Source organism: Phascolarctos cinereus, unplaced genomic scaffold, assembly GCF_003287225.1.
Source record: "Phascolarctos cinereus isolate Bilbo 61053 unplaced genomic scaffold, phaCin_HiC Scaffold_726;HRSCAF=1367, whole genome shotgun sequence".
In the NCBI taxonomy this organism is placed as follows: Eukaryota; Metazoa; Chordata; class Mammalia; order Diprotodontia; family Phascolarctidae; genus Phascolarctos; species Phascolarctos cinereus.
The window spans coordinates 203,311,733-203,555,525 of NW_027556098.1; the positions used below are offsets into that span (position 1 = coordinate 203,311,733).

Consider the following 243,793-nt stretch of genomic DNA (forward strand, 5'->3'; position numbering starts at 1 on the left):
GATGCACAGAGGCAACTTAAGGATCATAGGTCTCCCAAAAGAACACAGAAGGACAAAAAAAATTAACACTGGAATGAAGGAAATAATAGAAGAGAACCACCCAGAAGTTCTAAACAAAGAAAATGAAGTCCCAATTCAAAGAATTCACAGATCACCTCCAGAAAAAGAAAAAAAACTCAAGCCTTCAAACTTCAAGACAGATAGTGGTTAAAATTAACCATTCAATTTAGAAACAAGTCTGCAAGCCATCAGGAAAAATAATTCAAACACAAAGGAAAGGACATTCAAATAATGACAGACTTTTCCATACCAATTAGAAAAATGAGGAGGGAATGGGATAATATATTCCGGAGGGCAAAGGAGCTCAAGATGAAGCCCAGGGTGACCTGGCCTGTAAATCTGAGCTTAAAAAATATTGGACATATATGGACATTCAATAAAGAAGAGTTTGAAGCATTTTTAGAAAGAAAATCAAAACTGAAGAGATTATTTGCCACTAGAACAACCCAAACAACAGAAATGCAAGAGGAGTGAATTAAGGTAGCAGGCAAAGACAGGAACAGTAACACAGTAACAACAGAGACACCAGTAAGAGATTTCTTTCTAAATGTATACATGTGAATGGTTCTTCTGTGGGAGGTTACATAGAAGAGAAGGAAGGGAGCAAGGTCTAGATAAAATGTACCGGGGTAAAAACAAAGGCTAACAATGAGGGGAAAGTGACCTCTGTGGTCTCAGGAAGAGAAAAGCCTACAGGAGAATGAATGATGAAGAACAGAGAAAGATCAAAATGGGAGGGGAAAGGAAAGAAGCCTTGTTTTGGAGGTGGGAGGGGGTTCCACTGATGATTGATCCTATTGGCAAAGAGAGATAGTTGGTAAAGGGAGATGAGGGAGGACCTTACTCTCAATGACCCCTGGGGAATTTGGTGCTTGAAAAATCTATTTTTCCTGGTTAGGGAGGAGGGAGTTGAGACCCTGGGGTAACTGACATTTGGAGGAATGGGAGAGCTTGGACACAGGAAGGAGATTACAGGCAAATGTTTAAAAAAAAAAAGTCAGGGGCAGCTAGGTGGTGCAAAGGATAGAGCACCGGCCCTGGAGTCAGGAGAACCTGAGTTCAAATCTGGCCTCAGACACTTGACACTTACTAGCTGTGTGACCCTGGGCAAGTCATTTAACCCCATTGCCTAACCAACCCCCGCAAAAAAGTCAACAAGAAAATTAAACATGTGTGGTAGACTGCATAATCATGGACATGTGGTGGAAGAGGACCATATTATGGAAGCAGTGTCCTTTCTGACACCTGTGATAATTGACAATGTTCTGGAAGTAAGGCACAATGAAAATGGGAGCTTTATAGGGTATGTCCTTCAAAGCAGTGGTAAAAAGCACTTAGAGGGGGGAGTCTAGAATGAATAACTTGGAAGCTTTTATTGCATGAAGAATACAGAGAAAAGAAAGAGGCCAGATGATTATGGAGTAATGTATCAGAGAATGAGAATCCAGAGTAAACAGAAACAGAAGATGGATAAAGAGAGTAAGAGAAATCTTTTTTGGAAAGGGGCACCAAAAATGAAATTTCAAAACTACTGAATAGGACTAACTGAAGGGAAGAAGAGGAAGGGATCTATTTGGCTGAGAGGAAAAGAAAGAAGGGGAAAAAATATATAACCAGATAAAAGTAGGAGAGAAAAAGGAACTAATAAACAAAACCCTAAAGAGAAAAAGGTATCAAATGAGAAGAGGGGATCAAGGGTGTGGTAAAGACAGCCAGTGGGAACAGGGCCATCTTTAAAAAAAGAAAAAGATAAAGGAAGGAAACTGAAGGAACATAATACTGTGCTAAGAGCAGAAGAAAAAACTTGAAACTGAAAAGCTTCTTCACAGACACCATTAAGGCACCCAGGATAAGAAGGGAAGTGGTCAAATAGGGGGAAAATATCTTTGTATCAAATTTCTCTGATAAGGGTTTAGTGTCCAAGATATAAATAGATAGATAGATAGATAGATAGATAGATAGATAGATAGATATGCAAAGATATATATTTATTATGTATGTATATATGAAGGTATATAAGACTAATAGCCATTAATAGATAAATGGTCAAAGAATACGAACAGTTTTCAAAAGACTTGCAAAGTGTTCACAATCACAAGAAAAAATGTTCCAAATCACTAATAATAAGAGAAATGCAAATCAAAGCACCCTAGATTTTACCTTATATCCTGCAAACTGGTAAAAATGGCAAAAAATCACAACAATCAATGGTTGAGGGTTATGGAAAGATAGACACATTAATGCATTATCAATAGAGCTGTGAAATGCTATAACTATTTTTGGAAAAGAACTAAGATCACGCAAATAAAGTGACTAAAATCATATCTGGGCCATATACTTTGACCCAGAGATTCTGTGATTGGTTATACACCCCAAGGAAGCCACTGATGAGAAAAAAGTACCCATATATTACAAAATATTTATAGTAGCACTTTTTGTGATAGCTAAGAATTAGAAATAAAGTAGATGCCATCAAATGGAGAATGGTTAAACAAGTTGTGGTAAAGGAATGTAATGTAATATTACTGTGCTGTAAGAAATGATGTGTGTAATGAATACATAGAAACATGGTATACAAATTGATTCAAAGTGAAGTAAGCAGAACCATGAAAACACTATACACAGTAATTATGACAATGGAAAGAACAGCAATATATCAAAAAATCAAAAGCAAATGTAACAAAATTATAAAGACCAAATGGGACTCAAATTAAGAGATGTGAGAAGACATCCCCCAATCTACTTCATGGAGGTAGGAGGTCCATACATTTTATGTGCTTTTAGACTTTTTCAACATATCAATCAGTTGCACTAACTTCTTTCTCTCCAAAAAAAAATTATTTGTCATATGGGATGGCTCTCCAGAAGGGGAGAGGAAAAGATATATGGGATATTATGATGATGTAAGAAAAAGAAAATATCAATAAAAACTTATTTTAAAAATATTTATTTATAAGCTGACAATATTAGCATCATTCAAGGCCAAAACAAACAATGAGATTCAAATGGTTCCTTACATCTCTTTTATACTGTATTTTTCAGAGTATTTCCAATATTTCAGAAGATTTCACCCATTTAGGGACTCTATCCACCAGCTCAGAGCCCAAATTCTTCATGCTTTATGAGTCAGTAGATAAGACCAAAACTATTTCATCATACAGTGGCCAAATTCAGCCTTTGGGCCTTTTCACACTTAGCAAGGCTGGTCCTCTAAGGCAGGACACAGTCAATTTGCTGGACCATACTTAAAACATTTCCAACATGGTAGGATCTACCAGAGCTTGTACTTGGCTTAAAAAAAACTTTTAATAACCTAAGATCATGTGATTTTAATAACATACAGACCACAATGAGGCATCCTGTAGTAGGACTTCAGTGGAGGCCTCCTGAATTTGACATCACTCAAGGAGAGCCAAGTGATACATTTTTGTTGATGTTCTCCCCTACCTATCTCCTACCATTTAACATCTTAAATCTTATCTATGGCAGAATTCAGCAGATCAATGGCAAATAATAGATTATATTCACATAACCAATTAATCCCTTTTATTTCAAAGTAGCCTTGATTTCCGAAGTATTTGCTTTTTGCAGTTAACTCTGAATTAATATCACAGTGTTTCAGATATCCCTACTCCTCCAGTTCAGAGGGCTCCAGTGCTTTCTACTTTGCAAAGAGCTTCCTGCTGAATCTGTCTTTATCCCTCCTCCCCTTCCCCTTGTTTCTCACAGAGCACAAACACAGCCTGTCCTTTGGATCATTTTTTGTTGTTGTTATTCCTTATTATTTCAATAGCACACCATGGAGTACTAGTCTTTGCTCTTTTTGGTTCTAATTCCAAACACAGTATAATGTATATAAAAAATTTCTCTTGGTTTTTTTTTTAACTCTCATTACTCATCATGTATTAATTACCCATGGAGATCTGTCACTTTATTCTTCTTGACATTTTTATTTCTCATATTTATGGTTCAGAAACATGAATGTGATAGACTCATCACTATTCTATAGTGGTGTTTCTTAATCTCTCTTTGTTGTCCCTTTGGCTTTAAATGACATAAGTTTTCTCGCAGATCCTGGCTAAGTTCTTTCATTACTTGCCAGTTATTTCCAATGGACATAATGAACATTTGTGACTCTTATCTACTGAAGCTTTCTGGGATAAGGCAGAGAAAAAAATTTTTTGAATTTTTTTTTAACTCTAGAATTCTTTCTTTAAACTTTTAAAAATAGTATTATCCTACTAGTTATTTTAAATTTTATTTAGTATAAATTACACCCTCAAATGATTATGCATGCTATAATTTCATGGTCTCAGATACATGCACATATGCATATGTGTATATTATATATATTTTCATATTTTATATTATAGAGAGAGACATATAGAGAGTGGGGAGAGGGAGAGGGATAAAGTTGTGACTCCCAAATAAAAATTTCTTGAACACAAGTATAAGACTACTAATTTCATCCTAGTAGATTTGACTCAAGAGATAGAACATTTTATACAATGTCAGGTTTTAAAATGTGCTAGTTGGTTTATCTTTTTTCTTTGTTATAGAGCATGCAGAAGGACAGAAGGAAACAAGTCTGTGCTAAGAGCTTACAAATATCAGCTCACTTAATCTTCACAATAACTCTTGGGGGTAGGTGCCATTAATATCCCTATTTTACAGTTGAGAAATTGAGACAGAAATTAAGTGACTTGCCCAGGGTCACATAGCTACTAAGTATCTGAGGACAGATTTGAACTCAGGACTCCAGATCCAGTGCTCCATCTACTGCTCCACTTAGATGGGGTAAGGAGGACATATTGGGAAATATAGATGATGTAAAAACAAAACTTTAATCAAATGTAATTTTAAAAAACTAGAAAAAAACAACATTTTACCCAATAATTTAGACAGTCAAGATCTGTTTTGGATTCTGACTCTCCCATCCATCATGTCTGCTCTCCTTCCCACTCTACTTCATCTAAGTCCACTATCACTCAGACCAGAGGTTTCCTCTCTTTCCACAAAGTCAAAAGACACTTTGTCAAATGGCTTGTTGGAACCTAGATATTATATCCCCATTATTTCATTAATCTTCTAGGTTAGTAGCCCTGCCAATAAAGGAAATGAGGTTTCTCTGGAAAGTTTCATTCTTAATGAAGCCATGATAGTTCAAAAATCCTTTTCAGCTCTGTTTCATGATCCTTTTTTTTTGTCAATTATCAAGCATTTTTTGCTCCCTCCCATCTTCCCCCAATCCACTAAAAAGAACAAAGAAAAAATATAGAGAACCACATTATCAATCAAGCAAAATAAATTCACATGTTGATCATGTCAAAAAATGTGTTTCTTATTCTACATATTAGGTCATCATTTCCCTCTCATAAGGTTGGTAGTGTTTTTTATAAGTCTCCTATAATCAAAGTCGATCAGAACTTTTAAGTTCTTCAGAATTGCTTGTTTCTTATGTTGATGTTATAGTATAAATTGTTTTCCTGGTTCTGCCCACTTCTTTCTGTATCAGTTCAAGCAAGCCTTCCCAGGTTTCTTTGAAGAATTTCTTACAGCACAATAGAATTCCATCGTTCATAGAGTACAACTTGTTCAGCCATTCCCTAAGTCATGAGTAACCCCCAAGATTCCAATTCTTTACCACCACAAAGAGATCTCAAGCTACAAATATTTTCATATATACAGGACTGTTCCTCTTTCTTTGGTCTCTCTGGTGTATGGGCCTAAGAGTGGTATAGCTGGGCATGCATGCACTGTTTAGTAATTTAGGGGGTATATTTCCAAATTGTTTTCCAGAATGGTTAAAGCTCCAGGAATGGGGAAACCTGCAGCCTAAAGGCCTTTAAGACCTCTAGGTCCTCAAGTACAGCATTCTGACTGAATCCAAACTTCACAGAACAAATCCCCTTAATAAAGTGCTGCACTTAAGGTCATAGAGGGCTGCACATGGTCTCGAGGCTGCAGGTTCCCCACCCCTGGTAAACCAATTCACAGCACCACCAGCAATGCATAAATGTGCCTGTTTTCCTACAGCCCCTCCAGAATTTGTAATTTTCTTTTGTTTTCAGCTTTGCCAATCTGACAAGTATGAGATTTCATAATTCTGAGAGAACACAGACTCTGAGTATCTGTGAAGCCAAAAGATGAATAACAAGGAGTTTAGAAATGAGAGAGTGAAGATCTCAAGACGAATTTCACCATTTTTTCCTACAAGAATATTTTTAAATATACTAAAGAGACTCACACATTTTGAAACATAGACACCAATATGTTTGAAGTGAGATCATTTAGACTTGGAGAAAGGCAAGGAAGGGGAGAAGCTGTCCATCGTCATAGAGATAAGAGAAAAGGACACGGCCTCCTGGATATAAGCCTTGTGGCTGGAAGGAAAATTGAACTTAGCTTGAAGGTCCAACTTCCCTTCCAGCTCTAAGGCTCATAGTCAGTAAGCCATAGCAAGCTTATTCCTCACAGCTTTTAGCATAAACTAGGTAAATATAATAAGGTGCTAGGATAAATCCAGGTTTCCTCTACCTTATTCTATTACCCCAGAGCCCATGATGGAAGAGAGGGTCCACAGAAACATCTTGGCATAGCCAGAAGCATTTCTGACCTACGTCTATGTCTACTGAAGAGTACAGTTTCCAAGGATAGTCTTGATTGATCCATAGATAAAGCTATTCTGCAACTTTCGGGTACTTGAGATCTCTTTAAAAAAAAAAAACAAATAGAAGACACTAAATGTTTGGGAAAAGGAAATACATGACCTTAAGTAGAAGGAAGTGCTGGCTATGATGGGCCTTGATTTAGCAGTCAGTACTTTCAGCATCTGTTAAGACACTGAAAATGTTTTCTTGAAAGTTGCCCTGATCTCTCTCCCCTCCCTCCCCAGCCCCTGCTTATCCCACCCTCCTACCAGTTTAACCCCTGGCCTCCATCACTGCATCCTGGATTTCCCTACTGTACATCTAATAATGGCATTATCTCTCACTTTAGTGGAGCAAAGAAGTAGTCAAAGACTCAGTTAAGAACTCTGGCCTTGGGCTGAATAAATTGCATACCCATTTAAAGGATAATATCTAACTAGCTTAGGCCATGTTTTTCATCTAGAACATCCAGATGTTTGGAGATATCTTGCACCTGCAACCACCTGTCTATTTGACCCACCCATACCCAACTTTCCATCTCTTTCTCTGGGAACAAATCATTAATATCATTGCTTCTGAAATTATCATATCTACCCACCATTCCTAAAAATCACCCCACCCTACCCCTGACAAAAACTCCCTTCCCTGGCTATCATTATTTTACATATATATATATATATGTGTGTGTGTGTATAGATATATGTATGTATATATATATATATGTGTGTATATATATGTATATGTATATATATATGTATATGTATATATGTATGTATATGTATGTATGTGTATATATATTGTCTCCCTCATTAGGATATTAGCTCCTCAAGGGTAAGAACTGCCTTCCTTTTGTCTGAATCCTCAGCATCTGGTACACAGAAGGTACTTAATAACTACTTTTCTATTCCTTGAAACCCCAGACCCTCCAGGAGAAGTATCTCACAGGGGTGGGGAACCTGTGGCCTCAAGGCTACATGTAGCCTTCTAGGTCCTCGGGTGTGGCCTTTTGACTGAGTCCAAACTTCACAGAACAAATCTTTTTATTAAGGGGATTTGTTCTGTGAAGTTTGGATTCAGTCAAAGGGCTGCACTTGAGGACCTAGAGGGCCACATGTAGCCTTGAGGCCACAGGTTCCCCACCCCTTCTAGAACATATAGTATAATATCTCTGAAGATTTTATATCCTATCCATATCCTATGTGTTTAAAATATAGCTAATGTATCCTTTAAGCTCTGTGTTTTTACAACTAGGCAGAGAAAAAACATTCTTATCTTTCTGGTTTGTATATAGCTTGTACAGTTGATCTCTCAATCTACCTAGATTGCTGATCTGAAATAATTTTTCCTAAAATAACTTTCCATCAAAATGACTTATTTTGCCAGCATTATGCCACCTGAAATACTACAATTTTGGGATTGTTTTTAAAATGTTAAGAACTAAAGCCAAGAGGTTATTAAACATGAAGATGCCAACTGTTTTTCCTCTTTGCTGTTTTTCCTCTTGAAGCTGTAAACAGACACATTATCCCTGGAAATCTCACTGTTATCAGTCAGCTCCTCTCATTCCATACTTCATACCATATGCTTCCCTGGTAAGTTTATTCAATCAATCTAAAGGGCAACATCTATTTCTTCTCCTTCTGCTCCAAATCTCTGTACCCTATAAATTTTATATGATAATCCAAGAACTAGCCACCATAACATTTTAAAAAATAACCCAATGAAAATACATTGAGGAAAATAAATGTGAGCTTATCTGTACTCACAGTCACTTTTTCAAAAGATATATGATTTCTTCAGAGAGGTTACTTTCTTCCCACTGAGAGTACAGCCTCTCCAAGTCTCAGTAGACAGGCTCTAAAGTTCCTATGGCCAAAAATATCAATCACCTCATGACCAACCATCTGGAGACAAACTTCTCAAAACTTAGATAAAATGGTTCTCAGATAGCTGTCTGCTGCTGGGCCCATGCTTTAATATTCTCAAGTCCAATAGGACCTGCCAGATATTGAACTGAATGGATATGGCCTTCAGGAACCCAGTTTCACCTCCATGCCACAATAAGGCATCAGAATGAAGACACAGGGTAAAGGAGAGGGTGAGGAAACAAACCAAAAATATTAGATTAAATAAATCTTAACTCATCCTGTTATCTAATGTGGACCACAGACAAAAATATCAAAAGTCAAAAAAAGAACAGAACACACACACAAATCCAGAACATCTAACTCACTCCTACTAGCCATTGTAAATCTCTGATGTTTCTCACCCAATAAGTTACTGGGGCAATATCAATGGATTTATTTTAAAAATGATAAGATAAGGCCATGGAGAAAGAAGTGAGGCAAAATATTTCAAAAACTAATGAGCCAAGGAGCTTTCCAATTTTCTGAAATATATTCTTTGCATGAAAACTTTTCAAAACTAGGAAATAGTAGCCACTCCCTAAAGATTTAACTATTTAATATAGCATCTTCAAAAACCTGGTTGTCTATCTGTATGATATGTGCAAAATAAACAAGAGTTGGGTTTAAACCAAGTTTAATCCTATGTCCCAAGAATGCCTGATTAAATTCCCGTGACCAGGACTAACTTGAAACAAAATATTTATATTGCAACCTAACATAAGAATGGTTTATGTCATATGAAACTCCTACAAAATATCTTTTAACCTCCACCCAGACAATTGCAACTGCAAGCTTTTAAACCTGGGCTCCAGGAGCCTATCTGACATTTCATTGATCTTCATATCACTCTAGTTATTTGCAGCAATGTGACCAAAAAAAAAATCTCTCAAATTTATTTGTATAAAAGTTGGATCAACTTTTCTGCCTCTAGAAAAAAGAAAGCAGCTTTAATAAGGGAATAAAAAGAAATGAACTTACAAATACTGAGAGTTCAGAAATTGAGGTTAATTAATCCCTGCAAAGAGCAGTATCAACTTTGAGCAATAAAAAGAAAGCTGAAATGGTGAGATGAAAACATGCAGGCTAAATTTTAACTGTTTGGCTGAGCTACACAGAATTAAATGAAAGATTGACATTTATCAGTGATCTTTAGGATAATTCAAAACATTCTCCCCCTCAAAAAAAAAGCCTAAGTTTTTTTTTCCTTTTCTTATTCACCTTTATCACCTGAGTTATCCAGATAATTGTGGCTGTGACTATGTAGCTCTGGAAACATAAATATTTTATATTTTAAAAAAACAACAAAATGCCATTAATTTTAAAATATTTCCTTTAATCATCTTGCGATAATTTGGAATAGCTATATTAACCATCAACTGGGAAAGACAGAAATAGAACTACAACACATCTGAAATTATATTTGATATGCAATCTCCCAGCAATCTTCACATTCCCTCTCTCTACTAACTCACATCAAATGTGCTAAATATTAATATTTATATAATTTTTATATCTTTTAGACACAGAATCCAGTGCTATTTGAGTCTGTTCCACTCTAGACCACAGTATTCTCAGGTGATAAAAGAAATGATGCCCGGGAGTTGTAAAATTTTACAGCACTTAAGAGCACACATGGTGACTTTTGCTAAAAGCAAGTCAGTTTCAAATTGTTAAGCATTGCACTTGTATTATATAAACCCACATATGTATTTAAAATAATCACTGGGGAAAAAAGTAGAATACAGTGATAAAAAAGTTCCATGCCAGGATGAGAAATATAATTTACAGAAATATAATGAATAAAGTAAAAAGTTAAAGCAATACGATTATCTTGAACAACTGAGCAACTTGAAAAGCTGAGTCCTATAGAAGTGTGTGATGTGATTGTATATATGCATCTATCTATAAGCACTGGCCCTATATTTAAATCCTTCTCTGATGCCTCATCATAGAACAGAGGTGACTTTGACCTTTGACATCTATACCTAAGCCAGACAATTGTAGAATTTCATATTTGGAAGGCTCTTCAGAAGCAATCTAGGACAACCCATACCTGAAAAAGAATCTATTTCACAGTATATCCAAAAGCCAGTGTGCCATTTGTTGATGACCAACACATGCTTATCCAGCCTTTCCTTGATGACATCCAGGAAGGAAGCATTCACCACCTCTCAAAGCCGCTCATTCCACTGTTAGATCATGCTGATAGTGGTTTTCTATTCCCTTGAAGCCCTTCTTCCATTTTTTAAAATTTTTTTTTAAAATTTTTTTAATTTTTAAAAAATTCTCCCCAGACAACTGAGAGAATGGAGAAGCATTCCCTGGGGATCTTTACCTTTTCTTCCAGGAAGAAGACCAGCTTGGACTTAAAGTATAAATAGCAGTTACTTATTAATAGCAGCTGCTGTGGCATAAAGACAAAATCTATGCAGGTAACTGTGAAATTTCCTCTGCTCTGCATATTCAATGGAAATGAAATCTTCAGTCCTCTGTCTTGCTATTAGGTCTTGTGACCAGCTGCTTATAGGCAGAGCCATAACAATCAATTCCAGCACCCAAAGCAAAAAATTTCAACATGGTGTTGGAGAGAGAAGGGGTAAAGGACAGTTTAAAATATAATCACTTCCGTATATAGTTATGGTAATAAGCAGACAGGTGTTGAAAAAATTGAGGGACTGAGAGGCAGGATATTCGAAGGAGTCAGGGATTGGAGTGAAAAAGAATACTGTCTGCCAAGTACTGAAATTATTAGTAAGGAAGAAAGAAAATCTTGGAAGTCCATCAATAAAAGCAACAAGAATCTGGACAAGATGGAGCTAATTTTAAAGGAGTAGAGGCGATTGTCAATTGGCAGAAGGAGGGTCTGTAAAGTGGCAGTGGAGAGGAAGAAGTATGCCAGCTTCTCCTTTTGGCCCTATGATTTTGGGGATGTGAAAAGAGGAGTCATTCTTACAGAAGGTGCCAAGAGGTGTGGTGTGATTTCATTAGTATGGGGAGTACCTGGTGAGGAAATCCTCTTTACCAGAACAGAATAGCACCTGCTCTGCAAGTAATAGTCTTGGAGAGTTAGCTGGGGGCAGAGAGGTGAAACGACTCCAGGACTTCTCATAGGGCCACATGGTATATGTCAGAGTCAGGACTTGAAGCCAAATTTCTGAAGCCAGCTGTCTACCCACTACACCCCCAGACTCTGGACACCCGTGACATATAAATGTATCAAGATCTAACTTAGAGATTACAGTGATTTGAATCTCCACTTTGATTTTTTTTTCTCTTTTTGTGAGGCAGTCAGGGTTAAATGACTTGCCCATGGTCACACAGCTAGTAAGTGTCAGGTGTCTGAGGTCAGATTTGAACTCAGGTCCTCCTGACTCCAAGGCTAGAGCTCTATCCACTGCACCACCTAGCTGCCCTTCCGCTTTGATTTAGACAGCATTTCTCAGTTTCTCAAATTGAGGACTCATGACACACAGGAGATGCTAAGGGATCCAAGATTGCTTTCTCATCTAAAGCAGCACAACCTTTCTTGACAGAGTTGTCCTGGCCCAGTCACCATATCCTCTATCACAGAACAATGGAGTAGAATGGCTGTTTCCTTCCCAACCCAGACAGATTACTTCTCCCTTCTTTCCCACCCACTTTAGCAGTAGCTTTGGTACTTGCAGGAATAAGGGAGGAAGGAGTACATGATTCCATAGGAATGGTCACAGTCTCAAAGAGCTTTAAAATTCCTGATTTGTGACATTTTATTGATGCCAAATGAACTGGGTGTTTCATTACCAAGCTGCATTTTAGGGTGCTAATGTGAACAAAAATGCTCACCCATTGTTAGAGGACAAGGTAGAGACACTTTTGTATCAAAACAATTCCCTTTCCTACAGGGTCCTAATCAAATTTGAGGCAAACCGTGTATGTCTTCATTTTAAATTTTCAATTTTTTTTTAAATGTGACTTGCTAAGATTTTTTTTGCACTGTGTCCAAAATACAAATCACAGCAGCCCTATGAAGAAGCATAACCATTTCAATAAAGACAAGAGTAAACATTGTGTATACATTATAAGCCAATTATAGGAATGAATACTGCTCTCTGGTCTACAGAATTCTGAACATGAAGAAATGTTCCTTTGGGTGCAGATCCTTTGAATTACTATGTGCTGGAGAATGACATGCAGTCATATCCTGGAGTCCTAGATTATTCAGTGAACAAGGGATCTTATCACTCCACTCTACATGTGTTACCTTGCCTGGTTTCAGCTCCAGGGAACAAGATGCCCCAGGCTGGTATTCCCCTAGTCTCTCCTCTCCCGGGACTCCCCTCCCGGAAATTTTCCTGATTCCTCTTGCGGATTGTTTCCCCCCCAATTAGATTGCAAGCTCCTTGAGGACAGAGGCTTTCTTTCTTTTCATTAATTGTATCCCAGCAGTTAGCACAGTGCCTGACACATAGTAGGTGTTTAATAAATATTTATTGCATTGGAGGGAAAAAAGGGACCTTAGACATCCAATAGCACAATCCTCTCATTTTACAGATGAGAAAGCTGAGGCCCAGAGAGGAGACCTAACTTGCCCAGGCCACATAGCTGGTTAAATCAGAACTGAGACTCTAATCCAGAAAAGACCACTGGTCTTTTCACTGGATCTACATCATTAGCAGATCAATTATTAGATCTTATCTGAATGTTTCTACTTCCTTCACCTTCTGTCATCTCATCAAATATTTATCATATATACCCTTCAAAAATCTTCCCCAAAAATGTACTAAAGAGAACTATTATTCTTTATCACATTTATTCTTGTTCTGCAAACTTGCCAACACTAAATTCCCTTAACCAATAAATAGCTAGCTATATAGTTGGACTGTCTCTTACCCAACATGATATTTACATAAATATCTCAGTTGAAGAAAAATCCAGATGTGTGAATTGTATGCACAAAACACTTTGTCTTCCACTCTGTCTTCTTCTACTGCCCTCAGGGGTTTAACTCCAAGGACAAATAACATTTCTGTCATATAAACCTAAAAAGTAGTTTCTCAGTAAAGGGTTTATTCATACATAAAGCTATAGATCACTTGATTTTCACTGGCCACCTCAAAAATATATTTTACTGGTATGGGAAAGGTCAGTTTCAAAAGCGAATAGAGAAAATGAGCTGATTTTGTCTAGCATTTGTCAATGATAACCACTGCCGACTGAGTAGAAAGGATAAAAGTGTCCTCTCTGTTGCAACTTTGTTCTCTAAAAAATTATTTTAAAAAAAGTTTGCTTTTCTTAATAGTATACACTGATCTTGGGATTTGGGGCTGGAAGGAGATTCTACTAGGCTAACCCAAGACAAAGAAACCGAGGTCCAAAGGGAAAATGGCATGCCCAAAGTATAGTTTTGTGCCATTTGGGGTGATTCCAACTCAGCAAATATAACCTTAATATCCCTAGTGAATATGTAAGCATATTATGGAGAGGGGAAGAACATATGACTTTTTTGTTTGTTTGTTTTGGTGAGGCATTTGGGGTTAAGTGATTTGCCCCAAATCACACAGCTAGTGAGTGTTATGTGTCTGAGGCCAGATTTGAAATCAGGTCCTTCCAACCCCAGGGCCGGTGCTCTATTCACTGAGCCACCTAGCTGCCCCAAGAATTTAGAGATAGACAACCCCACAAAGAAATGTAATTCTCCTACATTCCTTCAAAGACTTAATTTTTAGCTTTCAAAACATTTTCTTTCAAGTCTTAGCTATATCACTTACAGGCATTCATTTTCTCTTCTTTCTTATCAATTACGCAATTATAGTGCCTACTAAGAGGGCCTCCAACCTTTTAAGAAGACTTCCAGGATTGTGCTGGTGCCAGAACTCACCAGACAGCCAGCTGTCTAGAAAATCAAATGGCGAGTCGCCTCGGAAGGCATACAGAAACTGCAGAGGGAAAAGAAAAACAAATGAAAAGAATTTTTGGCTGGTTTCTAAGCAGCTACTTATTACTTAAATGGATCCTTTTATGTTTATTTTATTACTATTTCTCTACATTTCTAAAAGAGCTTTCATACAACTAGAATTCTTTTCTTAACCCTTAAACTCTGGAAGGGACTCCAAAGACCTGTGTTTATGGGGCTCATCAGGTAAAGAAGCAAACTAGAAGATACCTGGGTGTCCTAGGGCAAAGGGCTTTACACTTCTCAAGGTCTCAGTTTTTATATATGAAAATGTGAAGTTTGGAGGCATAAGGCAGAACCAGCAGCAAGTAAGAGTTTCAGAAAAGCAAACATAGGTTTGATGTGTTCCTAAAAATTAGAACAATTCAAAAGGGGAATGAGCTGCCTCGGAATCACCAAATTTGAGATTAAAATAATGATGGAAGTCAAATTATCATACAGAATGTCATGACTCAGATGTGTAATGGATAAATGCTTAAGTGAGGAAGTATCACAGTTGAGGAAAAACAAGGAAAAGAGAAAGAGGGAAATGAAATGGAAACTTCCCCTGGGGGAAAAAACAACTTTGAACCCAACTCTTACTAGCAAATCAATTTGACCTCTCTGAGCCTCAGTCTCCTCACTGATAATATTGGGGACAAAAATAGCCCCGATCTCACAGTATTATTGAGCTGATTTGTATAAAGCACTTTGTAAACCTAAAAGACAGCTTTAAAATATAAGCTATTTGTTATTATTTTTCTTATCTTCATTTGGAGTGCAGTTAGAAACAGGCACGAGGGGCAGAGCCAAGATGGTGGAGTGAAAGCAGTGACTTGTTTGAGCTCTCCCCCAAACCCCTCCAAATACCTATAAAAATGGTTCTAAACAAATTCTAAAGCAGCAGAACCCACAAAAAGACAGAGTGAAGCAAATTTCCAGCCCAAGGCAACCTGGATTGTTGATAAGAAAGGTATATCACACTAGTTTGGTAGAAGAGCACAGTTTAGCATGGGCATGCAGGCTGCAGTGAACCTGGAGCAGGCCTCAGAAGACTGAATCATGGGCAGCTGTGGCAGTTTCCAGATCTCTCAACCCACTAATGCCAAAGACTACTTAGAAGGTCAGTGGGAAAAGTTTGTTTCTGCCCTGAGAGAGGAGCTAGGTATCAGCCTCAGTTCCAGACAGAGAGCGGGTCTGGGGTGGTGCCTGCCCCCTGAGCTTCAAATTGGGTGGCTCATCAGAGGGGGATTGCAGGGATCTCTTTGCCAGTGCTGAGGCAAGAATCTCTTGCTTTGCGCATGCTTGATCTCCATCACAGTTCTGGGTGGCAATTCTGGGGCGAGGAGGAGCACTGGTGTGGTGGAGCTTGTAGAGGCTGTTCCAGGACAGAAAGGAGTGCTTGTGGTCACTAAGAGAGCAGAGCACAGGCCAGGAAAGGAGTAAATACCTCACCCCTTATCATACCACCTTGCAAGAACAGAAAATTTACAGGTCCCTACAAGTATCTCTGAAAACAGCTGTACAAACCCCCAAAGCTTGAGACAGTACATTCTCCACATTGGAAGCAGACTCTTACCTTAACAAAGAGTTTAAAACTCAAGTAATTGGCTGGGATCATGAGCAAATCTTGCAAAAAGAGTCAGACTATATTATCTTACTTTGATGACGGAGAAGATCCAAAACATAAAACCAGAAGAAGACAACAAAGTCAAAGCTCCTACATCCAAAGCCTCCAAGAAAAATATGAATCAGTCCCAGGCCTTGGAAGAGCTCAAAAGGGATTTTGAGAAGCAAGTAAGGGAAGTAGAGGAAAAACCGGGAAGAGAAATGAGAGTGATGCAAGAAAATCATGAAAAAAAAAGTCAACAGCTTGCTAAAGGAGACCCAAAAAAATACTGAAGAAAATAACACCTTAAAAAATAGCCTAACCCAAATGGCAAAAGAGGTCCAAAAAGCCAATGAGGAAAGAATGCCCCAAAAAGCAAAATTGGCCAAATGGAAAAGGAAGTCCAAAAGATTACTGAAGAAAATACTTCCTTAAAAATTAGAATAGAGCAATTGGAAGCTAGTGACTTTATGAGAAATCAAGACACTGTAAAACAAATCCAAAAGAATGAAAAATTAGAAAACAATGTGAAATATCTCATTGGAAAAACAACTGACCTGGAAAATAGATCCAGGAGAGAGAATTTAAAAATTATTGGACTATCTGAAAGCCATGATAAAAAAAGAGCCTAGATCATCTTCAAGAAATTATCAAGGAAAACTGCCCTGATATTTTAAAGAGGCAAAATAGAAATTGAAAGAATCCACAGATCTCCTCCTGAAAGAGATCCCCAAAGGAAAACTCCTAGGAATATTGTAGCCAAATTCCAGAGTTCCCAGGTCAAGGAGAAAATATTACAAGCAGCCAGAAAGAAACAATTCAAGTATTGTGGAAACACAATCAGGATAACACAAGATTTAGCAGCTTCTACATTAAAGGACCGCAGGGCATGGAATATAATATTTTGGAGGGCAAAGGAGATAGGATTACAACCAAGAATTACCTACCCACAAAACTGAGTATAATCCTTCAGGGGAAAAAATGGTCATTCAGTGAAATAGAGGACTTTCAAGCATTCTTGATGAAAAACCAGAGCTGAATAGAAAATCGACTTCAAATAAGACTCAAGTGGAACATGAAGAGGTAAACAGGAAAGAGAAATCATAAGAGACTTATTAAGGTTGAACTGTTTACATTCCTGCATGGAAAGATGATATTTATAACTCATGAGACCTTTGTCAGTATTAGGGTAGTTGGAGGGAAAAAATTATATGTATGTATAGATAGACAGATAGATAGATAGATAGATAGATAGATAGATAGATAGATAGATAGATAGATAGATAGATAGATAGATAGAGGCACAGGGTGAGTTGAAGATTAAGGGGTCATATCTGGAGAATAAAATTAAGGGATGAGAGAGGATTATACTAGGAGAAGAAGAAAGGAGAGGTAGAATGGGGTAAATTATCTGACAAAAAACAGAAAAGAAAAAGCTCTTACAGTGGAGGGGAAACAGGAGAAGACAAGAGGGAATGAGTGAATCTTATTCTCATAGGATTTGGTTTAAGGAGGGAAAAACATACACTCAATTGGGTATGGAAATCTGTCTTACCCTACAGGAAAATAGGGGGGAAGGGGACAAGAGAGCAGGGGATGATAGAGGGAGGGCAGATTGGGAAAGGGGTAATCAGAAGCAAATACTTCTGAGGAGGGACAGGGTCAAAAGAAAGAATAGAATAAATGGGGGGGCAGGATAGGATTAAGGAAAGTAGAGTTAGTTTTTCATAACATGTCTACTATGGAAGTGTTTTGCATAACTACACATGTATAACCCATATTGAGTTGTTTGACTTTTCAATGAGGGTGGGTGGGAGGGAGAAGAGAGAAAATTTGAACCAAAGTTTTAAAAACATGTTTTAAAAAAATGTTTCACATGCAACTGGAAATAAGAAATAAGGAAATGGGGTACAGAATCTATCCTGCCTACAGGAAAATAGAAGAGAAGGGATAAGAGAAGGGAGGAGAGATAGAGAGGGCAGACTAGGGGAAGGGATATTCAGAATGCATGCCATCTTGGGGTGGCGGGAGGGGTGAGATGGGTTGAAAATTTGGAACTCAAAATCTTGTGGAAGTAAATGTTGAAAACTAAAAATAAATAAATTTATATTAAAAAAGAAAGAAACAGGCACAAAACAGGTTGTTAATCTACTGTCATTTTTTTATACTTAATTATTGTGCAGACTGTTGCACAGGTGGATAAAAGGATTTCTTTTTGTAATCGAATATCAGTATTATTTCACTAAATTCACTAAAAAGCATCTCTAGATCAGCTCTAGTAGGAATGATGTGTACCTTACCTTATCCTCACATAGTTTTCATTTCTTTTAGATAGGAACCTACCCTACATTTTGAAATTTTCATTCCACATAGTTTGGAGATTATGAGAATTTGGTATGGTAAATATTGTTTTTAAACTTTCATGACTCAATGACATATCTTGGAAATTGGGAGAAACAGTTTTGTCTGTGATGATGTCTATGCCATTAGAATATAACCCCTGGGGTTTTTTTTGTTTGTTTGTTTGTTTGTTTGTTTTTGCTTTTGCTTTGTATTGGTAGTGACGAGTGCAATTCCTGACACAGAAAGAGCTTCATAAGTGCTTGCTGATCAATTTATTGATTTTCAAAGATATTTTAGTATCTGTATTTGTAAAGCAGGGATTCATTGTTGGGTTATAAGATAGTGGGCTTTTTCTGGTCACCTACTTGTGTCTTTGTAGATATTCTTCTGGTGCTAAATTTTTTGCCACATGTTGTACAGGGATTCCTTTTTCCTTGCATAATATATTCATTGATCAATAAGTCCAGGATCCTTAAAGATAACCTTTCTGTAATTTCTGGTGGCCATGACCTAGTCTTGTGCTGCTAATATAAATCTCTAACCTTTCTTTAAGTATGGAGTCTTTAATCTATAGAGTCAGCTGTTTGATGCTGCTTTGTCAACATATTGTTGGCTAAGCTCACGTGCATGTTGCCCGTGGAGGACTTTTTGGTTCCACTCTTGTTTCTTAGCTATTTAACAGGCTGCGTCCAGAGGTAAACCACTTACCTTTACATTTGACAAATCCAATAGCATATGTACCTATGCCAGTCTTTACTATTGTTCTACATGAGGACAGTTGTGTTACAGAAGTATTTTTGCAAATTTTATCCTATTTATCACATCCTTGAAAATTTCTATCAATGTTCTTCCTCTATTTGGCTGAGGAAGTGTTAGTCTTTCTATAGCTATTTTAGGATAATTACTTTTATTCTTACTGTCCCAGCTAAGGAAGAAAGAATGTTGGTTGTTATGTGAGAGTAAAGTCTTTGATGGAAGGCATTTCATGTTAAGGCCCAGTAATGGTTCCATCTTTATTATTACTGTTCCCACTAAGGACATCTAGATATTTGTATCTTTCTCCCTTTTATAGTCACAATAAACATTCTTAGTTAGTCATAGTTGGAGGGGAATTAAAGTTCATTTATCCCAACCCCCTGATTTTACCAGTGACAAAAATGAAGCTCAAAGATGTTAAAATATCACCTCAATGTCAAATGAGTAGGACATAACAAAGCTGGAATTCAAACCCAGGTTCTTTTTCCACTGCACTATATTATAAGGCTCAAAATGGTTGCTCTAAATCAATGGTTCTCAGGAACCCTGGGGCTCTCCAAGATTCTTTCTTTTTTTTTCCTTAAAATGATGAGATTTTAATAACATGTATTTGTTTCCCTATATTAGAGTCCTAGAGAACTACTATGGATGGTCTCAAATATGCTCCATGATCTTTTTTTAATATTTTTTTTCAACTACATGTAAAAATTTTTAACTGTTCTTTTTAAAGTTTTAAGTTTCAAATTCTAACCCTCTTTCTCTCCTTTCCCTCTCCCACATTAAGAAGGCAAGCAATTTGATATATGCTATATATGTGTAGTCATACAAAACATACTTCCATATTAGTCATGTTGTGAAAGAAAACACAGACCAAAAAAAAAAAGAAAATCTTTAAAAGTATGCTTCAATCTGTATTCAGACTTCATCAGTTCTTTCTCTGTAGATAGCTTTTTCATCATGAGTCCTTCAGAATTGTCTCAGATTATTGTTACTGAGAACAGCTGAGTCATTCACAGTTGATCACTGTACAATGTTGCTGTTACTGTGTACAATGTTCTCCTGGTTCTGCTCACTTTACTTTGCATCAGTTCATGTCTCACAAGGTTTTTCAGAAAGCATCCTGTTCATCATTTCTTATGGTATAATAGTATTCCATCGCAATCATAAACCACAACTTGTTCAACCATTCCCCAATCAATGGCCATTTTCTCAATTTCCAATTTTTTGCCATTGAAAAATGAGTAGCTATAAGTATTCTCATACATATAGGCCTTTTTCCTTTCTTATTTATTTAGGATACAGATCCAAAAGGATATGCAAAGTTTTATAGCTTTTTGAGCATAGTTCCAAATTGTTCTCCAGAAAGGTTGCATCAGTTCACAACTTCACCAAGAGTGCATTAGTGTCCAAATTTTCCCACATCCCCTCCATTTGTCACTTTGGGTAGGTCATATTAGCCAATCTGATAAGTATGAGGTAGTACTTCAAAGTTGTTTTAATTTGAATTTCTCTAATCAATGATGTTTTATTCATATTAATATGACTATAGATAGCTTAATTTCTTTATCTGAAAACTGCCTCTTCATATCTTTTGACCATTTATCAATTAAAGAATGACTTATATCTTATAAATTTGACTTAGTTCTGTATTTGAGAAATGAGGCCCTTATCAGAGAAACTTGCTGTTAAATGTCCCAGTTTTCTACTTTCCTTTTAATCTTGCATGCATTTTTTTTTGTTTGCGCAAAAACTTTTAATTTAATGTAATCAAAATTATCCATTTTATATCCAGTAAAGCTTTCTATGTCTTCTTTGTTCATAAATTCTTCCATTGTCAATAGATCTGACAGGTAAACTGTATCGTGCTCCCCTAATTTGCTTATGGTATCGCCTTTTACCCAAGATTCTTTCAAGAATCTGCAAGGCCAAAAATATTTTCATAATTTTACTAAGATGTTTTAATTTCCATAACTATCTAGACAGATCTAACTCACATAAACAAAAACTCTTTTGGGGTCTTCAGTTTTTAAGAGTGTAAGAAGGTATTGGGTTCAAAAAGGTTGAGAATCATTACTTTAAATGATGACTGGAATATCACAAAGCTGTGGGCACTTAGACCACGCATGGTACATGGAACTGCACATTTCATAATTTCACTTTTTGAAAAAAACTGTAAATGATCAAAAGCATATCATCTTCTAGCAGAAATTCTGACTCAGGAAATCTAAATAAATTTTACCACAGTAACCAGCAGTGACATTAGATTTTTAATATCCAAGATGCTTAAACATCAAATAAAACCAATTTTGATTAGTTTTGCTACCTTTAATGATGATTCAGAAGAATACATGAGATGAAAGAGGTCAATTATTAAGGATTTAGACGTGATTGTCTATCACTCCCATAATCAATCCCATGAGAACAAAAATTGTGTATTTCCTAAATTTTTCCTCTCCAACAGTGGTCTGCACACAGTATTTAGTGACTGAACGAATCATAATGACACACTAGAAGGATAGAATTAAGAAAATGAGAGAAGAAAAAGGAAATGGTATGGAAATAAGAATTTATGACTCCAGAAAAATCCATACTTCTATCTGAAAATCTATAGCAGATTTTCTAGTCTGTTTTACAGATCATATTCCCCAAAAGTTAAATTTCATTTCAACCTACTCATTTTAAAAAAAAAAAATCAGCATCCCAACAATACCCAAAGCAATTTTAAATATAAACCACAGAATCTAATGGAAGATTGCCAGTAAATCCATAGCAAAAAATATTTTGTAGATTATATCCAAATTGAAAAATAAAGTCAGTTTTCAAAATGTTGACAAACATTCCTTAAAACCTGAGGGTTTACCTACTTACCTATGCTGCAAACTAGCTTTGTTTATTTATACTCCTGTTGATTTTTATTATGATGTCTCAGATGCTTCATGCATTTAAAAAAAAAACTCCCATCAGTTGACAGGAGAAATTAAGAACCATAAGGAGATACAGTGAGGCTCTAGGGCAAATTAAGTTTTAGAAATTAATTTCAAGTTTGTTCTAACAGCTAAAAAAAACCTGAAAAATAAAAATTGTGTTAATTTTGAATAGCAAGAGTTCACAGCAAACCATAAAATTTCTCTGTACCTCCAAAGCAACAATGTAATTCACACTTTTCCCACCCTTGCCAATTAAAAAATCAGTAGGCTGATTTTAAAGACTCCGCTTTCTTTTTTCTAAACTAGTCAGAAAATGAAAATAGTTTGCTTCATATCATTTTAATTAGAATTACTAATTCCATCTTTGATGAAAATAATTCTCTTTTATCTGTCAAAGCTTATTTGTTTTATTGTAGGCTGATTCTTCCAAGAAAAATTAAAGAATACCCAACTATTTCCTTTACACTTTTATTAGGAATGTCTGGTTGACAAAATAACTAGCAACAAAAACTCAGTACCACAAAAATTATGGATTAAGCAAACCATTAGGGTACTGACATTTTCAAGAGTTCATGAAAAATTATTTTCTCACACATTTATTTGAGAATATGTCTTTGCAATTTTTAAAAGAGAGGGTATATGGGTAAAGAAAGGGACATAGCCTTGGGCACATCTATTGCTAAGCAATTATCTCTTAGACTTCAATTTCTTAATCTATATAATGAGGAAATTTGAATAGGTAGTCTCTTAGGTCCTTCTTCTACATACTGTGAATTTCTACAAGGTTTAATAGCTAATATATAACACTAGGGTTTAAAAAGTGCCTTACCTATATTCATTCACTTGATGTTCATAATAACCCAGTGAGATAGGTGCTATGCTTAGGTCATTTTATGAGGGAACTGAGTTACATACAGGTTAAATGACTTGTCCAGGCTCACATATTGTAAGTGTATAAGAGAGGATTTGGACTTGTCTTCCTGACTTCAACTTTCAAACTTTATCCACCTTACCACCTAGCAACACTTATAGCCTCTTAGATTCAAGGTGACCTATTAGGGAATCACAGTAAATCTGGACTATTGTGTTAGTTCAATAAGCAGTAACTACAGAAAATAATCAAAGACTTGTATGGATCCATATATTACCTTTCCATATAGCATTTATCTACTTGTAAAGAAAGCAGTAGCAAATGGGATGACTGGGGATATATATGCATCATCCTGCCCCCAAACCATCTTTTTTCTGCCAGGTCTCTATATTTTGAAAGTTTTCATTGAACCCAATTTGGAGAGTATGAGAATACATATGGCAACATCTATTAAAACATCGTCCTTAAATTTTTATAGATCAATTTTGAGTAACTCTTGTCTGTAATAATATTCTATTACAAAGTTTATATATGAACTTATTGAAAATATAGGCTATTTTAGCTTTTTCTAATCCTTCCTAAAACTCTACTATTTTGGCTTCTTTGCACTATCCTGGTTTCCTTCCTATCTCTGTCTCCCTTTTCAGCCCATTTTTCTCCTTTAGTCACCTAAATGTGGTTATTTGTCGATAAAAGACATTCCCTTGTACCTTCTGCTCTTCTCTTCCTACACTCTCTCCTTAGAGATTTCTTCTACTGTCATGGATGACCCTCCCCATCTCTCATCCCAAACTCTATCTCTAACTTTGTTCTCTCTTCTGACCTCTGGAAGCAGAGGCACAATGGATAAAGTGCTGGACTTGAAGAAAGGAAAACCTGAGCTCAAATCCAGCCTTAGACACTTCCTAGCTCTGTGACCCTGGGCAAGTCACCTAATCTATTTGCCTCAGTTTCTTCATCTGTAAAATAGGGATAATGATATTACCTACCTAGCAGGGTTGTTGTGAGGATGAAATGAGGCAATAATTGTAAAGCGTTTGGTACCCAGTAAGTGCTGTGTAAATGCTACTACTACTAATTCCTCATCTCCAACATTTCTTTCAGTTCAAACTCAACATTCCAAAACCCCAAATCTTCATCTTCCTCCCCAAACCATGAATGTATCTTTCCTCACATCCTTATGTTTATTCATAACATAACACTTCTGTGGTCATCTAGAAACTCAGAATTTCAAATTCTTTGCCTCCACCATCTATGTAGTGAGTCATCAAGTCCTGGTGAATCTTCAAACTCTCCAATGAGGTGATTTGGACTAATTCCTCAACTTCTTTCAAAGCCCTAATTTCCATAACTCAGAGTCCTGCTACCTTTGTCACGAGTACACTGGAGATAATAAGTAGGAAAGGGCTCCAAAGATGCTATCAAGAACACAACTGCTCCTGACTTTCAATACAGTTATCATTGTCCAGCCCTTCACGGCATATGGACCCAAGACTGAAGGCAAAATGTCAGATAACTATGTGCATAAAATATTCCCAGAGACACACTCACAAGAGAGGGGCTACAAATCCAAACCAATAGGGAAGTCAGCCCAGTCAACCAGATCACTAAGACCTGTACAATTCTTCAATAATGAGGTCTCCATGGGCTCTCCTTCCCATCAGCACACTGTTTTATGGCTACCATATAAGGACTACTGTAGTAATACTAACCCAAAGCCCTGCATTTTCTTTGCTTGTGGTAACCTTAATGTAGAAAGGAGGCTGATGTTCACATTAAGACCATGGCTAACTTTCTATTTCCACAGTTCAACTACTTTGCCTTAGATGCTAACTAGCTGTATGACCTTGGGGAAAATTAACTAAAACTTCTTTTAGAGTCAATTTCCTCTTCCACAAGATGGAACAATAGAATTCATCTTCCATGAGGTGGAGAATATCAGCAGTACTGACTTCATGGGGTTATTGTGAGGATCAAATGCTATATACAAAATGCATATTGTGATGTAAGTTCATGCTTCACTGAAAACATCTATCAGACAACTCCAGCAGCAGACAAGGTGATGAGGACAATTCTTCCTGTTCCCACATGGTTTTGATTTCTTCTACTATGTCTCTATATTTTGAAAGCCCTTCATTCCACTTAGCTTTAAGATTTTGAGTATTTTGTATAAAATTTAAGTATTTATATAAAACATTGTTCTTAATTTTTTTTTAAATCAATGTTATATTCAGGTGATTGCTGGGCAATGCGCCAGTTCCAATAGAGTTTATTTGTTCCATTCTCAAAGGCATAGCAAATTTGGTACTTGCATTATTGGGATTTATTTCCTGTTGCTCTATGAAATATAGTCAATCAATAAACATTAAGCACCTATTATGTGTCAGGCACTGTGCTAAGCTCTGGGGATACAAAAAAAGGCAAAAGATAGTTCCTTCTTTCAAGCAGCGAACCTCTGATGTATGTTTCTAGTGACTAGCTCATGTTCTGTTACATATTTATTCACAGATGCTAAATTTTTGCAACCTAAAGTGATGTGTTAAACAATTTCTACCATTTTCATATATAATCTATACTTATTATAGGCAAACTACTCCAGGGAAAGATTGAAGAGGGATGAAAGAAGGGATATAGTCATAAAATCATATATTTAGAGCTGGAAGGAACCAAAGAGGTCATCTTATCTAGCCTCTTCATCTTACAGATGATAAAATTAAGACTTTGGGAGTTGAAGTGATTTGCCCAAGATCACACAGGTGATCTTCTGGGGGTGGTGATGGTGGTGGTGGTGGTAGTGGTGGTGGTGATAGTAGTAGCGGTGGTAGTAATAGTAGTAATGGATTTTTTGTTTGTTTGGTTTCTTTTGGGGGGTGTGTAATGAGGCAATCAGAATTAAGTCACTTGCCCAAGGTCACACAACAAGTTAAGTGTCAAGTGTTTGAGGCCAGATTTAAACTCAGGTCCTCCTGACTCTAGGGCCAGTGCTCTATCCACTGTGCCATGTAGCTGCCCCTAGTAATATTAATATCAGTAGTGGTAATAGTAGTGGTGGTAGTGGTGGTGGTGATGGTGGTGGTAGTGATGATAGTAGTGATAGTAGTAGTATTTTATGTATAATTGTCTTTTATTTTAAATTGTATATAACTTTGCATATATTTCTGCCTTTTGCTTCCTAACTAGAACAAGTTCCCTGAAGGAAGAGACTATGTCAAATCCATTGTTGTTTCTATATGCTTAATATATATTTTAAAGATTATTCATTAAATAATTTGTTGAAGGCGATGTGCATACTGAATCGCTGGGAGAAACAAGACAAGAGCCAGGAACTTCTGACATACAGAAAGCATAAGGTTCCCAGAGAGAAACATACTTACCATGTTAATCCAACCAGAATCCTCTATCTTCTTTCAGGCCCACACAAACTGATCGTCTCCCATCATTCCACTGCTATTCTTAAGCTGTCACTTTGGAGCAGCAGATATTTCCATCACAATGCTCATTGACTCATCAACAAAATTATGTGTGAGCACACTTTTTAAAACACAAAGAGGTAAGTATTAAGATAAAAGAAATAAAAATAATTTTGAATCTTAATACTTTCAATGATACCCAAATATGGAGTTCTGAATAAAATAAGTTTTTCACAAAAATAATGGAGGTAGTTCATGTCATCTCTGAGAATACATATCCCAAATCTGAAACTCACAGACAAATTGGATTACCAGAGCTAGTGTAGTAACTTCTGCCCCTCAGTTTCTAGGGATATGTCACGGGTGATTCTCCAATGCTATCAGATCAAGCCTCCACCTGTACGTTTTTCCCCAAGATTATCAGTTGAGAATCAATTGAGTTTAACCTTAAGGAGCTTTTAGAAAGGCGTATTTACTAAGATGGCACCATGGTAACAGTTGGTGCAACATTCCCCCCCCCAAAAAAAAAGTTCACGCCATACTCTCTTCTCAAATGCATATGGAGTCCTGGGGAAAGTGAGTTCATGCTTAAAGAACATACACAGCATAAGGGTCATTCATAGCTCCTAGATTCTGGAAGTACTTTTGTCCCATTTGTAGGATGCTCAGAGAGTTCCCTCTAAGCATAGAGTAGTCACTTGGCTAGGCTCCTTATAGATCCATGAGTCTAGTCTGTCCTTGGCTTAGATGAGGTGAACACTGACATCAGCTGATTCAGAGATGCTATTTAGGACCCCAATGGGAAGATGAGACATCCATCACCTTCCACATCCTTTGAATCTTGAAGGTCCTTCTATCAAAAATTAGGAGAGAAGGAGGAGAGAGGAGACTTAGCCAAGGTCAAAGCCAAGCCAAAGACAAGGCTCCCACCTAGGTAGTCCCTCATCATGAATGTACTATAAAGCTCCAATTTTTGGTATTCTCTTCCCTTCTCAACTCACTTGATGATTTATAGAAGACTACTGGAAGGATGACAAAGTTGCCCAGCCATTTGTGCTAAATTCCTATCTATAGACATTTCTCTTCATCCAATGACTTTCATAGATTTCACACACAGTCTAAATTCTTGTGATTAATTCATTGATTGAGACATGTTCTTGCCTAGTTATGGTATCAGAGCTAAGATGGGTGAGGTGGTTTTGACCTGACCCTTATTATAGGATTTGTCTTGTATCCCCAGTGCTTAGCACTATACCTAGCATATAGTAGGCACTTAACAAAGACTCTTAAGACTATGATTTGGATGTTTCAACTTATTCCAGAAGTTCTATTACTACTCAAATGAGCCTCTGATGTTTTTGCATTTCCCACATCTGCCAAGATGCCTGAAACATTGGATTTGGGGGAAATGGCTATAGAATGTGGCTAAAAATCATTTTGTTGCAACAGACCATTTGATTTTTTTTTCCTTCAAGGAATTACACACATGGATTATTTTATGACATATAAGAAAATATCTTTCATTTTTATGATATATATGGCAACCCATGACTTTGGTACTCATGTGTTTATAGTGCCTAATGAGGCATGAGACAGGAATGGAGCACAATCAAGTTGTTTACTTCCCATAAGTCCAGTCAATACCAAAAAAAAAAGTATTACAAAAAATATGAATCTCAGTATCTGTGTTGTAGAAGATGAGAAAGGATCAGGAGATAGGGAAGAGGCATGGAGAACTGAAAGGTATTTAACATTGAAGGAATGGTGTGAGCCATCTCCTGATCCCTTTCTACTGAAATCCTTGTCTTCCTTCAAAGCTCTGACAAGGCCCCACCTCCAGCATTGTTCATTCCATGTCATTTTATTTCCCTGATCCCCTTCTAACCCTTCAGATGAAAGAGTTCTCCCCTTCCTCAAATTTTCCTAGATTGCTTTGTCTGGATCTTTCCTTTGCCTTCATCACACCATTTTGAATCATACTTACTTATCAGTCAATAAGCCAATGAGCATCCATTAAGTGATTACAATGTGCTAGGCAGTACACTAAGGACTGGGGATACAAATAAGGCAAAAGCAGTTCCTTTCCTCAAGGAGCTTGCATTCTAATGGGGGAAACAAACATGAAATGACTAGGCACATAAAACATATAGGCAGAGTGGATGGAAGGTAATTTTAGATATTAGCAGCTGGGAAGATTGAATCATGATCCCTTCATCAATCAATCAATCAATCAACAAACACTTATTAAGTGCTTGCAGAAAGTGGGATTTGAGCTGTCTTGAAGGAAGCCAGGAAAACTAAAAGATGTTAGTGAGGAGAAAATGCATTTTAAGCATGGGAGGTAGCCAGAACAAAGGCAGAATGATGGGAAATGGAGTATCATGTGAGAGGAAGAGCTAGTAAGCCTTTGTGATTGGATCATAAAATTGATGGAGGGGAAGAAATGTTGTTGAAGATTGGAAAGGTAGTAAAGGGTGAGGTTGTGAGATTTAAATGTTTGTGAGATACCCTGTAAGGCAGTATAAGCAACTTGAGTATAGGAACTGTCTTTTTCTCATATTTAAATCCCCAGTACCTAGTTCAGTATACATAGCTGTTTTTTGAGTCAATTAGTCATGTCCGACTCTTGGTGACCCCATTTGGGGTTTTCTTGGCAAAGATACTGGAGTAGTTTGCCATTTCCTTCTCTAGCTTGTGAGGAAACTGAAGCAACAAGGTTAAGCAACTTGCCCAAGGTCACACAACTAGTAAGTGTCTGAGGCCGGATTTGAACATGTCGATTCCAAGCCCAGCACTCTGCAAACTATTCCACCTAGCCTAAAAGCTTAATAAATTTTTAATTTAATTGATGTGACTGCATAATAGGAGTAATTCCATATAGTATGAAAGAATGGTAGTAGTAGTAGGCATTACAAATGTGAACAGCAGTAGAGGCATCAGCACCAAAAAACATAGACCATCAGGGGCAGCAAGGTGGCACTTACTAGCTGTGTGACCTTGGGCAAGTCATTTAATCCTGATTGCCCCACCAAAAAGAAAAAAAAACAGACCATCCCACCCCCCATCTTAGTCATTAGAATGGTTCATTCCATTCCATTTTCAAACATAAAAAAAAAGTTTAAAAACAAAAGGAAGGAAGAAAACATTTGTTGTTATTCATCTTTGTAAATGTCATCTTAATAAATGGAATTCCTATGGTCAAAACTTGCTTTTGGCATAAAAATAAAAACCACAGCAGCAGTAGCATTATTGCAATCATAAAATATTCTGAGGAAATTATAGCAATTTTATGTGGGTATATATACTTTTATGGAGCATCTAGGTGGCACAGTGGATGAGGAAACTGAAGCACATTGATCTTAAATGACTTGCCCAGTGTTACAACCTAATTAATGTTTAACATGGGTTTTGAACACTGGTCTTTCTGACCCGAGTCCACTGCTCTATAAAGTATTCTACATTGTCTCCAAACTCTTTTAGGTAATGATGAATCTCATTTAGAAGGCCCTGCAGGGTTCTGGGTGTTGATACAATCTGCATAATTCCATCCACAAACAAAAGAATGTGAAAGACTTCCCCCTCTTTAGGACATCCCTCTTCAGTTTGGATGGTGAATACATCCTCCATGACAGTGGCAAAGACTTTGTGTAAGGACATATATTCCTATTTGATACTTTTCATGATATTTATATGACAATGGAGAAGGCTGACTATGCAATTGATGTGTGCCTCCATATGGCATTTGGGGTAGCAGTAACTGCTGTTACTGCAGTAGTTGCATAACAATAGCAGCCTAAACTTGGCTCATATTCTTCTTTCTGTAAGCCTAGAGAAAAGCATACTGTGACTTTATTAATCAATCAATTAATTAACCAACAAGGAAATGTAGTATTAATTAGGCCATCAATTGTAACTACACTCACGCCATTAGCCTAAGGGTTTCATCAGAGGGTCCCTACTGCAAATACTCTGGCTTCTCCAAAGGCTGCATTACCCCCACTACTCACAAAAGAGTGCTCAGGTATAGTTCTCAGACTACTCACCCCTCTCTCCATTGTAGGTACTGCTGGATAGGTTTAGCTATTCTTGCTTGCCAGATTGAAAATTCAGTGTAGGTCATGGGTTTTTAACCTTTTTTCTTTATCACAGACTCTTGGAAGTCTAGTGAAACCTATGTACCACTTCTCAGAATAAGATTTTTAAATACATAAAATAAAATACATAGAATTACAAAGGAAACTGATTACACTCAAACACAGTAATCAGAATATTAAAAAAAAATAATAATCACACACCCCAGTTAAAAAGCCTTGGTTGGGGTGGGAAAGAATAGAATCTCTTCTCTGTACCTTTCAGTCAACTGTGTAACTAGAAAGATGCTGTCTGCTATAAAATACCGTTTGTGAAAGCCTTCTTATTCCATTCTAATACTTTTATCAAAATATCCTTGATATATGTATAAAGAATTCTCACAAATTTCGAGAAATAGGAAAATATTTATGTAAGGTAATCATTGATATAGTGCAAGGTCTGTGATTTTTTTCAAGCATTGGGTACGCTCCCTTCTTTCAAATGTCTTGAAAATCTATCCATCAATGCCCTCAAATTTAGGGGCTACAGCATAGATTGCCTCAGTGTATACTAGTTCTAATTTAGCTAATTTGCCCACCTGTAGTTTATCACCATTTCTACTGCCTCATATATCACATTGAGGAGTATGATGTCAGAGTTTGAATGAGGTGCCTCCACTGTCACTGATGATGTCACTGTCACTAATCTTGACAAATCTTTACTCCTTTTCTGGTTTGTTGTTCTTCTAGTTTCATCCTTCAGTGCTCTCAAGATGATCTGCCTTGATTGGCTCCCCTACCGAGCTTTCTGTAAACTTTTCTTTCCCTCAATCATTTCCCCTTTTTTAATAAAGCAATTATGCCCAGAATCTTCTACAATATTCCTCTCTAAGACTCTGTCAATGAATCTGTATTCTAAACCATTGTTGTCCCTGGCTGCTGTATCTCTCCACTTAGTAAAGAATTCAAATGCATGCTGGCTTGAGGGTTTCAGCAATCTTGGTCTTCTCATTGTGGCAATTGATTTACATCAGTTACACTTGTGCAGGAAATTATGATGGGTTTCATTCTTTTATCTGTTTCTAATTTTTTGCATGAATATGTTGTTTAGGTAAGTCAAGTTGGGGTGGTTTTAGTTGTATGCCAAGCTATATGAAAACATCTGGGGATTCTGGATTTTATTTTCAAGAAAGCTCCATAAAAGTTGGGAAAGTAAGAGCCATATTAAAATACTTCAGACTAATTATTATTGTTCAAAAAGAGAAGGATTTATTTCAATACTTGATGGTAAAGTTGATCTTGTCCATTAGTGAATTCCAAAAACAGAAGAGAAGGTCAAAAACTTAAGATAATTCTATTTGTTTCATTCTTAGAGAAAATATAACTTTTTGTGTTCCCTCTCCCTAACTCTAGCATGATTTAGGGTAATATGGAAAAAACACTTGGTATTGGCATCGTGCCATCCATTTTTCACTTCAGAACACTTAATTATAACTTCTGGAACTCCTTAGCTGAACACATTGAATAATTGTATGAAAATATGCTATGGAAAGATCTTTACATTAAATCTCTTATTTGTCCTTAGTTATTTTTACTATTGGGTTAATTTTGGTGATCTAAATTTGATCTCACTTTTTTTCTTTGTATCCTATTTTTGGATCACTTTTTCCTGCCTTTCTGTGTTTCTTCAATGGGTAGAATTCCATTTGAGTGAACTTAAGGAATGTCAAAATAGCTATGTTTTATACAACCCTTTTTGAAAAAGAAACATAGCTAAAAGTGGAGAAGTAAATGGTTATTTACATTTAGTTAAATGAAGCAGTTTTCAGGGATATGTCACATTTGCATCATGACCCAAATAATGGAAGGGGTGGGTGTTCTGAAAGAAACGTTACTAAACTCACTGGAACCTGAGAGGGTGAATAATGTGATTCCCTTCTGCTGCAATTATATTTGAATGTATTCAAAAATTATTAACAAATGCTGACATATTTTTAAATTGTATGCCATTGTATGCCAGAATCCTACATTTAGAAGTCATGCAGTCAAATCCCCTCACAAGACAAAGAAAAAAAAAACACCCAAGGAAGTGAAAGAACTTGTCCACAGTCAGAGAGATAGACAGTGATAAAGCTGGGACTTCAACCAGGTTCTAACTGCAAATAACAGTGACTTTTTGACCAGCTGTTTTATATATTACAGAAAAAATAACAATAATGACAAAACATTTTATTAGTGTTTTTACCCATATCTATAAAAAGTGTTCTCAAACCTTGGTAATAATAATAATATTTGTATAATATATTGTATCACAATAGATCATATACAATGATGTAATATAATTTATCATGATAGAATTTATAATAATATTTATATTGCTTATAGTAACAAAATAAAAACATGTTAATATTTGCCATCACTATCAACATCTTCAAATATGAAGAACAATAAATATTCTGTGATATCATGACTTTTGTTTATTAAATAAAGAGTGTTTCATGAACATACACAAATGGGCAAGAGAGCTGTGATTTCTTTAGCATGTGAGTTGTCTCACATACAGACCAAAATTGTTCTACGAGTTAGTAAATAAATTCCAGGGAGTTTACTCAGGCACATAGATAAGTTAAATGACTTGATTAGATTCACACAACTAGTAAATGGCAAAGGTGGGATCTGAAACCAGACTTTCCTGACTCCTTACCCAGAACTCTACCCTCTATATCATATTGCCTCTCTACTTTTTTCAATTTAAACCAGACCTGTGATTTCATTGATGCAAGAAACTCCTAGTGAGGAAACTCCTTTTACCAATGCAACTGTTCTCCTACAAGAATCTTAGAGAGTTGCAGGACTACTGAGGGTTTAAGTGAGTTCTTTACGCTCACAAAGCCAGTATATACCAGAGGTAGGACTTAAATGTAGGTGTTCCTGATTACAAAGTGAGCTCTTTATCCACTACACAACATTGCCTCTTTCTGTGTTCTATTATACCAAACAGGAAAAAAAAATCTCTTCTCTCAGAAATCCTTGTCATAAAAAGTGAGCTAATTCTTCTAATGGGTTTGTTCACTACTCTCTCCAATCCTACATGAAAATCATTAAAGCCACACTTACTTGACCTCAGTGGAGATGGACGCAACCAAAACTACCCAAACTATTTGTTGAAATTTATGCTGTCAAAAGCTGGTGCACTTAAGCTTCCAAAGCACGAATGTTCCTATGCTATTTTTCACATCCAGGCTCAAATAAAGGCATTAGTAATTTTTGACTTGATTGCACTATAATTATTCAAATATCGTTAATTTTATGCTCTAGCCTAATTTCCATATCCGTTGTTATCATTAAAAGAGATTATTATAGTTAATATACCTAAAGTATCCCCACTAATTGAAAAATGCAATTCTTAAGCAATATCAGTCACAACAACAACTCAATATGAAGGCTACTATGATGATGTGACTGTAATTATTATCAACATAAGCCATGATGGGTACAATAGCATCAGCACATAAGGGCATGAGCTACGGACCCTTGCTCTTCTCTTCTTCAAACGCTGTATGATCACCCTAAAACACAGAAGACAAACACAGGACCAAGGATCATTCTGGTTTGTGAAAGGACACTGGCATTTTGCAGGTAATACAACCCAGATCACAAATCAGGGCTCGATGCCCACTTCTCCTGCTGAGGCTGAGTTTGCTGTACTGCAGCTCCCAGCAGGTCTCTCCCCCTCTTATCAATCAAGCCGGGGAATGTGATGCTAAGTAAAGGTGCAACATTTCCTTCTCCCCACAGGAAACCCTCTCTCCAGCTGGGATGGATCAGTGGGGTGCACAGCACATCAACAAGACAGATGGGACAAAAAATATGGGGACGAGTGTTGAAGGGAATAAGAGGAAGGAGGGAGAGGGACCCTAGAGATATAGACAGGAAATTTGAGGTCATATTTATTCTTAACTTCCTTCTGTCTGTGTCAGAAGGTTTCCACAGAGGGGGTTATTTATTTAAAACCACCTTTATTAAATTAGTGTAAAATAAGTTTTTAAAAGTTGTTTCTTTATCATATGGGAAGAGAAATCCAAATCATTAAAAGGCAAGGACTCTTTAACCTTTAAGATTTTATTTTAGTCTACCTTCACAAAATGCAAAATGAGATGCTGTGTGGCAAAACTGAAAGAGTGCCAGCTTTGTTAGGAACACCCAGATTCATGTCCTGCTACTGACACAACAGCTGTGTGAAATCATTTATCCTTTCAGTGCCCTCAGGAAACTTCCTATTTAGAGTCAAGGGTGTGCTAGTAAATGTTTAACAATCTGATCTACAAAAAACAAAAAAAAATGTGCATCCGACAGACTTTTAGGTTTAATCCACATTACTAACATTTTCTCCATCACTTTCTAAAGTCTAGGCAATGAACAAAACAACATTAAATGCTCACACTGCAAATTTAACAATTAGTTACAGAGCAAGGTGTGCTGCATCCACTAGATGCATTAGTGGAAAGCATTTCCATGCTAGAAGTTCTTCATACCCATGATTCACACGTATGAACTGAAAAAAAAAATCTTTAAAAAAATCAGCTCTTATATAACCTCTAGAGCAACCAACACATGGAGTGGGAGAGCAGGAACTAGTCTGACAAGAAAAAATTAACCAAACAAATTAAACATGTTTAAATCTACTGTATATAAATAGGGCACTTAAATGTCTTTGGAGCCACTATCAATTGTTTGGGGGTTTAGGGGGGTTTTTTGGTTTGTTTTGTTGTTGTTGTTGTTGTTTTGGCTAGGCAATGGGGTTAAGTGACTTGTCCAGGGTCACACAGCTAGTAAATATCAAGTGTCTGAGGCCAGATTTGAACTCAGGTCCTACTGACTGCAGGCCCAGTGTTCTATCCACTGCGCCACCTAGCATTATCAATTGTTTTTGAAAACTCAAAACGGTCTGTTCAGAAACTATAGCAACCAGGATTTCTTAACCTTTTTTGTATCACGCACCCCTCTAGAAAAAAAATAATTAATTATATATAGTACTAATTTTTCCAGTTTGTGATAGTGTTTTTCTCTGCTTGATGAATAAGATATTATACTTGACTAAACTTACATTTTTGGTTTAGTGTTTTTTTAGTGGCATAGCAAAGACCTAGGTTTGAAATCTGGCCTGCCACCTACTACTTGTATGACCTTACATAAGGCCATGTACCAAATCTAATCCTAGGAATTCATCTGTAGAATAAGAGGATTAGATGATTTCTCAGGTCCCTTCAGGTATTAACACTCTTTGACGACTACAATTTGATTCCTGGTAGGTATCACACAAGAAAGATCTTATCCCTCCATAAATTTCATGATTATCAAATAAAATAATACATTAGGACTGGAACAGAACTTAAGAGATCATCTAGTCTATCAACCTCATTTTTCAAAAGAGGAAACTGAGGCAGGGTAACAAGGTGTAATAAGAAAGAATACTGGATTTGTAGTCAAAAGACCTGGGTTCCAGTTTCCACCTACTATCAGTAGCATATAATCTAAATTCTCTAGTGTTGGTTTCATCTATTAAATGGAAAAGATAACATTCACACTACTGGGTACACACTCCAAGATAGTTCAGGCAGTGTCCTTTCACAAACCTAAAGCTTGGAAAGGATTTTCCAACTTCCTCATTTTACAGATGAGAAAATTAATTTGTCCATTGTGAGAAAAGCATGATAAAAACTGTAAAGTATTATATACATGTAAGTTATTATTCATCATGAAGTGATTTACCCAAGATCACACAGCTGTCTAGCAGTAAAAAGGGGTGTAGCTAGAACCTCAATATTCTGCCCACCATTCCACTATATAACTGTGCTTCATTTGGCTTCTCTTCTAAATCTAGGGGGAACAGAGCCCACTAAAATGTCAAGTCCAGGAAACTGAGCTCTGCCTAAATGTCTGAGGGCACAATGGTTTGGTATATTAACATTTAATCTACTAATACATTCTCTCTTCTCAAGAAATCATTTGGATAAATCAAAGTTGCTTTAAAATTGCTGAAAGCATGATTTTGCTCCAATGTCACACAGAAGTAATACTGGGACCAAAAAAACAAATTACAACTAAAGTGGGATTTATGAAGGCTGAGTAAATTATTTTTATACCAGTAGAATTCCTGAAGTATTGAAGGTTCCAAAAACCAAACTGATTTGAAAATATTTCTTTAAAGAATAAATTTTAATCTTCACTTTAACATCCTTGATATCTTAAGACTATCCCCTACAAAACAGCCCAAGGAGTAGGGAACTGAAGTGGGATATAGAGAAGTAGATGAGAGAAAAGGGAGAGACACAGAGAAGAACAGACAGACACCAAAAAGACAGAGGGGGGGGAGGGAGAGAGAGAGGGGGGGGAGGGAGAGAGGGAGGGAGGGAGGGAGAGGGATAGAGACAGAGACAGAGAGAAAATTTATTAAGTGCTTATTATGTGATGGGAACTGTGCTCAGTACAGATACAAAACATAAAAAGAAGATGGTCTCTATTGTCAAGGAACTTAGATTCTAAAGTACACAGGAAATGAATACACAAATAATAAGAGATCCACTTCACTAGTCTTAGTCTCAAAGATTTTAATGTCCAGTATCCAACCTTCTCCACATCTCATTAAACTAGTCCCTTGATGACCAAAACAAAAACCTACAGCCAGACCCCCACTAAAAGCTTTTCTAGCTTGGTATTACCTATAAAAGTTTGGGTTCCACTGGCATAGCCTGCAAAACCCAGGGTCACTTCCATGCCACGGGCAGGCATTAGAGACTTTCATGATAAGAGAGATCCCTAATCTATTTTGAATCTAAAAGATTTAATGTGGCATATGGAGACTTTAAAGAAATTAATGTTTTCCTATTAAATAATTATACAAGGTAATTAAACTCTTCAGATCCTTTGGCAAGACAATATATAGTATCAGCTTTCACAGTCTTGTATATGATTGATAGTAAATAAAATATTTGTTGAATGACTATATCTCCTTGTAGTCCTTTATTCAACCTTGATATGAAGGGCCCAGGTACATTTTAAGCAAATTCTCACTTCCCTGGCTCATTGCCTGTCTAGAAACTTTCTGTGTGAAAGCAACCAGAATGTTGTCATCCCTTGCAAACACGTAATTCACAAGGCTAAAAGAATATGAACAGATTCACTTATAAGTTAAAGAACATAAAAATGCTCACTGAAAAATAATATTTGCTAGTAAGAAGCTGTCCCCAGAAGTCAATGTAATTTCAGCTACTTCGAGTGTTGTTCTGAGTAGGGCTCCTACAGAGGTGCCCAGGGTTGCTCCTCTGCACTGGTATTACCCTCCATGATTACTCTGGCTATCTGCCCAGGTAATGGCTATACTAATAGTTCAGTCCTCTTACAATTCTCTTCAACTCCTAGCTGATGTCACCTGTCACCATTTACTGTTTTGCTCCTCTCTTCAATCCTGCATCCCACCCTTCTATTCATATTCCATAGCTCCTGGTTGTTGGCACCAGACCTACTCTGCTATTGCTCTGTCCAGTCTTTTTCCCAAAACATCACTCCACTGCAGTTCTTATGCTGTCCTACCACATAGCAACAGTTGCTCCTTTTGCCCCAGAAAACTAGTTTGCCATACATCTATAGGTGAAGAGGACTTCAGAGTCCCCATCGTGGCAGAATGAGCTACAACTCAAAATGCAATTGAGACCAGGCTATGTCCGTTTCCAAAGCTGTCCCATGTGCTACATCCCTCCAGCCTTAGACCTAACGGAAGCAAGTATAACCGTCAGAAACACACTTGCTATTCACACTTTGCTATTACTAAAAGGGCTCCACAGAAGAATATGACAAGTGAGTCAATGCTGAAAGCAATAAGCCCTTTTGGGGTGGTGTGTTAAGGGATGGGCTCTATGATAGTTGTTGTTGTTATTGTTTTGGTCCTTTGTTCTCAAAGGGTTCAATGACATCACAAGGGTGATGTCTTGACTGGCTCATGAACTGGATTTAAGTGAGGCAAAACTGTACAAAGTCATCAGCCTTACTCCCTCCTCCAGAGTCATCAGACTCCAGTGGCAGGACAAAAGTCAAGATGATTGGCAATAGCTCCCTGTGACAGTGATAACAAGGGAAGTGAACTAGGGCAGCCCAATGACCATACAGTCAGTACTGAAACCATCCAATGAAAGCAGACCTTCAACCTACTGAAAATACCACTTGGTCTGACACCTCTGAAGTAGGGTAATCCACTAATCCCTATATACTGAAGCTGGGACTAATTCCTCCAAAGCAAGCTGGGGAAGAGATAGAAAAAGAATATAATCAGAGATGTTAGCACAGTGGTGGGCTCAATGTTCTCCAGACCATGGAAGAAGAGGCAGTTCTCAATAGTCTAGAACTACTAGGTCCACGCTCCAAGATAGTTCAGGCAGCTTCTGGTGCTACAGTCACTTCCAGATCAGATCAGGTATTCTTACAGGGACAAGAAAGACCTGCTCAGGAAGGTCTTCTTGGTTTCCTACTGTGAGATGAGATAGGCAGACACCAACCTTCAAGGAAACCGTAATCTTCTTGCCTAAAATGTCCCAAGTGAAGCCTTTCCTACAAACTAATTGCACAGCCCTCTAGAAGGTGGGAAGGATAGTTCATGATTCTGCCCTATAAGGTTGGAACTGGACAGAATGAAATCACACAGCCCCAAAAAGTCTGAGCACCAGGGTGTCCAGGATTGAAGACAGCAAAGGAACCATGGCTTTAGAGATAGGCAGAGAAAAGAAGGGTTATTCAAGTGGGATGAAATAACCCTCACAAGCCAATGAGGGAACAGCAACCAGAGTGGGAGTAAAGCTGGAGGGGTAGTCATTTCCCCTCTTGGTTACAAAGGAAAATAAGCAGATGGGGGCTTCTTTCTCCTCTCCCTTCCCCCCCCCCATATGCACCCATGCAGATGGAGATTTTTTTCTATAGAGCTTTCTGCTCCCTCTACATGGATCTTTCACCAAGGAATAGTTTTGGTTTTATTGTTATTTGTTGTTCTTGTTTCCTTTGGTTAAAGAGTTTGTTGTCTAATATTTTGCTGCATATGACTGTAAATGCCATTTGACAGTGCAAAGAGAGAAGGAGAGAGAGAGAGAGGAGAGGATGGTGAAAAAGCTCTAAAGAGGTTTTGCAGCTAGATGATTCACTGAATAGAGTGCTGTGCCAAGTTCAAATCCAGCCTCAGACACTTACTAGCTGTGACAAGTTACTTAACCTCTGTTTGCCTCAGCTTCCTCCTCTATAAAATGAACATAATAATAATACCTACCTCCCTGGGTTATTGTGAGGATCAAATGAGATATCTGTAACATACTTAGCATAGTACCTAGCACATACGAAACATTATATAAATGATAGTTATTATTATTTTGGTTTTTCACATTTCTCATGTAGTTATAGATCCAGAATACTTGAGAGAAGACTCCATTTCTGATTTGGTGGTTAAGAGGATGACCTGGAGATATATTTTACCAACCACTTATCCTGTATGTTTTCATCATATTATAAACTTCCAAGAGCAGAACTGAAATGAAACCTAGAGCTTTTGTTCTGTCATTTCTTCACATCACTAGAGCCTATCTTTCCTTTCTATTGGTTGTAATTAGCAGGTATACCTCCCAGTGAGAGTCTGGCTGCTGGTTAATAAAAACCCTTTCCCTCAGTCTCTAGAAAGAAAAAAACAAAGAGGAAAAATGGGGAGACTCCTGAAAGGAAGGCCTGGCCCCAAAGCCAAGCCCCCGGACAGAGAGAGGAATGTCCGTGGAGACTTTCTTCCCACCCCTCATCCTGTTTAGGAGCAGAAATTAGTTTGGTCAAAAAAATTGTCCTCCTTGTACACCTGGTGCACTCTGTGAACTGTACACAGAAGTCTCTAGCTATTCTGGGGTTTAGCGAGAAAGTTTTTCAGACAGGAGGCATAGAAAAAGGTAGAAGGGACGCAGCAGGAGGAGGGGACATAATTAAAGAACAAACAGCATGTTGGACAAAGATAGACCAAGCTGGAAAAACTAGAGGTTCTTCTCTATACAACACCCCTCTTAGTATCTCTGTGTCATGGTTATCAGTTGGCTCAGGGTGAACTTTTTGACTTAATGCCCTCTCTTTGCCCCACCATCACCACCATCACCACCTAGCATGTGCCTAGAAGGTCCGAAAAACACCATTATCTTCTCAGCTATCCTTTCTTTCACAATAATTTCTTCTTGGCAGCAGCATGAAGTTAGTTAAATCACCTGAGACTCCCGAGGGATACATCTGAAGGATGGCAGAGGATATGAACACAGCCCCAATACTGCCAAGCATCAGGAAGAAAAAAAAAATCAGTATTACCAGCTTCGTTTTTATAAGACTAACTCAGTAGCTAAGTGGTCCCTCCCTACTGTCTCGGATTGTTTTCAATACCTAATCACCATTTATTTCATAAGTTTGGTCAACAGAAATTTGCATAATATTGCAATAAGATTTAACAAGAATGATACGGAATAGGGGGCAATAGTGCCTTCTCTTATAAATAATTCCCCTGTTTCTGCAAAACGATATACCTAATATGTGATGGAGGATCCTGCATATTTTTTGTTACTGATCTCATAGAACATTTTGCTGAGTCATGCCGAAATAGCCTTTATGTTGTTCCTAGAGGGCAAAAAGCTCATTTTTAGTTACCCCAGGCAAAGAAGCACTGACAAAGACAGGGAGAAATAGAACAAAATAGGCAAACAATTTTTGAGGCTTAGATAATGTTTTTGTTCTCAGAAAGAAGTAAAAGCTAAATACAATTTTGGCTGTTCTAATCTGTGAGAGGCAGCATAGCGTGTCAGATAAAAATTGGACCTTGAAGCCCAGAAGACCATTGTTCAAGTCCTTTGTCTGATACACACTGACAGTATGATTTTGGGCAAGTCTTTTAACCTCTCAGTGCCCAAGGCAACTAGTCATCTAAGACTATAAATTGCAGAGAAGATGTTGAAATGCATTGATAAAAGGGGTTTCCTCTCCTAGAAGTTACCTATACCATTGAAATCACAGTTCTGGGCTTTATCTCTGATTCTATTCCTATTCTGTTTTGTGACAAAACATTTACACTTGAGAATTAAGATGAAAATATTTCTACATTGGGAAATCTATCTAGAATGGCACTTTAACTCTGAGGCTTTCCCATCTCTAGGCCTACTAGAAAACCACTCTGTCTAAACATCTCAGTGAAGGAGCTAATGAGCATCACTTATGATTTAAGTCACCCAGGACTGTATTTTCTGCCTCTCTTTTTGAGTTGTTATGCAACTCTTGCTTTTAGCCTGTTAACTTTAAGGTTAATTAGAGATCACATCTTTCCTGATGGTCTGGCAAAAATGCATGAGAGTAACCAGGGCAACTAGCCCACATGATGTTACATGTAGGATTAATTTCTGGAGGCTGTGAGGGAAGAACAGAATTCGACCAAAAGCTCAGTGTCTATAACCCCAACCTCAGATGCCATTTGGGGCTATAATCTGGTACCAAATAGCATGATTCTTTAAATCAATCTGCGATATGTAAAAATAAAGAAGTATAGTAATCATAAATCTACAAGTCTGCTCTTATAATCATATACAGGCATCTAAATTTGATTTTTAGCTGAGACTTTAAAATGACAGTCTTTAGACTTTTAGCATTAAGGTTGATGGTAGGGAAAAATAGGAGACAAGAGGGTGGTGGGGGAAAGAGAGGATCTTAGCTAAAATATAACTTGAGTGAATCTCTTTCACAGAGAAGAAAACCAGTCTCAAACAGTCCATTTTGGGGCAGCTAGGTGGCACAGTGGATAGAGCACTGGCCCTGAAGTCAGGAGTACCTGAGTTCAAATCCGGCCTCAGACCAAACACTTGACACTTACTAGCTGTGTGACCCTGGGCAAGTCACTTAACCCCAACTGCCTAAAAACAAACAAACAAAAAAAAAACAAATCAAACAGTCCATTTCCAGAGAGCCAACCTTCAACAAATATTTAGCTCAATTTGATATGCATTTATTAAATGCCAATGTATCAGACACTGGGGATACAAAGACAAAACTGAAAAATTCCTTATCCTCAATGATATTCTACTGGAGGAAAATAACATTTATATAGATAAACATATTGGGAATCAAAACAATACAGGGGGAAAATTATGGGATTTGGAGTCAGAGGCCCTGCATTCAAATCCTGCCTTTGTCACTTACTACCTTGTAATCTTGGACAAGTTATTCAACCTCTATGGGATTCTATCTCCTTAACTATAAAACAAAAGAATTCTATTATAATACCTTCAAATTCCCTTCCATCTGCAAATCTATTATCCTGTAGTCCTAACTTCAAATCATTTGAAAGGGCTCCAAGGCAAAGATGTACCATGCACAGGAAACAGTAATCAAGCAAGTTTGAATGGAATCCTAAACAGAATCCACATATACTCCAATATCTCTGTTAACAAAAAGAGTACATTCCAGTGACATATTTCATTGTCAGATGTCCATTTCTAGACATAGAAATAACATAGAAAGCCTAAGAATGTCTTCATGAGTGTGAATCCCCCCCACTACTGAATCTCCACAAGGTATTCCTCCCTTCCAGGCAGAGTAAACTGTATTTCTTGGGCTATTTCAACCATTTAAGGGCAACGTCCACCTTTCTATGGCCTGTCTGGTGTTCAGTGATATGGAGACCTGCTCAGATGGTCTCTTGTCCATTTCTAGATACCTTAGGCTATCCAAATCCCATATGTACATCCTTCTCTCTGACCTCAGGCCTCCCCATGCAGGACCCACACTTAAGATAATACCTCTGCCCCTTCCTTCTCAGCAGACACAACTGCTTCTGAACCTCCTCCAGTTACCTCCACTTCCAGACTGACTTTGTTAAAAGGACCTTTGTCTCCGAAGGACTTGATTGGTGAATTCCTCTTCTCTGTTTCTGAAGACATCTCAAATCATTATTTTGACTTAAGCTCTAAAAAAGTTGGTGGTTACAGCTCATAGAGGTTTCAAACTGTTCTGATAAGTTTGAGTCCCAGAATCACCAAGGTCATCAAACCATATGGCAGAAACAAAATAAAAAGCAGAATAGTTGCGTTGTGTTTTTTTTTTCCATTCCAGTGTATTGTTGTTAATGCTTTCCCAAGGGCCTGCAGGTACATATGGCAGTTCACAAACTAGCAGATTGTGTGTGGGATCAATAAAGTTTCGTTTGAAATCAAACTTTAGAAGTGAAGACTCTGCCTTCTGTGGACATTTGTGAATGCCCAGGTTTGCACTGGGCTAGATGATGCTTTGGAAAATTGTGAATAATAGACTAACAAAAAGAAATTTTGCTTACATTATTTAACCAAAATATCTCAATGACCCCTGCAAACTCTACACAGCATGCTTATTCTTGTACATATGTCATAATCATCAAGTTCTGAAAAGGAAGGAACAGAGAAAGGGATCCTTACAAAGAAATTCTAAACTCTTTCTTCCAGATTATAAACTGTAAAAGAGCAAAGACCCAGTCTTAATCTTTATAATAATCTTTCTCATTGCCCAAATGCAAAGCAGCACAGTCCAATCAAAGATATGCTGGAACCAGCTCATACAGGCTCATGAGAGCCGATTATTAAATTTTTAGTGTGATCATGTGTACCTCAGAAATCAGTAGTGATATCACTAGTCAAGGAGTATGTACATTTTAGTGACTTTGGAGGTATAGTACATATATACATATATACATATATATACATATATACATATATATACATACATACATATATATAATATATATATATGAGAGAGATAGACAGAAAATAATTTATTTGATGGCCAAAGTATTATAAAATAAAACAATAAAACAAACTCTGATCAACTCAGTGACCAATCACAACTTTAGAAGACTGGGGAACAAACAAGCCCCTTATCTCTTGGTAGAGAGGTAATGGACTAGAGATACAGAAGGAGACAAACATTTCCAGACATAGCCAATAAGCTGATTTGCTTTGCTTGATTATACTTATTTGTTGCAAAGTAGAGTTTCCATAGAGACTGGGAATGAGGATAAGTTTAAAAGAAGTGATAAAAATGCTCAGAAAAGGAAAGTCTTTTATGTGTTATCTCATTTGATCCCACAAAAAAAAAAGCCTGAGAAATAGGTTCAATTATTATCTTCCTTTTACAGATGAAGAAACACAGGCAAACAGAGGTTATATATGACTTGCCTAAGGTCACATAGCTAAATGACTGAGACAGCATTTGAACTCAGATCTTCTTGAGTCCAAATCCTGTCTTCTAGGTACTGCATCACCTGCATCTAAAATTCTTAAAATATTATATAAAGTGAACTATTTTCATTACTATATTATAAACTAGAGGAAAAAGATGATGTCTTCATTATTATATTCTCCAGAGTCCCAAATGCCTTGCAAATAGTATACATTTGATAACTATTTGTTGAGTGAATTTTTAAATATATATATATATATACACACACACACACACATATATATATGTTTGTTGATTTATAACAATAGATAACATTAACAGTATGCTTTAAAGTTTGAAATTGGTTTTATATATACTATTTCATTTGTTCAAAAGAATTAATTCATATGTAAAAATAAAATTGTACTAGATTTTTATTACATAATTATTCATAATAATTCATTCACATATAGAACTGTATATATATAATCCAAGATGGATTACTTATTCTTGAATCTATTGCATTACCTTTTCCCACTAATTTAATACTTTTGGCATTATTCTCACAGATTCCTAAGGTTTTCTTGCAGGCTATCAGAATTAGCTTGGATCATCCATATTTATAAGAATTTAAAGCTAGAAATCTTATAACAGTGTAGAAAAAAATTTTTATTGGGATAAATTTAATAATAATAAATTACATTTTAAAGCACCTTAAGCTTTTCAAGGTACTTTTCTCATAATAACCCAGCTTCAAAGGTAGCATGCCTACTACATTGGGTTATTATGAGAAATCAGGTGGAATTGTGAACTGATCCAATCATTTTGGAGAGCAACCTGGAATTATGCCCAAAGAATTATTAAACTGTCTATACTCGTTGACCCAGCGATACTACTACTAGGTCTATTGCAAAGATGACTGGGGAAAAAGGAAAAGAACTTATATGTTCTAAAATGTTTATAGCAACTCTCATTGTAGTAGCAAAGAACCGGAAATTTCAGGGACGTCCATCAGTTTGGGGAATGGCTTAACAAGTTGTGGTATGTGACCATGATGGAATACTATTGTTATGAGAAATGATGAGCTCGATGATCTTAGAAAAATATGGAAAGATTTGCATGAAATAATGAAAAATAAAATGAGCAGAACCAAAAGAATATTGTATACAGTAACAGCAATATTATGTTAAGAACAAGTTTGAGAGAATAAGTCATTTTGACTATTATAAATACCCAAATTAACTAAAAAGGACATAGGAATGAAGACACTATCTGCATCAAGAGAAAGAACTGATGAATAGAAGTACGTATAGAATGATTTTACTGGGGGAGGGCGGAAAGAAAAAAGGGGGAAAGGGGAAAAAAGAAATGCACGTGATAACTTTATTACATATTTAAAAGGAATAGCAAGTTGTACATAATAGATTTGTAATTTCATATGTAATCATTTTTAATTATACTATGTTATCGAAATGCTTGTTTTATCCCAAAAATTAAATAAATTTTGAAATTAAAAAATATAAAGAAACTGAAGAGTTTAAGTGAGATGTAAGAATTCACCTCTTTCTCTTTCTTTGCAGAGATGGGAGATTATGGGTGTAAAACACTGCATATAATGTTGGATTTTTTTGATGTTTGCTGAAATGTATTTTTTTCTATTGCTTATTATAAGGAATTGCTCTCTGAGACAGTAAGAAGAGATACATAGAGAAACATAGGTTATATAAAAACAAAGATAATCTATGAAAAAAAAATTGTAAAGAGAGACATGGTATCCAGAATAAGAAGTGATCTACAATCCTATTGTTCTCTGACCATATTAGAAAAATTATATGTGAAGTACCATGTTTAGTTCTGTGTGACACTTTTTTGGGGGCGGGGAGCAATGGGGTAAAGTGACTTGCCCAGGGTCACACAGCTAGTAAGAGTTATGTGTCTGAGGCTGAATTTGAATTCAGGTCCTCCTGAATCCAGGGCCGGTACTCTATCCACCACGTCACCTAGTTGCCCTCAAAGGACTTAGATTTTTTTTTCCCTTCGTGTGTGTGTGTGTGTGTGTGTGTGTGTGTGTGTGTTTGTGTGTGTGTGTGTGTGAGAGAGAGAGAGAGAGAGAGAGAGAGAGAGAGAGAGAGAGAGAGAGAGAGAGAGAGAGACACTTTTTAGAATGGACACTGAGGGACATTTAGAATGGGCAGCCTCACCAAAAAAAAAAAAAAAAGAATGGACATTGATAAACTAAGGATCATGCAGAGGAAGTAAATCAGAATGGTGAGAATGAAGACTCGAGACCATGCCATACTGGGACTCGTGGAGATAAATGGCACAATTTAGCCTAAAGAACAGAAGATTTGAGGACAAGGGAAGGGGGGAGACATGACAGCTCTCTTCAAGTGTTTCAAGAGGTCTCATGTGGAAGAGGAGTAATATACTTATTCTGCTTGTCCCAGGAGAAGAACTAAGAGCAAGGATGAAACATCACAAAAAGGTAGTTTGGCACAGGAAAAAACAAATCCTAAAAATAAATCTGAAAAAGTAGAATCAGCAGCCTCTGGAGATAGAGGACTCCCTTTCATTGGAAGTCTGCATGTAATAGGTAGATGACTACTTTTGAGGGATATTATAGAAGGGATTCCTGGTCAGCCATGGATTTAACTACATAGCCTCTGAGGTCCCTTCCAACTGAGCTTCTGTACTTCTATAAGATAACATTAAAAGCAAATAGGAATTTACTTAAAATGCATGAAGCACGCACAGTATCATTTTCATCATTAGCTAATACAAGGAAAGAGGTAGAACTGAGCCCTTTACATACTAAGAAATGCTACCAAAACCCTTGGCATTTATTTATTTAACTCCTTTCATCTTAGATACATCCTAGTTCTATATTTATTTTAGCTCATAAATCTTCAAAAAATCCTTGAAGGAGAGATGGCAAATCTTATTTTAAAAATTCAAAAAACAAGAAAGCTGAACATTTAAGAAGCCAAAGTCCTGACAGTCAAGGCCCGAAATACACATACATTCTGGCACTTAAAACATTGGGTTTTCAGAAAGTTTTAAACACAAAAATGGGCTTGTCCAAAGACACAGTAAGTGAGTTATTGGTTGGTCCAGTTGAGAAAAAAAAAATCCAACTACTCCAGTTCTAGGTGATTATTTCTTACCTGGTCTATCTATAACAGAAATCCAATCAGAATATACTTTAACTCCAGTGGAGTTGTAATTTTTAATTCAAAGAGGACAGAAAATAATAAAGGGGCAGCTACATGGCATAGTGGATAGAGTGCTGGGCCTGGAGTCAAGAAGACTCATCTTCCTGAGTTCAAATCTGGCCTCAGACACTTACTAGCTGTGTGACCTTAGGCAAGTCTCTGTTTACCTCAATTTCCCCATCTGTAAAATGAGCTGGAGAAGAAAATGGCAAACCACTCCAGTATCTCTGCTGAAAAATTCCCAAAAAGTGGGGTCACAAAGAGTCAGATATGACTGAAACAACGGAACAACAAGAAAATAGTAAATTAATGTAATTCTGCAATGTAATTCATTCTTATAATAATGGGAATTAATTCATTCTGAAAGATCAGCTAAAAGTGAATGACATTTTAAAATAAAACCCTTTTTAGCCAGTAGTTATTTTCTTTACTTTGCATTTAGAAGTATATCAGAGATATTTCTTTTGTAAAGACAAACGGCTATCAGCAATAATTCCAAGCTTGCAAGGAAAATGCAAAATAGACTATGTACACGAGTTCCATAGATAATGCTTTTAATAATATTTAATCTAAACCTTGCATCTCCCTCAGTGCCTAGCAGAAGACTCTGTATCTAGTAGTCAACCCACAAGAGAAGGCATCACCATCTGTTTTGCCGCTGCTCCCAGAGGATAACGGGACTTTCACATCTGACTTGCAGCTAAAACCTTCCCAGTGTATCATTCACCCCATTAGAACATGAGCTCTTTGAGAACAGCGATTATTGGGCTTTTCTAATTGTCTCTCCAGTGCTTTCGCAGAGTAAGCACTTAATAAAAGCTTTATTCATGCATTCTTTTAGTAAATCAACAAACATTTTTTAAGCACTATGTGGCAGGCACTATACTAAGCAGTGGAGAGACAAATACAAGCAAAAAGGGCAGTTACTGCCCTCAAGAAGCTTATTTTCTAATGGGGGAAAGCAACACATAAAAGAGAGCTTCAAAGAGAGAGTGGAAGACACTGTCATGGGTCTATGGTGGTAAAGTCCTGAGAGTCGGAAGAAGGATGAAGACTGGCTGTCCTCAGTCCTTCCTCAAAATGGAGGTTCTAGAAGGAACTCACCAAGGGGAGAGGGATGTTGCAGGGTGAGAAGGCAGCTGAAGCATGATGGTAAAGTAGACCATTAATTAATGTTTGCTCATATTGAATTAGAATGGAATTTGTGGCTACCATTCCCCTAGTGTGGAATGATTACTAGCTCTGGAGCCAGAGGACTCAAGTTCAAATTCCACATCTGAAGCTTACTACTTGTGTGACCTGGCACAGGTTACTTAATTTTACTGGGTCTCAGTGCCGTTATTGATAAAAATAAAGAACTTAAACTAGAGGGCCAAAAGAACAAATAATTAATTAATTTAAAAAAAAAACTAGGTGGCTTCTAAAGTCCCTTCCATCTCTAGAGCTATCATACTACGATCCATCTATTTTGTAGTTTTGCCAAAGAACCCTATGAATAGGGCAGGTGGTAGCCCCCTCATTGTGGGGGCTCCCATCCCTTATTCTGGTCTCTAGGTTTTGTACATACAGCATGTTCATAACAACAATTTACCAATGAATAAACAGGGAAATACACAAATCCAATCACAATTTAGTAAATACCTACTCCATGTAAGCAGATTAGCTGCTGTGAATAGGGACACATAATGGGGACTAGACCTATGATTTTATTAGCATAAGGAATTTCCAAACGTAGATGTTACTTCTACCAAAGCAAGTCAATATGCACCATATAGTCTCAGAGAGTTGTCTAGACTCCTGACAGGTTAAGTCACTTGCTCCAGGTTATCAGTCACCATGTGTCAGAGGCAGCACTTGAGCTGAGGTTGTCCTGGTTCCAAGGCTTCTACTCTATCCACAATGACAAGATGCCACTTACGGAAACTAAGAATAGTTCCTGACCTCAAGGGACTTATATTCTGCAACAGAGATTCCCAAATGCCATTCTAAATGCCTAGGCTGCAAGACCATCTTCTAAGAGGAACCACTCAACCAGGTCTCACAACTCTTCCTATGGGGGTCAAGGGTAACCTTTCTGATATTCATTATGCCACTCAGCAGCAAGGTCCTATTTCATGGTGTGGAGCGCTGTTTGAAGGCAATATATCAACATAGAGAGGAAAGAAAAGGTTGCCTTTTTATTTTAGGTTATTAAACTGCCATGGCAAGCAGTTTGAAGTGAGAAATAACACTCTAAAGTCCAGGCTTGTTACAATGGTGTAGAAATATCTAAGCAGAAATTCTGCCTTCTTAACCTCTCCTCAGCTTGTAGAGAATGGCAGACCCCCTGCACTGTATGAGAAGAGAAAAGTGACATGCACAGTATATTAAAAAAACAAAAACAAACTGCTAGTTCATAAACTTCCATCAATTTAAAAACACAAATGTCTGAGTAGTCATGTTGAATAAGTTTGAGAACCAGGCCTTCAAAATGATTGATCGTGTCTGCTTTTACAGGTAAGGATGAGTCTACATCCACAATGGCTCCAACGCTCCAAGCGAATGTGACTTCTCACAAAGGCCACAGTGGTGTCCATAAGAGGAAGAGCAAGACTCTTAGTTAATAAGAAATGAAATTGAAGGCGTGAGGAGACTGACAGGACATTTTCACTTATCAACATGGTCAAAAGTCCAGAGAAAGAATGCCAAGAGCTTTGAAATGTCACACCACCCCTGTGTATCACCTCTTACAATCTCGACTTACCTCACAAAGGCCACAGGGGTCTCCAGAATAGGAAGTTATCTAGGAAGGCTCTTAGTTAATAAGAAATGAAGTTGAAGGCGTAAGCAAACTGGCAGGATATCTTTCACTTACCAACACTGTCAGAAGTCCAGAGAAAGAATGCCAAGACCTTTGAAACATCACTCCATCCCCATGTATTATCTCTTACAACCTTGCCACCTTTATTGGCAGCCCCGTAACACCCTGTAGCCTCTTCTTAACTTTACCCTCTTTGCTCAGGGCAGATGCTCACCTGTTTTAAGATCTCAAAGGCAACCACTGCAATAAGTAGCTGCCTGCTGAGCCATTGAAAAAGCAAGAATTCTTGTGCAAAAAAAAAAATGTTCATAGCTTTTCATTCGAGTACAGTATTGATCTGCCATATGCCAGGCAATGTGGCATTGAGTCTGCATTTGCTAGTAACACACACATACACACACAGAGAAGGAGAAAAGAAGGAAAATAAAACATTTGAAATAATAGGAACTTTCTAAAATGATATTGGATTTCCACGTGGTTTCATTTTTGTTTTTGTTTTAAGAAAATTAGGACTTTCAAACACTGTCTCCAACAGTGAGCTGGTTCTGGAAGGAAACAGTGAACAAAAAAGAGGAAGGAGCTCTAGCCTTGGACTGATGACACATGGATACTTACTGGCCCTGCCACCTGTGAGTTGTGTTTCCTTTAGCAAGTCACTTAATTTCTCTGATCTTCAATTTCTCCATCTGTCAAATGAGGATGATGATATGTGCCTTACAATATCTCCAAAAGTGCTATACAAATGTGAGTTATTATAATCTTCATAATTGTTAAGGTAAGGACAAAATGAGATCAATTTTATGAAAGCACTGTGAACAAACTAGAAAGAAATGGAATAGAAATGAAAGCAGTAGTGGTTGTGGTGATTGTGTATCTGTGATGCATTATAATCAGTCTCAAGAATCAACAGTAGGAAACTCTCAACTCTACTCTTAATTTTATTGAATACAAACTGCACCTATAACAACTAGGTGTTCTCAATTTATAACCCATACCTCTGAGTGACCTGAAATCAATACGACATTACAGATGGCAAATAAAATGGGTACAGTAATTATACTTTTAAAAGTCAAAAGCCCTTGACACAAGCTACCTTTCTTATTGCAATAAAAATAAAACTAATACACAACAATAAAGGTTTTTAAGTATTTTGCAAATAAAAATTATTCTTTGAAGTAGTTAGTGGCGCAACAGAGAGCTAACATTTATATAGCTCTTACACTGTGCCAAGCACTTTACAATTGTCATCTTATTTGATCCTCACAACAATTTTATGAGGGGGATGATATTACTTTCTCCATTTTACAGATGAGGAATTTATTATTTAAAATTAATTAAGTTATCAAGTTGTGGTATACAATTGTAATGGAATTCTACTGTGCTGCAAGAAATGATGAGCTGGCTGACTTTTTTGAAAAAGCATGGAAAGACTTGCATGAAATAATGAAGAGTGAAACGAGCAAACTAAGAGAACACTGGATACAGTAACAGCAATATTACTTGAAGAACAACTGTGAACGCCTCGGTTAGAATAACTTAGAATAATAGAATATTATAAATACTCAAATCAACTATGAAGGAAGATGCTATCTGCCTCAAAGAAAGAACTGATGAATAGAAATATGCATAGTTTGGTTTTACATATATATTTACACATATGTATTATGTATATGTATATATACATACACAAACATATACACATACATTCATATATGTGTGTTGTATATATATATATGTATGTATATATACATATGTATTTGCATCAAATTGCAGCCTTCTTTGGTGCAAAGTGTGGAAGGAGAGAGGGAAACAGTTCAGAACTTAAAAAGTAACAAAAAATAAATTTTTTTAAATTAGATTAACTAAATTAATAATGAATTAATAATTTATTATGTATTAACAATAGACTTTACTTTTTAAAGTACTTAAGAAAAACCTAAGTATAAATTTGCTTAGAAATCAACTAAGTTGAAATCTACATTAGTAAGCTAGATTAGTAAGCATGCTTTTCCAATTCTGGACTTCAGAGCTTCTCAGTGACATTCTAGAGAGCCAGAAGAGACTTCTTTATCATGTGATATTTAAAGCTTATCTGCATCTCTTTCTTCAATACTTTGTTTCTATAATGAATTGTTCATTAGGGAGAGAATGGAGAGGGAAATAGGTATTTATATAGTGCCTACTATGTGGCAGGCAGTGGACTAAGTACTTTTTAAAAATATTATTTCACTTGATCCTCACAACAACCTTGTGAGGTGAGTGCTATAATCTCCTATATATAGATGAGGAAATTGAGGCAGAGGGTTAAGTGACTTGCCGAGGATCACACAGCTATCAAGTGCATAAATCTGGATTTGAACTCAAGTCTTCCTGACTCCAGGTATTCTATCCACTGTGCCACTAGCTACCTATAATATGGCATGTAAAAAAAAAAATCACAGTAATTTGGATGTATATGACTATAAGACCCATATTTTTAAAATCACAATAATTTGGACCCAATCAATTTTTTATTTGTATGAATTCACATGGAGGAGGATGGGGAAGGATAGAACTGAAATTTACCTTTATACTTTCTCTATGTACCTTTTTAAGGCTTTGCCAAGAAATTAATTGTAGTGTGAGGCAGTTGAAAGCCCAGGAGGCTTGTTGCCAATCACACACACATTTTTTAATTAAATTTCATTTTACTTTCAAAAATCAGTCTTCTCTCCCTCCCTCTTTGTTCCTCTTGTCCTACATTGAGAAAGCAATAAAAACAAAACCCTTGTTACAAACACATAGTCAAGCAAATCAGGTTTTCACATTGGCCAGGTACTAAAAAATATTTTTCTCATTTTGCATTCTGAGTCCTTCACTGCTCTGTCAGGAAGTGCCTAACATGTTTCATCATTAGTCCTCTGGAATCTTGGTTGGTCATTACACTAAGAGTTCAGCAAATAGTATTCCATCACATTTATATACCATAACTTGTTCATCCATTCCTCAATTTATAAACACCCTCTCAGATTCCTGTCCTTTGCCACCTGAAAAAGAGATACAAATATTTTTGAACATCCTTAGTTTTACTTAGAACTGATCCCTCCATGGGGCAGCTAGGTGACACGGTGGATAGAATACCAGCCATGAAGTCAGGAGGACCTGGGTCAAATTCGACCTCAGAGACGTAACATTCACTAGCTATGTGACTCTGGGCAAGTCACTTAACCCCAATTGCCTCACCAAAAAAAAAAAAACTAATCCCTCCTTTAATATATTTTCTGTCTAATTCCTGCTACCCTTTTCTCCTCTTTACCTCCTATTTCCCCGTTGAATGAAATGTATGTACCCAACCGTGTGTGTGTGTGTGTGTGTGTGTGTGTGTGTGTGTGTGTGTGTGTGTATTTGACCAGTTCAAATGAGATTAAGGTTCAGGTGTCAGCCACTATCCCTACCCCCTCCCCCTTGTTTGGATGTATGTCTACTTGTGCACCCTGATTATATGAGATAATTTTCCTTAACTTTCTTCTTTCCTTTCCCATCCCTCCAGCCCAAGGTATTCCTCTTCCCCTCTCTTTCTATTCTTTTCTTAATATCATCAGGACATGATAGAAATACTCTCAAGCCTTGTCTAACTGGACTTGCTCTCTGAACCTTGATAATGAGAGGGATCAGAAAGGGATGCATGTAAAGGGATTCCCCATATTTGAACATAAGCAGTTTATTCTTGCTTAGTCCTTTATCCCTGTTCATTTGTATTTACCTTTAGAGATTTCATTTAATTCTCGTGTTTGAACTTCAAAGTTTCTCCGCAGCTCTGGTCTTTCCATCAGGAATGCTTGGGGGCTGGGATTCTTATAATCTAGCCATTTCTTGTTTCTTATAATCTAGCCACTGCTCAGATTTTCACAATCTAGCCAATAGCTCACAGACTCTCAGATTCCTTAAGAGTCTGCGTAATATGGCAAATCTTCAATAACTCTTGGTTTTGGCTGAAAAAAAAAGGGGGGAGCAGCTAGGTGGCACAGTGGATGGAGCACCAGCCCTGAAGTCAGGAGGATCTGAGTTCAAATCCGGACTCAGTCCAACCACTTGACTTACTAGCTGTGTGACCCTGTGCAAGTCACTTAACCCCAACTGCCTAAAAAAAAAAAAGGAATTTCATGCTTGGAAATCCTTTATTTCATTAAAGTTCCAGTTTTATGTCTCAGGGATGGGACATGGAACAGCAGAGACAACATACAATACGCAGGTGCAGGCCCACTGAAACCAAAAAGAGACTATCATCAGAAAAGTTGTAAATCCTGAAGCATTAGAGGTATACATGCCTTTGCCATTTGTCACATATGTCCCCTAATGGGTCAATAATCTTATGCTGACCACATATGTATGTTTAACACTGGCTTCTCTGGTCCCCAACTCTTGAAGACCAAGTATGTTTCATTTTACCTTTTCCCTAGGTTCTTCTGTAGGTTCTTTTTTTCCAGTACCCTTAAGGGAATTAGGGAATCTTTAGTCTTTTCCAATAGCATGAGCCCCCATTGTGTTCCCCAAATTTTAGGGGTCCCAAGCACCACAATTCTACATAACCACTTAATTGTCAGATTAGCTTTTCCAATGAGATATTTACTTCAAAAGTATAGCAAGAACAAACAGAAGGCTCCCCAAACCTGGGAGCATAATCTCCCTTTGGTCTCTGGGGAGGTGAGGGATATTAGACTCACAACTTAAATCAATTCCTAAATAATATTAATCCCACCAGTTTGCAAATACAAAGTCCCTTCTGAGCTTGTGTCCAGAACTCTGGTTTTCTAGGGCTTCCCTGCTGAACTGGCTATGCCTCCAGTCTAGAATGCTGGGTTCCAAGAACTCAATGGCTGGAGTCCACCTCTAGGACTCCACTTTAAAATTAGAATTAAAAACGACAGTACAAATAAGGCCAAAATCCCAAGACCATTTCTTGGGGCCACTTTGCCCCTCCAACTCTCCCACCCAGTTTACTACATGGTGCCCATGCTATGGATGAACTAGATCTTCACTCCTGGATACTATCAGAAAAACAGAGAGTATGCCTCAGTCAGATAGACTTAAAAATACAGGCAATTCCCACAATGCAGCTAATGGAAATAAGCTACTCCCAACTACCTTGTTGGCCAAAGCAGAATGACTGTGCAAGTGCCAGTCCACCCAGAAGCAAGTTCTATGAGTGGCACCATCTTAGATGATCTGTGTATGTATAGGACATATGAGGTGTTCAGGAAAAAATAGTACCTTTGGTGTGAAGCCTTGATAAGCTCTTTTCAGGGCCTGTCTTCCACCTTTAGTGTCCACCAGTCACTCATCTCTCACCTGTGGTTCCAAGAAATTATAGTATGCACAGCAGCCACACACCAGTAAAACCATCTCAGCAGAACAGCTAAACCAAGTTGAAGGTAACCGACATGCCTCAAACCTGTCAGTGAGTTAGGGGGATGTCTACCTCAAGGATGTAAAGATTTCCCATGGCAGAATAGGCAGACGAGGCCACCACCAGTCATCTTGACCTTTATCTTGCCATTAGATTTCAACGACTCTGTAAAAGAGAATGTATTTGACAACTCTGCCTCACTTAAATCCAATTCATGTGCAAGTCAAGACATCAATCACTATTTTGCCCCAACATCATGATGTCACTGGTCCTCATCAAAAATGAAGGATGAACAACATATGTCCAAGCCCTGTTACATGTATGTAAAATCTGTGAGTGTTCACTATTCCCGGGGATGTTGTATGTATTTGTAGGGTGTTCCCCACGCTTATGGGAGAAATGTTCTTATTTCTACTTTTCTTCTTATGCCATTTCATTCAATAAGTTTGTGTTTTCTTGCTAAGTAGGATAATTAAACATATTGATAGGGGGCTGTGAGCTGTGGTTTTGAGTGGATGCAAACCCCAGTGCACCTTGAGTCCCAAAGTAATTTTTCAAGAGAACTCACACAAGGGGACAGGGTAGCCCTAGGTACAGCAGTAGTGACTAGACTGCAAATAGAATATCTAAGTCACTGGAAAAAAAATGTTTTTCAGGGTGCTTTAGAAATACTCTTTACATGTGGTTTTGACTGACATAAGTAAGCTGTTTGACATACAGAAGTAAAGGATGACTTGATCCAAATTGAAACACTCCAATTAGCAGACAGAAATAAAGTTGACCATAAAGGTGACCAGAGAGAGCCATTTAAAAAAGGCTTATGAGCAAGAAGTAACCTCAGAAAGTAATCTCTCTGAGCAGAGAAAGAATCAGCCTAGAGAGAGATCATTATTTCCTCAGTGCAAAAGTAATATCCAAGAAAGGGTTCATAATGCTTCAGAGATGGAAGGTTCAACTTGGAACCAAGAAGTATAAATGGTTCACAACAAGAAAGTAAAGATGTTTCTAAAGGATCAGGGCTAAATAGTAAAAAAAAATCTAGCTTGGGGTAAAACAGAGGCAACCATAAAAACCTGATGATTTTGTTAACTGTGTTAAGCTAGTTTAAACAGTGACATCTATTTTTTTTATCATCTGGACCCCAGTATTTCTTCATACTTCCTAATGATTAAACTTAAATTGTCCTAAATGCACAATAAAGACACGTACCAAAGAGAAATAAAGGAGGAAAGGTTATGGTCTCTGGGTTGGAATCTATGAAAAAGAAACCTCTTTTCTTGAGTGTAATAGCAGAAAATTACTAGCAATGAATGTCAAGAAGCTCTGTTTGATGTTATCCTGGCCTCTTTGACCTACAAATTCTATTATGCATTCCTTAAAGTAGGCCCTCAAAGGACCTCTTTTTGGCAACACCTCATTAGTTACTGGATGAGACTAAAAACCATAAAATTTCTTGTCTTTATAAAAATATTCAGACTTTTCCAATAATTCCAACTGCCTTTTCTCTTATTCTGAAAAAAAACAGTTTTGATTTGTTTGGCTTTAGTGATATAATAGATTTCAAGATCCCTACCTCCTGTACACATGTAGGTTTGTAGCAATTTTGCCTGTGATCAAGAAATATTGACACACTCTCCCTAGAGTCTATCACCAACAATCTTTCCTCTGTAGAACATCACCAGTGTCTTCTTTTTTTCTTTTTAACTCCATCTCACCTAGCCAAGTGCCCTGTATAGACAGGTGCTTTAATAAATGTTTTTGGATTGATTGAATTCATAGCAAATGCAATTGATTCCTTTCCCACTACACCTCCTGCCTCAAGCTAACTGAGGAATAGTCTTAACATGCTAGGAAAGGGAATGATTAAGGTAGAACTTATATGCTGAGTCTAGTATATAAAATATTAATCCAACTTTAGAAAAAATGTTAATAGTTCTGAGTGGAGTCTTACTAAATCCATATGCACCTGGATATTAAATTAAATGTAATCATACTTTTCTCAGGTCTACTAGAAGCCCTTCATCTGCCTCAGTGGAGCAGTTAGGAATCAAAAGTTGGGTGAAGAATTAGTAAACACAATTTTTTAAAGGGTCTAATGAAAAATTTATAGATTGTTTCAAGCTTAGAGTAAAAAGTTATTAGTCCTTGGTTGGTAATCATGCTCCCTAGAGAATAATAATGCTCCATCACATCTCAGAATTCTATAATGCTATCAGTTATCTCCTATAGGGAACAATGTTCTACTGACAGGTAGAGACACAATGGATAGTCTAAAAGCTGCTATGATTCTATGAATAAGTTTCTACTTTAAACCCCTTTAAAGTTTCTACTTTAATCCTTCTAGACTCAGTTGCCCAAGTTGAGATATACATTCATATTTGAATATATAGGGCTCTTTTCAAACTAAAATAAGATTCCGCCAAGTTCTAGAACTTCAGAAAAAAAGGAGATGCTGGAAACTTCTCTCCCACACAGTAGACAGTATAAGAGCAAAGCAGTTTTTCTTTGCTAATAATGAAAATTGAAAGAACTTTAAAGTCATGGAATTAAAGTGCCTTTGATCTGGAAATGACCTTAACAGTCATCTGGTCCAAACTTATTGCACAGGTGAGGAACCTAAAAACCAGAGTTAAAACGAATTTACTAAGAAAATATCAACCGTACAGCTTTTGCCACTATATTTGCTATCCTCCTCTAAGGAATGTCTATAAAGTATATAAAACAAACCAGGACCAAATTAAACCTTACAAATCAATGTGTAAATTAATTATGTATTTAATACATTATAAATATGAATTTTTTTTCTTCAGGTTTAATGAAAACTTTTAAAAAGATAGTCTTTAATTTTGTGCATACAAAAGTGCCACACAGTGAACAGAGGGTCTGCTTTCAAATCAAGAAAAACCAGGTTCAAATTTTGCCTTTGACAAATACTAGTTAGATGACTATGAGACTTAATACTTAGGCTATACTTAAGGACCAGACGTTATAGATAAGTAGCCAATCTGCATCTGTGGAGGGCCTTTCTACACTGGGAGCTCTTGCTCTGATGAAATCTGAGATCCAAATAACCCCCTCTATCCCTCTTTCAAAAAAAAGTGCTATAGTATCTTTTTGTCTTTTTCAACAAAAAGATTGCCTCAATGTCTTTAACACACGTCTTTGGAGATGTCTAAATAAGGCAAACCATGCCATCTGCTGGATATTTTAAAGCCAAATTCTTTCTGATTTTTTTGCTCCCCTAAGAAGAAAGCAATTCAGTGGTCCCTCCCAATACACCTATATACCCCAGTACAACCCCAAAGTTTGGGCATAATTAACATGAAAAGAGTTTCTTCATATCAGGCTTAAATTCATGGTCTTGAGAGTCCATTAGGAGAGTTATGGAGGCTTCACCTAGTTTAACAGGTAATTCTATCCAGTGATTCTGTGCCCTGGTAATATATGGATGTGGGATCTCCCTCCCCAAAACAACATAGCAGATATATCCTAGAGAGTTGCTTGACGTACATAAAGATTAAGTGACTTGCCCAGAATCACTCAGCTAATAGTTGTAAGAAGATTTAAACCCAGATGGTCTTGACAAGCAACCCAGCACTCCAACCAATCCACCAAACTGCCTCATCCTGAATATAGTGAGGGCAGTGTCATTGTTGTACATTAATGACTCAGGCAGGAACCACATTCACCTACCCCTACATTGGAAAATCCCCCTGGGAGTTCAAATATGTAAAATGTCTATAGTCATGTTACAGCTTTCTAGGAGTAACTTAGTATTGGGCATTTAGGTGGCACAGTAGATAGAATGCCAGGCCTCAAGTCAGAAAGACTTATCTTCCTGAGTTCAAATCTGGCCTCAGACACTAATTAGCTGTGTGACACTGGGCATCACTTAATCTTGTTTACCTCAGTTTCCTCATCTGTAAAATGAGCTAGAAAAGGAAATGGCAAAAATCCCAAATGGGATCAGGAAGAGTCAGACATGACTGAACAATAAAATGTGTGTGCGTGTGTGCATTTATGGCTCAGTGGCTAAAGCACTGAGACTAGAGTCAAGAAGACCTCTTCCTACCTGTGTGAATACTCTCCACCTGGGGAAGGTGAGAAATCCCTGCCATGGGATCAGGGTGACTGAAAACCAACAATGCCACTCACTGTTCCACAAGGGCCAAAGTGGAATCCTTCTATGATCAGGAATGTCAAACCAGTGGCACCCCTGCGGGACCACCCTGTGGATGATGACAAGCCTATTTCCATCAAGGCAACTATCTCCACCCAGGCTTTTCCCTAGGAACCTGACTCAGGAGGAGCAGAGGTCAAATGAGTCAAGCTGTACTAGCTTCACTTCTGGGAGTGGGCTGCACTAGGGATCTCACTGCCCACCTCTCCAGACACCCAGCTCTCACTTCCCCCTTCCCTCAGTGTTATAAGGCCCCCTCCCTACCCCAGTAGCTTTTACCAAATCCTGAGTTGAAGAAGATGACTGCTGTGTACTTTCCCCCAGTAGGAGCCAGACCTCTCCTCTTCCCACAGGCTCCACCATGTGCTGGCAGCATCCCTCTCCACCTCATCTGTTAAGGTCACCCCCTTTGATGCACTGTGGTGCAGTTTAAAGAAATTGCACATAAGTAAATGCAAAATTCATGTTATGCTCAAACTGTTTCCTGATATATCAATCTCATAGAAACAAATTCATGTTTCAAAACAAGCATAATAGCAGAACTGGCTGTATATATCCCCAGGACTTAGCACAGTGCCTGGTACATACTAAGTGCTTAACAAATGCTTGTTTCCTTGCTTCCTTCTGTGCTTCCTTCTCTTTCTCCTTCCTTCCTTTCTTCTTTTTTGCCTTCCTTCCTTCTTTTCTTCCAGCACCTCAAGTATAAAATAAGAGGATTAGACCAAATAGTCTCTAAGTTTCCCTAATAGCTCTAGAGCTATACTTCTATGATCCCTGCTAACATGTTCTCTTTTGAAGACTAGGTTATATTCTAATGTGTTGTTGTTGTTCAGTTGTGACCCATGTGGGGTCTTCTTGGCAAAGATACTGGAGTGGTTTGCCATTTCGTCTCCAACTCATTTTACCAATGAGCAAACTGAGGCAGAGTAAAGTGACTTGATCAAGCTCACACAGCTAGTAAGTGCCTGAGGTCACATTAGAATTCAGGAAGATGAGTCTTTCTGACTCCAAAACCATCATGCCATCCACCACACCTCCATATTATATCATATGGGGATAAAGCCCCATTTATTTCAAAAATTCTGAAAACTGTACATTTTGATATCTACTCTCCTCCATCTCTTTAGCAAGACTAATATTCCTCACCTTTTCTGGTAGTTATTATGTTTGAAACTTTTTATCCTTTCTCCTTTTGCTATTTTAAATCACATCTGGGAAAATTCAATTACAAGTTCAAGCAAATGATTTGAACTTTGATTTTGTAGTTTATGATACCATGGAAGCTCATCAACTATTTTGTAGCACTCCATTGAGAATACACATTACTCATCACAAGGTAATAGCTTCTTGTGAAGCTTTGCTTTATCTGTGAGGTTATGGTTTATCTGTAAAAATCTTTTTTTTCTTTACCCAGCATCCTTTTCATCTTCAAAACCTGAATCATTTTTCTATTCTATTATGAAGTACTAAAGTAACTTGTATCTTGTTGCAAAGAAGAAAATCAACTATCTTTCAAAAGATTTCAGCTTTTGTGTTAGCTGTAAAATATCGTAAGCAGTGTCTAACCAGAGATGACGATCTAGGACAAATGTTCTTGTCAATGAATATTGCCAAACTGATTTAATCTCTCAAAATCCAAACTATATTGAAAGTTTATTTTGATATCTAAAGGGTTTTTTTTCCTTCACCTTACTAGTGCTTTTTTCTTCCTCTCAGAGCTGGAATTTTCTCAGCTCTTTGTATATGCCTTTTCTTCTGCTTAAGTATATAATTTGAAATCAAATGCAACCATAATTAGTCCATGCAATTCTACACCATCTTTCAAAACAAATAGGTTATATTGTTCTTTCCATTGGTCTCCAAGAGGTCTTGCCCAAGGTCACAGCCAGCTATGGGAAATAGTTAAGAGGTCTGTCAGTGAATTTTCTTATGATTTGCTTTAGGAGGGTTTCTGAAAAATATCAGTAAACATTGAAGTAGGGATAAAAGAAATAAATCTCATCTGGCATTTAAAGCCAATTATAATATGTCTCCTATCTATCATTCCCAATTGATCCCATACTACTAGCCCTCATATATTCTATGTTCTAACTGAACTGGCCTTTTCTCTATTTTTCTGGAAGGTGGCGTCCAACATCTCATCTCTTTGTCTGTGTATATGCCATCCCCTATTTCCGAGATGCACTCCCTCTTTACCACCACATTTGTTTAAAGCACAGCTCAGTGCCACTTCATAGAGAAGACCTTCCTGCCCCGCTGCCCCTTATTTGTATTCCTTCCTATCTTAGACATTGGGGTGACAAAGGCAAAAAGAAAATGGATGCTGCCCTCAAGAAGCTTACGTTCTATGGGGAAAACAGCCTGTACAAAGACTAGTGAATTCAAGATAAGTACAGGCTAATCATAAAAATGTTTTTGATGAGGACAAGGGAAGGAAAGGAGGAAAAGAATTCAGAGCTCAAACTTTTTTAAAAAATCAATATTAAAAATTTTTTTTACATGCAATTGGGGAAAAATAAAATATTTTTTCAAAAAGCCTCTGCTTCCTTATTTGTAAAATAGAAAGCATACTAGCCATCAGAGTCGTAATTCAGAATTCTTTCACCTTCCAGTTGGAGGGAGAGGAGAAGAGGAAGGAAGATATGGTGGCGCACAGTATAATTCAGTGAGACATGGGAATGACTGGGGTGCCACAAAGGACAATCTGATCATGTGGAGCAGAGATGCCCTGTGCCAGATGTCAGCACCCTGGAACAAAGCACTATGTGTCTTTGTCCTAGTTACAGCTTAGGTTTCTGTGCGCAAAATGCTCTGTATAAACTGTAAAGTGCTGCTTAAAAATCAGCTGTTATTTAGCCAGGGAAAGATTCAATGTGAGGTAGTTGCATCAGAGGACAAAGAGAAGCAGTTTATTCTGGTTTTCTCTTTGGTTTACTGCAGATATAATCTATCGTCAAGTCAGAAAGGAGGCCACTAACCCTGCCATTGACTTCATTTCCTAAAAGAAAATTGCTAATTAGGTGCATTACTGTCTTTATTAGAACAGAAACCTTTGGGAATCCTTCCCTTTATTTTCAAAGGAAGTCTGACTTAGTTTTCAGCTGGAGGCACCCGGTGCTGTTGCAGGAGAGATTTAATGATAAGGAAATGAGCCGAATCACAGGTTAAAAACTCCAGGAAATAAACGTGTGCACTTTAGTGCCCCAGAGAAATTGGAAAGCTTGACAACCTAGGACATAAGAACCCAAAATTACACAGAGCACCAAACATTGGCAGTATGCCAGGAGAAAGACATCCGCATCTAATATTCTGACCACTTCATCTGTCAGCATGGGATAATGGAAAGAGTGCTGAGTTTGGAATCCAAAGATCTGGGTTCAAGTTCTGGCTCTGCTACTTAGTAGATGAGTGACTGTGGGTGCATCACCTCACCTCTCTGTACCTCATTTTCCTCATCTATAAAATGGGGCTAACAATCTTAGCTCTACTTTCCTCACAGTCTTTAAAAGGAAAAAACAATGTTAACTGTATCAATTGGAGTTATAATTACCTTCAAAGAAGTGGGGTTAGGTATATATTTCTAAGGTGTCCTACAACTAACCTAAGGATCAAAAAAAAATTTACATAATTCATATAAAGAGTTAACATACTTATAACAACAACAAAAATGACCAGAATCCCAAAGCCGACTCTACTTGTCTTTCTTGATAAATTAAAAGAAATTACTTCTTGGCCAAGATTCCAAGGAATGACAACCAAGTAGGAGTGCATACAGAAGTATGGGAAAGGAACAACAGACCTAAGCTTTGGCCAATATGTACCATTAGCTTTTAAAGGTCACCACTTCACACATAATATATGTGAAGCCAGAAAGTAACTATGGGACACTTTTTTAAAATTTCTATTGGGCTTTGAGCCATTCATTTTCACAAGAAACAGCTCAGCACTGCCATTTGATGAATCTAGAATAGAAAAAAGATAATCAACAACTTGTCTTATTCCTCTCCACTAAAAAAAAATTCTTTTAAGTGCCTTTAATTCTTAGAGAATTAAAAGTTCTGTAGGCAAAAGCTGAGCAGAAGTAGCATTAGTCTCTAGATAGTGAAAAAAAGTAATTTTTCCCTGCAAATTGGGGTAGTGGCATTGGGAGAAGAAAACATGATAGTCTTTCTTAGGCCATGGACAGTGGATATGGCCCAAGAGACTGAGCTGCAGGAACTGTCTGAAGAATATTGCTGCCTAGTCATCTGTGTTTCAGAATAAGGGCTAGAAAATTAAATTCTAAAGGACTGGGAACAGCCAATCTGGCCAGTCACCTTCATGGTCACTGAGTTTGTACTATGCCCAGAATAAGAAAAAATTAGACATGACAGAACTAATAAAGAAAAAGCAAATATCCTATAACTAGTAAAAAAAACCAAGATTAAAATACCAGAACTTTTGTAAATTGTTAAACATTAACCTTTTCATTTGTTATTCCAGTCTTGCCTCTACCATTGCATTTTTTTCTGTGGTTCTCCATATAGTAAATCTCCTCTAACTACCTAAGTTAGTGTGCTTTCCTTAGAGATCAAGGAGAGGGGTGGAGTAAAGGAATCTCTATGGGCTTTTCCCCACAGAAAAAAATCAAGGAGAAATGACAGCAGCTTGAAATCAAAACTGGCATTAGGCACCTTAGACCTGGTCTTGCTAGTGGGAAAAAAAAAAGAGTAGGATTATGAAGGAGAGGATGCCTATTTTTCACACAACCTCAACTCCTTACTAGCAAGGAGTGACTTTAATATAAGGACAATCTAGTTCATTATAAAATACTTTTTTATGATCTTTGAGCTCTGCGCTCCTCAGATGCCTTCCATTATCATTTTCTGGGTCTGTGCGGAGAAGAGGGAGGTAGGGATATACAAAATCAGTCTTGCTCACTAGTCTTGTACTCCATGACTACTTATCCTATATTCACTTGCTCTTTGGTTCTAAACTCCTGCTTTGAGGAAGATATGTTCCTAGCCCCTCAATACCGTCTGAGCTAAGCAGAAAGACACTCAAGGGTCAATAGATACTATACACTTCAGCCTAGTCTTCAGCAAGAGATCAAATTCGTTTTGCACCTTATGGTCACAATTCACCAACCCCACTTTGGCCATCCTCTTCGGGGTGGATTTCCAAATATCGTCACTGCAATAGCAAGTAAGAATTCACAGACAAATCAAAACTATCAGTATATTCTCACTACCTTCTTTCCCTTGGTGGTGCCATTTCACCAGACCAATAGGGATCATATGATATAAGGCAGCACACTCCTTAAACAACGTGTTTGGATATTTGGGTGCTATCTCCTGCTTCTCAATATCTCCTCTGACAATTTTTGGCCAGAAAATTGGAATAAACATAATAATAATAACAGCTAGTGTATATTGAGCTTTATTATTTATCAAGTACTTGAAATGCCTTATCTCATTTGACCCTCACAACAGTCAAGTTAACAAGCATTTATTAAGTACCTACCACTATCACACCCTGTCTTAAGTGCTAGAGATACAAAGAAAGCCAAAGGGAATATCTTCCCCAACATATACTTAAGGAGGCTGCAACATGGATTGCTCTAGTTTGCATAGTTATTAAATTTCAGATCTGGAATTTGAATCCAGAGTTCTCCCGACTCCAAGTCAAGTACAATGCAACTCACTAAGAGATGTGACAGGATGGCATGTGTTTGTGAGTATGGAGTTTCAAATGAAAAAAGTATAGAGCTAACAATGGCTATATCAGAGAATACTGGATATGAAAGAATCTCCCCCTCTTTCCCTAGTAGATGCAAGCAAGCTCACAAGTATGATATCCTGAAAAGGTCTATGAAATAAAAATTTAGTATAATAATCCTCCCTTTCTAAAAGTACTAGGTGGCTTATATAATAAACATATGATATACATAAATAACTTTTGCTTTAAGAATTTTATTGTCATCCCTTGATATAATTATGAATACCTTGGGATATATCGGTGGGGGAGGGGAAAGGTACAAGAGAGAGAATTTGACTTTGTTATTAATTGATAAACCTTTTTTTTTTCTGGGATGATTGGAAGTTGGAACTCCGCTGGGATTACTATTGAGAATTCAGGACCACTTCCACAAAAGAACTGAGGCATCAGAATGGAGGATAGATTTGGGGTCCACAGATTATTAAATTCATCAATGTAAGAAAACCACTTTAATTTTGTTTCTATTGCTCTTTATGGTCAAAGTTATATTTAAAGTGTTTGGAAAGGGAGGGGGAAAAGCATTAGACACTTTTTAAATAGTCATGTATAAGAAATAGCTGAGAAAGAGCTATTGAAAAAATTATGTTAAAGAGATCATTTGGACATCTACTAAGACATGCTCATTAACTCTCTTGAATAGCATAAAGCGAAGGAGAGATCCCTGGGGGACTCCCCTAAAGACTTCCCTGCAAGTTAACATCTCCTAACTCTGAGTCTAATCATTCAACCAATTCTCAGTCCACACAACTGTGTTATCATCTAGTCCATATTTCTTCAACATTTCCACAAAGATAATATAGAGACTTTGCCAGATGCCTTACTAAAATCCAGGTATATTATGTTTATGGAATCCCCAGATCTACCATTCTATTATCCCTCTTTAAAAAAAAAAGAGAGAGAGAGAGAAAGAGAGAACATTCCATATAACCATTCACATCTCCTCAACCCCATACTTCAGACTTCCTCCGCATCTTTGCCCATCCTCTTCACCTTCACTTCTGTCTCTGACAGAACTGACCACGATCCTTGCCTGGGGCATCTATCTCATTCTCAAGTTTTTCATAGATCATTAATAGTGACTCAGCAACTACAAGTTACTCATTCTTTCGGTACTTTAACATATAGTTAATCCAGGTACTTTAACACACACACACACACACACACACACACACACACAAATTTATCACCTAAAGACATCAATATATTAAACAAGCAGTTTTAAGCATCTGCTAAAGAGCATTGTTCTAGATGTTAGGGAAAGGAATGAAATAGAATGAAAAGACATTTATTAGGCTCTAGTTTGTACTAACAAGAACAATAATAGTAAAGATTTAATATAACTCTGCTAAGTACCAGGGTAGGGGTGGGGAAGAGGAACAAAGTTTAGATAAGACACATTACCTGTCTTCATAGAAACTGTAAGTCTAAAAAGGAGATGTAGCACAGACATTGAGATAGATATATATAGATATAGATATAGATATAGATATAGATATAGATATAGATATAGATATAGATATAGATATAGATATAGATATAGATATAGATATAGATATAGATATAGATATAGATATAGATATAGATACATTCATGTGATTAGTGAATGACGGGGGGAAAAACAAAGTACTATGTGAGATCTGACAGGGAAAGCCATTAGCAACCAAGGCAATTAGGGAAGTTTCATTGAAGGAAATGTCATTTGAGTTGACCTTTATAAAATACACACAATCAAGGTAAAGTAATATCATAAGCAAACACAGGGAAATGAGAGTTGATGTATGTACATTTCTCTTCCCCCATATAGTACTAGAACACACAAGTAATCAAGTTTGGTTGAAGAATAAAATGCATAGAGAAGAATAATACGAAGTAAAAAATAATAAAATGAAGTAAAGCTGGACAAGTGAATTGGTACCAGATTTTAGAGGGCCTTAAATACTAGGCAAAAGGATTTGAACTTTAGTTGGTAGATATAGGGATCCACCAATTTTTTAGCTGACTAGTGACATATTAAATTCTATGTAGCAGTGATATGAAAGGAAGAATGGAAAGGAGAAAGTGTGAAAATGGAAAGACTCATCAGGAGATAATTTCAGTAGTTCAATCTTCAGTATGGAGGTAATGACAGAAGAAATATATGGAAGAGGTATTGCAAGAGTGGAATTGAAAGGGCAGAAATAGAAGAAGCACGAGATAGGAAGAATAAAAGATAATTCCAAGTTTATGAACATGGTAAATGGTGAATGGTAGTACCACAGAGAAAAAAAGTGAAGTCATAAGGAGGAGCAGGTTTAGGAAGAAAGATGATAGATAATGGGTTCAGTCTGGGAAATACAGAATTTGAGGCACTTATAGAACATTCAGATAGAGGTGTCCTATAGACAAGTAGATATGAGTCTAGAGTTCAGAAGTAAGGTTAAGACAGGAAAGACAGATTTAGGAGTCAATTATATAGAGGTGGTAATTAAAGCAATGGAAGTAAATTACATTCCTAAAGAAGAAAGTATAAAAAAGGACAAGAACAAACACTTGAATACCTACAATAGAGTCTAGAAGAGAATGAGGAGCTAGAAAATGACAGCAGAGAAAAAGTAGTCAGAGAAAAGAAAAAGAAACAAGAGAGGAAATGCTTCATGAATAGCATACTAGGCGCTACCTACCTCCTTTAGGTTAGCACCCAGGTACCAGGGCTCCCAGGCTCCCTTCAGCATCCTCTGCCTCACAGCATCTCATTTCCTTCTGAGGATATTTGTTTAGGATCAAGAAAAATCATTTTAATGATTTGCCAAAATGACTAACACAAAAGGAAAGAGGAAAGGGACATGCTACGTGTTCTCAGGAACCTTTCATAAACATGGCATGTGTAATATGTGAATCTACAAGAAGGATGATATTGTAGATATCAAGGGTATAGTCACAGTTCAGTAGCGAATCACCCATACATTTTACTATGGAAAGACTGGACAGATCTATAATATTACTCAGATTAATGCAGGCATTGTTACAAAGTTAAGGGTAAGATTCTACCCAAGAGAATTAATGAGTGAATTTAACATTTTGCATGGGAAGATGAGTTTTCTAAAATATGTAAAGAAAAATGATCAAAAGGAAAGAGCTCCTGAGTTCAAATGATAGTTCTCCCTACTCCACCTAGAGAAGCATGTTCTGTGAAACACACTAAGCTATTGGAACCAATCCCCTGTGATTTCGTGACATAATTATAAAATAATTAAGATTTTGGATGGGGGGAGAGAAAGAACTAAGTGGGTACTATCATTAAGTCAAAGAAAAAGAGAAGATCCAGTAAGAAATAGGTAACAACAGCTTTTTTAGAAGTTTCAGCAATATTAAGAGGGATAAGTACTGAAAGACTTTGCATTTCATGATCAAGAACAGTTGGTAATCCCCTGAGAAGGCATTGCCATGGAATGGTGGAAAAAGAAGCCTAATTTTAAGGACTTGAAGTGTGTGTGTGTGTGTGTGTGTGTGTGTGTGTGTGTGTGTGAGTGTAGTAAGGAAGTGGAGGCATCAAGTCTAGATAACTTTTTCAAGTCTAGAAAGTGGAAGGATGAAGAGAATTGAGACAGTAGTTAGATGGACTAGAAGGGCTAAGACTTTATATAATTGGGGAGGCTGAATATATTTTTAGAGTTGTGAGATAAAAACTACCCAGTAACTGGAGATCAGATTGCTCAAATTAGATAATAGCCTTGTTGGGAATCAACTTCTGCAAAACTGGTTAAAGTGTTTCAGCAGCATGGACTCTTATAACTCAGACAAACATGGAAAGGTGGGGCAGGAATTAGGATGCATATGTCAAAACTCCTGAATATAAAAATTGAGACAGCTTGCAGATGCTGAACGAATAGGCAATTGCTAAGGCAAGACAGGAACTTTAAGGATCACCTAAAAGTCATTTATGTTGAGCTGACTTCAACACCTTCCTGGCACAGTTTTAAAAATGGACCATCTGGGGTTACAGAACCAATGGAGAAAAACTGCAATACATTCTCTCTCTCACAAAGCCTAATGTTCCTTGGCTCAAAAAAAGGGGGAACAACTTGCAAGGGAAAGATATCAACCCCATGTTTAAAAAAATCTTTATTCATAAGATTAAACCATGAGGGGACCTTTCAAAGATCCAACTCTTCATTTTACAAATGAGGACCCTGGGATGGAGAGAGATCAAATGACTTGCCCAAGACAACATAGTAATTTGAGTACATGTTCCTTCTCTTCAAGCCTAATAATAATAAAAGCTAACATTTATATAGCACTTTAAGTTTTACAAAACATTTTACATATATTATCTTATTTGAAGCTCACCATAAAGCTGTGAGGTAGGTGCTATTATCATCTCCATTTGACAGATGAGGAAACTGATGCTGAGAAAATTAAGGAACTTGTCCAGGTTCACACAGCTAGTAAGTGTCTAAAGTAGAATTCAAATTCAGATCTTCCTGACTCCAAATCCAGGGCTTTATCCACTAGACCACCTAGTTGCCAGTGTAACAGAGGTCAGTTTTCACAATGAACATATTTAAGCTAAGCTGCTTTCTAAGGTAGGCATGTGGAAAGACCCCAGTGGAGAGGGAGAGATTAAAGATACATGAGAGAAAAGGAACTTCTTCTGGACTTAGATCCTAGAGGAAATCAGAAATAGATAGAGGAATCAGCCTTAATGAGGAGTCAGAATAAGTAGCAACTGATACTAAGAGTTTCTGAGGAATGAAGAAAATAGCTGAGGGAGTTTATTTTCTATGCTCTTGATCTGCATAATGGAAGTACCTAGGTCCAGTATCTTGCACAAAGCAAAAACTAAATAAATTCCTATTGAACTGAGGCAGCCATGATAAGGTTAAACAGAAGGCTAGATTTGGAGTCAGACTACTTGAGTTCAAAAACTCACTCTGCTACTTACTACCTATAGGACTTTGAGCAAGTCTTGGCTTCCCCCCTCTGTAAAGTTAGAGATTAGACTAAATAATTTCTCATGTCCCTTCTAGCTCTAAAACTATGTTACAAATTGAATTGAATTGCATCATATTAAGCTTCCAGAGTACCAATATTTCAATAAATTTGCACCCTCAATAATTTTTTCTTAATGGAATATATCCCTCTGATAAGCAAAAGACCATGAAATGCTTCCAGGAGTTACAGCTTATATTGAAAAATACCAACCCTGTGGCAGCTTTGTGGTGCAGTGAATAGAGCTCTGGCCTTGGAGTCAGGAGGACCTGAGTTCAAATCCAGCCTCAGACACTTAACACTTACTAGCTGTGTGACCCTGGGCAAGTCACTTAACCCCAATCGCCTCACCAAAAAAAAAAAAAGAAAAATACCACCCCCGTGTTAAAAATAATAATGATAATAATAATCTTTATTCATCAGATTGAATCATGAAGGGACCACAAAGATCCAACTCTTCATTTTACAAATGAGGATCCTAGGATGGAAAGAGATCAAATGACTTGCCAAAGGTGATACAGTAAGTAGCAGAGCTAATTACTCACTCTAAATCCAGAGCCTGATTGGCCTTCTAGTCTTCTAGTCTTTTCCTGGGTTGGCCCAGCAGTGAATTTTAGAGCTAAATTACTTTTGAGACCTGCCATGTCTTTAAATTTTGTCAGGATGTCCAAAAACTTTGACTCAAAAGCCTCAAAATACTTTGCCTAATTGCTGATTTAGACCAGACATGAAGGGTTTCAAAGCCCTTTCCCCACGTGACTCATCATAATGCCAATGCTAATGACAAAGACAGTCTTCTGCTGAGATGAAAGAAGAAACACCAGCTCCATTTAACATCACTTATGCATTCATCACTCATCATATAATATATTTGAATTAAGTCAAACGAGAGGCTTAGTATTGGCTTACAACTAAAAGCTATCCATTGGTTTAACTGTAGATGACAATAGCACCAACAAAAAGACGACATTGACAGATGGCATCTCTCTGTTCACTTTGGGATTTGCTTGCCACTCGAAGTTGATTATCACACTCATTCATTGAAGGCTAAAAAAATTCATGTTCACCTTAAGTGTTTTGACATAGCTCCCTATAATGGGCTTCAACAAAACAGGAAAATAAGCTTCTATACAACCAAGATGTTGTCCTTGAAGAGAAATGCTGCTTTTTATTAGCACTAAATGTTATCAGAGTGAAAAAAGAAAAGCTATAAAGCTATATATACTGCAGCTGGGCTTCATGTCAGCTTTATCATATTTCTTATGTCCTTGTAAGCATATCATGACAAGTAGAAATTCAAATATAGATAAATGTAATTGAGGGAAATGCAGATATTTAAAGTACAACCCCAGCGAAAAAAACAAGTCCCAAATTTCAGGAGATATACATTCATATGACTTCTGAAAACAATTCTTGATCAAACTAAAAACCTACAAAATAACACGATCTGCCCTCTCTAAGCTCCATGCCATTATCAATCTCTAGTATGGACCCCGCCCCAACCTCAACAGCTCTTTTGTAGTCCTCTTCCTTTGAGGCCCAGCCGAATTGTCTTTTCTCTTTTCTTGTTTCATATTATATTTATTTAATAACTAAAATTCACAAATAAAAAAGATACTTGGAAGTCCTTTTTCTGTTGTGCCATCCCTGTCTCCTCCACCTTACTGTTTTCAGACCCATACACATTGAAAAAAAAAATGGGCTTGGATTTTTTTAAACTTATAAGTGTTATATGATTGGTCAGTTGGAGCTGAAGCACCAATGGAGAAGATGCTTTATGGAGATGAAGTGGCTTTTCTTGAAGCCTTTTCTGAGCCCTGTCCTCTTGAGCAAATGTACTTTCCCTCCTCAAAGTTATGGCATTTTTTCTGGACTCCTTCACACTTTCTCACTACAGTTATTTTTATTCCTGTTTTCTTTCCCATTAGACTGCTAGCCCTTTGAGGAAAAGGCCATGTTGTATCTCAGGAGCTAGCACAGCACCTTCTACATAATAGGCATTTAATAAATGTTGAAAATCAAGCTATGCCAAAGTTGTGTTCTAATGATAAGAGGCAAAGATATCACAGAGAAGCTTTGATGGTTAGACTATGGTACTACCAAGGAGTATACTGTTATTTCTACATTTTTTCCTTTGATTTCTTTCCCAGGCATGAAAGTCTAAACATAAAGGTCTTATTCTGGAAGGGCTCCTCCTCATCCCCATACTCAAGGTCTCTCAGTCCATATTCCTCATGGTCAAGAGAATTCTGGTCAGGTTTAGTCTACCTTGACACTTCATAGAGTCTTAGCACTGTTTATTCTCTACCAGGTAGAGACTGGGGCTGAGACTGGGACCCTGAAGATGATGGAGTCAGGAAGGCAAGGGCGAGGATTCTTCACATACAACATTATGTCTCCTACCTTCTATTTCTGGAATAGACTCTTCTTTCCCTCCATTTCTTAGAATTCCTAGGTACCTACAAAGTTCAGCTCATGTCACATCCTACATGAGCCTTTTCCTCATTTTCTCAGATGCTAACATTCCCCCACAAAATCATCATGTATTTACATTGTATATATTTCACATACGTTTGTATGTGAGTGTGCATTGTCCCCGAATGTAAGTTCCTTGATGAAATGAACGTTTTTATTTTTCTCTTTATATCCTCAGGGTCTAGCAGTGCCTGGTATGTGGTACTGTAGTAGCTTAATAAATGCTTGTTGATTGCCAGAGCCAGGAGACTATTTGTTCAGCAGGAGCTGGAGTTGGGGCTGGACTATTAGGGGAAGCCTATCTTGGACTTTTAAAAGTCTGACAAAATGATCTGAAACCATGATTTTCCTATTAAAAATATGTGAACCAGGAAAGCACCAGTGTGGAAGGGAGGGAGTTCATCAGTCAGTCAACAAACATTTATTAAGGGCTTAGGATACAAAGAAAGGTAAAAACATGATGCCTGCCCTCAAGGAACTCACTCTCTAATGAGGAAGACAATATGAAAAAAAAATTGTATATATAAGATATGTACAGTGTAAATTATATTCTCAGGAAAAAAGGCAGCAGTAGAGCTGAGGAGGGGAGGACCGGGAGAGGACTCTTGTGGAAAGAGCTAAGCAGAGCTTTGAAGAAGATGAGGAAGCCAAACAGGTGGAGATGAGGAGGGGGCTCCCTCCAGGCATGGAGGATGATCACTGAAAAGTCACAGAGTTGGGAGACAGAACCATGTACAATGAAGGCCAATATCATTAGACCATAGAGTATATGTTGTTCAGTCATTTTTTAGTCACTTCTGACTCTTATGATCCCATTTGGGGCTTTTTTTTGGTAAAGCTACTGAAGCAGCTTACCATTTCCTTCTCCAGCTCCTTTTATAGATGAGGAAACTGAAGTAAATGGGGTGAAGTAATCCGACCAGAGTCACACAGTCAGGAAGTATCTGAGGTCACATTTGAACTCAGGTCCTTCCAACTCCAGGGCTGGCACTATCCACTGCACCATATAGCTTCAATATGTAGAGGGAAATAAAGTATAAGAAGACTGGAAAGGTAGGAAAGGGTTAGGTCATTAAGGTCTTTAACAGCCAAACAGAGGACTCTGTGCTTGATCCTAGAGATAATAAGAAGCCATTGGAGTTCCCTTGAGTAGGGTAGTAACATAGTCAGATGTGAGCTTCAAGGAAATCACTTTGGCAGCAGTGTGGAGAATGCTCTAGAGAAAGGTGAATCTTCAGGCAGAGAGGCTGACCAGAAGGCTATTGTAACAATCCAGGCATGAGATAATGAGGATATGTACCAATGAGATGTTACGTGAGTTACACAAGATGACATACATGAGATATTATGACGGTAGAAAAGATAAGACTTAACCAATTGAATATGTTGGGTGATGGGGGGGGGGTACCAGGGGAAGCCAGGAAAGGGATGAAAGGTTTGGAATAGCTGCTCAGTGAGGTAGGGAGTCATTTTTCTTCTCAGAAACAGAGCATACTGGGTTTGAAAGGAAAGCCACGGCCCAGAAAAGTGAGTTTCCCTGGGTCTTGGGTGGCACAATTCATTTACATTGCCTATCATTGCCTTCTGGGAGTCATAAGTTAACTGATTTACAGACCATTTTCTCCAGGTTTATATGAAGATGGGGATAGTACAGCATGAATTACTGTAACACATATTCATGGTGGCCACTGAAATCATGGGCCCAAATGGGCCCAGGATGACCATGCCCAGGGGAACTGATATTAATAGCTCATGTCTCCTGGTCCAGTTCCAACTTTTTTCTGCCTTCTATCACAACTCCAAGATCACAGATACTGCCAGCCTTGATGACCAGAAAATCTGCATTTGAAGCCCAAAACAAGGGGTGTTCAATATCTTTAACATTAAGGAAGCACAACCAAAATCCCCAACCCAGGTCCCTGGTTAAATAAGCTCTGTTCATTAATACACTGTAATCCTCTTCATCCCAAATTTATCTCCCTTCTGGTACTACAGTTGGTCATTTAGCTGTTCAAATACATCCACTTGACTTATTTATCTGAAGAGTGTTGCCTTGCCAGATAATTCTGAAATTATTTAACCTTTTCTCGACAATCTCTATTAACATTGCCTCCTAGCCTCAAATGATTCTCAATTATTTATTTGTGTATATTATTAGTTGTCTCTTTCTATTATATATTATTCCTTCAGTGAGAAATTACAGAGAAATATAGAAAGACCTAGATTAATTGTGGCAAAGTACGATAGGGAGAACAAGAAAACAATATACACAATGACTACAACAATAAACAGTAATTTACAGGAAGAGTCTGGGATTGAGAATAGCAAAGAAATTTTCCTCTTCCCCTTTGACACAAGCTCCATGAGAAAAGTGTGGTGGAAACAGCCCTGGAATCTAGATTGGAATCCTACTCTGCTACATTTGTTATACAGATGAGCTCTGAGAAAGATGAATTCATAGGAGAACACCAAGAATAGTCACATAGAATAGGCAGGCATGGGTGGGGTTTTTTTATGTTTCTCTGAACATTCAAATCAATGAGATCACAGATCTGAGTATTTTGTAAATCTGAATATCATTTAAAAAATTCCAAGAGAACAGAAAAAGGTACTTCATGCAACTGTGACTAAGAAAAGAGTTCATAGCCAAACAGCTTAGAAGTGATTACAGTTATGATCACCTGTGAAAGACTTGGCTACTCTGATCAAGACAATAATCCAAGACATTCTAAAAGACTCATGATGAAACATGCTAGCCACCTCCAGAGAGAGAACAGATGAATTCTGAGTGCAGAATGAAGATAATTTTTTTTAATTTTCTTTATGTTTCTTGGGTTTTGCATGTACATTTTCTTTCATAGTGTGGCTAATATAGAAATATCTTTTGTATGATTTCACATGTATGGTCAGTATCATATTGCTTGCCTTGTTAAGGGGTGAGGGAAAGGTTTGAAAAAGGGAAAGATTTTAGAGTTCAATTTTTTTAAATGAATGCTAGAAGTGATTACAAAAGATAAAATAAACAATTTTGATTACATAAAATTAACAAGGTGTTGCATGAACATAATCACTGCAACTAGAATAAGAAGAAAATTTGTTTATGGGGTGGGGAGCAGAAATCTTGATGTTGAATATATCTGACTTGGATTAGATATCCAAAATATATAGGGAGTTGTTACTAGAACCATTCTCCCAACCGATAAGTAATCAAAGGATATTGACAAACAGTTTTCAAAGGAATAAATGTAAGCTAAAAACAACTATATGAAAGAATGCTTAAAATCACTGATAAGAAAAATGTCAGTAACATCTCAGGGGTGGGGGGGGGTCTTGCCTTGTGCAAAGTTTCGCAAAGATGGCATAAGGCAAAAACAGCAAAGTTTAGAGTGGCTATGGGAACACAAGCGCATTAATGAATTGTTGATGGACCTGCCCTGGAAAATAACTTGGAACTATACTAGAAAAACCACTGATTTATATATCCACTTTGACCCACTAATACCACTAGGTACATACTCCAAGAAGCACAAAGCCTCCACATACACAAAAACATTTGTAGCAGCACTTTTTGTGTTATTGAAAAACTGGAAACAAAGTAGATGCCTATTAATGAGGGAATGGATGAACAAACAATGGTATGTGAATATAATAGAATATTAATGTTCAGTAAGAAATGATTTTGTTAGAAGAATATGGAAAGACTTGGACTTACCAAGGAAGATGTTATCCACCCTCATAGAAACAGAAGATAAACTAGTACAGTCTTACATAGATGCATATAAATGTATATGTCTATATATGAATACGATTATAGATATCTAAGAATATCTATATGTATGTATGTGTATATGGCTATATATACATGTGTGTATATATGTGTGTGTGTGTGTGTGTGTGTGTGTGTGTGTGTGTAAATATAAATATATCTGTGCTTAATTGTAGCCTTCTTGAGGATAGAGGGGGAGGAAAGAGGGAAAAAAGACCAAAGTAAAAAGTACACAGCAAAGAATAAAAGAAAACTTACAAAAAAGCAAAGAAAAAAGGGAGAACTCTGAACACAATATGTAGTATTTATCTCATAGGCTTTAATGGAAATTTATTGCTGTCTATTTTGAATCTTCTCTTATGTTCTACTGTGCATACACATTTTCTTATTTTGTATTTGTTTTAGTATTTAAGTTTATATGTTTTCTTTTCTTATTGTGTATTTGAGTTTTAGTATTTAAATTTAAAATAAATTTTAAAAAAAGAAATTTTGTTGTTGTTCAGTTGTTTTTCAGTCATGTCTGACTCTTCATCACCACTTTTGGGGTTTTCTTGGCAGAGATACTGAAGTGGTTTGCCATTTCCTTCTCCAGCTGATTTTATGGATGAGAAAACTGAGGTAAAAAGTGACTTGCCCAGGGTCACACAGCTGATAAGCATCTGAGGCCAGATTTGACTCAGATCATCCCGACACCAGGCCCAGTGCTCTATATACTGCCTCACCGAGGTGACTATAAGAAATGATGATATGAAGTAGTTAGAGAAATTTTGGGAAAACCTTATAAACTGAAGCAAAGTGAAGTGAGTAGAGCCAGGATACCAATTTACACAATGACCAAAATAATGTAAAGGAAAACAATATTGAATATATCAGAATTCTGATCACTGATATACCCAATCTTGACTCCAGGGGAAAGATGGTGCTATACAAGACCGTCCTTTCAACAGAGAGATGGTAGATTATAGGTATGGAATGAGGCATGTATAATGAGACATAGCCAATGCATTGCTTTGTTTGCTATAACAATACTGTGTTTTTTTTTAAGGAAAGGGTCTGTGTGGGGCAGAAGTCATTGGGAAGTGACAGAAATGTTAAAAGGTATCAATAATAGATTGATCGTAACTGTTTTAAAAGCACTCCTACAACTATGTCAACTTTTCTCTCTTCAAATAATTTTTACTTTAAACAATAACAATCTCTACAAATCCAATAATAAAAAGCGAAATGAGGAATAAAATCCCAAATAAAACCTTAAACTACAAACTGTTTATACTTTAGCTTTTAAAAAAAATACAATTATACAACAAAAAAATTTCACTCTGTGCATCTCTCAATCTCTTTTTTCATCCATGTACTTAAAAATTTTATTGCTGCCATTCTTTTTAGATAGTTACAGTAATATGTATGTGATTCTTCCTTGTGTGGTATCATTCCATATACAACTTTCCACATTTCTTTGTATTCCTTATTTTTTCCTTTTATAACATAATTATAGTCTGTTTCATTAATATACCACAATTTATTCAGTCTTTCTCCAATCATTGCACATACAGGCTATTTCCAATTTTTATTATTATTATTATTATGGATAGAGACACTAGGAATATTTTTGTAAAGATGAGTTTTATTTCCATTTTTAATAATATTCTTAAATGTAGTCCTAATAATGGAATCACCTGGTCAAAGTTTATGATTAGTTTTGTAATTCTTATTTCATCTAGGAAGACTTCCCTCCAAAATGATTGCATCAATTTACAATTCCACCAACAATATTCTACAGTGCCTGTTTCCTCATATACCTGACAACTTTGGATTTTATTGTTTTTAACTATCTTTGTTATTTTGACGAGTTAAGGGTGCTGCCTCTGAAATGTTTTAATTTGCATTTCTCTGATTATTATTGCATTTGAAAAATACAAAATGCTTCATAAACTTGCAAGTCACCCTTATGCCTGGGAAATATTAATCTTTACTGTATTGTTCTAATTTTATTTAGTATATGAGTCACCACAAGAAGTACCTGGGTCAGTTTCTCAATTAGCTTAATTACCTTAACCGAGCAAGGTCTAAAGATTCGTTCTCTAATAAGTCTGGAAAGTACAGCTTCCCTGGAGCTTTGCCCTGCTTCTTCCCAGTCCCACAGACAAGAGCATCTGCTGCCTCTGTGCACACATTCTCCCCACGATGATCCAAGTGATGCTTCTCAACATGACAACAGAGACAACCCTACTATTGCCATAGCTTGGTTTAACCTAGTCACGTTAAGATGCTCATGTTTAGAGTTAAGTGGGCAGAACCAGGAGAACGTTGTATACAGTAACAGCCATGTTGTACGATGACTAACGTTGAAAGACTTAGACCTTCTCAGCAACTGAAGGATCTAAGACATCTCCAAATGTCTCAAGGAAAATGCTATCCACATCCAAAGAAAAAACTATGGAGTTTGCAGATCAAAGCATACTATTTGCCCTTTTTTTCTTCTGTTTTGTTTCCTCTTTCTGGTGCTTCCTCCTGTTGGTTCTAATTCTTTCTTACAACATCACTAAGGTGAAAATACGTTTAATAGGAATGTATATATAGAGCCTATATCAGATTACGTGCCATCTTGGGGAGGAAGGTTGGGAGGGAGAGGGAGAAAAATTTAAAACTCAAAAGCTTATGGAAGTAATTGTTGATAAATCAAAATAAATTAATAAAAAAAAAAGATGCTCATTCCTATCTCTGGCTACCCTGCTTCATAGCAAAGCATATGCATATGGGCTTTCTCTCACAATTCTGTGGCTTGGGTGTATTTAACACGGAAGGAACACTTGCTTCCATTAAGGACTACAGCAAGTTGGTGAAACTGGCCTGCCACAACTATTTTCTAACCCTGCCTGATTCTTGGCTGAGGTTTCTTATTGGAACAATTTTAAATATCAAAAAAAAAATGAACATAGAAAGCAGAGAATAAGTTTTTAGACAAAGACAAACAATATTTTTTTTCCAAAGACCTTTTTAAAAATTCTTTATCTACTGGAAAGACAAAGACAAAAATATTTTCTTGCTTGTTGGCTATAGCTACATTAGGGCCTTTATGGATACTGTCCCATTTCAGGATGATTAGGCACTGGTTAGAGTTCCCACTATTGCCTTCCTCCCAGTGACTTATATTTGTACCTGACTCTTTACTAATGGGGTCCCATTAATACATAATTACTACATGTAGCCCTGTTTTATTGACAATGAAAAAAATGGAGATGGTTTTGAAAAAAAGTTCTTACGTGTATAGAGAGTGATGGACAATAGCTTACTCTTCATACCCTCACCCTCCATGTGTAGCTGTATCTTAGGAGTCAAGAAAGAAGGTGCAAGTGGAAGTGACAAAATGGGGTGATGAGGAAGAGGTGCTGTGGATGCTATCAAACAATAAGAGATTTGTGACACACCCTCCCAGCCATCAGAAATTTGAACTGAAGAGTTCAAGGTCAAGGACACCAAGATGGCATGGTGTCAGCAGGCTCTTCCTTACTAGAGTCTGTCTTTGAATCTGTTCACTTTACTCCATCAATGATCAAGTCAGCCATGAAGATCCAGGGCATCATACAGAAATGCACTAGCTCTATGAGCTTCAGTCCCACAAAGAGTTCCAAGTTCACACTCCATGACATGAAGTGGTGCCAAGACCCATTTCTAGAGTTCCTAAGCCTTCATCTTAGGACGAGCTCTACTATATGTCTGAACAAAACCTCAGTTAAGAATTATGCTTTGCTCACTCACAGCAGAAATAGTGGGAAACTAAACAAAATGAATTATGCCTTTCCAAACTTCTGAGTTGGGAACATCTTAGGAACTTTGGAGTGTTTACCTGAGTCTAGGAGAAGTTGCGAGCATGTGAAACTGCATGATAGAAGTCTTATTTTATATTGTCTGAGTGTTAATATTGTTTCTATGCCCAGAGTAAAGCACAGCATAAAGGTAAGATGTTCTGTTCCTTTCATGGGAAGGTGACTCAATGATTGCTCAGTCCCTTCCAGATCTATATCAATGATCTTATGGTCTTGTGACTCAGACTAAATGAAACAAACTAAGCTCAAGAAAGAGGCAGGGTTTTGCTGGTAGGAACTCAAGGGCTAATGCTAATTGGGCATATCCAAATTAGGGCAGTTAGGTGGCACAGTGGATAGTTCTTGGGGCCCGGAGTCAGGAAGACTCATCTTCCTGAATTCAAATCTGTCCTCAGACACGTACTAGCTGTGTGACCCTGGGCAAGTCACTGAACGCCATTTGCCTCCGTTTCCTCATCTACAAATGAGCTGGTGAAAGAAAAGGCAAAACATTCCAGTATCTCTGCCAAGAAAACCCCAAATGGGGTCATGAAGAGTCAGACACGACTGAAAATAACTGATCAACATAACAACATATTCAAACTAACCTTAGTTCCTGGGCCAATGAGACAATGTGGCCCAAAAGAGGTAGAACTACGGGATATAAGGTCTTCTAATCTTCATAACACCTCTTAAATATGTTCCTTCTCTCTTCTAAAAAAATTAAATTACCTAATTGTGTAGAAATTCTTTTCTCTTGGGTATTCACTCTCCCTAGGTAATTTTTTTTTCAGAAGCACCCAGACACTCAAATATTCAAACCTTTAGGGAGTTAATCTGTTTTCCTATCTACTATTGGTCTCTTGGCAAACCAAAATAATTTTGTTTCTCTTATATACAATCTACTCTTGTTACTTGTATATGCTCTTTCAATACTTCATATCTATGACAAGGACACCAAAGAGTCTAAAAATCATTTATTTGTTAATGGGAGATAATGATAACTATGGGCAATACTAATTAGAATATAAATGTTTATAAAATCTTATAGGAGGGGCAGCTAGGTGGCACAGTGGATAGAGCACCGGTCCTAAAGTCCAGAGGACCTGAGTTCAAATCCAGCCTCAGACCAAACACTTGACACTTACTAGCTATGTGATCCTGGGCAAGTCACTTAACCCCAATTGCCTTAAGAAAAAAAAATCTCATAGGAAAGAAATCTGATAGAAGCTTATGAGTAATATCACCACATAAAACACACAGAAATTATATAGAGTAATGCCAGTTTAAAGAAAACTTAGTGAGAAACCTAACAAAGCAAAGATTTCTTGAAGACATTTACAGATGAAATTGGGAAAAAATGCAACAAAGGAAAAATGGAAAAGAATGAAAATTTTGGTCTGAGTTTTTTTTTAAGAAAATTCCTTCATTAATATATGCAGTAGAGACCATGAGACTTGAATTCTAATCTAACAGTTCAAAATACAGTTACGTATGACATAGAAATGGTACTTAGAAGAACACAGATGGGAAAAGCAGCTAGATTAGATCAATGCTACATAAAGGAGATCTGTGCTTAAGGCAAAATGATTGTAAAGGTACAGAGGAATTTCATTTCAAGATATCTGAAACAGGTAAAGATACCAAAGAATAAAAAATGTTCAGACTTTATTAGTACTCACAAAAGGCAATGGTTCTATTTCATTCAGTTTTTATGAGAATAATCCATATGCACCTCAAAGGCATCCATTTATTTATTTATTTGTTTGTTTGTTTGTTTATTTTTAGTTTTCAACATTCACTTTTATAAGATTTTGATTTCTAAATTTTTTCTATCTCCCTCTTCTCTCCCCTCCCCAAGATGGCATGCAATCTGATATAGGTTATAACGTACAATCATATCAAGCATATTCAAAAGCATTCTTAATGAAAACGTTAGAAGAAAAGGGGTAGGTTTTCACAAGTAATATTTCAAGTAAACCACATCTTTATCTTCACACAATTGACCAAAAAATATATAAAAAATACCAGATCCCATTGTATTTATTGATTATGAAAATTGTTGACTATAGAAAAACATTTGATTCTGTAGAGCTTTAAAGATTCTCCTCCAACAAGGTTCCTCCCATGTATATATGTTAAAAGTGTATGAGTGTAATACTCTATTTGGTGTTCTTCCTCAATTTGCCTCACAGTTGCAGGCTGGCTCCCTAGAAGACAACTGCTTCCTCAAGTTCTAAATATAACCCTGTGGATGGCTACTTCTACTAATGTAGCTCATGAGTCCCCATTGGTGTGCTCCCACATTAACCATCAAGCAGACCTAATTATCTCTTAGTAAAGGCATTTTCTCATATAGGACAGCAAAAATGGTAGTTATCTCAAACATTCTCCCCATAAACCAATATATGCATCGTACATGAGAATAATATACGTAAACCTAAAGTAGCGTAGTAGTGAGGCACACATATGGACACAGGTGTGCCAAAGACAACTCCTGGTACTACAAGGCTTGGAAGTCCTTTCTTAACATAGGATCCTCTCGCTCAGTTTCCATACTCCTTCCTTTACTCCTCGAAGTTGTTCCTTTCTATACTCCATTGCTTCTTTTTATATTCTTTGAAGTTGTTTTCTCTCTCCAGTAAATATTTCTTGGCAAATGTGCCTATCCAGGGTATATCTGTGCTCCCTGGTGCATGCAATGTCTTCTTCTTGCCTAGGTAGTTAGGAAGACGTAGTCAATTTGAGAGTGTGGAGGGAGGTAGAAAGAGTGAAAATGCCATTTCCTATTTTGCTCTCCTCTGCTACAGTCACAGAGTCTCCTGCATAACTCTCTCTAGATCTCAAATCCTGAAATTCACCCACGGTCCAGCCATTTAAAACTCTCAGAGGCATGAATAACTTATTTGCTCAGGTAATCACACTGTGCCCTTCTTAACTCAATCAGAAGGAATTGGGGTACATATGTATCTTTATAATTATTTTAATATCTCATCAATACTTTGAGATTACATTCCAGGTCTTCAGTGATGACATCAAATGAGATGCAGTGGGAAGGGAAGAGGAAAGCAAAGGGGACTCCTCCTTTACACATGATTCTTCAAAAAATATTACAGTAAAAGTAACTTTATTCAACAATCATATGGTTATCAATATATGCTTGCCAAAGATGTTCACCACTGTCATGGAAGCAAACCAGCAAAATCCAAGTCAAAGAAGGATTTCCTATAGCTAGTGAGGTCCTCAAGAAATTCTTATTTGCTGGTAATACTGTGCCGATTTCATCAACTGAAAGAACATCGAGATAGATAGATAGATAGATAGATAGATAGATAGATAGATAGATAGATAGATAGATAGATAGATAGATAGATATCCTGGATAGAAACTAAAAATTGAAAGTGAATTGAACATGAGGAAAGCAAGCTAGATTGTCTTTGGGAAACTGCAAAGTTCTTTTAAAGATCACAAGATTCTTCTTGACACAAGGGCCTATACTTTTTTTTTTGCTTTTTGGTGAAGCAATTGGGGTTAAGTGACTTGCCCAGGGTCATACGGCTAAGACCTATCTTTTTTAACACCAATATTCTTCTTGTAATATTGTATGACTACAAGTTATAAAACACTACAGTCTTTGGAGATTTGAAATTAGGGATAAGTCAAAAGGCAATAGACAGATACACTGTGTGTTTGAATAGTGCTGTAAAATTTTACAAGAAATTATTGAGGCACGTAGTGCATTTTTTTTAAAAAATCTATTTGTAATAGAAGATGGGCTAGTCATGTAGCAAGAGTGAGGTATCACTATTGGACAATCCACTTCTTTTCTTTCTTTTGGTATCCTTGTTTTGTTTTGGTTTGCTTTTTGGTGAGGCAATCTGGGCTAAGTGACTTGCCCAGGGTCACACAGCTAGGAAGTGTCAAGTGTCCGAGGCCAGATTTGAACTCAGGTCCTGCTGACTCCAAGGCCAGAGCTCTATCTACCTTGCCACCTAGCTGCCCTTTTTTGGTATCCTTGTGATGTCAGAACATGAAGGAGGCCATCAGCCTGTTAGCTCCCTGGTGGTGAATTTATGGGAGGATAACCACACGTATTCACAGTATCTTCAAGTTTGCATGGGTTGTGATGTGATCTGAACTATTGTCAGGAATACTCAAATTAATAAGATAATAGATCAATTGCAGTAGAGTAGTACTACTAGCAAGGAGTTATACTACCTCTGTCTTTCTGGAAGACTAGGAAAATCATTGTGACTGAACTGATTGACCAATTTAAACAACAATGACGAGTCATTTTTTTCCTCATTGAATTATAGATTATTTAATGATATTGATGTTATTTTGCCACTGTAGTAAAACAGCTAGGAGCTTTTTTGACTTTCAATCACCTCAATGTATAAATTCTTTCCACAGAATAAAGCTACAACCCACATATAACTTAGAGTTTTAATTTCCTGAGACTTAGAAGGGTAAAATGTCAGAAGTGGAACTAAAACCCAGATCTGGCAGACCTTTATCCACTATTCCAAACCACCTCCATATCAATAGCAGTCTGCCTTTAAAATGTGTCACACACTGCAGAGCAATCTTGGGATGTTTGAAATATTAATCTCTACAGAAATTCAGAGTTAGAGACTTTTTTCCATAATTAAAGAAAAAAATAACTGATACCCATTTACAATTCTCCTTCCTCCTCCCTTGAATTTCTCCTATATCTGCTGCCTTTCTCTTAATACATTCACTCACTAGTTCCTGGGAAATCATCTATTAGTTCATAGTGTTTTCTTCTATTGTTAAAATATTGGGTCTTTTCCCCCTCACTTGTTCCTTGGCAGAATGATGAGCTTCAGGCTTGTGAATGACTCCCCATTGTTCCCTTAACTTTAACTTCTCACCAATGTGCCAACCATCTGTACCCCCAGAGGGATCTGTCACACAGTTCTTCAATTCTTTTTCTTCCCTGGCAGCAGCTTTTTATTCGATTTCTTTCCTTTATTTTTTTTTTTTTTGGTGGAGGGGGAGAGAATTTTATAATGCTAACATTTTTTTCGTTTTAAATTGCCTCCTGTTATAAGAGGAGGGAATGGCATTAATTTCTTGGAACATGTACAGCTTTGACAATGAACTCTGATACTTCTTTCTTTCTTTAATGACCCATAGAAGTAGAAATGATACTCTTAGGAATCATGTCACTATTCTACGCATGTTTGAAGTTATTCAAGACCCTGACTCCCTTTGGTTTCATATTGGTACTCAGTTTATTTTTAATATCACTTCACGAAGTAAGTACAGTCAACAATTACTCAAAATGGAATGGAATGCCTGTGAACATGAAGATGAAATATGACTTTCATCTCACAAAAATGGTTCTTCTTTCAACTTACAGGCAAAATAACATACACAATGTCACAAAAATAACTATTAAAATTATTCAACATTTACTATCATCTTGAAGGCCATAAAGGACTCTCTAGTATGGAATTACCTTTGCTTTAAAAGCATAAAAATAAAATATCAGATTAATATAGATGCTATGTTATAATTAAATCATGATCATTATCTGGAGATTTAATCATAAAGATGAGAACACATAATATTCCTTAGTCATTGACACAAAGTATTACGAACTAACATTTAGAATGAATGAAAAAAGAAAGTCATTTAAGTGCAACCCAAGTCCAAGCCTGTCCCAACAAGCATATGTAAAATCTCTGAGGTTGTATGTGTGTGTGTGTGTGTGTGTGTATGTGTGTGTGTGTGTGTGTGTGTGTGTGTTTTACCAAGGCCAAGTATTTTAAGACAGACTAAAACTGAAGAGGCCAATCTCATAGGGAATAATATCTCTTTCCTATGGCAATTTTTTTACTGGTTAATAACATAGGGGGCAGCATAGCACAGTGGCTAAAAGACCAACTTTAAAATCAGGAATAATCAAGTTTAAGCCTGACTCTGGCTATATGAACATGAATAAGCTACTTATCCTCTGAGTGATTCCAGGTATCTTTCTTAGATTATCAGTTAGAACCAATTTGTAGATCCACATTAATGAAAAGAGCTTGTATACCAGGAGTTCCTAACAAAGATGAAATCTCATCATCAACACTAAGATTCTGTCATCAACACCTAAAAAAAGATAGTTTAATATTGCACATATAAATATTTAATAATAACTCACATTTTATGGCACATTTAGGTTTACAGAACACTTTCATTGCGGCAATTCCCTGAGATCAACAGCACAAGTATTATCATTCCCATTTTACAGATGAAAAGACTGAGGCTTAGAGAGTTCATGTGGTGAACCCATAGTAACACAGCTACCAAGTACAGAAGCTGAGATTTGAAGCCAGCTATCCCAAACCCAAATTCAGCACTCTTTCCAATATATCGTTTACCTTTACCTATACATCTACCATTCTTGGGTCTAAATGTGCCAGCGAAGTAGATACGTGAATTAGTAGCACATTTTTATACAAATCATTGAATATATGAAGGAATCATAATCAAAGTGTTTAACAGAATCTTTTTTTCTTTTTTATTTAACATCTTATTTTTCCCCAATTATATGTAAAAATAATTTTAACATTTTTAAAAATTTGTTCCAAATTCTCTGCTCTCTCCCCTCATTGAAAAGACAAACAATTTGATATAGGTTATACATGTGCAGTCATGCAAAACATATTTCCATATTAGTCATGTTGTGAAAGAAAATGCAGACAAGAAAAAAGTATGCATTGATCTGCATTCAGACTCTATAAGTTCTTTCTCTAGAGATGGAAAGCATTTTTCATCTAAGTCCTTTGGAATTGTTTTAGATCATTGTATTGCTGAGAATAGTTAAGCCATTCACAGTTAATCATTGTATAATATTGCTATTACCTTGTACAATAGTCTCCTGGTTCTGCTCATTTCACTTTACATCAGTTCATGTAATTCTTTCCAGGTGTTTCTGAGAGCATCCTGCTTGTCATTTCTTATAGTACAATAGTATTCCATCACAATCATATACCACAACTCATCCAGCCATTCCCCAGTTGATGGGAATCCCCTCAATTTCTAATTCTTTGCCATCACTAGAAGAGTTGTTACAAATATTTGTGTACATATAGGTCATTTTACTTTTTTGTTTTTTATCTCTTTGGGATACAGACCTATAGTAGTATTGCTGAGTCAAAAGGTATGCATAGTTTTATATCCCTTTGGCATAGTTCCAAGTTGCTCTCCAGAATGGCTGAATTACTTCACAACTCTACCGACAATGCATTAGCATCTCAATCTTTTCACATTCCCTCCAATATTTATCATTTTCCTTTTCTGTCATATTACCAGAATCTTTCTATAGCAAAATGTCTACCTCAAAATACAAAACATAATAATGCTGGTTGGAATTAAATTTTAAAATCCTAAAACAAATTTCTTTTGCCCACAATCCTATCCATGAAAAAATGTTGTTTTGCTCTTTCCTAAAACCTAGACACATGATTTATCTTGCTTTTTAAAACATGAAATGGCTCAAATACAAACCAGAATGGACAGAACACTGAACTCTAATCTAGAATAATTATAGCTGAGCAAGTGAATCTTGTTACTTAATGGCACTTCTAGTCATGTAGATTTACTATAGGATCACCATCAAGTCAACAAGCATTTATTAAGTACCTACTATGTGCCAGGTACTGTGCTAAGCACTAGGGATACAAAAAAAAGGTGAAAAATAAACAGACTCTTCTCTTAAGGAGCTCATACTATAATGGGAGAGACAACATGCAAACAACTATGTATAAACAAGATAAATAAAGGACAAATTAGAGATAATCTCAGAAGGAAAACACTAAGATTAAGGAGGGCTGAGAAAGCCATCATGCTTTGGGGGACTTGAGCTGAGACTTGAAGGCAGCTAGGGAAGCCAGGAGGTGGAGATAAAAAGGGAGCGTATTCTCAGGATGGGACACCATCAGTGAAAATGCTCAGTCAGGAGGTAGAGTATTGTGTGCAAGAAACAGCAAGGAGGCCAATGTCACTGGATCACAGAGTATGTTGGGAAGAAATGTATAAGAACACTAAAAAGGTATGAAGGGGCCAAGTCATAAAGGCCAAACATGATTTTGTATTTTATCCTGAAAGTAATAGGGAGCCACCGAAGTCGGTCTTTCCAAGACATAAATTCTATTAGTTTAAAGTATGCCAGCCAGGGCTATCTTGTCCATGACCCTATTAGAATCATTGATGCAGCACTGGAAGAGGTCTCAGAGGTCATTTATTCTGATTCTTTCATTATATAGATAAACAAACTGAAGCCCAGGCAGGGGATATGAATTAACCACAGTCACACACATTGCCCAAGCAGGATTCAAACCCATTTCCTCTGGTTCTAAATATTGCAATCTTTCTAATACAAGTAGGCATGCAGGATTAAACATAATTATCCTTGGGCCCATACTCAAAGTGTTTCTAATTTGGAGGGACCTGCTATATCTTATGTTGACAAGCCTTCAAGAAACCAAGGTCATTTTCATACAATGAAGCAGCATCAGAGTAGGTCATCAGCAGATGAATTTTCTCAATAATCATGCCAACATCAAAAATGCAAAAGGCAGAAAATATATTTGAGTCTCAATTCTGTAGCTTGGAATTATGAACATAAGTATAATTTCCAAGAATGATGAATGAAGCTTGGTTTTATTTTTCAAAACATCCCCATTATAAAATCAAAGAAGAGACTCACAGAAAACTCAACTGACTGCCTGGATACCTCTGAGCCTTATAAAATAATGTTATGATAAGGAAAACTGTAAACTGATAAGATACATCTGGATTATTTTTCCCTTGAAATACACAGAGGCCTAAAACCTAACAGATAATGGTCTTTGAGTTTTCATCTGAACATAAGTCCTTATGAAATCCAATAACCCTAAACACAGTATATTTCAATCATCACAAAGTATAGGAATGGTTCTAGAAGCTTTAGTCACACATTGATACAGATACACATACATGTCCTACCACCCCTGTTCCTGTCCCTCCCTACCCCCAACCAAGCGCACACAAATATTCCCCAAACCAAATTCAAGGCTTTAAATTAAATCACAATAAACATGAATCATTGAAGGTGATAGACAAAACATCGAAAGAGAGCTCTAATTTCACAACTGCAATGAATATGGAAATATGTTTTACATGATAGCATATGCATAAACTATATCAAACTGCCTACAATTTTCAGAAGAGGAAAGGGAAGGGAGGGAGAGAGAAAAATTTGGAACTCAAAATCTTGTAAAAATGAGTGCTAAAAATGTATGTAATTCACTTGATATGTAATTGGGGGAAAATAAAATACTAATTAAAGCAAAAAATAATTAATTAATTAACCCCCCACCAAAAAAAAAAGAGTGCTCTAACAATATACAAGCAGTCAAATCCATAATAGATTTTGTTCCTGTAAGTTAAAACAATATAAAGCAAATCTGATCTTCTCAAAGAAACACTGTTATAATAAGGGAATGGTATTCCTAATTTTTAATAGAAATGACCACAAACATTATATTTAATCAATCAATCAAGTGTTTATTAAATACCTACTATGTACAAAGTATTGTGTTGGCACTGGGATATAAAAAAAATCCCTCCCTTCAAGGAACTTCCCTTCTAACAGGGAAGACTACAATTCAAAGTAAAAATGTATTAAATGCAAAGTAGAGGTTCTTTGAGAAATCTGAAGAGAGGGAAATCACTTTCAGCTGGGGAAATGGAGGAACTTTTGTAAGAACTTAGCACAGGTGTAAGGCCTTGAAGAAAGAAGAATTTCAAGAGGCAAGAGATAGCCAAGAGAATGACATGTACGAAAAATGACTTTACTAACCACCTTGACTTGCTTGGGCTTCCTTACTATTCAGAAGAGGCCAAGACTGACCTGGGAATCAGAATTAGACAATCAGGAGGCAGACTAAGCATCCCTTAAGTTTGACATTCCAGAGATCCTTTGCAGTGTTCTCTTGCTGAACCCAGAAATCCCTCTGCTGTGCTGACCCCAGAACTAACTTAAGCTGGTTCATACCAGCTCTAATGGACAGAACTAGTACAAGCATCCTAGTTCTGGGACCTTGGGGACTTTTCAGCCTGACCTTCTTCCTTGTTCTGTGTAGGTGTTTCAAGAAATCTGTGAAACGGCTCCTCCCTTGGAAACAGAAACTGAACCCAAAGGACTGTGGCAGTACCTGATTGGGCCATGACACTGGGGAAATTCAAATCCTAATGGCAGTACCAAATTGGGTCACAACACGGCAAGGAAATTAAAACTCCCAGTGGCAGTACCTAATTGGGCCACAACACGGCCGTTCATCGCTTTGAGATTTCTCTTTGTCTTTATAATTTGTGTAGCCTAACCCCAAAGCAAACTCAGTTCTGACTGCAAATGCATACATGCCTGCCACTGCTTTAAGAGAAAAAAACATGCATACAACTTAATTCTGTGTGTCTTTCTTAGGCCGAACTCTGAAGGTTGACACATGATAGAGTGGTATAGAAGAAAATGGCTCAGGCGGCAGTGTAAAGACTACCCTGGACAAAAGAAAGGCTAGAGGCAGGAAGACAATTTGAGAGGTTATTCAAATAGTTCAGCCAAGAAGTTCTCAAAGTATGGTTCAAAGAGACCTGTGGCTCCCAAAGGTCATTTCAAGGGGTACACTAAGTCAAAACTATTTTAATAATAATACTAAGACTTTATTTGCCTTTTTTACTGTCATTATCTAATGAATTTATTGTGGAGTTTTCCAGAAACTAAATATCTGTGAATTAAAGATTAGCTGCAAACAAAAGACTGAATTACTATCTCATCTGTAGAACTGTCTTACAGACAGCTCTATAGATGTGGCTGGGCTTGTTCTTTGTATTTTTCTAGTGAAAGAAGATCTTTTTACGTAAAAGCTTGGTAACTTTGAGTATTTTAACACCAGGTATAACTTTTTTTAATCTCATGATTTATCCTGAAACAATTGTGTTGATATTTGCACTAATGGTGCAAAAACTGATGGCTCCTTAGCCAAGGCAGTGGCATACTGACAGTATCTTTTTAAAGCTACTTTTACTTTGAGAATATCCTTAATAAAGCAATACAAATTATCAATTTTAGCAAATCTTGATGTTGAATACACATATTTATAATGTTTTCTATGACAAAATGGGAAGTACAGAAGTATATCTGCTGCCTGAAGAAGTATGATGGTTGCCTCAAGGAAAAGCTCTTGTGCTATTGTTTGAGGTGTGAACTGCACCAGCCATTTTTTTTTTTATGGAACACCACTTGTAAGAACAACTGACAGACAAACCATGATTATTTAGACTTAACCATTTGTCAGACATTTTCTTAAAACTGAATGAAATAAACCTGTCTTTTCAAGAAAAGCAACTGATGGTGTTTGTTGCCAATGAGAAAAGTCAAGTTTTCAAGTGAAAACCAGAATTTTGAAAAACTTATATCTGCCACTATAGGTCTGACAGCTTCCCAATATGTAAAGACTTTTCTGGGGATGGGTACTGCTGGTTGTGTCTCATCTCCTCACTGCTCAGCATAATTCCTGAAATACAGGTAGGTGTTAATCAAATCTTTGTCAAATAAATGATCATCTGTTTGGAATGCTTTTAAGAAGTCAAGGATCACAAAGAATAAACAAATGTAACTAGATTTGTTGATAAAGAAGCCACTGACAGAGTACTTTGTGTATTGTTTACTATATACTAAAGATTACCTGTATTTAAATTCCTCTCCAAACAAGCAAATGAATGAAAACTAGAAAGTTATAGAACCAAGTTATATTTGAATTAGTCTTTAACTGCAGGTATTAAAAGTACTCAAAAATACAGAGAAGTTGTCATAGTGACAATTCCCAACTGACAATGAATTTACAATCAAAGGATATGAAGACAATTTTCAAAGAAGGAAACAAATTGTTGATTAAGTAGCTAAAATGGTCAATCTCATTAATAACCAAGGTGATACAAATTAAAACAACTTTGATATACTACTTCATACCTATTAAATGGGCAAAAATAATTAAAAGCAATAAAACTCAATACTGGTGAGAATATGAGGAAACAGGTGAAATTACCTTTTGTTGGTAGAATTGTATACCTGTAGAATCTTTTTTGGAGAGAAATCTGGCAGAACCATACACAGTCAAACTTACAAAAAATAATTATACCATCCACCCAATAATTCAGCCATAGCTTTCTCATCTGTCAAGTCATCTTTCAATTTAACTCAACAAAATACTATGTGCAGGACACTGTATTGAAAGCTAGGAATATAGAAAGGGTATTGGGTGGACAGTGTTGAGCTCCTTCCAGAGCTTCTATTTGAGGAAGCTACCCATAGCAGCCGTCTAATCATTTCCTACCCAGTTTTACTCATTTAGTTAGTCAATAAATAAGCATTTATTAAGCACCTACTATATGGTGGTTCAGTGGAAATCACTGGCCCTCGAATCAAGAAGAATTGAGTTCAAATCAGGCCTCAGCCACTTACTAGCTGAGTGACTCTGGGCAAGGCATTTAACCCTGTTTGCCTCAGTTCATCATCTGTAAAATGAACTAGAGAAGGAAATGGCAAACCACTCCAGTATCTTCGCCAAGAAAACCTCAAATGGGGTAATGAAGAGTTGGACATGACCAAAACAATTAAACAACAACATGCCTAACAGTTCCTGGAATACAGCAGGTATTTAATAAATGTTTGTTCATTGCTTGCTTACAATTCTTGAAGCACTTATCTCATATGGTTGCAGTGAGAATCAAATGAGATATACACCAAGCCACTTACAAATATGAAAGTAATTCTCACCATCTTGGGCAATTTCTTTTTTCCTTAGAGCTCCCATTTATGTGTATCTCTCTAATGGCATATAGTTTACATTAGTTATTTGTGTGCATGTCTAAACCTTTTGTTTGGTATTCAAAGCCTTTTACAACCTGGCCTCCATCTATCTTTCTAGTCCTCTTACACCTTAATCCTTCCTTTCATGCAGTCCTTTCGTGAAGTCTGCAATCCAGTAACTCTGGATTTCATGCTATTTCTTGAACAAGATGCTCAATCTCTCAAGTCCAGGCATTTTCCCACACTGTCCTCCATGCTTGGAATGCTCTCCCTCCCCACTTCTGCCACTAGACTTCCTTCAAGTCCTGGCTAAAATCTCACCTTCTGCAGGAAGTCTTTCTTCATTCCCCTTAATTCTAGTGTCTTCCCTCTGTTATCTCCAGTATATCCTGTTTATCTCTAATTTGTACATAGTTGTTTTCATGTCATCTCCCCCATTAGACTGTGAGATCTTTAAGAGAAGCGACTATCTTTTTACTTTCTTTGTATCCCCAGAACTCAGTATTGCACCTAGCACATAATAAGCACTTAATAAATATTTATTAATGGACTGCCTAATAGTATTTAACCTCATTAAAATTAAACACTGGCTTTATTCCTCTTTTGTACCAGCACTTCCTCCTATCCCCTCTACTGCCCTCCACTTTACCTTACACAAAACCTTGAGTTCAAGAGGCAGTCCATGTTTGTTAAATGACTAGCAGAGTAAAGTTATGAAGTTTCATTTTGTGGACTGATTCACAGTTCCTTGCTGTCTGTTTTCCACTAGTCACTTGCTGTGACTCCCATTATCATATTCACCATATTGCTAAATAAGTCTATTTCATTTTAGCCACCATTCTTTGGCTCATATATTGCAATACAACAAGCCCTTGAAAATTTGGCCCTTCGCACATGTTGCTGATATTTCTTTTAATGGATCTTGGCATACATTGGAAAACCTGAGCTAAGGCATTACAGAAAGCGATTGCTTTTCCACATTGACATTGAAGCATTAATAACTCTTGGACAAGCTGTTTCTTAAAAGGATCAAGTTGCTTCTTTATGTCCTTGAAAATTGGGCTGATCATGAAGGCTCTTAGTATTTCTGAACTTATAAACATTCTAATAAGGCCTGATTATCACAAATGAAACACAGGAAAATTCAGGGAATTATTTCATTAACTCAAGAAAAGCTCAAATCAATTCTATTTCTTCCATGAAGTCTTCCCTCATCCCCTCAGTCAGAGTTGTCTCCCCATGCCAAGAATGCAGTCAATTCTCTCCTCCACCTTTTTGTGGACTTAAATCTGACTTAGCTCAGATGCTACCTTCTGTATGAAGCTTTTCCTGGTCCCCCACTATCTATGCCTTCTCACCCAAGGTTACCTTATTTCTGTTTTGTATATATTTTGTATATTATATGTATATTATCAGGCAGCTGGGTGGCAAAGTGGATAGAATGCCAGACCTGAGTTTAAATGCAACCTCAGACACTTTTCTCATATGTAAAATGTGGATAATAATAGCACCTAGCTCGCAGGACTGTGGCGAGGATCAAATGAGATAATATAAAACACTTAGCACAGTGCCTGACACATAGTAAGTACAATGTGAACATTAGTTTATTATTATTGTTATCATCTACATATATGCACATCCTTAAAATGGAAGCTTATTGAAGACAGGAACTATTTTGCTTCTGTCCAGTATTCCTGGAAATTAACAGTATCTGACATAATTTTTAATTGATTATTTGAACTCAGAACTTTGTACATCTTGCTTGCTCTTACGTTCTAGTTATAGATATTTGTACACACATGTTATCCCACTACTAGATTATAATAGCATTTAGATAATACTTTAAAGTTTACAAAGTACTTTCTGAATACCAATCCTTTGAAATACTAACCCCATTTTATAAATGGAAACAGACTGAAAGATGTTAAGCACTTTGCCTGTGGTCACATAGCTAATAATGAAGGGTCAGAAGCACGACTAAAACCCAGACCTCCTGTCTCAACATTCAGTGACCTTTCCATTATACAACCCTGCAGCAATTATGGCTTCTTCATCTTTCTATTCCCTATCATCTAGTATTCAGCACATCATAAAGTTTTTTGTTGTTGTTGTTTTGTTTTGTTTTTTGGGGGTTTTTTGGCTAGGCAATGGGGTTAAGTGACTTGCCCAGGGTCACATAGCTAATAAGTATCAAGTGTCTGAGGCCGGATTTGAACTCAGGTCCTCCTGACTCAGGGCCAGTGCTCTATTCACTGTGCCACCTAGCTGCCCCAAACATATCAAGCCCTGGTTGTGAAAGGTTTTTTTCTTCTTTTCATCATAAAGTTTTATTGAATCTATAGCATCCCTTCAGGAATATTTCCTCAATTCCTATTCACATTGGCAGACCAGCTCCCCAGAGGGCAAATAACTACTACCAATCAGGGACTGGGTTTCTAGTATTGTCACTCAAGAGCCCTCACAAATGTGCATTCTAGCTATCAGTGAGACTTCATCAGCTTTTATCAAAGGTAATTACTAAGATGGTCTAACAAAAACAGTAGGTACCAAAACATTCCCCTCAAAAGTCTGGGGCACACTCTTTCTTCCATAAATATACAAAGGATCCATGGGGAAAGTTGGCACAAGTTTAAAATATAGTTAGTGAGGCATATGTGTAATAGAACATGTGGCAAGGGAGTAATTCACAACTCCTAGTTACTGGAAGTCCTCTTTTCTCTTCATAGCGTCCTCTTAAAATCCCCTATATATAGCATTCTGCACAGCTCTGAGGGTCAATGCCTTCACAGAGTACACAGCCAGCAATTCTCTCCACCAAAAGGATTATACTCCCTGAAGTTGCCTTTCCTTGGGTGCTTATCACTCCTGGCTAGATATGTCTCTTACCGGTTCAGTCTTTATTATCCCAGTTGGATTCACTGTCTACACTGGTCCAGTCTGTCCTCTACAACCAGTGGGGGAAGAGAAGAGGAAAGAGACTCTTTTCCCACACCAATAGTGATTGCCTCTCAGGATTATGGTTCATACTGAAATATCCTGAAATAGAGCTCTTACTACATTGATTCAATGCCTAAATGACTCACTTCTGAACTTTCTGCTATTTTTATACCTAGGCCTACTAGATGTGAGGATCTTCTCATGCAATAACTTTGATTTTTTTCTTGGCCCAACCAAAGATGCACACACAGCATAAGGTGATCATGAAGTATAAATCATCCTGTTTACACATTTAAAACTTCTTCCTGTTGATTGATTGATTCAATTGAGATGTCTGGCTTTCTATAATTACATTAATTAGGGTGGGGGTGGAACCCTACCTTTTTACTAATGAATAAATGGATGAAAATTGCCGACTTCTACAGTTATAATACTGTTATGAATTACATTTGACCTAATCAGTTTATTTTTAATGATGAAAAAAAACAAGTTAAACATACTTTCAGTTTAAAGGCTTGGCAAAAAGTTATTTTGTGACAAGTATGAAAAATTATTTGGTAATAATAAGATTATTGGGGGCAACTAGGCAGCACAGTAGATGGAGCACTGTACTTGGAATCAAGAAGACTCATCTTCCTGAGTTCAAATCCACCTAAGACATTTACTATCTGTGTCACTACCGCTTCAAGTTGTCAATTCAGACTTGCAAGTACTCCAACAAGCCAATGGATCTGTGATCTTATCAAGATGCACACTCACACCAACAATATAGATGCAGCCTTTCAGGGTAATCCCCTGATATACTTGTCCATATCTTCCAAAAAGTCCGCTACAGAGGGTCCAGCCAACATCATAGGGAAATTCTACTAGTTCTAGCATTACAAAGATACCAATAGAATACAAAAAATCTCTAGGCCCATAAAAATGCTTCTTTATATACTAAGTCATTATCACCTCTATACACATTTATCAAGGTGAACCACTCCCTACTCCTTCCACCATAATTATACAAAAAAAGTCTTCCTTAATTGATGATTATAAAACAGTTTCACATTTATTGCCTCATTTATGCTTTATATGAACCTTGTGAGGTAATCAGGATAAGTAATATTAATTGACTGTTTACATGAGAGGAAACTGAGGCCCAGAAAGAAAATAAATTGCCAAAAGCAAATCAGTGGCATGATTAGGACTGGAACCCAGGCCTTCCAAACTCTAAATCCAATGTTGATTCCACTATATTACTATGCCTTTATAGCAGTAAGACAAGAAAGCACATACCTACACAAACACATATACATATGTATGTATATATGCACATATATACATATCTAATCTGTGGACATATGCAATATGTATATATACATGTATGCATGTATTTGGGGCAGCTAGATGACTAGGTGGAGAGAATACGAGGCCTGGTAGAGTCAGGAAGACCTAAATTCCAATCTGGCCTCAGACACTTACTAATTGTGTGACTATAGGCAAGTCATTTAACCTTGTTTGCCTCAGTTTCCTCATCTGCAAAGTGAGCTGGAGAAGGAAATGGCAAACTACTCCAGTATCTTTATCAAGAAAACACCAAATGGGGTCATAAAGAGTAAGACATTACTGAAAAATGACTGAACACCAACAAAGCATATATTTAGTTAACCAGGGAATTAACCATCCATATTCCTAACAAAAAGGGAATTGAAGGGAGAAGCAACCTTAGTTAAGTTTGCTCCTAAAATTACTGTAAACAGTTGTAAAGGTTTTATTTGAAGAAGGGTTTTTTAATGAATTCTGTTGGTTAATAAGGTATAGATATATTTTTTAATTATCTAGAGCTATACAGAATTATGAATTGAACTGAAGGAATCTCAAACAAAACTAGAATTAGCATTACCTTATCTTCTTGACACAGATATCAAGTCCACAAGTCAAAAAAGCATTTATTAAACTGCTTATGCTGTGCCAGGCACTATACTCGGCACTAGGGATTAAAAATTCAATCAAAAAGAAAGTCCTTGCCCTCGAGGAGGTTACATTCCAAAAGAGGAAAACAACACACAAAAAGAACCTGAGTGGGGCTGAAGGGAACTTCCAGGATGGGCAGGCAGCTGAGATGTGGTGGTGAAGTCCAGAGTCTCTGAAGCAGAGCCAGGAGAGGAATATAGCAGACATCTAAGCATTCTCCTGGTATTACTAGTGAAGCCCTTCGGCCATATATCCAATCACTGACTTTTAAGCCCTCTCAGTGAATAATCACCCAACTGCTTATATCACCATGACTGCTTTGGGATATTCTAAGTCATTGAATAAAAGCCATTTTAACAGAAACCAATGAATTTCAATAACCTTTGCCTTTACTCTTTTACTAAATCATAGGTAAAGATGTCCATGATAACAGAATACTTTGTGGAAGTGAAGCATGACTAATCAAAATGTATTCTGACACATTAAAAATAATTTAAGAAATGAATGCAAGGGGAAAGGTGGTTTGAAGAAATCAGGAAAGTGAAACCCAACCTTCTAAGATTATACTGACCTCTTTTATATCCCAAATTATTCTCTGCCCTTTTTCAGCCCCCTCACAGAATGCCCATGAAGATTATTGCTCCATATTTTAAAGAAATATAAGAGACTTCTTAGTGGAGCTCCTTCTTCACGACGGCTTCATAAATGATGCCTGCCACTTCTCTAATAGGTAATTGTTGACAAGAGCCGTTTAAGCTGTCATGTAGTCTAATAAATAGGTATGCACTCTGCAGGCTCTCAGAAAAGCAAAAATATAACCAAGATGAACAAAAGCTTTTCGGCCCTGGAAGAAGGAGAAGCATGGAACTGAGAACAACATATTTCAAAAAAGCATAATTTTAAAAAGCAGGTCACTCCTCAGAACATGAGTGATTCCAAGCACAAACACAGTGGGGCAATTATACATCACAGCAAAAAAGAGGTAAATTCAAAGTTTATAACAAGCAAGCAAGGACAAGTAAAATTCTGCTGATGCCGCTTTCTTAGTTTTATTCTACCCACCTGACCTACAAGAGTTAGCTGAATAGCTCCCATAACTTGGGGAGGTGGGGCTCTATCCACCTTTATTAGCTGTGGCTGCCAAAGGTACATCAACTTAAAATAAAAATGTCACATGGAATGTCCTTCAGCATAAAATCACCTAAGTGTTCGCTGTTATTAGCAACAAGCAGCTTTATTATGCATTGGGAGCTTCGTCTCAGTGCCTGTGAATGGAAGGTCTGACTGAACAATGTCCTCAGTTTACAGCAGAACTTTTTTTTTTGTAATGTTAAAGCTCTAGACATTTCCAGCTGACAAATACAGGAGCTGTTTTCATTTTCAGCAATAACATTAGTTTGCTGCACCATTGGGTAAAATCCAAGCATTTAATCAGGCTTGTTTCCCTTGCTGCCTGGCTTAGCACATGTAATGAGAATTATGTCTTCCCCTTCCATGCCAGCTCTAATACATTAGGTACAAGAATAACAGAGTCAGCACTAGATCAAGATAGACAGCACTGCAGAAAAGATCTCCTACATTCTTGCCCAGGTAGCATTCAATTTCTAAATGTGATAACTAATGAACTATAAAGAGCTAATGATTGACTACAGTTTATTTTTAGTGTCACAAAACGTGTCTGGTTTAAATTATCATCTAAAATTTTCTTCTTTAAAAATCTATGAGACTGAACAATGAAATAATCATATATTTGTAATTTTTACAATAACATCATTTGCTTTTTTCTTTTTGGTTTAGATTACAACATAAGATTAAAAACTGAGTACTAAGCCATGAAGCCTGGATTCAAATGTTTTTTTCTGCTTAGGAAAGGAATCTCCAAAAAAGACGGTTGCACTTGCGGTTTTAGAATATAAAAAGGAATAAATGGAGGGGCTCAGTCCATCTTTTGAACTTATTTTTAGAGGTACAAATGTGAACACCCTTAGTACCTTGAACTACAAGGCAACCACAGCCCTCAGAATAAGGCACTGACTAATGAAAAGGCCACCTAGGACAGTTTGGAAGATAAGAAAAACTCCAAATAGGTATGTCCCCAACTTCAATAATACAGAGTCAAACTCCTAAAGACCCACTCTGAAGATAACATGCTATATTATCTTGGGAGTTTTCTTCACAAACAAGGGACCAGGGGGAGAGGAGTTTACTTGATATTACTAAAAGGTAATATCAAGGGGATGGATGATGTAACATGAGTATATAAGGCTGTACAGTCTGGGAAAAAATGGCTATTCCTCTTCTATCCAGTTTGTCCTACATGAGGTTACATAGCCTACCTTGTGGTTCCCTGGAACAGAAGTCACTTATGATAAATTTATCTTCAGTATTTCCTTCTGGTACCCTGGACTCAACTCCGAAGCTAAAAGCTATCACAATAAGCAAAGCGGAACTACAAAGAAAATCCACAGATGATGATAGTGAATAGAATGTAACTGTAGCAATGCCGTATCCATACAGCAGCATAGACGAAAAACTTTGCAGGATGATATAGAGCATTGCCCCTGACACTCCCTACATTTATACTGTCCATCCCACTGCATATTAACAGTTTGGAAAACAGACATTCCTTATCAATTTGGTTTTTCCTAGTTCATAGATTTAGAATAGGAAGGGATCTTAGAGGTCATCTAGTCTAATCCCTTCCTTTTACAAGTAAGGAAACTGAGGCCCAGAAAGGACAAGGGACTTGACCAAGATCACAAAGTTAGTAAGCAGCAGAGCCAAAATTTGATTTCAGTTCTCATGACTCCAAATCCAGTGTAAAAATTCTTGGACCATAAACTTTTGAGTGAATGTGAATCTTACTTTAAAAGTTCCGCAAAGTTTTGTGACTTAACATAAGCACAATGTCATCTGCAAATCAGCTTGTCTGAAGCACTGAACTATCTAGGGAATTCATCTTCCATTTGAACTTTGCATAGAACATCCTCCTCAGCCATGGCAAACACATTTGCAAGCAAAAAAGCTTCCTTTTTTATGCCCTGCTTGGTATTCATAATCACAGGCGTGGGGTGTGTGTGTGTGTGTGTGTGTATGATTTTAGTACCACGGGACACATCTTGCTGGATGAGAGCCTTTCAGATTGCATTTTCTTTTACCTGATTGATTCTAATCAACAAAAAATAAAAAGAGTGGAATATGGCATTCTCTGAACCTTTTGGTCAATTGTGTGACTATAAAGTTGTCATCTCTTCTAGGTCATATAAAGAAAACAAGCTTCTCTCATGTTTTCATCAATGATGCCCTCAACACACATTTAAATTATTTTTACATGATAGTTGTAGAGATGAAAAAGTAGACAAACAGTGTACTGGGTGACATTTGTAGTGACCAGTGCCTTAAATAATTCCTGTGGCTCACCTGAAAATTCAAAGTGTGCCTGATATGTAAATTTATACCTGAAGAGATACATAAAGTGATATCAGGTCCCTATTTGGGATTAAATCCATTTAATACTTATTATATACTGAAATGGCCAGTACAATTCAATTTCAGTAAATTTCCATCCTCAAAAAATTTTTTATTAAGTATAGTATATTATAACCCTTTGCTTATCCGTTAGCCAGTTACAGCGTTTTCAAGCTTTTTAAAGTATATTATAACCTCTTAGCTTGCCTGTTAAAAATTCAACAGCTTTTTTGCCCCCTTGGTAATTTCTCATTACAATACATACACAGAGGCTTTGTGCCTCCCCACAGGCTAACAGCCACCAATGTCTAATGTTACTGAGAGGATGTGATGTGTGCCAAAGCCAAGTTTTCCAAAAGCTCAACCTTGAGTTCATAAAGATTGTCCATGTGTTGCCAGCCATCTGTAGCCTTAATAATCAATGCTCCCAAAATCTTTAAAGAGATAGGGATAAGGACTAAACCTGTAATTTCTTAGGTATAGGAAACTCCGAGGTGAAGAAATTCCTTCTATCGATTAAAGTCAGCACCTATTCTGCCTGGGGGTAATAGCAGGTCAAGTTATGTGCCTATAGTTACACAACTTTCCCCTTCAAGATGGAATCTCTTGACTAAAGTCAAAGGTGAATTTGTTCCTAGGGCACTGAAGGTGCGTAGCTAACAACAAGATTGCTTTCACAGCCCCTAATTTATCATCACAATCCTTCTGGTCCCAGGATGGGAAACTAATGATAACTCAGATAGTTAACTGTTTTATCTGTGTTTGGTATACACTTATCTGTGTGTGTGCAAATTGTTTCCACTTCAAATGTAAATTCTTTGACAGCAGAGACAGTTTACTTTTCTATATGTCTAGCACCTAGCACAGTGTAGGAACTTAATAAATGCTTGATTGATTAACTGAATGGGTTCATGGAGATTACTGGTTAGGAAGGGAAATTTCAGATGGGGTTTGAGAAGGGGGGTGCAGAGTCAAGGTTTTTCCCCTAATTTCCTAATAATTCTGAGCCACATTTTATCATCCTCTAGTCTAAAGTCAAAAGCAGTCAATGTGGATTTCAACTTGCTCCTCCAGCACCTGGAGCTTTATGGTTTGTTGGGGTGGAAGACTACATTTGAACTAAACAGAAGCCTTACGCATACATACCAGGCTCTGATGAAGCCACTTTACTAATGGCAATGACTGATGAACAGGTCAAATATTATACTCTCTCTTGCTAGATAATTATTAAAGTGACATCCTGACTTCACAACATCTTAAGGAAGGCAGCACTTGACCTGATATGGCCTAGGCTGCAACTACACCCCTTGTTCCATGATGAACTCATTAAAAACTATGTACATCCTTTGTATGTGTCGTAGCTATCCAGATAATACCCCAAAGAAAAAATTACATAAATAAACCCTGGTGAGTAGAGAGTAAAAATAGTTGTAAGCTCAAGGGGATCAACAGAAATATTATTCAGGATACCAGACAACTTCAGCAAATTAGCAGAACATGAGAAAAGTTACTGACAGAAAAAGAAAAATCTATCTATAAAAAAGTATTCCCAGCAGCACAAGTTGTAATAATAACGACTGGAAAAATCTAGGTCTCCATTGAAGAAGAAAAAACTCAGCAAACTATTGTACACCTACATACATATGCACACTTCCTTTATGGACACTTGCTTTTCGGATTTTTCTCTTAAACAGGAAATATGCCTTTAAACATTTTCACTATATAGACCATTTTTTCACCATCACTGATTCTTCCATATAGCAAGTACAAGATACACATTTATTCAGAGTACTATATAGCGAAGGTGCAGTTAGGTGGTGCAGTGGATAGAGGTCCAGGCCTAGAATTGGGAAGACTTAAGTTCATATCCAGCCTCAGACCCTTCCTAGCTGTGTGACCCTGGGCAAGTCACTTCACCCTGTTTGCCTCAGTTTCCTCATCTATAAAATGAGCTGGAGAAGGAAATGGCAAACCACTCCAGTATCTTTGCCAAGAAAACCCCAAATGGGAATCACAGAGTCCAACACAACTAAAACAAGTGAACAATACCATATATAAAATAAATAGAAAATATACTTTATTCATCAAGTGTCTCTGCAGCCCAATCTAACTCTAACAAGATACTTAGTGATAAGAAGCCAATCAAGCATTATTATTCACTTGGTTTTCACCTTGTTTTTGTGCATATGTTAGGATGCCATGATGGGGCTTAGGAGTAACAAAGTTAAATTATCGTCTGGTCCAGGAGTGGGGAAACTGAGGCCTTGAGGCCACATGTGACCTTCTAGGTCCTCAAGTATGGCCCTTTGACTGAAAACAAACTTCACAGAACAAATTCCCGTAATAAAAGGATTTGTTCTGTAAAACTTGGTCTCAGTCAAAAGGCTGAACCCACAGACCTAGAAGGCTCTTGTGGCCTCAAAGCTACAGTTCCCCATCCCTGGTCTGGTCATTCTCAGGCCCCATTATGACATTCCAGCAGGGTTAAGTGACTTGTCCAGGGTCACACAGCTAGGAGGTGTCTGAGGTTGGATATAAACTCAAGTCTTCCTGACTAATAGAAAAGCAGAAATATTAAATGCATTTTTCTCAACCATAATCCAATAAGATAATGGGATAAATGTAATAATATAACCACATGATGTAATAAAAATTACATTCAATAAAGGGCCTTTGAAGTATAGATTAAAAATTAATTGGAAACAAAATAACTTAATCCTAAAGAATGGGTGGGTCAAAGAACAAATCATAAAAACAATCAATTCCATTAAAAATAATGACAACAGTGAGACAACTCACAAAATTTGTAGTATTGAGGTGAGCCAAAGCAGTTCTTAGGGGAAATTGTAAATCCCTAAACACTTCCATCAATAAAAGAAAGAAAAAGCAGATCAACAAATTGGGCATGCAACTAAAAACTAGAAAACCAACAAATTAAAAACCCTCAAATAGCAAAATAGAAATCTTGAAAATCAAAAAGATCAACAAAATTGAAAGTAAAAGTTCCCCTCCTCTCTAAGTTATATTTCTTTTCCAAGCAAAATGTCTCTTAGATCCTTCATATTTGTCTCCTATAGCACGTCTGCCAGTCTGGTCAAGGATTTCAAGGAACACTCAGTTGATCTAACTATGGAGTTTACCAATTGTACATGTAACCAAACCACCTCAGACCTACCTTGGGTTTCAGTGTTGGTTCTAGTTCTTAGAGATAAAGTGGTACATGTAATAATCCCAAGAAATTAGCCTTGTGTAGACAGTAAGCTGATTTTCTGTAACCAAGATCATTAAGTTTAGCCCTATTTTATACCCTAGAGGACAAAAGGACTAGGAGACCTTCACAAAAATACCAATCCAGGATAAACAGAACCCAAGAGCTTTTTCAACGATGAACTGAAGAATTGCTTTTAAAAAATCCTTTGGTGTTCAAGATCTGCACTTAATGAATTCAGTAATTCCAGTGATTTTTATGTATATCCCCACCTCCCCTCATACACACACCTTGTTATTGAAGGAAGGGGTCTAATCTAACAAGATAGTATCCACATGATCCCAAATCCCTTCACCATTCCAAACACCTTCCTGTGAGCATGCTAAAGTTAGTAAGTGTCCCTCTTCAAGAGTGGCACCGAGAACTAAACATAGTTTAGTTTTGCCATCCTCAAATACAATGGAACTTCATTCTCCCTTGTTTTGGACAATACACTTAGTTTATGAAGCTTAATATCCCATTAGTTCTTTTCTAGTGGAGGGTTTTGGTTTGTTTTGCCAGCTACACATCACATTGTAGTCAAGTCCTTCATTAAAGTACTCTGTGGGCTATATATGCAGTGGTATATTCAGTTCTGAGCAGCACATTTTAGGGAGGACCTTCAGGCATAAATCATGTATTCATCACATCTGTAGATGACACCAAGTTGGGAGGAATAACACACAAAGTCAGAGTCAGACTTCAAAGAAGTCTTAGGTTAGGACATTTGACTGAATCCAATATAATGAAATTTAACAAACATCTATATAAATACAAAGTCTTACTATTGGGTTCAAAAATTCATCTTCAACAGAACAAGATGACAGAGGTGTGATTAAATAGAAGTTCATTTTTAAAAAGATTTATAGAGTTCAGCAGACTTAAATTAGCCAATCAAGCTAATTTAATCTTGGACTGAAGAAAAGGAGACATTTCCAGGATTTGAGAGGTGAGGATCCCATTATGTTTTACACTGCTCGGGACACTTCAAGAATGATATGTTCAGTCCTAGGCATCACTTTTTAGGAAGGATATTAAAAACCAGCAAAGTATCTAGGAAAGGGAGACCAAATTTGCAAAATACCATATGAATATCTCTTCAAGGATGATGACTCAGTTGAATCTGTTGATATGATTATACCTGTAGCCAGATGATAATGGTAATGTTTATTAATGCAATGTGTGCCTTGAATGGAAGTACTTATGTTTATCAATGTATATGTTCATTACTGAATGTTTAATATGCTGTTGTTTTGTTATTTTTATTTTCTATTATTATATTTCATTTCTGTTAGCAACATGTATTTACTATAGCAACATTCATTAACTATGCTTGGTTTTACTGTCAGCTATGTGCACATAATTTTGCTATTTCACATATTTGTTATTTTTGCAGACCTACTGATTTTATTATCACTTTGATTTCCTTTGCTACTGTGTATATTTGCTTGTGTTACATGGATATGTGTGTCATACTAAGATATGTTGCATATATATCCTGCATGTAATTTAGACCTTTAATGACTGCAGTCTAAGTAATGTTCTGCTTTATACTACATTTACTGCACGTATTATTGATCTATATTTTCTGTAAGTAGTACTCTAAGGTAACTACATGGGCTTCTAGGTTAATCATTGTTATTCTGTTACTTAGTGATATATTTTGATACTGAAATGTTCAATTCAAGATATTAAGTATACCACAGTAGATTTTGTAAGGGAATGAAAAATTCCAAGCTTCAAGGAGAAATATAATAGAGATTTGAGTAGCATCCTGGGATTTGTGGTTCATAGGGAAAGCATTTGGACCGTCTTGGTCTTTTAATTATGTCTCCAGGTTTTGGAGGGCAGCTAGGTGGCTCAGTGGATTTAGCAGTGGGCCTAGAGCAGGAAGGCTCATCTTTGTGAATTCAAATCTGGCCTCAGACATTTACTAGCTATCAGGGCAATTCACTTAACCCTGTTTGCCTCATATGTAAAATGAGCTGGAGAAGGAAATGGCAAACCAATCCAATATCTTTGTCAAGAAAACCCCAAATGGGGCCATGGAGAGTCAGGAAGGATTGGAATGATTGAACAACAACCAGGTTTTGAAAAAGATGTACTGTACACAGTCTTCAAGAAAACATAACAGGATGAGCTGTAGAGAAGTAGTGACACATAATGAACAGAAAGAGAAATGGAGAGATAGAAATAGAATAAGAGCTGAACATAAGCAAAGAAAGGAAAGATCAAGGTAAGTCAACTACTATGTCCCTACAGACATCTTAGAACAAAAAACTCAGACTGAAGCTACTAGTTGTAATTGCCACTTCAAAAATTAAGGGAAGTCCCAAAAGGTCTACTCCTTCCCTGATTGCTCAGCCTTCCCCTCCCCCACCCCATGCCTGTTCAGTAACAAACAATGCTATATGCTTTTCTCATTTCCATTATCTAAGCATTTTCTGTATCCCTGTTTTGCTTCATACATAAATAAATCCAAGGTCAGTTAAAAAAAAAAAAAGATTAGTTGAAGTTACTGAGGATGTTCTTCAATTATTTGAATGACTGCCTTGTAAAAAACAGATTTGATTTGTTCTGCTTAGTCCCAGGGGCAAAACTAGGAGCAATGAGTGGAAAAGGAGAAGGCTTTATGTCAGGAAAAACTTCCTAAAAGGGTTATCCAAAAGTACCACAGACTACCTTGTGAGGTAAGGGGTTATACCTCACTTGAAGTCTTTGACAAAACTTTAGGTGTGTTTTGGAAGGAAGTCGTTTTCAGTATGGGTTATACTAATGGCCACTGAGGTCCCTTCCAACTCTGAAATTCTATTATTCTGTGAAATTATAGAAGCATCTGAGAGTTATTCTCAGTAGCTAAGTAGTTGTTCTATATGTTTACATAAATGTGAAGGGAGTTACCAAAGTGGGCTGAAGAAAACCCGTAAGAATAAAAACCCTGGCCTATTGGTTGTTCTATGAACAAAACCCTCAATCTCTGGGCTCCAGGAATTTTCTCTGGTTGTCCTCCATGACTGGAACATTCTCCCTCCTCCAGTCCTCCTACTGATCTCTCTAATTTCCTTGAACTCCCAACAAAAAAAAAAATGCCTTCTTTTACTAGAAACCTTCTCAGCCCCTCTTAATTCTAGTGCCTTCCTTCTATTAATTACTTCCTATTTGTCCTGTAAATTGCTTTGTATATATTTATTTGCACGTTGATTCCCCTGTTAGATTGTCTTTGAGAAAAGGGACTGTTTTTTTGCCTCTTTTTGTAACCCCAGAGCTTATTTAGTACAATGCCTAGCACATGGCAGGCCCTTAATAAATGTTTATTGGTTGAGTGATTGATCTTCGTGGCAACAATATACGCTTACAGAAATTTTCTGCATTCTTGCATCAAAACTAAGGAAGCTAAAGGTACCTGTTGCCTTTCGTCACTCTTAATAACCAGTAATTATGAGTGTATGTTTGTGATAGTGTGTATGCATAAGAGTGTAACCACTTATGAGTCAAAGTAAATGTAATTTTGCTTAATAAATCTATTTTTGTTTTTGCTTGGGGGGAAGTGTCTAGTAGTAATTTGTCCAAATTTTTCTCCCTCTTGGTTATCCATCATAAAACTAGATAACATTACATGCTTTAAAATATTGGACATTAAACACACCTTCCCTAGTACCACCACAAAGAAATGATCTTTAAATAAAAATACTGACTTGGCTTTCCAGGGTTCTCCCTGGGGAAAGGTACAAACCAGTCATACATTAAGTTTGCAGAGACAAGGGACAGTTTTACCTAGATCATTACTTTGCATCATTTTGAAGTGTAATGCCATGCATCTCTTGCACAGATTGAGAAGCAGGGATGAGTTGAAAAGGAAGATTAAAAAACAAATCATTAAACTTCCTTCTAAGTCATGTCTCCACAATATTTGTATGTCCATTTACATGTTGAGAAGTACCAGATTAAATGTACTAATATTCTAATATAAGCATCAAAGAGTATTCTAAATGCAAATATAACTGTGAGGAATCTTTATCCCTCTATTGGCATGGATATTGGTTACAGGATAATTGCCTAGTTACTTCAAATAATTTCATATTAATTTAAATTTTTTAATTAATTTATGCTGCTATCTGGCTCAGTGGATAGAGCATTGGACATGGAATCAGAAAGATATGAGTTCAAATCTAGCCTCAGACACTTACTAGCTGTGTGGCCCTGACTGTTTGCCTCAGTTTCCTCATCTGTAAAATGGAGATAATAACAGCACTTACCTCCTAGAGATGTTGTGAGCACATGAGATATTTGTAAAGTGCTTTGCAAACCCTAAAGCTAGTGATTATTTATTTACTTATGATTTAGAGCCTGGTTACTTACCAAAAGAATTAAAGGTAGAAATTTGCATATGTAAGCAAATTGGTACGTGTATTTTTTAAATAGCTAAGGCAACTTTTTGATAGTTTCTAGGGTGAAGGAAAAGAATATAGAACGTCTTGCTGATATAAGATGGGAAATAATAGCCTCTACTACTGCAAACAAAAACAAAAAATTCTCTCATCTAATGCAAAAGTCAAGGTGATATATAGTGATAGTACATTTGTCTTTTGAGAAGCAATGCAATGGTATCTAAACAGCTCCTTAAAATGCTATACATTGTTTCACACCAAATGACAAATAAACAATTATGATTTTCTTTGTCTGTCTGAGTAACAATCTGTTGTACATTTCAAGCTATGAAAACAGAACAAAATATTTTATTCAAACAAAATATTTTACTTAGCTTAGAACTGTACTAAAGCTAATTGTATGATATTAGTTTCTGACATTAGTACTGTATAAGCTTAAATTTGCAAAATAGATACCAAAAAGTACAGTTAACACAGAAAAATGAGTCACTTTGGCCACATATTTTTAAAACACCAGGAACATCTTAAATTATCCATTAACTATTCAATTGCACCAGGGTAATGGGCTTAATTTTCCAAGCATACTAGAAACTGTGAAATAGAAGCCTGAGATAAAATCAGATACTTTGGCAACTAAATATGATCTAACAATCAGATCAAAACACTGTCTTTCCTCAGTACTAGCAGTTATTTGTTCTGAAGCTATCCAGATGGTTGTCTCAACATTTCAGCCCTTGATTTCACTTGGCGTCTATAGTGCACTTGTACTTCAAATATATTGGTGAGCTTATTTATGTGGTTATTCTTTCCATCAGTGCAACTCACACTTTATCCATGACTTTCCAAATTCCCAGTGTGCAATTCTTGTTCATGTTCTCCCACAGATCCCATCGAGAACACCTACCCAAAATGCTGTATAGATTGTTAGACCAGATTCTTGAGCGGTATTCATCATCATTGAGGAGACACTATAATATTCCAGGCTTGACACAAAGAGCACAATATTACATAAAAACTGGAGCATGTCAGTGACCTCACCTCTAAAGAGAATTCACCTCCCATTTTGACTCTGTGTAGGACTTTCTCTGTGACAGTGATATACACCTTTAACAAACCTATGTCTCTTTGTTTTGTGCTCCATTTGATTTAACAATCATAGTGTTTTTAAAATGTTATCTCTATGTTTGTATGCACAAGAGATTCCTTGTTGAGGCTGTATTCTATTCAAATATTATTGGCTTATTTTGTAATCATCATACAAATAAACACATTAGGATCTTCTAATCTTTGTTCCTTTCAATTAGTTGTATGCCTCTAAAGATGTGATCCACTCTAGAAAATTATTTGTGAACACATCTGACAGCTCCCTTCTCATAGTTTCATCACTGGTACTCTGTAAGCATGGTATATATCCATAAGTATCTAACATTCTTATCTAACAGTCCAAACAGTCCATTACAAGATAGTAAAAGCAGACTAAAAAAATCATATACAGCTTTTTTAACAATATAAAGTAATAATAATTATAGTACTTATTGATGTATAATGTAGCAATTTTTAGAAATCAATAAGACAATGTAGCTAAAGTCATTAGTGGATTGGTTGGTTGGATATTGTCCTTTGTTCTCAAAGAGGATCAAAATGACATCACTATGTTAGGGTCAAAGTACAGTGTGTCTGACTGTGGCTGATCAGACCAATATGAGCTCAGAAGGCTCTACCACAGGTGGAGCACAAAGAGTCCATATGAACATTTGGAGTGGAGATGTTTCTAAATTTGCACATCTCATGTTTCTTTTGAGCTACTGCAATTCTGCTTTGCTCATAGAGCACGCTGCCTTCTTTGATGTGGTCACATTATGCTGGACAGAGTCATTTGCCAATGTCTCCTACCTCACAAAAACAATCCCAAAGTTCTTCAGAGAGACTTTGAAAGTATCCTCAAATCACTTCTTCTGACCTCCACGTGAACACTTGCCTTCTGTGAGTTCTTCATAAAATAGTCTTTTAGGCAAATCTATGTCTGGCATTTGAACAATGTGGCCAAACCATCAGAGTTGTGCTCTCTGCAGTAGAATTTGAATGCTTGGAAGTTTAGCTCAGGAAAGGACCTCCATGTCTGCTACCTTATTTTGACAAGCAATCTTCAGAATCTTCCTAAAACAATTCAAATAGAAGCAATTCAATTTCCTGGCATGGTGCTAGCATACTGTCTAGGTTTCACAGGTATACAACACTGAGGTCATCACAATGGCTCTGTAGACCTTCAGTTTGGTAGGCAGTCTAATACCTCTTCTCTCCCACACTTTCCTTTGGAGGCTCCCATACACTGAGATAGTTCTGGTAATGAGTGTGTCAACCTCATTATCTATGTGTACATCCCTAGAAAGTATATTGCCAAGGTAAGTGAACTTAACCACAGCATCCAATATTTCTCCATTTGCTATAACTGGTGGTTCCACATTTGGAAGTGCAGTGCTGGCTGATGGAGAACCTGTGTTTTCTTGTTAAATTTTAGGCCAAAATTAGCAAAAGCAGCAGAGAATCAAAAGCCAAAAAGAAAGCTAAAGTCGTTACATCAAAGTCAAAGGAGAGTAGCAACTCTCACTTTTTAGTCCCATGAAACAGAGGCCTATGTGAGAGATACCTTAATCCATCTCACCCTTCATATGCAAACTAGGCTAGTTTTTTCCCTAAAAGTAATTTAGACATTCTTTGAGGCTTGGTTAGCTCAGACTAAGCACTCAGACTTTTAATGTCACCTCCTCATCACCACCTTGATAAAAGTAGCCATAAGCCTCAACAGGCTCTTAGAGGTTTGGTTGGCGGATCAAAATGGGTAACTTACACAATGGAGCATTGTTCAACTGAATCATCCTTAATACCTACTCTTATGAAATATCCTTCTCCTGCTATGATAAATAAATCTCCATTTTTTAACTGTTGGATGACTTATGTGTCTCATTTTATTCCTGTACATTGCTATATATACTTCAAATAATTATTGCTTTAGTATCTAAAGTAGACTATACAAAATCTTAATGATTCTCATGAATTTCAGTTTTCCTCCCCAACCAAACAGTTGAACCAGCTAATTTGAGTTTCACTATCTTTCCATAATCCAACTCATCACATGTAGAAAGAATAAAATGGCCAAGGAATTACAGAGAGTTTGCTACATTTGTAAACTGAGCACTTTCTTTAAGTTAGGTAGCTAGATAGCATAGTATTATACCTGGAATCAGGAAGATCTGACTTCAAATACAGCTTTAGAAACTTCTCAGCAGTGTGACCTGGGCAAGTCATTTAACCCTTTTGCCTCATTTTCTTCATCTGAAAAATGGTGATAATAATAGCATATACCTCACAGAACTGTTATGAGTTGATATTTGTGAAGCACTTTGTAAACCTTAAAGTATAATATAAATGCTAGCTATGGTAATAATCACTGCTTCTAAATTCAAGGGGAATAGTCACAGCATGAGAGTAATACATAAAAATCAGATTCATTTCCAGGCACACCTCAAAAATCTGTCCTCAAAGGTCAAAATCTTTTTCTTAGATCTACATTCGCAGCAATAGATACATCCAAATCAAAAGTTCCAAACCTACTGAAATATGGGAAGTACAATGTAATTAATTTGGCTTAAAAATTTTTAGAGAAAAATTGTTAAAGCATTAGTATCATATTTCCACGACTTTTAATTTACCAGAGTCCCTTGACTTCTGGCATAGGTACGCCCAAGAGAATAGGGGAAAGCTCAAAAGCTGTTGTCAAGGATACACCTGCTGCTGATCTCATGCTGCAACATCACCCCTGCTCCACTTTTCAACTGTCTATTGTGCCTTACGACCAGTAGTAGCTTATAGTACAGCCTACTGCATAAAACTTGTGGACTTACACAACACAGGGGAATAAAAGCACAAATACATAAGGAAAGTCATCCAGGTAACCAGACTCCCCAGGGCTGCACTGCTCTGTCATAAAAAGGTCTCATCTGGCTCTCTTGTTCTCACTTTCTCACTTCTGTCAACACAGTTTGCTCTACTATAAAAAGGCCAGTATAGAAAATGCTGTCTTAAAAGTCTGCACCATCTCTGCTTTAATAAGCTGTCTGCACATATCTTTAAAGTGAAAGAGAGATGCCTTTCATTAGCACTATTGGCAGCAGCTGCTACCTCCTTGTCCTAAAGATCAATACCATACCCTTCCCAATCGTTATAGCAAACGAAATCATTTATTAAATTTTTTATTAAAATTTAAATTAAAATTTTATTAAATTATTTATTTATCAAATCTTATTAAATAATAAGTTTGCCATAATATCTTTAAAAGAAAATAATCATCTTTTATTTGAGGGATGAGATTCTAGATAAAAGTGAGTTGAGGAACAGTATAAGATTATTCAAAAAAATTTTGGTACAGACTCATTAAACTTTACTAGAAAAGCGAAATTACTTCAGGGAAAAACTTGGTACTGATTAAAAACTTTTACTGATTAAGAACTTGTTCAGCAATAAAAAACAAGGAGCTGTCTTGAATAATTTAAAGTGGAAAAGATAACAGAAGGATGTTGTCCATGTGTTTTATTTAATAAATGTTAGTGAGTCAGGCAACGAAATAATATTAAGTTGGCCAAGTTTGCTGAGGTTGCTAACTTATTTTTTTGGTTGAAATCTACGGGAAGTGGCAGATGGAAAAGCATATTGGGAGATATGACAGCCTGACGGCAAACGAATTCCACTTCCCTCAGTGTTAGGTAAGGCACAATGACAAAATTGTCAAGGGGTCTCAGAGTGCTCTCAGATTACAGGATCTCCTACAGGATACTTAATAACTTGGTGGTCATTATGTGTGACCACCAGTCAAAATGTTCTTTTGCATTTATTCTACAGTTACGAACGAAAATGTGACTTATCATTCTACCAATACATAATTAGCAGTTTTATGAACTTTCCACTGTGTCATAGTCCATTGGCTCAGTAGGGTGTGGAGGGGATCCTAAACTCTCAAAGTCTATACCAGTTGAACCTCCATTCTGGCAGGTCCTACTAGTCTGGAAACACTTTGTGCTCACATCTAGCAACAGATCATACCTTTGCTGACCAAGGACAAGCCTAAAAAAGTTCAAAAAGGCTCATCAGCAATGAGGTGACTTCCGGGTAATGACTATTTTGAGGCATAACAACTTGTAATAGCACTAGTATTTACCAGTGTTTCCCTGCTGCAGCTTTTTTCTCTCAACTCACAATATGGAAAGGCCTAGGACCATCTTTCTTCCCTAATCCTTAAGCATTAGCTTTCCCTAAAAGAAGACCAACATATGCCCCAGACGTGATTAACCAGAGTTTCCCCTATATATCTTACTGGTCACCTAAAGACATGAAAAGTCCCAGCCACAGGCAGTTAGAAGCCCTCGGACTTGGTAGTTTTCAGAAGCCCACATGAGTCACCTTACCCTAACCAACTAACCAGATGCTTTTCCATATGGAGATAAGGGGAAAGAGGGAAAAGTCAATTGCCATTGTATCCTTACTGTACATCCTTGCTATGCTAGAGCAAAGTAAATATCCTTTTATTAAATGTTCAGTGACTTGTGAGTGCCTCATTTCATTCCAAAATCAAACCTGAACTATCAGAGTGCTAGCACCAGAGCCACACCTCCTACACAATTCATAAAATTTATTTACTAAGACACTGAGGGGTGTGATTGCATCAGTGGAGAGAGTATACATCCAGTGAAATCATGGATCTTTGAAGTATTACTTATACAAAAAACTTGAAAAGATTATTTCTCTGGGTGTAAAGAATTTTGGGAAAGATTTTACAGCTTTTTAATCACTAATGGTACTGACCATTCCCTGAATACCCTAGAAAGAGAATCTGTTTGGATGCCAAAAGAAACGGAAACTGTGAAATTGTTCTTGGAAAAACAAATGATTCAGGCACAAAGATCCTAAGTGAAGTTACTCATTCTCAGAGTGAATAGCAATAAAGACTTAAAAGAAACTAAGGAATTCACATCTGCCTGCTTCAGTAGGAAAAGTAGTTGAGTTTTGGCTCACAGCATCTATCAAAAATGGCAAGGGTTGAACAATAGCAAATGAAGCCCCCCCTGTACCTTTCCCCTGTCCCAGATACAGGGCTACCAGAATGGTGAGCTCACATCTAAGGTACTCTGTAGCCACTCAAACTGTAGCTTCACAAGCCTCTGCCAATGTGGTCATTGTAGAAGTCAGCCAGAGTACAAAGGCACTTAATGAAGTCACATAGCAATAGTAATGCATACTAAGAAAGGTAAGTTGCATTAGGATTGAATGTGATGACATGTAAAGTGCTTTTCAAATCTTAAAGCACTTCATAAATGATTCATAGTAAGTAGTATTGGAGGAGGAAGAGGAGGAGGAGGAGGAGGAGAACACCTAGATAATCAACATTTGGAAAAAGACCTGAAATAATGAGTTATTGGCCACTAGTATAAGCAGAAAGCTCAATTCAAGTATTAATAAAGCACCTACTATATGTCAAATACTGTGCTAAGTATTAGGTATATGTACACAAAAGCAAAGACAGGCCCTGATATTAAGGAGCTTACATTCTAATAGGGGAAATAGATAACTCATGCTGGGGAGTGATCACAAGAGAGAGAAGTTTTAGGGAAGTAGATTGACAAAAATGAGTCTCCTTCCTCAGGGAGCTTTTTTGGCTTGTATTTGTTTTCAAAGTTATTGTCTTTATGAATAATACTGCCAATACTAGTGAGCTTTTTATTTACTGAGTATGGAAAAATACCACTTCTAAAGAAAAAGGGAGCACATCACTTAATCTAAACCAGTGACTCTGGGCAGAGCTGTACATAAGCCATCTCAAAATCATAATGTTTAGCATTTTTCTTTATAATCTCCAGGGTAGATGCTATATGCTTTGGAGATTTTTTTTTTTGGCGGGGGGCCTAGAGAGGAAGGTAAAGGAGGATGCTCTATATAAATATATTAATATCCTTTTCTTTTCTAGTTCCTCAATTTTCAGTCAAGAAGTTTTCCCTTACCTAACATCTATCTTTCTCTGTTTTAACCTCATTTCCCCCAATCCTGTCCTGAGTGAAAACAAAAAACCCTCTCACCCAAACTTCAATCCCCCTCTCCCTATTGAGTCTTCTCACCTCTGGGTTTAATAATTCCAGTGTCTTCATGTTCTGCTAAGTGAGGTAAACTTTCCTCATTTTCATTCTTCTTTCTAAGTATAAAATTAGTAGGTGTGGTTGCTAAAGAGCTAGCTCATTACTTGTGATTGCAAATTTCATCCTGATGCCTAGACTAAAAAAGGATGGTAATTGCTAGACCCAGAGCCCTGAGTTTGCACTTCCGCTCAAGTTCCACATTCAAGCTCTGTAGGGACTATCTCAGGACCTCTGCTGAATGATAAATACCAAGCTTTAGAGAATGGGAGGAGTCTGTGTTAGTAAATGCCTCTCCAGCATGCCATAGAAAGTAGAATCATGAGCATCATGGTACAATACAAATAGAGCCCTCTAGATCATGATTCCAGGTGAGAGGCAGGTCAAGTGATTGACAAGCTCCTATCCACCTTACAGAGGCATCTACCCAGGGCTATTGTTCTTGTTGATTCATCACATAGGAACTCATTTTGAGTTGTCTGGAAAGATTATTCTAAAATTATAAATCTGCTGTTTAAAGTGCTACCAACTATAATGGATTAAATTTAATTTAATTCAAGAAGCAATTACTAAGTCCCTAATTTGTGCCATGTACTGCTTGTGATACTAGGGATACACAAACCAAAAAAAATGAATGAAACTACCCCTTCCTTCAAGGAGTTTAAATTCTAGTGGGGAGAGGAGGGTGGGTGAGGAGGGATGTGAAGAGAGATATATATACAGATAAATAAATACATATACACATACATGCATATACATAAATACACATGTAGAAAATACAAAGTAATTTCCAGTGCAGAAAGAGTACTAACAACTATATGAACATACTTTTCCCTAAAAAATGGAATGATTAAGCAATATTAGATAGCAAGACTTTAGTTCCTGACCTTCCTACCACTGGCCTAAGGCCTATATTATTCCATGGCTTGGTTTATTTATTAATAAGAAAATAATTCTCCATGTTGTTTCATTTATACTGGTACCACTTATCCAGGTACATTTATGGACAAAGAATCAATTCCCTTTCATTATTTTGGATGAAAAGTATCTTTACCCAAAAGCAGTATTTTTTTCATTTGCTCTGGAGACCTCATCCTTTTCCTTTTGTTCTCTAGCCAAGAGAATTTCTATAGAAACATAAGCCATCAGAAATAGAAAGCCCAGTCTCCCTGGGGGTAAAAAAAAAAAACCCTGGCCCCTAACTATTTCTGAGTGCCTCTGTTCCTCACTCCAAATCACCTCTAGCTTGATCTCTCACTATTTCTTAGCAGACCATTTCCCCTCCACTTACTTTGAAACACTGTAAGCTCAAGGCATCAAAGACTGTGTCTGACTATGCTTATAAATTACTATATATAGATCAACGTTCCTACAGCAGCCTATAAATACACTAGCATAGGCTTTTAAGGTATGCCAGAATTAAGCCAATGGGTGAATTTAGTGTAAGAAATTCCTTTTAAAAAGAGAAAGTTAAATGTATTTAAATACAGCATTTTCTCATTATTTAAATCACCCATTATTTCTTTATCTAACTTCCTACCACCAACCTCAGGCATACATAATATGCAGAACTTGTCTTATTTATTAACAGGTAATAATAATGATTCTTTTGACCAGGATGTTCCAAGTAACCTATAGTTAATATTTGGTTGTCCTTTGTGCTCAAAGAGGACCATAAATGACATCACTATGTTAGAGTCAAGTTACAGTGTGTCTGAAGGTGGCTGATGAGACCAATACAGGCTTGGCATGATCGATCACAGGTCAGGCACAAATAGTTCATGTGAACATTTGGGGTTGATTCTCTACATTTGAGTATCTCGTGTTTCTTTTGAGCTACTTCAGTTCTGCTGTGCTCATACAACACAGCACCTTCTCTGATGAGGACACGTCATATGGCAGTCCTGTGCCAGTGTCTCCCGTGTCACACAATCAATTCCAAAGTTCTTGAAACCTTGAGTCTTTGTATTACTTCTTCTGACCACCATGTGAGTGCTTGCCCTGTGTGAGTTCTTCATAAAATAGATTTTTTTGGCAAGCGTACATTTAGTCATTGCTGGCAAGACTCTTGTCAGAGTCCTCTTTAATAGCATCTACCTGATAGCCAGTATGGCTTAAGAAAGGGCCAAGGAACAATTGATATGGTGTTTGCTGCCCAACAATTCCAGGAGAAATGCCAAGAGCAGAACATGTCTTTAAACGATGTATGTAGATCTGACCAAGGCCTTTGATACTGTTAATTGTGAGGGCTTATGGAAAATTATGTCAAAATTTGGTTGTCCAGAGAAGTTCATCAATATTGTACGTCAATTTCATGATGACATGCTTGCCTGGGTTCTGGTTAACAGATGATGCTCTCATGCCTTCCCAATCACCAATGGAGTGAAACAAAGCTGTGTGCTTGCTCCCATGCTTTTCAGCATGATGTTTTCAGGCATGTTATCAAATGTCTTCAATGAGGACAAACATGGCATTCAGATCAGCTACCATGCTGATGGTAAATTCTTCAATTTGAAAAGACTACAAGCCAAGAACAAAGTGGAGGGAGTGTTGGTGAATGATTTTTTGTTTGCAGATGATTGTGCACTCAATGAAGCCTCTGACGCTAAGGTGCAACAGAGTATGGATCAATTCTCTACTGCTGGCATTAATTTTGGCCTGACAATTAACACTAAGAAAACACAACTTCTCCACCAGCCAGCACTACACCACCCATATGTGGAACCACCAGTAACAACAAAAGGAGAAGTTTTGAATACTGTGGATAAGTCATTTACCTTGGCAGTATACTTTCTAGGGATGTACACATTGATAATGAGGTTGATGCACACATTGCCAGAACTATATTAGTGTTTGGGAGGCTCCAAATGAAAGTGTGGGAGACAGGAGGTATTAGACTGACTACCAAACTGAAGATCTACAGAGCTATTGTGCTGACCTCATTGTTGTTGTATGCCTGTGAAACCTAGACAGTATACCAGAGCTATGACAGGATACTGAATCACTTCCATTTGAATTATCTTGGGAAGATTCTGAAGATCATCTGGCAGGATAAGATATCAGGCACTGAGGTTCTTTCTTAAACTAAACTGCCAAGCATTCAAACTCTACTGCAGATCACGCAACTCCAATGGGTGGCCACATTATTAGAAGTTAATATTTAAATTCTTGAGAATGCGATAGATATAATGTATTCTTGCTGTGGCTTCTATCATTTAGGCATCCAGTAAGTCCTTCCATGATTGGTGAAAGAGAGCCTTCACAAGTTGTGGCAGAAAAATTTCTCACTCTATGGGACAGTTGGTGATGACCTCACAACACTCAGATATCCAATCCATTGTTGAATCCATACTTGTAGCCTTTTCAGCTTCAGAGATTTTTCTAAGAATTTAGGATTACAGGATTATAAGATTAGAGCTGAGAAGGCTCTTAGACCCCACTGAGTAGAACCTCCTTCATTTACAAATAGGGAAACAGAGGCTCAGAGAGGTTATGTGAGTTGCTCAAAGTCACATAGCTAGCAAGTATCTGAGACAAGATACAAACTCAGGTCTTCACGACTTCAAACCTAATGCTATCGCCACTGAATCTTGACGACATAATCTTTGAGAATCCATTTCTGCGCCATGTTGAGGCTTAGATGTAGGATGTGGGTGAGGGATTTATATAAGAAACACTTAATAAAGAGTTGATAAATGAAAAATATTATTTTCACTTGTAACCACTGCATCCTACATGTGCAATAGGCTTTGTAGCCTGCTCAGATCACCTAACATGGAGGCATTCTGTTTCTCTCTGTCCCCTTCCCACATGGGTGGGAAGAGCCTCCTTCCATTAGCTATCTAGCCAGAACAGGTTGGGGCTTTAAAACTGCTGGACTAGGATAGTTTCAGCGTCTTTTTCCATGCAATCTTTCTTGCTGTGTCCAAAGGGTAAAGATCAGTTTACCCACAGTATAGATTCCATAAATCGAACCAGTGAAGTGGGATTTCCTCTCCTTGCTCTCCCTTTTACCACTTGGCGCAGAGAAATAGGCCTGGTGTTTCTATCCCTGTTCTGTGTTATTTGTCCTCAGTTTCAGGTTCTGGTAGCAATCCCACCAGACTTGGGAGTTTGAGCCATGGTAGCCCTGGAGCCAGGATTCCAGGTGGGATGCTGCAGGCAGTCAACCTGGCAGGGAAGTCCTTAGAAGCAAGGGTACCTGAGACTCAAGCCTCAGAGGGGGTGGGGAGGATTGGAATTGGAATTTTGGAATGTGTTATAATGGAACTGAGCTTAAACTGTGAACCTAATCCCCTTCCTTCACCCAAAAGATTAAGGTGGTATGGGAGAAGGGTGAAGATTATGACTCACATGTGTTGTGGAGTATCTTTGTATATCTGTCAATATACTTTCGAAGTAAATATTCCTTTGTAAAAGCTTATCTGACTGTTAAATGCTTAAATGGAAGTGCAGCACAAGGAACGCATTCCCTCACAATTCAGGTAACACCAACAGGTGGGGCTGGAGCCACTGGTAGAGAGCCTTCCCACTCTCCCTTAAGGTAGGAGGACAGGTGAAATGTAACCTACATGGTCATTAGGCAGTGACGGTTAGGGTAGTCAATGTTACACAAGCAAAAGAGGCACTTTTTTTTTTAAAGAAACATATGCCTATACAATCTTATATAGAGGATCCTATAATTTGAGAACACTATTAATGAGAAGTCTAGACAATTTTGTCATTACGCCTTGCCTTGAGGTCACATATTATCATTTGGATGGCACATCTTTATTATTTATCATATAAATATTCCAGATAGTCAATCAGCAAGTATTTAAGTGCCTACTCTGTGACAGGTACTATGTTAGGTTCTGGGGATATAAGTACAAAGAATCAAACAACCCCTACTTGGCAAAGTACTTTTACTCCAATTGTGGAGACAACAAGTACAGAGAGAGCTCTAGAAGTTGGGAGGATGAGGAAGGTTTCAAGTAGAAGATGATAATTGAGCTGCATTTTAAGGAGACACAATAAAGCACAACCCTTTCCCCTCCTGACCTTGCTCCTGACTTCCAGACTTCAAAAGTATGCCTCTGCAGTTAGGCCTCCTTGCCCTGGAACAGCCAACTGCCCCTGCAGCCTACTCAATCAATGCAAAGACCCCTCCCTTCTCCCTTCTCCCTACTTCGTGAGGCCTCCATTTTGCGACTGGCCCAAGCCAGCCTTTATTCCCTTCCTGGGCCTGTTCTAGACTTTCAAACTTCAAAACCATATCACTGGACAAGTACCCACATCTCTTCTCTCCCCTCCCCTCCCTTTTCGACTCCCTTTTGTGTATTGTCTTCTACCACTAAAATGTGAGCCTTGAGGACAGGGACTGTCTCTGATTTCAGTGTATTTGTATTCCCAGCTCTTTTCACAATGTCTGGTACATAGTAAACCCTAAATAAATGCTTGTTTGTTTGTTTCTTTTCTTCCTTCCTTCCTTTTTTCACTCCTTCCTTTTTTCTTTCTTTCCTCCCTTCCTACCTTGTTCTTTCTTCTTCCTTCCTCCCTTCTTTCTTTTCTTCCTTTGCACTTTTTATAAAAATCAATGTGTCTTGTTTCTTCTTTTCATCACTAGTCAGCTTCATTATAAGCTATAGCAAAGAGAAGTAAAATTATATGAATAGCTTGAAATCTATTTTATAAGTGAATAAATCCCTTTAAATATCTAGTTAGATCTCCCCTACCACGCTAAGGCCTGCATGAGACAGAATGAAAGTGAATGCAATCCACAAGGGTTTTTTGAGTCCTTGGGTACAATAGAAAAATCCACATGCATTTTGAAGCACCCTTAAGAAAGGTCAATGAGGAAAGTAGAATCAATTTCAAGAAGTATCTGTTACTTCCATTTTGGTGACTAAAAATACTTATTCCAGTAAGTAAAATAATTTCTTCATTCCATTTATTGTACCAGTCTATAGCAACCACCTCAGGTCTTAAAAGGAGCATCACAGGCAAGTCATTTAATGCAAAGAAACAGTGTATTTGGTTACTCTTTGTGACTTAACTGGAGACACCCAAGGCTGAGATCTGGGAGGCAAAGGCAAGGGCAACAAGGGGAGGCCACTGGAGCAGCCACTGATACCTATAAGATGATAGGATCATGGAATACCAGATGAGATGGGGAAGAACAGGGAAGATGTACAACCAGGGATGCTACCAGAGCCTCAGGTGCAATTGATCTTCAGACCAGAGTAAGAGGAGGAAAAGAAAGCCCATGTTAGTTCTGAAAGAAGGTCACCCCTTGGCTTGGCACACCATTATGCCAAATTCTCAACACTCTTCCTGGTTTCAATGGATGGGACTCCTGGGTACAGGTATTGCAGGCATGCTGAAGAGGGCCAGGTGTTTTATAGAGAAAGTCAGGGTCTCCCTCAAATGCTTATGATTGTTTTCCTACCTCTGGCATCACAAGCAGAGAGGTCATATGACAGATACAAGTTTGTGACGTGTTGTAGGCATAGAAGATTCTGGCAAAAGGAGTGCTGGGCAGTAAAAGGTGGCATGTTCAGAGCAAAGAGGACCCACTGCAACAAAGACTAGGGCCTCAAAAATCAGAGTTTTTTTCACACTAAAACAATATTCAATATCTAGCTGCAAATAAAACAGTTGTTTACAGACACAAGCACATAGAGTTTATAACCAACAGCTCACGAGTAGCATTCAAATCCTGGTAGGTAATAACATTAAAATTGTTTTCTTCTTCCCCTGAAAACATAGAAAATGTAAAAACTCTGTAACTACATGAAAAGGGCTAAAGCCCAAATGATTGTAGCCAAATCTCAAATCTCATTCAGACCCAGAATTTGTTCCTATCAGCACGTTAAAGCATTAACAGTTTGAGCCCTATTTGTATTATTTTTATATAAAAGTCCTTTTTTATTTTTCCTTTAAAAAAAATAGTAACCAGAACCATTTAAATACTTTAAGACTTCTTACTAGGTGCTGAAATCATGTACCAGTCCGAAAGGTAAAATTAAATGACTCATTTCACTTATAATCAAAACTGTGAACCCCTTTATTTTTATTACATTGTGAATTCCAGTGAAAAACCTCAAAACAGTTATTGAATTTTCCCCTTAGAGCATTTATATTCAAAGCTATTATACAGTTAGTGAACTGCTAACTTTTTTTTCAATATGCTTCAAAAATTCATTTTAAATGCCCTGCAGAGAAGACAATACTAGCAATTACATAGCAGCGAAGGGAACCAGTCTAGCCTTTCTAGAGAGTGGCCTTTAAAGGAAGTCCAAAAACACTATAAAAAACACTGTAGGCTAAGACTCTAGGTTAACATCCAGCAACGAACAACATGTATTACTTAATAACTTGGAATAATTGTCCTGTCAGAAAGGAAAGAATCTGCCTCCTTTTTTCCAAATGGTGAAAAAGCTGGGTTTGGCATCAGAGGACAAAGGTTCAAATCTTAATTCTTCCACTTACTACCTATGTGACCGTGGGCAAATCACTTAATTACTTGGGCCTCAGGATCCTCATCTATGAAAAGAGGGGTTGACAAGATGACTTCTAAGGTCCCTTCCAGCTCCAAATCTATGATGCTTTCTGAACTACTGTAAGATTTAATTCCATAAGTCTCCAAAGCATATTTATTTTAATTACTTCTACAAATTTGTCAGATCTTATGATCTACTTACTTAGTCTCTACTCCCACTAAAAAAAAAAAAGAATATAATAAAGGGAATTCTGGACCACAGCATTTCTATCTGTGCTGGAAGCCTAACAACTGCAAAAAGAAAAAAAAATTCTGACCATTGAAAAGTAAACATTCCATGATGCCTTCTTAGAAATTAGTGTTTCGGGGCAGCTGGGTGGCACAGTGTATAGAGCACCCACCATGGAGTCAGGACGACCTGAGTTCAAATCCAGCCTCAGGTACATAACACTCACTTGGCTGTGTGACTCTGGGCAAGTCACTTAACCCCATTGCTTCACCAAAAAAAAAAATAGTGTCTTATGACTAATGTAGACATATGATTAATATGATTGTGCATGTATAACCTATATCAGATTGCTTGCTGTCTTGGGGAAGAAGATGGGAAGAGAGAGAGAAAAATTGTAACTCAAAATCTTATAAAAGTGAATGTTGAAAACCATCTTTACATGTAATTGGAAAAAAACAAAATACTATTAAATGAGAAAAAAGAAATTAGTGTCTTCATTCTTTAAATTAACCACTCATTTTACTTAAAGTGATGGTTAGGTTTAATGTCACTATAGAAGGAGAAATAGGGCAGAATTAGCATTCTAGATCTTACCTTACATACTTCACTCTAAAATATAACTTTTCCTTAAAAATCTGGCAACTTACATTTCTAATCCTATACCTAAAAATGCATCAGTCTGATAAAGAAAGCTCTCTAATATATCTCTTGATAACATAATCCATATAAAAGAAATAAAGCACTATTTTTCCTATTAGTAGTTATCTAGAAGTACATAACTAATTTACAATATAATTTTATTAAAATTTTATTAAAATATTTACTTTTGCATAACCTAAAGAACCAAAGAGAAAAAAACAGTTCAGCAAAACTAAACACAAGGGAAAGGTCTGACATTACATGCATTGTTCCACACTCAAATTCCGCCCCCTCCCCTTTTATCTCTGCAAAGAAGACAGGGAGCTGTATTTCTTCTTGAGGTTCCAACTTGGTCATTATCATTTCATAGCAGTTTCAATTGTCATGTTGTTTTGGTTGCTGTCTTTTTCATTTAAATTTTTATGGTCATTATGCAAATTGTTTTTCCTACTCCTGATTATTTCACTTTGTATCAATTTATACTGTCTTCCTATTTTTCACTGTCTTGATCATATTCATTGCTTCTTACAGTGAGGTAATATTCTATTACATTCATCTAACACAACTTGTTTAAATAATCCCTAATCTATGGCCATTTATTTTATTTCCAGTTCTTTGCTACCATAAAAAGTGCTAATATAAATATTTTATAGTATTTGAGGCCTTCATTTTTATCTTTTATATCACTAAGGTATACATCTAGCAATGGGATTTCTGGATCAAAGTATATGGACATTTTAGTCACTTTCTTAGCACAATTCCCAGTTGCTTTCCAGACTAGTTGCACCAATTCACAGTTCCAGCAATAGTACATTAGTGGCCTTCTCTATAGTCCCTCCAAATTTGACTATTTCCATTTTGTCGTCTTTGACAGTTTGTTAAGTGTGAGGTAAAACCTTAGAGTTGTTTTGATTTTTTTTTCTCTTACTATTACTTTGGAATAATAGTCAGATGGTTGTTAATAGTTTGTAATTTACAGTATAACTGTAATAGCTATCTTTGACTCTTGCCTCTCATCTCCTATATTCAATTTGCTATCAAGTCCTACCACTTCCTCCTTTCAAATGTGGTGGAAAGATTACTCAATTTGGAGTCAAAGAAATTAGATCTCCCATTTACTATCTGATCTTTGGCAAAACATCACTGGTCTCTACTTTCTTACTTGTAAAATGAGAGAGATGACTACCAAGATCCCTTCCAGGTCAGTATCTATGGTCCTATGACCATATTTGCATTCTTATTCTACATCCCAGCTACCATGGTGTTATTACATTACTTCATTGACACAGAGCTGGATTCCTGTAATAGCTTTCAAAATGGTTTCCCTGACTACAGTATGTTCCACACCAATCTACCCTTTATATTACAGCTACATCACTTCTTTAAATGCTATTTTTGTCACATTATTCCTCTGCTCAAGAATCTACAATGGCTGTCTCTTACCTACCACATCAAGTTCAAAGTCTTCTCCCTTGCTTTCAAAAGGCTCAATAATCAGCCCATTTTACATACATAAACTTTCCTCCCACTTGTCCCCAAAACACAATGTTCTCCTTGAGACAAGTTTCCCATTTCCCATGCATGCTATTTATTCTCGTTTTCATAACTGTGTTCCTGCTATTGCCCCTAATTGCAAAATCCATCCTTTATCCATCTAAGCCCTAGTTCTAGCCCTACCTCCTCCATTAAGTCATTTCCATTATTCTAAGTTTATATTGATCTCCACCAACTCCTGTGGTACTTACAGACAGTTTCACACAGTCTAGCATTTGTTCCATATATGTTTGCTCTGTTTCCCCAATTACACTATACTATTCTTGGAGGTTAGGGACCAGGTCTTACACTTCTTTTATATTTTCCACAGGACTATAATGGCTCCACAGTAGATGTTCCATTAACATTTATCGATTACCTTAGAAACAGTCCCTGGCATATAGTGTGAACTTAATAAAAGCTCATTAACTGATTGATTAGGACATAATGAAGTGTACATCACAAAAGATATATGATTATTTCAAATAGATAAACTTTATCTTCTGATTCAGCTTCAAGAACAGTTAAGTTCCATTTGATGGGATATAAGGACAAATACAGGAAATCCTCCTCACATAGGCTTTTCCTTTATGATATACTTCAGTTAAAGCTTTATAAAAGTTTACCCAAATCTACTAAAACAACATACAGAAAATCCCTCCTCTTCCTTTTGGAGAAGATAACCTGTGACCAGACCTTTACTGTGTATAATGATAAAGTGTAAAAAGTAAAGCCAGATTTTTGAACCAGAATCTAACCAACTTCTTTTCATTTATAGAAGTCTTCGAGTACATCAAGGATGAAGCTTATTCTCTATAAAAATGAAGTTTGGTAAATAAGGGAGAGAGCTGCATAATTATGGATTCTCAAAGATAAACTAGGTCTCTCCCCTTATTGAGAAACTTTCATTTTAGCTTATTATCTCAATCTATTATCTTCTATCTCTTCTGCCACTTATAGCCAAATTCCTAGAATAAGTTATCTATACTCATTGCCTACATTTTTCCATCTCCCACTCACTTCTTGCAATATGGTCCCATCTTTACTAGTCAACTGAACCTACTCTCACCAAGTTTAATAAAGATGTCTTCACTGTTAATCTGATTTTTTTTTCTCAGTCCTTATTCACCTAACACTGATTACCACCTTGTCCTCCTGGATAGTCTCTGTTCCCTTGGTTTCAATGACAGTGATCTTCTGGATCTTCCTCTATCTAAATGTTCTTTCTCAATATCTTTCATTGGATCATCACCTCCCACCCCCCAAACCAGAACTATCTCCAAAAGTTGACCTGGTTCCCTTTCTCTCCTCTCTCTCTAATTTCTCTACTCTTGTGAATTCAACTGTCATTTCCAAGCAGATGAGTTCCCAGTTTTCCAGTCCTCATCTCTCTCATGAACTCCAGACCTGCATCATCAAGTGTCTGATGGACATTTCCCCCTAGATGTCCTTAAATATCTCAAACTTAATACAACCTAATCATAACTTATCATCTTCCCCCTAAACTCAAACCTACCCTCTCACCACTCCTCCAAATTTTCCTCTTTCTGTTGAAAGATATCACCACTTTTCCAGTCACCCAGATCCACAAACTCAGAGTCATCCATGACTTTTCTCTTTCCTACTCCCAATTCTACCTCCATGACATTTTTCATATCTATCATCTTCTTTTTACTCACATGGCCACTACCTTACTTCAAGCCCTCATCACTTCTTGTCTGGGCTTTTGCAATGACCCAAAAGGCAAGAAAGGTGGAGATGAAAAAGAAGTATATACCTTTACACAGGCTATCCCCTATAGTCCCCCTCACCTCAGCCTGTTAAAATTCCCAAGCTTCCTCCAAGGATCAGCTTATGTATTTCCTCTCTTAGAAACCTTCCTTAATGGTCACCAATTGCTAGCACTCTCTATAACCTCTCTATCATGTTATCTTATTATCTGGGCATATATGGATTCCCTGGTAGACTATAAGCTCCTAAGAGGAAGGATTGTTTTTATGTTTACTTTCATATGTCTTCCATCTAGAAGAGTACCTTGCACATAATATTCACTTAATAAATATCTGTTAAATTCAATTAATCCACGGATGCCCAAGTACAACTGCAATTCAGACTAGAAGTCTGACGAGTGTGGTTCAGAGGTTCATTAGACCTCCCATTTCTTCTTATTTTTCTTTTCACCAAAAAATTCATAATAATTCACAGCACTTTAAAGTTTTATAAGTCACTTTCCTCACAATACTACCATGAGGCAGAGTACAAATATTGGTACAGCCATTTTGCAGAAGAGGCTAGATGATTTGGCCAGGATCACAGATGTAGAGTCAGAATATAGGATGCAGGTGTCTGGACTCTTAGTCCAGTACTCTTTTCCCTGTAGCACACTGCCTCTAATTCTATTAAGGACTTCCTTCAGCATAGTCATATACTAGAAGTTACTACCATGGTTAAACAAAGAGGCAGCACCTTTGTCAATAAATGTTGACAAAGAAAAAAGACAACATGGACCTACATGTAGATGAAATAAAGCACATTCATAAATAAGTTATTTGGAGTTTATTTATTTTTCTTATGTGCTTAGTGCCACTTCCCTCCTCCAGTAAAAACCTTGTCATATAGATAGAAAGAGACAAAGTTATAGGAACATACATATATGGGACATATACATGTATACACATGTGACATATACATATATATTACATGTATATATGTATGCATGCATACATATATTCTCTCCCAAGTGAAATGTAAGCTTCTTGAGGACAGGGACAGTTTTTTGTCTTAGCGTTCACAATATATATCACAGTGCCTCAAACCTAGCAGATCCTTAATATTTTAACTAAATTGAATTAAATGAATGAAGGCAAAGATCTGCAAACTATATCATCTTACTTTTCTCATGCTTCTTACATCCTTAAGTAGGGAAATAAGTGCCAGGTCTACCAAGAACAACCTTGGTGACTCTCCCTCATATTCTATATTCATGAATGCAGATATCTGTGGCTACATATCAGTTAGAAATATGATATGAACAAGAATACAGAAGGTGACAAAAAGACAGAGAGGAAAGTTACTAAGATAGGAAAAAGAAAACCCTAACACAAGATACCCTCTCCCTCTAATCTCCCTCTAAAGCAAATAATACATGCACTCTTTTACACTGATGCAAGACATCCTCCGTGGTTGGGTAATGGGGATAAATAAGTAAACCCTTAAACCTAGTAGCTCCAACCTCTAGATCTCACAAGGTTCCCTCCAAGTCTAGAAATATCCATCTCAGGTTTGTTGTTTGGAAACTTATTCTCTGAGAAAGAAACAGATGGAAGAAGTAGCCAGGAGTTTAAACTAGCCTAAGCAACAAATGTACATGAAGCCATGTTCATGAAGCCATGAAGCCAGCAGTTGAGAGAAGTGGAAACAGGGTGTCCTTCCCCCCAACTCAGGGCAAGTCCCAGGGAAAAATCCCATACCACATGATCCAAAGAAAGGAATAAAAGCAAGAGCTAAATTTGTGTCTCCTTATAAATTCTACTCAATAAATAGGCAGCTCTTTGTGCTTCAGTGGCCAATAAGGGGTTTGCTTTCCACAAATTGAATTCAATAAGTAAACATACTCAATAGGTCTCTACAAAAAGGAGTGAAAAGGTAAAAGAATCCATTCATTAAATTTCTTATGCCCTCTACCTAATTTCTTTTAGACCTTAGGCATATAGTAATTTACATACTTGCAATTCTCCTTAAGTCTGAGGGTTTTTAGAGAGAGAATAGATGCATGATTTTATTTGTGTAGGGAACCCTTGATGTGGAAACACCCTCCTCTCTCATTTCTAATCTGAGAAAGTTGCCTATATACGCATAAAGGCAACTTTCTAAGGTTACATTTTACTTGGGAGAGAATATGTATTCACATAAGTGACAGGTTGGTTACTGGAAGAGGGAAGCAGCACTAAGCACATAAGAAAAATTAATAAACTCAAATATCTTGTTTTTTGAAAGTGCTTTACTGTATCCACATATATATGTATGTATGTATGTATATAGAATATATAGTAGGCAAATTCATAAGATTGTGAATACCATGATTATTGCCAAAGTCAATGATCTACAATGTATAATTTTGCAAAAATGAAGGAAAAATAACATTCCATTCAATATGTCTATAAATCCCATTTTAAATGCTGTCATTTAGATGACAATCCTATATCTAATATAATCCTCCATTGCACACATAATAAAACTGACCCTTGGCACTCGTTTTACATTACTAAACTCAACCTGAAAATGAACACACTCTTTCGTTCCTGAGCACAATTCAATTATAAAGAAACAGAAAACATCGTCTAAGATCAATAGCCTATTATACTGCTAGGATGCTGGGTAATTTCAGCCCAGTTTAATCTATTGAAAACTGTAGTGCTACAATCTCTATATGCTTGGGAATTCCTACATAAGAAGTGACATGTATTTAGCTTAATTTTATTGGAACACAAAGGCTATAAGTAAAACTGAGAAGAGTTCAAATGTGCAGCAGAAAATATAAAATCAACAGCTAACAACCTGATAGAACATAAAAAGAATTCTAAGTATATGTGCATGTATTTTTTTAAACCAGATCTGTGAATTCCACTACTTTAGGAAAGCTCCTGGTGGGGAAATGCCTCTACTAATATCTGTCAATGCCATTTGACACCTACTCTGAAAATTATACTGTTAGATAACTGAGATGCTGAGAGGTTAAATAACCTGCCCAGGATCACACAGCCGTTAAACACATATCAGAAATAGGTCTTGAATTCAGATGTTACTGAAGTTTTGCTGAAAAAATGCAACTGGAACTTGAATAGTTAATTGAACTAATTACCATGTCTTCATTTTAATGAAATTTTCAGGAATGAAAGTATGTAAATGCATGAAAGCTATGAACCATAATTTAACTAGGAATAAGTATACATTTCAGATTCATTGTTGTTGTTGTTTTAAATTGGAAGGACATTCAGTTTCACCCTTTCACTTTATGGACAAGGAAATCAGAGCCCAAAAGGGTTCTTGCCCAGTCACACATCATTAGAACTAAAATTTAAATCTCCTAACTCCTGATATAATGTTTTTCAACTACACCAGGACCAGTCTTTATGATTTAACATCAACCAAGCATGACACTAGATAGTTTTAGAAAACAATTTATATTTTTTTAGATTGGCCTGGCAAGTCATTCAGAAAACACTCACGTGGATTAAGAACACATATTCCTGAGATTATATCATGCTGATGGATGAGCAGACCTGTGAATTGGTTCAGCAAGTATATATATCCTTGCCAAACATTGTAGATGAACTACAAGCTAGGAACAGAATTGAGCAATAGGAAGAGAGAAAACTAGATTATTTTTGTGAAATTGTGCAGGACTTTGTATTCTTGAGGAGGTTCTGGACATACACAAAAAAAATCTGTATTTTTAACACTGATATTTTCCTGATGATGCTAAGATCCTTTAAGATTGTTTCCTTTATTCTCTTTGAATCCCTGATGCCTCATAAATCATCTGGTACTTAAAAGTAAGCACTTAATAAATGCTTGTTCATTGATATGAGACTGCAAATTATGAAAAGCTAACATCTCAGAAGAATGAAAGTTACAATTTCTGAAGGACATTCTGAAGGACAATTTCTGGTTGAAAATTACAAATCTGAAGGACAATGTCAAGAAAAAGAGTGGGTAAAACTAGGCAGCAGTGTATTATTAAAGATGACTGTTCAGCAAAAAGTGATGTAAAAGACCTTATGGAAATCTCTGATTAGAGGGGGAAATGCTATGGTCATATAGTAAGAGCAAGACATAATAGCCAATCAGAGTGCTGCACTGGTACTCCAAAATTATGAAAAGACCTGGGGAAAGACTTGCAGTACGTTGGGAAGTTTTTCATGGGAGGATTTATGGGAGGATAAGGATAAGTCATACAGAATTTGGACTCTTAGATGGGTTGCAATTTGCATCAGTAGAGGGAGTAGCCACATTGATGAGATCGTAAATCCAATCAAGTATGAAAACATAAAAAATATATCAATATAAAAATTATTAATATAAAATATAAATATATTTATATTTATGAAATATAAATATATTTTATATATTTAAAGTTTACAGCCGAAAAATAAATTAACCAAGGATAAGATGGTAAGAAATGATCAAGATTTCATGCATACTTATTAAGAACCCATGTAACTAAGTCTGAACTCACAGACTCATCCTTGAAAATAATAAACTTGGAAGGAAAATAGTGAGAAGGCAGTATTAAACCAAAAATATTTGAGTTATGGAAACTCTGAAAAAAATTACATAATATGCCTGTAGTTTTGTACAAGTACACCGACCACCAATGCAATCCATTGGGTAGATAAATTCTATTTATCCTATATGAATTGCCCTTGGTCCCCCAACTAGTAACTATCAGAAGTACAAATTTAACCTAAGTCTTCCTAATTCCAAGTCTAGCATTCTATCTACTGCACCATATCTCCTCTCAATATAATTACATAAGATTAAATATTAAATACATTGTTCTGCTACTTTCTAGGGCAAGAGAGAAATTCAATTTGGTGGCTTTTCTATATTATAGCTACCCATCTAAGTAAGTGTCTCTTAAGTACTTCATTTACTTGCCTTAAAAGACAGTATGTTCTTCCTCATTGGAAGTCTTCAAGGAATGGCTAGATGGCCACATATGACAGGGATGTTGTTGAGAGGGTTGTCTCTCCTGGCCAGTGAGGTCACCTTCGAAATCAGAAATTCTTGGAAACTGTGAAAATGAGATATCTGGAGTGAAGTTGATCCACTTAGTAAAAAAATCATTTTTTAATGGATGTAGAACACCAATTTTTTCCAAATCCACTTTTCCCAACAGGGTAGTTTTAAAAGGCTAACTCTGAAAAAAAATTATTCTATTCTACAATTGTTTCCCACATTTGTACTTTATTGTAATCCATATATTAATGCTGTGCTTCTTTACTAAGGTGCTTTTGCAAAGGGCACAATTTTCAAAAATCAAATCAATCAATAAATATGCTTTCCTTGTGTCTTAGCTAGAAACACCAAAATATTATACCATGTGATTATGCCAAGATAATTACTTATGCATTCCTTTTTAAAGGTCACTTCTTTCAATTGAAGGCTTTTCTATCAAGCTGGCATTGACAATATTTTTCTCATCATTGCTTAACTAACAACAATTTGTTTTCCTCTTAGGAAAAGAACATCTCATTCATACACAGCAATCTGACAGCCAATACTGTTAGAACTTCACTATTTATTAATAGTTATGTAAGACAACCTAAGGAAGAACTTTTCTTTTGTCAAATCATGCATTAAAGGCATAATATGAAAATGGTTTGCTTTGAGTTGTTATCCTTTGTTCTTGAAGAAAACCAAAACGAAATCACTATGTTAGAGTCAAGTTACAATGTGTCTGAATGTGGCTGATTAGACCAGTACAAGCTCAGAATGCTTTCCCGCAGGTCAGGCACAAATAGCCTATGTGAACATTTGGGGAGGATTCTCCAAATTTGTGCCTCTCACATTTCTTTTGAGCTACTTCAATTCTGCTTTGCTCATGCAACATAGCACGTGAGGTAATACTATGCTGGGAAGTCCTGTGCCGATGTCTCCCATGTCACACAATCAAATCCAAAGTTCTTAAGAGAGACCTTAACAGTGTCCTTGTATTGCTTTTTCTGACCACCATGTGAGCATTTGCCCTGTGTGAGCTCTCTATAAAAGTCTTTTTGGCAAGTGTACATACCTCTACTGTGAAGGCTGCCGATATAAAAAATATAACTTTACCAAAGAGGCAGAAATTTGGTTGAGTTAACATCTGTACCTAATGGATCAAAATGTTTACCTCATTGATTGTTCCTTTTCAATTCAAGGTTTAACAGACTGATTCATTAATCATGTAGAGCTGTTTATGAAGAAGTAGGCCAATTTATTTGAGTTTAATACTTTTCACAGATTGAAAGACCATAGAATCCCGGCTAAACAACAAATACATTCGGTGGTTAGGTGAAACATTAGGCAGCAATATCAATGTCTTTTATAATGGGATATCTGGGTTTAAATTATGAAGCAGGAGAAACAAAACTATGCTTAAGGTTATATTCTCTATAACTAATACCAATTTCCATTATTCATTATAGGACTTTTTTTTCAGTTGTGTTTATTTGGGGGGCCAAGTTCTTTTAAAAATGTTTAGTAATAGCACAACAACTGATTTGGCATTTAAGAGAAATGTCCGACACTATTCAGTTACGGGAATAAAGGAAGCTAAAACATGAACTATATTTTGTATGATGTGCCCTTCATTTTCTACCAGCTGCACTTCTTGGGACTGGACTCCACGATCATCACGCTTCCAGGAAACCTCTTCACAAGGAAACTTATCATCCTACAAGATTATATCAGTTTTGGTACTCATGTTCAGTACTCTCTGACCCTCTGATTGGAAGGCCAGAATATTAGATCAAAAACTTCTCCCAAAGCTTCTATTTAAAGAGCGCTTACAGACTAACCAGCTCTTCATTTCCCACCAGTTATACCCCCTGCCAGGTACCTTCTCCCCACCCCATACCTTTTCAGCTTTCTTTCATGTATTGTCTTATCCCTTCAGATTGTAATCTCCTTGAGTGGAGGAACTCATTCTTATTTGTATCCCTAACACTTAACATGGTCTCTGGCACATAGTAGGAGCTTAATTAATGTTTAATAACTGTTTGACTAAAATAATTCAGTTAAAGTTAGATACATACCTATCATGTGTAAGAGGCTGTAAGGAATGTAGAAAAGAACTGGTGTTTCTTGTCCTCAAAATTCTTATGTTTTCTAAATTTACTGCTCGGTGCAGGTAGACTGGTTCAAATTAAAATCAACATTTTTAATGAGTTCCGACTAAGCTCTAGGCACTGATAAGGATGCCGAAGCAAAATCTCAAAAAAAAATTTTTAATTGAGGACCCTGGCCTCAAGAGTTACCTGCAAACCTTGTTAAGAAAATAAAACAAAAACACATGATAAAAAAATAATTTAAAATGCATAACACAGAATTAAATGCCAAAGTGAATAGCATGGATAATAAATCCTATAAGAGATGAATATAGATTCATATAAAAGACCCATGTAATAGAGGGAGGAATCAGAAAAGATGTAAGAATTGAGCTAAGATTTGGTCAGGCAGAAAACAGGGACAGGAATCTCTTAAGAGTGAGGAATAATATGAGGAAAAGAGCAGAGGCAGAAACAATCAGTGCGGCTGTTTTAGGTATCAAGTGAGAAGAAGGATTCATTCAGTGAGCAGGCATAACACCAAGATAAAACTAGATTGTGGAGAGTTAAATTCCAGATTGAAGTATTTGGACTCTGACAATGTGGAATATCTAAAGGCTTAGTCAATATCCTGGGAAGGACATAAAAAGGCCAGGTTTTAGAAAAACTGACCAAGCAATATTATCACAAATAGATTGTGAGATCAGTGGAGAAAGCGGAAAGGTGATAGTGAAGAAAAGGGTAGAGAAAGGGATAGTCAAAAACAGGAAAACTACCTAGAAGGCATGAAGTAATCGGGGCCTGGATGAAAATGATGGCCATGGAAATAAAAAAATTAAAGAGATAACAGACTGACAAAGACAGACAGACAGATGCAGATGCCATTCCCATATAAAGCTCTGGGGTAAGTATGGGGCAGTGTATACTATGAAGAAAGCCTAGCGTAGGGGAGCTTTAAAAAGTAATGTTTTAATTCGGAGATAGGTTGGGGAAATAGCAATCGATTGCCATTTGTGGCAGCCCAAACAGGACTGATATATACAAGGAGTTGATACCTTATGGGAGTTAGGGGTTAGGAAGAGAAGAAACTTCTCAGACTTAACTGGGTATTAGAAATACATACTTGATAGATTAAAGGTGTAGAGAAATGAAGTAGAATGTTGTGGACAGCAAGTAGACCAGTTCAACTGGAAGCAGGGAATAATATGGAATTAGTCTGTCAAGATGTATTGGAGCCAACTTGTGAAAAAGCTTCAAATATGTTTGTAAAAACAGTTTGTATTTTATCCTAGAGGCAACAAAGAGCCAGACTTGAGCAAGAAAAAACAAGGGGAGAGAAAGGCTAAAACCTCTACTTTAGGCAATTGGACTGGAATGGACACATACTAAAGGCAGGATAACCAATTTAGAAGCCATTGAAATAACATGTGGAACTTTGAGTGCTCGCACATGATTCTCCTTCAACCTAAATGGAGGAGAGAAAAGAATCAGTTGGTGATGATTGCCTCATTCTTTCATTTATTTCTACTTGCTTTTGTTCTTGAGCAGTTTGGTGGATTTCAGAGGGCAGTACCCAGAAATGGCTCCTAGTATCATCTAAATTGTACACTTTTTGTGTAGAGTATGTGTATTATCCACTTAGGATGAGTCTGTCTAGATGTGGCTAACAAGGAGGCATGAATAGATACTTCTAGAGTCTCTTCTCACCTCTCTCAAGGATGACTTTGATTCCTGCTATGGGCAGAGCACTGGGCTTGGAATCAGGAAAACTCATATTCATGAGTTCAAATCCCGCCTCAGACTCTTACTAGCTGTGTGATCCTTGGCAAGTCATTTAATCCCATTTGCCTCAATTTCCTCATCTGTAAAATGAGCTGGAGAAGGAAATGGCAAACCACTCCAGTATCTCTGCCAAGAACCACAAAGAATCAAACTTGACTGAAAAACAACTAAACAGCAACATGAGGGGAAAAGGAGATTGGGGCCACAAGACTGGCCATTCTGCTCTCCCAGGGTAGTAGTTACTGGCTACTGTTAGGTCTATTTACCTCCCTCCCCACCCCTTACCAAAAAAAAAAAAGTACATTGTTATATAGAAGAAATAACTTTTAGGTCCAAGCCATACTCCTAATCACTATCCCTTAACAGAGGAGTACCTAAAACTATACATCCAAAAGCTTAACTCTCTTCCCATCAAATGCCAGTTACACAAAGACACAGTGAAAAACGGTAAATCCATTTATCCAAGCTAATGGAAGATAAAAATCAGAGAAGTTATACAAATTAGCATATACCAGATAATACAAAGAGTGAAGGAGACCTCCTAGTAGGAGCAAGATATCTCAGCTCAACCATAATAGAAGTAAAGTTCCTAATCTCACCCAAGAGGAAATTCCCAAAGGTCTCTAGTTTAGTAAACTACTATGATTGAGGTACAGACTTTTCTAAATATCAGCTTTTTTCCAGTCATTTCCTCCCTGAGGGATCTCTCCCTGAAGAGAATCTGAAACTGAGTAAGTCCTGTCTCCAAGCTAGAAACCAGAAGAAAAATCTCTGCTCAGTCAAGCTCTCCCCAGCCTGGACCTTTGAAAAGGCAAGGAGCATCAAATAATCATTCTCCACCACAGGACAGTATTATGCAAATGGTCTTTAGCCTTTGGTTATATTCAAGATAGTTCTTTTTTTTTTAAGTACTGCTATTTTATTTCTCATTTATGACCAAAGATGGCATGATATCATGAATAAAATACTGGGTTTGAACTCAGGAAGATTTGGATTCAAACCTTGACTGACATTTACTTGGAGTAAATGGACAAATAATGGGAATCTTCCTTGACCCCTAAGGGCAAAACTAAAAGCAATGGGTGGAAGTAGTACAGAGGCCCAGTTTGACTGGATTTAAGGTAAAACTTACTAACAATTGTGGCAATACAATAGTGAAACCCACTGGAAGGAGCTGATGGCTTACCCCACCCAGAAGATGTTCCAGAAGAGTCTAAATGACCACCTTTCATCAGTATCATAGAGGAGATTTTTGTTCTAGCACGGGTTGGACTTCCAGGCGACTTTCCAACTTTTAGATCCCAGGACTCTGAAAATTTGAAAAACAAGAAATCTATGGCTTAATAAACACACACACACACACACACACACACACACACTACAACCTTGCTCTCTGTGGAAATGCACTTAGTATTTGATAACATTTCTGTTGCCTCAAGCTTGGTCTCTGTAAAAGTTAATCTTGTTTGAGAAAACTCAGACCTCTCATCTAGGTCATGTTCCATGAGAAATAAAGGTAAACTGAGGCATAAAAAAAGAAAGGTAAAAGGAAAAAAAGCAGGTCAAAGCTCCCTTGCCAATCAGTAGTGGTATCAGCCTGGGAGTAGCACTTGCACTTCCAGCCTGGGGGAGATAGGAAAACCTAATCTTAAAAATAAACAACCAAATGAATGAATGAATGAACAGAGGAACAAACAAAAGTCTTAGTGCAGGTTTAAGTTTTAATAGCTTAAAATACCCTCTAATATCTTCTAAATCTGAAATTCTGTGCATACTTTTCAAGGCACTTTATATTATTTCATTTCATCCTCTCAATCCTTTTATGACACAGGTGCTACAAGTATTATAATCCCCATTATACAGATGAAGAAACAGACTAGAAAGATTAAATTACTTGTCCAGAGCCACAGATCTACTAAGTGAAGGAGATAAGATTCAAACCTGTACATCTATACCCTCCATAACTAGTGCTCTTTCATCCATTCAGGTTGAGGTTGTGGTTTATCCTTTGTTTTCAAAGAGGACCATGACATCAGGAAGGTGATGCTGTGACTTGCAAATGAATTGGATTTAAGTGAGGGAGGGCCATGCAAAATAACCAGCCTCATTGTCTCCTCCAGACCCATCTGAGTCCGGTGACCAGATACAGATCTGGATGACTGGAGATTGCCCAGGATCTTCATTCATTTATTCACTCAATAAACATTTATTAAATGTCTACTTTGTGCTAGGCACTGTGCTAAGCATTTTCATCTATAGCATATTGTCTATACTAGTAACATGGCCCTGCCAAAATTAGAAAGTAATTATAATCAAAACCAAGCAGTATATTGTACTAAAAGACATTTAAAAAAAAAAAAAGACTGATGCACTGGATCAGAAATAGTAGGAATGAAGTCTTATGAATCTATGTGCATTAAGTGTGAAAAAACCAGAGGTGATACAACACTGAGGAAAGGCACCTTTATTAAACTAATATTGTGGGGGCAATTGCATATCAAGAAAGAGAATTATCTTGGATCTTAATTTCATACCTACCCTGAAATAAATTCTAGAAAGGTTAAAGTGTTAACATATTTTTGAAAAAATCTGTTTTTTTAAATGAAAAGGGAATATTTATCCCAAAATAATTAATGAATTGTTGATTCTCAGTTGCAGAGGGACAATGTATTCCCGACAACTAAAGAAAACTAAGATATTATCCATGGTAAGATGGCTATATTTGAATATATAAATATAAAATTAATTTTTAAATAGGGAAAAGCAATATAATAAAAATCAGAAGTACAGTAACAGAATGAGGGAAGGAGATAAAAACCATAACTGAGAAAACCTTACTATCCAAAATGAAATAACAATAACTAATATTTAGAAAGAACTTTGAAGTGTCAAGAGCAGGATTTGAACCCAAGACTTCCTAACTACAGGTCCAGCATGCTATCTACACTGTCACAAGGCCTTTTGAATTGATACAAAAAAAATAACATCAATAGCTAAATTCCACATAATAAATGGTCTAAACAGAGAAACTCACAAAAGGAAACAGAGATAGTAAATCACCACATAAAAAAAGTCAGTCTCACTAACAATTCAAGAAATACGAATTAAAATTATTGTAACGTACACCTAAGGTTGAATCTATCTATGCAACCAGGGGGAAAAAATACAAATTATAAAATACCATGTCTGTAAGGGAATGAAAGAAGAGATTCCTTATAGATGACTAAAAGCTCTGTAAATTGGCTTCAACTGAAAAATAATGTAACAGGAACTATAAACTGTTAATACCTTTTGACATGATAATTCAACTTTGAGGAATATACTCCAAGGAAATAACCCAAAAGAAAAACACAAGGTTCACAAAGCTCTTTTCATAACAACGCTATTAATGGGAGAAAAAAGAAGAAATCTAAATTCCTAAAACAAGAGTATGGCTAAGCAAACTATGGTATATTAAATCCTATGCAATAATATCTAACCATGAAAATGATTAATTTTTAATACATTAATATATGGAAAGAGGTTTACAAAATGTAAAATGAAAAAGCAAAATATAAAACAAAATTGATGAAATTTCAGAAGAGAATTATTAGTTTTTAAATAAAAATTACTCATGATAAAAAAAAAATTAGACATTTTTTCAAAAATGGCTTCCCTGTCTCCTCAAGCACAATAGAGAAAATGAGATAATTTGGGGCCAACCTTGGTTTAGATGCCAAAAAGATGCAAGAGCACCATCTAGTGGGAATTTGAATGACAGCTCTATGATCTCTGAAATCTACATGATGGAAAGTAGATTCCTGTCTTACTGATGTAACTTCCATAACATAACCAATACATAAGAATCAATGGAAGCACTTCTTTCTTCTGGTTATCTAAATATAACAGTTGACTGGCATTCCAGAAAAAGAGATACAGCTCATTCCCACAGTTAACTTACCTAGTTTATATATATATCTATCCAAGGGGAGAACAAGGACATGTATTGGTCAGTGATTTCACCTAACAAGTATTTCTTAAGTGCCTAGTATGTGTCAAGTACTTTGCTAAGTACAGTCATAGATGTTGTCTTTTGCCCTGTTTGGATTATGCTATATACTACATGTGAGGTCCAGCTAAGAGCTGATCATTTCTATCAGGACTGCATACAGATTTCAATAGAACTTAAATTGGAAGCTCACACCGTTTTTTAGTCAGAAGCAAACACAGAGATTTGATACACTTTACAAATGTGGTAATCTAGGGTAAACAAACTCTGCATACTTTTAATTGGTTTTTTGCTTTAATGTTTTCTTTAAAACGTGGTAGTGACTATTAATGCAAAAACTAAACTTAGCAATTTGCATATATGTTAACCAGATAGTGTCATGATACTGTCACCATCACTACTTCTAAGCCTCTTTCAGAAATTTTTGTTCATTCACTTATTTTTTCTCCTATCACAGGAATTTAGTTAGAAATGACCTCATCATTCATCTCTACTTCAATTCAAAAGGAATTTGTCTCTACAACACAGTGAACAAATAATTACCTAGCCTGTGCACACAGTATATCTCCAAAGGGAACCCATTAGCTCTAAAGGCAGCCATTCTATTTTTTGGATAGCTCTTATTGTAAAGAATATTTTCTTTATGTCAAGCTCTAAATTTGCCTCTCTGTAGACTCTACTCTTTACTCTTAGTTCTGAGCTCTGGGGTCTAAAAGAACAAGGTTAATCCTTATAGCAGGTAATAGCTCTTCAAATACTTGAAGACAAGTGTCATGCCCTTCTACTCCCATGTAATGAAAAGCTCATGGGCCTTTAAGCCTTCTCTACTTCATGCTAAATATACCCAACTCCTTAAATCAATTGTCATGTGAGGATTGCCAACCCTTCTTCGAGGTTCTCCCTCTACCACCATCACTCAGTAACCTCTCCTCCTTTGATGTTCACTCAATCCATATGTATGACCCAATCAAAATTCTGGTAGCTATTATGTATCAGCATCCAGGACACTCCCCTAATTTCAATGCCTAGTTCCCTCTCTCCTCCCCAACGGCAGCTTGCATATTGACACTCCCTCTAACATCTAAATTTCCAGCTCCTGTTAATCTTTTCCCAAGACCAACTCCTCCACCCCACCCCTACACTCTGCCACTCACAAAGTCAGTAATATTCTAGATCATGCAATCAACCACTAATGCACCACTTCCATATTCATGAATTCTGAAATTTCCTTATCTAACCACAATCAATTCCACTTTTCCCTCTACCTTTCAAAACCAAATCCAGTACTACATCCACACTAAGATATACTGGATTCCTCAATTGTCATCTACACCATCACCCCTGGACTAGTTACATTCTCTTCCTTTGCCCAGCTTGACCCCTTGGTGAACCAGTTCAACTCAACACTGTCCTTGTCTCAGGAGTCCTTTGTCTCCTTATCACATCACCAGTCTTGGCCTATCAGGTTTCACCTTTATGCCTGCACTGCTGAGCAAAGGTGGAGAAAATCAGAAAACCAAGTTGGCTGGGTCCATTACAAATTTATGTTATGTAACCTCAACTGGACCATCACTTATACAAGGTATTCTTTTTTTAAAAATTTACTTATTTATACTTTTCAACATTCATTTTTATAAGATTTTGAGTTCTAAATTTCTTCTCCCCTTCCTCTCCTTCCCTCTCTGCAAGATGGCAGGCACACAATCTGATACAGACTATATATGTGTGATCATATTAAACAAATTTCCACAATAGTCAGGCTGTGAAAGAAGAATCAGAACTAAAGTTCCGGGAAAAGCCATGAGAAAGAAAAAACAAAAGAAAACAAAAAGAAAAAAGAAAATAGTATGCTTTGATCTGCATTCAGACTCTATAGTTCTTTCTCTGGATGTGGATGGCATTCTGGAATTGTCTAAGATCATTGCATTGTTCAAAAGAGCAAAGTCTAACAATGTGGGTCATCGCACAATGTTGCTGTTACTGTGTACAATGTTCTCCTGGTTCTACTCAATTCACTCAGCATCAGTTCATGCGAGTCTTTCCAGGTTTTTCTTGAAATCCACTTGTTCACTGTTTCTTATTGAACAATAGTATTCCATTACATTCATATACCACAACTTGTTCAGCCATTCCCCAACTGATGGGCATCCCCTCAATTTCCAGTTCTTTGCCACCACAAAAACAGCTGCTATAAATATTTCGTTCATGTGGGTCTTTTTCCTTTTCTTATGATCTCTTTGGGATACAGACCTAATAGCGGTTGGCATAGTTCCAAATTGCTCTCCAGAATGGATGGTCAGTTCACAACTCCACCAACAATGCATTAGTGTTCCAATTTTCCCACATCTCCAACATCATTTTCCTATTTTGTCATATTAGCCAATCTAATAAAACAACCAGAGTTGTTTTAATTTGCATTTCACTGATCAATAATGATTTAGGGCATTTTTTCATATGACTACGGGTAGCTTTAATTTCTTCATCTAAAAACTGCCTGTTCATATCCTTTGACTTCATATCTTTTGACTTGGAGAGTGACTTGTATTCTTATAGATTTGACTCAGTTCTCTATGTTTTAGAAATGAGGGCTTTATCAGAGACACTAAGGTAATCCTTTTAAAATTCACTATTCCACTCACTACAGTGGCTCTTCCAAACCTCCTCATCCCTATTCAAACGTTCTATGACTTCTCCTCACCAGTCCCATCCTCTCAGCTGAGAACCTAGCCACATATTTTACTAAAAATATTGAGGCCATTCACTGAAAGTTCCATCCTCTCTTCTTTTCTCACATCACTCAGATACTTTCTGCCACTTTCTCTTCCTTTACCCCTGTAACACAAGAAGAGATGTCCCTTCTCCTTGCCACCCCAACTCTTCTTCATGCACAAGTGATGCCATTCCATCCAATCTTCTCCAACAGATTGCCCCTCTTTTCATGCCCTTTCACTTCTCTTCAATTTCTCTGTCTCCTGGCTGCCTCCCTGTTGCCATAGAAACATACCCCATCCTCAAAAAACCCTCACAACCTATCCATACCCATTAATTATCATCCCATCTCTCTCCTGAGAAGGCCTGCTACCATGGGTGTCTCTACTTCCTCTCATCTTCCTCTCATTAACTTTCTGTAGTCTATAACCAACTCTTAATTGCCAAATCTATTGGCTTTTTCTCAATTCTAATCCTTCTTGACCTCTCTGCAGCCTTTGACATTGTTGATCACTCTCTTCTCCTTGATACTCTCTTCTCTGTAGGTTTTTGGAACACCATCCTCTCCTGGTTCTGACTGTTCCTTATCTCTCTTTTGCTGGATCCTCATCCAGATTTTATTCTCTAACCATAGGTATTCAAAAGGGTTCTGTCCTGGGCCCTCTTATCCTCCAAAAATATTTCACTCTTTCTCACCAGCTCCTTTGGATTTACTTATCTCTATGCCAATGATTTTCAAATCTACTTATCCTGCGTAATCTCTACTGACCTAATTTCCAACTGTCTTACAAGACATCTCAAACTGGATGCCACCATCCTGATTCAGGCTGTCATCCCCTCCATCCCCGGACCAATGCAATATGGCCTGTTAGCTGGTCTGCCTGTCACAAGCCTCTTCCCCACTCTAGTCCAGACAGCCTCAGTTGTCAAAATGATCTTCCTAAAGCACAAATCTATGTCATGCTCCTAATTAATAAACTCCAGTGGCTATACATCACCTCCAGGATCAAATATAAAATTCTGTTTGGTATTCAAAACTGTTTATAATCTGCTCCTCTCCCATATTTCCAGTCTTCTTATCAGCTCCTCCCTCCACATTCTCTTTGCTTCCTTTCAGTTCCTAGAATTTCAGGTCCCTCCAACTCCTTTCCCTGGCCCTCCCTCAAGCCTGAAAAATTCTCCCTCCTCCTTTCTGCCTCATTTTCCCTTGTTTCCTTCAAGTTCCATCTGCTGCAGGAAGCTTTTCCTGATCCCCCTTAAGGTTAGTGCCTTCACTTTGTTAATTTATCCTTTCCATATCACATGCACATAGTTGTTTGCATGTCACCTTCACCATTACAATGTAAGCTCATGGAGAACAGGGACAGCCTTTTGCCTTTCTTTTAATCCCCAATGCCTAGCACAGCATCTGGCACATAGTAGGTGCTTAATATTCATTGAGTGACTAGCTGTGCCTTCTTTAAATGTTTTTCATAAAAATCCAGATTTCCCAGAATTCCTCTACTTGTCAGTATTAATTGAATTATCATATTAGACCAGACACCCCTGAATATTCTGATTTTTAATAAGTTAGGTAAGGGAGAGAGGGGGAGAAGGTGATTGGTACAATTCTTTTTGGTGCTTAGTGGTTATAGCTATGAATTCATCAGTCACTCTGGTATTTCTTCCCCAGCTCCCTCACTCTGAAGGAATACATCTAATGTGACAAGACTTCTTCAGGTACCTAACAGTACCACATTGACTTTAAACTTTTACATCTTTGACTCTTTTCAGTACTCACAATCAGAAGTTTCTTCACCGACTTCTTGGTTAGCTCTGATGCCAAAGTTTTGAACTCACTTGACTTCCAGATACCAGATAATTGAGCTTTGTTATTAAATCTATATTCCTTTTAACTTTATTCACATACCCCTAGAAAAATTTCTAAATCATAGAAATACCCAGCAAATTCAGACATAAGGATCACAGCTCACATTTCTTTGGTGTTTTATGTTTTATTAAGTGTTTTTACAACTCTGAGGGAACCCCCCATGAGGAATTTCCTGTACCCATGCAGCCTGGTATCTTTTCTACAATTTATAACCTTAAAGAGTTGCTTAGGGAATTTAAGGGTTATATGATTTATCCAAGGTCACATAGCCAGTATAAGGCAGAAACAGGACTTGAAGCAAAGACTGGCTCTCTATTCACTATACCATCCAGCCTTTTAATGTCACATGACATTTCTCATATCATGTAAGAATTACTGAAAAGGAGGAATGCCTACTTCCTTGAGATAGACGGTACATGTATTACACATGTTCTACATATAATGAAACTGAGTCATTCACTACATAAGGCCTTTACTGAGTCCCCTAATTGTTGATGATCCAGAAATCACTTGGTGTTTACTTATCTGGGTATATGTTGTGCTCCCTTAGTAGAACATAAATTTCTTGAAAGCAGACTTTTGTATTTTTCTTTGTACCCCCAAAGGCTGACACAGTACACTGAACATAGATGGTTTTCTTTTCACTTGTATTTGCATGTAATAAATGCTTGTTGATTTGTCCTGCATAGGTGGTTAAAAAGTGATTGTTGAATGGGAAGGTCACACTGATGTAGCATGGACTTGAACATGAATTTCTTACTCCAAAACCACTGATCTATTGAATGAAAAAAATTAGAGGACCGGACACATGAAGAAGACTAAAAGATGAAAAGAGAGTTCAATCAGAAAGAAGTCAAATAGAGTCCAGCCCATGAATGAAGGCTTTTCAGCAAGTTGGAAAGACTCATAGTAGATCATTACTATTATATTTACCCTGCCCACAGTCAGAGTTTACAAACCCTGTGAAAGAGTGCTTGCTGACAAAAACAAACCATCTCCCTTGCCCCAACTTTCCCTGACAGGTGCTTCATTGTTATCTTCAGAAATGACATATCTCAATGACTTGGGACTAACTGCTTTGAAGAGTTTTCAGGCTACTTCTAGATTTACTACAATTTACTTGGTTGCTTTCAAGAGCTGTCTTTGTTACTACGGTAATAACAGATCATGCTGAAGCTAAGGTGTTCAACTCCTATTAAGGGGCCCAAACTGTGGGTTAATGGGGATCAGGTTCAGTCCAAAGGAGGGTGGTTTTTAAAGGAAGAGTTCTAGATCTTTTACTCATTGCCTTATGCTACTTATGCCCCAACCCTTGAGCCTTGGGGAAAATGACTTAAAGCTTAGATTTGGCTCATTTCTAGTCTCTACAAAAAGGTTAGAAAGGTACTCAATATACAGTGTAGATGAGATAGAGAACAATTATTTATTTCCTACACACAAACACACACTCACTCAATGCTTAAAGCACAAACTGACAAAAGCTTAAAACATTTCCTGTTATGCTCTCCTGGAAGGTTGATATTTAAAAATCAAAACATGAAATATTTTGTTGGACTGCTGACTCATTTCATATTCACCTCTACTCTACACTGTCCAAACAACTCCCTCAAAGTCCATTCTCTCCTAGCAAACCAGGAAATAGCTTGATTTTATCTTTCTGTCAATGGCCATCTCCGAGAAAGGTGCAGTTGCAGAAAGCTTCTACTGCTGCAGATCAGCTCCTACTGAGAGACCCAGGAACTCTTGACTTCTTAAACTCACTACCTTTTGAATGAATGAAGCATTTATTAAATGCTTACTATGTGTAAAGAGCTGTGCTTGGCGCTAGGGACACAAACAGAAAACACAGTTACTACTATCAAGTTCACATTCTAATGGAGAAGACAATACATATTTAAAGTCTCAGCGGCAAGCCAGATGGAAAAGTCCCATGGTCCATAAGGTAGTGGCAAAGCAGATATTAATGCAACTTCTTCTTTAATGTCATTTCCACTGATAAAATCTTAACAGTTTCTGATGTTGAACCATTCAACAATGCCAAGAACTTTCTTTTCTGGGCTTTAGGTAGCTGTTGCTGCAGTTCACATGCTTCCCAAAATGATGCCTGCAGACAGTTATCTGGAAGCACTGCTATTCCATAAGCTCTTGGGTTCAGGGTCCTGGGCTGAGAGGAGATGGTTGTCATGGTAGTGGTTTGACTTGTCTGGTGTCTCTCCCTCAGGTTTCCTTGCTACTTCAATTAGGATGGCTTATCTTCCCTATGGGTGTTAGTTGGATGGCAATTGGTGTGGATGGCTGACCCTTCCTCTACAGGAACTACTTTCCTAGATGATGGCTGTGAAAGCTGGGCTGGAAGCAAAAACTGGTGATCTGGCAGGGAGGTGGGGGTCAAGGGGTAGGGGTGGGAGTTGCTATTCCCAGATGTTCTAGAATCAGATGTCTTTGTGCAGCGAATAAGTGAATACTACAGTTAACAGCAGTGAAGTCATGTCAATACCAAATGAGGTTAAAGATAAAAAAAAAATTCTGTGTGCAATTACAACAGTTCTTACCAGATCTGTTTAAACAAGCTCTTTTTTTAAAAAGGGAAACTGACAAGTAAAAGGAACTATCACCATTCCTTGAAAAGTGAAACAGACCTGCTAACATTTCTGTAATAATCTATTCTCAATGCCAACAATAGTGGCTCTATCACATTTGGACTTTAGATTGAATAGCCACCCACATGGGAAAACAAAGTAGATGAAAAATATCTATTCTTCACCTTTATTACATAATTGCATAATTAACTCATTGAGCTAATCTATCAGTGTATACACACACATGAGAGACTGGGTGAATATGTAGATATGTACATTTATAGATGTACACATGCATGTATGTATGTGTATGTGTACATATACATACACATACATATGTGTGTGTGTGTTCATGTGTGTGTATCTTAGGCACTGCAGATAAATAATGAGCTGGGCCAGAAATGAAAAAAGACAAAATTATACTTTGCTTTCAATAATTTCAAACTCTTTCCTGACATAAAATCCTTATAATATGCAGTTGAAAATCATGGAACACAATAATCTCAGAAAATTCCAATGGAAAAAAACAGTAAGCTAGAAATTTGTAGCATATTACAGTGAAAGAAGTAACACAAAGGAGAGCCCTGGCTGCAGCTTCTACTTTGTGTTTCTTTGTCGGCTTATGGGTAAGGTCATCAGTCCTGATATGGGCAGATCCAAATCTCAGGAGCCTGAGAAGTGGAGAATGTGGGTTTTTCAGTTACAGATGATAGGAGTTTCTACACCAGAAAAGATAATCATTCTCAAAAAGATGAACACAAGCCCTTGTCTGGCTTGCCAGAAGTCATGGACCTGGAAGAAACTGTATTTCAGAACAGAGGTAAAATGTTAAATGCCTATTCAGTGGGCCTTCCAAATAATGTTTTGATGGTTTTAAGGAAAACTCGCAAATGTACCTAACTCACAGTTCTTATGAAATCTAAATGAAATCATATATGTAAAGCATTCTGGAAACTTTATAGTATCTTGTCAGTTATTACTACTAACAAATACTCCTTCCTGTCCCCTCCATTTCTTCCCGTATTCCAAATGTAGGTATTTCCTCCAAAGTGTTCCCCTTGTTCCTCTACACTCTTTTTCCCCTCTACACTCTTGCCTTTGGCAATCACAGGTTCCACAACAACTGCTGTGCAGAGTAATTTCAATTCATTTCTGACAGCTCTACTAAGCTCTGGACCTACAGTTGGTTCACTGTAAAAAAGAAAAAGTGTATTTGGAGTTAGGAGGCCTGGGTTTAAATCTTGGTGCTACTATTTCCTTTAGTGTAACCTAACCTTTCTGAACCCATTTCCTCATTTCTAAAATGAAGACTAAAAATTGTCAACAAACATATGAAAACATGTTTCAAATCACGGACAAATAACTCTGAGGTTTTACCACATACTCTACAAACTAGGAATGGGTAAGACATTGTTGGTAGAGCCACAAATGGTTCCAATAATTTAGGAAAACAATTTGGAATTACAAAAGAAAAGTGACTAAACTTCATACTCTTTTACCCATTATGATCAATACTGCATGTAGCCCCTAAAGAGGTCAAAAGGCATACACAATGGTCTAATATATACTAAGTTATTCATAGCCACGTTTTATGGTAACAGAACTGGAAAAAAGATAAGATGCCCATTAACTAGACAATGTGAAAAACAATGCATTATTATTGTGCAATAAGAAAAGATGAATTTGGAAAATTCAGAGAAACATAAGATTTAAACAAACTGATGAAGAATGAAATAAACACAACAAAAGAACAAAATGCAAAATGGCTACAACAACGTACATGTAAAGAACACTGAAAAGAAGTCAAACTGAGTGAAATACACCTTCTTCCTCTTCGCCTAGAAGGGAACTATATATAGATAGAAAGCTACACATATAGACAGACATGATTAAGATATTGTTTTTGCTTAACTGTTTCTCTTATGGGGCAGCTAGATGGTGGAGTGTTTAGAGTGCTGGGCCTGAAGTCAGGAAGACCCAAGTTCAAATCCAGCCACATACACTTTTACTTCATGATTCTGGGCAACTCACTTAAACTACTTGCCTCAGTTTTCTCATCTGTAAAATGGGAATAATTATAGCAACTACCTTTCAAAGTTGTTATAAAGATCAAATGAGATAATAATTGTAAATTGCCTGGAACACAGTAAACAATAAATAAATAAATAAATATGTGTATATATATACGTATGTATGTATGTATATATGTTAGCTATTATTTTTGTTTCAAGAAATAGTTCATTCTCAGAAATGTAGTGAGAATATTCAAAAATGACTATGATGTAAAAACAAAAGGCACCCAATAAAACATGACAATCAAACAAGTTGGTCTAATAACCTTTTTTAAAGGTCCTTCTTAGCTCTAAATCTATGACTATATTTCCCTAAGTGAATGTCCCACAGCCACATCAAATTCCACATGTTCAAATTTAAACTCATTATCTTTCCCTAGAAACCTGCTTCTATCTTCCTTATTGTCATACCAATATTCAACCAGTCTTCCCATGAGCTTGACTCCTCTCTTTCAGATTTCAGATTTGGTCAGCAAATGTCAGTAATTCTTCATATGAAACAACTCTAAAATTCATCACTTAATATAGTAGGAAATCTCCTTCTACTAGACTGAACCATCGTAGTAGCATTCTTAAAGACCTCCCTGACTCCTCTGCCCCATGCAATGTTTCATATCACTGCCAGAATAATCTTTCTTACACACAAATATACTCATATCCCAGCTCATTTTTCTTCCCTGTGGCTTCCATTTTTCTATATAATAAAACTGAAATTGCTCTACCTGGTATTCAAGACCCTCTATTCATTTACTAAGCATCTTCTATCAAGTCACTATGCTAGGAGTTGGGGAAACAGCAGCTGATGCAGCAGATAGATGACTACGCCTGGTGCCAGGAAGACCTAAATTCAAATCCTACCTCAGGCACTTATTAGCTGTGTGACCCTCAGACTTCCCCAATATAAAGTGAAGATAATAATATCATCCACTTCATAGTATTATTTTTGCAATAGCACCACCCACCTCTGGTAGTTGTCAGGAGAAAATATTTGTAAAAAGCATTTAGTATATGATGTTTGTCAGAGTAGGCACTATATAAATGCTTATTCCTTTCCCTTACCCTTCCTTCAGAATATATAGACAAAAAAAAGTTAGTTCCAAGACTTAAAGGGCTTACATTCTATTGAGGGTGGGGAAGGTGGAAATAACAAAAGCATAAACAATATGAAGTAATTTAACAGTATTAGAGGTGAGATATAATCCCTGATCTTCCTGATTCCATAATATGGATTTCACCCTATCTTTCCAGTCTTATCTCTTATTCTTCTCCTAGGATTTATATAGCACTTTTAGGTTTGCAAATCCCTTTGCACGTGTAAAATGTCTATGCATATTTGTATATATATTTGTGTGTGTGTGTGTGTGTGCGTGTGTATATATATTATATATATATGTACTTATATATAAAATATATGTATATATAAAATCTCATTTGATCCTAACCACAACCCTGAAACTGAGGCTAAAAGGTTAAGTGACTTGCCCAGGTTCACACAGCTAATATCAGAGGCAGGATTTGAACTGGCCTCCAAAACCAGTTCAGATAAAATAGTGTCCCCTAGCTGCCTATATACTCCCTGCTACATGGAACAAGTGTTCTTTGTTCTGGCTTCCACCTATTCTTTTCCATGGGCTGTTCCCCATGCACAGAATACCCTTCCTTTCCCTTTTCATCTGCAGAATTCCTATCCATCACTACCAAATCAATTACTTCACTCATGAAAGTTCCCCTAGTACTGTGTTAGTTATTAACACACTCCCCTTATCAAGTAATATATATTTGGTTATCTCTATATATGTCTTATTCCCTTACTAGACAACTAAGTGGTACAACAGAGCTTGCACTGGGCCAAGAGTCAGGAGGACCTGAGTTCAAATCAGACCTCTAATACTTACTAGCTATGTGACCCTGGGCAAGTCATTTAACTTCTATTTCCCTCAATTTCCTCACCTGCAAAATAGTGATAACTGAGCACAGTGTCTGTGTTACACAGTATTATGTAAATATTAGCTATTACTATTATTACTAGATAAAAATTTTCACTGTTTACAAAGGCAAGACAGTCCTTGCCTTCAAGGGGTATACATTATAGTAAAAGAAGGTAAACACATAGAACTAACAGGTGTTTTGGTTTGTGAAGTCATGGGAATGATGAGTGGGGGCTATAGGAGACTGGTTAACACATTTTCTTCCAGGATCAAAGACAGTACTAATTTGACTGCAATACAGAGCTAGAAGAGAGGACTGAGGGAGGGGAAGTGATATAAGATGGCCAGGGCCATGGCTAAGGCCCCATTAGCTGTTTGGACCACATGAAGCATTTACCAGACAAGATCATGGTACCCAGGGAAGGGGTGTAGAGCTCAAAGAGTTGAGTCAGGGACAGCATTTTATCTAAATTTTATGTTGCACTCCCTCTAGCACTGCCCAGTACATACAATGATGTTTTTTTTTATTACTGAATGAAAGCATCTTGATGAAATTTGAAATGGCATGGAGTTAGAGCTATATCACATTGAATCACAGAATTAGGACATTTTAAAAAAATCCCAACAGGCTGGAATGTTGGGAAGAATCTTAATAAGAATGGACTTCAGTTCAGGTACTGGAGTTGACTAAATGACCTCTGGAGTCCCTTCTAATTCTCAGGTGCTGTTTAGCACTAATTCAAAATCAATCAACAAGTTTAAGGCCCAGCACTGTGCTAGGAATTGAGGCTACAAAGGCAAAAATCAGTCTTCACTCTTAAGTACCTTACACTCTATTAAGGAAACAATGTCCATATACAAGTATACAGAGAATAAACACAAGACAAGTACAAACTAATCTGAAGAGGGAGAACACCAGAAACTGGGGACGGAGATTATGAAATGTTAAACGTGGAACTTAAGCTGAGTCTTGAAGTTAAAGGATTCTATGAAATGGAGAGAAGCAATAATTAAATTTTTTTTAAATGGGGTTTTAGAAATCTCCCTCCCACAACCAAAAGACTTACCTTCCAACTTTTAATATTATTTGTAATTCTTAAAGATTATTGGGGGGGGGGATGTTCAGTGAGCAAAGACAGGGTTTGTCAAAGTAAATCCACAGCAAGCAAATTTCATCAATTTAGTTTAAGTAACTTCTACATTAATTAGGTTTATTAAATGATAAAAACTAAAGCAATTAGCCAACAAGTATTAAGTGCCTACTATGTGCTTGGCCTGGTAATGAATAAGGAGGATAGAAAAGCAAAAGGAGCTCTGCTCTGAAGGAGCTCTTATATAACTTATTGTCGTGGATATATGTGACTTTTTAAAAGTTTGAGACATGGTTTCTGGTAATCATTTTATTAATAAAAGGGTCAAAGACCTCTCACGACAGTGGGCCCATAGTTCATATTCCCCTGGAAAAGTGGGTATACCTGAGGGTGGCAATGGTTAACAAGTAATGAGAGAATGAGTATTATGAGGTGGATCTATTCTAATGAGGGGCTAGGGGATGTAACTTTGATTATGTCATTTACTTCTAAATTACACCCTGCCTCAGAAATGTATATATACAAAGAATCTATATCCCCCAACCAAGCCTAAAAAGAAGACAAGGGGCCAGGACCCTCACCTTAGATTAAATTCCTTGTAAGGCTGAGTAGGATAGCAATAACTAGATTAAGAATGGTAATCTTATCTGCTATCATCAGTCCTGTCCTACAGAGGCTGAGCTTAGAAATGAAGACTTTAGAAAAAGGGGAAACTTTGGATCTCCCCAAATCATTGACTACTAATAATTATTTTTCTCATATAGTAGGACTCTAAATTAAATTCGTACTGATTCTCATTGACTCTATTGTCTCACTTAGGGGAATCACTTAGTCACTAGTCTTCAATTTCATGATTTGTAAAAGTGAAAGCTTTTTTATTGCTCAAGAAAATCACAAAATAAATGAACATGCATAAATGTTATGAGTATTTTTGAGAACCACAATAAATGCATCTTTTCTTCCAGCTTTTCTAGCTTTAGAAGAACAAGCAGATTGTCAGAACTTTTCGAACAAGACACTTCTGAAAAACCACCACAAGATGGAGATGAATCTACAGTTTGAGCAGAGAACTGTATTGAGGTAGTCATGCAAACAAATGTTTTTAACAAGTTATTAACATTCTATTTGAAACTGTAGCAAGGAAAAGTATTTTAATATACAGAAATTTTTAAGCAATTAGTAGATAACTGTAAATTAAATATCTCAGTTACTTAACCAAACGATTGAGAAAATGTTAGTCTACAAAAGTACATTTCATTACCTTGTCTCTTGAATCCCTTGGCCAGATAAAACCATGCGTCACTACCCCTACAGTTCTTTCAAGGCTCCCTCAACCACCATCCTCAGTATAACTAGATATTCATTTCCTTAATGGCTTCTCCTAATATTAGCCTGTAGGAATTTGGATGAAAGACACACAAATGTATTTCTTTATATTAAAGGAACAGTTCCAGCTTTGTCCCTCTTAGGTAAGATAACTACTGACTCCAAAAGGACTAAAATTCATCTTTCCCTGTCCATGCCATATTACCATGGATAGAACCACAAATTAAGTCTTTCTTATTTTCACAGATTCTATTGCCTTTCTTACTAATCAACTTTTGGGGGGGGTAGGGGGGGGAATTTGGGTTAAGTGACTTGCCCAAGGTCACACAGTTAGTGAGATTCTGAGGTCAAATTTTAATTCAGGTCTCTCTGACTCCAGGGCCAGTGCTCTATGCACTGTGCCACCCAGCTGCCCCCTCAATCAGCTTTTTAAAAGCCTATCATGCACATTGTTAAATGGCCTGAAGATTCAAGTACAAAGAATAGAGATCGTTACTAATTACACACATATCCCAATAAATAGCAAAATATCTTTATATTTTTATCTTGCAACTAAATGATTACACAGCTAACTAGTTTAACATCTCTGGTTTAATATTTTAAGTGAATCTAATCCCTAGGTCACAATCACTAGCTTAGGAAAATTCCCTGAAGGCATCACTAACAATTACCCTCACTTGCCAGAAACCTCATCCTCAGCTCTCTACCTCCACTAGATAATCTTTTACATTATTTCTTGTGTCTATATACCATCTACCTATCTACTTCATATGGCCCAGGGACAGGTAGTGTTTCTCTGAGCACTAATTTTTTTCATCTGTAAACTGGCAATAATACTATTTTCACTAACTTGCCCTAGGGGAATTGTCAGAAGGACAACACTATAAAAATTGTAAAACACTGTAAAAACAACAAAGAAGAAGACAATGGGCCAGGAGTTACAGATTTAAGGTTGATGTGATCCAAAACATATATTTTACATAGGTTTTATACACTAAATCAATGATGCTTAAATTCTTTTTGAACATGTGAGTTTATCAATAAAGAATTTTTTAGAATTGTATCTTTAATATATGTAAATGTATTTGTTATACAGATGTACTACTGTACTCACCCAACATATATAAAAGCAATTTTAAAAAATGAAAGTTTAAAATTTTTCATTTATGAATAGTACAAAAAACCTTTTGTTCTAATGAAAATTATCATTAATATCTATGGTTTTGTGTCATTAATAAAATGAAAAAATTTTCAAATACTGTTCATCTTTATTGCACCATTTTGAAGTATATGTTAAATTTTTATCTAGATGCAAAACTATATCATACTGATAATTTAAAAGATGAGTATTTAAAAATTTTTTTCATTTGACTTATGAATAGCAAAAAGGTTTTTTGCTCTAATGAAAATATTTAAGGTTTTACGCCATTAATAAAAATCAAATATTATTTATTTCATCCTTACTGAATCCTTTTGAAATCTATATTGAAATATTATTACGATTAATAATATTTTAGTGAGAAAAGTTATTGAAAATGCTTCACTATTTTTTGAAAATCATAGAGTTTAAATTTCTGTGACACATTGATTTGAAAAGTCTGGTTCTAAGGTATTTATTTCACTTTCTGGTTTTAATGGCTGACACAACTTAATCCTTCACAAAGATTAGTAGATCAAAAAGGAAGAAGTTCATCACTGGATATGTTTATTGAACAATGCTTTTTCTCAATCCCAAACTCCCATCTTCCATGATGTCAATGAGTTGTACTTGCAAACTAACAGGAAGGAGTTGCACTTTTATACATATTTTTAATAAATGGGTTCAAAATTTATTTATACTTCATTTGGAACATTTTTAAACACATCAGAAAATTATATTTCCAAATATTTAGTTGTATAGTGGAGTTTTTAGAGGTGGCACCTTTAAATCATTTTGGCAAAAATTGCTTAAGTTTTTAAATGCGTCACTAAATCATAAAGACTTTACACTATCATTAGTGAACATTTCAAGGTACAATATATACGTAGGGTGAGGATAATTAATGATAATGAGTTTAAGTCCATATATCAAATAGTGATAATTTCAATTTTTTTTGTCTGATTTTATCAGTGCTGATTAGATCATAATTTTTGCCTCATGACATGGTTAACAAAGAGCTCATATTAGAAGTACAAGTGTCATTTCTGCCATTTTTAGTCATTTGTGCTTCTATTATCTTCAATCTGCAGATTCTTTTCAGGACTGTTTTTAAGCCACTAGTCCTTTTGCTTTGGGTTAGTTAAAACTAGATAATGTAATCAGGAAATTCACTTCACTGTGCACACACTAATTATGACTATTGCAATACACTAAAGTAAGCAAATGACTAAGGGTGGCACTATCCATCCCTTTATGTTCTAGAACTTCTCTCCCCTCAGGATTCCTCACTTAACACATGAGGGTACTAGTGTAAATTGGTAATAATTGGTAACGTTTAACAACTTATTTTTATGGAAAAAAATTTAAATAGAAATTATACTTTCTTCCCATACCCAAATGGATGATCTTGTGCACTTTGGAGACTGTTACCCTACAACAGCTAAGGAAGATTAAAACTTATTCAGTTGAATTTACCAATAAATTCACACAAAGAGAAATGGAAAATATACCACTTCCTACCCCATCTCCAAAGTATAAGGAATGGACAGAATCAGTGCTCTAAAAATGTCACCTCCAGCACTAACATCATCTATTTCAGCTCCTCCTCTCATCTTTGTTTCTAGTGCCAATTAACCCTCCTTCTGAAGTACATCTGGTATTGTTCTGTTGTAGGCCAACTGTAGAGACTATACTATACTTGATAGATTTTTTTCTAATTTACATCTGTCTGTTATCCTCCTTCCATTTTTATCCTTAGCTGCACTTGGGATAACTATATTGAGCTAGAGCTCAAACTGTGCCTTCATGCTTGTTCTTCCCTCCACTGCTTTCCATTATTTCATGGAACAATATTTTTCATATTCTGCTACTACCCTTCATAAAATCTTACAAAGAAGTTGAAAATTATAATCTGATACTGCCCTAGTCTGCCATGTTAGCAAGATCAAGTGTTTTCTGGCCAACTTGGATTATGGGTTCTTTTGAAGTCCTTGTAGCAAATGATTAACTGATTATGCCTCTGAATAAAACTTATCATTGGTGTCACTATCTTTTCTTCCATCTATTTCTCTTATTTAAGCAAAAATAACTTGTCTAAATAAGCTAGGTTGGCACTGTTTATTGGCATACCATATTTTTATCATTTATCCTCTCTTCTAGTTTATTAATTTTTATATTTGCTCTGAAAAGCTTTTACAATTTAAAATAACTCTCATATCAGTTAAGAACTAACTATGTCTTGTTGGTAAAAAAAAAAAATCAGCTTCACTTTGTGATTTTATTTGATTTTTATCATGCAGGGAGCAATTGAGTACCAGGAGCTGTTCAGTTTTAGTTCCTTGACCAGCTGATTCCTGATTGTATAGAACTACGTTGGGTGCTTTGACAAATGTAGGTAAACTGTAAAAAGGTAAAATCATTGAGAAGAGACTGTCTTGGGCAAATATTAAGAGAGCAAATATACAGAGCTTCCTGATTCTTTGTCAAACTAAATAATCATGATGTAAGACTACCCGGTAACAGCTTATAGACTTCACAGATCTCAACTGCAATAATTCAATTGCTTGTTTTTTTAATTTTAAAAATACTAGTCATTATTGTATTCTTTAGGAATATATGAGATAGAAAGAATTATTATGGTATCTATTTATATGGTATAATATAACATTATCATTAAACAACAGACGAAGTTAGCATTTAAATAATGCAAAAGAAAAACAAACTGATTTATATCTCCTAATGTTTCCTATAACAATCTCTTTTCAATGATTTTACCTTCTCACAGTTTACCTATACTTGTCAAATACATAGATAGTTCTAGACAGCTGGTCAAGGAACTAAAACTGGGCAGTTCTTAGTATTAAATTGTTCTCTGTACTGATCTGCACCATTCTAGATAATTGAGACACCAGCTCTATGTGAACACCGAAGTTACAGTTAGAACCTTAATAAACAATACTTAATAAGATTAACTTTTCTTACAATGACACACAGCACTGTAGTAGGGCATTAGCTTTAGACTCAGAAAGACATATACATCCAGCTAGCCAGGTATAAATCATATTTTTTTCTTTCAACTCCAAAGATACTGCCAGTAACTGTAAGTTTCAGAAACAGGTGAGAAGGATTTTGCACACCTATTCTGGTGAGATTTCACTTAAAGTTTTGTTATCTCTTTTTCCTTGTTCCCTTTATGCTGAAGCAAGAAACAGAAGTGCACAAAAGATACAAGCAACAATTTCAGTCAGTTAAAACAGTCCACCAGTGTATTAAATTACCACAAAATCTTATGCATACATACAGCTTCCAATTAAAGATCATAAGTTTAAAAAAAAAAGATCATAGGTACATTTTCTATACATGAAATTCTGATTCTGGATAAACACACTGACCTTACACATATTCTCTTGATTCAAACCCAGGTCCTTCGAGAGCAAGAGTCTAGAGTTCTTCCCATTATGCTATGCTGTCTCCTCTAATACTTTTCTTTAAGGAACAATTGTGTCTTAAAAGAAGCATTAGGGAAGGCAGTATACAGCAAAGAGGAGAATAAGAAGATATCATCAAAATCTGGTTCAGGTGATCCTAGGCAAATCACAAACTTCTGGATCCTCAGTTTTCTCATCAATAAAAGGAAGGGCCAAAAATGGACTAGTTGAACTTAAAGGTGCACAGTTCTCTTCTAAGTCTATGATTTATTACCTAACACTACTTGTACACAATCAACACATACAGAAAAAGACCCAGCCTACATAATCTGTAAAGTTTATTATTAGGAAACATGAATAAAAGGTTAAAAAAGGGCTGTTTCTTGTCTGAAACACACTGAATAATTCATGACAGGGCATATGCAGGCAATGGTAAAGTATTAAATAGTATCCAAATTAAGAGGCCATAATTCAAACTGTTCAATTATAATCCAAGTGTCCTGGCAGAAGTACACCATGTATCCTGGCAGAAGTACATAGTTTTACTTCTTCGTGAAGTCTATTGCCTTCAGAGAAAATGATTAAAAAGCCTCACCACAAAGAGTTATATAACTTACAGTAAACAATGCCTTTTTTATGATTAAGCATGCACCTATCACACCAAGCATTGTAACTTCCTATTTACAAATGTCTGAAGTTTCTTAAAACCATGTCACATCCATCATTTAAAGTGCAAGCTACAAATATGCTGTACTCCTAAAGGGGAAAAAAAAAGGCATTAAAAAAGTCTGATGTAGAGTCCAAATCCTGTCCAAAGTGGTTATATAACTAACCAAAAGGAAACTGGCAGAGCATTCCTAGCTCCAGTCAGGTTTTAGTGTAACACCCTCAAGGGAATTCTTTTCTATAATACTACCAACCAAACATATATTCCATTGCTTTAGATACAAGACTTTCATCTTTTCTCGGAGTTTGTCTGTCAGAAACAACCTAAAAGACACACACAGAGAAAGAGAGAAAAAGACCCACTATTTTAGTAAGCAATTTCTTCAAAACAACTAATTGCATAGTAAATAATTAAACTGAAAATATTAAATGATTTGTTTACTCATTCAACAAGCACGTACTGAACGTCTACTATCTGGCAAGGCACCATGGGGAATACAAAGACAAATAAAACATCATCACCTAACTTCACAGAACTTGATACCTGGGCCATCATATTTTAAAAGGACTAAAATCTGGATTAGTAAAACAGGGTGGCAATGGTTTTATATCTATTATTTCTCCTACTCCACAAATAAAAATTAGTAAATTGAAACAATGAAATATATTCAGAATGAAAAAATCTCCCAGATTTTAAAAAAGGTTAAAGGACAAGCCAATAATCATTACCATTTTATTACCTTTGCTACAGATCTTTTATCTGCTACTATGATAACAGAAATGCAGCTCATCAAACTAAAATGATACCTAACTCCCCAAGGAAGGAGACAAAAATATAGAAGGTAAGGAAGGAAAGAGTCTTTTCATTAATCCAAATCTCATTTTCAAAAAATAACTTTTAAGAAGCAGCTAGGTGGCACAGTGGATAGAGCACTGGCCCTGGAGTCAAGAGGACCTCAGTTCAAATCCGGCCTCAGACACATAACACTCACTAGCTGTGTGACTCTGGGCAAGTTGCAAGTTACCCAACTGCCTCACAAAAAAAATAAATAAATAAAAAACATTTAAGAACATACAGTTGGTTAAATCATCTCCAATGGAAAGGAGAAAGGCATGCCAAAACCATTAATTTAATCACTTTTTAAAAACATATTAAAAAAAAGATTTCAAATCAAGATCTCTTATAAACAAGCTAAAAAAATGCTGTATGTACAGATTAAAAAATATTTTCTTATTCAACTCACAAAATACCTGATAGTCACTAGTAGAAGCTTTATAAGCTGTAGCAAGAGGTCTCATGGTAGAAATTCTAGGAGTACTTGAAGGCTGTACAGGTGTGCCTAAGGTTTTGATTGGTGGTGTGAAGGCTGATCCTGGAGAAGATATGGTGCTTCTATCACAGCTTTCCATAACGCTCTAAAAAAAGAAAAAAAACGCAAAGCTTGACTTAGATCATAAAGCTGAACGGGACTTCAAGGAGTCATCTAGTCCAAATCTTTCATTTCACAGATGAGAAACTGAGACCCTAAAATCATACAGGCAATAAGTAGCAAATTTGGGGTTAAGCCTAATTCCCCTGACTTCTAATCCAATGTTCTTTCCACTTTATCCCTTCTTTAATAGAAATATATCAGTATAAAAATTTAGAGTAAATTTTTTTTAATGAATTCATTAAGATGTCTAGAATATCTTACCTGGTTCAGATTAACTTTTTGAACAACTTCTACATTGAAGTAAACTAAGGCTGTATGGTAAAGAGGCTGGGAATCAGGAGGCCTAGGTTGCAGTAAGGTTCTGCCACTAATTGGCTAACCAACCATGGTAAAAAGTATCACCTTTAATAGGTTTCCATTTCTACAACTGTAAAAGTAAAGAGGTTCCCTTTCCTTGGTATCACAGACAATGAGGTGGAAGGAACTTTAGAGGCCATCTAGTGCAACAATCTTACAGATGCAAAATTATCTGATTAGACTTGATCTCTAAAGTTTCTTCTTAGATCTATGAATCATTATATGAATTCAATCTAACAAGGTCCACGGCATTTGCTAGCCAAGTGACAATACAGTAAAGCCCTACCTTCAATTAAAACAGGATTTCAAACAACCTCAACAAACCTATAACATAGTCATAAAACCAAAAATAAGCAACAGAAGCCTCTGAAAGGCAAATTTTGCCACAAACAAAAAATTCACAAACTTTAATCATTAGGAAAGATGTGGACTACATACAAATACTTTTCTCCATATACCTGTGAGGCTTTCTAATACAGATCAATAAGTAGCTTAAGATGCAGTGACAACAGGAACAAGTTAAAGAGAAGTTATGAAAACATTTAATGTAGAAACAAATAGTCCTAAACACTCTTATTAGACCCAGTATAATTAAAGTATGGCATGGTACAATAATCAATGTTCTTGATCTAATGAGTCATTAAGAAAACATTAAATTATGTTCAGTATTCTCTGCTCTAGGCAGATGTGCAACACGTTTAGAAATATTTCCATCAAAAGTGGTTAAACTTTTTTTTTAAGTTAGGTAAGTTTCATGTGAATGTAGAACACCTTATTTCCCAACATGCTAACATTACTAATAATATTATTGTTATCTTAATTCAGCTTCACTATAATCCACTTTATAGCAAAAGAGACACAACAAGGGCATAAATGACATAACAAAGCTAGTTACAGGCAAAAGCAGCCACAGAAATCAAGAGTCTCAACTCTCAGTTCAGTGGTCTTCCTATGGGCTAGGTTATATACCTGCTTTCAAAAACTTACTTTATCTATACAAGGCTTCACTCCAATCATGATGGACTCTCCAAAAATCCTTCCATCTTTGCTTAAGGCTTTCCGGGCCTGAAGTTTGGACTGATAACGAATGTGCATCCAATTCCCTGTGTTAGACATCTGTACAGATTTCAGTTACAGAAAATATGAGATGGAGTCAAAGCATGAGATTGTATATAAGTGAAATTCCCCAATAAAAATAACAAATCAAAATCATTATTCTATAGTGCTTTGTGGTTTATAAAAACATCCCTCTTAAAGCTATGTGGGGCGGCTAGGCGGCACAATGGTAGAGCTCCAGCCTTGGAGTCAGGAGGACATGAGTTCAAATTCAGTCTCAGACACGACACATACTAGCTGTGTGGCCCTTAACCCCAACTGCCTCACCAAAAAGTAAACAACAACAACAAAAAAAGCTATGTGATAGGCAATATAAGTATTATCTCTATTTTTTTTTTTTGGTTGAGTCTGAGGCAAGTGTCTCAGGCCAGACTTGAACTCAGGTCTTCCTGACTCTTAGGCGAGAGCTCTATCCACTGCACCATGTAGCTGCCACTTATTTCTATTTTAAAAGTAGGGAAATGGAGACTTAAAGAAGTTAAATGGCTTGTTCATGATCACACAGCTTCTTTTTTGACTCTTTGCCCAGTACAGTTTCCATTATACTATGCTGTACCAACAAATTAACAAATGTTTTTTAAAAAGAATTATGGATAATAATAAAAAATGGTCCTATTACACTTAGTAGTACTATACTACTAATTTACAAATAACAAAACTCTATTTCAAATGCCTTTTCCTAAATTCTATTTATATGAATAACATCTTCTTCAAAGAAAGCACTAGTAAATATTTTAAGTGGTGATATTTAAATCTAAAATTATGCTTAGAATAAGTATTTCCATAATTTTAGATCTCTGAAACAACAAAAAAAGTAGACTCAATTAGCTTTACAGATTTAAAAGTTTCTGTGAGGAACTACAGGAGAGGCCAGATCCATGCCTAATTCTCCTATGACTCCCCTGTCCACCTGTCAATAAACCTGCAACAATCATCAATGATAACTGGTATGACTTCATTTATGTAATGAACTCCTGATGAGGATACTCCTTCAATCAATGCAGATCTGCAGCTGCTCTGCCTGGGGCACTGAAAGAGTAAATAACTTGCCCAGGGTCACACAATTTGAATGCATCAGAGACAGGACTTTAATCTGGGTCTTGATGACTCCATGGACAATTCTTTAATCCACTCTGCCACAATGCCTCAACAATAATATCTCAGGTTCACATGGTTCTTTAAGGTTGACAGAAAGCACTTCCTCAGAACAACCTTGAGAAGTACATACAGAAAGTATTATCATCCTCATTTTACAGACTGGGAATCTAAGGCACACAAAGTTTAAATAACATGCCCAGAGTCACACAGTAAATAATGCAAGCAGCAGGATTCAAATTCAGCTCCACTATACTTTGCTTCATGTCAGACCTTTCAGAACTTAAGGAAAACGTCATACCAAAAATAAAATCTTCAAAACCACAGACAAAGAACTGGGAAGGGGCAGGTAGGTGGCACAGTGGATAGAGCACTGGCCTTGGACGCTTGACACTTACTAGCTGTGTGACCTTGGGCAAGTCACTTAACCCTACTGCCCAGCCACCCCCCCCCAAAAAAAGAAAGAAATGGGGAAATATGAGTGAAAACACAACCCTTCTGATTTCTCCTATCCACAATTCATCTTTACTCTTTTAAATTATTTCCCTTCTTTGAAATCTTCTTTTAGTAAAGCTTACCACATGTTTTAATATGTTTCCATACTGTGCAAACTGTAGGAGTATGTAGGAAGCAGATGCTTGAGGAAATCTGAAAAGAACAGAAACCACATTCAACACAATATTAACAATGCAAATACCATCAATCAGTAAGCATTTATTAAGTCATTACCATGTGCCAGACATACACCTTGTGATACAAGGACAAAAGTAAAAGTCTCTACTCTCAATGAGCTCACTAAACTCTTGTGTGGAAAAACAACTGAAAAAATTAAAGAGCTTTAATTGCTAAAAGCATCAGTCTAAGTAAGTTCACTTTTCAAGTCACAACAATCTGGTAAGAAGGGACAGCAACACAAAGATTTTAAGAAGGATCTTAAGAAGAATATCTCCACCCCTTAAAGTAGAACCCCTCCAGCTGCCATGAATTCTCGCATTTCATTCTCTATCAAACACTCCAGTCTTTTTTTTTCTTACCTCTATTTTAAGTGATTCCAAATCCATTCATTTCACAATGAGAACCTTATAATGATATTTAATTATGGCATTCAGATTTGCACAAATTGTAGTACTATAAACCAAAGTATTTTTTCAGAAGGATTCAATCTAAGATTTTCACAGTACCACTGTGGTAAAGTCATGACTCACTTAGCTAGAAAAATGACTGAATTGTCTCAGTTATATACTAAGTGAATAGCCAAAGATCATAAAGTTAACAAAAAAGGTCTCCCACTAATCAAAATATCGAGAAGTCCATGAATTAAAATACGTGCATTTTGCTGGTAGTAGAGTCCTTCAGGTCTTCATTCTAGTTCTATTTATTCTTATTTTAGACACACTTCTAACAGACTTCATCATTATTAGGTCCAGCCCACAGCATATTAAAAGCAACCAGCAAGAGGAAGGGAATGAGAGAGGAGGAGAATACATCTGCCAGAGACATTCAGTTAGTCAATAAACATATATTAAATATTGACTGTGTCCTAAGTGCTGGGTATGAGACAGTATGAGATAGTCACACTAATAATAGGATAATAGAATTACAGGACTACAAGCTGAAAGAAACTTAATTATCATGTAGTTCAACATCTTCATTTTACAAATGAGAAGTTGGGACCCAGAGACATTAAATGATCTGCCTAAGGTTGCACAGCTATTAGGTAGCAGAGATGTGATTCACATTCATGTCCCTTGGATCCAGGACTGACAATGCTCTTTTTTTTTTTCTGGCTAGGCAACTGGGGTTAAGTGACTTGCCCAGAGTCACATAGCTAGTGCTATGTGTCTGAGGCCGGATTTGAACTCAGGTCCTCCTGAATCCAGGGCCGGTGCTCTATCCACTGCACCAGCTAGCTGCCCCAACAATGCTCTTTCCATTTTACCGTGACAGCAGAAAGAAGTAACAATTTGACAGTGATGGAGGAGATGTGAAAAAAATTATAAAAAATCAGAAATGAACCAAAAGATCACAGCATTCTGGGATCGACTAAGCATCCACCTCAAGATACCTTAAGAATAACTTTATTGTAGTAGAAGACTAGTATTAAGGATAGCCCCATGTTACCCTGAAAAAGTTAAATAATGTTCAGTATAATTTACTGAACCAGGAAAATACATTAAATAACTGAGAAATAATTCCATAAAAATGGTTAACATAAAATGTTTTGGCACTTAAAAATGTTGTTATCCTGAAAATGTCATTATATGGAACACTTTATTCCAAGATGAATAAATAAGGTATTCCTATAATATGGAATGAGGCAAAAAAATAACAAATGAAAAATGGGGAGGCTAAAGATAGAAAATGTTTCCAAGTGCTTCAAGCAATCTACCCAATTCATAGTGACATAATCATGTTACTGACATTGCTGCTACTGAACTGAAGATTTTTGTTCAGAAGTTGAAATTCAGTTATCAATGTACTGGCATTTCATGATTAAAAGAATATAAAGATTCAAATACAAAGAACCTAGTTTCAATTATTACAAATACAGGCTTGAATGAGGAAAATTCTTGGTCTTTCTGAAAAAAAAATGAGAGAATGAAATAATTCTGATTTTATGTTATATTACTCTAACATCAACTGACTTCCAAAACTCATGCGGTAAGTTTCAGTATTTTTCTGGCAACTGTTTTCAAAAAACAACCAATCTCTTATCTGTTCAGCTACTTCATTTTTACTGATATGTGATGACTAGATAAATGTGCATGCTAGGTGTTACGTTATATATATTTACATAATTGTCATGATTTTTATGCCAATTTTGTTGCTTCAAAATTATGTATGAAATAGAAGGAAGAAGTTACTGGAAAGTGGGCAAAATGACTCTCTGGAATTAAGACTCAATCATAGATGAGGGCATAGTAAGTCAGACACAGTAAGAAACCAAATAACAGCCACATAATTCTAATCCAAATTTAAAATAAATGACTAGGGATATATCTATTTTCCCACACTAAAATAAGGTTACACACTTGATTAATAAAATACATTAATTGTTGAATATTTTTAAGACAACAAAATAAGGAAGTAGTTTAGTTCTTTGCCCAAAAATAAAAAAGCTTAAGGCAGAGACCCAAACGATGAAAATCTCTTACCCAAATACAGTTACCCAAGTGTCATCAAGGTGATCTTCTGAAGTCAGGGAATCTCCCTGAGTATAAAAGGGATCCAACTGAGCAGGAGACAGAGTAGTCTTTCGTGGCTGACCAATATTTGCTGGACTGAACACGCCTGAACCTATTATTAAAAGATAAGTTAAATTCCAATGTGATCGATTCATTTTATTTGAAATCTATGTTTTAAATGAAAAATAGCACATAAAATTATGCAAAATTTATTAAAAGAACTTTAATCAAAAAAAGATATTTGTGAACTTAATAGTTAAAAATTTGAAACTTATAGAAAACAAACGGTTAAAAATAATTTTCAGTGTTATTTCATAGTATTTTCATTTTTGCTAAATATGAATTACATTCTCCATGAAGTCCTTCCTGACCATTTTCATTTTTACTATCACTATAACTTGAAAAAAAAAAGTCAGAGGTACTAGAGAGCACAACTAGATCTAGGCAGCAAGGATACCTTGTTCAAGGAGCCTAACACTTCTCAGCCATCCCTGTACCTATTCTAGTGTGGGGTCAAGGTTCTACACCTTGCATGTGCTCAAGAGGGCAGAAAAACAATGGACAGGCAATGAATTAATCCTATGGTTCTCTTATCCTTTTTTTTTCCCTTGAAAACTGAAAAGTCCACCTGGCTCCCAAATGTGGGGGCTTGTTATTATATTTAAAACAAATCTGTTGCACTTTGATGCAATGCTGTGCACATTATTCAACAAATACTTATTTACTAAGAGCTTACTCCTTGCAAGTCACCAGAAGAGATATAAAGATAAGTAAGACATAATACCTACTTTAAACAAGGTTACAATGCAAAAGGGATAAAACATACAAATAAATAAGCATAATACAATAAGCACATAAAAAGAACACAAATAAATTAGAGACACATAAGAAGAATATAATGAAGTAGAGGTGATTTCTAAGTAGGATGGGAAAGACTTCAAAAGTCACCTAGTCCTACTCTCTCATTTTGTAGAAGAGGAAACAGAGGCCCAGAAGGCTTAAGTGACATGCCCAAGGTCACACAAGTAGTGAGTACCAGAGCTAGAATTTGAAATCCAGGCCCTCTGACTCCAAATCTAGCATTACTAAAGCTTTAACACCAGGGAAGATTCTATGACAGAGAAGGCATTTGAGTTTGGTTTTGAGGGTTCAGTAGAAGAAGGTCAACAGGTTAAAAAAAATCACTTTAAGCAAAGGCACAGGATTGTGAAAGGATTTTCACAAGGACCGTGAAAACTTCAATTTGATATGAGGGAAAGAGGTAAGTAAGAAATAAGGAATAGAAAGACTGGTTGGAATCAGTACAGGTCTTTGAATGTCCAGGCTAAGAAATAGGGACTACGTTCAATATACAATGTGACCTGATCCCTATTCCCTTGGGGAGGAAAAGGAAACTTGGGGGAGGCAAGGGAGATGATGGATGTTAAGGATTTGATGGGCTCTCACAGGGAAGCTGGATTAAACATGTTCTGCTTGAACAAAAAAGGAAAGACACAGAAGCAACAGGTGGCAGCTGAAAAGGATTAAAATTAGGCTTAAGGTAAGGGGAAACTTCCTGATAATTAGAGCTCTCCAAATGTGAAATGTACTATTTTGGGCAGTGGTGAGTTCCCTCCCCCTAACCCACAGACTTAAGTAGAAAAGCAAACATACCCCTTTTGTCAGGTATGTTGTAGATAAGTTTCTTATGCAGGTACAGGTTGGACTAGATGGCCTCTCAGATTCTTTCCAACTTGGAGATTCTGTGATCAAGACCTGTACATTAGGAAGTATTGCTTCTGTCTGTGATACACAGCATAGACTCATGGAAGGAGAAAGGATATGGAAAGTTTTGTTAGAAGACAACTGCAATAGCCCAGGAGAGAAGTCATCATTATCAGAATTAGAAAGGTAGAAGGTACTGGTAACAAGAGGGACAAATGTGAGCCACACTGAGGAGGCAAAATGAATAGAACTTGGCAATCAATTGGGTGTGGGGAACAATGAAGAGGGAAAAGTCACAGATGATTACAATGCTGAAAACATGGATAACTAAAAGACTGGTAGTACAACTAACAAAGTTAATAAAGTCAGGAAATACAGCAGGGTTAAGAAAAATGAAATCACTTCAGTTTCTAGGTGTCTAGAATTTCAGATACTCTTAAAAATTAAAAGAAAAAACACATATAGTGACAATGAGATAGTCCAAAAAACCTCTACAATTTTACGTATGAACCTATGTAGAAGCCTAGGCTTTTTTACAACAAGCTGTCTCTGCTCTAAATCAGCACTTCATAAACTGTGGGTCGAGACCACATATGGGGTCATGAAAAATTTGGCAACAGTAAAAGGTTTCTGAAAGCCCAACAACCAAAAATTCATTCAAAATCAAACACACAATGAATGTCAGGTGTTTCTGACAGCACCTGCTCATGTTGCATCGAGCAACTTCACAGGAACCTTGGTCACGAACACAAAGCATGTGCACTGTGCATGCCTTCAGGCCAAACACAGCCAAGGAAGGCTGACCAAACTCAAAAAGGGGTCCTGAGTGGAAAAAGTTTAAGTCCTGCTCTAAATAAATCCCTTCCTCCTCCATGCACCTCCTCCCTTTTCTGGAGTCTCCTATACCTGGAATTCAGGCATGCAACCTCATTAAATAGGACTTCCCAGACTATCAAAGAAGTAGAAAATCCTGCCTATTTGAGACCTTGAGCCCTCTGCATAAAAACCCTGGATCTTGCACACATGCCAGAGATCCCCTGTTATACAGGAAAGAACCCAGAATTATTCACACCAAACTATGACTGATAAGAACTTAGGTGCCAAGTCCAAAGAACACCTCTTAGAAGAATCATTGTTCTACTTCCTCCATCAGCTATAGCCCAAAGATTATCTTAACCAAGGCCCGGATGTCATTCTGCTGGCTGATCACAATGGTGATGAACTCTTCTAGAAACTGGATTATATTCTTGTCCCTCCAGTGACCTGTGATCTGGATGTCTTTGTCCCTCTCCTCCGTCTACAAGATGCCTCAAAATAAAGCTACAAGTCTTCCTTTTCATGTGTGTTAAAACATACCAATTGGTCAATTCCTCTTATGCCTCTTCTGTGGAAACTGCTAAGCCCCAAAAAAACCAGAGATTCAAACAGAACTATTCTGAATCCTCAAGCAAGCTACAGTGCAAAGAAAATTAGATCTAGAGCCACTTATTACTTGTGTGATATTGGACAAATTACTTATCTGAGCCTCAGTTTTCTCATCTGACAAATAAGCGAATTAGACAAGAACACTTCTAAGGCATGTGCCAGCTCTAAATCTATATGATCCTACAAGCTTAATAAATCAACAACTCTATCACAAAACTTAAGTGAATATTGAACACTTACCTCTAATCCATAACAAAAAAATCTGACTGGAATGTGAAGCTATTCCAGCTCTTCCTGCAACAACAGTCCCTAATAGGACCAAACATTCATTTAAGCTAATGCTAAATATTAATGTAATTAAATGTTCCATTAACTACTACAATGTCTCATTAACCAGGATCTCCCAATCTTCCTTGTATAAAAAACGCCTTCCCTAAAACTGGCATCTTATATCTCCCCAAGGACATTCGTTACTCAGTGAAGCCTTCCCAGATGACCCTTGCCAGAAGTGATCTCTTATATTGATTTCATAAAACTCTATTCCTCCTATGCACTAATTTTTATTTATCTATACATAAGCAAATCCTTCCTCCAACATTTAATGTGTGACCCTGGGCAAGTAACTTAACCTCCACTTGCCTCAGTTTTATCATCTGCAAAATAGGAATAATAACAACATCTATACCTCCCAAGGTTGTTGTATGGATCAATCAATCAACATTTATTAAGCACCTACTATATGCATGCACTGTGCTAACCACTGGATCAAATGAACTAATATTTGCAAAATACTTTGCAAATCCTCCCCTAACATTTCATTTTTCCCTGCCTTAATTCTTCTGCAAACCTATTCTTCACCCTCACCATTAATGGCAATCTCTCTCCTCAATACTTCACCAGGCAACCGCCCCTTGTTCTGGCTGGACTCTCCTCCCAACCTCAACTTTTTTTTTTAAGGCAATGGGGTTAAATGACTTGCCCAGGGTCATACAGCTAGTGTTATGTGTCTGAGGCTGAATTATGCCACCTACCTGCCCCCCCAACTTCAACTTCTTAATGAAGTAATTTAACTCTCCACTATTCTCTACTCTTGAATCCCTTGTCCTATAAACCCTTAAGGTTAAACTCCCAACTCCAGATTACTTCTATCACCATCCCATCTCCTCCAGATGAATGGAGGTCTCATGGGTCTAATTATCAACTCTTTGCTGATAACTCCCCGAATTATAGATCCAGACTCAGTCTTTCTATCCCCGTGAATGTCCTAGAAACATACTAAATTCAACATGCTCAAAATTGAACACATGATCTTTCCCCACCAAACTTCCTTATTTCTACCAAAAGCACAACCATTCTTCTAGTCTCCCCAGTTTAAAACTGTGGCATTATCATCAACTTCTCAGTCTTCCTCACCTCATATACCAATCAATTGCCAATTTTGGCATTTCTACCTCCACGATACCTCTTACATCTAATCCCTTCTCTCTACTCAAACAGCTATTACCTTAATTCAAGTCCTCATTACCACTCACCTAAATTATTAGAAGGGCTTCCTTGCTTCAAGTCTCTCTCCAGTTCACCCTAACTTAAAAATAGTTAACAAAGTAAATTTCCTTAAATACTGATCTAATCATGTCACTCCTCTACCTAATAAACCCCAGTGGTTCCCTATAACCTTTAGGATGAAATATAAACTTCTCTGTTTAGTTTTTAAAACCTTGGCCCCAAACTTTTCAACATCACTTCCCTTACTCTGCCCACACCAATACCCTCTGATCTGGCTTTTTCTCTGTTCCTCATACATAGCATTCCATTCCCCAGCTCTAACTCTACCTCCTATCTCCATGCCTTTGAATCAGCTCTCTCCAATGTACTTTATTTCGCCACCTCTGCTTCACTGAATCCCTCTATTCCTTCAAATGCACCTCAAGGACCACTTTCTAGCCTTTACTGATTCCAACAGCTGCACTTAGTGTCTTCCCTCTCCAACTACACTGAATTTAACTTTATATTTATTCTCTTTACATTTATACATGAACTTGTATCCCCTGTAAACTCCTTGGGAACAAAAACTATTTCATTCTTTATATTTATATTCCTAGGACATAGCCCAGTGCTTGGTAGAGAACTGGTACATGATAAATGCTTGTTGACTATTCACCCCAAAGAAGACTTGGGAGATAACAGAGGCCTTCAGTACTTGAAAGGCTGCCATGTGGAAACATGAATGAGCTTCATTTTGCTGGGCCTATGAGGGCAAAAGTAGGAGTTGCAAAGGAGTAAATTTAAGCTTGTTGTTGGGGAAAAAAAACAAAAAACCTTTAAAACCTAGTGCTACCAAAAAGCAGAATGAAGGGTCTTGAAAAACAGTGTATTCTTCCTCAAAGGAGACCTTCAAACAAAGTTTAGATGACAACTTGTTGGGTATATTATAATGAGGATTTTTATTTTCAGGCAAGGGTTGGAACAATACGACTGTTGAAGTTTCTTCAAACTCTCAAAATCTGTTATTCTCTGATCTAAAATCACAGGTCTTTAATTTCATGACATTCATTTAAAACAATATGATGATAACTGAGTACAAAAAAATTTAGAGAATGAAAAATACACATAAACAAAAGTTCCTACAAGAGTCATACCCCTAATTTATAGAAACAGAAAAGGCATTTTACTCTAAAGTCAATCAAAATATCCAAGTACTATATTAATACAAAAAAAAAAGCAATGTTTAGCTGTACTGTATTTTGTAATGACCCTTAAGAAGGCTCAAAGTTAGAGGGCCATTATGACTTTTAAAAATAAATCAAAATCAAAGTTAAATTAACAAGCAGTCTTATTACTGCCCTGTCAACTACTCTGAAGAAATATAATTACTTATAAATAATCTAAAACCATTTACATAACTTTAACATAATTGCTTTTTAAAAAATGTTTAATTGCTTCACTGATTCTACATCCTTTCAATCAGACTTTCTGGTATACACATGCTATGCTTTACAAAAGCTGAAAATTAAGCATACGTATTTACAAACCATGTTAAATTGGACAGTAATGTGTCTCTCTTGATAAATCATAACTTAAACACCCTTCACAAGATCAAACCAAAGCAGAAGGCAAAGGACCAATTCAGGAAAATGAGCTATTTTTCAAAATTCATTTGAAATAGCAGAATAGATCATTTCAAAATAAGGACTACTGACCTAAAAGTCAGTCAGGAGCAATCAATAAACATTTAATAAGCATCTGCTATGTGCCAGGAATTATGCTATGTACTGGAGATACAAAAAGGGTGAAAGAGAATTCCTGCCCTTAAGGAGCTCACAATCTAAAGGGCAAGACAGCAAGAAAACAAATAGGTAGAAATAAGCTACATGTAAGCTAAAAAGGAAATCATTAAAGAAGAGAAGGCACTAGAATTTAGAGGGGTTGGAAAAGGCTTCCTACAGAAGATGGGATTTCAGTTTAGATAGGACTAAGAAGCAACCAAGGAAGCCAGTAGGCAGAGATGAGGAAGGAAAGACTTCTAGGTAGGAAACAACCAGAGAAAATACCAGAGCTGAAAGATCACTAATATAATTAACCACTTTATGAAACCACATAAATAGAAGTCAACACCCTCTGCAAATTAACAGAGCAAGGAACAAAAACGTGATCAAAATGGACTAAGCTGCTCTAAGAATCAGCTAACTTCTAAACCTTAAGTTAGACACAACAAAAAGCCTATAAGATACATCTTTTATAAGTAATCAACTACAAGTATTCCCTAAGATTTTTTACATAACAACAGTGAGTAAAGACAAGAGCTCACTCCATCTAGTTCCCTAAAAAGTAAAGGGTTTCCCCAATCCCTATAGTATCTTCTTGCCATGAGTTAGATGACCTCCACCAAAACTGGCAAGAGAAGGGTTAACAATGTATTCCCAGCACAGCATCATTCACTTACCATTTTGCCCTAGAAACAATGGTAGTTTCCAGGTTTAGTTCCCAAACCACAAAGCATATTGCATTTGTAATGAAACTATGGGAAAAGCACAGCATGTAGATAGAATCAGAGGAACTGAATTCTCTACTATTTACTACCTGTATAAATTTGGAATGGTCATTTGACCTCTTGGAGTTTCAGTTTCCTCATAAGGGAGTTAAACTAGATTACCTCTGAGGTCCTTTTCAGCTCTAAGTTTAACATCCTATTACTGTGTGTTTGCAGTATGGTTAAAAACATCTTCTGGGGGCAGCTAGGTGGCGCAGTGGATAAAGCACCGGCCCTGAAGTCAGGAGGACCTGAGTTCAAATTCGGCCTCACACCAAACACTTGACACTTACTAGCTGTGTGACCCTGGGCAAGTCACTTAACCCCAGTTGCCTAAAAATAAAAAAAAAATCTTCTGTAGTTTAGGCTGCTAATGTAAGTATCACCTGTAATATTCCATATGGACATGTATTCCAAATTCCAAATAAATGAGCAGGGAGACTGCCAGACTCAAGGTGAGTGATAATTGTCATAAAACCTCTTTACAACTGGTCAGCACCAGTTTTCTTATTATTAATAACATACTTCTGTAGCACTCTAAAGCTTTCAAAGAGCTTTCCTCACAAAAGTCTTGGGAAGTAGGTAGTGGCAGTATTATTACCTCCATTTTATAGAAGTGAAAAAAAAAAAACCCTGGCTCAGTGAGGTGAAATGATTTGTCAAAGGTCAGGAAGAAACTAAGTGTCACAGCCAAAACTCAAGCTCAGATCTGACTTCAAATCTAGTGCTCTTTTCATTGAGTAACACACTACACTTCCATTTAAAGTCTTTTCCCAACTACAGTAAAATCTATCCAGAGAGAAGCAAGGATACCCACTCTCCCCACTATTATTTGATACAGTTTTGGAAATGCTAGCAATAACAATAAGACAAGAGAAAGGAATTAAAGAAATAAAGACAGGTAAAGAAAAGATAAAACTATCCTTATTTGCTAATGATATGATGGAAAACACTAGGGAATCACCAAAGATATTGTGACAATTAATTGCTTCAGCAAAGTTGTAGCCTACAAAAATCATTAAAAAATCACCAGTGTTTCTAAATAATAACAAAAAACAAGAAGCAATAATAGAAAGGGAAATCTCATCACACATAACTACAAAATGCATGATATATCTGTGGATTGACCTCTCAAAGCACACAAAAAACTTATATAGCTTCAATTATATAGCGCTCCTTAAAGACATAAAGAACTTAAACAGCTGTAGGAATAATCTGTGCTCACTGCTAGATCATGCCAAAATAATAAAAATGGCAACACTACCAAAAATAACCTACATTTTTATTGCTCTATTAATCAAATTACCATGGGGATACTTTACAGAACTTAATAAAATAATAACAAAACTCATTTGGAAAACCAAAAGATCTAGAAAATCAAAGGAAATGATAAAAAGGAGGAACGGGAAACAGTACATCCAGATGTCAAATTATATTCTAAAGCAGCAGTCATCAAAATCATCTGGTATTGGTTAAAGAACAGAGAGATAGATCAATGGAACAGATTAGACAAGGGAGATTCAGAAACAATATAACCAGTCCAAGTCACACATGAAAAAAACACACACTATAACATATCAAACAAATGGCCATTCAGCCTCTGCTTGAAAACATCTTACAATGGGGAAATTCATCATTTCAACTCATGACACTTTGGGTCAGTTCTAACTGTGGGAATTTTTTCCTTAAACCATGCCTAAATCTATCTCTCTGCATCTTCCATCAATTTCTTCCTTCAGGGGCAGAACACAATTAGTCTAACTCCTCTTCTACATGGCAGACCTTCAAATACTTGGAGACAGCTATCATGTCCTTTCAATCTCTCCTCCCCCCCAAAAAATATACCAGTCCCTTCAATCAATTTTCAAATGACAGGGATTTAAGGTCCTTCACCACTCCAGCTTATGAACATCTTTCTTAAACTATGGTGCCCAGAACTGAACACAATACTCTGAATGTGGGCTGACTTGGGCACAGTACGTAACTATCACAGATTTTTTTTCTAGAAGTTATGCCGCTCTTAAAGCAGGCCAAGAAGATCACGTAATCTTTTTTTGACTGCCCCATCATACTGCTAAATTATATTAAGCATGGAGTTCATTGAAACCCCTAGATTTTTTTCAGACATAATCTGTATATCTCTCCTCTCCATGAGGGATGTTAGACTACAGACATAGAATGAGGAATATTCTATCAAATGTGGTCAATACATCAATCTGTTTTTTGCTTTACTCAGTTACTTTTTTACAGGAAGGGTTCTATTAAGGATAAGCATATTGTTTTCTAAAAGCACCAATAAATTTTTTTTTTAATCAGAGAAGCAGAAAAAAAACCCCAATAGCGATGAGAATCCAGGTGGGCTACTGCATCAATACTGAAGGTTAACAGAAGCTACTACAGCAGGGATAGCAGAGATTAAAAGTAAACAAATTGATATCTAAGAAGAGTGCCTGAGAGAGAAGAGAAAAGAGCTCTCTGCAGGTTAGAAGGCAAATAACCACTTCTTATCCTCAGTAAATCCTCCAGCTATCTGTGCTAAAGAGCTAAATCTCTAAGTTATCCCAAAGGCTTCCTTACCCAGAAAGTATCATTCTTCAGAAATCATAATAATTTTCTACTGTAGCTAAAATAAGATTACCATTAATTTTCAATTTCAGTTATAATAGTCACTACTCTGCCAAAATGGTCTGCATAAAATAGCAATGAATACTACCATAAGGTGATGTCCAATTTTCTACTTTCCATACTTTCTAACTAAAATTAATATATTATATGGGGATTTTCATTTATTTGTGCTAATTTAGGGGAGACAGAAAATCTCGCTCCTCTGAATCTAACACCAATCTCATCCACTCCTTAAGATTCCAATTCCTTAGTCTCTCCAAATTTCTCTCAGTTGTTTGTGTGGGGAGTGGGGGAGGGGGGTGGGTGTGGGTGTGTGTGGGTGTATATAAAACCACTTATATAACACATTCCCTCCTAGTTCAACACAAATATAACTTTTCCTTCTTTTAAATCACATCTCATTCACCTCTGCCTGTATGTCTTTTCCACAATTTTTTTGGTCAAATCTTGTAATCAAAGTCATAGCTGATGCAGCAGTGGCTCCAAGTGGCTGATAAGGCTTTGTATATTTTCTTTATCACAGTTCTTACATTTTTCAGAGATGGCTAGCTCTACTAAGGGATCCTCCACAAGCTAGTGTGCTGGAAAGAATCTCTTAACATTAGCTTGCTTTGCTGACCTTTGATTTTGGACTTCCATACTTACCTTGAACTCCATTAAAAGAAAAAAAATTCAGTATCACATAGAATTGGAAATACACCAGAGTTAACCTAATATACTTTCAGAGTGACATCCAAGTTACCTCCTAATAAGCTGCTGAGCTTGTTTCAAACTTCAAACCCTGGGGCAGCTAGGTGGCACAATGCATAGAGCACCAGCCCTGAAGTCAGGAGGACCTGAGTTCAAATGCGGCCTCAGACCAAACACTTGACACCTACTAGCTCTGTGACCCTGGGAAAGTCACTTAACCCCAACCGCCTAAAAAAAAATTTCAAACCCTTAACAGAGTCACTGGAGCTGGAAAAGACCTTATAGATTAATGGATCTAACCCCTTCTATGACAGATGAAGAAAGTGAGCCACAGAAAAGTTGAACGACTTAAATGACAAGGTCACTTGGCTAGTTAGTGCCTGAGGCAGAATATGAATCCAGGTCTTCCTGAGTCCCAGTCTAGCATTCAAGGCCCTACTTCACATTTCCTTCTGTTCTGAACCTGTTATCATAGGTTTCAACCTACATTATCTGCACCACCGAGCCACAGATTCAGTAGATAATAGCACCAACAATGCTACTCCCATTACCCAAGCCTTTATTCGTCTCTACTGAATTTACCTGCCCAATGCAGAGTGACACATTTCAGTTTCATCCTATCCCAGATCCTAGGATGGCCTCACTCTGACCCTAATCCAAGACTCCCAGTAAGAACTTCAAGCTCTTAGAAGTGTCTTATCCAGTCCTGTTCTATCTAGTCAGTCAAAACCTGAGTCTAAGACCTATAATTCTTGCCACATCTCTCCATATACAGACCCAACAATTGACATTAACCACCTACTCTCCCGTACCCATAGGAGAAGTGTGCATGCTTATCCAGGTAGTCTGACCAATCCTCACCTTAGGTACCTCCCAAATTGATAGGATTTAAAACTAGAAGGAACATTACAGCAATCTAGAGCTAATCAAGTCCAACCCCACAATTTTATAGATAAGGAAACTAAGCCTCTGCAAAGCAGAGTGACATGACCAAGGCTATATAAGTAAGTAGTAAAAGAGCCAGAATTGAATCAAGAATTCCCGCAACTCCATAATCAGGTCTTTTTCCAATATGTCATGCTATTCTCCATTCTCTTAATATTCTCTGAAATCTTTAATACTCAGTCATTTTGGGGCTAAGACCTTTTGTTGAACCAGACACTTTTTCCAAATTCTTATCTAGCCCCTATCAGTCTATCTCAAAAATATGAAGATTAATTGTTATAAGATCACCAATCTCCTTGAAGTTAAAAAAAAAAGCAGATTTCAATACACAATCAAAGAGGATATCATTATCTTGCTAAATCATGAAATGACATGGATTCGTAGAATTTTAGCACCAGAATGGAAATTAGAAATCATCCAGCCCAATCTCTTCATTTTCTAGATGAAGAAACTGAGGCTCAGAGAGGAAAAGGTGACTTGCCCTAAATAACAAAGCTGCAAGGTAAAAGAGCCAGGACAAGATTCCATGTCTCCTAACTCTTAATGCAATGTTCTTTCTATTTTGCCAGTTTCTCTTACAGCTAGGAAGTTTTTCTCAAGAAAAAAGAAATGTATATATTAGGCAATCAAAAGTCACTGTTCATCTATACTTAACAGCAGGTAAAAAGAATTTCAATTCCAAAAAGAAAAAAAAAATTCAAGTCAAATAATTACTGGTTTCATCATACATACAAACGGGGCAGCCAAGTGGCGCAGTGGATACAGCACCGGCCCTGAAGTCAAGGGGACCTGAGTTCAAAGCCGCCCTCAGACCAAACACTTGCCACGTACTAGCTGTGTGACCTTGGGCAAGTCACTTAACCCCAACTGCCTCACTTAAAAAAAAAAAAACACCATCATACATACAAACAAGGGACAACTGGAAATTACCTTAAAAGGCCCATATCCTTTTGCACTAAGCTAAAAAAAAAGAACATTGATTTGTAAGATATGACCAAGGTCTGGAATGTAAAAGAAAAGGTCTGGTAACATCACTATTCTTTAACGTAAGGAAGATAGCTACCTGTTCCTGGGGAAGCTGGCATAACTCCAACCAAGGGGCTCTGCATTACTGAAATGTTGGGCTGCATTAAAAGAAAAGACATAAGTTAAGGGACAAGGGTTTTTTTCATTATCTAAAACAAGTTCTGAATACTTCACTTCAGAAAGGTAGTATTTATTATTACAAGCCTAAAGACAATTCAGAATATTCACAACTAGTATATTACAAGTATTTTCCTCCAGGAGAGAATCAGGAGGCACAGTAAATAGCAAGCATTGAACATCATAAACATTAAATTGACTAGACTAAAAAGAGAAGCCTGGTTACCAATGTGAGAGCCCTTTCAGTCACTGGTCTGTCTGAAGTCAGCTAACTAGAGCAAACATCAAAAATTATCATCAAATTAAATAAGACAACATTGTAAACAACTACAGTAGTTTTAACCTCACCTCTTCAAGTAAGAAGATAGTGAAAAATAAGAAATGGAAAAAATCAATCTTAATTATCACTATTTCCTATAAAAGTTTAACGAATATAAAGGTGACCACGGTAACGAAGCCAGAAGAACCAAGAAATTGCCTTAGCCAGCAAACACTTTGTTTTGATAAGCAAAAGGTAATATGGGCTTAGATGACAAATTCATTTGTAAAATACGCCAAAGGAAGATGGCAGAAGGCTATAAGCATTATAACCTCTTAATTAAAAATAAGCATTGCCCCAGAAAGCTTGGCTCATCTGGCCCATATCATCCCAAGGGTATTCAGATATCAAACTGGCAGGAGGAAAACAAATAAAAGAGAAATACAACAAATTTGTCAGCATTTCTATAACTACTCTCATCAATGACACGATAGTGGATAACCAGCACATTCAATTCTTAGCACCTAAGTCTTTGAAGTGTGAAGAAGTCAAACTGGCACAAGGACTGGTGAGTACATACCAAGGAAATATATGCTGAAGATTACACAAATTTGAAAATACTTGAGTTCTCTCAAAGGATGCAAAGAATGAAAAAAATTAAAGACAACACTGCCAAAAATGGCAATTAAGATATCACTAACTACTAGGCCATATGTCTATTTTTTTAATCTTTACAAAATCTTTATGAAAATGATTTTCTCTTAGTAGCCTGGTAACTGAAGTGCTCACAAAATAACAAATTCATTAAAATGGCTCTGTGGCACAACTAAATAATGAATCGATCCCAGATAGATATATGCCAGAAGAATAGCAACATTCATTCATTCATTCATTCATTCATTCATTCATCCACTCAACAAGCAAAAAATGAAAAGTCCCTACTCTCTACTAAACACTGTATTGGAGGGAGACGAATATAAAATAATTTTGCAAGTATCCTGAATTCAGCACTCCATCTACTACTGAATAGAAGACTCAAAGATTCATAGAAATAGAGACAAAAAGATATTAGTAGAACTTTTCTGAATTTCTTTCCTTCCCTTGGAAGAGTCAGTTTCCATCTGATTGACTAAGTCCCAAGTACTATAACTGTTAGTTGGTTAATACAAAGATACGATGAACTGCTAATACTGAAACTAAATTTTATTTAGCAAAGAATCTAGGCCCAGAAAAATTCTGCAAAGTCAATCTGTAATTCACAGACTAAAATTTGGCAGAACACAATCTCCATAAACGCAACTCAACTCAGGAAATTAGGCTACTAGTCCTGGAAGAAGATACCCAAGTACTTTATGCTCTCTCCTATATAGCTATCTAACTTGTCTATGTAGAAATGAAACAAATGTTTGGGAGGTCAAAATGAAAAAAGAGAATGTCTGAAATAAAGAACAATTAGACAGATAGGTAGGTAGATAGAGATACACACAAACAATGGGAGAGTAAAAAGTAACAATGAGATGTGTATTCTACACATAAATGTTTTTAAAATAAATATTAATGAACTGTGTTAACACATTATCCATAACAACTGAAGAGTATATTGCTTCTAAATTTTTCATTAATTTTTACACGATAGTTTGGTGCCCTCATACATTTTTTCTTACTTCTCATTTGATTTTTTTGTGTCCATGTGTAAATAATACAAGATTTATGCTCTAACAGATCAAACATCTTGAATCACAGGTATCCCTAAATCCTAAACTGTTACCATCATGATCAGAATGATTTATGAGGACTCCTACTGTCAAAGACTTGGGCAAAGCAATAAGCCTTAACTCCAGGCCCACAGCTTCAAATGTCCCTTAACAGCAAAAAATACTAAGAATTCGATATACAATAGCTTCTCCTTGGCTCCTTTGAATTTTTCTATGAAAAGATAACCAAAGTGGTTTCTCCCTCCTTCAACTGCTTAAGGTTTCATCCATTAAAGTTGCTAGAAGGAAACTGTTTCTTGATCAAAAAGATCCCAGCGGAATTCTTTACAGAATGCTCCCAAGAAACTGTACCGTCCATTTCTGTATTTGAATAATATCTTTGGGTTTCCCTTTAGGCATTAGAGACAAAACTGGAACATAACTGAAATAGGCTAAGTGAAAGAAGCACAGAATTTAAAAATTGGAAGGGATTTCGGAGACCACCTTATAAGAGCCATTCCCCAATAGATAACTGGCCAAAGGATATGAATAGGTAATATTCTGAGGAAGAAATATGAGTTATCAACAACCAAATGACAAGATGCTCAATATCACTATTAATTAGAGAAATGCAATTAAATTAATTCCAAGGTTCCCTCTCACACTCAGTAGAATGGCAATGATGACAATAAAAGAAAAATGACAATTGTTGGAGAGAATGTAGAAGAACAGACACATTAATTCTATGCTATTAATGGAGCAATGAATTGGTCCAGCCATTCTAGAAACCAATTTAGAAGAAACTCACTAAACTAAACTAAATTTTCACTAAGCTATGTAAAATCTTATTGCCTAACAATACTACTAGACCTATACTCCAAAGAGATCACAGAAAGGGAAAAAGGGCTCATATATACAAAATTGTTCATAGTAACTCTTTTTGTTGTCACAAAGAACTGGAAATTAATAAGGTAACCATAAACTGGAGAACAGCTAAACTATGGTATATGAACATAATGGGATGCTACTATTACATAAGAAATTATGGAAGGAATGGTTTCATAGAAACCTAGGAAGACTTGTATGAACTGATGCAGTGTGAAATAAGCAGACGAAAGAAAACAATTTATGTAACAGCATTGGAAAGATAAACAACTGTAAATGACTTAATCAATCAATAACACTTATTAAGTACTTATTATGCCAGGCATTCCACTAAGCTTAAGAACTCTGACCAATGCAAATATCAACCACGATTCCAAGGGACTGATAATGATCCTTATACCCACTTTCTGACAGAGAGGTGATAGACTAAAGATTCAGAATAAGAGATATTTTTGGACAAGGAAAACATGGGAATTTATTTTGCTTAACTATGTATGTTTGTTATAAGGGTTTTGTTTTTTCTTCCTCCCCTACCTTAAGGGGACGGGGGAAGAAGGGAGAGAAAATGAATATTTACTAACTGAAAAACAAATTAACATCACCCAAAGAGCATTTAAGATTTACAAAGTGTTGCCAAAATAATCCTACATATTGACTGCTGTTTTATTTTCCTACTTTAAAGATGAAGAAACTGAAGCTGATAGAGGTTAAATGACCAGCATCACACAAAGGAAATTTTCTCCTGAGTCAAAGTTCAGCATTCTTTACAGTATACCATGCAGGAAGTCTCCAAGTACTTCATACTTCTTCTAATCACAGAATATTCTGTATTGTAGTTTGTTTGTTTTTTTAAAGGCAATTGGGATTAAGTGACTTGCCCAGGGTCACACAGCTAGTAAGTGTCAAGTGTTTGATCTGAGGCTGGATTTGAACTCAGGCTCTCCTGACTTCAGGGCCAGTGCTCTATCCACTGCGCCACCTAGCTGCCCCTCATATTGTAGTTTTTGCGGTAGCATAATACAATGACATCAGCACTGACTCTGGACTCCAAAGTTCTAGGTTCAAATCCTACCTTTGATGTTTTCTGTTGTGTAACTTTGGGCAAATCATGACTTACCTTCCCTGGGCCTCAGTATTCTCATCTTCAAAATGGAGGATTTTGACTTGAAGGCCTCAGTGCTCCCTTCCAATTTTAGATCTAGGATCCAATGATGTATACAGCTATCACCTCCAGTTGTGTAGTTGTTAAGTTACTATGTATATGTTAGGCCCTATGCTAATCACTGGGCATATAAAGAAAAGCAAAAATAGTCCCTGCCCTCAAGAAGCTTACAATCTAATAGGGAGAGACAACATACAAACTATGGACAAACAAAATTAATATAGGAAAAATTAGAGATAATTTCAGAGAAAAGGCACTAGCATTAAGGAGGACCAGGAAAGGCTTTCTGCAAAAGTAGAACTTCAGGGAAGCTAGGAAAGAGAGATAAGGAAAACATAACAGGTATGGGACACAGTCAGTGAAAATACTCAGTTAGGAAGATAGAATGTCCTGTATTTTTTGAGGAATAAGACGGCCACTATAGTAGAGGAGAGTGAGCAGAGGGAAGTATAGAAAGACAAGAAAGACAGGAAGGGGCCAGGTTATGAAGGATTTTAAAAGCCAAACAGAGAATCATATATTTATCAGTATAAAGGAGCCACTGGAATTGAATAGGGTGGTAACATGGTCAGATTTATGCTTTAGGAAGATGTGAGTAGAGGATAGACTGGAGTGGGGAGAGACTTGAGGCAAGGAGACCAACCAGCAGACTACTATAACAATCCAAGTGTGGAGTGATGAGGGTTGACATCAGGGTGGTGGCAAGTATGAGAAGAGAAAAGGGGATAAATATGAAATGTTGTAAAGACACAATCAACAAGACTTGACAACTGACTGGATATAGGGGGTGGAAAGTTAAGAAGAAATGAGGTTATTAGCCTGAGTAACTAGGCCCACAACAGTAACAGGGAAGTTAGGAAGAAGGAAGGTTTTGTAGAGGAAAGACAATGAGTTCAGTTTTGGACATCTTGAGTTACAATGTCTACAGGGGCATCCCATTCTAGATAATCCAAGAGGCAGCAGGAGATGCAAGACTGGAGGTCAGGTGAAAGCTTAGAGCTAGACAAGTAGATCTGAGAATTTTCTTTACAGAAATGATAATTAAATCCATGGGAGTAAATGTAAATACCTTGAGAGAAGGGACCATTTGTATTCTTCTTTGTATTTTCTCCAGGACCTGAACACAATGCTTTCCATACAGTAGGTACCGAATTATGACTGTTAAATTAGTAACAATTTAAGTGGTATAGCACACAACAGTACCCTATTTCTATACTGGGTAGATTATCATTAGAAAAAAAAAAGAAACTCCATTTGTATTTATTGAGTGCCTAAAAGGTCTAGCACTGCTCCATTTAAGCAAAATAAAAAAAGAAAAGTTATTTTAAAAGCTTTCCAATATTCATAGACAAATACATATGCCTTTCAAATAACTCTTGATTTTATTAAGAATTTTTTAGCTATGTATTCACGTTTCAGAACCATTACAATCAATCCTTAACATGATTAACCCAATGTTAATACTACCCACCTGTCTTCTTGAAGATAAAGGTGTTGATCCAAGTCCTGGGCTGGAAATTTCATCATAGATACTTCTAACTGGTGGAGCACCACTTTTATCTTTATGAGACGGTACAACTGGTTGAGGTGGAGATCCACCTACAATAAATTTAAGAAAGGGAAGATAAGACAGGAGTTGTCAAGTACACATATCCCTTCCACATCATAACTTTCCCCATTGCAGTTTCAATATATCATGGGTTATCATAAAAAATTACTGTAAATGGGAATTTGGGGGGAGGTATAAGCAGTATTTTTACTAAACATTGACCTACATATAGCCTATGACCAAATATGTAACCAAATTCTACAATAAAGTACTATAAACACCCCATAAAAGAAAAAGAAAAAATTCTTACTTCATCTCTCACACAAAAAGAGGCCAAAAAATTTTATGCAGATTTTCCAGAGGGCCGGGGTGCCACATCCCTAACCCGTAGGATGTGGAAGGGATAACTATATTATACTCACTATCATCAATTACTTCAAAAAAAAAAACAACCAGATTTTTTTTTATGCCCACTAGTACAAAGTACAAATGTATATATCCACAAATTAAAACTGCACCAGGACTATAAAGGAAATGTATCGGCTCACAAATATAAGACAATTTTTTTGCAAATATTAAATTTCACTACCCCATAGAAAACAAAGAAGTTATTTTCTTTAAAGGATTTGCTTATGTCATGCTACATTTAAATGTAAAGTGCTATGCCTAAAACTGTAAACTCTCCATAAATGTCTTTCCCATAAGTCTGCAGAATAGGTCATTTCACCAACACCCTACATGTAAGAAGATTAACTCACTGGTTAGAAATAAAATACACATCAGCAGATGTTCAAATTATACTTATTTTGGCTTGATATTTCTATTCTCAGATATTAAACCAAGACATTTAAACTGACATTCAATTGATGTTAAATATATGCACATTTTAATGAGTAGTTTGCTCAATTACAGTAGTTTGCATTTGCCATAACTCAACATTCAATTTTATCTGCACTAGTAAATCTCAGAATTTACAATTAAAACTACACTTTTTTTAAAAAGTAATAAATGTTTAGAATGGGAAAGGAGAAACTCAACCATAATATGTTTGTAAAGAAGTAGTGTAGCACAATGCAGCATGGCATAATGCCTCAAAGCCAGGCAGGGGTCAAGTCCCATCTCTGATACATTCATACTAGGTTTGTGACCCTGACTCTAACCTGTCAACAAGTACTAAGCTGCACCTGTTAAGGGAAGTTACTCACTTAGCACACCCTATCCACAATTCTAGTACCCTCCAAACAAGATATGGTGGAGAAAAACACTGGTTTAGATGCCAGATTTCCCCAAAACTGGAATCAGCTTTGCTCTGCACTAGCTGTGCAAATGTAAGCAAACCACTACACCTCTACGAATCTTTGCAACTTTATCAGTTGAACTGGGGGGTTAGATTAGACAATGTCTTTAACATTATTAAAATGTTCCTTATTAATAAAATTTTTTAAACTGTGACAAGCACGTCATATTTATTCTTTAAATTGTCTTAAATAATTACCAACCTGCAAGTAAAGGTGATCTCATTTCCATAACCCCTACAGAAGGGCCACTGAAAGATCGAGGTTGTGGAGTCACTGGAGCTGGCAAATCTCCCATTAAAAAGCCAGGTAAGAACTGTGCATTTGCTCCTGGCTTTGGAGAAGTAGGTGAACCCAGCATCATTGGTTCAGCTCCTAAATTGTTACATAAAAACAAAATTAACAAAATATAACCATCCCCACAAATAACCTAATGAATTTTTTGAGATTTTAACCAAAGTTTTGAATAAATGTTTATTTTTTAAATTATATAAAATATTACCTTAGTAAGCTCTATTCATAAAACATGTACAACTGAACTACAGATAACTTTAAAGTCTGTGAATACCCTGAATTTAAGGAAACAAGGTTCCCTTACTAAATAAAAATAGTATTTAAATATCTAATAGAACTAAAATGTAAAAATGACTTTGTTTCTGCTGCAAGGGGCAGCATTCCACATATTACAACAATCCTAACAGTAATGATGTAATAATTGACATTTATGTACAAACTGCTAGCAAATCTGACAATTCTTCTAAATAGTTAAGTCCTACCATTTCCCCCACACACATAAAATACTAGCTTACATGTGCATAGTGATTATGTTTCATCAATATTATGTCATGACAAGATAAACACAAAACATATTAAAAACAATTGTCAATTCTTTGCCAATATTCTAATAGTGCACATGTTCAACTGCAACTACATTCTTCCTTAAAAGAGTATAAAATAGCATAATACTGGCAAAACTATAGAAAAGGTCAAAAAGTTTGAAAACAATGAAATCAATTTTTGTAACATTCTAGACTAACAAAAGACAACCTCTCCTTCCTCTTCCCCCTCATTCACTACTGGTATTTAAATGTTTGTTGAATGAATAATATTTAGTAAAAAGAGTTAAGTGACATCTCACTATTGGCCAAAATATTGTACTTTAGATAGGAAATTTTTCTAATTAAAGAATCACATCAGTAATATACACTAAGAAGAGTAGTGGTAGGTACCTGAAGAGAGAACTAAGTTTTGCACCAATGAAAAAAAGGTTTTGTATTTCCTAAAAATGTTAAGAACAATGTATACATGTATGAATTATTGTTTAAAAGGTACCATCTACACATAAGACATTCCCATCTATACACTGAACATATATATGCACATATGTATACTCATACACACATATAGATAGATATTTGGCATGACTTTCAAGAATTATAGAGGCCAGTTCATATTAAAACTATTCTTGCTGTCCCAGATTCCTACTCCAACTCTTCATCGTGGCATGGAGATAATGCTAATACATACACACATGCATACACACATGTGCATCTATATAGCTAACAAGTTTTCAAAAGCAATTATATAGATAGATGGATAGAAAAAGCATATATTAAACACTTAAATGTGCAAGGTACTGTGCTAAGCTCTGGGGACACAAATACAAGCAACCAAGACAGTTTCTGCCTTCAAGGAATTTACATTCTAATTAAGAAAAACCACAATATCATATGACTTGCCTTCTCAATAAGTGAGGGAGGGGCCAGAGAGAGAGAATTTGGAACTTAAAGTGTTTTTTTTTAATGAATGTTAAAAATAAATATAGGATTAGAAAAAACAAATTCATGATATTTGATGAATTGGGGGAAATAAAGGAAGACCACATACTGGTAGGGTTGAGGGGAGAACAGGCAAGCGAAGGGGTTATGCATTAAACAACATGAAGGGAGCTGGTGACCGGAAAGTGAGATGGAGACCTGATTGCTGGGAAGATGAGGCTAAAGTTCACCTATAGCAGCTTCTACCATGTTGAAAAGATGTCAATGTATGTGCCAAAAACACATAGTGTCTGCTTTCCAAGGACTAGCCTAGCTAAGGATAGAGAGGTTCACCACTAGAAAGCTAGCCAACCTAGTTATGAATTCTTTGCCAAGTACACATTCATTCATGGAATGAAAAAGAAAAAATGGCCCTCAGTTCTATGTGGCACCCTTCTGCTTCAATAACCATAGTGGCACTTGTAGAAAAGGGAAGCAAAGGATACTGAGAATCACAGTTTTTAGACAATCTATAAACTCTAACTTAGTATCATTCAACTGGCTCACTATCTTCCTTTCCACCTCAACTACTCCATTTATGCTAGATTTTAAGAGGAATGCTGATGTTCCCACAAACACACTAAACTAGTTCCTCAAACACCTTAACCTCCCAGTTCCTCAATCTCCTCAAAACCCAACTACTCCTCCACTCTACATCAGCCACAGACAAGGACGGTCACACCCTGGATCTTTATCATTACCACGTTTAACTTCTTGATCAAAAACTCACGTACCTATCTGACTGTAACATCCTACCAATTATGTCTCTCCCTATGTTTCACTTCCCCTTCCTCTCCCCCTCCCACCTTCAACTCCAACCTATTCTTCACTCTCATCACTCCAATCCCTCCAAGCCTCAGACTCTTTATCTATGCTTGGACTTCACTTTTCTCCTTTTCCCAATGCTGATATCTATAGCCAACAAGTTCAATATCACACTACTTTCAAGCCCCTTTTCCCCTTGTTCTATCTCCAGTCCTTAAGCCCCTATCCTCAATTACTCCCCACCATCCTCACATTCATAAAACAAGAAGCAATGAAAGGAAAACATAATTTAAAGAAAATTTCACTGACACAACTAAGCGAAGTCATCCCATGTGTGTTTAAAGACTAAGCTATAAAGACAAGAGACAAAAGGGTGAAAAAAGTACAAAAAAAAATTGTAATAAATTCTTTCCACCATCCCTGATTAAAACACTCCATTTCTCAACTCAGAACATTGTTTTTTTTGGCTTTCCCCCATACTTAGATAGCTTCATTTCCACCTCCGGACTTCCCTGGTTTCCTCCAAGTACCAGTTAAAATCCCACCATCTACAGGAAGTCTTTTCCAATCCATCTTAGTTCTAATGCCTTCCCTCCGTTGATTACACTTCCCATTTATCCTGTACTAGTTTGGTGGTGCGTATTTTTTACATGTTATCTCCCCCATTAGATTGGGAGCTCCTCAATGAGAGAAAAACAACTGTCTTTTGCCTTTCTTTGTAGCCCAACACTTAGCCCAGTGACTGATTGCCCATCAAGTACAGTCAAGCAACTTCTCAGTCCAAGACATGCTTATTACGTAAACAGAAATGGCATAAAAGAAAACAAAGACAAGGACAGCTAGGTGGCGCAGTGGACAGAGCTTCAGCCTTGGAGTCAGGAGGACCTGAGTTCAAATCTGACCTCAAATACTTGACACTTATTAGCTGTGTGACCCTGGGCAAGTCACTTAACCTCAGCTGCCTAACCAAAAAGCAAAAAAATAAAAAATAAAATCATGGGAAAAAAAAGAAAAGAAAAAGACAGAAAAAGCAGCTGGACTGTTACAAGTGTATACAAGGAGGTCTGTGCTACAGGTGACAATTTTGAGTATGAGGATGAGATTTTCAAGGAATTTGAAGGACAAAAAAACCAAATGTATAAGTTAAAAAATAAAAATGAAAACTCAGACCTTATTATTACCAAAAAGGAAAAGTGACTGAGAGATCAAGAATTACTGAGCCACATGCCTATTTTATCCATCTCTATAAAATGTTAATAAGCCTAATCTATACTCTATAAAGATCTCCATGACATCCTTGATAACGTTATTAGGAGGGATCAGACACACTTTTAAAAATAATATTCCACAGCAGACAATATCTTCAACTTCACCGACATGACCAAAAGAGTTAAAGAAACCAAGACTCAAAGAATACAAGATCCCAATTGTGCTGTTTGTTGACCATAAAAATGAATTGGATTTGGTAGTACAAAATGCCACATTAGCAGTTGTCCAACAGACAAGATTCTTCTGAGATAATTCTGCTCAATGACTTAATTACTAATTTTAAATAAAGCATAAAACAGAATATGTATGCTTAAAAAAGATATTCACCAGTCACACAAGAGTGCCACATCGCAGCCGCTGTGAAATGCTTGTTAAATTGAATTGGAAGGCAACATGATGTAGTAAAAGTGCACTGGCTTAGTAGTCAAAAGGAGCATGCTCCACCTGCATCTTTGTGATGTCAAGAGAACTAAAGGAAAGTGCCCAGCTCATTGGGTGGTCTCTGGAGAGCTTAGGGGAGGACATCAACAAGAGTAACATAGGGGAAAAAAATTTTTAATAAAAAAAAAAAGTAACATGGGATGGGCAAGTATGTATGGACTATGTGCACCACTGGAGAGAAAACCCAAACTGATGAAATCACAGATGCATTTGCATATTACTGCTAACCCAAATACTAGAGTTTCATTTTCTCTTCCATGTCTTTCATAATAACTGAGATAAGTAGCACATTTTAAATGTTATAGAGCTCTTAACATATATTATCTCATTCAAGTTTGACAACCCTAAAGCAGGCACTAAACGACACTATTACATTTCACTTCCCATTAGATATTACCCAAACGCTTACAATAGAAGTATACAGCTGCCAAAGAGCAAACCAACCAAAGAAGATACTGATCTATTAGTAATGTTGAGGTTTTTTAAGTCTTAGTTACTCTCTCCATGTCGCCAAATGACTTCTACTCCAACCTTACCAAAATTATTGAAGAAGCAACATTGAATACAAAATTTTAAAAAAGGCAGGTTTTTTTCGTTTGTTCAAGGACATTAAAAATCTCTCCCTTAAGTGTTCTTTAAGACATGATGTTTCAACTTTAGCAAAGTTGCAGGATATAAAATAAACCCACATAAATCATTGGTATTTCTATATATTACTAACAAAGCCGAAGAGCAAGATATAGAAAGAGAAATTCCATTTAAAGTTACTGTAGACATCATAAAATATTTGAGAGTCTACCTGCCAAAACAAGCCCAAGACCTATATAAACACAATTACAAAACACTTTTCATACAAATAAAGTCAGATCTAAATAATTGGAAGAACATCAGCTGCTCATGGGTAGGCTGGGCTAATATAATAAAAATGACAATTCTACCTAAATTAATTTACTTATTCAGAGCCATACCAAACTACTAAAAAAATATATTTTATAGAGCTAGAAACAATAGTAACAAAAGGTCCAGAATATCAAGGAATTAATGAAAAGAAATGCAGGGGAAGGTGGCCTAGCCATACCAGATCTTAAATTGTATTATAAAGCAGAAATAGAAATAGAGTGGTGGATCAATGGAATAGGTTAGGTACACAAGACACAGTAGTCAAAGACTATAGTAATCTACTGTTTGATAAACCCAAACACTCCAGCTTCTGGGGTAAGAACTCATTATTTGACAAAAAACTGCTGGGAAAACTGGAAGAATATGGTAGAAAATAGGCACAGACCAACATTTTATACCATATACCAAAATAAAATCAAAATGGGTATACGATTTACATATAAAGGCTGATACTATTAGCAAACTGGGAGAGTAAGAAATAGTTTACCCTGTCAGATTTATGAAGAATGGAAGAATTTATGACCAAACAAGAGATAAAGAACATTATGAAATGCAAAATGGATAATTTTGATTACATTAAATTGAAAAGGTTTTGCACAAACCAAGCCAATGCACCCAAGATTAGGACAGAGGCAGAAAACTGGGGGAAAAATTTTTACAATCAATGTTTCTGATAAAGCCTCATTTCTAAAATATATAGAGAACTGTGTCAAATTTATAAGACTACAAGTCATGCCCCAATTGACAAACAAATGATCAAAGGATATGAACAGGCAGTTTTCAAATGATGAAATTAAAGCTACCTATAGTCACATGAAAAAACGCTCTAAATCATTATTAATTAGAGAAATGCAAATCAAAACAACTCTGAGGTACCACATCACACCTATCAGATAGGCTAATATGATGAAACAGGAAAATGATAAATGCTGTAGAAGATGTGGGAAAATTGGAACACTAATGCATTGTTGATGGAGTTGTAAACTGATCCAACCATTCTGGACAGTAATTTGGAACCATGCCTAAAGGGCTATAAAGGGCATACCTTTTGACCCAGCAATACCACTTCTAGGACTATAACCCAAAGAGATTATACAAATGAGAAAAAGACCCACATGTACAAAAATATTTATAGCAGCTCTTTTTGTGGTGGCAAAGAATTGGACATTGAGAGGATGCCCATCAATTGGGGAATGGCTGAACAAGTTATGGTATAAAAATGTAATGGAATACTATTGTGCTATAAGAAATGATGAGCATGCAGACTTCAGAAAAATCTGGAAAGACTTGTATGGACTGATGCTGAGTGAAGTGAGCAGAACCAGGAGAACATTGTACACAGTAACAGCCACACTGTGCGATGACTGACTTTGATAGACTCGTCATTTCTCAGCAATGCAAGGAACCAAGACAACTCCAAAGGACTCATGATAGAAAATGCTGTCTACATCCAGAAAAAGAACTATGGAGTCTGAATGCAGACCAAAGCACATTATTTGTTCGCTCTCTCTTTTTTTTTGTTTGTTTCTTCTTTCTCGTGGTTTATCTCATTGGTTCTAATTCCTCTTTACAATATGATTGTGCAAATAGGTTCAATATGAATGCATATGTAGAGCCTATTAGTCTTGGGGTGGGGGGAGGGGAGAGATAGGGAGAAAATTCAGAATTCAAAATCTTATGGAAATGAATGTTGAAAACTAAAAATATATAATTTTTAAAAGAGATATGATATTTTAATTTCCCCCAAAGAAATAAACTATTAGAAAAAGTGTCAGAATATCAAATAATTGCATTTAGTATAAACTCAAGTAAATTTCTGTGATCAGTGAATGATCATTTTAGTAGCAGAGTGGAACAAAGGCAGGATTGGAAGTAATAGTTATTTTTCTAATACAGGTTCTGGCACTAACTAGTTGTCTGACATCAGATAAGTCACCTTCTGGGGTTATTTCCTCATCTACTATAAAATGGGTAACAGAGGGTTTGCTGAATGGTTCTTAACCTGCTTCTTCAGTCATAAGTTGTCTATAAAATTTTTAGGAAAAAAATCATTATACACTCTCAACCAACAACACTATACGTTCACCAAAAACAACCCAAATAATAAACATCATGCAAATATTAAGACATTTTTGACTAAAATAAATAGCTACCTTCCTCTAGTCTCCCCAAAACAACTCTTATTTCAATATTAGAACCCATTCTTCTGTAAATAATTTCATTTTCTGAGGCTTAATTTTATGATTTATAATTTAACAAAGTACAACTAATACTGATTTATATTGAGGATCCAAATTCTGTCAAGTTCAGAGTTTTGCTAATTATTACACATCCACCCTGAGAGTCTGAAGTACCCTCAGAGTCCATCTAGTTAAAGGGATTCTTAACCTGGGTCCACATAAAGATTTCAGGGGGTACATGAACTTAGATGGGAAAAGAACTACATCCTTATTTTCACTAAACTCCAACTGAAATTTAGCATTTCCTTCCATTATAACTTTTTAAAAACGATTATTCTAAGAGATTCACAAACTTCAGAGTGACAAAGGGGTCCACGACACCAAAAAAGGATAACCTCTATTCTAATTCAATCCATACCTGAAAAGAATCTTCCACTACATAGCCTCGAACAAAGCATCATCTACTTTCCACATAAAGATTTCCAATGAAGGAGTACTCACTACCATTCCAATTCTATGTAAAGGTTGTTTCCCTAATAAAATCTAAGCTTCTTGAAGGCAAGTCGTATCACTGTGGTCTTTGTATCCCAAGAACCTACCACATAAGAGGATCATGGGTCTAGACCTTTAAGGGACTTCAAAGTAGGAGATTTTAATGAATACATCATGAATAACTGATTGAATTCATGGCCCCTCATCACACTGGTTGTCAATGTCTTTCTTAAACTGTGATGCCCAAAACTGAATATAATCCTCCAAAAGTGATATGACTAGGGCAAACAGGCCAGGACAGAGGGTGTTTCTTGTATCAGAGCCCTTTGTGTTCTGGGCACCCACTGGGGCTTGGTCCTCACTTCCCAGCAAAAGCTGTCAGTAGGGTGCCAGATCTTGTCATGGTACAAACTCTTACTGAAGGAAGCCTTTGCTACTGCCATAGCCTTTTGATTGGCCTCTGTGCCTCAATTCTCTTTCCACTCCAACACATTCTCCACTCAGTCGCCAAAGTTATATTCTAAGGTGCCACTACCACCACCCACCACTCAGTAAAGTCCACTGCTTCCTTATTACCTCCAGAATCATATAAAATTGTTTGGTATTTAAAGTCCTTCACAACTTTTAAACATTTAACATCATTTAAAGTCTCCTTCCTATCTTTCCAGAATTCTTAATCTCGACCCCCCTCTACACAAACACACACTACAACCAAACAACAGTGGCCTTCCTTCTTGTTTGTTCCTAACACACGACACTTCATTTCCTGACTGACTTCACAGATGGTATGCTGTCACTCCTCATCTCTATCTCCTGGTTTCCTTCAAGACTCAGTACAAATCTCACTTTCTGGGTTTTTTTTTTTGGGGGGGGGGTTGTTTTTCTTTTGTTTTTTTGTTTTTGTTTTTGTTTTTTTAGGCAACTGGTGTTAAGTGACTTGCCCGGAGTCACACAGCTAGTAAGTGTCAAGTGTTTGGTCTGAGGCTGAATTTGAACTCAGGTCCTCCTGACTTCAGGGCCACGCTCTATCCACTGCGCCACCTAGCTGCCCCCAAATCTCACTTTCTGCAGGAAGCCTTTCCCAGGTCTCCTCCTCCACTACCACACTCCACTGAGACTACTTTCCATCTACTCTGTTTTAAGTTGATGACTGACCTGAACTCATACCTCAATGATTAACAAACTTTCACCTGTCATATACACTTACCATCCCAATGATTCAGAATCCTGGGCTATCTTTTTTTTTTTTTAAGGATAGGCAATGGGGTTTTAAGTGACTTGCCCAGGGTCACATAGCTAGTAAGTGTTATGTGTCTGAGGCTGGATTTGAACTCAGGTCCTCCTGAATCCAAGGCCAGTGCTCTATTCACTGTGCCACCTAGCTGCCCCTCTGGGTTATCATTTTTCAAACTCTTCAAGCCACAACCAATGCCTGCTCCCTTATCTTAAACCCCTCAAACCCCTCCATGACATTCCATACTCAAAAGCTACTCATTGTGTTCTATAGAATACCTATTGCAGAGATAAAAAATTTGATTTCTTTAATTTTTTTTTCTTTTCCCACACCTTCTATCTTCTGGCTCTCACAGAGGCCTTCTGACAACACAGCTTCCCTAGCCACCTTTTCTAGCACTGGTTGTATTTTCATTCATTCTCCAACTCACTGGTCAAAGTAGAATAATCCTTCATCTCCATTGTCACTGCCTCTTTCTCTACAACCATCATTCATTGAGATTCACTCAACCTATATTCCCCATCCAATCAAAACTGTTACCTATTATCTATCACCTTCCTAGGTCCTACCCTTCTTTCTCCAATGAGTTCAGCATCTAACTCATAGCCTTTCTCTCCTCCCCAACTTTTGCCCTCATATTAGAGGACTTCAACTTACAAGTGATAGAAACTCCCTTAAACACCCGTACCTCCCAATTCCTCAACATTTTCCTGTCTACTCTTCTCTATCCCACCCCAGCTACCAATAGAAATGGTCATATCTTTGACCTTGCCATCAGTCACAAATACCTCACTTTCATGTTCATAAACTCTGAAATTCCCTTATCTATCACAATCTGCTATCATTCCACCTCTCCCTCTGCAACCCCAAACATGCTGCTGAATAAAGCTCTCAAAAAAAAAAAAAAGAAAAACAAGCTGACTTAATCCCCTACAAAACTATTTTACATAATCTCAACTAGGCCTTCCCTGTGGCAAGGCAGTATGTTTATACCTCTTTAATTGACTTTGGGCAGCTAGGTGGTACAGTGGATACAGTGCAGGGCCTTGACTCAAGAAGACTCATTTTCCTGAGTTCAAATCTGGCCACAGACACATACTAGCTATGTGACCCTGGATAAGTCACTTAACCCAGTTGCTTCAGTTTCCTCATCTGTAAAATGAGCTGGAGAAGGAAATAGCAAAGCACTCCAGTATCTTTGCCAAGAAACCCCACACAGGGTCAAAAAGAGTCAGACAAGACTGAAACAACTGAACAAACTGACTCACTACCCCATTCAAGCAGGGGCTCTTCCAAACCTCCCATGGATCCTCTACCCTCTACCCTCTGAGCAGAGGACATGGCCTCATATTTCAATGAAAAAACTGAGGCCATTCATCAAGAGATCCAACAGCCTCTTTTTTCCTACCTTCCTCTTCAACTCACTTCACTCAGACGCCTGCCTTCTACTACTATCTCTTTCAGCTATCTCACACGATGAGGTGGCCCTTCTTGCCAATGCAAACTCTTCTACTTGTATAAGTGATCACATTTTATCCCATCTTCTTCATAGATTATGGCCCTTTTATGGCCATTCTCTCACTTATCTTCAAACACTCCTTTGCTGCTGACTTCACTACAGGCCTACAAACATATTCATGTTTCCTACATCTTCAAAAAAAATTCTCACTTGATCCATCCAGCAGTGTAGCTATCATCCCATATCTGTCTTCCCTTTTGTAGCTAAACTCCTTGAAAAGACCATCCATTTACAACTGATGCCTACACTTTCATTCCTCTCACTCTCTTCTCAATTCTCTAGTTTGGCTTCCAACTTCATCACTGAACTGAAACTGTTCTCTCTAAAATTACCAATGATTTGTTAACTGCCAAATCTAATGGTCTTCTTTCACTTTTCATCCTTCTTGACCTATCTCCAGACTTTGACACTATACTTCTCCTTAATACATTCTTCTCTCTAGGTTTTTGTAACACTACTGCATTCTGCTTCTCCTCCTACCTGTCTAACTGCTTTTCAGTGTCCTTTGCTGGCTCTTCATCCAGGTCACACCTGCTAACTCTGGGTGTTCCTGCTTGGGTGTCCTCCTTGGCCCTCTTCTCCTCTCCTTTTTACTATTTCATTTGGTGATCTCTCCAGCTCTATGGACTCAAATAACATCTCTTTGCAGATGATACTGATTTATTTATGTAGCTCTATCCCTCTCTCTGGCATCTCCAACTGTACTGTGGACATCTTGAACTCAACACGTCTAAAAGTGAAATCTTTTCCCATCAACCTTTACCTCTTCCAAACTTGCTACATTCACCCAATCCCTCAGGGTCACAATCTAGGTTTCATCTTTGAATCTACTCCCTCTTTCTGACACTGCCACTGTTTCTGTCTGAGAGATTTCAATCCCTCAAGGACCAGAGTACAGGCCAGGGTCATCTGGAATGAATTTACAAACCTAAGCATTCTTTAAGTAAAAGTGGCAAAGATTTACTGTTATGCTATACAGGGAGGAGAAGGCCTTCAGAACTCTGCCATGGTGGGCACAGCTCCTGAGGGAACTTGAAACCTAACAAGAATGATGCTAAAGTTTACATAGGAAAAGTAGTGAATTATGTGCCAAGTATGCTAATTGGTGATAACATACAACTACATCATTTACTACTGGAAGGGGGTGGCAGGAGAGGGTTCCTAAAGGGTATGTTTTTGGTCTGTTATGTCTGATACAAGATAGCTTCAGGAGTTGACATCTATAGATTGACTTCTGCATTGTATACAGTAACCGTGGGCATCAGTACTTGATAGTTCTGCTGGTACAAGATAGTCCTGTTCATACAAGTGAAATTTTACAGAAGTCAGCTTGTTCTTGTAACAGGGAGAGACAGTTTGCCTCACTGGGCCCACTCATTAGTTATTGCCAGAGATAGGGTCCTTGGGCTGGTGGGAAATAGTCAGGGATAGTGTTTCTGAGGCCAGAGAGAAATTGGGGTCCAAGCACAGGTACCCAAGCACTTCATCACCACCACCCTGGTACAGCCCTTATCACCTCATTTAAGAGCCTGCTAGTCTGTTTTTCTGCCACACGTCTCTCCCCACTCCAGGCCATCCTCCACTCAGCTACCAAAGTGATCTTCCTAAAGCACAGACCTGATCACATTACCTCTTTACTCTATAAACTCCAGCGACCCCTTATCACCTCCAATATTAAATATAAAACCTTCAGTTTGGTATTAAGTGCAATTCATAACCTGCCTCCCAACCTTTCCAGTGTTCTTGCATTTTACTCCCCCCCCCCATGGTCTAAGGTCCAGGGACATTGGCCTCCTTGCTGTTCTTTGCACAAGACATTCCATTCTGACTCCAGGCAATTTCACTGCCTGTCCCCCATGCCTGAAATGCACTTCCCTCCACATCTCTAACTCCTAGGCTTACCTGGTTTCTTTCAAGTTCCAGTTAAAATCCCATCTTCTGTACAGTAAATGGTTCCTGATCTCCCTTAACTCTACTGCCTCCCCTTGGTTGATTATTTCCAGCATATCCTGTATATAGCATGACAATACCTAATTTGTTTGCGTGTTGTCTCTCTCATTAGACTATGAGTTCCTAGAAAGCAGGGACAGTTAAGCCATTCTTGGTAAAACCCCACCCCACTCCACCCACCCATCCCCAAAGTGGCTTAGCTCAGTGCCTGGTATAAAGTATGTGATTAATAAATGTTCGGGACACGATCTATTTTGTGTGCACACAGTTGAGTAGCGTCTTTCTCATTAGCACGCGAGCTCCTAGAAGGCACGAACCACGTTTTTGCCTTTCTTTGTATTATCGGCGCCGAGCTCAGCGTACAGCATAGAGTAAACGTTTAATAAATGCTTGTTGACTGAATGACAGAACAAAGAGAGCTTATCACCCGATTCCGGGAAGCTAAGACTCTTACAAGTAGCACTGCCTTTCCTCCCAACCTCCGTGGGACACATCCCCACGACACCTGTGGGAGGATGACTTTAACACGAACTCCGGGACTCCGCCCACGCTCGGCCTCAGCCAATCACCTCCTCAGGGTCACAATCTAGGTTTTATCTTTGAATCTACTCCCTCTTTCTGACACTGCCACTGTTTCTGTCTGAGAGATTCCAGGGCGGGGGTTGGACCTTGAGCCCCGCTCACACCTTCTCAGGAAGAATCGGGTCCACGCCGAACGGCGGGGACGCGGCAGCGACCGCGAGGGCGCCCGCAGCCACCCCCCCTGGGGCCGCCGCCACTGGGGTCGGGGTCCACCCCGAAGAGGAACGCACGCTCGGCGCCAGCGACCGCAGGAATCCCACAGCCACCCTCCTACCCCGCTCGCCGATGGGGTAGTCCGACTGAAACAGACTCTCCATCTGCCACTCACCTGTCGGAGGTGGCTGGGGCTCCACGGCGAAGGCGGCCATGATGGCAACAAGAGGCGCTCACACCGGCTTTTCCTGATTTTCAAAAATGGCGGAAACGCTCCCCGCGGAAAGGGGCGCGTGGTCTGACGGGACTGCGTCACTTCCGTATCCGGGGGCGGGAGAGCGAACCGAGGCGGGGCCGAGCGTCCAGTGTGGCCCTCGGAGCCGAAGGCAGCGGCCTCGCCCCTCCCTGCCACCGGTGCGCTGGCTTTTTGAATGGGCCGAACGCGGAGGGGCCGGAGCAGTTTCGGCTGAGACCCCTGATTAATGCCGCGCGGGACTCTTAAGTCCTTTGTCTGCGGGTGCTGTTACCCGGATGGACAAAGTCCGCTACCATCTTTTTGTTTGGTTTTTAAACTATTATTTTTAATTAAAAGCATTTCTTTTCTCTCCCACCTCCCTTCCTATTCCCTGTCCCCGATTGTTATAATTTCAAACAAGGTCATTTTCTTTCTTTTTTGTCTCGTAATCAAAGCAAGTCGACTAGCATTTATTAAGGGCTTCCTGTGTCCAAGCCTATGGCTGAGGACACAAAGAAAGGCAAAAGACAGCCCCGCTCTCTAGCAACTTGAAGCTAATAGAGGAGACCCTATGAAAGCAAATGTGTAGAGACAGGACACATACTGGATAAATTTTGGGTTGGCTCAAAGGGAATGACTAGGGAAGAAATAGGGAAGGCCTCTTGCAGACGCTGGGGTTTTGGCTGAGACTTGAAGGACACCAGGAGATGGAGGCCGAGAGGCCGAGGATTGCAGTGAAGGAGCTGGGAGATGGAGTGTCTACTTCAAGGAATACCAAGGAGGCCAGTGGCCCTGGCCTAGTTCTTGCCCTTTGTAACCTTAACCTTTCTGGGTCTCAGTTTCCTCATATATGAAATGAGGGGGTTGAACTAGATGACCGTGGATGAACCTTCCAGCTGTGAGGGCTCATCTGGTACGATCCTCTAGTTTTCCTAGGAGCGTGGATTATTTTACGAATTAAGATACTGAGCCCTAGAAAGTTGAAGTGACTTGTCCAAGGTCACCAGTAGTAAGTGGCTGGGCTAGGGTTCAAATTCAGATTTTCTGACTCCAAACCCGGGACTCTTTCTACTACCCTGATCCTTTCACGCCTGAACTACTCCTGCAGTGGTGTAACAAACATCTCTCTTTGCCTCCAGTTTCCTGATCCTCCTCCCTACCTTTTAATTTATTCTACATGTCATTTTCAGATTAATTTACCCCAAATGCCTCCTTATACACATTACCTACCTGCTGAGAAATCTTCAAAGGCTTTCCATTGGCAATAAGATAAAAGTCTAAAATTCTTAGCCTGGTATTCAGAGCCATCTGTATTCTGGCTCCTAACTTCACAATCCAAACCTGATCTATTTCTCTGCCACACAAACTGTACACTCCCAACTAAATGGTCTAAAGTGTAGAACATTTTTCCCAGAGTATATTATACACTTTTCATAACACACCATTTCAAGGATGCTCTCTTCCTCCCCAGTACAAGTATAAACAGTGGGGAAATTACTGGGATTTTCTACAGTGAACATTTCACTATACAGTAAAGCTGTCTGCAGAAGGAGGGCAGCAAAACATCAAAGGAAAGAGCAGCTTAGTTGATTCACCTTAGTTTATTTTTCTATTATTCAAGTGAATGTTTACATTTGCCTTTTGGAAATAAAATGATGCCCTCTCTTCCAATTTCTGAGGCATCATTTTGATATCCAATTTCCTTTTCAAATTGCTAGAGAAATATGTAATCAGGCAAATTTCACTCCCAAATGGCAGGGTATTGAATCATTTTACTCATCTCTTAACAAGGATATCAGTGCAATTTATGAAGGACAGTTCCTTCCCATTTGCTAATGTTTTGTCACTATTTAAAATTTACAAATTTATGTTAACCACAATGCTTTAAAAAATCTATGATTTCATGAATGTGAGTGTTCTGCACTGACACAGATTATAATCTCTTCACTTCTTAGTAAATAATCTTCATGGTTTACTTTGGTTGGAAAAATTCATCATTGTTAGCCACTCTTCTAAGGAGGAACCTCTCTGAGCATTAGTTAGACTGATCCTTACAAGACAGATACATCACACCTGTATTCAAATCCTCTCTGCCATGGTAATATCCAAGACAGTTTGCGATTCATCAGTATAGCATTCAAGAACTCAGGGACATCTCTATACCACAATGAGTCATCAGAATGATGAAGGACTTTATATTATTCAATGGCTAATAACTGCCTTGTTTTATTCCTTAAAACATAGCACTGTTCTAAGTCAAAGCTACATTATTTTTCCAAAACTTCGGCTTAGATAGAACCTTTCTGCAGCCTCTAAACAGTTATTTTTCAGTATTCATGTCTGTGTGTACATATATATTTTTTACAAAGAGATAACTTTAGGAGCGTGACTCATATTTCGGGGTGACTAACATTTGGACCAACATTGGCAACTCTCGAATAGTTTATTTTCTCAGTACATTGATTTCTTCATCTAATCCTTCCTACTAACAAATGTATGACACTTCAAAAATTCAACTTGGATTTCAGCATTTGTCTTGCAAAGTGACTACCATCTGATCTTATCTCTATGGACTAAATTTAAGGAAAACTCTAATTTAAAATGAGCTCAGTTAAATTTTCCTTAATGTGACCAGGCTAACTTCTGTTATATAATAAACTGAATATAAGTAACAAAAAAGAGAGGCTGGATGACTGCTTGTTTATCTTTTAGATCGGATTCTTTTCAGGCATGTGTTAGACAAGATGGTTACTAGGTTCCCTTCCAATTCGGAAGTTCCATGATTCCGTCAGAATCAACAAGCATTTATTAAGTGGCAGGCATTGTGCTAAGCACCAAGAACATAAAGAAAAAGCAAAAATTGTCCCTATCCTCAAGGACCTTCTCTCCAAGAGTTAAGAGTGATACCAAGGTTCTGAATCTGGGTGAGGAGAAGGATAGTGGTAACCTCTACAGTAATAGGAAAGTTCTATAGAGAGATGGGGGTGAAGGGGATAAGGGGAATGATGAGTTATATTTTTGACATGTTGAATTTAGCATTCCTAAAAAATATCCAGTTCAAATTACTCCATAGACAGCGATATAAGACTGGAGCTCAAGAGAGAGACTAGAGCTACATATATAGGCCTAGAAATCATCTATATCAAGATGATAATCGAAGCTAGTGAAACTGATATGATTACTAAGTCTAGAGAGAAATAAAAAGAAGGCACAGGACCGACTTTTGGCAGGTATCATTTATTAGTGGGCATGACATAGATGAAGATGCAATTTTAAAAAATTGAGGAGCACTTAGAATGATAGGAGAACCAAGACATACTGTCACAGAAGATAATCAAGAATGAAGTGATCAACATTGTTAAATATTGTAGAGATGTTAAAAGGATGAGAATGCAGAAAAGATCATTAGATTTGGCTATTAAAAGATCATTAGTAACTTTGGAGGATGCAGTTTCAGTTTAATGGTAAGGGTGGAAACCAGACTGCATAGTTTAAGAAGAAATTGAGAGGAGAAGAAGTGAAGGAATCAAGTGTGGATGGCTTTTTGAAGTTTAGCTGAGGAGTCATTTTAGGACAGCTAGGAAGCATGATAGAATCTAGTGAGGATTTTTTAAGAAAAGGGGAGACGTGGTAGGGAAGGATCTAATAGATAAAGAATATGAGAAAGAGAGAGAGAAAAGATGATAGTGGGTACAATCTTCTAGAGAAGACCCATGCAAGGACCCACTGAAAGATGATAAACACAATGTCAGACAATAAAGATTAAGCTCCTACTATGTGCCAGGCACTATGCTAAGTGGGGAGGCATGAAGAAAGTCCAGAGAAGTATACAGTAGGGTGGAAAATTGAAACAGCTGCCCTGGGCAACTCCTTTTAAATGGAGTATCTGGGAGGACCCCTCCAATGTGTCATAGTTGTAGAGGTTTCAGGAATAGCAGCAAACCAGCCCCACAACTGGCCATTTATTTAAAATGGTGTGTTTTTTTGTGTGGTCAAAATCTTAAAGACAGCAAATCAAAAGTGACAACAAAGTTCTCCTAATAAGGTGTAGTCAGTAGCAAAAGAATAATCTTCACATGTGCACAATTCACTTCAAATCAGTCATTTATTGAGCAACTACTGTGTACCTAGTACAGAATAAGAACCTCATAAATGTTTGTTACCTTCCCAGGGAGCTATCCCCCACCCTGTCATATCCCTCATGTCATCTGGCTAACATATGTTGGTTATTAGGATGGCCAAAGGGCCTGAGGGGAAACAAAAACAGCTCTTCCTTGAGAAAGAGAGACAGAGTCCAAAGCAGGATCCAAGGAAGAGCATAAATGAGAAGCTTGGAAAAGCATAAATGACAAGCTTGACTGTGTCAGAACTGTAGTATCTCAGGAACTTGTCAGTCCAAGAGGTAAGGCAGAAGTAAGAATATGGGGATTAGACCAAAGCTAGGAAGATCTACAACAGTCTATGTTAAGCATCTCCTATATGCCAAGCACAGTGCTAGGCACTGGGGAATATGAAGACAAAACAATCCCTGCCCTCAAGTACCTTATATTCTTATATACCTTGTATTGATAATCACGTACATTGTATTCTTATATTGTACTACAATAGAAATCAAGAAGTATGTTACCAGAAGTGATAGTGAAATTACTAAATGCCTGACATAGTCTTCTTCCCCTAAGCACCAGCCCTTTATAAAGGTGATGGGCATCTCTAGCATTCATCCTGTTTTGACATTATCAGCACGAACTCTAGCCAGCAGAAGCTCTATGCTCTTGACTCAGCAGCTCTGTGGGCTCAGAGTCATGCCAATAGTTTCTTGAAAGTAATTTCGAGCAAAATATATTCAAGCACAGTTCTAAGGGTATGGTTCTTATTATCCAACAAAGACACACTTATAATTCTTAAGAGTCTATTTTGGCACCAGCCATTTCAAAATTTGGAGAAAATGTTATTTTAATTTTAAGTTGCCACCAATCTTTGCCCTTGCAGCAGAGTTCCTACTTTCCTAGAATAAGCACTGGGAGCACTTGCTGGCTCTGTCCTTTCCCTTTTGCTTTTGAAAACTCACTAAGAAACAGCCTAAGATAAGTTGTATAACTAAACCTAGCTGCTTTGGTAGAAGACAGAAGCTAGAAAGATGTAAATAAAGGAGAAATTCCATTCCAAATCCCAAAAGGGGGAGTTACACCATCCAGGTGTTGGGGGAGTAAACAGCTATGGATCATGAACTGATAAAAACTGGAAAAACAGAGGTCCGTTTGAGAAGAACAAAGAAGAGGTATATCCACAGCCACTTCAGGTCTAGAGAGAGTAAGGTTGAAAGACCAAGACATAAAATAGCAGAAGGTTTAAATAGGCCAGTCATTCAGTGCCCTAAAAACAGGGATGACCCTATAACATTGTCACTTGTGGCTCCAATATAATTGTTCTACTGACTAAATGCTGACCCTATCTGCTGAAAGAGATTGCATTTTCTCTGTGAAATAACTTTGACAATAGTCTTTGGTCAAAGATATTGAAGTTCTGGTCCATTTCTGTTATAAATAAAAATAATAATAAACATTATCGTCATTGGTTGTTTGTCAAAAAATGCTCTAGAACAGAATTTCAAAATTTTCCCCACCATATAACTTTTCCTGGTTGGAGCAACCCATTTGACTTCTCCCTTCAACCTCTCTTAATCCTACCATCATTTGGTAGGATTAATGGGTTTCACTCATGTAATCCATTCCTATTTGGCTGAATGTTATTATAACTTGTCATCCTGCTCAACTCCCTCAAATGCCAATTTGTGTTCCAGCTACTTCCCACCAGCTTCTGTGCATCTAAAGGTTTTTGATTATCATCTACAATTATATTAACCATTTCAGATATCTAAAAATTTTTATGAATGATTTTTACTGAAGCCACTTAGCCCCAAGTTTTAATTATTGTTCTTTAAAAGTGCTAACTCTATATGTGGATTACTTTACTACAGGCAACTTAATGACTCTCAAGGATCTTTTATTAATAAATAATTGCGTAATGGTCTATTGTTGTCTCCCTGTTATGGGCATTGCATTGTGCTAGGAATTATGGATTTCAAAAGAAGTGTAAAACGTGGTTATTTTGTACAAAACTCTTTTAATTCGGTTGAGAAAACAGAACATAAACATATGAATTAATTTGTGGATAAGAGAGCTACAAATCTGATTTACAAAACAATATAGGAAAGATCACGGATTCTGTCTGTGTGGAGAACTTTCCACCAACAAAGATACAATCTGTCAATGACAAATAAATCCTTGGGAGTTGTCGGAGACACACAGAGATTAAACAACTTGCTGAGGGTCAAGTAGCTTAAAAGTGCCAGAGGCAGGTTTTTAACCTACGTCTTTATGACTCCAAGATATCCAAGATGTATCAACTACACTATACTCTCTCTGCATGATCTTTTTTTCATTTTTTAAGTGTTAAATTGAAAGGTATAAATAGAGAGGAGATCTATGAACCATAAATTCTGAACACCTAACTTACAAATTTTCCTTATATAAATATGACTGCTTATGAAACACTCCCTCATCTTGCCACTCATCCTGCTAAAATGACATTAAGAAGGAACATGAATAAAAATAAGCAAAGAACACTATTTTGCTCTCTTTATTCCCTAAGAATTATTCACATTATCAATAAAACTTAATTCTTCAGGGATCTGTAATTTTGTCCGTGTAGGTCAATGCAATTGTAAACTTTCTAAGACCTATTAGATGGTGTGTCAGGGTGGCTAGGGCCCAATACATAACATACATAATTTCTGTTATGTATGTATACACAGACATATACACATATACTAAGATGCTGCCGTGGTAGAATGTAACTATATTACCATATTTAGGCTGTACTTCTTATCTAAATCTGACTTTTGGTTTTTTTCACAATATAATTCTATGGTCCACAAAAGGCCTACTCCAATGTCTCACTGAAGCACAGAGGCCATCCTGAGTTCTTGAAGACTATGGCCAGTTTAGTGCCAACTCTGGTAGGTTCTACCAACTGAAAAGGCATGAAATACAGCCCTGGCAACAGACCATGTCTTTTGCTTGCGGCCAGACCTACCTAAATTCAGATAGCTTGAGCCAGAAGGTTAACCTCAAGGTGACGATTTTTTTTTACAACTACAGTGACACATGAAATTGATAAAAATAAACATTTCTTAATTTTTGTGACCCCTTTATGCTTATGCAGTGATGAACACAGAAGGTGCTAATAATCACTAAGCTCTTGGGCCATCTACAAACATTAATTTGTTGTTACTATTCTTAATATAAAACCTTTGTCCAGTAACCAATGAGTTAATACTATTTGAAGAAGTGAAACACGTAACTATGGGCAGTGTGACTGGAAGTAAAATAAAAAAGACAAAGATGTTTCAGCTAAATGGAAAGATGCCTCACAGATTCTCCTCAAAGAGTCAAATAAATAAATTGGTTTCAATTCTGAGGTGCCACATCATACCTATCAGATGGGCTAACATGAGAAAACAGGGAAATGATAAATGTTGGAGAAAATGTGGGAAAATTGGAACACTAATGCATTGTTGGTGGAGTTGTGAACTGATCCAACCATTCTGGAAAGCAATTAGGAACTATGCCCAAAGGGCTATAAAACTGTGCCTACCCTTTGACCCAGCAATACCACTTCTAGGTCTACATTCCAGAGAGATCATACAAATGGGAAAAGGACCCACATGTACAAAAACATTTATAGCGGGGTTTTTTGTGGTGGCAAAGAATTAGAAATTGAGGGGATGCCCATCAACTGGGGAATGGTTGAATAAATTGTGGTATATGAATATAATGGAATACTATTGTACTATAAGAAATGATGAGCAGGCAGACTTCAGAAAAACCTGGAAAGACTTGTATGGACTGATGCTGAGTGAAGTGAGCAGAACCAGGAAAACATTGTACACAGTAACAGCCATACTGTGCAATTATTGACTTTGATAGATTCATCTCTTCTTAGCAATGCAAGGATCCAAGACAACTCCAAAAGACTCATGATGGAGAGAGAACTTAGGAGTCTGAATGCAGATGGAACTATTTGCTCTCCTTTTCTTCTGTCATTTTGTTTTGTTTCTTCTTTCTTGTGGTTCCTTCCATTAGTTCTAATTCTTCTTTACATCATGACTAATGTGAAAATATGTTTAATATGGATATATAAGTAGAGCCTATATCAGATTGCATGCCATCTTGGGGAGGGGAAGAGAAAGAGGGAGAGAAAATTTAAAACTCAAAATCTTTCAAAAGTAAATGTTGAAAACTAAATTAATTATATTTTTAAAAAAAAAAGAAGTTGGTTTCATCATGCACCCAAAGGCAACAAGAAATGACATTTCATGGGACACTTGATCATATCTCCTTGCAGTGATCATAGTGAACATAAGAAAAATACAAACTAACATGAAAATCATGGGATTATAGAATGCTAGATTTAGAACTGGAAGAGACCTTAGAGAGTTCCATTTAGTCTAATGCCCTCATTTTATAAATGAGGACAGGGAAGTCTGGTGAGATTAAGTGACATGGATAGTAAGTGGCAAAGCCTTCTCAGATTTGAACCCAGGCCCTCTGACTACAAATCCAGGGTCATTTTCCCAATGATTACATCTTATACACCGACATCTGTTGCAGAAGATAAGGAAGTAGAAAATTTCTATGAAGGACTTAACAAGCTTTCCAAACTAAGTAAATCTATATCTTGTTATTCGGTGACTTCATTAAGAGCATAAGCGCAGTACCTGACACATAGTGAGTACTTAATAAATGCATATTAGTTAATTGCAAAGGAAAAAAAGGAAAATGTTTTAAAATCAAGAAATAAAAGAAGCCAAAGATTTGTTGACAACTTAAAAGCTGCACATAAGATAATGAATATTTTCTTCGGTAGATAATCAGAAATTCCTAGAAATAGTCAGTAGCTAGCAACAATTGACATATATCCTATATCCTAACAGGCAGGAAACAATGGCTACAGGTATGGCAATCATTTGGTCTGTAAGTCTGTCTTTTTGCTCTAGTGTTCTGCCATTCAGTTCCCACAATTAACCACTTGCTGTCCCAATGCCCTCAATTATCTCAGTTTTTGGTTGTAATCTTAACTCCTTTGCTCTCCAGAATATCACATTCCAAATCCTCCAATACTTCAATACAGAAGCTGCTAAATCTTGTGCTTTCCCAACTGTGGCTTCACAATATTTGAGCTGTTTCTTTCTGGTTGCTTGAAACATTTTCTCCTTGACCCAAGAGCTCTGGAATTTGGCTATAATATTCCTAAGAGTTTTCATTTTGGGATCTCTTTCAGGAGGTAATTGGTGGGTTCTTTCAACTTTTATTTTTTCCTCTGGATCTAAGATATTAGGGCAGTTTTCCACGATGATATATATTATGCCACTTCAAAAACACATACTATTGGCAATATTCTGAAGCTTCCTTCCATGTACAATGTATCTTTCTTTGCCATTTGGATCACCTAAAATTTTAATTCTCATGACATGGAATTATAGTATTACCATGAGAATATTGGTGTTATAGAGATGAAAGGGATTTTGCATCACTGAACAGCTTAGGAGCACTGAAAGCATTATGAATTTCCCAAATGTGATCCAGCCCAGTTTCTTCTGGACCCAATTTAAACATGTGGATCATCTGTCCAGGAATATACATGTTGAAAGACTTAGTAGTCTATCCCTCCATGTCTACATGTCAGAATCTGGACAGTATGCATTATTCAACCACATTATTTTTCTATTGTGGATGATTAAAACAATCTCTCGAATAATAATGGATTTCCTCAAAGATGCTTTGTAATATTTTAGGTTTAATGGAATTAGTAAGTTGCTATCTATGAATAAAACATTTATAGATTTTTATCATCAATGAGGAATCCATCTTCTATTTCAATTGTGCAGAATATCCTCCATGATACTGGCAGCCACCTCGGGTAAACATGTGTTTCTCTGTTTGATTTGCTGCTAATATTTGATGACTCATTAAAAAAAGTTACTGCACAGTTGGATCTGTCATAGAATCTTATTATTTTAAACATACATGACAGATACATTATTTAAGAAGAGTTTTAAGTCAGCGTTTTATTTTACTGAATGATATACTTTTAAGATATCAACAAATAATAGACAGTGAACTTTTTACCTTTTCTGTGCATGAATAGCATGAATGCAAAGCAATAGTCTGTTACAGAAAAATCTTTGAAATCCTATTTTCTTTGGATTTTTTTAATCAAAGATATACTCAATGCATGCATGAGCCATTTTCATAAAGATATCATGAAGGTGTGAAAATAGACCTTATGCTTAAGTCCTATTCTAAGGCTTCATCATTTCTTGGAGATGACTCCTGGCTCTTGAAACTTACTCAGCAAAGGATAAATTCTGGCAGGTTCTTCCAATCTGGAAAGGCTTTAGATATAGATGCAGTGATATAATGTGTAATGTGATATAAGGTGTAATATGTGTAAGTTGAGAGATACTTACCAAATGGCTGGTTGAGGGGTGATGTTCTTTTTGGCCATAGATGCTTTTAAAGACACTCTATTCAAATAAAGAGGGGCTGTTTACTCCATGACAATGGAGGGGAGTGACTATCTCTGACAAATTTCTATTCCTTGAAGTACAGGCAATATGATGTAGTGGAAAGGGTGCTGGATTTGAAATCAGAGGATACTGATTTGAATCACAGCCCTGGCATTTACTACCACTGTGACCTTGGGCAAATCACTTAGTCTCTCTGAGCCTCAGCTTAGTCATACATAAAATGAAGAGACTGGACCTTAGAAGCCATATGACTCTATGATCTTATATCAGTATGTAAACAGGCATATGGGTTGATAATGTCTTCTCAGTTGTCATTTTTGGGGATTAAAAATAGCATTTGTGATATTTTCTTTTTGAATTTTTTCCTTTTTTTTTTTGCTATCTAAGAAATTGTTCCCTGAGTCCCTTTGAAATTGCATTTCCCCCCCAGCACATATTTATTTATTGTTTGACTAAATACAGCTCTTCTTTTCAGGTTCATCTTCCTAAGTGCCAATTGCTATTTCTTTATATACTGAAGTGGTAGAAACTAAATATAATGGCTTCACTATTGCCATGAATGAGACTTACATCACAAGAGGAATATTGTCCAGTTTCCTCATTTGAATTCCATCTTCCAGTTTCACAAATTTCCTCAGAATAATCTGGGCTGGGTTATTTTCCTGTCAAACTTTTTACTGGTTCAATTTCTTCCCAATTGCTTTTACTGTTTCATGAGGTAAAATATTGCTTATAATTTTTCTCCTTCATAATGTTTTACAAATGAACTTGTATTCTAAACTAGTGTTGCCTTTGACTATTCTGTCATTCTATTTGGCAAAGAGATTGAGTACCTTTGTTGGGTTAATTTCTGGGCTCTTTTGACCTCTTGCTTGGATGCCTTTTTTTTTTATCCTTTGCATTGGTTGAACTTTTCTAAGAAATGGTAATAACGTCTTTACTTTTGTTCATTTTCCATTTTTTGGAGTCAAAGTCTTATTTAAATAGGGTGGGTTCTTCATGAAGAAGTTATAGGAGGACATGGATAAGAAGTACACAGATAAGAGGGAATGGATAGTTTTTGGTCTACCCTGCTAAATGGAGTACTCTCATGGATAAGGTCACAAAAATATGATAGCAAAAACTATCTCTTTTTTTTTAAGTAGATCTCATTTTAGGAGTTAAATTCATACAAATAGAGTATTCTCTTTGGATCCCTTAGCATGGTGTTCCTTAGGGGTTACTATATTTGAAAGTTACAGTATAACTCTAACATTGAGTTCTGTACTGTTGTTTCAGTAGTAAGAAAAATTACGTTCCCCCATTGCTCGTCACTAATACAAAAACAAACTTTCTTGGAATGACTTAAGTCACAAAGACTATCTAAAGTCTCAAAGGTAACTGATAATTAAAATTATTCAGTTGTGTGATCAACAGGTTTTCTTAGTTAACTTGAATACAAGAAGCATTTTAATTATTTTAAAACAAAAACTCACAAAGAAATTAAAAGGTTGACACAGGAAAAAACATAAAATTTATTATTTTAAAATCAAGTATTTTTGCACCTAAAAAAGTACTTTGGTGCAGGATAATTACAAATATGCACACAAAATAAATGTCTTTCACTTTCTGAATCACGAGGCAAACTTTAACCATTCAAAAAACAAAGCAAACACTTTGAGGTTTCTTACTGTGACTGCACCCACATGAATGGTAACATAATAGTACAACGAAAAATCTTAGAAATAGTTACATTTATAAACAAGAATTCTAAAACCTTCCATCTAAACTGGCTTAAAGTTACAAAGAATGACTAAGTTGTAGCTAAAATTGTTGTTGAGCCCTTCCAAAAGTTTGTTTTTTGTTTTGTTTTTTTCCTGCCAGTAAGGACTGACATTATACATTTAGGCTCAGTCATGTACCTGTATGTCTATTTATACTCATTCGTCTTGGTAACTTGTTCTAAGTATATCTAAGTACATAGTTGAGAAATTCATTGTGTCACACTCAAAAATCTTCCTTCCAGTATTAGGAACATTTTGAGTTCCTCACACATTTGAAATGCCTGACTCACTGATATTTGTCTTGCCAAGTTTTACTTTTTTTTTCCATTGAAATGATTCAGTCAAAAAGAAAGTAGGTTGCCCAGTTCCTGAAGAATGCTTTCCAAATGCTATGCTTATACATCTTAATGGAAAAAGAAAGGAAAAAAAGAACAGTATCAATAAGAATTTAAAACATTATATTTTTCTTCCTCTCAGTGTTGTTGTCATAGTGGTCTAACATCATGATCAACATTTTGCCTCAAATCTAGTGATACATGGGGAAAAGGAAAGGAATGAGATTTTCAAGTTCATATAAACTCCAAAAATTATTCATACCATTGGATAAATTTTAAGTATTATATAAATAAATTTAGTTACCTAAGTAAAACAAAAAGTAACTTGAAAATTAAAAAGGGGAATTTTATTATCTAAACCAATATATAGCCTGCCTCTTCAAATAAGTGAAGTACTCCATATTTTATTTCTTTTCTATTTAGAATTTTGAGCAAATATGAGCTTTATTTTTTCTCTTAGTCTAGATATAAATAATTAAGCGTGACAGGAAAAAAATTTTTGAAGTTGTATTTTCAGGGACTCAGCCAAAATCACTACTGCACAGATGGGCCTATATATGGGACTTTTTTTTTCTCTACCAAAACAGTGACATTTGGTATCTACATATATTTTTGATTCATAATGTTAGCTAGTGGGATCATAATAAAGTTTCTTTTTAAAATATCTTTATGCCACCAAGATAAGGCCTACAGATTAATTTCTCTGCATGAAATCAACCACAAATATACATCTGACCTATCACTGACTCACCAACAAATAGTTTTTTAAAAGATCTAATCTCTTAGGTGCCATTCTTAGAGGCATCAAATGACAGTTTGTAGGTAAAATTAGGTTGAGGTCAAAGAAAGATCTTTACTAGAAAGAAGGTATGGTAAATTCATGTCATGTGTCATAAAACCAGAATGACACAGACCAGAACTCCAGATATAAATTCTATGCCAAATTACATGTTCTGTGACATATAATGTACATTATGTCCCAATTCTTAGTAAGCTAAAACTTAACAGCACCGTGAAAAAAGAAAATATATTCACATCAATGCAGTCATTAGCAGAAAGAAGGGTCATCTAGAAAATCTATGAATTCTTGGCAAAAAATGACTAAAGAGAATACCACAGAGAAAGAAGTCCTAACATTCAATAGGACATTTGCTTTGGTCATTTTCAAACTGGTCACTTTAGTTAATTTTATACTGCTTCTTAGGATGAGTATGCTATGAGAGGTTTCAGCTCTGGAGACTGTTCCAGCAATTATTTCTCTCAAAGCACACAACCTGTTATCTATCATTTTTCAGCCCTTTGCCTGTGAGAGCAGCATAGAATATATACCTTCTCATCTGCACAGCTGTGCTCAATGTACACTTTTCAACTTATTTTCACGGAATACTGTTGTTCAAATGTGCTATGTTTATGACAATCAAAAAAAAATTCCCCTGTAGCTTACATTAACTTCCTCAATTATTAAATACTAATGAAAAACTTTTTTTTTTTGCTTTTAAGCAATTGGGGTTAAGTGACTTGCCCAGGGTCACACAGCAAGGAAGTGTCAAGTGTTTGGTCTGAGGCCGGATTTGAACTCAGGTCCTCCTGACTTCAGGGCCGGTGCTCTATCCACTGCACAACCTGCTGCCCCTAATGAAAAACTTGTAATATAAATTTCACAAACAGGATTAGGGATGTATATTTCATATCATTAGCAATAACATATTAATAGAAATAATGCTTTTGTTTTTTTAAAAAAAAGTTTCAAAGAGCTGGGAGAGAAAATCTCCAGGTGGTTTTGTAATATTGAGAAATCATTCTTTCCCAAATAGAGAAACAAAAGCAAAGGCAATGAAATAATTTATTCAAGGTCTATAGTCAGAGGTGAGATTGAAAACGTGTCCATGAGAACCAGGTCCAAATTATTTATTAATTTTAATTTTTTTGCTTTTCTTAAAGAATTGTATACAACAGAAGTGAACAATATCAAGTGAAATTGATTATAGCCATTTTTGTTTTATTGTCTATGTGAGCTTTAAGTTTACTCATGACAAATAGGCTTTTTAGTATAAAGAATATTTTTCAGAAATCTAAGGCTTCCAAAAACTTCATAAAATAGGACCCAATAAAAGTATAAAAGGAACCTAGAAAGAGAAGAGATGCCTGACAGTAAAATATATAAATCAGAATATATTGTAACATATTACTGTGTATATGGGGTAGGGATGGGGAGCAAATGGAGTTGGGGGCAAAAGCTACCAAACAGGTAAAGGACAAAACAACAATAACAACAACAACAACAAAAAACCCTAAACAATTAAAAGGCAATGAACTCTGGTGAGAGGATATTCAAATGCTCTGTATATTACAATTGTATACCTTCTGAATAAACCTTTTGGTTGTAAATTTGCCCTTCAGGGAGTTTGAGCTATTTATTTTTATTGGAAAAGAAATGCAGACAAAGAAATCTTTCTAAGGTGATAACTATTTTTCTAATACATGCACAAGTCAAACAGTATTTCAGCATTTTTCTTCATCAGAACAGTTACTGGAATAGGAAAAACACCAAAAGTATTCAACAATCAATTCATCCTTCTTTCAATGTTCAAATACAGACTTCAAATCTGCTTTTACTTTTTTCCTCCAAAGAAGTTAACATAATCAGTGATACCAATGTTATCTGGTCTATGCAATTCAAAAAAAGCATTCCATCACGCATTTTAAATGCTGAAGAATAAGCAATATTATTTTTTTTTAAATTAATTTAGGCTGAAGCTCAAGATAATTAGGCCACCTCAGTTTCCACTTTGAGGATAGCAAAAGGAAAGGATTTGGCTTCAGCTATTCTATGCTAAAAACTTGGTTTTAAAAGGTCAATTGAGAAGTTATAGTTTCACATCATCTGTTAAAATGCCATCTCACAAACTGTTGGCTTCATCTGTTTCACGAATTTTATTATGCCCAATTACTTATTCCCATATTTTTTTTTACTGTTGATATGCTCGAAGTTGTTCCATGAAGCCAGAATTTGGGCATATAGCAGGTCTTGCATTTTTCACCAAAGAAAAGGCACTGGTAAATGTGATTTCTTCGGTACTCATCAGGAAGCCAATTATAATTGCAGCGGCCCTGGAGATGCCTGCATTACAATGAACAAGAACCACTCCATCCTTTCAAGAAAAAAAAATCCACATTCATTTGAGAAACATTATCAAGCTCACTATATACCATTTAGAATTATCATAAAGCATAGTACATATAAGACCTCTTCTTGGATTATTACAATATAATCCACCATAAGCAAAGTTTAGGAAATATTCTCCTCTAGAAGGACATATAAGTGTTCCCCAAATCAGTTTTGAAGCCTAAAATTGCAATTGTACCCTTTTTTTTTGTACCTTAGTGATACCAGTAAAGCTGGTAATAGTATCATGTTTATAATTAGCACAAAGAATATATTAGGAACATAAGTACATTTCAAAACAAGACAACAAGGTCCACTAAACAAAAAGATGAACCCTGAAGCAAACTAGGTACAGTAAGTACTCCTGGGGGGAAAAAACTACTTAGAGAGAAGTAATAGTTTTGATCTAGCAGCTAAGGAACAGATGCCTTTCCCATCAGATTGCATTCACTTTCAGCTACATTCTTGACTACTATACATTGTACTCTGAGCACTATTAAGTAACCTTAAAATTGCAACCAAGAAGCAAACAAACCCTCTGTAATTTAAAGTAGAAAAATTGTGCAGCTCAACTTTTTTATTCAAACTATTCTTCAAAAGTGTATCTGATCAACCATTTTTATTAAAGCTAGCAGGCAACACAGTACAAAGATCTATACAAAGGAGAATTTAAAGCAAAAGCACAAAAGAAAAGATTTTGCTATTTCTCATAAGTCTATTGACAGACTCCAAAGGGAGGAAGGAAAGAAAGGAGAAAAGAAAAAATAGATTTTTTTTATTAAAGTCTAGATTGGAAGGAGTTAAAAACAATAAGATTAGACCTCAGTGAGAAAAGAGGGTGAAAAAACAGAAAAGCAATAGAAATGGGAGAGGATGAGTCCTGTCTTTATTATGGTTAGTCAGAAACACTAAGCTGAAGATGTGAGAGTAAAAAGTCTAAAAGTCAGAAGAAAGCTGAGTGTTCCAGACATATGATTAATCTAGGGCTCCTTTGCTCCTCCTGCATTATTTTGTTTCATTTTGACTGTATGGTTCTTAATTTTTCTTTTATTTATTTAGTTTTTTTTTTAATTTAGGCAATTGGGGTTAAGTGACTCGCCCAGGGTCACACAGCTAGTTAGTTAAGTGTCAAGTGTTTGGTCTGAGGTCAGATTTGAACTCAGGTCTTCCTGACTTCAGGGCTAGTGCTCTATCCACTGTGCCACCTAGCTGTCCCAACTGTATGGTTCTTCCTAAAGACTATGAAGTGAGGGGTCAAGCATTCTATCAAATAGAAATATTTTTAAATGCTAATATGTAAAAAAAAATCTATTTAACACCAAAAAAAATCTGTTTCTGCCTTTATTTTCCTTATAATTGCTAGTACTGATAAAATGGTGAGTTCTAACAAAGAGGATTAAAAGATGTGCATTATACTATTTTGGAACAATACCTTTTAACATTAGTGAAATACCAATAGTTGCATTCTTAAATTTAGCATGTCCCCTCTGCCCTTTTCTTCTTTTTTCTAATCTATTAATTTTATCTTCTATTTGATACATGTTCAAACTCAATGTTGCCACAATCTTCTTTATAAACTAAGAAGTATTTATAAAATCAGGAAAGTACCTGAAAGTACCAAAGCTTATGAACTCAGTGGAATAGTTACATTAAGAGCTTGCAACAATATGAAATAGAAACTGTAATTGGACACTGAAATGAGGTCAATAAGTGAAAACCGTTTCAGGTAACTTGCAAAGGATACCTTACAAGTGAAAAGAGATGCAGTATAAAACAAATGCTCATGGGGACTTATGCTATCAATAATGAAAGTGATAGATCTGATGGAACAGCCTTGAGACAGGTTGGCCAGCCTCGTGCTTTTTAAAAGTTAATGATCTAAATGAAATGTTGTACTCTGTAGTAACAGAAAAGACAATATTCCTGTCACTACATTTTCTGATCTGAAATTAACATCACCTGTTGGGATAGCGTATGTAGGATGACAATAATGAGAACTTTTAACTATCAACAAATTATGAGCAGTATAGTATGGAGTAATGTGTAATTATTTCTTTTGAACACAAATAGGAAAAAATAGAAATAAACTTGCAACTAAAGAATTTTTAAATACTTTCTGCCCCAACCTAGGTTTTCAATGGTGTAGAGAATTCTGGGGAAGGAAACTCCCAGATCAATGTAGATTAGCAACTGTTCCACAGCTTCCTATTAGGCAGAGAGATTAAGTACTTGCCCAAGGCCACAAAAACAAATTTAATGTGTCCTGGTAGTATTTGAACCCAGATCTTTAGGACTCTAAGGCCAACACTCTATCCAAAAGGCATGCTGTCTCTACTTTAACAGTTTACTTTTCTACAAATGTCTGAATTTACTCGCGTCGTACTTTTTCATCCTTCCTTATAGAATTCCCCATTCCTGAAAGCATTTTCAATGAGAAATATTGGCTCTGTATTTAAACTACAGAATAATAATAATCATTTATATAGTATTTTTCTTCCAATAAGCTGAAAGTACAATACGAGTTACTAAGAGAAAACCTTTCACTCTATAATCCAGGTATCACACAATGAACATATGGTGTTATTATCCTCATTTTCCAATGTATTCTCTTTTCAAAGGTCATAATGAATCTACAATTCAATTAGATGATAAGTTCCTTGAGTGTAAGGACAGATTGTAAATTCCTTAAAAACACTTAGTACAGGAGCATACTTTAGTGTTTCATTAAATACTTACTCATATTCCTCAAAGCTCAACTTAAATGCTATCCTCTACATGAAGTTTTTCCTTGATTTCCCTAAGTGTTAGTGCCTCCCTCCAATAACGACCTTGTGTTTATTTTGAATACACTCATCTATGTCCATGTTGTCTTCCCCAATAGAAGGTAAGGTTCTTGAGGACAGAGATTGTTTCATTTCCATCTTTTATCCCAAGCACCTAGCACAGAATAGTTATTTAATAAATGCTTTTTGATGATTGATGGACTATAATTCTTAATTTTACATTGGGGATTTATAAAATTGAACATAATATTTTTCCATGCTGCTTTTTGTTTTGAGGTACTGAAAATTAATGTGCTGATGGCATGTTTTTCAACTATAGTCAACTCTTGATTATGTATGTTTGATGGAGGCAAGCATTAGTATAGGCAATCCAAAATGGTGGTAGAACTCACTTTTTGCCATATCAACATCTGAGTCAGAGAACTCTAAATATTAAATGCCCAGGGAGATACAGGAATCTGAGACAATCTGAAGAATTTTGAAAAGTACGCTAATAAATTCAACACATTTTCTATAATACCCTATGATGTTTCTTTAAACTATACTTTTAAAATTCCTGATCTTTTGTCCTGAGTCAACAATAAATAGGTAGAAAGGACAAATGCAGTTTGCTCAATCAATCATTTATTTATTTATTTGTTTGTTTTTTATAGAAGGAAAGGCCAGGTTGGTTTCGGTTCCTTAAAAGAACACCAAAGTATTTTGATAAAGGTTTCATTTCTCAACTATATAGAGAACTAAGTTAAATTTATAAAAATACAAGTCACTCTCCAATTGGTAAATGGTCAAAGGCTTTAAATAGGCAGTCCTCAAACAAAGAAATCAAAGCTATGTATAACCATATGATAAAATGTTCTAAGTCAGTATTGATTAGAGAAATGCAAATTAAAACAACTCTGAGGTACCACTTCACACCTATCAGATTGGCTAAAATGACAAAAAAAAAAGGAACATGATCAATGTTGGAGGGAGTGTGGGAAAACTGGGACACCAATACACTGTCCATGGAGTCATAAATTGATCCAACTATTTTGAAGAGCAATTTGGAACTATGCCCAAAGGACAATAAAACTGTGCATACTCTTTGACCCAGCAATACCATTGCTAGGTCTATATCCCAAAAACATTTTTAAAAAAAAAGGGAAAAGGACCTATTTGTACAAAAATATTTATAGCAGCTCTTTTTATGGTGGCTAAGAATTGGAAATCAAGAGGATGCCCATCAATTGGGAAATGGCTAAACAAGCTGTGATAGGTAGATAGATAGATAGATAGATAGATAGATAGATAGATAGATAGATAGATAGGTAGATAGATAGATAGAGATAGAGATATATATGTGTGTGTATGCATACATATATATACAAATGTGTATATTTAATATACATATATATGTGGTATACATGATGGAATATTACTGTGCTATAAAAAACGACAAGCAAGGATGACTTCAGAAAAACCTGTAAAGACTTACATGAACTGATGCAAAGGGAAGTGAGCAGAACCAGAACAGTTGTACAGAGTAACAGCACTACTGAATAATGAAGAATTGTGAATGACTTAGCTAATCTCAGCAACACAATGATCCAATACAACCCCGAAGGACTCATAATGAAGCATACTATCCTCCTCCAGAGCAAGAACTAATACTGTCTGAATACAGACTGAAGCATGCTATTTTTCCCTTTCCTTCTTTCATTTTTTTTGTCTTCTTGCACAAAATGATTAATATGGAAATGTTTTACATGATTACACAAGTATAAACTATATTGAATTGCTTACTGTATCAGGCAGGAGGGAGGGGAAGGAAAGAGGGAGAAAAGGATAGAATTTGGAACTCAAAACTTTTTCTTAATGTTAAAAAAATTGTTTTAACAGGTAATAGGGTAGGGAATAAAATATTATTTAAAAAAACACCAAATAAATGTCTGGAGGCTGGATGATTATCACTTCTGTGGTTTATTTTCATCTTTTATTCCTCTAGCCTTCATGCTTAAGTTGGCTAAATACCCTATTAGGCTGGGCAAGCATAAAGGTAGAAAAAGCAAACTCACAGAGCTTTGTAAGACTTCAGCAAAGAAACAAGTTTGGAAGAAATGGAGAAAAGATTGGAAAGGTAGCTTTAAAGGAAGGTAATCAGAGAGCAGAAATCAAGAATTAACCGTTTGCTCTACAACTAAGTAGGTATTGACTTTGGCTAAGTCATTTCCTCTCTCTGGTCCTCAGTTTCCTCATCTGTATAATGAGCAAATTAAATTAGATAACCTTTGAAGTCTGTTTTAGCTTTTAGATTTTATGACTCTACGACAATATTCTATAGGTAAAGACTTGAATAGAGGATAATATCCACATCAGGGAATAATAATTATCAAATTCATGAATTTCAGTGTTAATATCAAACTTTTGTTTAAATAAATCAGCTGGACAGATTAGGAAATGTCTACATTGCAGCACCAAACCAAAATATTTATTTCCTAGAACAAACTAATGCTCTCAAATAGAAACAGAACCCATTGCTTAAAAGGAAGAAATTTAACCTTAATGAACTAGATAAGCCACCATAATTCACAATTTAATGTCTCCTGCCCTATTCTAGACTTTACTGTGTTCAACTTTTAACTTTGATATCCATATTTTTATAATAATTGATAAGAATGTATTTCTTCATTTCCCCCCTTAATATCTGTGTAGGAGTGCCAAATTATAAAGCACTTCAGCTTTTTTTTTTTTTTAGTATTTCTATCACTGTGCAGGGGTGGAGAACCTGTGGCCTTGAGGTCACATGTGGCCTTTTAGGTCCTTGAGTGCGGCCTTTTGACTGAGTGCAAGTTTTACAGAGCAAATCCTTTTATGAAGGGGATTTGTTCTATGGAGTTTGAATTCAGTCACAGGGCTGCACTTGAAGACCTACAGGGCCACATGTGGCCTTGAAGTCTCAGGTTTCCCCCCACTGCAGGGTCTTTCCCTTTTAATGTTACAATCCTAGAGTTGTAACAAAATGTTTGAAGGGCACAGTTCTCCTGCCTTCAGCTCTGAACAAAGTTTTCTTCATTGATGCTTTCCAACTGATTACCATTGAGTAAAGGAGATATGGAAAACCATATTTAAAAGATTTTCTAGATTTTTAAATTCCCAGTGCTTAGCACAGTGCCTGGCACATAGCAGGCACTTAACAAATGTTTATTGATTGATTAATTGATATCCAAGGAAACCTAGTGCAAAGACTGGTGAATAAGATATTATATAATGAATTCTAAATCCTAATCCTATAATACTCCAAGAAAGTCACTTTGGTTCACTATAAATGACTCTGTTTCACCAACCACAAACTATATCTACCACCATGCCCCTTACTTATGAGGAAAGTATGCTCACAAAAATGATGCAGTAATTGTTACTATAGACAATAACCCACCTAGTTCCCTGACTATCAGAATCTTAACTTGGATCCAATACAGTATTAGTACCCAGTTAGTGAGCAAAAGATTGACACAGTTGTATTAATATTCTCAGTGGTTTTCTTAGTGTCAAAAGAAAATTTCAGTTTACATGCTCTTCAGTAGAAATCCCCTAAATCCTACATTACAGCAGACTAGTTCATAAATGTAGTACACACATTTAGTTCCCAGAGTGTCCTGAAATGTTACATTAAAATAGCAACAATTCTCTTTTCTTTCCTATAGTGGTGAAATAGTCATACTGTCATACTGATAAATGCACTATTAGGCCTAAAGCAGACTTTGTAACAGAGTTAGCTTGTTTCTGTTATTCAGTAGTCCATTTGTCATAAGCTTTCAAAGAGAAGTTATCTACATATTTCGATTGAAGAATTTAACATATGGAGATGTTTACCTCCTGAAGTTTCTCAGAAGAGTATCATTAGCCCCTGGTGTACAGGAAGTGGAGGAGAATCAGATTAAATCTAAAAATTAGGTATTCTATTGTGGAGAAAAATGCAACAGGAAGCACAAGAAAGAGAATCATGAGGAATATGGATGAATTAAATGTTTTGAGAGAAATCTTGTGATTCATTTAAGATAGGTGGTGTTATATTTCTGACTTTTTCTTTGATAAACTATATACCAAAATAATAATGATAATAACTTAACATTGATATAGTGCTTTAAAATCTGCAAACACTTTACAAATACTGTCTTATTTTATCCTCACAGAAACCCTGGTCAGTTGGTGCTACTATTGTCCCTATTTTACAAAGTAAGACAACTGGTAAACACCTGAGGCTGTATTTAAACTCAAATCTTCCTGACTCTAGGTCCAACACTCTATCCACTGCACCACTTAGCTGTCCTTACCTTCAATTTGGCTTCTTCAATGAATTCAAAGCATTCTGGAAAATAAGATATGATATTGGTTTCAGGTAGATCCAGGATAGAAATGTTCTTATATGTAAAGTCATTGAGGAAAGCATTTTCAACTCCACAGGCAACATTGAGAATATGAGTAACCTAAAAAGAAACACAAAGATAAATTTTAGAACTTGTAGAGTTTAGTAACACAGGATAAGAATATGTGAATGAGTTTGTGAATTTCTACAGTGAGATATTAGACCCATTAAAAATAAGTACATCTTAAATAATCCTTAAATGGGCAAAACAAAATGTGTCTAAAAATTCAACTACAACAAAAAACAACTAGGAAATAAATTACATAGCTCTATTAATAAAACTATAAAAAACATAAAGGGATACATATTCTATTTACCCAAAGGAATAATATTTGGGGGAAATGTGGAATAAGGGAAAATTTGTCTTTACCCTACTAATACTTTCTTCTTATATCCATACTTAACCACACAGTCATAAAGGAATGGACTCTTCCTAAGTTTTCAATTATTGCTCATTTATCAGGTATTTAGTACTTTAAATCTACCCCGGTCTCCCAGGAGTATTTTTATTTTTTTTGTTTTGTTTTTGTTTGTTTTAGGCAATGGGGTTATGTGACTTGCCCAGGGTCATGCAGCTAGTAAGTGTTATGTGTCTGAGGCCTGATTTGAACTCAGGTCTCCTGAATCCAGGGCCGGTGCTCTATCCACAGCACCACCTAGCTGCCCCTCCCAGGAGTATTTTTAAAGAGGATCCAAGAGCCTGCTTAAGAAAAAGTCAATACATTGTTTTATTAATGATAGACTACCAGTGAAGAGGGAAAGAGATCACCTTGGAACCTTGGAAATAATAACCACCAATAAGAGACAATCTACTCCACCTATACAGAAAGGCCAGACTTATTCCCATCATTTTCCCAAGTACAACACCTTTTGAGGTCTCAAAGATTAACTGGACCAGGAAAATGAATCACAATCTCAGGAAAATAAGGGTTGAGAGAAATAATCATTAAACAGTTGTTAACCACAGTATTGTCATTTGGTAATAATTCTCTATGTTATCAATCTAGTGTCTATGACAAACATTTTTATTTAGATACTAGAAGGTCATTATGCTATAAACTCTCAAACACAAGTTTTCCCTGTGAACAATCATGAATTGTGGATATAATGATTTGTACACGAAATTACAAATTTCAATCACCTCTAAGTTTTGCTCCTACTCAAAGGATTATTCATGGGGATAAATCCTTCTAGAACTCGTGCATTTATTTCTCTCAAAATTCATTGACTGGTTCTCTTCTAGAGCTCTTCACTGTTTGATTCTTAGGGGAGTTGGGCAAAGCAAATACTACAAAGTCAGTATATTCTAATAGTCAGGCCTTACTGAAGAGTAAAGCTTTACCACTTATCAGTTTAGTTCCTTTCTTGGTTTGGTTCCTTTGAAATAAAGGATAAGGGGAAAAGTTGCCATTGACTTTATGCCTTCTTCAAATATGCCTATGGAAAGTACTTTTAAGAAAGAGTTGGCACCTAAATGTTTACAACTCTCCTAACCACCTTGTAGAAGGGGGAAAGAAAGAGAATGCCAAAATCCTTCTTTCTAATCTTCTCCTTAGGAAAGATTATACAAATAAGATCAAAGTGGGAAAAAGAAGAGGGAGCAAAAATATTTGGGAATAGAGCTTGTAGGCCTTCCTTTTTCCCCTAGTCCCTCTGCTTGTCCATATCCTATCCATCTTTTAAAATTCAACTCAAATTCCATTGTTTATGAGGTTTTCCCTGAATATTCTACACCACAGTGATTTTGCTTTCTCTTTTCTCCCACTGAATTTCAAGTCAGTCACACAGTTTAACCTTTAAATATATGCAGTCTTAAATAGGTCGCCCACTGTTATGTGTGTATTAGGCTTGTAGCCCCTAAAAGACTTAGGGTATCTAAGGACCTATCCTTAGTAAATGGTGTCAGACACATAATGCACACCTGATAAATTATGGAATCACAGATTTAGAAGTAGAAGTGACTTAGAAATTATCTGATTATTTTATCATTTTATCACTTTATCATCATATCATTTTACATATAAAGAAACATGCCCAGAGAAGTAACATGGCTTTCCCAAGGTCACACAGGTATTAGAACCAGAATTTGGATACTGATCCTCTGACCTCAAATTTAATCATATTTGATTAATTAATAAAGGGAACATTAAGGAGATATATCCAACTCCCCAAAATATAAATTCAAGGAAATGGTCTGGCATATAGAAATTCCTGAAAATGATTTTCCACAGGGTAAAAATTGTCCTAGAATGGCACTGTTTTATATCTGAAATACCAGGTTTAGGGGCAGTGAGGTGGTGCAGTGGATAGAGCACCGGCCCTGGAGTCAAGGGGACCTGAGTTCAAATCCGGCCTCAGATGGATAGCACTCACTAGCTGTGTGACTCTGGGCAAGACACTTAACCCCAATTGCCTCACCAAAAAAGAAAGAAGTAAAGAAATACCAGGTTTGAATCCTGCCTCTTCCACTTACTAGATGTGTGACCCTGGGCTAATCACTCAACTTATTTATCTCAGTTACCTCATATGGAAAATGAGGATATCACCAATAGCCCTGTTTACCTTACACAGTTAATATGAAGATCAAATAGGATAATGTAATGGAAAACATCTTGAAAACCTGTTCAGCATTATACAAACATAAATTATTATTTTATACATAGAGCTACTGGCTTCAAAATGTGACATAGAAAAATCACCCTATTTGATTTCCTATGTTATCCTTCAATTTCTCTGTAAGCTTCCTATCCAGTTCTTCAGACCCTAGCCAGACTTCCTTTGGTTCACTGATAAAACTGGACATAGAAATTAACAGCACTTTTTTTTAAAGAGTTACTCAGTCTGTTTTAGTAGACTGGAATTAAATTAGCATCCCCAGCTTTAAAAATAGAACACTAAAAATATGCTAATTCATAGTCTTATTTGTCACTATAGCTAAAACCGTGTATTTTCTTCAAACTTTGCGTCATCCTATCATTCTATAAACATACTGATGGAGGCAATACTTATAAAAATTCAAATAAATCTTTTTTCCAATAAGTCACAAATTAAATCTGTTTAAACAAACACTTTGAATTCACTTAAAAAGTCTAAAAATGACCGGGTTCATGAATTTAATAGTTTTCCTTCTTAATAGATGATCCAAGTTCTAACAAAAATCTGAAACTCCCAATAAACACACAACTCAATATATTTAGATTAGGCAGGCAAATTTTAGCCACATTTAAATCATGGGAAAAGATTATTTATTAAATTCTAGAATTTTACTAAATACTGAATTATGTACTTTTTCTTGAAATAGATGTGAAACACTAATGAAAATGCTGAATTTTAGATATTTTTTACCTTGTGTTTTTTCAATGTGTCTAAATCATGAGCAGCGTCTTGTGATCCTATTAAAAAAAAACAAACATAAATCATATTTATGTAGTACAGTTTTACAAATATTCTCTTCATAGCCTGATCAGGTATGCAATATAAGCCTGATCATTCCAAATTGCAGACGAGGAAATTGAGATATAGAGTAATTATGTGACTCTCTTAAAAGAGAAACGCTAGAAAGTATGCACATCAGTTGGTCTACAAAAGTAATTGCCCTCATTCTCTGTGCTTCAAGGCATTAAAAATATAACTAAATAACCTTTACTATAATCCTATTAAGTCTTCACTTGCTTTTTAAAGATGGCAAAGTTATGGGCAAAGATGTCAAAAAATAGGGTGAATGTGGATGTACCTCAATGATTAAACAATATTTTGGTCAAACAAGATTTTTCAAAAATCCTTCTGGATTCCCATATCTACCAAAAGGGCACCTGACCTGGGTTAGCACATAATAAGAGCTTAATAATTTTTTCCATTAATTCCTTTAATTATTCATTCACTTTGTTAAAATTTTAGACTTAAATACTAAAACTTAAATACACAATAGAAAAAGAAACATTATAAACTTAAATACAAAATAAGAAAAGAAAAAAATGTCATGTGCACAGCAGAATGTGAGGATTCAAAATATATAGCAATAAATTTCCATTTCAAGAAAATCTGTGTAATAAACACTATGCATTGTGTTGAGAACTGTTCATCTTTTTTTTTGCTTCCTTGTAAGCTTTCTTTTGTTCTCTGCTGTGCACTTTTTACTTTGTTCTTTTCTCCCCTTTTTCCCCCTCCCAAGGCTACAATTAAGCATGGATACATTTATATATATAAAATATATTATATATTACATACATATATATGTATATGTATATACACACACATATACATACATATATAAATATATACTTTCCCTAACAAATTCTGCTTCTGAGCTTTGTTTTTATGTTCGTGCATATCTCTTATTTCCTATCCCTCCTAACTCCTCTACTTTACTTCTACCTGCTGCCTTGTCCTCCTATTACTTAATCTGCCTCCCTCCAAAGATCACTTCCTTATCCTCCCATTCCAGTTAATCTAAACACCCTTCCCTCACCCTCCTGTCTAGAGATCCTTCCTTATTTTCTCCCCCTCCTTATCCCCTTAGTGTTTTATTTCTTTATAAATTTAGAAGCCCTTTATACTCTTCTAGATCAGGGCTTCCTAAACCTTTTCCACTTGAGACCCTTTTTCCGCATTTCAGCAGCATTTGTGGGTATTGCGTGACCTGAGGGCATGCACAGTGCAAAGTACTCATGCTTTGTGTTCAGAACCAAGGTTGCAAGTGAAATTGCACAATGCAAAATCCCAGAAACAGCTGGGATTCATTACACATTTGATTTTGAATTACTTTTTGGTCATTGAACATTCAGAAACCTTTTGCTGTTGTCAAAAAAAATATGAGGTTGCGACCCACAGTTAAAGAAGCACTTTCTAGATGTATATGTATTGTTTCCTCTTGAACCCATTTCCAATGAAAGTAGGTTTCCAGAACTAACAGCTCTCCTCCCCCAGCTAATTCCTCTGTGTAGGTTCTTCCTCTCAGTACCTCATTTGTAAAAGATAATTACTCTTTTTAGCCAATCCTAAACAGTTTTATTTTTTTAAAGTCACATCATACTCAGATTTACCCCAATCTTTCTTTTTTTTTTTCCCTTAGGCAATTGGGGTTAAATGACTTGCCCAGGGTCACACAGCTAGTGTCAAGTGTTTGGTCTGAGGGCAGATTTGAACTCGGGTCTTCCTGACTTTAGGGCCAATGTTCTATCCACTGCACCACCTAGCTGCCCCTTACCCCAATCTTTCTTAAGAAATATCCAATTACTAATAACTATCTTAGACATACCTTTTACATACATAAAAGATAAACAATCTGTCCTTGAGTCCCCTGTAATTAGTCTTTGGTATGTACCTTATATTTCTCTTGGCTCTTATATGTCAAATATTCTATTAAGTCAGGTTGATTTGTTTTTTTAACAAAGTCCTGAAAATCTGACAATTCATTAAATATCCATTTTTTTTTCATTCAGGATTATGTTTAGTTTTGCTGGGCATGAACCCCAGTTCTTTCACTCTTGGATATATAGCGTCCCAAGACCTGCAGTCTTTTAGGGTCACTACTGCTAGGTCTTGTGTGATTCATTCATTCACTTTTGGCCTCCTGAAATGCGGCTTTATTCCATCTTTCCAATCTTGTCTTTTCACTGCTCTCTTTCATATCGACTTAGAACACTCCTTCCAAACTGTACTCACCACATACTATCTTCCTTTTTTTTTGGCTCTTCCCTATATGAAATAATTTCTTAGCTCAGTATCCTACTGTGGAAATCTACCAATCCTTCAAAGTTAGGATCAGATACTACTTTCCTCAATCAAGCTATTCGTCATTCCCTTGACAGATGAGATTTCTGCCATCTGTGAACTCTTTTAACACTGATCAAATACTTATAGTTTCTTTGGCATTATGAGTTATTTATGTTCATGTTGTAATTCTTCTAAGAGGTTGTAAACTTCTTATGATCAGGACTGAGTTTTATTCATTTTTTTAAAATTCTGTATTAATCCAGACCACAGGGGGGGAAACCTATGGCCTCCAGGCCACATGTGGCCAAACATTGGATTCAGTCAAAGGGTTGCACTTGAGGACCTAGAGGGCCACATGTGGCCTCGAGGCTACAGGTTCCCCACCCCTGGTCTAGAGTCTAGATACTCAGCAGATAGTTGTTGAATGAATAAATAAGTTGTAGCATCAGACAAGGTGAATCACTGCTGGCAAATTAGTCAGTCAAACCCTGGGCTAACCCCAGGCCTGTATCTTGTATTCTGAAAGGTCCTTTCTGGCCTAGTCCAATTATAAGATTTTAGCTAATTCCAAGGAGCCTCTGAGAGAGTTTGCGATTTCGGACTGTCATTATGAACCTGAAACCCAGAGAGACCCTAAAACTACACCAACACATGCATGCTCTGAGGTGTTATCTCAGGAACTTGACAAATTGGCTCCAATTACTTAGCCAGTTAGAACAGCCAACCTCAGACAATCTGGATTTGTTACCATAGCCAAGGACAGGAGAAACATATAAACTTTATTTCTGGAGACTTCTAAATCTTATGTTCTCCTGAAATGGAGTCCTTTTTATAGCAACAGTATTTTTATTCTTATCTGATTTTGCACACAAACACTTTGATTCATCTGCATATATCCTTGGTTGCAAGGGAAGAACAAGTGTTCTTCAGGTCTCCACCTCCACTGCCAGCACCCAGTTTCTTATTTCTTTTTACATTTGAGAAAACAGGAAGCTGCCTATAATTGGCTTTAGGTAGCTGCTGCAAAATCCAGGTCCCATGCACATGTACAAAAAAGAATATACAAAGAATGCCTTTCCTGAAGGCACAAGAGGTCGTAAATGTGGCCCTGACAACATCAAGTGAGTAAGCCCTGGGCTTTTTCTCCAACCCCACCCCCTGACTTGGGTTTTCCTTTATCAAAAGGCCTGTCTGAAAATTGGGTTCAAAGAAATTAAGCGAAACTTGGTGATTTTATAGAGTACTATCAATTTTTCCATTTCTTAGCCACTACATTAGAAATGTTTTATTTCCTTATGAAGCAAAACACAGAAACATTACTTTGTCCAAATAAAACTTAACTTTTGCAAATATATGCCAAAGGAAAGGCAAGAAATATTTCTAGGCTTGATTACTCTATTCTGAAAATGGCCTCAGAGACATATGTTTCTTTTTTTTTTCAGTGTTTTTTTTTATTAATTTATTTTGATTTATCAACAATCACTTCCATATGCTTTTGAGTTGAAAATTTTTCTCCCCCTTCCTCCCCCCTACCCTCCCCAAGATGGCACACAATCTGATATAGGCTTTACATTTACATACCCATTAAACATATTTTCACATCAGTGAAGTTGTAAGTACAAATTAAAACCAATAGGAGGAACCATCAGAAAGATGAAACAAAACTCAACAGAAGGTAAAAATAAGTGATAGCGATTTGACTTCCATAGTTCTTTCTTTGGATGTGGACAGCATTTTCCATCCCAAGGCCTCTGGAGATGTCTTAGATCCTCACAATGCTGAGAAGGGTTCAGTTTAACAATCTTAGTCATTGCATAACGTGGCTGTTATTGTGTACAAAGTCCTCTTGGTTCTGCTCACTTCACTCAGCATCAGACCATATAAGTCTTTCCAGGTTTTTCTGAAGTCAGCCTGTTCATCCTTTCTTATAGCACAATAGTATTCCATTACATTCATATACCACAACTTGCTCAGCCATTCCCCAATTGATGGGCATCCTCTCAATTTCCAATTCTTTGCCACCACAAAAAGAGCTGCTAGGAATATTTTTGGACATGTGGGTCCTTTTCCCATTTGTTTGATCTCTTTGGGATATAGCCCTAGAAGTGCTATTGCTGGGATTAAAGAGTATGCACATTTTTGTAGCCCTTTGGGCATATTTCCAAATTGCTCTCCAAAATGGTTGGATCATTTCACAACTCCACCAACAATGTATTAGTGTTCCAATTTTCCCACATCTTCTCCAACATTATCATTTTCCTGTTTTGTCATGTTGGCCAATCTGATAGGTGTGATGTGGTGCCTCAGAGTTGTTTTGATTTGCATTTCTCTAATCAATAACAATTTAGAGCATTTTTTCATATGACTATAGATGGCTTTAATTTCTTCATCTGAGAACTGTCTGTTCATATCCTTTGACCATTTATCAATTGGGGAATGGCTTGTGTTCTTATAAATTTGTCTTAATTCTTTATATATTTTAGAAATGAGGCCTTTATCAGAGAGACTGGTTGTAAAAATTCTTCCCCAATTTTCTACCTTCCTTCTAATCTTAGTTGCATTGCCTTTGTTTGTGCAAAAACTTTTCAATTTAATGTAATCAAAATTATCCATTTTGCTTTTCATAATGTTCTCTATCTCCTGTTTGGTCATGAATTCTTCTGTTCTCCATAGATCTGATAGGTAAACTATTCCTTGTTCTCCCAGTTTACTTATGGTGTCAGCCTCTATATCTAAGTCATGAAGACTTTGGTTTTTCCATCACCAAGAAACAGATGAACCTGGGGCAGCTAGGTGGTACAGTGGATAGAGCTCCAGCCTTGGAGTCAGGAGGACCTGAGTTCAAATCCAGCCTCAGACACTTGACACTTACTAGCTGTGTGACCCTGGGGAAGTCACTTAACCCCAACTGTCTCACCAAAAAGCAAAACCAAACAAACAAAACCAGATGAACCTTAGTTCTGAAAGGTGCATAAATACATAATAATAGCATGCGGGAACCGTTTAGGTCAGTACACAAAAACAATGGCTAATTTAATTGTTTTCCAACTAATAACTTGAATGTAAAAACACAGTATTGAGTTCAAATTTGTTCTTCCCAGAATCTGTTCTAGAAACCTGTTCTAGAAACAGATGCCAGTTTCTATCTTATTTTAAGGAGCTATCTTTTCAATAATGTTGCACTCTGAATGAAAAATTACGTCTGAATGGGGGGAAAAAACCTAAAGCATTACAAGATACTAAATTACAACTAACTATTCAATAAAGAAGTAAATAGCCACAACGATTTGACAGGCATTACAATGCTTACCCATTAAATAAAATTATTATCACCAAAATAATTCATAAAGAAAATAAAGATAGTTTTAGCTTCCAAGAATAAAGTACAATTAATGAAGTTAATGTTGATATATCTGCCCAGAAATAATCTAAATTCCTTTGGAAATCTCAAATGTTTCATTTGTTTGACATTTGCATCTAATGGGGACTTTTTCACATCAACCAAATACATTTTCAAAAGTAAATTTTTTGGAGAGCATGACATCATTCATTTCTAAAGTATCTAGAAATTATGTATACTATTTAATTTTATGTCTATGGGCAAAAAAAATCTGATATAAAATTGTAATAATTTAAATCATATGATTATAATTCATAAGGAAAATATGGCATAAAAGATATTAGTGAAGAGCATAGGAGACCAGAAAAGGAAATGATTTAGTGATATAGTGAGGTCCACAAGTACAGCAGTTGTACTTGGGCCATCTACCTGTTAACTATAATGGATTTCCAGATGCTCTTTACTGACAGGAAGACAAGAAGTTTTGAGGGACGAAAAGTTGTGAAGGGGTGGAAGAAGTAATCCTACCAATGAGATGCCACATCTCAAAGTACAAGACAGCAGTAATAGAGGCTATGTCTGACTTATAAAAGAAACAAATCAACATCATAGATTCTGAATTTTAACATATACCACTTGATAGAGGTAGAAGAAAGAAGCTGAAAGCTGCAAGAAGCAAAGTCAAGGCAATGAGACGTAAGGGCGAGACTCTTTTGGGTGCAAATGAACTATTCCACACTTGAGGCCCATCAAGGAGCAAGGCCAGGAAGTCTAGCAGAGAGCTCTGTCCAGCACAGATGATGCACCCTGTAAGAAGCCAGCCCAGAGTTTGACCAACCTGCCTAGCCCAACCAGTCCAGAAAAGATGCTATGCCCTATGAGAAGCTAGTCTAACCTATTTGTGAAAGGACTACCCAGGGGTGGGGAACCTGCAGTCTCAAGGCCACATGTGGCCCTCTAAGTCCTCAATTCGGGCCCTGTGACTAAAAGCCAACTTTATACTGATGCCCTGTCCTTCAGTGGACTTCATGAGGATTCTCTGGAGAAACATCAACAAGACACCACAGTTTTGCAGTTGTAGTTTGGCCACATGGGTTCCCTACAAGTATGGCTCACTACCACCATACTTTAATCTGTACCCACTTTCCTCCCATATATTTGGTGCGTATTTGTGGGAGAAGATACCGCAGGTTTGGGGGGCTTTATTTGTGGCTATCATTCTTGCTATGCTGTTTGACTCTTTCCTAAGAACTAGTTCAGTCTACTGCCTGATGGTTAATGGGAAAAACACCAGTGTTAACTCTGGAGCTACAGTGTTAGTAGCATTCATCTACAGGATTACCTCTAGAAGCTGATGCAGCGCTTTTTCCTCTAGGTACCCAACCTGCTAGTAAGAGTGTAAATTGGGGGATTGAATCCAGAGTGGATGTTATATAGGATTCTAAGAACTATCATCTGGAAAAAGTGAACAGAAAAGTAGTTCTCAAACAGAAGGATAACCAGTCAGAACTATCTACAGGGTAGTTATCACAAATTTGAATAGCAAGCCCAACTAAGGACATAAAATAAAACAAAAAAAGAATTTATGCTGTCAAATGGAGATGTACTTTTGAAAAAAAAAAGTATGCACTTTTACAGTTGCTAAAATGTAGGCATAAATTACTAGTGGTCTCCAAATGTGCCTTACACATCAGAAATGAAGAAAAGTAATGAACTACTAATATTTCCTTGTTTCATGGGAGCTTCTTGACCTCTGCAGCTGATCACCCCCTCCTCCTAGATACTCTTTCCTTTCTGTGGCATTGTTATCTCCTGGTTCTTTTTCTTCCTCTTAGTCTTCTTTGCTGTTATCATTATCCATGTCCTTCCCCTTCTGTGTGGATATACTCCTGTGTTCTCTCCTGGGCCCATTTCTCTTCTCTCTCTAGGGTGATCTCATCAGTTGTCATTGGCTTAACTATCATCTTTGTGCAGATGATTCCTAGATTTAAATATCCAGCCCTAATCTTTCTTCTGAGCTTTAGTCTCACATCACCAATACATATGATACATCTCACACAGCATGCCCTGTGGATATCTTAAATATGTAGTACGTTTAAAATAGACCTCACTATCTTTTCCTCAGAACCCTTCCCTCTTCATAATTTTCCTCTTTCAGTTGAAGACACCACCTCCAGGTTTGAAACTGCAGAGTCATCTTTGACTGTTCACTCCCCATGATTCCCTAAACCCACTTAGTTGCCAAGTATGGATTCTATATTTCAAATCTATCCCCTTTTCTTTACTCACATGGCCACCATCCTAGTTCAGGCTCTCTCACCTGGACTATTACAGTAACTTCCTAATTGGCGTCCTTTCCTTTGATCCTTTTTCTACATAGTAGAAATCCTTTCTCCACATGCCAGTGATATTCCCAAGGAATAAGTCTAACCTACTCAGTTAAAAAGTTCCAGTGATTCCCAAATGACTCTAGTTTAAAATGCAAACTACTGTACTCCATTTTCATTCACAATCTGCTTCTAGTCTCCCTTTCCAGGCTAACTGTACATTTGTTTCATCTCTGATTCTACATTCTAGGCAAACTGGCCTACTTCCTGATTCGTCAAGGCTCATCTTGAGGATGGATAAAATTTCAAGGATAGACCTTTGAGGATAGACCACCTAAGGTCTATTCTGAGTCTCCCAGTACCTAGCATCCTCTCCCTATACCAACCAGAAATTACTTTGTATATATTGCTTTAACTTATCTGGATTCATGCTGTCTCCCCCAGTAGTGTGTAAACTCTTTCAGGGAAGAAATATTTCACTTTTGGCTTTTTATTTCTAGCATGTGGCACATCTTTTTGGCCAAACTTGTGATTTTATTAGTGTAGGAAGTTCCCAATGAGGAAACTACTACTACCAACAGTTCAGCAACTGCCCCCAATTTGTAGTCTCAGAGTTGTCTGGTCCATTGAGAGGCTAAACAACTTACCCAGGGTTATATAGCCAGTATGGGTCACAGGTAAGACTTGAATCTAGATCCTCTCCAACCAAACCACTTTGCCTCTTGCTTGCCACATAATAGACACATAATAAGTACTTACTGAATCAATAACTTATTGAGCAAATCATTTACCCTCTATCTCAGTATTCTCATCTGTTAAATGAAAGGGTTTGGTTTAAATGGCCTCCAAGTTCCTTCCTAGTTCTAAATCTATGATTCTATGATTATACTATTAATTTATTTGTTGAAGGGACTATTTATATATATATTTAAATACAGCAGCATATTTAGGCATTAAGTAAATACTTAATCATGTTTATGTCAGTAAGTTGAAAAAAGTATAAATTACCTTTTTATGGCTCTCCAACTCCCTTACTCCTCACTGAAACAAAGCAAACCAGAAGCCAAAGTTGTTAACTAGTATGTAATTCTGGAAGGGAGGGCAAGAGAAGGCTGAAGTTGGAGAAATAAAACTAGAAATAATCCCATGCCACTAAAATAGGGAAAAAAGTGGTCAGGAAGCAGATTGTACATTATTCAAGAGGCAGGGCTTCTGGGATAAGAGGAACAAGCTAAAATAGGTCATGTATCCCATTGGAAAGGGATGGTAGAAAGTAGTTCATAAATCATAGGAATATGGAATCATAGATTTGGAGCTGGAAGGGATCTCAAAGGCCAACTAGTCCAACACTAACATTTTATAGATGAGGAAACTGAAGCTTCAGTGAGGTTAAATGACTTGTCCAAGTAGTAAGTATTAGAGGTGGGGCATCAAAGACAAATGAAGGCAGAGGCTGAAGAGGGCACCCCCTTTGATGATATGAAAGGTAATATAAAAGGACTTGTCTCAACACTTTAGAATATTCTCATCTGAGCAAAACTGTTTTCATATGTCCATCTGGAACAAGTCCAGACAAAGATAATACAAAGATTAATTTGTTGTCTTCTTGTAGCTTTGTAGAAAAGAATAATTTATTAGCTTAATTAAGACTTTGCTCATTGTTGCCATTTTATAAAATAATTCCACAAATACATGTATTAATGTAGATCCTCCAACAGTATTACAACACTCTGCAAGCTTCTTGTGTTATTTCTACCAAACAGGTAATCAAACAGCTGGTGAATAGACATCCTTGGAAAAAGTGAACTAAAAAAGTTAAATCCTTTTCCAGTCATGGTAAGGGAGTCTGGTGAACTTCGAAAACTAGGTTCATGGGAAATAAGATTGCAAGGTTTTCAGCCAATTCTTCACAAAGTAAAAATTTTTCCCTCATAATTTTTGAAAATTGATAAAGGAAAGGGCTTTGCTTGGCAAAGTGCCCATACCCTACTAAAAATACCACCTTATAGTTGCATAGAACTTTACACCTTTCAAAGTACTTTTAAATTCTTCTCCCTTTTGCTCTCATAATAGCCCTGTGAAACAGATGGTAAGGTGGGTATTATCAACTCCATTTTACACTCAAAGGTACTGAGGCCCAGAAAAGTAAAAGGCTTACCAAAGGTTACAAACGAGTTAGTTCCAGAGCAAAACAGAGCTTTCAAATTCCTATCCTGGTGTGCCTTTCTCTACAGATTCTCTATAACTGTGGGCAAATCATTCAATAAGCCCAAATTCTCAATTTCTCAATTTTGCTTTTTAAAAAGGGAAATAATCGAGATTGTTTTCAGTAGTATCGACTGCTATGAGTAACATGTCATTTAAAAATATAAAACAAAAAATGTACGCTGTTAGTAACAGTTAAAGAAGTAGGTAGAGGTCAATTTAGTCACATAGGCAAATATTTTTCAAAAAAATTTTAGTGGTATGACTCTTTCCCTACTTACCTTTTATGTTATGGTTCAGTGAAAGCAAAGACAAGGAATGCCCTAGCCCAGAAGACAGTTAAAGACAACAGGTGCAATACTACATGACAGAGCCCATTTCTTGAACCCTACAGAAATAGCGCCTGATTATATGTAGGCACAATTGTATGCCCTTACCATCAGATGAGCATAAAGGCAAGTCAAGTAAGTGTATCATGGTGAATTTCTCTTAAAACTTCCCCCCCTCTATTTACATAAACAATTTCCACCTTTCATAAATATTATCATTGAATGTAATGTTATACATAAAGAACTTACCTCTCTCTTAGTCACTAACACACAAGCGATTAGGCACTAATCAGGCATTACATCAGCCAATTCTTTTGATTATTTATGGTTCAAATAGGGTGAAAGCAAAAAACATAACCCTTATATTCCTATGTAAGAAGTGATATACTATACCATGACCTCACAGGATAATAGATTTAGGACTGGTAGTGACCTTGGAGGTCACTGAGTCCAGTCTTCTTATTTTACAGTAGAGTAAACTGAGGCCCAGAAAGGTTAAGTGATTTACCCAAGGTTACACAGATAGTCAGTAGCACAGACAGCATTTAAACCCGGATCTTCTGACTCCAAATCCATTGCTTTTTCTACTGTTTCTCTCATTGTTGTTATCCCATGACAATTTCTCCTAAACCCACATTTCTATTTAGTTTGATAAACTTTCAACAAAAAAAAAACCTCATAGTGATCCCTGTTCAATTTGAGGAGTCTCTCCAATCAACTTGAGCAGAGGGTTCATCTAGTCCTCTGCTTACAAATAAATCAGCTGGCAAATTTTCCCTATTCATTATCAATTTATATCCATCTTGAGAAATTAGGAAAGCAAGATGACAACTTATATATATTACAGCTATTCAATACTGTGTATATACTAGGGCATGTGCTTCTGACCAATACAGTGTACACGGGGTGTGAAGACTGACTTTTGCCAGAAATGTCTGTTCATCTACAGTGAATTCCAAAGCCCAAATGCAAACATTTCAACTTTCCAACTGTGTAACTGATTCCAACTGAATTAAGGATTTAAAAAAATAAATAAATAAGCAAAATGATGACCCTGACTCAGGAGCCAATACATATACTCACCCAGCAGCAACCATGGCTTAATTACACCAACTTGCAGGTCCAGGCTCAGGTCCTGCACATAACCACAGCCACCCCCACTGCCAGGCTCAACTTCTTCCACAACGTGAATTCTGGCATCTTTCCACGTTTCTATAATTTTTTTCCCAGTTAATGTTGTCACCCTGGTGCATTGCTTCCTGAGATTAGTCCGGGAGAATGTTCTAATTTCCTGGTTAAGGGAGTGCATTACATGAACAGTCGCTGGTAACAAATAAAAGCAAATCTAAGATGTACAAGGTGAGGCTGATCTCTTCTTCCTTTATCACACAGGTAACAAGCACACCACTAGTTTCTCCCTCCCCTTTGGATTCTAGCAGCAGCTACTGGGCCGGCTGACAGCACCACCAAGCCTCATTTTTCTAGTGCCAGGATGCAACACAGCTTTCGATTGGTCATTCAAAAGCAGGGGCTGATTGGATCCTGTTTCTGCTTCCTGTAAGAGGGCTCAGAATCTCCATGTCTCATCTCTCCTTGCAGCCTCAAAAGGCTATTTATCCAAGCTTTATCCAAGCTTACTAATAATGTTAGCAAGAATGATGTAAAATATTAGACCTAGTCTGAAAAAAAATATTGTAACACACCCACCCACATATTTTTTTTTCTTTTAAAGCTCAGGTGATTTTCTGTTTATGCTGTGGCTATGAAAGATACAAGGAGGGTTCCTTTTTATACCTGATTCCAGGCAGTAGTGTAGAGATGGAGGGAATGCTGGCCTTGAAGTCAGGAAGACCGGTTCAAATCCCACCTCCTTCACTAGCTGTGTTATCTTAGGCAAGTTACAATCTCTCTGCACCTCACTTATAAAAAGGAGATGATAACATCTGTGGCACCTACCTCACAATGTTTTTGTGAGGATCAAGTGAGACAAGCATTTTGCAAATTTAAAAAGCTTATATAAATATTAATTATTATTAAATAACACAAACTTGGCCCATGTTTCATTGTTGCTAAGATAAAATAATACACCAACTACTTTACAAATCTTAAAGTATATGTATTAATATTGTTATTATTTTTCTGAACTGAACTAACAAAAGCTCCCTTTTACTTCCTAGCAAAGTTATCCCTCATTTTCTCCTCCTTTATTCCAATCTCTAACGTTCAAGTGGAAATGCCTTTTAATCAGCTGAAAATACTCTATTAGAGAAAATACTAGAGAAGCCAGTTAGGAGGCTGTTGCCATAATTATCAGATGAGATAATGAATGCCTGCCATAGGATTTAAGTAATGGGAAAAGAGAAGAAGGGATAGATAAAGGACATTTCAAAGCAAGAAATGACAGGGCCTAGTGAAAGACAGGATATACAGAAAGAGGCAAAAGAATCAAACATAGTTCATAGGTTTCTAGGCCCAGAAACTGAGTGAATGGTGGTACCACTGACAGTAATGTATCTGGATATGTGGATTAGAGCTAAGAGATTAGTTCAGTTCTGTACACGATCATTTTTAATAGAGGACATCCAAATGGAAATGTTCTATAATCAGTTGAAAATACTATACTGAAGCATAGATAAGGTGAGAGGTCCCCTGTACACTTGGAAATAATATACATGCATACATACACACACACACACACACACACACACACACACACACACACACACACGCGCGCGCGCAAGAATGGTTGAATTCATCAAAACAATGGGTTTGGAAAGAAAAGAACAGTGTATCCAGAAAAAAGATAAAAAAAAAAAAGAGGACCAAAACCCAAAATATTTCTAGAAATCTCAAATTGATAAATTATAAACTCTGGAACAGTGTATGTTTCAGAATATGCCAAAATAGGATATACCCATTTTTCTGATTTTATGAATAATTATCTTGGGAAGAATATGATGGCATATAAGACACCTCCACTAAAGACTACTCTAATACCTCATTGGAGCATGGAGGTAACTCTGGATTCTAAAAGGCTATGAGAGTGGAACAAAAACTCTGGTAGGTTCTGTCAAATCGGAAAGGCTTTTATTTCAGAATCTGATGATGGATTATATGTCTGACATATAAGGATCAACCTAGCTAATTCCAAAAAAATGTTCAATGCCAGATTGACTGCTAAGACACAGAAGAGTTACAAGATCTGCCTTGGTGGAAGGAGTACGGTACTCACACTTATGGAATCACAGGTCTTTGAAAAGATTGAAATATGATAGGACACTACTTATATGGCCCTTGAATGGCCTCTCATAGATTATCAGAATCCTATTATGCTGAGAATGAAAAAAAAAGGCATGAAATTTATGAAGGTTTATTACCCTAAAGAAGTGTGTAATAGAGGGAAGCAACTGAATGGAACTGAACAATTTGTAATAAGTCTCTGTACCATTTAATGTGGTGGAGAGAATATGTCACTAGAAGGCAATATGGTGTTCTGTGGACAGTCCTATGTACACAGTTGTGGATATAAGGAAACCTGGGACCCAATTCTGGCTATGGTAGTGACTAGTGATCAGTGACTTAGGACCAATTACTTACTCTGTCTAGGTCTCAGTTTCTTCACCTGTAAAATAAGGAGATTGGACTAAATGATGGATAAAACTATTTGTGGTGGCAGCTAGGTGGTTCAGTGGATAGAGCACTGGCCTTGGATTCAGGAGGACCTGAGTTCAAATCCAGCCTCAGACACATAACACTTACGAGTTGTGTGACCCTGGGCAAGTCACTTAACCCCATTGCCTATCCTAAAAAAAAAATGAAAATGATAAAACTATTTGTGGAAGGGAGTAAGCTCCTTGAAGGAAGAACTACTTTGTTTTTGTATACCAAGTGTCAAGCATAGTGTTTGTATTTAGAAGACTCATTGAATTAAATTGAAGTTTAGTTCTAACATATCATGATACATCAGTTTGGAAATAATACAGACTTTGAAAAGATATAATGATTTCCCTTACTAATAGCAGACTCATGTAGAATGCTTTGTTTTTCCAGCTGTACCTTGATGCGTGTTTATTCATCTAGAATGTTAAAAATAGCTGTACTGGTAAAAATCAACAGTAGCTCACACTGGTTTGTTTAGTTGATTGATATTTATATTGCCTCACTTCAATACTTTAGTGGATAGATGGTCTCATCAGGGTTGTGGGTACTACTGCCTATGGTATATACATGTTTCTCATCCTGTGATGCTCTTACACGCATCCTCCATAGTGAGTCTACCAATTCTATAAGCATTCTTTCAGATCTTTTAACATTAAATGGATGCTACTGCAGCACTCAGGCCATACATCTGTTATCTTTTGCTCTCAGTGTGAATGGCCCCCCCTCTGTTCCCCAGCTAGCATCTCCAAAATCGTTGATATCTTTTATGTCACTTCTAGCACTAAAGTTGCCATTAGAAATAGCTACAGCCCATTTCCTCCTACTGTCATCTCTCCATTGCTTTTTCAGTTACCAGCAATTTTGATTCTTTGGAGACTGTAATGTTTTTTATCTATAGCCATGTAATACCATTAGAGTAATGTTATCAGAAACGTGTAAATTGTTCGCTAAAATTTATATTTATTCTTCTCAGTAATACAAGGATCCAAAGCAATTGAAAGGACTCACAATGAAAATTATCATCCACCTCCAGAGAAAGAACTGAATGTAAATCAAAGCATACTTTTTTTCACTTATCTTTCTCATGTTTTGGTTTCTTTTTTGGTCTGTGTTTTCTTTCACATGACTAATATGGAAATAGGCTTTGCATGATTGAACATGTAAAACATATCAAATTGCTTACTGTCTCAGGGAGGGGGGAGGGAAGGAGAGAATTTGGAACTCAAAAAAATTTTAACGAATATTTAAATGTGTTTTTATATGCAATTGTGAAAAATAAAATGTTATTTAAAAATAAAAAAATTCAAAAATTTTCTGACTTTGTATATTTATGCTTTAAACACGTACCCATACATAGACACAAATGCAGGTACATAATTGCTTGTATGTTTAAATGCAGAAGAATTTTTGTTTTGTCTTGTTTTACCATAGAGCACAAATAAAAGTAGATGTTGATAAGTAGCTTATGTGTTACTAAATGCTGCTAAGTCATTTGCAACCTATTGCATTGATTGCATTTGGGGGGAGCTAGTAATCACAGTCATTTCCACTATTGTACTGAATTTGAAACATCACATTGAAGATGTGTAATTCTTTTAGGTTCAAAGAAATGTTGTTACTAACAAACTATCAAGATGAAGGGGGAAAAAAGCCTTTCTGGCTGTATAGTGTTGGAAATTCTTAAATTTGGTGTTTATCAAAAGGAAAGTGGGAACTTCCAGCAAACTTGCTGGTCTGTGTGGTTTCCTGAAAGGGGACAATGTTTTGGAAACTTCTGAGTTTTAAAGTGATATTTTTCATGCAATTTTTTTTAGCAAGCAAGTAAATTTGTCCAACATTGACAGCAGTATGAATAAATTACTTAAGAATTTGTCATTGTTTTTATTCTTGGATTTTTTTTTTTCTGTTTTCTTGTCTTTACATTTCTTCCACATAAAATGTATACTACTTCCTGAGATACAGTGTGGTATAATGGATAGAGCAATGGCCTTGTACTCAGGATGACTTGAGACCAAGACCTGCCTCTGACTCATACTTGCTGTGTGACCTTGGGCAAGTCTCTAGACTGTTTGATGCCCCCAGGCAAATCTCTAAGATTATAAATTGAAGAATAGTTGACTGTTTTATCTGCATTGGTAGAAAGAGATCCTTCACCAACCAATAAAATCAAAGGACTTTAGGAGAAAAAAGTAATATTTATTAGCACTTTTCTTTTGATGATTTGTGTCAATAGACTTTCAACTTGATTCAGAAAAAAATTTTTTGACATTTAAAAATAATTTAAGTTAATGCATTATGAAAACCTGAATTTTCTAGTAATTTTATGATAGTGTACACCAGCAGGGGGTCAGCACTACATGGAAATATCATTATTATTATTTTATAAAAAACAAGGAATAACATAACCTGTATATGTATGTGTGTGCAAATGTGTATGTATAGACACATATATGGTTAGTTCTTATTAACATGCTACATGACTCACAAGCTGTAGAATCATATGGTATATGCTCATTTCCATGGTAACCATTTCTAAGATAAATGCATTCCTGAGCAATGATCCCAAAATAGTAAATTACCCATTTTGTAGATTTCTATTTTACCAAAAAAGAGCAATTAAAAATCTTGACCTATTCTCT

At 36.7% G+C, this 243,793-nt stretch overlaps 2 protein-coding genes and 1 non-coding gene across 5 annotated transcripts; all 3 read right to left on the bottom strand.

Annotated features, from left to right (window-relative positions):
- Positions 1-79,196: 79,196 nt before the first annotated feature.
- Positions 79,197-79,300, bottom strand: LOC144454633 (U6 spliceosomal RNA). Its single transcript, XR_013483144.1, has one exon. It is a non-coding gene; the product is annotated as a U6 spliceosomal RNA (small nuclear RNA).
- Positions 79,301-133,695: 54,395 nt separating this feature from the next.
- Positions 133,696-223,574, bottom strand: NUP35 (nucleoporin 35). 3 transcript variants are annotated; one of them, XR_002328195.2, is made up of 10 exons: positions 200,476-200,593; positions 187,203-187,373; positions 185,626-185,753; positions 180,075-180,135; positions 167,563-167,704; positions 164,986-165,055; positions 163,184-163,312; positions 161,658-161,822; positions 138,798-138,920; positions 133,696-133,815 (listed from the first exon to the last, which is right to left on the bottom strand). XR_002328195.2 is itself a non-coding variant. In XM_021006395.2 (9 exons), the coding sequence occupies exons 2-9, from the start codon at positions 187,360-187,362 to the stop codon at positions 160,653-160,655; spliced, it is 933 nt and encodes a 310-aa protein (XP_020862054.1). In that variant the 5' UTR covers positions 187,363-187,373; positions 223,487-223,574; the 3' UTR covers positions 159,557-160,652. The 3 variants fall into 3 exon arrangements, 2 of the variants coding, with proteins under 2 accessions (XP_020862054.1, XP_020862052.1); XM_021006395.2 differs by lacking the exons at positions 133,696-133,815; positions 138,798-138,920; positions 200,476-200,593 and adding exons at positions 159,557-160,730; positions 223,487-223,574; XM_021006393.2 differs by lacking the exons at positions 133,696-133,815; positions 138,798-138,920 and adding an exon at positions 159,557-160,730.
- DUSP19 (dual specificity phosphatase 19) lies at positions 212,617-238,978 on the bottom strand. Its single transcript, XM_021006396.2, has 4 exons — positions 238,578-238,978; positions 226,924-226,970; positions 223,487-223,639; positions 212,617-216,376 (listed from the first exon to the last, which is right to left on the bottom strand). Exons 1-4 carry the CDS (start codon positions 238,801-238,803, stop codon positions 216,194-216,196), a joined length of 609 nt encoding a protein of 202 aa, XP_020862055.1. The 5' UTR covers positions 238,804-238,978; the 3' UTR covers positions 212,617-216,193.
- Between the last annotated feature and the right edge of the window lie 4,815 nt (positions 238,979-243,793).

Bases quoted from the DNA above. Each gene is read 5' to 3' on its own strand.
- NUP35 (XM_021006393.2), bottom strand. From the start codon at position 200,515: ATGGCCGCCTTCGCCGTGGAGCCCCAGCCACCTCCGACAG. The intron at 180,136-185,625 runs GTGGGTAGTATT...CTTTTAATGCAG, and splicing joins CTTTATCTTCAAGAAGACAG to CCCAACATTTCAGTAATGCA. The intron at 165,056-167,562 runs GTAAGAGATTTT...TGTTCTTTTCAG, and splicing joins ACTTGGGTAACTGTATTTGG to ATTTCCTCAAGCATCTGCTT.
- DUSP19 (XM_021006396.2), bottom strand. From the start codon at position 238,803: ATGCACTCCCTTAACCAGGAAATTAGAACATTCTCCCGGACTAATCTC. The intron at 226,971-238,577 runs GTGAGTATATGT...TTTTTTTAATAG, and splicing joins TAAGCCATGGTTGCTGCTGG to GATCACAAGACGCTGCTCAT. The intron at 216,377-223,486 runs GTAAGGACAGCT...TTTTCTTGAAAG, and splicing joins TTGAAGAAGCCAAATTGAAG to GATGGAGTGGTTCTTGTTCA.